Below are 287237 nucleotides of genomic sequence, written 5' to 3' on the forward strand. Positions count from 1 at the left end.
TAAAAATCGTTATCCCCCGAGTGAGTCGAATTGCGGGAGGGCGAAGGTGAAATATTTCGCTGGAAAATCGTCGCACACGGTCCGGAAATCCTCGAGATTCATCGTACCGAATAGGTGTGAGTAAAACGAGCAATATCAATCTTTGGCGAAAAGTTCGATGCTCCGCACTTCAATTAACACGGACGCAAGTTTTCGGCTTCGCCATATAAATCGATCAAACGAAATTTCACATTATTGTATTGCCAATGAGAGTCAGTCTAAACAGACAATCGACGAATTTATCGATCGATGGTAAATTAGAAAAAAATATAAATCAAATCGATCTTCGGTTCTTCTTTAAGCTCATGCACGAATACAGACATTTTTTACTTCCTGTTTGTACTGCTGGGTCCGTAAGACACGAGCATTCCGCAAATCTTCTTTCCGCCAACCTCGATCTACTGAGATTTCTCGCTTTCCACTTTCGCGCGACTTAGAATTCGACTCGTGAGATTTGATCTGTAGAAAAATTATGAAAATTTCAGGTGATCAGCTTTTTGAGAAATTCGGAATCGCCTTTCCGGCGACACCTTGTCCGAAGAGTTTTGGAGATCAGGCATCAGCCATGATCGAGGCATCGGCGTTGGACGCATGCTCGTTGAAATTGTTTTTGTCGAATAGCGGTGAGCAAATTCAATGATGCAAGATTTGGAGAGAAAATTGTAAGTTTCATAGAAATAAGTATTGATCCATTCGGAATGTTGGAATCGAGAATCGTCGATACGACGTCACGGTAGCGTCACGGTAACGATGATTTCACACTTTTCCAATTTGTTTATCAAATCGGTGTCGCAACCGCGCGAATCTCAGTTCCCTCCCGTCCCTATGCAAAGAAATCTCGAAACTTGTGTGACGATTTTCTAAAAACAAATTGCACGTTTTGGTATTCCGTCTTATATTTGTCTAAATGTAAAGCGAGCTTCGACGCAAAGAGGCTTATTCTCAGACTCTGACCACTGCTACGTCCTCGAGAAGATGGTTCGCGGAGCGAGAAAGGTGCGATTAAGTGTCGCAATGTTACGGAGCATCTTTTATTATTTGAACCCCCCGCGCCATTAATCATCGCATGATTTTATAACACGTACGAAAACAAGACAGGTTTTCGCGTCCAACTATCTCACACTCAATTTATTCCCACACGCGTAAACCCGACACGGTTAAGATTTTGAAGAAAGGAAAGGTAAAGGTGGTGGACAGCGCCCGGAGCTCGGACACTCTCGAATTCAAGTTTTTTTGTTTCTCTTTCGGAGGCGACGAGACCGAGACCGAGAAATAGCGATGCATACGTAATTGAGGATTTTTATTCACCTATTGCCGTTATACGATCGAAGTACTGCCCGGAGTGGTCCAGTTGCCATTCAGGTTTTTGTCGCCCAAAAATCCATACGCGAGGGCCAGGGGGCTCCACGCGGTGATGAGACAGAAAGGAAGTTCCGTCTCTTGGCGTATTAAAATAAATTACGCCACCTAGGATCAACCAAAATCTCCGCCTTTCCATGTTCCCCCCTCCTCCGAACGCTCGCCCCTTTCAATGCCACCCCAGCATCACTCTCCATCTTCAAAAACCATTATCCCCCTCGAGTCTTACAACCCCTGCTCTTTCACCTCTGACCGCGAATTATGATACCCGCACCTATGCCAAGAACCCGAGGACCTTTCTTCAGCCCCCTCCTTGTATCCCGCCGGTTTGGCCCCTGCTCTATTGGATTCGGGGACGACTCGGCTGACGACAAAACAGTGATAAGATTACGTATTTTTTCCTTCTTCAGGTGTGACGAATCTCGCAAAATAATTCATTTATTAGTACACTTTTTCATGGTTTTTTTCCACTTTCTCCACAATTTCAACACTCATTTGAACGAGCTTCAAATTTTTCTATGAATGTGACTGATCGCTTCATCGTTCGCGTTCAGACTCAAAACTGGCGCGGAATTGAAGACATACTTTTACAATTTGCCAAGTTTGCTCGCATCGCGGGCGCGGGGATGACCTGCAAGGTTGAAAGCTCGAGGAAAAGTTTACGGAGCGCGCTCGCGCAGTGAGCGAATTTTCTGGACGTCAGGCATCGACGTTTCTTCATATTTATTATCATTGCTGCGTTTTAAAAAACTGGCCTATTCTCAGGCTCGCGGGATCGATCCTGCAGCGTGCGCAGCCGTTTCGAACCGGCAACTTTGTTAGACGGCTAATTGCGATCGGAGTTCAATTCGAGAGACGGTACGAAAGGTCTCGAACTCGAGTTTGCAATGCGGCGCGAGCACTCGAGTCCTCTGATAAAAGAGCTTCATAATAAAAACCGCAAAAGGGCCAACGTCCGAGCGCTGTGGTTTGGCGTGCCCGGCTCTTCGGCTTTGTGTCTTGCACTTTTTCGCGGTCGTGTAGATCATTGAGAAAAGAAGGTAAAGAAAAAAAAAAAAAAAAGAGAAAAAAGAAGACCGAGACATCAAGATGTCAGAGCCCGTCTTCTGCGGAGCGTGATTTCGGGCGTCCTCGTAAGAGTATAATCCTCGTAGTAGTTGTGGCATGAAACTTTTTCGCACGTGCATTAGAACGTCACACGTTGCTGCGGCCCGCGAACCTACCAGTTTTACCGGTACTTTCTGCAGCGTATTAGAACACCGCTCTATTTGCGATCTCTCTCATAATGTGTCTTGTCTAGTTATTTGTCCTTGGCCTTGTCGATCGTCGGAGCAGGAATTTAGCTATTTCCGAATCGGGGCACTCGCTCTTTCATCACAAAATTTTCATTCTTCTGCAACAGCGCAGACAGAAGGAAATTATCCTTCGAAAGAGGTGTATTGCGCGCTGAAACACCTGTTGGGGCGATCTCGAGTTGTCGAGCCGTCGACGTCGCCGACACAAAATGTCCCAATCCCTGCGGACACTTATCGCTCGCTTTTGCGAGTTTCTCATTTTTAAAAAAACACACATCTTTCTCAACTTTAACTGCACAGAGGATTCATATCACAGGGCGAGCCGATGTATCGGCTTTTCGTGATTCTGAAGTTTGCATCGATGGAAAAACAGGAAAATTGAAATTTCAAGTAACCAGGTTTTTTATTCCGGGAATGATTATTGGAATTTTGAGAATTCTTTAGAGATTAAGATGATGGATCAGTCGGTAATCACACCTCGAATTTTTGAAATTGAAACTCTTTGACATCGTTCGTCCGATTAAAATAATAAAAATGTCATCGTACGCAGCACGATCGGAAAAATCCGATGACATTTTTATTTTTTCGATCAGACGAACTATGTGGAAAAATTTAATTTTCAAAATTTGCAGCTATCTCTCTCGCACTCACGGTTGTGATTACCGACTGATCCATCATCTTAAGGCGAGTGCGAGAGCTGCAAAATGCTTGCACGGTTTACTCGGACATCCTTAAGAGCATGGATCAGTCGACTAATCTCACTTGGAATTTTTGAAATCGAAATTCTTTGACACAGTTTAACTGATTAAAAAAAGGCTCTGTCAGCCTACGCAGAACGATGGCAAAAATCCACTGACAGAGCCTTTTTTTCATCGGTCAAACTGTGCCAAAGAATTTCGATTTCGAAATTTGCAGCTATCTCTCTCGCACTCACGGTTGCGATATACCGACTGATCCATCCTTTTAAAGAGGGTGGATCGCGACAATGCCGTGTTAAACCATGTTAAAAGTATTAAGAATTTCAAAATGACGAGAATTTAATAAAATTTGGTAAATGTTTTCTTCAAAAGAATATAAGACGATATCAATTTTTCGAGTAATTTTAACGCTCAATTATTCGATAACCGCGTGGTAAAAAAAAATTGAAAAAAATTGTATTCCTATACTTAATGCCAAAGAATGACCAAATTTTATAAAATTCCGATTATCTTGATGTCGTGATCCACCCTCCGTAATTTTTGGAGAAATATGCGAGTCGCACTTTGTTCTCTGACGAAATGAGAATAGCGCGCAACTCAAATTTTCTTTTGAATATCAAGCTACCCGAAACAAATCGTGCAGCAGGATTTTTACCGACTGAACAGCCGGTAGATCGCCTTAAGGTATTACTGGATGGATAATAAAAATCTGAAAAAATTCAGCTACATTTGGAAAGTTATGAATTACAATCATCAATAATAATATTGCCCAAAAGTTATTAATAAATTGTTTAAATAAATAATTTTTCAACAATTTTACAGTACACCCTTGTTTTTTTTTACGAATCGAATGTGCGCATTTTTCTGAATGCTCATGATTTTTTTCCGAATTTTCGTGGATTTTTGAAATTTCCTTTTTTAAATTTTTTAAGTGGCTCTATTTGTACATTTTTGGTCCAGTAACCCTGAGACTTTTCAAAACTGATGGTAAATATGTCTTCTAAAACATATCCAAAATTCAAATTAAAAAAATTTTTTTCAACATTTTTTCAAGATATTTAAAAAATCCACGAAAATTCTGAAAAAATTCATGAGCATTCGGAAAAATACACACATTTGATTCGTAAAAAAAAAACAATAGGTCACCGCAACATTATTGTATAATTAATTGTTTAAACAATTTGTTATTGACTTTTGGGCAATATTATTGGTGATAATTGTTGTTCATAGCTTTGCAAATGTTGTTGAATTTTTTCCGATTTTTATTGCATCACGAAGTACGGAAATTCCAATCAGATATAATTTTTGGTCGAGCTATCCATCCAGAGATAGCTGCAAAATGGTTACACGTTTTACTCGGACATTCTTGATTTTTTGGGAAAAATAAAAGTTACACCTTGTTTTCTAATAAAATGAGAATAGCGAGTAACTCATATATCAACCTACTCGGAATAAAACGTGCAGCAGGATTTTTACCGACTGAACAACTGATAGATCGCGTTAACAGTTATATTTTTTGCATGAAGAAATGAAGGGTTGAAGTATCCGAGTGAACGGTGTTGCTGGCTGTTAGATGGCGTTGCTATTGCTTCCACTCTTTCCTGCGTTCCCGCGGCTTCGATGCGACGGTCAAAAGTTCGCGACGAGGGCAGAGTTCTCCCCGAATATCTGGAAAAACTGTGTCCTCGGTTCACCACGTTGCTGCTTTCCCGGATCCATTTGATTTCCTAGTTCCGGTCTGAAAAATCTGTAAAAATATTGTTTTTGCTAACTTTCGCGCTTCGGTTGTCATTCCCATTGGAATATACGCCCGATCCGGATGCGACGGTCCCTCGGACTCAACTATTTCTGACGTTAAGTTCGTTCACTCGTGCTCGCGGAAGGAGCCGGCAGAGGCGAGAATGGAAAGCACCCATTAATCGTGTATTTGGGAAGATAAGAGAAAAATATATTGGAGGAGGAATGCGCGGAAGAAGAAAGGGGGAGAAAGTTCGTGACAAGCGATGCTCGGGGAGGCGGCCGCGTGTGAAAATGTTTTGATAAGGGGCCCGTAATAAAAAGAGGGAGAATATGCCATTTGTATAATGCTCGTCAATGTTGTTTCGACCGGAGCGAGACGAATTAATTCTAGGGAACGGAGGAAGGACGGGACGAGGAGGAAAAAAAAACTGAAATCTCTGCAAAACTCGCGGATAAATATATTACATTTGCGACCAAATGCACAAGCATAATATCTCGATTGTCCGGCACTTTGGCCGGCTAGAGGCTTAAAAAGGAGAAGAAGATGAAACCGAGAGAAAAAGAGAGACGAGAGTAAGAGTATCGAGAGAGGAAGAGCGTGCGGCGTCACCGCGCGCACCATCTGCACTTGTTTCCCACGTAAATATCAAATGACCCCAGATAGAGAGGAGGAGACCCGGACGGACAATGAGAGAAGCACAGCGAGTGAGTTTTTCACCGCGTCGCTAGAAGCCGGTGTAGCAAGAGCATAAACAGCCAGGGAGAATTTAACAAGTATTTTTGCGAGGACGAATAAGAGGGAGGGAGAGCAGAGATAAGAAGAGAGAGTGAAACACGAGTGACCAGAAACAGCAGCAAAAGCCACGCGGATCCCCCCCCTGTTCGCGCGACCCCCAGCGAGTTGTTTCATCTTCATCCCACTGGATGCTGGATTCCCATCTGGTCAGAAGAGATCCCCTTTTCGCGCGCGCCCCCTGAGCCACTCCTCCTTACAGAAAACTCGTCCTGCCTCGCGCGTCTATGAGAAAATCTTTCGCGATGCATTGAATTTTTTCTGCTCTTCTAATTTTTATGCTGCTCCTCCGTCCATCCACCTTGAATGATATTCTTCAGGGATAAACAGGGGTGAACCTGTATGACGACAATGACGCCCCGCGCCCTCTCTCACACGCACGCGGACGCCGTTCCCGTAATGCTCTGCCCTTGGCCTGCCCTTTGCTCCTGTTACGTTCACCCGGCGTTCCCTACTTGCAGATCAGGCTACTCCCTTAACCTTTACGGGAATATTTAGTGCGAGCCTCCCCCCTCGGGCATCGGGTGCACGAGGTGCGAAAAATTCTGTCGAATTCGCAGCATTCGCATACAATTCGTTCGGGGTGAACGGGCCGTTGAATAGCGCCGCTGCCTGGAAGCGAATTCGCCAAAGGGAATTGCGAGCTTATTTTAGAAAAATGAACTTTCAGTCGGGACAAAGGGGCAGGGCTGCTCGACCCTGCCCCTTCGAAAAGCGAGGCTCACATTTTTCCGAGAAGACACAAAGGCTGCTTGGACAAGTTGACCCTGTGCTCACACAGGCCTCGTCTAGAAGCCGCGTCACCAGGTGGCGAGTTTCGTCCTGACCCAGACGTAAAAGTGCACTCGTGAACTGCAGTTGCACCGCTGGACGGAAAGGGGCAAATGTGCGTGCGAGTCGAATGAAACGATGCCCGAGGGCTTGAATCCCGCTCGTGAAAAACTGCCATTATTACATTTGGACCAACGTCGGTTTTAATGCTTCCGGACGAGAACCAGGAGGACGATCGACGAGGGCGATTTTTACGGACATTCCGCGGCAGCTCGTCCTCCTATTTTCCCGAGAAACGAAAGAGGAACGGCTGCGAATAGTGCGCATGAATATAAAAATGGAGAGCAGACCGCAGGGGGTCGTTGGACTGCAGGATCCCCCTCCCGCGAGCACTTTTCAGCACTCGTAATCGTCGTCCGTACGCGTCTCTTCCTATGCTTGCGCGCGTGCATTAACATAACAAAGTCCTCCCGAATGTTGCCTCCCATTAAGTCACGGTTTTCCTCGTTTCTCTGGGAACTTGGGCCGCGTACGTTAGCCGCGGACGCATCCCTGCTGTTCTCGGTTCGTCAACCCCGTCGGAGCTAATTTTTCTTCGGCTTTTACAACTCGGACGGAGCCTTTTGTGATAAAGCCCTCCACACACTCGCCCGAGCGTTGAACGCCTCGATCGCAGCGACGATCTCGTCGTGTCTCTACATCGCACGCTAACTGCGGAGGACGAAGCTGTCGGTGTACTTGTCCCGCGAGACTGCCCAGTCCCTTGATCTTGTGACCCAACGAGCCGCGTTTTTGGTAACTTCCTATTGAGAAAAATCCTCCCCGCTGATAATATTGCTTTCGCGGTGATGGAATGAAAAAAATTGATGATCGATCGAAATAAAAGATCGGGAAATCGAGGCTGACGAGGGACATTTCGCGACGCGGCTCCCTGCCCAGGGATGCATGTGTGCCGGGCTAAGATCCCGAGCTGAGAGAATCGAGCGATCGCATTAAATTGAGACGAGCTTTTTATTTTTCTCGCTTTTTCGCGATCGTGCAGACAGCTGTACTGCAGGCGAGCCTTTCTTTATCATGCGGTGAGCAGCGGAGGAGAGCAGAAATTCACACACGGTCTCGCTGGCTCTGCCGCTTCTGCTCGAAGGCAGGAAGCGTATCGGATCTTTTAAATTCTTCCTCGCTCCATACTTCGAACTACGCTAGGCGCTTTCGCTGTACAGCTGACACCTGTTGCCGATTGCTTTCCATTTCTCCAATCCAACCGGCCTGCAACAATTCGTTTGTCTTTTCGGTGCATCGACGAAACGCCCGATGAAATAAAACAATTTCCTGCTTCCCGGGGCTCCGGACGAATTCGACAGATTATATTGTATTTTGTATTCTCATTTCTTCCAGCGAACAAATTCCATTCGGTATAAGAACTAACCTATACTAACATTGAACTAATAATAAATCGCGTTTCAATAAATTTTCAGCCCGAATTCTGCCGTATAATTTCTTCTCTTTACGATCGGTTTTTATTTGAATTAATAGTGATGGGCCGGACAAGTACTTTTAACACATATTTAAACATAATTTGTATCGATCCAATCGACGTCGAATTTTGTGAACAATATCAGAAGATCCTGAAAGTCTGAGAAGAATCGATTTTCTTCTAAGTCTCTGCCACCATGGAGTAACAAATGACTTTAGCTTTCATGTGATTTTTTTGAATTTAAAAGCTTCTTAGAACAATTTCATAATGTTAAAATTTGGAGTTTACTAATAAAATACTTGTCCCACGATTGATATCATAAATTTTAGTGCTGCACGTAACTCAAGTGGTAACTTTTTTCAATTCGTTAGAAAATACTTGGCCTCATTCGGTTTTCCATTTCTCACGTTTTATTTCAATTTTTTTCACTTTATAAAATAATTACAGATTTGTACTTTTTTTAATGTAATGTTTTTTCAAGATTTGTGAAATTTTTTTCCAATTGTTCTGTCGAAATGATTTACAGTTGGTTTCATAATTTTTTAAATGGAATTTTCATTACATTTTTCGTGATACGATCAGGAAACACGGAAGCATCAACGTACTTGTCCCAATCTTTTGTTTTCCCTAAGGGTTGTATTTTGTATGAGAACGTTGAGACAAAGTGCACGATAATTTGAGTACGGAAAAAAGCAAAAACGGGCAAACGAATAAAAGTGCAAGGAGGCCCTGCAACTTACGACTCCTTCGACGAACGAGAGCACAAGCAGGAGAGCGAGAAAGGGAACGAGGAACGATGCGGGGCAGCTTCGCAGTTGCGCCGCCGAACTGCAATCCGGACTGGGCCGTACCACGACCACGTGACGAGAAAATCAACCCGTTCGAATTTCAACCTCCCACGACAATGCGAAAGAGGCAGAGGGCCCGTGAAAGAGAACGGCGGAACGGGAGAGAGACCGATGGACAGACAGACAGAGACGGAGGGGCTCCGTATGTAAAAAAAAAGTGCATTGTGTCTGCGAGGACACAACACTGGCGGCGGACGTCGACCGTGCGCCCCCTTCGAATTCTCGCTGAACTTAGCACACCGCAATATGCAGCCGCAATCGCTAGACTTTTCTAGCAACAATACTTCTTTCATTCCATTCTCAAAACCAGCTCCAATTTATATTACAAAAAAGAAAAACGTCAAAAGGGTTGAGGAGCGGCGTCATCGGCGTGCCTGACATTTTTTGAGTATTTTCAAATATTTCAGTAGACTTGAAAAAATTCGAAGATTCGAAGAGTTGTGAAAAATATCGAATTAAGAAGATCTGATAAAAATGATTAAAAACGCTGTTTAAATGATCCAGAAATAAAGCCGGATCAGGCCCTGCTTTCTTCGTCCCAAAATCGAGCGCATTCACTTGCACAGCGTAATGCAAACGAGCTCCGAGTCTGCGAGCGCCAGCATGCATCACGCCTCGAGTAACACTCGTCGAAAAACTGCATCTTTACAACATTACGCTCTGCGAATTCCCAGGCTTCTCGATCCTCCAATTATCCCAGCGTGTTCCCGCAAAGTATTTCAATGTCCGCGCCCGAGGTACATTGTGCCACGAGCTTCGGCTCCGGTGCATGCTCGTATTCATAAGTGAAACGCGAGTACTACTTCCCTTGCATACGAGAACATTAATAGAATTTCAATGCAGTTTCGAGGCTGCCCGAGCGCATGCATCCAGATGCATCTTCGCAGACGGAAAAATGTGCGAATCTCCCGGCCTGTCCGCTAATAAATTATGCAAAACGATCTCCGATTTCGCCTCGGTTTTCACAAACAATTGCTCCGCGCTGGTATTACGCTATTTTATAGTCAGGACATGCTTCGAACGAACCTGCTATTTTGGAGTAACAAATATGAGACGACGAGTCAATTTTCGGGGGAGAAATCGAGATCGCGGTCGCCGAAATTGGGGACTTTGGCCAGAAGAAGCCTCCACGAGAAAACCATTGGAGGAAAGAACAAAGATTTTTCCATTTTCTCAGAGAACTCGGAGGGCGAGTTACGTTGCACTAAATATAAAAGCCTCCCGTAGTATTTCGGGAGAAAGAAGAGGCCGAAGACGAGCAAGATAAAGCGGAGGAGGAGGAGGAGGCCGGAGCTCGAGCGGGAACAGGTTTCTGCAAGTAAGCATTGCCGGTTCTCGGTTCGACGGTGCGAGGGACGCGCAGTGGGTACATTCCCGATCCAAGCGGACCAGCGCTGAGTAGAAAAGGACGAAACGCTCGTGGAAGGGCGAGCCTGAGCGAGTGCGCCAAGCTTCGCTGCTTCCAGGGCCGTAACCCGAGATAGGGGCGGTTCACTCACCGCCGCTGCCAGCATTCCCGCATTAGATTTTAACGACCGACCGAATTCTTCTTCAAGCTCGAATCAAGCTAAATACGAGATTGTCCGTTTCATCGTTTGTTAGCTCTCTCGAAGAGGTTGCTCGGACCAACCGGATAAATACAATTAAGGAGGTTGCATCACGAAATCAAAATAATCAGAATGTCATTCAATTTGGTGATGACGTGCTTTGGCGTCGAGTATACAAGTCCAACTTTTTTCAAATTTTTTTACCACCTGGTTATCGAATAATTGAGCGCTAAATCAAAGTTCTTATGCACGAGATGTATTGGGATCTAACATAAAGAGACACGAGCTCTGGTGGCCGAGGGTGGAAACAGAAAAAGGAGGCATGAGAGTAGACAGTTAATACGTGTTCTTCTGTAAATTCTTATCAATTGCAAGGAAATTTGTATGAAACTGTAAAAATTCAGCCGGCAAATTATTCTTCACGCGCATCATCGGGAAAAAAAAAATTTCCCACGTTTATATAAAAGGTTTATAAACACGTTACTGATTTCGTCACTTGATTCAATTTCATAGTTTAAGGAGTTTCGGTACAGAAGTCTAAATATTAAGAAATTGATCAAATTTGGTGATAATGTTCTTCAACATCAAGTGCGAAAAGACAATTTTTTTCAAAATTTTCTTCTACCTAGTTATCGAGTAATTACGCATTAAAGCAGATTTCTTATGCCCGGAATGTATACTTATATATATGGAAACGCTATGCTTATACACGTGAACTTTAGTGATCAATTACTCGATAACTGTGTAGAAGAAAAATCTTTAAAAATTTGTATAGTCAAATTTGGCACTAAAGAATATATTCACCAAATTTTATAAAATTCTAAACTTTTTGAAATTTTTTATGTTTTTAGCATGGTTTGGCATGGCAACATTGTATCGCCTGTACCGAAACTCCTTAAATCGCATTTTATTATGTAACGAGCTGCTAACACCCGTTCGCCTTCAACAACATTATGTTGGGCAGGATTTGTACCGGCCCAAACACAAATATTTTCTAAGCTTAGGAACATTTTGACAGAAAATGAATGTGACACACGAAAGATGTTCATGTCACTGGTACTTTTCTGCGCCATTTTGAATAAGCCCCGCCTACGTGTTGGATCCCAATAACTGTGTATATGTAAACTCTATGCTTATACGCGTGAACTCTAATGTTCAATTAGCTGTGTAGTAGAAAAATTTTAAAAAATGTATATCGTTGTATATATTTTTAAAGAATATATTTACAAAATTTTATTAAATTCTTATAATTTTGAATTTTTGAATGTTTTTAAAACGGTTTAGCATGGCGACATTGTATCGTCGGGATCCAACCTGCTTAAACTCCTCGGAATTAAAACTCCGCGATAAATTGGATTCTTTTATTCAGTTTTACGAGGATTCCGAAATGAGCGTCCCAATTTTTAAGACATTCCGAAAGGCTTGAGGGGACACTTGTGAAAGACCAAGTGTCAGCTAAAACCAATTTTCGCCTCTCGAAACATCTCCGGAGCTCCGTAATTCTGGAAAACGACATGTCAATTTTACCCCCACCACCGCGAATCGGTTTATTCAGAGATAATATAGTCTCGGCGAGCTCGGGCCAGCAGACGACAGGGCTGTCAATGTACTTGGACCCTCAAGTTTTCAACGTTCGAGTCCAACGAATTTGAGGAAAAACACATTTGTCTTTTACTCATTTTTTATTTCACGAAATCGTTGGCGTAGGTTGTAAAACTACGAATTCCAAATTCGGGAGGGAACAAAATTGGAGAACTACTGAAACTGTTCGAGAGTTTTTTAACACCATTTCGTTGGACTCCAACGTTGCGAACTTCAGCTTCGTGTTACAATCGCAGATCAACGAATTAGTTTATTAATTTGCTTACAGGTACATGACCTGTTACAATACATTAAGATAACATACTGTCACATCGTCTTACACAAATTGCTTATCTTCGGTCCTCATCGTTATTAGTCTGCTTGGGCAAAAGCCTCTAGAATGAAATATGCCAATTTTCGGGCACTTCCGATGGCTCAACTCTACAACCATGTCCGTATATGAAGGAATTCTTAAGGAGGGTGGCTACCGACGATACAATGTTGCCATGCTAAACCATGTTGAATACATTAAAAATTTCAAAATGATAAGAATTTAAGGAGTTTCGGTACAGGCAATACAATGTTGCCATGCTAAACCATGCTAAAAAGATAAAAAATTTCAAAAAGTTTAGAATTTTATAAAATTTGGTGAACATATTTTTTAGTGCCAAATTTGGCAATACAAATTTTTTAAGATTTTTCTTCTACACAGTTATCGAGTAATTGATCACTAAAGTTCACGTGTATAAGCATAGCGTTTTCATATATATAGGTATACATTCCGGGCATAAGAAATCTGCTTTAATGCGTAATTACTCGATAACTAAGTAGAAGAAAATTTTGAAAAAAATTGTGTTTTTGCACTTGATGTTGAACAACATTATCACCAAGTTCGATCAATTTCTTAATATTTAGACTTTTGTACCGAAACTCCTTAATACAATTTGGTGAACATATTCTTTAGAGCCAAATTTGACAATACAAATTTTTTAAGATTTTTCTTCTGTTCAGTTATCGAGTAATTGATCACTAAAGTTCAAGTGTTTAAGCATAGCGTTTCCATATATATAGGTATACATTCCGGGCATAAGAAATCTGCTTTAATCCGTGATTGCTCGATAACTAAGCAGAAGAAAATTTTGAAAAAAATTGTGTCTTCGCACTTGATGTTGAAGAACATTATCACCAAATTTGATCAATTTCTTATCAATTTGACGAACGTAGCCACCCTCCTTAACTCGGCATCTCGCAATTTCGATCCAAGTTACGCGAGGTTGTTTAGTTTTAGTTAACTTAGGAAAAAGGGGATCGATCTGCTTGAAAAAGGAGAAAAACTAGGGAGAATTAGAGTTTTGGGAAAAATATCGGAGATGGGATTATTTTTGAGGACGATGATGAATGAGACTGTGGGATGCAAAAATACAAAGCTCAACGGGATGCAACTGCGACGACGCACGTGGCGCGCAAGGGGTCGATCAGGGGCAATGACTGGATTTTTGCAAATCCCGCGCACTGCGCCCTCCTCGCAACGCGAGAGGATGTAGAAGCGAAGGAGCGAGACAGTGAGGAGAGACAGCAGCAGCAGCAGCAGCAGGAGACGCGTCGCGGCGGTCCTTTCATTCCGAGGTCAGGCGTCTGAGCTACGCGTCTCTCTCTTTCTCGTTCCATCGTGTCCCACCCGGCGTCTCCAACTCTCCGTTGCACTTTCGTCCTCCTCAGCGCGCCAAGAAAATTCGTATCTTTTGGGTTTTTTAACCCTAAAACGGGGACAACAAAAAATTCGGAATCGATGCGTTTCTTCAGTAATTTGACGCATCGAATGCGTTCCTCGAACCTAAAAATGGCAATGAGAAAAACGTAAAGATGAATTTTTAATCGCGACTCTGGTCCGCCGCGATTGGGCGTTCCGGCAGAAAACAGAATTTCCCATCCCGACACTGGCTCCGATATCAATTAAAATTTTCTTCCACCGACCGAGAGAAGCTCTCGTTGGCCTCGGAGGACGTCAAGCTCACCGAGCTTCTTTATCGGGAGCAAGACGAGGGTTTCTCCCGAAAGAAATCCATTTCCTCCGGCGCGGTTGTGCACAGCTGCGTCGCTCCGCGAAGCGAACTTTTTGCCGCGAGAGGAGCGCGGAAGGGCGAAGCGACGCGGGCCCAAAAGTCCTGGGAGCGTCCGGCCGCGCGGATGAAACAAATGGAGAAAATAAAAATAATAACGAGTCGCGAATAAGGAGAAAAAGAATAGGAAGAAGCGGGGGGAGCGTGGAAGATGAGAAAACGACGACGAAAATGCCTGGCCCGCCTGCTACAGCGCTGGTAGAGTGGTCGAGTGGTGTGCCAACCGACGAGAGTAATAAGACTGCGGGAGAGCGGCCGGCCTTTGTACTAATGGCGCTTAAAGCATCGAGAGTCGCGTTGAGCGCCCTCGCACTACTGCGAGGGCGCTCAATTCTCTCGTGCAATCGCTTCGTCCCATGAAAATTAAAAAACAATCTTCCGAATCCAAGCCCGCCATTCATTTACCATCTTTTCACAAGATTACGAAATATTGACAACGGGAAAATAATGATTTTCGGAAGAGGCGATAAAAATTATTTCATTGACCTCGCGAGTCGTTTCCCTCGAAAAGCGAAAGATGTACGGGCGTCTGAAGGATCGCCGATTCTCGGCACTGCTGTGGGAGAGCGTGAAAGCCACGTAAGACGAAGAGGGTGCCGTCGCGGCAGGGAGAGGGGCCCGGGGGGGGGGGGGGGGGAGGCTGCCGAAAAAAGAACGAAAGTGAAGAAAATAAAGGCGAGAGGGGCGCGCACAGCGAGCAGTGCAGCTTGGCTCGTACGTCGTACGTAAGAAGGGCGAGAAGCGGAGGACGAGGGGGGGGGTTTCGAAGGAAGAGAAAAAGGGGAACGCTGAGGGAGTCGTTGCGACGGCCCTGGATGAGGCCGTCGAGAGAGAAAGGAAGGGAAGGAGAGGAGAAGGAGCGGGCTCGAATCGGATTGGGGCGCAACTCGTCGCCGGCAAGTTTGCGCGCTTGTGGTTGCAAATAGGCATGTACGGATGCGCGCGCGGCTTTTGGCGCGATTGTATGGGTCGAAAGGCGACGTCGGTGGTAGCGCGAGAGCACGAGCACGGCCGCGGCGACGACGGCTCGACGGAGGAGAGACGACAGGCTATGGAGAGTGGTGGTGCGATATAGTTGGGGGCAGCCCAACGCGCAAACTGGTTTTGCTTTGTAGGGGCTTGCACCACTGCACCGCTCGCTCAGCTCGACAGTCCAATTTATGCATTACGGCTATGTAGGCACTACACGATTAATAATCCGACCAACAAAACGACGCACTCTCTCTCCGCGTGCCTCCGGACTTTATTCAAACTTAAGCAAACCTCGGTATCGCGCGACCAAATGTATCGCGCCGCTATTTTACAACACAAAATTAAACGCGCACTGCCTCGTTTAATACACTTCGATTGAACCGCTCACTGTTATTTTTATTCTCAACGAACAACCAAATCACTGCGAGTACAAACTTGGAACAATAATTAGTGCCTACGTTTCAACAAAATTCGACGGAGGAACACTGCGAATCGCTAAATCAAGGAGAGGAGAGGAAACAACAAACACTGATTTTTCGAAACTGTGCTTTTCGAACTCTCGTTGACACTACTCTTTTCAAACACATGCAGTTTTTGTTTCACATTCGCTCGACCCATCTTCGAAGTTTGTGACGAGTCTCTGGTGATTGTTAAAAACAACAAAACAAATATTTTCATCGTTTTTTGGTGTTTCGGAATTTTGTTTTTTTTTTGTTTCGTTTTTTTTTTTTCGTATATGTAAACCAACGAAATTGAAAAGTGCGAGTCGTGTTTTTCGGCGTTAATTATGCATTGGAGAGCTCGTCGAGTCATACGTTAAATCAACGATTTCTGCAGTGTCGAGAGAGATATCCGAACGGTGCGCGTTTTACATCCCGACAATTGGACAAATATTTATAAACAGTCAAGACCAAGGATAACACAGGTATTGTATGGAATATGATGTACGAAAATGTAAACCATTCGCTCGTTATCGTCCGGCCGATATCCGTTTCATCAACTGATACGCGAGTTTGAGGTTATGATAACGCGTAAACTGGCGAGTAGCGAAGGACGCGCATGCGCTCTTGGCTCGATCAGCACTGTAGCGAAGCGCCAAAATTGTCTCGTATCCACATCGCGGTGCTTTCGTGAATTTTCTTTCTTCGTTTCGTCGGAATTGAAATTGTTCAAGTTTAGTGGGAGAGAAGAATTTTTCGGGGTAACGCACATTTTTCCTATCCTCATTAAATGTTGCTAGAAATTATCGAACTTTCGCAGTTTTCACGCAGCGCTATCTCCGAAACGAGAAAAGGTGGCGCGCTTTCTACACTAAAATGTGGAAAGCGTCGCAATAATCGTTGTTTCGAAGATGCTCCGTTTCTTGAATCCACGATGTATTTTGATCTACAAATCTTTGAAATTTTGTACGAAATTGACGGAGCCGATTAATTGCGGTTCGAAGCTGCTCGCTTACCACGTGTTGCTTCCGCGCGAGCGAGACACCCGCGTGTCGTTTTTTCCACATTTTTCCAAAGCATCCTTCAAAATCGACGAAAATCTGTGCAGCTTCCTAACCTCATTGCGCGAAGTGAATATCTCGTTGAAATGAAATCAAAATTTACCGCATAATTTTTGAGACGTTGAGAGAGTCACGGCGAGAATATTTCATTTCGTCCTAGATGGCGCCACTGCGCTCCCGAAAGCTCTCCGTGCTCCCCGAACGCGGTAGACTAACGCAGCGACGCCACCGATCCTATTCCATTCGAACAACGACACCGTATTTTTTGCAAAACGAAATAAATTTTCAATCCAAAAGCTCGAAGCATTTCATCCTTTCGAGCGAATAAACGTGACGTCGTAAAGCTATTGCAAATTTTAAATTCTCAATAAAGTGCCATCGCGCGTGCAAACATATATCTTTAGTCCAGGGTACACGCACTGAAATAATTTTCCACATATATTTAAATATGCATACAGAGCCCTGAAATTCAAATGAGACGTACGAATTCGCCAATTTGAGAGTGCGAACTAGCTAAAGGACGTTTTGTTTTTTTTCGACTTATATATACGTGCATATGTGCATACGTCCGGTCAGCGACACGCCGCGCGGAGCAGTGAGTAATCGCGCCTTCTCTAACGCCCGTTCAATCCGTTTCTGGCTCGTACAGACACCGGTATAACTATACAAACTCCGTAACTTTTGCACATACGTGTATAGAGATATGTTACGCTACACACATGTCCGGGCTTGTACGCACTTGAGTCGAGTGTGTGCACGTCTGTATATAGATATGAAATGTGTATATCTGTATATGAGCTGTTCGATCGCAGCGCTCAGCAGACCACTCGGGCGTCTCGATCGATGAAAACGAATCTTACTTTTACAAAATACACACGACGCGGTCTTCGACCTTTCGCTCGTTTCCCCTCTTTATTCCTCTCCGATTCATCGAGCATTATTATTTTTATATGACGTTCAGCAGAGGATTGTTGAATCGAGTGGTTTGTCGACTTGTTAATTATAGTCGGGCAATTTCTATTGCTTGGTCGAGCAGGCAGAAAATACACTCAATTGAAAAAACTAAATTTCACTTTCAAAAAATCGCCGTTTCGAAGTCCGATCACTCGAGAGCAGACATTTTTTCGAAACAATTAATCTTCGGCTGCGTATGTCGTTGCGTACGCAAATGCAGAGGTTATAACCTCAAAATAATACTTATAAAATGGCTGCCGTGCACGCGTGAAAGCAAAGAAAAAAAATACCGAAATACACGAGTAATAATAATGATAAGATAAACGGGGGTTAGCACAAAGATAGACGAACGGATGCTGGCGAAGCTTCTAAATTTCGTGCCTAAAACAAGATACGCGTCTCAACGTGGCATTGAAAAAAAAAAAAAAAAATGAAAACAGTGGCCCATACAGTAATGTAATGCACGGTGCACCGAGTACATACCAACGATTTTGAGCCTGTCTATCCCCACCTCGAATTCCCTTCCCTGCCTTCATCTCTGCGTACAGTCGTTCGCGAAAGCTTTTGCTCGCGTAAATTTAAAAATCGTTAACGTTCAACTTATTTTCGATTCTGGGCGTGTTCAAGCTTCAGAAACATCGTGCTGTGCAATCACAATCGCACTCGAATTAGTCTGTTTCGGATAGTTTTTGGGAAAGAGTATTTCTTCGTTTTTTTCTGTCGTTCGTAGAATAATTCAATTTTACGCCGGATCGGCGTTCGTTGCTTTATCCCGCTTTGTCTTCTTTCCGAACCCACACCACCGCCGCAAGTCCAATCTCCCTTGCAGCTGCACTCGAAGCCTGCTATTCATCCCTTTTTTCTTATCCTCGCATTTCCAACTACCTCGCCTGCATGCCCGGTTACTTAACGTACAGACTCTACTAAAATCGCAACTATTTATTTATTCGATATTTCGTTTCGCGGGTAAGAAAAAAATCAATGAACGATCGTTTAAAGTTGTAGCATTGACGGGTGTCTATTCAAATACGGAATTATTCTGATTTTTTTAGGTTAAGTTTAACACGTTCGGAAGTACGAAGATTCGTAAAAAAATGTAATTCCGAGTCAAAACTTACCGCTGCTCGAGTGGGTAAAAAATTGTAATAATTTAAAAGACGTTTTTCAATGTGTCATAATTTTCGAACCGTCGATCTCCATGTGTGAAAATAATCGCAGTTTTTGCTAAAATCGCCGACACAATCCACGCGCCCGCCGTTAAACTTTTAGCGGTCGATGTACCGTAGTCGGAAAACAATAAAAAATTGGAGAATCTTTGGTGGCGTCGAGGCAAGGGAAAAAGAGATGGGAGGAAGCCGGTTGTGCAGCAGTTGCAACCGCGTTCGCGGCATCCCGGGGTGCAGCATGTTCCCCGAGTGCAACAGGGTGTACCGGCTGCACAGCCTCGTGAAAGTACACGAGTATTTTTCCCTCGCCTTCCTCCGTCCCGCGGCTGTACAGCCTCGGTAGAGTTGGGAGGTTTTTTGAGCCCACAAGTGCGAGCGGGTGGGAGAGAGAGAAAGCGAATGCAAGTTGCCCTCTTGGATTTTTCTTCCCGCTCATTCTCTCGTATGCGCGAAACGCGTTGGTTTGTGGATTTGTGAAGGTACTCTTAGAGTGGACAAAGGCGTGCGCGCGCGCGCGCGCGCCTCAGCGCCCGGTAACGCGTGGGGCACATGCTACAGGTTATCTTTCAAATGGAAATTGCGATGTAAACGACGCTCCGCGGTGCATTGATAAAAAAAAGTTAGAGAAAGGAGATGGAGAGAGTAAAAAAGAGTATTTCAAGTAAAAATCTGGAAAGCGTCGTTAGGAGAATATGCATTGGGAATAGTTGAAGGAAAAAAGGGATATACGGAGGACCGTGAGAGAATTACGAATCAAGCGAGGAACGAGAAAGATAGAGAGAGCAAAGTATAAAGGAAGAGGAGAGGGGAGGGAGAAGGAAAAGAGGGAGAAACTGGTGTTGGTTGCATTCGCAGTGCACGGCTACGGGACTTTTTTCTTTCTCTTTTGTACACCGAACATACTCAACTACACATTGACGATTGGCCAATGAGGTTCGGCAAGAGGAAATAAAAATGGCAGGGACCGCGGCGGTCTGCCGTCGCCACCACTCGCGCACGACCGAGAACTGAGATAGCGAAAAAGTATACACATACACACGTACACAAGTTAAATACACAGCGAAAGAAAGAGAGGGAAGATTGGCACTGCTGGCGCTGCCGGTACTGTGCGCCGCAGCTGGGTTCGAGTTTATATCTTTGCGCGTCGTTTCGTGAACCCCGTAGCTCGCGCGATCACGCTGACGTCTCTTTCCGTCTCTCTTCCCGTCACTAAATTTATCTTTCTCTCTCTCTCTCTCTCTCTCTTGCCATTTCCTCCTCATCTGAAACGATCTCCCCTGTGTCTTTTCATTTCCAAAAAGGTAAAAAACATCTACGTATACAGATATATCATGGCATGTCTATTTTATCGCGGCAAGGGGAATTTGGAACGCGAAATTTAGTTCAACCGCCAAAATTCTATGGGTCCTCGTGTGTCAACGTTGCCGCGTCGTTCGCGTATTCGTGTGCCGTGTATGTGTTTGCGAAACATACGTACCACTGAGCGTGTACGTATACCCACGCTCATATGTATATATATAGTCGTGGTGCGCGCGAGCGAGACTCGCCGGGAGTGTGCGTGTTACGTAGAGAGTGCAAGCGCGAGTGCATTCCTTCCTTAGGTGAGACAGGCCCGCAGTAGATGCAGCCAGTGTGCACAAAGCCGGCCGGCTGCCCCAACCGAAACACTCTCTCAAATTCACATCAAAATTATCGTCTATTTATCCTTTCGCCGCCCCCCTCCCCGCCCGGTCCCTGTACCTTTTCCCCCCCTTCGTTAATTCGTACACTTCGTTTGTTTGTTTTGTGTTTTGTTTGTTATTTTTTTTTCTATCTTTCTGTCACGTTTTTAACCCGTCGAGATACTAAATTGAGGAGAAAACACGGTAATTCACGAAAATGAAGTTTTTCACTTAAATCTTCGGGACTCGGATTATTTTGCAATTTTCATTTGGATGAAAATGTATATTGTTTTATTGGAGTGGTTCACGAGAATATTGGCAGTGGCTCTTCGCGATTGTGTTTGTGTGCATTAGTTCTAACGTGGAAAACTGAGTGCGCGCGATTGTGATAAATCTCACGGATTTTAAGCGGTGTGTGAGCTCTTCGATTTTCGTTCGCGTGGGAAAAAAGCTGCAGGAAATTGCCCGCCGATTTTTACCGATTCGCGATTTCGTGACACGCTCCGCCATATTGACTATTAATTTTTGCCACTCAGTGGGTCTTTTAATGGGATGATAAGAGTGTAGGAACAAACAGGTGCCTCCGAGTGCACTGGCCGATCAACGCATTCGCGATAAAAATACATATATTTGGCAAAGTTCTGTTAAAACAACACCTCGGGCGTTTATATCGATTTCGTTGACCAATCGCGTCGCGCCTCGCCCGAGACGCTACGATAAACAAAAATTGGCGACACAGCTCGCGAGCCGAGAAATTATAAATGAAGAATGGAATTTTTCCGTCGTGATTACGGTTGAGTTTTCCGGCCTTTCAGACCCCTTTCTTCACGCGCGGGAAAAAAAACTTACGCAGATAAGGATAGTGATCCCACGACGCTCGCGGCTTTTCGCTCGGCGAGACGGAAAAGGGAGGGGTCAAGGGGACAAAAGAGACTCCTCAGATTTCTATAACTGTATATATTCCAGTTTACGAATCTTCGCGGATTCTTTTTCGTACGTCTTCGCGACTTACGCCCCGCCCCCTCGTCGCCCCTCTTCGCCGCTCGCCATTCCCTCGTCGTCTATTTTTAACCCCGAACGATCTGTCAGACTAGAAATTTCGCGTATTCCCCCAAAAGCCCCAAAGTGGTGGGGTGCCCCCGTGCCCGTGAGTTTTCCGTTGCATTCGCGTATACAAATTTTTTCTTGATATGATTTTTGGATCACGATTTTCCGAGCCATCTTACATTTTTTCGCAACCGCGTATTTTTTTTTCAACCCACAATCTCTAGTCACATTTGGTGTTTTTTTTTTCTTTACTAAAAATAAGATTCGACTGGAGAAACTCCGGTTAAAATGAGTTGACAGAATCGAGACGAAATTCCGTTCTCGTCGGCGTGGCGCTGCGAATCTTATTACCCACAATCCTCGCTGCATTATTTGTTTTTTTTTCTCACGGACAACGCACGGAACAAGGAAAATTTTTATTCATCCTTTTTGTTCGTCGCTCGTTTCCGCTGCAATTTCTTACGCAGTGGATTGGCAAACTTCTTTTTTTTTCCAAAAACTGATCGAATGTTGTTTTTAAGCTGGTCTATCAATCTCGCGGTCGATAAAAATCCTGCCCGCAACGCTTCGAGGGAAACGTTTCTTCGGTTTCTAATCACTCGTCTTTCACACTGACGAGCAATGTTACACCTGTCAAATCGACTGGAGCTCTTTCTTTCGATGCCAATGACAAAAACTCTTTCGCATATCCCGCGATGCTTTCGGAAATAACGCCTTAAGCTTGTCAGACTCAACTGTTCGCTGTCGGTAAAAAAGCACAAGGAAAAATTCAGAATTTTTCGACTCTAAATATATTTACTCGAGATTAGCATCGGCATGTTATAATGAGTAGGCCAAACAAAATCTCTGACGAGCCAAATAACGTGCAAGAGATCGAAGTGATTTTTGAGAAAATGTTAAATTTCGTCGAAATTTTACCGTCAAACGAGGATAAAAAAACAAAAAAAAATAAATTAAGATATTAATTAAGGAGGGACAGCTGGACCAAAAATTATATCTGATTAGAATTTCCGTACTTCGTGATGCAATAAAAATCTGAAAAAATTCAACAACATTTGGAAAGCTATGAACAACAATTATCAATAATAATATTGCCCAAAAGTTCATAACAAATTGTTTAAACAATTAATTATTCAATAATTTTGCGGTGACCTATTGTTTTTTTTTACGAATCAAATGTGTGTATTTTTCCGAATGCTCATGAATTTTTTCAGAATTCTCGTGGATTTTTGAAATTTCTTGGAAAAAATGTTGAAAAAAATTTTTTTTAATTTGAATTTTGGATATGTTTTAGAAGACATATTTACCATCAGTTTTGAAAAGTCTCAGGGTTACTGGATCAAAAATGTACAAATAGAGCCACTTAAAAAATTTGAAAAAGGGAATTTCAAAAATCCACGAAAATTCTGAAAAAAATCATGAGCATTCAGAAAGAATGCGCACATTCGATTCGTAAAAAAAAACAAGGGTTTACTGTAAAATTGTTAAAAAATTATTTATTTAAACAATTTATTAATAACTTTTGGGCAATATTATTGTTGAGAATTGTAGTTCATAACTTTCCAAATGTTGCTGAATTTTTTCAGTTTTTCATTGCATCACGAAGTACGGAAGTTCCGATCAGGTACAATTTATCGGCTGGGCTATCCATCCAGTAATACCTTAACGCTTATCGTAGAAATTCTTTCCAATTTTGACACTCAAATTGTGGACATTCGAACAAGCGAGGACGAAAAAATAATGGAAAAATTGGTTTACAGCAATGGCAGAGGGGAATGGGGAACTCAAAATGGAAGACAAGCAGTCGTCCAAAGAGGAAATGGAGTGCGTGGAGAGAACGGAGGACTACGCGAAGCTGATCGAGTACGGTTTGGACGGGAAGGTCGCCTCTAAACTGGACGAGATTTACAAAACCGGCAAACTCGCTCACGTCGATCTTGACGAGAGGGCGTTGGATGCTCTTCGGGAATTTCCGGTCGACGGTGCACTCAACGTCTTGACACAATTTTTGGAATCAAATCTGGAACATGTCTCGAACAAATCCGCTTATCTGTGCGGGGTTATGAAAACGTATCGACAGAAAAGCCGAGCCGGCCAAGGCACCGGTACAAGCACCACCCCTAAAGCACCCGACGAGGACAAAATTAAGGTGCGCCCAGTACACTGTTTTTTTCGACTTTTTTATCGCACCTTTGGAGCAGCGAGTAACTCGAAGAAAAGTCAAATCAAACGAGCCCGGGATCTCGATCGCGGACGCGCGATTTTAAGGAGGGTGGATCACGCAATCAAAATAATCACAATTTAATCAAATTTGGTGATAACATTCTTTGGCATCAGGAGACGCGGTAGCGGCTCGACGCCAAGTATTAAAAGGAAAAACTCCACCGCAAAAGAAAAGTACTCTTAAATACGCGAATATGCCGGTTTTATGACGTCACAGAATTCTCAAACGGCTCTCGCAAACAAACCATTTCATGAAAGAACCTGAAAATTCGTGACGATTTTTTTCCCATTTTTCCCCCTTTCCATTGGTCTTTGTTGCAAGTAAATCCGTCCAGTCGATCCTGAGATATGTAACGTTAGTGATTTAAAGCCCATCGTTTCGGGAACCTTAATTTCTTAGAGACAGACGGGCGTAAGTTCACCATGTTCAAGTATACAAATACAATTTTTTTCAAATTTTTTTACCACATGGTTATCGAATAATTGAGCGTTAAATCGAAGTTCGCATGCACGAGATGTATAACTGTTTATCAAGAGACTCAGCAGAATCTCGGGACAAGTACGTTGACAGTCCTGTCGTCTGCCGACCCGAGGCTCTCGCCGAGACTATACTTTCTCTGAATAAAACGATTCGCGGTCGTGGGGGTAAAATTGGCAAGTGATTTTGTTGAATTATGTGTAAACTGTATGCGTGAATTTTGGTGTTCAATTACTCGAGAGCTATGTGGTAGAAAAGTCTAAAAAAATTTATATCGTCTCATGTATTTTTAAAGAATACGTTTATCAAATTTTATGAAATTCTTAATATTTTAAACATGGTTTAGCATGGCAACGATGTATCGTCGCGATCCAGACTCCTTAAAAAGATCCTGAAAAGTCTGCGGACTTTGACTCGAGCTGCTGGATTCGTTACGAATGATTTTGTTACTTTTCACAGGAAATACTCGAAAGAACTGGATACACATTGGACGTAACAACGGGTCAGAGAAAGTATGGGGGTCCACCACCAAATTGGGAGGGCCCAACACCGGGAAACGGTTGTGAGGTAAATCCTTCGATTATTTTCCTCTTTTGACCGTCGTTTGCTCGCGAAAAGAGCCGTGGTTCAGATTTTTTATTGATTTTATTAATACCGAAGTCTCGTGTAGTTTTATGCCAGTTTTTTTCAAATCTTTCGAAACAAAAAATGGGAAAACTTTCGGAGAACGAAACGCTTCGCAGCGTCGAGACACGCTCTGCGGCGGCTCGATGAACGATCGAAAAAAGCCCGCGCAAAAGCCCCGTCGCTCTTCTGTTCTCTTAAATACCAAGATTTTTTGAATTCTTCTTTCTCAAACCGCCCTCGCGAAGGGACAGGATTTACACACGTATTTACAATTCTGATATACTGTTTTCTCGAAAAGGTTTTTTGTGGAAAAATTCCGAAAGATATGTACGAGGATGAATTGATACCACTGTTCGAAAAGTGTGGAAAAATATGGGATCTCAGGCTGATGATGGATCCGATGACATGTACCAACCGAGGATATGCTTTTATAACTTTTACTAACCGAGATGCTGCACAACAGGCAGTCCGAGAGGTATGTCACTATTTATTGTCCTTTTTGTTACACTGCGCGACCATTATTATTTTAATATTCGCTAATATTATGGTTATTATTATTATTATTTTATACATACATAAATGTTGCATGACTCCAGATCTTTTGGGAACGCCGAGTCTCGTTACAACTGATTTTTTTTCTCGTATACTTTTCTCAATATTCAAGAGAAAATAGTTTACCAACTCTCGCATCGAGATTCGGAATTTTCCATCAATTTCTTTCGACTATTTATTGCTGAACGCAGTATAAACGGTGGGGGTCCTGAAGGATAAACTCAATCATCCGAAATTCGATAGATACTGTTTACGTTCACGCGTAAAGTTAACGAGGACGATTAGATTTTTCACTTGCCATATTCTTTGAAAAACTAACAAAAGTGACGAAGAAGGGGAGAGGAAAAGTTACTGTTTCCCAAAATCTCTGGAGGTGCGAAACACTTGGAAATTATTATTCTGATCGTTGATATTACTATTATTTATATAATTAATATTATGAAGGCTGTCTTACTCTTACCATTAACTTTCGTTGTCCTATAGTTAACAAAACCTTGCCGCCTCGAACGAGTTTAACATTTTTTTTTCAAATTCTAATCTAAGGAAACATTATTCCATTGTTATAAACTTATTAATTTCATTTATTTATATTTCATCACTATTCAATTATTTAACGAAAGTTTGTAGATCAGTTTACAAATTTAATTGCTATAAAAACCCGCCAAGTTGCTTCGGGAATTTTGTTTTGCTTTATTTTATTTGATGTTGCATCTGTGCTAAAGATTTTCGGGCAGTTATTATCTAACGTTGCCATCGACGTGAGATTTTTTGTTTTACTCACAACGACTTTAAACGCCGATCGGTTGAACTCGAACCGCCAAAAATTTCATATCAAACGTGACGTTCTCATATTTTTTGTTTTTCCGTTGCAACTTGGTCATTTATTTTTCCCTTATATGTGGCTTGTTCCGTGTTCGTAGCTATTCTACACACTCTTCGGGCTACGGGCGTCCCACACTAATGCGGCACCGGAATTCGATTTGTCGATGAGCTCAAAGTCAATCCGACAAAACTGTGAATTTCTCGGGCGAAATCTCGACTCAATTTATTTATCGCCGATAACGTTTCGAGCATTGGCAAACATCGCATTTTTAACGACTTCCGGTGCAACGCGACTTAACTTTTTTTTTTCATGCCCGCTCCGCTCCAAATTTCGTCACAACAGTTTCGTCACTGATTACAATTGTTGAGAGACGAAGAAAAAAAACGTAAATATAGACTCGATTCGTTATCGAATTGTCGTCGGACACGTCGACCTGTTCGACTCTTTTTCTCTTTCTCTCTCCTTCTCTCTTTCTCTCTTTCTCTTTACCTCTATCTCTCTTCCACACTTTCTGTCTTTCTCCCTCGCTCTTTCTCTATTTCTTCTATTCATAACGAACAATCCACATAATGAAAACGCGTGTATAGTATTGTAATTATTAAAATTTTTGAGGTACGGATCACACTGAATCTTGACTCGAATGACCAATGGAAAAATTCCGAAAAGTTTTCTGAAATAGCACCATCCCGGAGCATCGCGATATAATTCTGTGACTGAGAATCATCCGATAAGTTCATATATTTTCATTAAACTCGGTTGTCTTCTGAGGAACTTGTATTCTGTAACTGTAAATATTTAACCACGATTCGCAAACTCACAGAAAATCGTATCGTACTTGTGTAAATATTAATTAGATTTTTGAACACTAGAATACGAGGAGTCATTGAAATTCGTTGAATCCAAGCGATTCCTCGTGAGTTTTACAAGAATTTGAGAATAACATTTAAAAAAAAAAAATATCGATAATTTTTCAATGAATGTGAAGGATAAAAATAAAGGGGTCATTCTCATGATACAAAATTTGCATCGATGTACGCACGTGCAACGATGCCCTCGCAACGAATCGAAAAATGGGTTGAATTTCTTGCGGAGATCGTTGCTAAAACGAGGTCTGGAAAACTTGGAGAGAATAAAAAGATAAATTGCACGGAATCCGATAACCTTTGAAAATAATTGCAACGATGGCTCTTGGCGGTTCTCTCCAAATTATAATTGATCAAGTAGACCGATTTTATTATTGGTAACTGTGAATACAACGTTTGGAGAAACTTTGATTCCCTCATTGCGGGTGAGTTTTTTGTTCCAGTTCTCCTCTTTGCTCAGTTTGCTCAAGCAAAATTGGGACTGGAGAATCTCGGCGAGGACTTATGAAAATCGCGCATATTTCATATGCGCGCAAAATGATATTTATGCGTATGCTTATGTCATTGGTTTGAGAATGTAAGCAGACGTATAAATTCTCATCGTTGAAAAATCCTCGTTGACGAGCGATTCAAAATCAAGCACGTAACAAAAAAGAAGTCAAAGTGGCGTTGAAAAAAAAACAAAAAAAAAACAAAAAATAGAAAAGTATGTTTTCGATAGAAATATGGCGAAAAAGGATATTTGAAAAATTGGTCATTCCCACAATTGGATTTAGGGGCACGTCGCGATCTGATTGGCCGTTAGGTCGCCAAATTATTTATTTATTTATTTTTTTATTAAATTTTCGGCACTTTATATTAACAGTTACAAAATTTCAGCGGAGCACCAAAATTTTCGTTAGCCTGAAAATTTGTTGTTTACAGGACATTGTTCGAACGCAGTTTCGTCGAAAAGGGACGAAATCGCGTCGATCGGCCGGTTTTCTATATTGTGAAGACTCGAGCATCAATGAAGCGCATGCAGTACATTCGATTTGAATAATTGACGAAAAAAAGATACTTGAGAAAAAAAAAACGAATCTCGATTGAAATCGAGCATTATTTTTCCATTTTATTTTCTCTTGCCCGAGCGTAAAGCTCGGCGTGGACCGCCACACAGAGTTCGGCAGAGAATAATTCAATTGAAAAACCAAAATTAATGCAACCTTTCGATTAACGAAATACAAAACAAATCGAAATTTTTCTCTAATTAATAATAATACGGACGAAAGATTATGGAGAAACAAAATTCAGGCATGTGTGTGTTTTTTCTTCATCCCACAGCTCGATAATCACGAAATAAAACCCGGCAAGAGTCTCAAAGTAAACATTAGCGTTCCTAATCTACGACTTTTCGTCGGGAACATACCAAAGTCAAAAGGCAAAGGGGAGATCTTGGAGGAATTTGGTAATTTGACAGGTAAAGTGAATTCGAGGCGTGTGTAAAACCTACCTCTCTCACCGCTCTACCTCTCTCTCTCTCTCTCTCATTCTCTCTCTCTCTCTCTCTCTCTCTCTCACTCTCTCTCTCTCTCTCTCTCTTTCTCTTCTACGCTCTCCGACTCACTCTGTCTCTACACGACTCTACACTTCACATTTGGTTGTTGCTGTTGTTGTTGTTAGTGTTGTTAATTTTGATAATTTTTTACTTTTTCTTTATACATATGTGTACATATATTTATTTGACACATGATTATTGCTTTTTATTTATCATTATTATTTTTATTTGTTTTCCACATGTTTTTTTCGTTATTACGTTTTTATATTTTTTTCTCGTCTTACCTCCCATCCCCCGTAACCTAAACCGTAAATCGTAAGAGTGGTAGCTTGTAAGTAATGGTTGTAGGATGGTACGAAAATATTTATATTTATATATATATATTATATATGATACAACGACATTGAAGAAAGGAAAAGCAATGCCTCGCCACGTACGATCCACTGTACAAATATATATTTGTATATAACTTGCAATTATAGTATCATCGTAATATTTCACATAACGCCTCATCGTTATTGCCAAGATCGTACAATTGACTGTGTATTTGAAAAATTTGAATAATACAGCGCCAATTTGTATATATTTATATATTTTGTGAGTGGAGACGAATTGATATGTAAATATGTATGTGACACCTTCGATTCTGGTCAGTCTCCTTGCCTCTCGGTTTATTAGTGAACAGTAACACCTCTCTGGTCCAAGTCTTCTTTTCCTCTCATATTTAGGTTACGAGTTATGAGTCATCTGCTCGGTATATCACGTTGATCGATAATTATAACGGGAATGTTAAAAAATAATGATAAAGTTGAAACTATCGCTCTTTCTAGTTTCTCTCGCTCATATATTTTATCTCTCTTTTACTAGTTCCTACTCAGCTGGCTGTTCAGTATAGACTCTGGCTCGTGCACCGCGCGCAACTTCTCCTGCTCCGTAGCAAGCCTTTATTTTAACGATATTCTGCTTATTTTTCATAGTTTCAATATCCGAAGAAAGTGCGTATCGATGTCTCATCACATTCACGTTTCTCATCGTTTCTTTCGTTACCGAACTTTTGCGCTGCGTGGAGCTACTCGGAGCCCGAAGACGGGGGGGGATCGTAGTGAAACAACGGACGACAATTGATCGCGCGTTCTTTCACATTCGCTCGCGTCTCTGTAGCGATCTCGTCACCACTCGAACGCACTCCGGAGATAAACGGTAACGCTCCTCCGTCCAGGGCTCCTCGACGATACTCACCTCGTCCTTGTGGCCGCGCACCGAGCCCTGCTCTTTGCAAATACGTACCGGATTAATATTAAGCAGTGGTTGGAACGATAGAGATTCTGAGAACGCGGTTAATTCATGACTCTTGGACCTCGAGCATGGGGCTTATGGGAGAGAGCTGCGTGGACCGCTGAAGGCGTGTGGCTCGCTAACAAACGGACAGGCATAATTCCCCTCGTAAATCCCCTTTAGATCGAACTACCTCATTTCCATTGTTATTTATCTACTCTTTCGCTCTGCCTCGCATAAATATATGTATGAGGGATTCTCTGTCAAAACCGGCCACTTTTATTTCGACCATCTCGGTTCTACTTCATAACTGATTATATCAAAGTACTACTAAACGGCGCTCTATGTGAATTTTTTCAGATCTTTAGATTCATAATTTTAGAAAATATTGTTTATTGAATTTTTTCAAGATTTTTAAATTCATAATTTCAGCAAATATCGTTTTTTTTTTTTTTTTTTCAAATGAATATATCTCGGAAACTTGAAGTAACTGAAAAAAAAATGATTCCACATAAAAGTTGTAGTTTCGCGTTAGCTTTCGAGCGGACGACTCGAAATCATTTTTACGTTCCGGTAACGATGACTTTTTACGAAAAAAAGGGGAGAATTATTTTTTTATTCAGAAAGAGTCATTTTTTTTGGCTGAAAAAATTACAGAGTTTTCCAATATGTCTGACGATGTCGCAAAAAAATCGGCAGAGTCGCACGGATCGAGGTTCTAGGGTAAAAAAATGAAAGCACGAAAATGACTGAAAGAATTACAGAGTCTTTCAGTATGTTTAACAATCTCGTAAAAAAATCGCGAGAGTAATAAATTTGTGTAATTTCATTTTTTTTTCACCCTAGAACCTCGATCCGTGCCACCCTGCCGATTTTTTTGCGACATCGTCAGACATATTGGAAAACTCTGTAATATTTTCAGCCAAAAAAAACGGCTGTTTCTGAATAAAAAAATATTTCTCCCTTTTTTTCGTAAAAAATCATCGTTACCAGAACGTAAAAATGATTTCGAGTCGTCCGCTCGAAAGCCAACGCGAAACTACAACTTTTATGTGAAAACATTTGTTTTCACTTACTTCAAGTTTCCGAGATATATCCGTTTGAAAGAAAAAACAATATTTTCTAAAATTATTCATTTGAAAATCGGAAAAAAATCACATAGACTGCTTTTTAGTAGTACTTTGATGTAATCAGTTATGGGGGGTAGATCTGAGATGGTAGAAAAAAAAATTGGCCGGTTTGACAGAGAATCCCTCGCATGTGGCTGCTGCCACGTGTGCATACACGTGTTTACGTCGGCGTCGCCGAATCACGCACACATTCTCGTCTTGATAACCCCTTGTCGCGATGCATCTATGCGAGCCTCTCCTACTTTTTCTCTCCATCATTGTTGGTCCTGTACGTTCCCGCCTGGAGGTTCAGGCTCGTACGTATTCCGTGATTCCTCGAGATCCTGGATTCCTCGAGATTAAGACGCGCAGCGGACGCCACGTCTCACGTTTCATAAGAACAAAAAATGCCGGGTGCAGTCCTTGTTTTCTACGACTCTCGTCATTATTTTAATTCGCTCTCAATTCTTTCTCCGTGGCACACGAGAATTACCGAATTCCCGCTGCTCCGATATTGCTTTTGGAAATCGTGTGTGGCGTTTGAAAAAGCAAGGGACGAGCTCGATCAGACTCGTTCTTCATTAATCTCGATCGATTCTTTCGAACTCTTTGCGCCTCCTATTTCTGTCTCTCACTTTCTCTCTCTCTCTCTCTCTCTCTTTCTCTCTCTCCCTCTTTTCACTATTCAACTCTGTTACTCTTGGACTCTACCATCCAATGAACGAACGAACAAAAAATCCTCATTGTGACACGATCATTTTTTAAATCCTTCGAAGGTAACATTTCCCCGCGAGGTTGCGCTACTCGTTCACCTCTCGAGTCCGCCGATAACGAAGCAGGCGATGTGAAAGATTAAACGAATGCAAAAAACCAAACGAAAAAATAAAAAAATGAAAAAAAAAACAAACAAAAAAAAAATTCGACAAATCAGATGCAGGCAAGCTTAATTGGCACACTCCTTCCACATTATTCTTACAGCTGAATGATTATGAGATTCGGAAAGGCAAAAAGATTGGTGTTACCGTATCTTATAACAATCACCGCTTGTTTGTGGGAAATATTCCAAAGAATCGAGACCGAGATGACTTGTTCGAAGAGTTTACAAAGCACGCACGTAAGTTGAAAATTGCCCTTAAATCAGCAGGCAGTGTAATCCACGAAGCAAACAAAAAACAAACGACAAAATTTTATTTTCCATAAAAGAAAAAACGTCATTTTCAATGCAAAGAAGTTGGAGATTGAAAAAAGGGATTTATTTGTCCTGTACTACGGTGGCCGGACGAAAGTGGTCAACCGATCGAGTGAATGTTATAATCCGAGTGTACACGAAAATAAAAACGCTGTGCTTTTTTTGTTCGGTGTGAATGTGAACGAATCAGAAAGTCGATTTGGAGATGAAACGGATTGTCTGTCAGGCTCGTCGTCGTCGTACGCCGTAACGATTCCGCGTATCGCTATTCCCCTGGCATTTACTTTGTCTATTTTCTCGTTAAAACTGGGCATCCCCGATTTTCGTCAATTCCATCCGTTCGTTGTTTTCTTTCCCCCTCAATACAATTTATTGACTTTTCCTACTTTGCGCTCATTGTTTTTCAGATATGTCAAAAGTTTTCTTAACTACTAAAAATCATTCATAACATCCAATCAAATTCTTTATCCACTTATTCCAAAATAATAGGTCTCTCTACATTCGGGCGCGAGCGCAAATTTTATGAACATTCATTCGTTCCAAAACGGAGAAAAAAAATTGAAATTTGAAGAGAAAAAAAAAAAAAAAGATACGAGAGGTGCCATGTGGGTCCGCTCCATTCCCTCGAACTTGATTTCCACAATTAATCATTTTCTCTTTCTCCTCCCTCCCCGCCCCCTTCCTTCTTCTTTCTTTCTAACTCTCTCTCTTCTCTCTCTCTCTCTTTCTCTTTCTCTTTCTCTCTCTCTCTCTCTCTTTCTATCTCTCTCACACTTACATTCTCGGTTATCGTCTCTTTCGTGCTTCTTTTTTCTGTTCGCGTATTCGAATCACTCGCCAGAGGCCCTCAGCAATGGAAATCAATCGAATCCATTTAATGACGTTTGTAATCGTAGTAATTCTACTAATCGGGCTTGAGGCGCTTTGTCAGTTGCGTGAGTGCGAAAAATATAACTAAATGCAGCAGATGCTCTTTTGCTCGGGCGTGCTTTATACTCGGAGAAACGAAAGTTCAATCACATTCGCTGACGAGAATATACGAACGTGTAACTTTATTTTTCATTTTAATTCGATAACTGAGCCTCTTTGGGGGGGGGGGGGGGGGAACTTTCACCAGGCTGGTAGATCGTCTTAACCGAGTTGTGAAAAAGTCAACTGGAAGAAACTTTCAAGCACGAATTTCTGGTCACGTTCGTTCCGCACATTCGTATTGTTTATTTCTCGATCGAACATTGATTTTTATTCGTTTCCATCGGCTCAGAATTCGCCTCAATATTCTTCCGCGCAACGTGTTTCGTTTGTATTTGTGAAAATGATTTTTTTTTTACTTTCTCATGCGTTATTTCCACTTTCCCAAAGGAAAAGAGAGTACTTTATTTTACAGTGAGAAATGAAAATAAAAAAACTGGTCGATCGATTACCTTGAAACTTAACGATCGTGATATAAAACGAAGTAAGATTCATCATCGCTCAATAGCAGTTTAAGACTATTTTCTTCCATCTTCCGACACGAAAACCTCATCACTGGTGGAAGCTGGCCTCTTTCTGTTTAGTCCTTCGACTGATTTTTCTTCACTAATTCGCTTCACTTTCCTCTTTCATACTATTTATCATTTCTATATCTTCCTTTCGTGCGCGCGTGTGTGTGTGCGCAATCGTTTTATATATTGAAATCTCGAACGCCCTTGTCCCCGCCGTTTGCTTAAGCGTGCAGTGATTTTTTGTTCTTTTTAACAAACCTGATAAGCCAGCAATCCTCATTGACTTCTGTCTCTCCCTATCATATTTCTCGCCTTTACTGTTTTTTTTTCTCTCTCCCACCGCAATCTTTCTCCGTTCTGTCTCGGGGACGTGTGACGATTTTTTATTTTATTTCCCCCTCCCCTTCCCTTCACCCCTCTCCCTTTGTTATGCTACTTTACGATCGGTCGTAGGGAGAATTTTCTTTTTCTTTCTTTTTTTTTTGTTTTTGTTTTTGTTTTGTTTTGTTTGCATGTTTCAAAATAAATTTAGGCCGTTGCAATTGATTTGAGGGGTTTGCTATTTTTGCATCCGTGTTTTTCCTTTTTTCACACTCCGAATACGTCCGCGGACTGAACTTATATATTTATTAACTCTAGAAATACACGCATGGATTGTTCTGACACGTTTTACAGTTTTCTGTTAGAAAATTGGTTCTATCGAGAATGAATAATGAGTAAAAAAGTTGTTCAACGTTAACAAGGAGTTCGAGCTCGTTATGACATTTATCTGGGAAAAAAATGTCCGGTCTTGCTTCCTCCTTCCGGGCCCCTCAGACCCGAGAATGCACTTTTAGGGGTTAATCGCTGGTCGATGAATGTGCACTAGCTAAACGGCATCTTCGAAGGATAAACTTAGTGAAAATACTCGAGCGAAGATCAGTTCGACGCGGATTCACATTTTCATTTAATCATTTCATTGAACCGTGATAATGCTTTGGAGAAAAAACTATTCGAACGTTTGCAGCAAAGCATCTGCTTGTTTATTTCAAATTCTTTTCATCGTCGGAATGATTTTTTATTAGTTTTCATAATTATACCGCAGTTTGTTGCTACTTTAATATTCTTTTAAAACGGCTTAAAATCCCCGTGCCCAATAATACGGAGAGCTAAACTGAGAGGAAGGGCAGACTGAAATTTGTTGCTTTCCTTGACATATCCCACGTTTAACACTTCCATTTTACCTGTTCGAAGCTCAAACAGACGATCGTTATTTGAAATTCCGATGCGAGCTAGAACGGGATGGTGTCACTGAGAACACAGTTTTTTTTTTCTCCTCATTATTCCGATTATTTTATTACAAGTGCAGCTTGGAAAAATAGAATTTTTTAAAATAGTTTTTAGAAGAAAACAAAAGATTTCTTATTACTGAATATAAATGAAAAATTATTTCGCTGCCAAAATTTCTTTCAACTTTTTCGTTTGTTTTATTCAACGATTAACGAAGGGCATAGGCGGAAGAAAATCAGAAAAAACGTAACTGTTTTTTTTTTCAATGTTTCAGTGTCGAAGTTGGCTCTTAAAAAGTTTCAAGTTCGTCTACCGACCAGTTACAAAAAACCACCCTCTTCCGCAAATATTTCGAAAATTTTGCCTTCAAATAAAACTCCCCATTTTTTTCCTGGCTCGTTGGGATCTTGTTCCCGCCGAAATATATCGAATACGGATAATAAAGGAGTATGGACACCGAGCCTCCTTTTCCCGACACTACAACCCCGAACCTTTCAATCAATTATAATTCATAAGTCAACGAGTTCGTTTGAAAATATGGCAAATGGCAATCCCTTGAATTCATTTCGCTCGTATGATTTCGCAGTCGTGATCGTCATTGTTTATTTTTTGAGCGGCAGTTTAATTTTCAATACATAATTCATTACTATCGAGCGCAAGCCTTTCGATTTATCGTGGTCATCGCAGGAGAGCTGTATCCAAATCCAATCCGGAAGTAAGAAGAAAAAACAACGAGCTCACCTATCTTTTCTCTCTAAAAGTCCACTCCAGTTGCTCTAATTATTTACCAAAATTCCGACAAAGAAGAAAGTAACAACCTACCAACGACTGTACAAACGGATACGACAGCAACGACGAAAACTGTGGGTTGGGGGGGGGGAAGGAAAAATATAGAAAAGGGGAATCTGTGCATGGTGTTTTTTGTTTTTTTTTTCTTCTAGTGGAAATAGTCAGTTTTGGGGAATATGAAGACTTTTTTTCTTTTTAATAAAAAATTATCTAGTCGTTAAAAATCAGGGTTACGGATAGTTGACAGGGACACGTGTGGTGGAAAAGTCGAGAAAAAGAAGGTCAAAACGTGTGAAAAAATACGAATAAAAGATTTTTCGTAATATCTCAGAAAAAAAGCTAAAACATTTTGAATCGTCAGCAAAATATTGTGTTTTTTTTTTTAATTTTTTAATTTTTCATGAATAATAGATATAAAAAATAAATGATCAAGGATCCGAGGTAGAATCATTTGAAAAATGGGGAATGAAAATTTCTGGAAAGTTGAGTAGAATTGTTTCATATTTATTTTTGAGTAAATGGATAAAGTTCATTGAGATATATAGAAGAAGAAAAAAGAAGAAAGAATTCATCTAATAATGGAAAAAAACGCTTATATGTGACCAATGAGAAGCTCCTGTCTTACGTGTTTTTTGTGTTGATTTTTTCTCGATGAAATCTAGCCGGGCTGACCGAGGTGATTATCTACAGCTCGCCGGACGACAAAAAGAAGAACAGGGGCTTTTGTTTTCTCGAGTACGAATCCCACAAATCGGCCTCTTTGGCCAAACGGAGATTAAGCACTGGACGCATCAAAGTTTGGGGCTGCGACATTATTGTCGATTGGGCTGATCCCCAGGAAGAACCCGACGAGCAAACCATGTCCAAAGTATGAAACATTTTTTTACCAATAGAAAACGAAAAATAATTTTTTCCATGAGACTCGAGTCGTGAAATTGTTCGAAGCTTCTCTTTCGTTTTATGATGTTCTCTTGTTCCATTCGCGTTGGCTTCGCCATCTCGATGTATAATTATCTCATTTTATTTTTTAGGTGCGTGTTTTGTACGTGAGAAATTTGACGCAAGATTGCTCGGAGGAAAAGCTCAAAGAATGTTTCGAGATGTTCGGCAAAGTCGACAGGGTCAAGAAAATAAAGGATTACGCTTTTATACATTTTGAAGATAGGGACAATGCTGTTAAGGTAAACAATTAAGAATTTTATTTTTTTAAGAAAACATGTTTTTACCCTTTTTTATTCGAATACCATCGATCGCACGATAAAGGTTGAAGAGACTTATTCTCGTAGAGAATCAAATTTACAACGACTTGAGCCTTTACCATTTTCGTCGAAAAGTTTAAAATCACCGAGATATCGAGCAGAAACAATTTCCTCTTAAATTCGAAATGGCGGCTAACGCAAAAGCGGAAATTGTTCGCCATTTTGAATTTAGACTACCAGTGATCTAAAGGTTGTGGAACAATAAAATTGCAGACGTCAATTTATTCCGGGTTCGACCTTTTATTCGACCAAGTCGACCGGGCTGGATACTCGGATTGAACGAATTCAAACGAAATGGAAAATTCAGTTTTTTCAAATCTTCGAGTATCATTTCGATTGCGTTTTTAACTTGATTTTCTTCCAGGCTATGAGGGAGTTACATGGTAAGGAAATCAGTGGGTCGCACATACAGGTTGCTTTGGCGAAACCTCCGTTTGACAAGAAGAAGAAGGAAGATATGTTGCGAGCGAGGGAACGTAGAATGATGCAAACGATGCAGGGTCGTAGCGGGTAAGTTGCTCTCTTTCGTCTCGTCAAATACGGAATGAAGAAAGTACGATGATTCACTCCAGTCGAAAAAGAGCTTGAACAAAAATTGCTGGGAGACATTCAAATTTGTGTGTTCGCCGCATTCTCAACAATTAGTTTACAATAGAAGTAAATAACGAATTTTTTGGCTTTTTAAGTTTTCGCGACATCCCTAGTAACAAGTCGACTAATCGTTTCGATGTGTTCCAACGGCTCAGAACGTTCGACCGCGCAATTTTATTATAAAAAAAACCAGATGCTCCGTATAACCCAAATTTTGACATTAAGGATGTATAAGCACCAGGCTCCATTTCAGACGGCACTCTATTTTTTTTGTATATTATAGTCTAAGCTTAAAACTTAATCTCTGTGAAATTTCAAGGTCTCCTAACGACTGTTTAATCGAAATATTTTTAGTCAAAAGAACACAATTTTACGTGTCATATATAGCCACAATGACTTCGAAGTCTGTATAACTCAAAATTTGATATATTTTTATATCAGATGTTAATCATAAAAAACGTCTATTATATGCATTGAATCCTGAGGATTTTAACGATTCGTTAAAAAAAAAGCGGGGTCAATGGACATCTGAATTAGAAATATAAAGTTGAAGACGACAAATGCTCACGGAATCTCAGGATTTCGTAACCCCGTGAAGTTGTGGCAACGTCGCAAAACCTATGAATGTAAACATTTGTACAATGCTTTATGGAACTTTTTTGTCGTTATGGTAAACTCTAACCTCAGCTGTCAACTGAATACGTCCGATGTGATCAGACGTAAACTTTTCACACTGCACTACCGAGTCGTGTTAATAGCTCTGCACAAAATCCTTTTCGTAATGAAATGAACTTGAAATATTATTTACCATTAAAAAATCATTACAAGATTTCTTAATAATATTGTGCTATATACGATTGCTCTCGTGGTAATTTCTTTGAAAAAATATGGTCAAATACTGTCCATTGACTAGTACGAACCGCTTTTACATCCTTAAGGTATTACTGGATGGATAGCCCAGCCGATAAATTGTACCTAATCGGAATTTCCGTACTTCGTGCTGCAATAAAAATCTGAAAAAATTCAGCAACATTTGGAAAGTTATGAACTACAATTATAAATAATAATATTGCCCAAAAGTTATTAATAAATTGTTTGAATAAATAATTTTTTAACAATTTTACAGTAAACCCTTGTTTTTTTTTTACGAATCGAATGTGCGCATTTTTCTGAATGCTCATGATTTTTTTCAGAATTTTTGTGGATTCTTGAAATTCCCTTTTTTAAATTTTTTAAGTGGCTCTATTTGTACATTTTTGGTCCAGTAACTCTGAGACTTTTCAAAACTGATGGTAAATATGTCTTCTAAAACATATCCAAAATTCAAATTTTTTTCAAAATTTTTTCAAGAAAAAATCCACGAAAATTCTATAAAAATTCATGAGCATTCGGAAAAATACACACATTTGATTCGTAAAAAAAAAACAATAGGTCACCGCAAAATTATTGAATAATCAATTGTTTAAACAATTTGTTAAAAACTTTTGGGCAATATTATTATTGATAATTGTTATTCATAGCTTTCCAAATGTTGTTGAATTTTTTCAGATTTTTATTGCATCACGAAGTTCGGAAATTCCAATCAGATGTCATTTTTGGTCGAGCTTTCCATCCAGTTATACCTTAAGTATAGAATTAAATTATCCAACAATTTCAAGTTTTATTTTATTGGATTGAAATATAATGACGAGCATTAGCTCTGCGTGGAAATTATTCTTGAATGGGACTTTTTTAAGAAGCCGATAGAATAGCGCTGTCGTAGAAAATACTCGGGGGGGGGGCTTTGAGAATTTATAGAATCTTGCAAGAAAACAGGAAAATTTCCATTGCGTTGATATACTTTTCAGATCAATCAATATTTTCATTCACGTCGTAATACTTCCTTCTTGGACCCATTTTTTTCATGTACTTTTGAAATATCGTGGCAACGATAAGCCGAAACTTATATTGCTCGTTCGCACGAACGGCATAAACTCACTTTGAAATTATAGCAACTTGTGCGACTGTTCCGTACCCAATGGAAATCGTAATTCGGCATTATTTAAAAATTCTGAGTGTTCATTGTATCCGTTTTCATTCGAAGGGAGCCTGCATTCGATTTCCGCGGATCCCCTTCGCATCCGAGTATGGGCGGACCCATGCCAGGAGGGCGTGGATCTGGTCAGGGTCCTCGTGGTTCGGGTGCGGGTATGAGACCACCGATGGGCCGCGGCGATTATGGTAAGTCACTACTTTCGTGTTGGATTTTCATTTTCTCGTTGTTAAATCCGATTGATACATCTAGAAGTTCATTTATTTGAATTATTTATTCATTCATTCGTCCAGGATTCCTCGATCAGTCTTATTTCTCATTAATGATAATGGATTGCTATTGTCAGAGAGAACTTGAGTTGGACATGTCAAAATTTTTAACCGAATCGGACATGTGTAAATTTTCTGGAATCTGACATTATTTTTGTTTATTGTTATCAATACGAATATTTGTCGTTTGTTTATATGTTATGTCACATCTCCGAGTTTTTGGAGATCGTATTGTTTCTCATTTGATATATATTCGCTATTTATTTCACTCCATTTTTTCACGAACCCTTATGCATTCTGGTCGTCAAAAGTTCATCGTCTTTTCATTTAAAAAACACTTTGAGTCTTCTGTTTATCTATGTTTATTCATGACGTTTCTCATGAACTAATCTTGAAAAATTCTAATCAACATTATTAACAGACGTCCTGCATGTTTTTGGGAATTTTTCCTTTAACCTCAGCTTACGCGCATGACAGGCAACTTTTGACAGTGTGGATATACGTTTTTTTTTTTTTACTTTATCTACGTATCATTGTTTTTTTCTTCGTTTTCTCATAATTTTGCAATTCCGATTTATTTCCATCGAAATCCTCGCTCGACCTTGTCGAAATTGAGCTCATTTGAAATAAAGTGCTCAGTAAGTTGTGCAATATTTCCGCAACGAGTAAAAAGTTACAATCTCGAAATATTGATTTTTTTTTCTATTCGAAATCGACTTCTACTTTCGAAAATTTTTCATAATTTTCCATTGTAATCGTGATTTTTGTGTCGCCACGGAGGCATTTTTTTTTAAACGTTATTTTTCAAGTTGGAAGAAACATTAAAATGCGCAAAATTTTTAAAGAAAAAATCGAACGGATCTTGGCGGAACCGAGTTATTAGCATGCGTGTTTTTTTGTGATTTTGGGAAAATTTTTATTGTTCATTTGTTTTTAAATTTATTTTATTTTCATTATAAGCAGCTATAGTTTGCGAGACAAATATATTTAAGTGAAAATTAATGTTTGCTACTTCCGCACACTGTATTTAATTTATTTCATTGTTACATCGTTCAAATTTTCGTTCTCGCTCTTCGCACAAACGCAAATTATATCGTGTGCCAGTAAATGTAGTAGTTGTGTGTAATGTAGTATCGTTTTCACTGCGAATTATATAGAAATATATGAGACGAAAAAACAACGAAAAAAAATTTCAACAGGTCTGTTTATAGCTACCAAGGAAATGGGTAAGCTGGATTACAACTTATTTACGTGAATGCTGTAGCAAAGAAACTTATTTTTTTTCACCTTAAATACTTGATCTTTCTCGTAAATAATATTGCCAGAGATTTCCGTTTCCCCCTTATCATCAGCGTCCAGCTTACGTTCATTGAGAACAATCATTTCTCATCGATTTTTTTTCGCATCTACCGAAATGCTGGATATACGCGAGGTAAAACAATTTTTTTTTTCCACCCCGGTCCGACGACGGGCCGAGAATTTACATCGCGCCGACTCCTGCTATACGGGCGATTCGCATAACGTTGGTTAACAGGTCCCCAGAATCTTTTGCTCGCCTCCGATTTTTTACTGAAGAGCGAAAAAGTGCGGCTTTTCCGAAAAACTACGATTTATTTCTCGTCCCCTTTCCGTCAGTTGTTCAGCAGTCCAGTGATCATTATTGACCAAACGAAAATTTCTTTTTTCTCTTTGTCGTCATATATTCTCACAAAATTTTCCAAATTGTCGTATAAAAAAGTCTTTTTCCGGAAAAGCCGTATTTTAAAGTAACTACCGTTTTTTTTTTTTATTTATTTTCGTTTTTATGACGTTAATGGAACCGAAAGAACATTTTTTACGACAATGTACGAAGTGCTTGGCTAGCGGAGCAAATTTTTAGGCGGAGGTCGTTGCGAGATTTCTGGAAATGCAAAATTTTGTTTGTTCCCCGCACCCGCCCCCCGCCCCCCGATTGTCGAAGATCGGTAGCTTCTTTCGGGTTTGTTTTTCTCGTTTTCCACGAGGCCCTGCGGATTAAAAATCAATGTCGTCGATGCGAGAAAAAAAAAATGTATTTTTTTCTAAATTTTTTCTTCAACGTATCTTTTCCCGGCATGCATTTGTTGTATCGGCAAAACAAAAAACTCGATTCGTAGAAAGAAGTTTATAAAATTTGAAGAGTTTGTTGTGCAACCGAGAGAAAGATCGAACGAAAGAGAGAAAGATAGAGAGAACGAGAGCAAATTGGTTTTTAAATTTGGGTCTATTTGTAATGTGTGTTTTTATAGATTATGATTACGACTATTACGGTTATGGGGATTATCGAGGTGGCTACAGTGATCCATATTACGATGACTATTATCGATACGAAGATTACTATTATGCGCCGCCTCCGCCACCTGCCAGAGGGAGAGGCAGGCAGCCTCAACCGGTGGGTCGCCTTTTTCATGGTTTTAAAGTCTCGTTTATAAATTGTCGATTTTTGATAAACTTCTTTTGTTTTCACTTTCACAAAATTTCTTCAACTTAATATTGTTTTGAAAAAAAAAAAAAAAAAGCAAAAACATTTTTTTTCCTCTCAATTTAAAAAAAAAAAAAAAAAAAAAAACATTATTTTCTCTTTTATCAGATACGATACTTTCTCATTCTGCAATATCTATTTTATTTTATTACGTTTCGAGGTTGGCGGTAGTTTGATTGTGGCACAGTGTTCGCGGATTCCCAATTCATATTTCGCCTTACACCGATGCGTTTGTGTATATATAAAATACACGTATCGCACTCACATATGTACACGTATATACATATATAAATGAACGCATCGATACCTCGCCTTGTGTACGTAGCCCATTACGAAGCCCTTGAACGAAAAGCTCGTAATATTTTTGAGCCCATCCCATTTCCCCGCACTCATACACAGCCTCTGCTCGTGGGTTGTCATTACACGACTATCAACCTACTGTCTTTTTTAACACATAAAATAAATATATTGGCTAATCGACTTGCGCTCGCTTCGAATAATCCACTAATGAATCGCGAGGGATTGTGACTTTCCTTTGTTTTTATTTTATCATTTTTCTTCATACTCACATTTGTTCATTGTTTTCTTATTAATTATCAACGGCAATTAATCCCACCCGAGCCTTCAGCCCTTCGACGGATACGACGCACAAAATTTCCCGCAGTTCTCGCACAATTGTAGTTGCAAGTTTTTTCTCCTTCGCCTCGTCTCTCACTTTGGCGAGGAGTCGCGAAATAAATCTCCACTGTTTTGTTGTCCCGTGGCACGACGGTGGCGCCATCCCTTCTAATTTGCACCTTCGCACTTCCGGTTCTCTTTTCGTATCTCCTCTCTTCATGACGAATACGAGCGTAACGATATCGTAGAGTTTGTCTCCGAGGCTCCCATCCGGAGGATGCAATCGCTTTGAATTTCTTGTTTTTTTTTCATGCCAGGCACATGCCACGGACACGACGAGATTTGAGCGAAATATCAGTCGAATGCGCGATCCCACTTCCGGATGTGGTTTGCAGATTTGAAAGGACGAAAAGTGCCCGCGCGCTGCGACGGATTACCTGAAACAAAGCATGGCGCACTCCTTGTCAATCGTATTCGCACACTTTCGTTCAATATCGTTCATGTGATTTAATATTTTCCCATGGTAACCCACGAACACATTGCCACACTCGAATTCCTTGCGCTATCATATCTGAGCCATCGCAGCGCAGACCCTTTCCAATAATATTACCTCAAAAAGGTCTAAATAAAATATTACTGAGGCCATCGAGAGTCATCGAGCGACAGCACACGCAGCGCCAAGTGTCCACGAATCAAACTAAAATCCGTTTCTAAAACGCTCTGCTCCGTTTTCGGACACCAGATTTTTCTCAACTATACGTGACGAACAAATGAAAGTACGAAGCAGTTTGCCTGCGCCATGACACCTTTTACGCCGGTCACAAACATTATTTTATCACAAATTGTACACACATCCGTCACAACCGAAGAGACCGGAGCCGGATCACACCAATTCAGTGCCCATTACGAAATTCATTTGTCGCGATTTCACTAAAAGCTCACCGAGAAATCCATCGACTTTACGTGGTGGCGTCACCTGAGCTCGATGACTCTTAACCGGTTGACTGGTATTGGATCATATATGTACAAAAAAAGTCGAGCCCATTCTGGTTTTGTATCATATGTGTACATATTGAAATAACTTTTTCAATTTTCAACCGATTTGGACAAAAATTGGTATACAATGGTTTTTTGGGTCGCTGAGTCGATTTTTGAACTTAATTTTCACCTCACTACCCTTGGAAATGGGGAAAGTCGAAGGTTGAGGGTGAAATTTTTCGTTTTTTCAATGGATTTTCATGCTATGTGACATGAAAATTTTTAGTTTTTCATCACACTGGACTCTTTTATCGAAATCAAACAAAATTCGCTAACCCCAAAAATGTGAAAAATAAGGGTTCAGGGTGAAATTTGTTAATTTTTCACTGCAAAAATTTCATGCTTTATCACATGAAAATGGAATCAGCAACCTCGAAAACCCTCAGAAATAAATTATCGTGATTTTCGGTAACATATTGGCTCGTATCAGATTTGGCACAAAAACTGGAAAAAAGCTCACCAGTCAACCGGTTAAATAATGAAAATTGCCATAGCCGGGAAAAGCGAAATTGGGCAGCCAATAATAATCGCTGAAGAGGATCACGCGAAGGATTCAATTTGACTAAAATCAATATCTGTTGAGCATAACGGTAAAAAGATAAATAAACGAAGGGTGGGACGTTTGATCGGGAGAAATCGGGAGTTCGTAAAAAAGGTGTAATTCCATAGGCTCCCCGGATATGCTTGATCTTGTTCCCGCATCAGGCTTTAAGGAGGGTGGATCGAGAAATCAAAGTAATCAGAATTTGATAGAATTTGATGACACGTAAACTTTTTTAGTGTTCAGTTACTCGAGAGCTACGCGGTATAGAAAAATCTAAAAAAATGTATGTCCAATATATTTTTAAAGAATAAATTTACCAAATTTTGTGAAATTCTTATCATCTTGAAATTCTTCATATTTTTAACATGCTTAAGCATGGCAACGTTGTATCGTCGCGATCCACCCCCCTTAAGAACCCCTGCAATCGTAATATAAAGAGAGAGAGAGAGAGGCAAAAATACGCTCGCGCGTTCACTGAACTGCGGCAGGGCGGATAACGTTATATAAAAACCATGTGACGACGAATGTACCGGTAATTTGGAGAAAAAGCAACGTTGCATCTCGTGGCTCGGATATGATTCGCACGCATACGCACTTTTTCTGTGTCAAGTTGCAGGCTTGTCAAAAAATGTGCAAGCGGGAGCGGTTGGGCACTCTGCCGCGGCATCGTAACGACACTGTAATCAAACATGATTTATTTTATTTTATTTTCGTTCTTGTTGCTTTTTTCCACGTCCGTAGTTCATTTGATGTTTTTCTCACGCTGAATATCGCACCAAACTTTTTCTCCGTTAATTCGCGAGTCTCGCTGCGTTCGTGAAAAATATTGAAACTGCGATACTATTTTAGAGTATTTGGGGCTCTGTAAATTTCCGAAATACTTCATAAGCTTGAAACATCTCTTTGGATAAAAATGATTGTTAACGTAAAGTCGGAAAATCCTCGCAGCAACGATTGAAAGGAACTTTAAGACGATCCATCGGTCGCGTTGAGTCGGTTAAAATTCCGTAGCACATTTTCCTTCGATGGGAGTTTATTTACGAGGGAAATGAACGGTCACGTGTTCTCCGTCCGTCAAAAGGTGAGGCGTAACTTTGTATTTCGCGCCTCGGAATAAAGTTTGCAGGCAAATAAACTCGTTGTACTTGTCGAATACAAAGTGGCCCGCGTTCGAAGTGAATTTCTTCGCAACAATATAAGCTCGAAAAGGCGCGCCTCTCGTGTTCTTAACGAAGTTAAAGTTGGACGCAATATTTTAAGTATTTGTACAGCTTTTTGGAAGCGCAACGGACGACAGTTCTGCTCGGATTACGAGACGCGGACTCTTCCCCGACGTTTCGTGTCGCAGGCTCGTCAATCCGCGCCGACTGTCGTTCGCTTACGCCGTTTTCTACGTAGACAATAATCACGAAATAGTAGCGTGTGTAAAAATGTACATTTGCCTTTATACATGTGCATATGCTAATTGTTTTTGCGTTTGTTCAACCAGGTGGCGCCACGTGACTGGTTCACGAGAGCAAAAGCGATTGAATGTGTGCGCGTGTGTGTGCAAGAATGAAGAGAGAGAGAGAGAGAGAGAGAAAAGAGAGCAGAAGGAAGTTAAGATAAAAATGGTGGAAAAGAATTAGCAAAGAGCGTTAAGTAACGCGGTTAATGAAACGAAGTTATCGAAGATCGAACGATCTGTCACTGCACACGTTGCCACGCTTCTTTCAGCTGCTTCGCTTGAATACTCTGTTTAAAATAAACAAAGGAATAACCCGCACTTGCCAAAGAAACCCGCTTTTATCTCACACGCCAATGAAAAGGCCGCGAGAGCTGCAACCCCCCGCTTACGCCGCACACCAAACTGCTTTTTGCGTATAATATGCTTTCGTATGACTTTTGTTCTAGCTGCCAGTGCAGTAGGTTGTGTTGCTTAAAAGTTCCTTCCGTCCACCAATAGAGCTCGCTTATTCACACTTATACTACAATTGCTGGATTATACCTACGCTAACTTCCTGCCGCTGTGTATGCATACAAATTCACGCTGGTTAGTAATACATTAGTCCTTATAGGTTGAAGCCCTCTCCAGTCGCTTTTTATTCTCCTCTTATTCGCAATTACTCCTTCATTCCCTTCCCGATTCTCGCCAATCATGTCCCCGTCGTCTGTTTATCTATTTTCGTCACCGCACACTTTTGTTTTATTATTATGATGATTATTATTATTATTATTGTTATTTTATCCAGCTGCATTTGCCGCAATTAAACGAATATCGATTAGAAACTGTGCTAACGAAAACCTCAGAATTTCAACCCTCTCTTCCCCTGGTTATTGTTTTGTCCATGGCTACACACGTGCCTTTGTATCTGTCAAGTAACAAACTTGTATTTCAGTATTCGAGTCGTCGTAGTTCAATATCTGTTAATCAGCAATCCTACTATTTTTGTCGCCAATATGTTCAAAAATTTATTTCATTCCTTTTATTTGCTGAGAAAAACATAAAGTTTGTCAGCTGTTTTTATTTTTTCGCCAAAAAATCAGTGACTTCTGCGGTTTTTATTCGGTTTGACACAGCTGTAGCAAAAAGTTTTCGAAGGCATGGGGCATCGAAGTTTTATTAGACCCTTTGTGTCTGGTCATCGGAGCCAAGTGTCGTGGCATTGAATTCGTACGAGTTTTCCATCGATCGCTTCTTTGAAGTGGCTAAAAATACCTAAATTAGACTTGACACGCTGGACCAGAATCGCCACTTTTCAAGAGACCTCACTCGTGCAATTCTACCAACCCATGGACCATTTTTATGACTATTCTCATCGTCGTGGAGGCTAAAACGAAAGAAATTTGAATTGGCTGTTCCATGCAGAAATCTGGCCATTCTATGACGAAGCTGGCGTCGAACCGATCAGGGTTGACACACATCGCAATTTTGCTTTCAGCCCTCGACCTAACGATTCACGTGGAGCTTAAAAGCCTTCTTCCCAATCTCCATGGCTAAATAGACGTTCAGCAAGCATTTCAACGAGACCTTATCTGCTGACTCTGTACCACGAATATCGTTTCGAGTCTTGTCAACAGTAAACATTGACGATTCGATCTCCTGTCTGAGTTTTCGAGCCCAGGTTATCCTATCGTCTCAACCAGACTGTATTCAAAGGTTGAAGACCTCCCGATTTCTAAAACTCATAAAATTCTCAATGTTTTCAGTAAATAATCTTGTCCATTTCCCAAACCATCGAAATTGGGTCGACAATCGTTTATTCTGTGACGATTATTAGTCAACAAAGTATTTAAGCCTGATTATCGTCAGATGTTTCGTGAGTTATCACTAAAATACTTTCAATCATTTTTTTTCTTCGAATAGAACAATTCTTACGGCCCCACTATTTTAATCCTGACTTCAAAATATCTGTCGATCAGGAAAAACGTGGAATTTTTTACATAAACAGCAATATGTCTCTGCGGAATTCATGGCGATTCCCCATAAGTGTCACTGCACCCCAAAAAATCCTGAAGTCACTGATTGAATTGATTGGTTCTCCAATTTTTTAAATCTTCGGTTCCTCAATAAAATATTCCAACTTTATAAAGCGAGTCGGCTTGCGATAAATGATAATTGAATGCAATAAGAGTATCGATGTTTTAGAACGTGTTTACACAATAATTTTGGCTTATGGTTGTCAATGTTGCATCCATTGTTGTAAAAAAATGGCAAACGTGAAAATAACACACAAAAGATTAACAGAAGAATGGGAGGAAGAGGGGGGGGAGGGCGATTCAAGATCAATTCTAGGGGTTGTTTTTCGTAATAAGTAAGAAGAGACATTTGGGGTAACGATTGGGTGTGTGTTGTCTGGTTAGGCTGGTCGTGGCCGTGGAGCAGCGGCCCGTGGCCGAATAGTCGGTGGCCCCAAGGCCTCTGGGGTAATCAGGGGGGGTCGCCTAGCACCATCATCAGGGTTCCAAGAACGTGGGGCGCGTGCGGGCGCCCGTGGACGGGTCCGCGCCAAGGGAAGTTTTTCAGGTGAGGATGGTCTGTATCTCCATAAAAATTTATATATTTTCCATTATTTATTATTTATTATTATTATTATTATTATTATTACAGTTGCTAATATTATTAATGATTATCAATATTTTCGCTTCGTTTCAATCTTATCGATAATTTAATGTTATCGTTATTCCTATTATTGTCATTATTATTATTTCAATTACCTTCAACGCCATTTTTGGACAAGTCTAACTAGCGCAACTGCCATCTTATCTCATTACTAACTGCCTGCTAGAATTTGCGATCCTATTCTTTCACTTTTCGCTCCCCCGCACTCATCCTCGTTCCACAAACTATCTGCAATTTTACTTGAAACACAATAATAAGTGAACGCATTCGCACTGATCTTGACCTCCGAGCGGAGCCCTCTCTTCTCCCTCTTATGATTTCTATGTCGAATTGCTAATGTAACTGTGAGGCACGATAGTAACACACAAAGTGGCTCGACGTCGGTGTCTCACGTCACTCCACGTTGCCCCTCCACCGTCAATATTGTTCAATCCAACAAAAACAAAAAAAAAAACAGATCTATCGTTGTAATTCAACGATAACACTGAAAAAGCTAAATGTTCTTTCCTAATTCTTATCTTCACACGTTGTGTGTATCGTACGCGTAGTTTTATTTGTAAAATTCATTGAAATTTAAAATTCGGTACAAGCTTATTCGAGTGTTTACCTGAAATATTTATTTCTTTCGCCTTTTTCAGGAACCACTTGCGCGTCTCCCGTTTTCCCGTGACACAGAACCCTCCTCGTCCACCCGCCAGCATCCAAAGCAAAGTCTAGTAGTACAGTAGAATTTGTGTATTACATTATATATAGCTCAATTGTTTGAAAGATCTACTTTATAACCGTGATGCAGGTACAAAAAGAGAGAGAAAAAAAAAGAAAACATTAAAAATTACATATTTATAGCTATATATACGGGGTACAAAAGAAAAGTTTAGCCTCGTTTGATATTTTCGGTAATTCTTCATTGATCGGAGCGTTAAGGGGGGGGGGGGGGGGGCAGGATCGGTAAGCCGATAATTTGTAAAACCGATTGAGATTGAGGGTCTATTATAAAGTTGGAAGTACATATATGAGACGTAAGAAAGTGCAGAGGAAGAAGAGGGCCAGGAATATTCTAACGGGATGTTGCTTTGTGATTTGCAGCAGGTAAGCGAAAGTTTGACGGGGGTCACCAGAACCAGGGGGAATCTAAGCGTCGCTTCCAGAGCAGCTGGGGAAACCAGCCACTCGCCCAACAACCATTGGGCAATGCGTGCGGATTGGCGAGTGTGAACGGTGGCGGTGGCAGTGGTGGCGGCAGTGGTGGGGGCGGGGGTTTGAGTGGAGTGGGATTTGGTGACAGATCGGGCATAACGACAGGGGCGACGGCAGGTGGTGACGAACACGAGTGGTACCAGGACTCGTACCATTCGTGGAGCTAACTTGTTCGTTTCTCTGTCCCGCGGATCGTAACTGCGTGTTATTGAACACAGTCGTACACACACAGACAGACACAGACACGCACACAGACACACAGACACACACACACACACATACACACAGACACACACACACGCAATACGCGCATCGACACAAATATTTATATATTATACAAATATTCAAATATTCGTCCTCGGAGCGCTCGAGCGTCAGCTTCTTCGAGTGCCTGACAAACTGCCTGGGCAAATAAAACGCGACCAATAACCAATGAGGGACGCGGCGTGACATGAAATCGGAGATGAAACGACGAAACGCGAAGAAAAGGGAGATGGAATAATATGCAGAGTTGTGCCCAAGGCTGATCCGCATACTCTCCCAGAAGATAAACACGAAATTGCTGCTGGGAGGGGAAGAAAATAACGGTTCGGCCTCATCACCATTGCCCGCAGTTGCTTCGATTTAATGTACAGTGAGATCAAAGAATCGAGGGCGAGAGAGCGAGAGAAAGAGAAAATTACAGATGTGCCACTGGGACGTTTAGTACTGCTATTTACATCTGGAGTGACCACAAACCCACCCCTGTACTATTATTATATTAATTATAATGCTATCTCGTAAGTACCACTACTGCATTGTCACATTGTTTACTGCCATGCGAGCGATCGAGTGAATGAGCATGTTTTATCGATGTTTTATTTGTTTTATTTTTTCTCAATTTATCTCACCAATCGATGATAGCGAGCCCCGAAAATGATGAAAATTAAACGTAGAATGCGAGAAATCAATGAGAAGCGAGAATGGAATATAAAAAAGAGACTAGCTAGATGTTGGGTGAGATTTAAAGTTTGTGCAACGTTTAGAAAAACCGTGATCTTATCAAGTAACGCATATGTTGTTTAAGTGTTTTTTTTTTGTTTTTTTTTCACATCTCGATCCTCGAGTGGTAAAAAAAGAAACTGAAACGTGGTCGAATTGTGTGTTTGCGATAAGAATCGCTGTTTTTTTTTTTTTTTTTTTTCCCCCCCTTTCTTTTCTATGTTAATGCGTCAGGAGCGAAATGGTCACTATCTCGCTGGGCGGGAAAAAGAGACGAGTAGGAAACAAATGAGATAGACTAAGTACTGGGAATCCCCGGAAGGGAGGAAAAAACGGAAACACTCGGTAGCGCCAACTGACGTGTGGCGGCGGCGACGGTAGCGCCATCCTGTCGAGACGAGTAAGAAAATGGAAAGCGCCCTCTAGTGAGGCTTTGTTGCAAACGGAGCGAATGGAACGATTATAAAGGACGATTCAGACAGAAATTGAAATTTTTAGGATGAAATATTTCCGGGGATTTTTTTCGGATGCATTTGGGTGCGTGTGCGTGTGAGCGTATGGTGAAAGCGCGCCAAGCGCCAGACCTTCTATTGTTGGTCTATAATGTGTACAGTCAGTAAAACTATTATCATTATTATGATTATTAATATTATTTTATTATTATTATTATTATTATTATATTATTAGATTAAGTATGAGCTGTTTTTTAGAGGTTAAGCAGAGATGGCGATCATGTTGTTTCGATCGTTGCAACATCTCGCGCGGTTTTCTTCAAGCTTTTTGAAATGAAAATTTCAATCGGCTTTTTCTCGTTCGTTATTTAACTCGGTGCTCACGAAAACGAGTAAAGTGAAAAAAATCAAGAGAAAAAAAAATGAAAGTTTATCAATAATTTGTACAGTCAAAATTGTTTGGCACTAGCGTCAAACAACGCGATTTATTTATGCTCGCCAAAATTGAGCGGTGACAGCATTTTCGTCAAAATGCAAGAAATTAGAAAATTGGAAGAAAAAAAAACGTGATAAAACAATTATGTTTCGGGGATATAGAAATGTGAGGAAGCTTGATATATAACTTTTTTTAATTTGAGTTTTTTGGCTTTTTCGGAGACACATAGACAAGCACACACACACACACGAAAACACATATTCTCGGAAATAAGATGCTTTTATGGATTTAAAAACGAAAGAAATACAAAAAAAAAAAACTGGCTACCCGAATCGATAATCGATCTTCAGCGACTGTCGCTGAAGAAATGGAAAAATCGAAACGCGATTTATATACAAAAATGCATGAAGAGAAAGAACACCCCCGCGATCAAAGTGTTGACTCGTTGTTATTGTTAGCCTGTTAGTTAATTAGTAAGGAATTGTATAATGTGAGAGGGCGCTGTAGTTGGTCCCTGTCCCTGGAGCACCCACTTCCCGCCCCTGAACCCCCTGTTCTGGAAAGTATTCAAACTAATGATAATGGGAGTTTTTAAAGATGAAAAAAAAAAGAAAAAAAAAACATTTGGGAAACCACCAAGCGCACTGGTATCGATCAAAAACGAAAACTAGAAATTGGGAGAGGAAAAGATCCTCGAGTGTGCCTGAAAGCAGTAGCCGTGTGCAAACGGACCATGTTATGATATAGCCCTGTTTGCATGCAGAACTGTTTTTGCATGCACTGCATTCCAGACAAAAAACAACCACCCATTTACAAAATATTGAAGTAGTTATTGAAGAAAAAAGCATAAAAATGGATAGAATTGAGGATATTAGACAATCGAGTAGAAGGTTTTTTTTTCTTAAAATGTACGTTGAAAACCAAAAGTTGAGCAGAATATAAACCGCGTTCTTTTGCCATTCGATGAAGAGTCATTCGATAACCATGAAAATGATAGAAATTAACGGTACTAGACAGCCGCGAAGAAAAATGTTTCACAGTTTAATTGCTATCGTTGATTCCACAGCCCAAACGGGAGAAAAAAATGATAATTACAAACTTTTTCAACATCTTTTAAATAGTAAAGCCAAATATATTTTCAAACAGTAGCGCCATCTCAACATGTATCAAGCATTACTAGCAAGCCGGATATGAACAAATTTACAGTGTGACCCGGTCGGAAGAACGAGCCAAAAAAAGTAACACGCGATAACCGAGTCACGTGACCAATACAGAAAATCCAACCGCTAACCGTGAAAAAAAAAAAAAAACAACGATAAAAAGAAACAATTGTGCAAAAAAACGAATGACACGATCGATAGCTCGCAAAACCTCTTATTGATGAGCATTTTTTTTGTTACTTTTTATTCATGTTTTACTTAACTAATTTTCTTTTCTACTTCTCGTTACTATTGTATCGGTAGTGAGGAGTAAATTCTAGTAGTAGTGATTGCAGATCCCACCCTTTCTGACCCCGTCATTACGCCCATCTCCAGCAGCCTGAATAGCCGCCAATACCAAACGTAATCTATTTTCATTGATCCCACGTCTCAAAATCCGTAGTATTACGTCAAGTTAACAAGTTACGATTTTATCCGAGTTCTTCGTCGATGCAAAAAATCTCTTACGTTAATCAGTAGCCGTACTTCGTTCTTTTTATTCCCTCCTGCCCTCAACTTCTGCCACTGAAGGATTTACCCCCACCCCTCACCCTGCCATCCCGAACCTATTTACGTACCAACATATTTATATAAAAGCATAATATCGAGGATACGAATAATTATATAATATTAACAGTACGATAAGAATGCTATTGCTAATCATTACTGAGTGGGTTTTTGTGACATGATATTTCCGTATAAAATTAAAAACAAAAAAAAATCACAAATGGTCGACAAACAAAAAAAAGGCAAAAAAAAAGAAACGAAGAAAATCGAAGAAAAAAAGAGAGACGAGAGATGAAAAAGAATTATGAAGATTAAAATAACGACACATACACGTATACACATTTCCAATTTAGCCGAGCTCACACACGATTGAAATAACGATTAATAAAATGACTAATGAACAAATGAAAAGGAACGAAGAAAAAGTGAACGATTAATAAAAATCATTAATCAATATCGATAACGGATTCAAAAAGGTATAAGACATTGAGAAGTAATAGGAAATGGAAAAAAAGAGGGAAAAGAAAGAAGGATTGTTGAAGAAGATATAAACGGGAATGAATCGTCGGAATTTTGCTTGCGGGGACGAGGAAGTGTGATTACCGGGAAGAAAAGAATAAGAAAAGGAAAAGGAAAAGAGCGCGAAAGCAGTTTTCACGGTGACGAGACTTTAGACTGAACCTAGGTACTAGGCGTTACGATAATTGACCACGCCCCGATAAAAGGGCGCCCTCTAAGTATTGCCCGAGACCTCGCTATTTTGGCATCTGTGCGAGGCCCCGTCTCCTACGCTCAGGCCCCCTCTCCTCTCTATCCATTTTGGTCGCTCTCATGAAAACGCTCGTACAGCCGTGTTACCGACATACACATATGATACACATAAAATTAACATTTTTCAACGTGTGCGGGCGTGTAACAACGTCATCTTGGTTGATCGAATACAACACATAATTCACTCAATGATGTAAAACCGTGAAAAACCTTATTGCGTATAATCTGCTTTTATTTTGAGTGGGAAGAAGGGAGGGAGGGAGGGAGGGGGGGGGGAAATCATTTTTACAACTTAAAATTATTCCGCAATTTCTTACTTTTTATCTATTTACACGTAACGACAGTTGACCAGCCGAAGGAGAAGGTGGAAGAGGGGCGCGGAGCGTTGGAAAGGAGGGGAAAGGAATGAAAAGTAGAGAATTATGTTGATATTGTGGTTGGCGAAGTTTTTTGCAGCGCGCCCTTTTACCTGGCCAATGTCCCCTTTATTTGCGGCGCACACCCTTGCGGGGAATAAACAACTAGCATTTTATTAAAAAAAAAATTTTTTAAATAAAAAAAAAACGTTCAAACAAAATTTCGGAACGACCCGCGTCGAGCGGATGTTGTGTGATCGCGTTGGGCCCCATCGTCTAATTTATGTTAATTGCGGCCCAAAGACATGTTTTTTTAAATTATATATAAATATATTATATGTATGTATATATATAAGTGCATATATGTGTTTATATATATGTATATTATATATATATGTACGAATATGCATATTTTTTGTAACGTCATGTTATTTAGCTGTAATCATTGGCGAGGCCGCGATACGACGATGATTATTATTGTGACGTTAAAATTATTATTGTAATCCCTCTCGCCCCTCCAACCGCCCTAGAAAAACCCTACGCGATTGCAAATTGTATCTAGAAATTTGTCCTTTATTTTGGCTACCTAACGCTTCGCTTCTATTATTTTTCACTTATTATTATTATTATTATTATTATTATTATTGCTATTATTACTATTATTATCATTATTGCTACCGCTATTACTACGACTATTTGACCATTATTGTTTTCTTCGAAACGTTTTTTTCGCAATTATTTTGTTCTATTTAAGTTTTCCCCTCCTATTTCCCTTAATTTTAGTTTGACGTAGTTAAAAGTAGGGATTAATTTGAAAAAAAAAAAAAAACAATGTTAAACGTAAACAGCAACTACAACAACATAAAAAAAGACGAAGCGGATTCCTTTTTTTCTGAGCTAGGAGCTTGATTTCAAGTGTCAAAGATTTTTTTGTGTATGACCAGATGTATTCTACATGTCTCAATAAACAGTTGTATCTGAATTATACCTCTTTTGAGAATAATCTTGCAATTTGTGATATCGTTATTTGCACCCTCTCATTTTTTTTTTCCAGTTGTAACCTTTTTTCAGAAATCGGATCAAGTATGGTTTTCCCGTAAAACTAGGATTAACGATTGCTGGTCGAATGCATCAGTTGTTCTTACCTTTCATTACTAATGTTCAATGGAACTTAATCCCTTGATGATGACGTCGATCGGTAACTTTCTGTTAAGGAGCTTCGTCAAGACTACTTACAATCTACTCTCGCTCTTCGTGCAAACGGTAAATACAGCCAGTAGGGGAAAAATTTTCTTTTTAATTTTTTCAATGATATATTTTTGCACAATTTTGCAGTGTTGAAAATGCCAGCTTTCGAATCTGGTCTCGAGGGCGTTGACAGCAATTCACTAAAATGAAACCTTTCAAATGGAAATTGAAAAATGAAACCGGGCGTAGGTGATCGTCAAAATATTGTTTATGAAATAAACATTCAAAAAGAAAACTGCTACGCCTGACTGAAAAGGTACGTTTTCTCTACAAAATCCTTTTTTAATAAAGCAGGATTCAAAGCGTTCAAAAAGAATAATTCCGAGTAAAATTGGTTTGCTTTTGGTACTACATCTTTATTTTCAAAACCAAGCGTACCAAGTGCACCAGCTTTTTGCTACTTTTTAATAAGAACATGTGCTAATTTTGGTGAAAAAATGTCAGCATTATTACTTATAAAGAAGATAATGTATATGATGCGTGAATTAATGAAGAACAAAAATAATAATAAGATTTCTTCATACAGCACTGTTTATTGTACATTGATACACTTAAATTATTTAACACGCTTAGCAGAAACCCTTAAAACATTCATTTTGTTTCAATATGTGCTCATGTGTGAACGCCGTTGACGCGGAAAGAGCCAGTGATGTTTTATTTACGATTATGATATAACCGTGTAATAAGAGTGTTCAATTTCATATTCATTCGATACTTTAGCGATCGAAAGAAGCGTCGAGTTATTAGGTCAGCTTATAGGTGGCCAAAGATGAGCGTGGTTACCCAATCAAGCATTTACATGTGTATTTTAATAATATAATAATTATAATTAATATTAATAATAATAAGTAATTTAATAATATAATAATAATGGTAAGTCTTAACTGCATACCTTTATTGTATAAATTTCATAGGTATGCTCCTAATCGGAACGTGAATGGTGTGAAAAATATGGCATATGAGGTGCAAAAGTTGTCAAAATAATGGGGCTCGATGAACAGCAGTGGGTTTGAAACCGGAAGTCGGAATGTGTCGGCCAATATTTGGGTTTGTTAAATCTAAGTTCTCCCATGATACAATTTTAATGAGAAGGACATGATTTCGCAAAAAGTTTCTTCGTCGTTTTATAACAAATTTGACAGCTCCGCTGGAAAAGCAGCAAAAATTAAAAATCTACTATCGAGTCGTTTGACTGTGAATAACTTTCGAAAGAGCAGATTTATCACAAAATGACAAGAGATCTTTCCCCACAAAAATCCGCCATGGGAATTATTGTATATTAGCACGTTCGTGAGTTACAAAATTTAAAAGTCGCCAGCGATTATTTAAATGGGAAACAGAAAATCGCGATGAGCGACTCCCAAAAAATTTTTTAAAGGGCTGGAATTTAGACATAAATTCATGATGCTGGAAATATTGAAAGCTATTCTATTGAGAAAAAAACATTTATTTTTGACACACCCTAATAAACACATACCAAGTAAATTGAGACGGATATTTTTTCGGATTATTTCAAGAAGCTAATAAGTTATGAAGTGGGAGTACTTATCGTCATATAATGAAGAATTATCATTTAAAAAGTGTAGACGTTCATGACAATCATGGATGTTTGCTCGTAACATTATTAAGGAGGGTGGATCACGAAATCAAATTAATCAGAATTTGATTAAATTTGGTGATGACATTCTTTGGCATCAACTATACAAATACAATTTTCAGCCTTCCGGGCGGAAAGTGGCAACTTTCGGCCCGCTGCGCGTGCCGAAGTTGCCGCATTCCGCCTGCGTCGGACAGAAAAATCGTATACACTCCACGGGAGTGAAATTAGACCACCTCAAACCGCGTGCTTATCACCCTCGCCTTCGGCTCGGGTGACAATTCTGCCCGCGGTTTGAAGTAGTCTATTTTCCCTCCCTAGGTGTGTAATATACTATTTTTTCAAATTTTTTTACCACACGGTTTTCGAACAATTGAGCGTTAAATCGAAGTTCTTATGCACGAGATGGTAAACTCTATGCTTATACACGTGAACTTTAGTGTTCAATTACTCGAACGCAGAACACAGAAAAATCTAAAAAAATTTATATCGTCTTCTATATTTTTAAAGAATACTTTTATCAAATTTTATGAAATTCTTATAATTTTGAAATTCTTATAATTTTGAAATTCTTAATATTTTTAACATGGTTTAGCATGGCAACATTGTATCGTCGCGATCCACCCTCTTTCAATGACAAAATCATAAGAGAAATGATTCTATTAGAAATTTATCGATGAACTAGAGAGCTGACGAAGCGGGCAGCCGGTACATATGGAAAAATTGACACGCTTCAACGATTTTCGTCAACTGAGAGCGGTTCCGTGCGAAAAATACAGTCAACGAAAAATACGAGCATATAAAACAGTCGGGGAAATGTCGAGTTGCTACGATCGGGACTCACCCCGATGGAGGGAGTTGACGCGCTTGCGGATGACGTATAGAGTCGCGACACTTTGAGAGTTTCAACGATGGAGAGATGACATGATGTAGAGTTGACACCTTTCCACGCAACACACTACTTGAATGGACTTTTAAGGTATTACTGGATGGATAGCCCAGCTGATAAATTGTACCTGATCGGAATTTCCGTAATTTGTGGTGCAATAAAAATCTGAAAAAATTCAGCAACATTTGGAAAGTTATGAACTACAATTATCAATAATAATATTGCCCAAAACTTATTAATAAATTATTTAAATAAATATTTTTTTAACAATTTTACAGTAAACCCTTGTTTTTTTTTACGAATCGAATGTGCCGATTTTTCTGAATGCTCATGATTTTTTTCAGAATTTTCGTGAATATCTTGAAATTCTCTTTTTTAAACTTTTTAAGTGGCTCTATTTGTACATTTTTGATCCAGTAACCTTAAGATTTTTCAAAACTGATGGTAAATATATCTTCTAAAACATATCCAAAATTCAAATTTTTAAAAATTTTTTTCAAAATTTTTTCAAGAAATTTCAAAAATCCACGAAAATTCGGAAAAAATTCATGAGCATTCGGAAAAATACACACATTTGATTCGTAAAAAAAAAACAATAGGTCACCGAAAAATTATTGAATAATTAATTGTTTAAACAATTTGTTATTAACTTTTGGGCAATATTATAATTGATAATTGTTGTTCATAGCTTTCCAAATGTTGTTGAATTTTTTCAGATTTTTATTGCATCACGAAGTACGGAAATTCCAATCAGATATAATTTTTGGTCGAGCTATCCATCCAGTTATACCTTAAAGATTTTCAACAAACTCTGAGGATGCATCGTTTCAAATAGTCACGATAAGAATACGTAAACCCACAAAATCCATCAAAACACTGTAATTAATTAAATATCGGAGACGTTAAAGAGTAAAAATGTGAGTCCGTGACTAGTTGCTTCTTGGGAATCGGATATTTACTTCAAATGTCAAATATCGAAAAAAGCAAGCGCAAGCAGCGTTTTTCCCACTATATTATACGCGCGAACATGCTAGCGTGTTGAAAACGCTCTCGCACGGACGGTTCGAATAAATGATCTGAATAATTGTGACGATTTTTTTGCTCACAAAAAAATATTGCAATACGAATTTGAGACAAATAGGCCAGTACTTTTCAGTGAATTCTTTGAACGTTTGATTGCAAGTTGCGATATCTTCGAGGAATTTTTTTCATCGTTTTTCGTTATTTTCTCGTTGCGGTGACTGTGGAGGTGATTCATCAGCTACTCGTTCCACTGATTTCACAGTGAAACGCAATATCTTTGATTTTTTCGACCGATCGTTTGTTTCTTTTTTATTGCGTCTGCTTTGCTTCCACGGTAGCCAACAACAAAACCACCAGAACTCAAATATCAAGGTTCCGATTGCTGAGCAAACACCAACGACTATGATGACGAATATACCACCCATATCACCGATAGTCATACCATCGATTATTTCGTACACCCTCGGGCATTTTGGCATTTTAATCTTTTCGTTCCACCATCGATGTTTTAATTTCTCCAAAATACCATCCTTAATCAACTGGAGGATTCTGCAAAAAATTATTAACGTGACAACAATTTTTCATAGTCATGCAATAGTTTACAGCTTATCAGTTATTCAGAAGTTTCTTAATGTTATGATATTTCTCCCAAATAATTTACCGTATCGGAAATCATTTTTTCTTATAAATATTTCTATCTACAATGTAATAAGTACTGGTTTGTTACTATTTTATAGCGTTCTCTTTTTCAACTTGCTTTTAATAAATTTTATAGAAAATTTCAATTCCATTCTTCCTCTCGATGCAAATAATAAACAAAACATTGTTTCAATAGTATTCTACGAATGATGTCATGTTGCAAAAAAACGTTTAAGGATCTCGAGGATTTTTTTTTTAAATCAAAGATACTTTCTCCTCTGTCCAAAATTTTTGAATGAACAAATTCCGTCGACAAAGATGATTGACGAATTTTATAAGAATATCGTTTGTTTTTACACGTAAATATTGATGAGAGAGACGGTGATATTTTAAGGCAGCTGCTAAAAAGTTCCGAGTCGATTACCTTTTCGTAAAATACGTGTGATTCGTCGCAGGAAAGTCCAATTTGCTTGTCTAGCGACGAATGGAAAAAGTAAGTTATTTTGGTGATTTTACCGAAAAAAAAAACAAATAAAAAAATCGAATGAACTGAAGAAAAATGAGCGAAAACCGAAATAATTTATCGAACAAAGTGAGATACTCGTAAATAATCAGCATGGCGATTTGAATTGTCTTATACCCAAATGCAAGTGATAGAAAATTAATTATTTCAATGTTCTTTTATGAGTATTGCCACAATGTTTATGGACATGAGCACAAAAAAATTGTTTTTATCTTCTAACGGCAAATAATCACGCATTTTATAAAAGGCCACCGGTCACTACAAGACGATCTTAAGGTAACTCCTGTACTGCATGCTAGTCAAATGAGTGCTAAATTTTCAAAACGCTTTTAGACCAAGTTCAACGTACCGATTAAACTTATTGTTAGTGGATATGTATTCAAGCATATTTTATTAACGTGAAAAAATATTTAAAATGATCGTTTCGCAAAACTATCAACTGATAGATACAAATTTCCATGATGACACATTTTCACAGGTATTTTTCAAAGAATCATCTGTATTTTTTAACCGTTTTTATTGCACCAAGTCTCATTTTGTTCCTCAACTGATCCTCTACGAATTCACCACGCGGATTTTCCTTCAAATTCATTCCTTCAGAAATAATGAATGAAAAAGTTTTTTCACTTAATGAACAATTAGCTGCAACAGTGAAACGATAGAGTTAAAAAAACAACTACATGGTGGATTCACAGAGGACCAGTTGACGAACAAAATGAGACTTGTTGCAATAAAATCGATGAAAAAACGCAGATAATTCATTGAAAAATACCAGTGAAAATGTGTCAGCGTGGAAATTTGCATTTATCGGTTGATGGTTTTGCAAAACTATCCTTTTTTATATTTTTACATCTTAATGAAATATGCTGTAATACAAATCCACTAACAATACATTTAATCGGTACGTTAAACTTGGTCTAAAATCGTTTTGAAAATTTAGCACTCATTTGACTAGCATGCAGTACAGGAGTTACCTTAAGGTAATTCTATCGCTTCAGTCTAGTCATACCACTGCTAATAGTTGAGACTTATAGTAATTAATATTATTGACATACGGAAAAAAATTATTTCTTATAAGTAAAATTTTCCATATGTAATCCTTTAAACGAATATTCGTACTGAATTATAAAAATTAAAAAAAAGATAGTCCAACGATTCGCGTAGTATCCCCAGGTTTACGTTTGGCAACACCGGTTCTCTTCGTCTTTTTCTACTCGACCACTCGTGAGTGTTTAACCTCTTTTCTGCTGATCTGTCAAATTGAGGTTAGGACTACACTCAGCTGATGCCTTACTGTCATGTCTCTTTATCATAGCGAGTCGTAGAAAATCCAATGCCAGAAGTTCAAATTAAACTTAATATTCCGTAAAAAATAGGCCGATAAGGGCAACTTTTTTTGGGAGTATTAGATTACTACAAGTGTTAAGTATACGAATTGCAGTTTTTTTCCAGAATTTTATGGATTTCTAGGCAAATATACCCTTTTGTAGCAACCGGACGTTAGGTTTTTGTATGCTGTTTTGAAATTCCATCGCGAAAACCACCAATTTTAATAATTAATTTCTCTGAAATTAGGTCGATAACCGACCCTGAAATTTTACACAGCCCTTTATTAAAGGTTCAAGTTCAGCATAAATTTTTTTTTTTTAAATCTTATGAACTAAGCTTGGCGATAGAATTACCTTAATCCGAACAAGAAATCAACTCCGAGAAAGTCAAATATCTCCGTAATTCGACCAAGAAAGAAAGCAATCGTATGCAGCTCGAACTTCAGCATCGTATGTTAACAATAGAAAAAATATTGACTGCATGTACTAACGCTTCGTCCATTTGCTTCTTCAGGGGCGAGCCCTTTTGTACGGCAATGCCGTAAGGTCTTTTGGAGAATTCCTCGCCAACCATTATGAAATCACAATGAGTCCGCGTTATGTATTTGATGTCAGTCGCGTCCCCGATCACCGCAAAACGCTTGGTATTCACGCGATCCAAGGCCTCTTCCCAGTCCGCGGGGTGTCCCATCTCATTCATCACTTTCAAAAGTAAGCTATTTATGTTCCTAATCGGAGACTCGTATATGTCGAAGGCAGCTTCTTCCATTTGAGAAAGACTGTTATTCATACAGACTCGGATCCAATCTCTGTTGGGAAGGAAAATTTGCTTGACATTACGCTCCGACTGGGTGTTTTAGCTCATACGTTTGAAGAATCTGGCACACTCACACGAGAAGACGGTTCTCGATGTAAGAACGCCTCTCGTAATACGTATGAGCTACGGAAGGCTTGATCGTTGCGAATTTGTATCGGTTTTGCCTGGTGAAGTCTTCGAACGAGTCCAACGGCGTTATTATTCGTGAAAATGTGAGATGAGCAGCAAGACATACGGTGTAAACTGTTAAGATGATAAATGCGAAGAGCCACCATGACAGAATTACGAGACCTCCGGAATAATTCCCCGGCTCTCCGCCGCAGCCTTGCGGTGTTATTGAGCTCATAATAAACCACATGGACTGTTTCAGATTAAATATACATTTTTTGTTTTCATCTTCGTTTTCGTGGCGAGTATTTCGATAACTGAACGGTGACCAACGATTGTATAGCCACAAAAGCAAAAACGAAGCAGTATAAAACAAGAATATAATTGTCCACATTTTGACAGTGAGTGACTTAGCGAATAGGAAAAATGTCTTCTTGAACTCTCTTCTCCTCATCATCATCGTAATACCAACGGCTTCGTAGAAAGGCATGGTGAAATCCACTACGTTTTCTCTCTCCGACATAATCGAAAGAGCACTAAGCGCAATGTCAGCGCGGTCGTCTTGCAACTCTCTTATCATGCCATCCCAAGTACCGTTGTCGTCCATTATTCCGAATTGCCCGTCCGGTGTCGCTTCAATGTCGTAGGTGAAATTCAACATTCCACTTAAGTAAGTCATCAAATCGAGGCAGTAGCCCTGCCATTCCAGTTTTTCTGAATCGTACATCACGAATGGGGGCTTTTCTACTGTTACTACACGATAATGCGGTACAGCTTGCTCGTTCGGTACACTGGAAACAATGAATTTGTAGATTTAAAAGAGAGCTACTTTTTATAAACAGATATTACGATGATAACTGTCAAACATGATTCGATATGATTGTCAACATGTCAACGTGATTCTCAATTCGTAAATTCGTAAAATAGAAAAAATTACAGAGTTTTCCAATACGTTTGACAGTATATCGCAAAAAAATCGCCAGAGTGGCACGGATCGAGGTTCTAGGGTAAAAAAAATGAACTTAGAAAAATGAATTTTTTTTATCCAAAAAATAGCCAGTAATTTTTTATTGAAAAAATTACAGAGTCTTTCAGTATATTTGATGATCTCGGAAAAAAAAAATCGCCAGAGTGGTACAGATCGAGTTACCAGGTATGAAAAAATTAATTTGTGTAATTTCATTTTTTTACCCTAGAACCTCGATCCGTGCCACTCTGACGATTTTTTTGCGACATCGTCAGACACATTGAAAAATCCTGTATTTTTTTCAGCCAAAAAAATGGCTGTTTCTGTATAAAAAAATAATTCTCTCCTTTTTTGGTGAAAAATCATCGTTACCAGAACGTAAAAATTATTTTGAGCCGTCCGCTCGAAAGCTCACACGAAACTACAACTTTTATATGAAAACATTCTTTTTCAGTTACTTCTAGTTTCCGAGATATATTCATTTGAAAAAAAACGGTATTTTCTAAAATTATGAATTTAAAAATTTGAAAAAAATTCACATAGAGTGCTTTTTAGTAGTACTTCGATATAATGGGGTAGATCTCAGATGGTCGAAAAAAAAGTAGCCAATTCGACAGAGAATCCTTCATATCTTGTTAAGGAAGTTGAGGCATTAGAATGAAAATGATGTCATCGCTTTTAAACCGATTGCATCTTATAAAGTGAAGTGTAAAAAAAAATCAGTTAAATTTTCAGACAGTTTAGGAGCGTTGTTGCTGAGAAAAATCAATAACAATTTGGGCCAAATAACATTTAATCTTATGGAAGTCAAGACACATTCAGTGATATCTCCGTTAAAAATGATGCTAAAAATATGAAATTTTTTGGGCAACACGAGCAAGGCTTGCTGAACAATGTCATTTTTTTTCAGATTTATTAGGAGATTTGCTGAGATTATATTAATAATAGTCTGTTTCCCGTGCAGTTTTTTGAGGCTAGGATCGTCACCGTTCGTGTTTTCGATTGAGCTTTCACCAGTTTTTCGTCTTTTTTTCCCCAACTTTTCTTTAAAGTGTATGCAACATTGTCAAACTGTAAACTGGCCTAACTTTTGAAAGGTACACAGGTCATAACTTTTGGGTAAAAAAAATGACTGTACAGCCTCAACTTCCTTAATGAATAAAAAAAATTCTAATAAACTTGTAGATTTTGTGTTACATTCACACACACACACACACACACACACACACACACACACACACACACACACACACACACACACACACACACACACACACACACACACACACACACACACACACACACACACACACACACACACACACACACACACACACACACACACACACACACACACACACACACACACACACACACACACACACACACACACACACACACACACACACACACACACACACACACACACACACACACACACACACACACACACACACACACACACACACACACACACACACACACACACACACACTTACGCAAGCATGCACAAATCAATTTATACTACACATTCACTCTATTTTGCCCGAATAACCTCTCCCAAACTGGTTTCTTAATTAACCAGAGGTTCGCGCACAAAATTCTCGAGCTCGGAGTTCGAGTCGGAGTGGGGGAAGTGCTCGAGTGAGAAACTGGGGAAAGTTTCTTATTGCGGGCTTTCTTATTTGGAGGTCGGACTGTAATACAAGTGTAAAAATGCCAAAAAAATTGTGGATTCATCGCCACCATCAACGTATTTATCATTGGTAGATTTGTACTTTCTGCTTTCACAAAAACTGTCTTCGATGATGCGATTTTAACAAAATGAATGATAAAAGTCCACAAACGTGCATAATAACTTGTAAAATTTCAAAATAACAGAGTGCACGATAAGAATCTAGATTGTTTACTATCGGAGTAACGTCACGTTGGAATCCAATATGGCGGATGGCGTTTTAGAAATTTGAAAAACAGATGAAAAAAGACGATTTTTAAAATTGAATTAGAAAATTTACATTGCATTTTTATGAATAAATATTAACGTTTCTCGTTTACTTTTTACGAAATCTATCATAAGCATGCATTTTTATATATTTTATTACATGGTGTGAAATATCCTATTTAACGATATATCCATATATGTGTTTCTAGAACCTTTGAGTTTGAGGTGATTCTAAAAAATTTCAACAAAATCCGCCGCTTGGAAACTATTTCCAGCAAGTTTGTATAAAATTCCCGATATTTTTAATTTGTTTCTACATCCGGGTTCGATTTGGGATAATCTTCACGTGTTTGAAATATTATTTATCAAAGGTACAGAAAAAGTTCAGACATGATCCGTTGCCCGGAACCCACCCCTGGTAGAGGGTGACATTTTCGATATTTTCTGCTTTTTACGGTTACGGAGATCCCAGATTTTCCATCATTCAAGTACGTTTAGGATGCTTCCACTCGACACAGATACCTCGCATCCGTGCAAACGCCTTTTATATCTTTGGAGAAGTAGCTCAAACATACTCGGTCAATGAAAAATTGAAGGCTTTGTAACCATAGAAATAAAAAATTTCATCCCTTGCTGTAGATGGATTCCGAACGGCGGTGGCTTTCGTTTAAATTTTTTCTACGTTTTCGGGAAAATTGGGAAATCTATAAATATGAAAAATAAAGAAAAATTAATTCTATCCCCTGGGAGGTCTGCTTAACAATTTTATTCCAGGTGTTTTTGAGGCAAAGTTTAAACACATACCCATGGGGGCAGTTTTGATCATTGGTTCGGTATTAGCACGTTCAAGTACATAGACGTGTAGTTGTGGAGTTCGATAATAAGTGTTATTAGATGATAAGTATGATTGATACTAAAAAAACAAACTGGTAATCGTCCAACTCCGCAATGTTGTTCCTTAACCAGTACTGAACGCCAAAAAATATTGGGGTTTTAACAAAGAAATTCGGTACATTATTCTGGAGTATGGTGAACTTTTGTATTCAGATTAGATACATGCAGTATCGAAATAGAATGAAACACAATAATTTTGATGATGAAAAGAATACGGAAAAACGTTTGTAATGGCAAAAATCCGAAAATCGAAAAATATCAGAAGTAGAACAAAATCAAAACATAATAAATACAAAAAAAAATGCTGAAAATTAAAATTTGCAAATTGCTTCCTCAAGATGGTCAAGATGCATGGTACTCAAGATGCACGATGCTCAGAGCTTACTCTATGAGGTGCTATATTTTTCATTTTGACTACCTTATAGAGGAAGGTTTCAGCATTGTTCTAAAAGCTTGAGAAAACAATTCGTTACTTTTTTAGGCTTATATACTGCTTCTAAAACTGAATGACGAGCCATCAGAAAAAACAGTTTGCAACTTTCAATTTTCATCGTTTTCCTATTTACATTTAAATTGAATATATCGGACAACTTTGCTGAAAAGTATAGAGGAAGTGCAGACTTGTACACAATATCTTACAAAATTTCCAAAAATTAAAGCGGTTATACGATTTTTCGAAAAACTCATATTTTCGTAAAAATCAAAAAATCATAAAATTTAAACCGCTTAATCGATATTTTCCAAATTCATTACCAACCTTCCTATTATGATAATCTATTTATAAAAAAAAAATCAGTAATAAATCTTAACATTTTTGGAAGTTAGAGCGTCGACATCCTTTTTTTGAAAATTTCAAAACTTCGTAGGATTCGTATGTTTTTACAAATTCTGACGAAATTATCAGAGAATGAAGAGCTTATATAGATTAACATTTGTGCAAAACGGTAGCCCTGTATCTCAAATCGTTCTCGAGTTATAAGCGTTTGAATTTTGCAATGCCATAACATACACACACACACACACACATGCGGACATTTTTTCTAGATATGATTTTTCGATGTTTTGGGACATTTTGAGCACATTGACAGTGAAAAGTGGAAAAAAAATTTTTTTATCATCTCATAGCTTCCTCTATGAGGTAGCAAAAAACCATCAAATATATAAGAATTGCGTAGCAATATCAAAAACAACAAATGAAAATACTTAACAGATAAAGAATTATAAAATAGAGCGAAATATATGCCGCATCCTCGTTGTTAGTTCCGGGTAAAGCCAAGTGCACGCACGGAGAAAAGGAACTCGTTTTTTATAGTGAGGAATATATTTATTATTTTTCAAGAATTTTCAAAGTACCTAGGCACCGATTACAAACAGTATACTATTTTTTGAATTTTGCAGTTTCTCGTCCCTTGAATTCTAAACAGCTTTATGTAGATAACAAAAAGTGATGCACGTGAGAATTATATTTCGTTTTTTTTCGCGAATGTTATTCGTCATGTCAGACTAGCACTTACTGATAAGTAGAAATATATTGTAAATCACAAACTTGACTGTCAGCATAGTAAATTCTATGATAAATACATGCACGAATATACACCGAATACGTGTGACATTTTACCATAAATATAGTATTTTTTTCACGGTTGTCCGAGCAGACTTTACAATACAAACATTTGAAATGACTGAAAAGATTTTTGCTATGCTTATAGATAAAAGCAGTCTTGAGTATTTCGAATAAAAGGTATCCGTCTTTTTACTATGGTGTAAAGAACAATTTTTATTACTGCTCTTCGAGTTAAGGTGGTTCCTCCACGAGACAGTTAAATTAGGAAATTATTTAAATTTGGTATACGTATTGTTTAACATATAAACAACACCTCTATAAAATTTTAACAAGTTTCACCATCCCGAACCCGAGATATATGTAATTGAAGTTGACTCAATTAACACGTAACATATGGACGATGCATAGGCAAACAGCACATTATTAATTCTACCGCTAGTACTGAAATTAGGAAGTTTATAAAAAACGAGGAGAAGCTAGAGCGGGATATCACAGATATTGTGAAAAAAAAATTAAGGTGATTGACCATCTAATTTGACAGATATAGTCTCGAGAAGTACGAAGGTTTAGGCTGCATACGATATATTTTGCAAGCGAACAAGCGAATGTCGTCTGTATAGGCAACCATTTCTGTGTGTTGAAGCGTAGCCCGGATAGTTCCGTCAAAAAATTTACTCTCGATGTCAGATCAAAAATACTTTTAGAATAAATTTTACGAAAGCAAACGATATTTGTACTATATCTGCTGGCACCGAGTACAGGTATATAGGGTCATTACAAAGTTATTGATTACGATCCGAATTATCAACCCTTTTAATATGCAAACGGTACATAACTTTTGGTTGGGGCTGTCGTAGGGGATCGACTTTATTGCTGCAATTCAGTACGTATATACTGTCCTCAAGATACTATATATCCCTAGTACTTTCCTCTAGAATTTTCGATCTCGTTTTCTCCGTGCGAAAACAACAAAAAGTGTTGACTATAAATTAATCCATGAGTTGTTCAGTTACAGAATGTATACTGCTTCTCATAACGAACGTAATCATTTTGTGTATTACGGGAATTCGAACTGAGCGGATGCATCTATTGCCGTAGTTGATTTTATCGTTTTGACATGCATGGTGTTGACGCGATGTAGAATTTATGTTCGCCAGTAGTAGGCACAAGAGATTTCATGGGAAAGTAGTATGAACGTTATTCGTTCGGCCATGCACGATATTCGTTTCATAGCTACTCTGTTATTAATTTTATTTCTTTGGTTATTTGATGTTCATTTCAATTTGAGGAGTTCCATAAATCCCCCATCATAAATGATGGTTTTACATTTTTTTTGTGAACATACATTAACAAATACAATAACGTATTTAATCGACACGATTGATGGAAATTTTACGTCTTTGGTGGATACGATTCAAGGAGTAGTTTCAAAAAGACCGTCAGAAAAATACACGCGGGAGGTTTCTCGTTTCGGTGAACAGTTACAAAGTTTTATCTTTGCACGTAAGACATCTGTTTGACGTGAGGCTCAATATTGAATAATAAAAAAGCGAGTTTTATTGGAAATAAGAAAAAAAAGTAACAAAGTGAGCCCGCCATAACCCCGATGGAAAATGGTGCCGGTTATCCCCCTCTCCCTCCCTTTCCTTTGATGTTTTATTTCAGGGTTCAAATTGTTTAAAAAGCGAAACCCACCCTCCCAAGGTTGGAAAGTGATCTCTTTGGTAACAATTTTTTTAAAAACAATTCTGTCGTTGCAAGTGGTGGGTTTCGAATTCTATATAAGTGCAATTTTTATAAAAAAACAATTTCATTGACAGGTGGTTAAACCTCCGCCATATTCCATCGGAATTATGTTGGGGGACCTCTTCCCTCCTCCCTCTCTATGGGCGTGGGGTTCCTTTATATATTAGGAAGATAAATGTTGAAGAACTGATATTTATTTGTAAACTGTACACTGAGAAAATAAAAAATTACTAGAACCAATAAAATGTAGTTTTGAAGCGAATAAATCATTTATTTCATTATTCGCCAAAACATATTAGATTGGTTCCCTCATATATTTACTTGGTTAATTTATTTCAGTCAATTTCATAAATTTTTGTTTCAATAACAGTAGTAGTTTCAATAACAATAGCTTCATTCTAACATTTTTTTATCAATTATATGTAATATGTAGTTTGAATTAATTTTATGATTCAAACATGCATGATTTTGAAGGAGGCACTTATTCTTTTTATGAACCATAATTTTAACTATATTATGTTGTTTATTTATTTTAACTATATTATGTTATCAATTGCAAAATTATTTTTAACTGCCCGTGATGGTCATCGCAGTTTATGGCACATCTCTGAAACCATTTTAATCGAAGAAAAATTCCTACCTGCATGGGGATTCGATACCGATCTACTTACCGACCTACATCTTTTTAAGTACGCACGCTATCCACTAGACTACCACGACATTGTTAGATATAAACTAAAAAAGGAATTATATAAGTTGCGAAAAGTATTATTTCGATTATTTATTTGTTGAACCATGACAATCACTGTTAATTTGAAAACATATTTTGACGGATCTATCACTTTATTATATTAAACTCTTATTTAATGGTAACGATTAGATTAATTATTTTAATAAAAATATTTTTAGAAACAAAATAATGGTGATTGCAAAAAAATAATTTGTTCGATAAAAGCAATTTCGTATTGAAGTCATTTTGTAGATTCAAATAATCTAATGTTTTTGATGCGATAAATGTAATTAGTCCAATCAATAAAAATTTAATCAAATCTATTATGCATCTAATTGATTCTATTAAATATGAGTTTAATATAATGAAGTAATAGATCCATGAAAATATGTTTTCAAATCAACAGTGATTGTCTTGGTTCAACAAATAAACAATCGAAACAATACTTTGATTTAATAAGTAAATACATGTTCTCAAATTCAATAATTTTTTCTCTCAGTGTATAATTTTAAGGTGAAAAAAAATAATATTTTTTCTCGGAGAAAAACTGAAAAATTTAATCAAGCAGTTTTGAGTACGAAGATATTTGAGATATACTTTATTATTTTATTGTTAAAATTATTGTTTATAATTAAAAAAAAGATTGTGATGTCTCCCGCTTTTAGGTGGATAGAATCGAGAACATATGAACCACATGTAATTATATTGAATGAGATAAAATTTTGTAATTATTACACTTATGTCATAAATATCTATGTTTTTGATGACCGTAGCTATTCCATCGCTCAGCCCCGCGGTTGAGTAGGCCAAATAGTTGAAAATAATTTTAATTTTCAAGAAAAATGTTTGCTCATTCATAATTACAATCAAATTACAATATATAAGTTTCCCCCTCACACAGGACGATAGAACAATGGGCTGAAAGTGTTTATCTCGATTGAACGAACGGTATAAAAAAATGAAATTTTAAAAAATGTTGAAAAAAAAAATTCAAATGGAACGCATATTCGATCTTTTCGAAGAAGTTTTATAAATTGAAATTCGCAATTCTTGGTCGCGTCACATGCTCCGGCGCATGCAGATTCACTGATTCAAAAACTGTGCGGCAAAATTTGCCAGCTTTCAAATGAGTTCATGGTCTCGTTTAAAACGAATGAGAACTAAATGATTCAAAACTGATTTCGTGAAGAGTGCAAAACCCTTCGTCGCGATGTTGTGGAAAACTTCACTCATTCCAAAACGCTAGTCACGTTTGCATTCATAGATGCATTACGCTCGGTAATGCCTGATATTACATCAAAAAGATTAACCCTTGCCATCGAAAATTACATCGTGATAAATGATCTTTAAAAATTCATAAAATCCTCCAAAGAATTTACACCTGCTCCAGTGTTCCATCCCAATCGCGTAGAATGTGCAACGCTCTTCGGATCGTAAAAAAATCGTGAGTCAAATTTGAATAAAAGTAATAAACGAACCCCAATCCGTAATTTAACAATGACGCCGCCATACTGTCGCGTCCGTAGTGTACGGAAAAGTGACGCGGATGCCTCAGCAACTTTTCGTTGGATCGTACTATTTTTCGGATGATGAACCAAGGCTGCGCGTTCCGTATGAATTCGAAGAAGACTTCACGAAGACTGATGAGGAAAAACCGAGAAGAAACATCGCCGTCGAGTCGGGTAAGGACTCGATATGATCGTGTTTGGTCGTCGGTTACCACAGGGATGACTCCTGTCAACGAATTCGGTAATTGAGTATGGGTGTGAGATGTATATCTTTACAAACCATGAGCAACATGGATGCACGTATGAGGATTTTATGCCCAATCGATGGTTTCTATTTTTGCTATTTTTGTCGTGTAATTTTCTATGTTTCCCAACAACGGTTGTCCAAGCAACCGACCAATATTTCGTTTCCATTCTGGCTGGTACGATTTTCAAAAAATCGTTAATTATTCTCACATTTGTCGAGCTGAAATTAAAAGGAAATATAAAAGTGTATGAATATTACAATTGGTTTGCATACGATGAAAATTCTTGTGATTGGCTTTCTTCATCCATTTTCATATGAGAAAATATCTTCTCGTTTACCAATGAAAGTGAATATATTTTTCAAAGAACAAATAGAAATAAATTTAGATTGGGTAGAGTTCAATATGTTGAATAATCCAATTGTCGAACGGTCGATATTTCGAAATTTTTTAAGCTGTAATATCAAATTGGAGAAAAATAAGTAATTCGAAATTCTTATTTCCGATCGACTGTTTAGCAAATTACGCGTTTAATCGAATATTTCTTCTTCGAATTCGTATTCACTCGGAAAATATATATTTCGATAGTTTTCATTTCGAATGCAATTTTAACAGACTATACGCGAATGTCGAAAGTTCATATTTTCGAATTCAAAATGGAGAATAGTTATTTTATAGAAAGACCAGATTATAGAGTAGCAAAAAACCGATAGTGAATTTTTCGAGCCTATAAAACTTAGATATGCGGAATAGCGTAGGCTCGAAAAGGCAAAAGTCAAAATGGCGATGTTTGAAATTGGAGATCACCGGTCTGAGTAAGTGAGTGAGTGAGACGCGTGTATTTTCAGTTCCGCTGCGTTTCTTTATTTTAATCGATCGATTTTCTAACGTTTCGCCATTTTGATCGTTCGACTTTTTGGTCTTTCAGTATTTCAACCTCAGTAATATTTAGTCTTTCGTTATTATATTTTCGAAATTGTGAATATTCATAGGATTGCTGATTGTAGTAATTTATGAATCGGAATAGTGATAGTCGAATTTTCGAAAAATCGATATTTTAGTCGTCGTTTCATGGGCGATTGTTACATTTTATTTTCGATATAAATGTGCTTCGAACCTTGAGGTTTCTACTTTATTTACTTTCGATATTCAAAGCTCTAGTTGAATTGATCGGTCTCCATATTACCATTTTTTCCCCACTCCACAAATTTTTGAAGGGTACCCCGTTTTGGCCCGAAGAATTTTTTTTTCTCTCAAATTGTAAACATTTCCAGTGCATACTTGGTGTTCAAAAGTAAGAAATGGAGAAGCTTTCCAATCATCTGAAAATTGCAATATTTTCGGTACTCCGATTTGCCTCGATCGCCCCTACCAGATCTTTAAATTGAATTTTTACCTGGAACGCTTCATATTCGATGTCGGAGAAGTTTCCAAGCAACGGTCGATCGGTAGCAATGCAAACCCATGACGATTTACGACCACGACGACGATCGATGTGGCATTTTGCGGACCAAGGTGAACTGTCCTGCTCATCATTGTGCAATTTCACCACGACACGGTTCCCTTTCGTTCGCTCACTTTTCTGTTGATTCTGCTAAATTAACGATCATTCCCTAAAAGTATGAAACATCAGGAACTTCATAATAATTTCCGAACATAGTTTCCTCCCATTCTATATCGTTTCATCACTCCTATAGCAGTTATATTATGTCAGAGGTGATCATTTAACTCCCATGGAATATATTTCTAGCATATTTTCAAATTTCAAATCTTAAAGTTGAATCTTAAGAGGATGGATCAGTCGATATATCGGAACCGTGAGTGCGAGAGAGATAGTTGAAAATTTCGAAATCGAAATTCTTTGACATAGTTTGACCGATGAAAAAAAGGCTCTGTCAGTCGATTTTTGCCATCGTTCTGCGTAGGCTGACAGAGCCTTTTTTTAATCGGTCAAACTGTGTCAGAGAATTTCAATTTTGAAAATTCCAAGTGAGGTTAGTCGACTGATCCATACTCAGGGCTGTCAATGTACTTGTCCCGAGACTCTGCTGAGTCTCTTGATAAAGATATTATTTCGAAATCATAGAAATGATTGTTGAAATCTTCGATGAGAATTTTTCTTTACAAAACCAGTAAAATTGCGTGCTAGTTGTAAGAAAACAAATAGTTATCAAAAGTAGCCAATAAATGTACGCCTTTTATTGATAAATTTTGTCGAGATTGTTTCGATGGCTTAAGGAAGTTGAGGCTGTACAGTCATTTTTTTTACCCAAAAGTGATGACCTGTACCTTTCAAAAGTTAGGCCAGTTTACAGTTTGGCAATGTTGCATACACTTTAAAGAAAAGTTGGGGAAAAAAAAGACGAAAAACTGGTGAAAGCTCAGTCGAAAACACGAACAGCGACGATCCTAGCCTCAAAAAACTGCACGGAAAACAGACTATTATTAATATAATCTCAGCAAATCTCCTAATAAATCTGAAAAAATTGACATTATTCGGCAAGCCTTGCTCATGTTGCCCAAAAAATTTCATATTTTTAGCATCATTTTTAACGGAGATATCACTGAATGTGTCTTGACTTCCGTAAGATTACATGTTATTTGGCCCAAATTGTTATTGATTTTTCTCAGCAACGACGCTCCTAAACTGTCTGAAAATTTAACTGATGTTTTTTTACACTTCACTTTATAAGATGCAATCGGTTTAAAAGCGGTGACATCATTTTCATTCTAATGCCTCAACTTCCTTAAAGAAATTCATTGAAAATTCACGTGAAACAACGAGGCTTGAGTTTCTTTTAGTTGAGTCAACATTTTGTAGCCTATCGAGCTCTAGCATTATAGATTCTCAATAATGACTGACAAAATGTTTTTTTTTTTTTTTTTTATAAATTGATCTCTTCTTTGGCAAACACCCGACGTGGCGGTCAAGCTTCGAGGTTCGTGTTCAGTGTGCAAAAAATCGATAGAAAAATGCCTAGTGACACATCAGGCAAAACAAAAATATTTTCTTGTGCGGAGCAAATAAGCTCATTTCTGTTTACCGTGCAGAGCGACATGCGATTGCGACAAGGTCAATCCACAACACTCAAAAACGATTATAGGTGGATCTATATGGGTCATTCCACCAATTATGGAATTAATTTGTGCCGAAGAGTCTGAATTATGAGTAATGGTCACTGCTTTCCATAAGTAAGTACCAACGTGAGCTTTCATGGATTTTTTCAAATTTTTCTGACGAGCCGTTTCGAAGTTATGGAGGTTTGAAAATTTGAAAATTTCGAATCTTTGAATTATTTTTTGAAACATTAAACGTATAATTTTTATATGTGAAAAATCTCAGCTTTTCGATAAAAATATTTTCAATATTCTCCGGTATCAGGAAAATCTCGAAAAAAGTGATTATAACTTTGAAATCGTATTTTCTACTTAAGTATCATTTAAAAAATTTTTCAAAATATTTTTTTCGAAAAGTTCAGACTTTTTTTTACAAAGAAACAGTGCTATTTTATTCTGGGATTCTTAAAAAATCAACCATAAAACAATTAAGTTGAAAATTGTGTTATGAAATATCGGAGTGTGCCGTGCTTCCACAGCAGTCGTCATGTCATTTATAGGTTGAAATTCAAAGATCTCGATACATAACGTTGTATTCAGTGTCTATGTACTTGAATATGTATAAATAAAAAATGCTCCAAATTAAAATTTGCAAATTGCTTCCTCAAGATGGTCAAGATGTACGGTGCTCAAGATGCACGATGCTCAAAGCTTACACTATGAGGAAGCCAAAATGATAAATATAGCACCTCATAGAGGAAACTTTGAGCATCGTGCATCTTGACCATCTTGAGGAAGCAATTTGCAAATGTTAATTTGCAGCATTGTTTTTGTATACAAGGAAATAATGTATTTTCTCTACCTTCTTTTACGAACTTTAATTTATCTCTTTGTTTAAATTCATAAAAAAAAAAGTAAATGACGAGCCATCGGAAAAAACAGTTTGCGACTTTCAATTTTCATCGTTCTTCTATTTACATTGGAATTAAATAATTCCGAAAACTTTGCTGGAAAGTATAGAGGAAGTACAGACTTATATACAATATCTTACAAAATTTCCAAAAATTGAAGCGGTTATAGACGATTTTTTGAAAAACTTATATTTTTGTAAAATTCAAAAAATCATAAAATTTAAACCGCTCAACCGATATTCCCCAAATTCAATACCAACCTTCCTATTATGATAGTCTATTTATAAAAAAAAAAATTATTAATAAATCTCTAAATTTTCGAAAGTTAGAGCGTCGACACCCTTTTTATGAAAATTTCAAAACGTCGTAGGATTTGTAATTTTTTACAAATTCTGACAAAATTATCAGAGAATGAGGAGCTTGTATAGATTAACATCTGTGCAAAACGGTAGCCCTGTATCTCAAACCGTTTCCGAGTTATAAGCGTTTTAATTTTGCAGTGCCATAACGTACACACACACACATCCGGACATTTTTTCTGGATATGATTTGTCGATGTTTTGGAATTTTTGAGCATATTGACATTGAAAACTGAAAAAAAAAAATTTTCGTCATCACATAACTTCCTCTATGAGGAAGCAAAAACATGACAAATGCGAGGAAATATAAATATTGTAGGGAAAGGTGATGAGATATATTATATCTTTATTATCTTCACTCATTTTAACACTGTTAATATAGAACATAGAAACACTGTTAACAAGGAATATCAACCTATAAATGGCGTGACGACCGTTGCGGCAGCACGGCACACATCGATAATTCATAACACAAATTTCAACTTAACTGTTTTGTGGTTGATTTTTTAAGAATCCCAAAATAAAATAGCACTGTTCCTTAGTAAAAAAGTTTGAGCTTTTCGAAAAAACTGTTTTTTAAAATTTTCAAATATGATACATTGGTAAAAAAAAGCGATTTTAAAGTTATAATCGCTTTGTTCGGGGTTTTTCTGATATCAGAGAATATTGAAAATATTTTTATCGAAAAGCTGAGATTTTTCTACATGAAAATCACTGCGTTTAATGTTTCAAAAGGTAATTCAGGGGTTCAAAAGGTAATGTTTCAAAAGGTAATTCATGTTTCAAAAGGTAATTCAGGTAATTTCCAACAAACAAAGTCAACAATTGCCAATTCTCAAATTTTCAAACCTTTATAACTGCGAAACGGCTCGTCAGAAAAATTTGAAAAAATCCATGAAAGCTCTCGTTGGCACTACTTTGGGAAAGCAGTAACCATTACTCATAATTCAGACTCTTCGGCACAAATTAATTCCATAATTGGTGGAATGACCCATATACAATGTCCACGTTTTAAGGATCCAGTGAGTTTGACTGATGAAATTAATTTTCGGTCGAGTGCCACTTAGACACCATGTCGATAATAGACGCGAAATCATATAAAACTAAATTCATGGATTGTTTCTTGGAAGATCTTTGACTGGTGCAAGCGACGTTACCTCATTGCCGCAGTTGCCTATTTTTCCTCTTTTAGTTAAACAACATTTCCAGCAAAAAAATCAATTTCAGTGCTTTCGAAAAATAAAAAATTCCTTTTTGAAAATATTACCAAGACCCTCGTAGTTCTCGAGTTATGATAATTAAATTGAACGGAACTCAGATGAGTTCCGACCAAAAATGAGACGAATTGAAAGAAAGTTGGCGAAAAAAATTTGAAAAAGTTCCCGCAAACTCTTTTCAAATTCTTTTTGTTTTCGTGTTCTCAGAATTATTTGAATTGTCTTTTTTCACAAAAAAAAAACCTGGATAACTTTGAGAAAATAATTGTACAAAGTTATCTGAAAAACGAAATTAAGTTTTAAAATAAATTTGTAATAGTAATAATACCCCATTTCCTCTTTAAAATACTGTTTATTAAACCAGTTCGTTTTGACCATTGTCGGAATAGCAGAAATAACCATACCGCAACTTTTTTGAAATTTTATCCTTAAGAGTATGGATCAGTCGACTAACCTCACTTGGAATTTTTGAAATTGAAATTCTCTGACACGGTTTGATCGATTAAAAAAAGGCTCTGTCAGCATACGCAGAACGATGGCAAAAATCGACTGACTGAGCCTTTTTTTAATCGGTCAAACTGTGTCAAAGAATTTTGATTTCGAAATTTGCAGCTATCTCTCTCGCACTCACGGTTGCGATATACCGACTGATCCATCCTCTTAAACTTTTTGCCGGGAGAATGTGAAAAATGATCTAAAAAAAGCTCCATTTTCTAGGATATAAAAATTCGACAGATGAACGAGTAGAATTGGCGCAGCTTTTTACAATGTTCTTCGTGATGATCGTCGCACTAATTATATTAATTAAGAATGGTCTCGGCATTTTCATCAACGATGTATGGTACAAAAGTCTAAATAATTAGAAATTGATCAAATTTGGTGATAATGTTCTTCAACATCAAGTGCGAAAACACAAATTTTTTCAAAATTTTATTCTACCTAGTTATCGAGTAATTACGCATTAAAGCAGATTTCTTATGCCCGGAATGTATACCTATTAGGGTGGCGCAAAAAAATTGACTATTTTTTTTTTCAGCGGCTCCTATGAAAATATGTTAATTTATCATGTTTCAAGAGCCCCCTCCAAAAATCAAGTCAACAAAAAATTTTTAAAGGTCGCTCAAGATTTTTAAAAATTCCAAAAATAGTCGAAATTTGAATTTTTTTATTTAAAAAATTTTTTTGCTCGATACACCGAAATATTGTCCAGAAAAACCAATGAGTTTCTGAAATTTTTAACTCAAAATATTCATTTTAAAAGGTCGCTCATAATTAATTTCATCTTTTATATGCTTTGCTTTCGATGCTTCGAGAGACCTTTAAATATTTATATTAATTATTCATTTTACTTTTCACTTTCAATAAGTAAGATAATGGTTAGAAATACACACTGAGATGGAGGAAAAATCTGACGTAACAAGGTATGATTTTACAATAGGTCGATATTTTTATTTAAACAATTCAAACAATTACGAGAACTAGTTAGCAGAGAAAATGTAATTATGAATAGACCATGCCTGTTTAATCAAAATATTTATTGACTCTCATAATGAGTGAATTTGGTAAAATACTGAGTGATGTTTTGAACAATTTGTTTTAATAATTATGAAGTAGATTTTACCAACAAAAATACTTCGAATTGTTGTTTGCGAACAAGTACTTTATAATTGAATGAAAACAAAAATAACGCAGGCTCAAACACGGTTTGCTACGCCGGTAAAAAAATTTCCGTGTTTCTGGTCTATTACCTACATTGTTATATACGATTTTTCCTCCGTTTCGTAGTGCATTTTCATCGAGTATCTTACTAATTGGAACTCAAAATTTAAATAGATAATCAATATGAATATTTAATGGTCCCTCGAAACAATAAAATTTAAGTATATAAAAATTAAAATAAATTTTGAGCGACCTTTTAAAATGAATATTTTGAGTTGAAAATTTCAGAAACTCATTGGTTTTTTCGGTCCGAAATTTCGCTGTATCGAGCAAAAAAATTTTTTAAATAAAAAAATTTAAATTTCGACTATTTTTGGAATTTTTAAAAATCTTGAGCGACCTTTAAAAATTTTTTTGTTGACTTGATTTTTGGAGGGGGCTCTTGAAACATGATAAATTAACATATTTTCATAGGAGACGCTGAAAAAAAAAATAGTCGATTTTTTTGCGCCACCCTAATACCTATATATATGAAAACGCTATGCTTATACACGTGAACTTTAGTGATCAATTACTCGATAACTGTGTAGAAAAAAAAATCTTAAAAAATTTGTATTGTCAAATTTGGCACTAAATAATATGTTCACCAAATTTTATAAAATTATGAACTTTTTGAAATTTTTTATGTTTTTAGCATGGTTTAACATGGCAACATTGTATCGCCTGTACCGAAATTCCTTAAGGTGATCTATCACTTGCGCGAGTGCGAGAGAGATAACTGCAAAATGGTTGCATGGTTTACTCGGACACCCTTGATTTTTTGAGAAAAATAAAAGTTACACCTTGTTCTCTGATAAAATGAGAATAGCGTGTAACTCATATTTTCTTTCAAATATCAAGCTACTCGGAATAAACCGTGCAACAGGATTTTTACCGACTGAACAAGTGACAGAGCACCTTAACGTGATCTATCAGTTGTTCAGTCGGTAAAAATTCTGCTGCACGTTTTATTCCGAGTAGGTTTTGATATTTGAAAGAAAATATGAGTTACACGCTATTCTCATTTTATTAGAGAACAAGGTGTGACTTTTATTTTTCTCAAAAAATCAAGGATGTCCGAGTAAAACGTGTAGCCATCTTGCAGCTATCTCTCTCGCACTCACCCAAGCACCACGCAAGTGATAGATCACCTTAAAGCCTCCTCTATGAGGAAGTCAAAATGAAAAATATAGCACCTCATAGAGTAAGCTTTGAGCCATATCGTACATCTCGAGCACGTACCGTGCATCTTGACCATCTTGAGGAAGCAATTTGCAAATATAAATTTCTATTTGTTTACCACTGATTGTTTTCAATCCAACAGATTCTAAAAAAGTCAAATTTGGACATCGTTATAACTTGATAAGAAGGGGACCGGAATAGGCCACTAGGGACTCTCTAATCGATAAGAGCATTAAGCAGTTGCGCGAAATTCGAGTTTGAAAGTATTTTTGGCACTCGTCTGTATCACGTTCGTTTACACGAAGCGGATTTTCCGAAAATTTCATCTCGGTCATCAATAATGAAGATGGATCGATCGAATTGATATAAATCAATCCACAGACATTGGTCGGTACATTTATTTAGTTTATGTGGAGTACCGAACTTATCAGTTAGCGTGGGTTCGCCTTCTGTCTTTGTAATTTATGTATGTTGATGAACGAAAATAGAAAATTTCCTCCGCTCGTCTATGCCGTTGGAAGCTTGTGTCTATAAATAAGAATTTATTTGTTATGGAAAAGAGGAAAGAATTCAAGAAATTCCATAGCCGGATGCGAAATTAAATCTACAGGGTTCTACTATTTTCATCTAAAATCGAAACTCGCTGAACCATAATAAAAATCAATCTAGCATTTTCCTACAATTATATATAGCTAGGCCGGGGAAGAATTATACTATCGTTACTTGTTATGTTTTTTTTTTGGCCCGAAATCTATTGGCTCATCTACTTAACCCTTTGTGCCATGGCGGCACTCTCAGAGTGCCACCTGTTTTAGAACTATTTTTTGCGCAATTTCGGATGAATTTAAAAATTTTCTTTTGCTGTTTCCGCATCAGTCATATATTCATAAATGAGAATTGATGTGCAATAATTTAAAATCATTAATGATTTTGTTTATGCACATAAACAAACCTTAACAAATCGCAATGGTTCTAGATAAAATTCATTATTTCCGGGTGTTTTCGAAGTATAACGTTTTTCCTTATGTGGGAATAGCTCGAAATTGTATACTCGGGAGTTTTTGAGGTCGCCGATTACGATTCCGCCCTCAAAATTCTGAAATTCAAGATGGCGGATCCAATGTGGTGGTCTAAAAATGCAAAAATCGTTTGATGAAAGTGAAATTTGGTACTGGGGGGTTTTCAGGGTCGCTGATTACAAATCTTATATAAAAATTCGAAAATTCAAGATGGCGGATTCAATATGGCAGATCCAAAATTTAAAAACCGTTCGATGAAAGCAAAATTTGGTACTCAGGGGTTTTTGGGGTCACTCATTACAAATCTGCACTCATTAGATGGGAATTCAACATGCAAAAATCGTTTCATCCCTTTGTGACCTCTTTTTTTGTGAACTTTGTGTTTTGTAACCATTTTTCGACCGAAATTTTGAACTTTTTTTGGTGTTTCAGCATCAGTCATGCATTCAAGAATAAGAATTAGTCGCCACTCGGGGGTCCAATGGAATTGACGATATTCTGCACAAAGTTCCACACTCAGTTAAAACCAGAGACACGAACGAGGACGTGGTGGTTGTTGTCTCCATTTTTTGTTTTTTTTTTTTTTAATTCTTTTTATATTTGTTTTCGTTTTTTTGTTTTTCTTCATCATATTGGCACTGTTTGTGAATGTTTATCTGCTGTATTGGATCTGACATTTCGAATCTTGAAATTTTTGTGACGCTGGAGGCGCCACCGTGCACGAACCTTACGAATAATATTGGAACGTGGACTCCGTGTTCCGAAAAAGAGAGTATCTCAACGTGCAGCTGTCTCGGTCAGATCAGAATTGAGACTGCAATAAAATGGGCGCGCGTACGGTCAGGCGCAGATTGTAAAGAAAAGGATAAATTGGCCTTGGAAAGCTGTCTCTGTCGAAGCACGTATGGGCCTAAGGCCTGCTACACACGGTCAATAATATTGCGCAATATAGAGGTGATTGCAATCATTGAACAGAAGTTTGAGCTATCTTAAGATGATGGATCAGTCGGTAATCACACCTCGAATTTTTGAAATTGAAACTCTTTGACATCGTTCGTCCGATTAAAATAATAAAAATGTCATCGTACGCAGCACGATCGCAAAAAAACGATGACATTTTTATTTTTTCGATCAGACGAACGATGTGGAAAAAATTCCTTTTCAAAATTTGCAGCTATCTCTCTCGCACTCACGGTTGTGATTACCGACTGATCCATCATCTTAACCCTAGAACGCATGACTGGGGTGTGAGCACACCCCACGCGAACTTCAAACCACGCTCCCGTCCTAACAAGCGACATTATCGACTGATTATCGACGGTTTTTTTTATATATAAATTCAATTGAAATTAGTTTTATCGTACATCATTCTTTTCGTTATAAAAAAACGAAGAAAATGGTGTAGGATAAAGTCAGTTTAGCATCGTAGGACCGGATTTATAAGCAGAAAAAGAGTGGGGTGCGTTCAAACCCCGGTCATGAGGTTGAGGGTATGAAAAAAGGGACATGAGGTGTAGGGTTAAATTTATGGCGCACTACGCACCATACAAACTTACTGTGCAATATTATTGACCGTGTGTAGCGGGCCTAATAGACCGATGGAAAAGCGCGCCAGTATGCGCCATCCCTTTATAATAATGTCATTGTCGAAGTCGAAACGGTCGAAAATCGCCGCCCGCCTCGCAGACAGCAGCTAAGTTCAGAGCGTTAAGTTCACGGCGTTTATCCGATAAAAAGTACGAATATGTATGCGTTATATATATATGTGCATTCTTGACGATCGTGTTGAGCTCTCATCGAGGGCCGCTCTCCGCCGATGCACGCATTCCGTGCTCTCGGATAGTCGCGTCTTTATGGCCTAATTTTTGCTGCATCGTTTTTTCGGTGATTGAGAAAGCTTCGTGAGATTTTATATAATCTTTGAACGATCGTTTGAGCGAACGCGAAAAATGTTGCGAATAGTCTCATAAAGTTCGTATTATAGAGACCAAAAGAAACATACACCGCACGAACAAAAAAAAAAACAAAAACAAATATAATCAGTGTTGTGGAGAAACGGGATTATTATTGGAGTTTTTGTTGGGCGCACACACGCGCGCCGTGGACCGAGACAGAAGTGTGTGTTTGCATGTCGCGTGCACGAGTGCAACAGAGAGACTAATTAACATGTGTGTCGGAGATGAATTACTACGATTTGCTCAATAGTTAACGGACGAAAAACAAAGTGACAAGGAAACGAATAAAAAATACGAGTTTTTTTTCATCGCGCAAATGTGACATGGTTGCGATGTCGTGTTTCCCTTTAATGACGTTTATCGGCGTCGGATTGTTAGGTAATATGCAGTAAAAAAAATTGAAAAAAAAAAAACAAAAGACTGGAACAAAAAATCGTTATATTTCTGTAACCTTCGCTTCGAGCGTTATTGTTATTATTATTATCATTGTTATAATGATCGCCGTAAGGATAGCTCTGCTTTCACGATCCTTTTCTTTATCTCAAATATCTCTATCGATACTTCCTTTTTTACATCACTTGTTTTTTTGTTTCGCTCTTTCATAAAATCGTTTTTTTGACGATTTTCTTTAAGTTTAACGTTGAAGCTTATACAAATATTTGAAGCGAGGCGAACCTCGCTTGCATCTGTTATTTTCGCTATCAACAGTTTATTTCCTCTCCCTCTCTGTCTTGTTTCTTGGTCCCTATCTCCGTCTCACTCACGCAATTTCATTCAGGAAACGGATGATCACGCGTCTTGATAGCGAATTGAATTTTATTGTTTCGTTAGTCTCTCAGAGGCCTAATGTCAATTGTCTTTTCTCAACAATTTTTGTGGTTTATCAATTTGCATTTTAACTCTGGAGAAAATTACTCAGTGACTTTATTTCGAAAATTAAAAATTCTTAAATTTCGGTTCGATAATTTTGTAAAAAGAACAATTTTTCAATATTTATCCATATTTTCATGTATCTTAAAAAATTAAAGCAACGCAAATATTTATTTTATTTTAATGTTTGTGAGCCAAAAAATTAGTGTATCTTTATCCAATTGATGAGTATGAAAATAAATGAGTTTGCAGTAATGGAATACAGTGAAAAGTATATATTCATTCCACAAAAAACAAGTACAATTTTTCTTACAAGATTTCTTATTCAAGAAGTCTCCGTTAAATACAAACTCTGCTTGTGAAATTTAAGCTTTGCTAAAGAATCTAACGAGTTCTAGTATTTTTCAACGATGTTTACATTATCATGGTCGATATTCCAAATTGGTTACTCCGCGTTGTATGACTCTTCAAAGAGTCACTTTTCGTAGTTGATAATTGAAAGCCAAATCAAAGCATTGTCTATTATTTTATAAAGTTTGACTTGTGGTGAATTTGAAGGAATAATGACCACAAACCAATACAAAGTATGGTAGGACAGTTCTGTAACATCACCAGAGTTCCATGGGAAATCTATTTTACTATATGGACAGGACATGGATTATAATTCGTCCAACTTCAATTTGAAATTTTTCAATATCACACATTCAATAACTGGGTCATTGTTCAAATTTTGTTGATCTGTAATTTTACATTGATCGCTTTTAGAAACTTTGTTGTGAAAAAAGGTTCACAATGAAGGGTTACATTTTTTTTTGTAATTCTGAGTGGAATTTTATAAATTTTTCTGCAAAAGCCGCATAGTTTCAAACATAGTTTCAAAAATCGAACAAATAATAAATGTCAAGGTTCTTCGCTACTTTATGCAATCCATTCAATCAATTTATACAAACTTCAATGCAATTCATTGTTTATCTTAGACAATTAGTTATAAGCAATTCATTCATGAACCAGGACAAAAAATGCATAGTTATCTAAACATTGAATTCTTGTACTAAGCTAGCCCCATGCAATTCACAGTTGAAATTGTGAACTTCATAATTAAATTCTTTCAATCACAGTCAATTGTCAATAACAGTCAATTGATAATAGCATTTTATGGTCACTTTTGTTATTGTAATGATAATTTTTCATAGGACAAGCTATCGGGCACGATGTCAAAGGTTCAGCATTTTGTGAATTCTATAACGAGACAATGTGTACGGAATCTCAACAAGGCTGTCCAGAAAGAGAAGAGTGCATACCTCACGATCCAGACAAAAGAAACCATTGCTACGTTCTCTGGCAATTTGACAACACTAACAAAAAATCTACAATAAAATTGAAGGTCTTTCCAACAAAAATTCCAGTATTAATATTTGAACCAAACTCATTGGAAAATTTTATTATTTTTTGATTGCAGGGATGTTTTTTAGACAATAAAGAATGTTATGACAAGCCTCGATGTGTTGAGAAAAATGCAGACAGAAAAAAGAAACTATTTTACTGTTGCTGCGACGGTAACATGTGTAACCAAAATTTTACTTGGGATCCTCAGCCGACAGAAAAACCGCACACAGAACGTAAGAAATTTCCTATGAATGAAGACGATTTTTTCTAATGGTCAATTTTCTCAATATATTGAGAAAGTATTTATCTACATCAAATCAAATCAGTAATCTACACACTGAATTGAACTGGATAATCCATGAGCCATGAAAAATAAATTCCAATGTAATTACAGTTACAGCAAATTTTAATACGGTTTGTGCTAATTTTTTTTTTTTTTCTAGAGCCAAAAGCTGTACCAAACGAAGAGCAACAACTTCTTACACTGGTCTTGTCCATTTCAATTCCCATGCTCGTACTCGTAATCGTTCTTTCATCATTGTATTGGTGTCTCAAACGCCGGAAGTTGGGATATTTCAACGAGGCAAGTGGCTAATCAATGCCTGAATGGATCAGAAATACATTTTCACTATAAATTAAAAGTATTACAAGTCATGAAACTGAAAATGATCAACGAATTATTATTTGGTTTTCAACCTCGTTTCGGCCAAATTATGTAGCTACTCGTGGAAAAAAAATGTTTTCTCAAATTTGTGCAAAAACTGAAAGGAAATATTGTAAGATGATGGTCCAATTTTTTTCCACATTTGTATACAAAAAAAAATTCCTATATTTAGAAGAACTAATGTTTATATTCCAACAACGAGTTTTTACCTGACTGGCAATTTCTCTGATGTGAAGTCAAAATTATAAACAGCAATAATGCTGTTCTCATAAATTATAACCGAGTTTCTTGACTTCCATTTTGAAAATTGAGATGCGTTAAAATTATGTCTGCACAGAAAAAGATATTTTTTTTTGATGAACGAACTCAAGTATACAAAATGATGATCAAGAAGATTTGGGTTATTCGTACAGGCGTGCTAGAATTTTTTGCACCTTTTGTTCCAAATATGGAAAACATTTGTAGAACACGAATGAACTATAAATTGTAATGATATCTTGAAAGCAGGTTCCCACATTGGAGCCATGTCCGTTGCCCCAGCCGTCGCCGAATTTAGGACTGCGACCGATTCAATTAATGGAGATAAAAGCGAGAGGGCGTTTCGGCGCCGTATGGAAAGCTCAGTTGCGAAACGATGTTATCGCAGTAAAAGTCTTTCCCGTACAGGACAAACCATCTTGGCAAACGGAGCAAGAGATTTTCAAGCTTGCTCACATGGATCATCAGGACATTTTGAGGTTTATCGGTGTGGAAAAAAGAGGGGACAATTTACAGACAGAGTTTTGGCTGATCACGGCATATCACGAGAAAGGATCGCTCTGCGACTATTTAAAAGCAAATGTTGTCTCGTGGCCGGAAATGTGTCGTATCGCTGAATCAATGGCACGTGGTTTGATGCATCTTCATGAGGAAATACCACCGAATAAAGTCGAAGGTTACAAGCCTGCGGTCGCTCACCGGGATTTCAAGTCAAAAAATGTTCTCCTCAAGTCCGACATGAGCGCTTGCATCGCCGATTTTGGCCTTGCCCTTATTTTTCACCCCGGAAAACCTTGCGGGGACACACATGGTCAGGTGAAGATTCATCTCGTTTTACCCAAAAATGATTAATTGATTTTCTAAGAATCGAATTAATTCCGAACCGTTGAATATCACATATCGCAATGGGGACCCATGATCAATAATACGAAACGCTTAAAAACTTCAGTCAAAGGCCGAAATCTGAGTAGATAATTCTATAAATGTTATTTGCAACAGGCTTTCATCTGATGATTCTCATCAAGACTTATCAAGCAATCATGCCGAACGTTCAACTATTGATTCCTTTTTCTTGGAAATTCATTTAGAACACGATATTATAATAAAGTGAAAAATTTCAATAGAATTCACCTTTGTATATTGAAGATATGGAAAACTAAAGATTGTTCAGTTCTATGTGAGTTGTCACAAAAACTGTAGAAAATTTCACATTTTCCGCAATAACTTCAAACGTTTCCTGCAGTCATTTTTGATATTTGTTATAGACAGCATACGTGACGAAGTTCTTCAATAAATAATGACGAACATTTTGACCACTCAGTTATGGGTTTTCGTATTGTTTCAAAACCTAAATTTTCCATTGAACAATTACCCCGTGAGCTTGAATATTTTAACTCCAAATACCATTATGCTTGTACCATCATAAGAAGTTATGTTCAACTTTTTAAACGGTGACCAGAGAATTAACTAATGAACGTAATTGATTTCTTTTTCTTTTTTCTATTTTTCTCGACCCCGTATCATCTCAACCATCGTATATTAAAAAATAAGTACAAAGTAATCTTAGTTCAAGTATCGATATTTTCATGCTGAACATGTATGCTGTCAGGAAAAAAATATCTTTCAACCCTTTACAGTGGTGTGCATCCTTGATTGCTGAGATGTAGGGTTGACTTTTTTGTGGTACATTGTTTTGGAGTTTTGGAATTTCGAATGAATAATCACAAAACATTTTCTAGTAGAAAATTATTTTTCGAATAAGTCATAATAATGTATAGCAATCGAAAACGTATAGACATGATCATCGTATTGATTACATCCAACTTTCAAGCGTTCTGTCCATTGAGAATCTAAATATCTTCGTTTTTGCCGCAGGTGGGGACACGAAGATATATGGCACCGGAGGTACTTGAAGGTGCGATAAACTTCACTCGAGACTCGTTTCTTCGCATTGATATGTATGCATGCGGTCTCGTACTTTGGGAATTGGCGTCCCGATGTACAGTTCAAGATGTGAGTGATTCTCTGACCTAGACATGGCCTTTCTCCGTTTCCAATTATTTCGCGTTGTTAAAAATTGACTGATGTATTTAAAGAATTCGAAATACCATCTACGTATACAGGAATTTTGTCCGAATTATAATTTTGATAGACGGCTGCTTGAATAATGCCCAAATTTTTGTTTTTACTGTACAAACATGTAAATAATCAAATCTATAAAACTATATTGCAGGGGCCCATAAGTGAGTACAGATTACCATTCGAGGAAGAAGTAGGGCTTCATCCGACGTTGGAAGATATGCAAGAGAGCGTTGTGCATAAAAAAGAGCGGCCACTGATACAAGAAACGTGGCGGAAACACCCGGTGAGTAAAAATTAGTAATTCATCATACATTCTGAGATTTCTGACATACGGATATTTTTTTGTATTCATTACTTGCTGAGGTTTTGATTTAATACTTTTGGTAATTATTTAAAATATTACTATTCTTTTAACTCGAAGATTTTTTCTGGATAAACTTCCAAAAGCTCATAACCGAATTTCGAGATGAAATTTGGCATACCGTATTTTTTATATAGGAAAACTTCCCTCCAAAGAATTTTTAGCGCGGTTGAATATTTCCTGAGGTATCGAATTTGAAGAATCGTTTTTTTAGCACGGTCAAGTATATCTATATGGCATATGATATCCCTCCTGCGACTAGTATCTACCTTGCTCTTTGACCACACACACACACGCGTGCGCACACACGCAACGGGATCTTTAACGCGTAAAAACTGTTGAGTTGGTTCGGAACATCTTCCAATGTGTGTGTATTTGTAGTTTTTTTTTGTATTTGTTCATTTCTATATTTGTATTTGTAGAAGTTTCGAATCCGTAGAAGTAAAAATATTCGACGCGTGGGGATGCAAGACGACTTTAAAAATTCGATATCCCGGAAAATATTCAACCGCGCTAAAAATCCTTTTGAGGGAAGTTTTATTATATCAAAACAAAGCGGTTTACTAAATTTCAGTTGAAATTTCAGTTATCTGCTTTCGGAAGTACACCTTTTTTTATTACGAGATCAAATCGATCGGGTATTGTTCCATCCGATCGGGTTCATTCCAAGAAACCGTTGTTTTTACAGCATAGTTTGAATCTCGTTGAATACCCTGTCGATAATGAGTGAGCGAATTGAAATATCATTTGTTTGGGAATTGGTATTTATTTCTTTTTATGAAAGTGATTGATAATATCAAGATAATGAAAGTAAACCATGTACACAGTTATGGGTGTCGCGAAAACGTTTACAAATTCGTTAATACTTTAGTTTGTTTTCTGGATTAAACGGATTCTGCTTTATTTTGAATTTCGAAGGGTCTACTGTCGATTTGTGACACAATGGAGGAGTGCTGGGACCACGACGCGGAAGCCCGTTTATCGGCTTCGTGCGTTATGGAAAGAGTCGCGACGTTGAGCCGAACGCTTATAATAAACAATTCGTCAACGTTGATACGAGTTGACAATACCAACGAGTGCATCACGACCAAGGAATCTAGCATGTAGGGTAGCCTCATTGTATTATAGTGTTTATTTTCAACTGCACAATCCAACCACTACTTTTCATGTACCATACTTTTTTCCGTTCGTATAAACAAATACCTCACAAATACGAAAAGGAGAAAAAAAGACAAAGAAAGGAGGGAAAACCTGCGATGAAAGTCGTTGGGATTGTAGATAAATATCCACTTTGAATTACTTTTCCTGCCAGAAGCTCGCTCGGTTATCACGGTTTTCAATTTGACACTTTGTCGTCAAACTCTTTACCGTTTCTTGCTCAATCATTAACTTTATAACTCTGATAAATTTATCCCTCATTTGTACGATCATATTTAATTTTTTTATCTCATCTTTATTTCAATTTAGTCATTAATTTCACACGTACATAGATGTGTGTTTATATAGGAAAAGAGAATGAGATTTTCGTAAACGAACAAACGCCGACGAACAATGGACATTAGATAAACTGGCTCCTCCCTTTATTTTCATAAATTACTATTATTTCCGTTTTTTTTCTTCTATTCGCATCATGGCCCTCGTTACGTAATTAGTTGTACAGTTTCAGATGATTCGACAACGTATCTCAGTAGATCATACGATTTTTTTTACATATATATTTTAAGCCAACCCGAGTACGTGATAATGGTGCAATTATCGTTGTTACGATGAGGTGGAAAAGTCTCGAAAAAACAATTTTTCGTGCTCAACTGAAAAAAAAATTATTCTCAGCTCAGATTATTTGAGATTAGCGAAAAATTCCAATTTTTTGTTAACGAAAATAATCTGCTGAGTTAATTGTGTCTCGTGCAATTGTTTTCATTCTATTATTCTTTTAGCAATGTTGACAAGTAAGGGTTAGTGGATTGTGAAAAATTTTTAGCTGACTCCGCTCAAGTCGATCAACAATATTTTCCTATTTTCGAGATAATTTGAAGAATTCAAAATATGAAAGCATTTTCCAGTTTTTGATAATTCCAGATTAGTTCGAAAGTCCTTAATAATTATATGTCAAGTTTCTAAGAATCAAGATCATACTCGAATGGAAAATAGTCCTAAATCGAAGTATGAAAATTCATGAAAATTTTCTCGTATCGACAGTGAAATACTTTTGTACGATACGCTATTCGAATGAAATGTATAGGTTGATCTATCCTCATTTTCAAAATATCAAATTTGTACAGTGCGAATTTTTACTCGATCCAAGAGGAAAAACGAATTATTGTATAGAATTGTTATAAGTATATTTTAATTCATTGGTTAATTGGGTTCGACAGTGCCAAATAATCTCACATTTTATAATATATCCATAAACAGGCTTATATATGAATATAAATAAATATATTTACATTTATGTTGATATACATACGTTCATGAATACGTGAATTCATAAAACGCGCTTTTTAATCAACTGTACATTCATTGATGCGCAATGGATTAATGAGTTCTAACAAGAAAAGTAAGTGCGAAAGAAAAGTAGGACTCGAATGGGGGGAAAAACCAACAAATTACGAAAGATTTGAGTGATTTTTCTGCTGACATATCTCCAGGAAGGTAAATCCATTCCCGGACATCTTTCGCATTTTTGTCGTGTGTGCGTGTGTATAAGAGTGTATGTATGTACGATAATGAAGAAAAAAAATATTGTTAAACCACCTGGATTTCTAAAGATGAAAGACTTCATCGAGTTGTAAATAATACAGGGTTTTTTATATAATATATATATATATCTATATATATAAATACTTATACATATACTTTATTGCTGATTTTAGCTGATTTTAGAACCTCTTTCACTTATCTTGAATTTTTTATACTGATTTTAGACGGAAATCTACTCATTGAGTTCTCCATTGAAGGATATTGTTCTGGGATCGTTTTTTTGCTTCGGGACTTACAATTTACACACATACTATGAAGAGACTCGGTAGTCTCGGTATCTTTCATGGAACAAAAAAATAGAGAAACCGAAAAAATCGCAGATTATTCATGTTGCATACTCGAGTCGCGAAAAGACGTATAATTGTGACTCGAGCAAGTTTCGACTTCAACGAGATTGTTGAAGTCATTGTTTAATTATTCAAGGTAACTCCTGTACTGCATGCTAGTCAAATGAGTGCTAAATTTCCAAAACGCTTTTAGATCAAGTTCAACGTACCGATTCAATGTATTGTTAGTGGATTTGTATTACAAAATATCTTATTAAGATGTAAAAAATATTAAAAACGCTAGTTTTGCAAAACCATCAACTGATAAATGCAATGTCCACGCTGACACATTTTCACTGGTATTTTTCAAAGAATTATCTGCGTTTTTTCATCGATTTTATTGCAACAAGTCTCATTTGTGAAAAAACTTTTTCATTCATAATTTCTGAAGGAATGAGTTTAAAGGAAAATCTACGTGGTGAATTCGTAGAGGATCGGTTGAGGAACAAAATGAGACTTGGTGCAATAAAATCGGTTAAAAAATAGCGATGATTCTTTGAAAAATACCTGTGAAAACGTGTCATTATGGAAATTTGCATCTATCAGTTGATACTTTTGCAAAACTATCATTTTAAATATTTTTTCACGTTAATAAGATATGCTTGAATACATATCTACTAACAATAATGTTAATCGGTACGTTGAACTTGGTCTAAAAGCGTTTTGAAAATTTAGCACTCATTTGACTAGCATGCAGTACAGGAGTTACCTTAATTACAATGTGAGACTCATTTTGCGGAGTACGGGCTCGTTGCTCGCGTTCATTTAGCTCGGGGAAACGGGATATGTAACAATTTATAGGGAATTGTTATATTTTACAATTAAAGATGTCTAATGAGCAGACATAGGGGAAACTTGTTCAATCATCAAATTCGTGACTGATGAACGAGATGACGCTTTGATCAAGCTTTTGTAACGCTCCGAGCGGGAATTATAGTAACTATTATTTCGAATGATTTAGTTTTGGGTGGGTTCGATTGATAAGGAGTTAAAACTCGCCTTGCGAATTTCTCTCCAATAACTCAAGACAAAGATTTAATTTTTTGATGAATAAATTGACGAAAATACGGATCTTGACTCTTCGGCTGACAACAATGTTCTCGCCAATTCTATTCCGTTCGACTTTTATGGCCGTTTTCTCCGACGCGGTTCAAACTCAGTTCAATTTTTTTCATGTAGTTTCGAGATAGCATGAACCGAGTTTAAACTCAGATTAACGTTGGAGAAAACGGGCATTAGTCTCACAAATCTTTTGATTCTCACGCGCAGACTCCGTACGCTTCGCTCATACGCGGACCAATCACGCTGATTTTCATCCTCCCATTCATTCAATTCTAGGGTCTCGCGATCCACGCTTCGGTTTCACACGCTCGCTTCGCAACCACACCACCTTATTATTCTAGGTCCTTAGCATAAGAGTGACGAAGGATATGTCCTAGCCTAATATTTATAAGATGAAAGTGGGTAAAAGTATCGTATTGGGATATTAAAACTATTTATATAAGAAATCAAAGAAAGCCTTATTTCGATACATTTCAACGTATGGAGATTATTATAATGTCAACTATAAGAATGAGTTAGTCAATACGTTCATATTTCTTATCGACTAGCGGTTATTGTTTATGCTATACTTATATATTAGTCACCCAAGTCCGTCACGTTCCTCTCGTTTGTTAATATTTCAATGATCAAATTATCAAATCCGTATGAAATGCTAAAGTACGAAATTCGCAAATTCGCGGTCCTTAGCGCAGAAATCAGCGCACTCTGGTGACGAATTACGCATTCGTCACACGAAAATGGCGCCGTCACTGTTCCGGTCGGCCGCGAAAGTTACTAACCGCTTTTTTTATTACAATTATGTATTGGCAGTATTGGTAGTTAGCACGAGTGCTTTTAGTGGCTAGTGGTCAGATCGGGAACTATTGCAGTAAAGGATTTTTGAGGACGCCCCCACCCCCGCCACATATGTTTCCTAGGCTGTGTCCACTCTTACTCTACTCTCTAGTCTCCTTGGTAATACAATACAATTCGGAAGCAGCAAGAAGCATTCCAGACAAGATTCCAGACATAAAGTAACTTGTTGCGTCTTTGGAGGTTATTTAACGTGTGGGTAGTGTTAAAGGGATCCCTTGAGTGACGTCTGAGTTGATTTGACTAATTATGTCGGTAACGAAAAATACGGAACTACGAAAACTTCGACCAGCAGAATTTTATAACTTTGCGTTGATTCTCAGCCCTTCAGATAATTGGAAGAAACTTATTAGCGTCGTGACCAGCGATGATAATGGAAATATTCCTAAGTTTGGAGGCGAATCTATAACGTAAGTATTTTTTTCGCGATGACTATTAGTTTTTTTTTTATCAAGACTTCCGTACTTTTATAACCGCATGATTTTGGCCCTTTTTACGTTTTGTTCTTTTAATAACTGGATCGTCTTCATGAAAAGTTTATGTTGGTCAAGAATTATTTCTTAACGATAAGTACTAACTTATTAAAATACCAAACCTATCGTGTAAACGCAGGAACTTTTTAATATTTCTTGCCGAGATAATTGTATTAAAAAATATAGTGTCTAGTTTGTCCACAAAAGGGGCCGTTTTGTATCCGGTCAAAAGTATAATAGTATAGCAGTACATTGAAAATATTATTAACGTTCTCGAAAACGCCTTAGCCGGTAATGCGATCAGGAAACGGTTGAAAAAAGTACAAAAACGACCGAAAACAGGTAATTTCGATCGTTTTGTAGTCGTTTCGATTAAAATCCTGGTCGTACAATCCGCTAACGCGTATTCCGAAAATTTGTGTGTTACCGACATCAATCGCTAAGGCTCTATTTCCATATTCACTTAAGATGATCTATCAGTCACTTATAAATGTGCGAGAGATAACTAGAAAACAGATACATGGTTCACTTAGCCACTCTTGATATTTTGAGAAAACTAAAAGTTACACCTGTATTTCTGATGAATGGAGAATAAAAAAAAGAGGAATTTTGATACAAATTGGTAGATACGTTCGAATATGTGTAAACTATTTGCTCGCGAAATTTCATCGGATTCGTCCATAGCTTCTCTGAGAAAATTGAATTAGTTTTTATTTACATTGGATCTTATGTAAAAGGGTAAAAAAATGCAAAAAAACATTGAAAAATTACAGTTAAAAAAGACACTTTAAGATAAAACGAATACTAGTACATGAACCAACTGTCACGATAACCCTCGCGAAATTCGCAGTGATTTCACCGTACCGTTTATCTGCAATCTGCAAAAGAACATTAATAAACAAAGTTTGTCTCTCTCTTCTCGCGAACATATATGGAGTTTGGGGCCGGAAACTATGTATATTGACACCAAGAACCCCATTAAACTAATATTTATTCAAGATATCACAAAAAGAAGTAAATTATCGAGATCAAATTCACGTGCAATTGGTTGGTAAGATGAGAGGCTTCGTATGTTAAAGCATAGGCGTACCTTTTTTTTTAGATCTAACACAGAAAAACGAGTTCCTAGGCACCTCTAGAAAATACTCACCAAAAATAAGCTATTAATATTAAGGGAAAGATCTGTCTCATCACGGTTTTTTATTTTTATTTCAGTCCCGTATAAATATGATGATATTTCATCTTTAATCGATTGTTAAGCCAATCCCCCGCACATATTTTTGTAGGAAATTGAGGCAGGGTGTCAGCTCGACCCAGAGCTACTCTCTACTGTGTCAACTGTGCCGCGCAACTCGCTATTATTTAACTCTCCAAGCGTAGTAACTGTACCCTGTACAAAGTGCCCAACCGTGTCAACAGCACCTAGCTGTATCTGGAGCAAAGTTTGTTGATGCTGCGATACTCGCTGAGCACAGGAACCCAAAGGATAAAATTCCAAATCCTCCTGACCGATCAAAAGTTGTGAACATGTATTACAGAGGCTTTAAAGGTACAACTAAACGATCGGAAAATCCAAGAAAACCATCTCCATCAGAACCATCAAAACAAAAACTTGTGTATGATATCTCTAGTAACAATGAAACGACTACGAACAAGCGCACAAGAAACAAAGAACGCCGAGCTCGATTATCGGATGACGAAGATGACGATGGAAAAGAGGAAGAAATGAAACAGCTCAACGAGTATCGCAGCATCAGCAAACTTTGTTGTAACATTTTCCTTAGACGAGTGAGTTCTTGTTTCAATACAATTCGAATCGCTGATGGCTAACAACTGCTGAGACGCTGCGACTGCATCACCAGGACTTGTTTCCAATTTTACTGACATCTTTGTATCTGAACTATCGTCGATAGTCCAGATACAAAGCTCCAGATACAGCTAGGTGCTGTTGACACGGTTGGGCACTTTGCACAGGGTACAGTTACTACGCTTGGAGAGTTAAACAATAGCGAGTTGCGCGGCACAGTTGACACAGTAGAAAGTAGCTGTGGGTCGAGCTGACACCGTGCCGAAATTGAACGCTCTACAAAAAAAGGCCTGTTACACTTTTTTCTTTAACTTTATCATTTACAGCATATTCGGGGTTAAAGGTTGAAGAATCTATTGAAAATTTTTTATTTATTTTTAATTTGGTTACTTACTGAAAAATAATTATTGTCAAGGTATTCCTTTCATGAACCCGAATATTCTATAAAAACAACTGATTTTAAATAACAGTAAAGTAAAAGTGCATGCGAATAGATTGGCAAGGTCAGGTTATCAAACATTAAATAAATAATGAAAACTTGAAAAATCTTACAACTCATACGAGAGCTTATAGAGTGGTCCATCATTAGCACATTTCTATGCAATAATTCATATACTAAATAATTCTAAATTCCTCAAACAACCTGTCTCACAGATAGAAAAAAATTTAAGGAATCCATATAGCGATGATAAAAATAAAGGGTTACCGAATGCTTAAAAGACATATCAACGATAGAAGTTGGAAAAATGGCAGAAGCAGAAGCTTTTTCTATATAACCGCGACTTCTCAGAGGTTAAGAATTAGTCCGAATTTCGAGTTCCCTAATTTGCGCCACTAAAAAATACGCTTATGCGAAAGGAATACCTTAAATGAGTGAGGCACATTTCTACAAAAAAGGTTTCTTGGGTTTAATCGATTACTCTAACCGTTTAGCACATATTCGTAGTCGAATGGCAATGCGTACTGATTTTAATAGTTTTTTAATAACCATTTTTAATTTGCCCATATATATCATGAATTTTGAGAATATTAATAAGAATTTGAGCCCATTCCGATAAAATAACAGTTTCTAACTTACGTCTTATATTTTGTTTGGAAATAATTTTTTTCACGATATTATTTCCAGAAATCAGGACATGATTTTTAAAAAAATATTCGATGTCATAATAAATGGTTAAGAATACAAAGAAACTTCAAACGTAAGAAATTGGCAATACAAAAACAAATAGAATCAACATTTCAGAAAGAACTTAAAATGTTCCCTTTATCTTCCGATTTTTTTTTTACTTCCCTTTCATGTTTTTTTCAGATTCAAAAAGAACATTTTTGCTTTTCACCTCTCTGAAATTGATCGTGATCAGTAATGTTGATTTTTTTTCCAAAAAAAGGTCATGCACCAACAAAACATGAGCAGTTATGTTGTCTCCAGGTCATAAAGAAGTTGTAAAAAAAATTTACAAGTCGATTATAACTGGTGCTGCGATACTAACAGGAAAAGGTACTTTAGTGTTCCCCTCCCTTGATAATTTTTTTATGTTATAGTCCATCGAAAAATAAGAGACACGTATTTTTTTTTTATCGGCTTAAAGTTATTTTTAAGGGGTGAAATCGACCCCCGAAGTTGGGCATGTTTTGCATCTGGTAGACTGTTTCATATAGAAGCACTCAACCGATCGAAACAAAACCAATTGCAAAATGTTCTGTATGTCAAATAATCTATTTGACATATGATTATATTTGACAATCTTATGCACCCCTATTACATGGGGATGATTCACCCCCGAATATTCATATATTTTTTTTGTACAAAAAAACTTACGATCCGATTTCAATAAAACAAACGCCATTTTGCAGAGCAAAAAAAAAATTGACGTGTTTTTGCGTTTTCCTCAAATTAACAAAATTAAGGTAGTAAAATATCCTTTAAATGTCAAACTTTATTTCGAGCACTGTCCCCTTTCGATTGCAATATTTTTTTACAGAATGCAGCTTATCGAAAAATCAAAACACTTTTTTTTTATTGGCTCAAATTTATTTTTAAGACGCGAAATCAACCCTACAAGTTAGGCATGTTTTGTATCTGGTGGAGTGTTTCATATAGAAGCACTCAACTGATCGTAGCGAAATCAATTGCAAAATGTTTTTTACGTCAAATAACCTGTATAATATTTTCAACTTCTTATGCACCCTTACTGCAGGGGGGTAACCATCCCCTGACATTCATAATTTTTTGGTATAAAAAAAATTGTCGTTCGATTTCAATGGAACAAACAACATTTTGAAGAGCATAAAATTAAAGGTCCAAGGACGTGTCTTTGGATTTTTCCGATAATAAAAATTCTGGGGGTGAAACACCCCTTAAATCTCAAATTTCATATTGCGCGCCGCATTGCATATTGGTCTCATCATCATTGCGTATCGACTTATATACTAAATAATATCTATTTCGCATGTACATCGGCTGCCATCATAATCAGATAGAGAATTGAATATTCTGGCATGCTTCACCTTTATACAGAAGTGTTGGTATCTCTTCTATTTATATAAGTTTCTATTTTGAACGATTTACGAAGATAAAAAATCTCAAATATCAAGAATCGCAATAGTGGCTCGACGCCTATTATATTTATACGACAAAAATCTGGATATTCGGGGGTGGTTCACCCCTTTGCAGTAAGGGTGCATAAGAAGTTGGACATGTAATATAGGTTATTTGACATGTAGAACATTTTGCAATTGGTTTCGTTTCGATCGGTTAAGTGCTTCTAGATGAAACACTCTATAACAGATGCAAAACAGGCTCAACTTTAGGGGTTGATTTCACCGCTTAAAAATAATTTGGAGCCAATAAAAAAATACGTCTCCTATTTTTTGACAAGCTACATTCTATAAAAAGAATACTGAAATCGGAAGGGGACAGTGCTCGAAATAAAATTTGACATTTTAAGGGTGTTTTACCCCCTTAATTTTTTTGATCCGAGGAAAACCCAAAAACACATCGATTTTATTTTTTTTTGCTCCGCAGAATGGCGTTTATTTTATTGGAATCGAATCGTAATTTTTTTTATTTGACAAAAATCTGGATATTCGGGGGTGGTTCACCCCTTTGCAGTAAGGGTGCATAAAAAGTTGAACATGTCATATAGGTTATTTGACATGCAGAACATTTTGCAATTGGTTTTGTTTAGATCGGTTGAGTGCTTCTATATGAAACAGTCTACCAGATGCAAAACATGCCCAACTTCGGGGATTGATTTCACCCCTTAAAAATAACTTTAAACCAATAAAAAAAAAAATACGTGTCTCTTATTTTTTGATGGACTATAACCTATAAAAAAATGCTCAAAATCGGAGGGGTACACGAAAGTACCTTTGCGTGTAAATATTTACCAACAATCGTAACTAATATTATAAATGCGAAAGTGTGTTTGTTTGTATGTCCTTCCTTCATGCCCTAACTAAGCAATCAATCTAGTAGATTTTTGGCATAGAGATAGCTTCGGCATAAAGAATAACATAGGCAACTTTGGTCCTGGAAAAAAATCAAGTTCCCAAGGGAGATTTACAGGAATATTCGTAAAATTATCCTTTCGTCACGTCTTATCAAACCAATCAAACGACTTGGTTCTTGGCATAGAAAAAGTTGAAAAGATGGAGACAAAACATGGAGTGACATTCGCTACATTTGGTCACGGAAAAACATTAGGTTCCCAAGAGAGATTTATGAGAATCTTCGTATTTTTACAGTAAAAATCGCTCTTCTTCCAATGCTCGAAATTTACATGTCTTAGCGGTTAATGGAAAGACACGCAACATTGTTTTCTGTCCGACGCAGGTGGAATGCGGCAACTTCGGCCCGCGCAGCGGGCCGAAAGTTGCCATTTTCGGCCCGGAGGCCGCGGGAGTGAAGTTAGACCACCTCAAACCGCGTGCTTATCACCCTCGCCTTCGGCTCGGGCGACAATTCTGCCCGCGGTTTGAAATAGTCTATTTTCCCTCCCTAGGTGTGTAATATACTATTACACGAGTGTCCTTAAGAGTATGGATTAGTCGACTAACCTCACTTGGAATTTTTGAAATTGAAATTCTCTGACACGGTTTGACCGATTAAAAAAAGGCTCTGTCAGCCTACGCAGAACGATGGCAAAAATCGATTGACACAGCCTTTTTTTAATCTGTCAAACTGTGTGAAAGAATTTCGATTTCGAAATTTTAAGCTATCTCTCTCGCACTCACGGTTGCGATACACCGACTGATCCATCCTCTTAAGAGCATGGATCAGTCGACGAACCTCACTTGAAATTTTCGAAATCGAAATTCTTTGACACAGTTTGATCGATTAAAAAAAGGCTGTCAGCCTACGCAGAACGATGGCAAAAATCTACTGACAGAGCCTTTTTTTAATCGGTCAAACTGTCTCAAAGAATTTTGATTTCAAAATTTGCAGCTATCTCTCTCGCACTCACGGTTGCGACATACCGACTGATCTTCTTAAATAGTGCACTGTTCTGTATTCATGCTCGGTGTCTTATTCCTCCTGGAAAAGTTTTTCAAATTACCACGCGAGCGAAGCCGCAGGTAAAAGCTAGTAATTCTATAAACATTTATAGATAATTTTTTTTTCTTGTTTCTTCTGACAGAATATTAGAACAAGCATCTCGACACGAGCGGAAACCAGCAGCTGCAATATTTTTGGAAGAATGGTCAACGATGGGGCGAAAAAGACCAACTCTGGGTCTTTTATTAGAGTATTTGATGAAGGCTGAACTTTTCCGAGCTGCTGATTATTTAGCAGAAGAAATACTGAAAGGTGTGTTTACGCTCTGACGTCTGTTTAAGAACGAATTTCTTTTACAGAATAATCTATTTGAATTGTATTTCTAAGTGAATCCTAAATTTCAATTTTGCTATCGAACATTTCTTATAAATACAGGAAAAAAATATTTTTCAAAAAATGCCAAGTAAAAACACACTACAAAAATCAATTTTATGTTTAGTGACTTCAGCTCTCATCAGTTCGCAAAATCTTTATCATTCAAAATTAAAAGGAACAATCTTGAAAAAAAATGATTTAGACGTTAGTTTTTTCTAAACTTGATGGAAAATTTTCTTTTCTTTTTGCATGATTCAGAGAACATGCCTTCAAGTGATTCGTTAAGGGAGGCTGAAATTTACTTGAAGAACATATTTTTTCAACAGAAAATTACCCTCCCAATTGGTTATGCTATAAGTAAGACATGCCTATCAACTGATAAAAAAAACTATTTATCATTTATCAAAAATGTTCTTACTCCAAATGATCATCCAAAACTATTTTCATCCCTGAGATTTCCCCTAAAGCATCGATTCTGAGATTTTCAGAAAAATAAGAGAACCTGCTCAAACATCGATTTTCGTTACTGGAAGAAATGATAATAAGGGAAGCAGGCCCTTTATTATGAACTATAATACACACTGTTGTGACATGTATTATAGGACATGTTTAATACTTAAATCGTCAATTGATAGAACATAATCTTTTATATATAACTTATTTATTCAATTTCAACTAACGATTTGAATTATCTTGAGGTTCGTTTTATTATTAAAGTTAGTAGAAAAATAAAGTCACACAGTTTAAGTAGCCCGTTTCTTATTTTCATTATCCATACATCTGTATTTAAATGAGAGCTGTAGTACATTTAGTACATATGGTACGTAGTAATTTAAAAAAATTAGAAAAATGAAATTCCATCCATGCATTCTTCAATCAATTGATGATCCATTATTTCTTTTTTCTCATAGTTGAAGCTCCAACGAGGCCATCTCATGGACCAGCAGTAGCAGTGAACGTGGAAGAGGCTTTGGCTGAATTACTAGGACGTCAAGACCTGAACGAAACCGCAATGGGCGATGGGTCTGATCCGTCGCAAATAAATTTGAGTCGAGTCGATTATCCGATGCATTTATTAGAAACGGAAAAAATTAGAACGGAAAGAAGTGAAAGTGACAACTATGCAATGGGGGAAAACGATATTGGTATTTTTGAGATGAGATGTAATCAGTCGAGATCTCATCAAGTTCTTGATCCTGCGAGACCCTTCGATCATTCGGTAGCAGAAAACTATTTGAGTTTTGGAAAAATGGAGAATTTGGGGGGTAAGAAATCGTCGGAATCAGGGCAGGAGCCTCAAATTTCGGATTTAATTAAATTCAGCACGAACTCCGCCGAGGGATTGGATGAAAAAATTCAGACGATTTCGCGTTCGGATTTGATTAAATTTGACTCGGCAAAACTCGACGCACATGAGAGAATACAAAATGAAGTGTGTGAAACGATGTTACCAAATTTTAACGTATTACGCGGCGATTCATCCGCCAATAATGAGCAAATCATTCCGGAAGAATCTCACGGAAAAGAAAATTTGATGCGAGAGATGTCTTCGAGTGAATTGCCAGTAATACTCAAAGAATATGAGCTTTCGAATTATTTCCATCGGGAATTAACCACGTCTGAACTTCCCCTTTGCCTCAATGATCGATCCGGTTTGGAGACCATTGAAACTGATTTTTCGAGAGTCGAATCGTCCGATGATTCTTCCTCTATTTCGAATAACAACTCATTGAGTCTTCTGGATATTTCATTGGATAGAGTGCAGTCGGAAAAAATTACACTCGAATCCAGCATTTGCAATAAAGCGTTCGATTCTCAAGAACTTCCGGTTACAGTTCTGGAGTTTCAACAGCGGTAATCATTGAAAATTTCCTTTCATCTAAACGCTGGCATCGACCCAACGCTTTTTTAAGAACAAACGAATGATTCTCGTTTTAAAAAATAATAATCTAAAAAAGGGATTGTTGGTACCATGTGTGTTTGTGGTAATTGTAAATAAACGTGTAATTTTATAAAACGAAATAATATTAATGAATTGATCATATTGTAAATATTCTTACGAATAGAAAATTATATAGGCACGAATAAAGATATTTTTGTTATTTTCAATATTGGGCCATTTTTTTTCCAGGTGTCGAAAAGACGGTTGACCTCACCTAGACGTGTTACGTGGATATGTGATTGCGTTAATTTTAACTCTGATTAGATTTCACGATTTCATATCCACTGGACTTCAACCTATAGATTCAACAGTTAGAGCGATGGACTGAAATTTAACGGTTAAAAGCATGAAACAAAATAAATAAAATGAAAGATGAATGTTATATATGAGCAAAAAGTCTCCGTCAAAACGGCCACTTTTTTTTCGACCATCTCAGATCTACCCCATAACTGATTATATCAAAGTACTACTAAAAAGCACTCTATGTGAATTTTTTCAAGATTTTTAAATTCATAATTTCAGAAATTATCGTTTTTTTTTCAAATGAATATATCTCGGAAACTTGAAGTAACTGAAAAAAAAATGATTCCACATAAAAGTTGTAGTTTCGTGTTAGCTTCCGAGCGGACGACTCGAAATATTTTTTTACGTTCTGGTAACGATGACTTTTTACGAAAAAAGGGGAGAATTATTTTTTTATTCAGAAACAGCCATTTTTTTTGGCTGAAAAAATTACAGAGTTTTCCAGTATGTCTGACGGTATCGCAAAAAAATTGCCAGAGTGGCACGGATCGAGGTTCTATATTAAAAAAAGTGACATTACACAAATTAATTTTTTCTTACCGGTACCTCGATTCGTACCACTCTGGCAATTTTTTTGTGAGGTCGTCAAATGTATTAAAAGACTGTATTTTTTTCAGCCAAAAAAAATGGCTGTTTCTGAATAAAATAGTATATTACACACCTAGGGAGGGAAAGTAGACTACTTCAAACCACGGGCAAAATTGTCACCCGAGCCGAAGGCGAGGGTGATAAGCACGCGGTTTGAGGTGGTCTAATTTCACTTCCGTGGAGTGTATACTATTTTTCACCACACATGCACCGAATATTCAACCTTCCGATTTCGGAAAGTTGAAATTTCGGCGCAGGTATGGTGAAAAAATAATTCTCCCATCTTTTTCATAAAAAGTCATCGTTACCAGAACGTAAAAAATATTTTGAGTCGTCCGCTCGAAAGCTAACACGAAACTACAACTTTTATGCGAAAACATTTTTTTCAGTTACTTCGAGTTTCCGAGATACATTCATTTAAAAAAAACGATATTTTCTGAAATTATGAATTTAAAGTCTGAAAAAATTCACATAGAGTGCTTTTTAGTAGTACTTTGATATAATCAGTTATGGGGTAGATCTGAGATGGTCGAAAAACAAGTGGCCGGTTTGACAGAGAATCCCTCATGGGATGCAAAGTTTAAAATAATTCTCGATGGAAATTAATTAAAAATAGTTGTTACTAGAGTAAAAAAATGTTGAAACGAGATTTATTTTCTAAATGGTTAAAATAAATACATATTTACCATAGTAGTGAACGTATTTATTCACTAATATTCGCGTATGAATATTAGATACATTGATATTGGTTATAAATGTATATTACCTACGGTCGGTAATTAATCGGTTGTTGGTTAAAGAATGCTTATTAGTAAAGCAGACTTTTTTTTATTTTTAATTGTCAAGAACGAACTGTAAACATTTTATAATGAACATGTTAATTATGAGACATAAATATTTTTATGCTCCACTCCAGATGTTTGGTACGCCAATGAAAAAACAACTAAATTGATTCGGAGTGGGGACGCGGTATTAAAGGTGCTCTGGAGTGTAACTTTCGTGATTTCGTCAGTATTTCGCCATCAGTCAGTGTCAACGCACGTGAGTGTCATGGTTCCCTTTTTTTTCTATTCTTTTGTGGTTTTTCGTTGAAATATTTTGTTTTCATATTTTTAATTCAGTAGTCGTTCGCAACATTGATTTAACAAATTTTATGTTTCATTGCATATATATATATTTTTTTTTTACCGGCTTGAACGAAATCACTGAACTTTACTTATACTGAAACGCTGATTCGGTGTTCTTGAGAGAAATAGTCATTGTAGGCACAGCTGTTTTCGTTAGTAAAGTCCACCAAAAAAAATAAATTGACAGCGAGAACTAATCTCAAATATGGAAGTCATGGAAGTGTTGCACGTCGGAGAAATATTTTCTGTTCAAACTGTACTATCGCGCGTTTAGGCATGCGCAGATTGGAGAAAGTAGGAAAGATTCACCTCCAATCGCTTTCTTTGTTGGAACACTTGGGCCCGTTAGGACCTTATGGGAGTCAGCGTTTCAGTATTATTTCAGTTCAATCGACGAAGCTTGCACGTGTTCGGAGACAGTCGTCCGCTACAATATTTTAAACTTGTTCAAATTTTGAGTACATTAAACTGAAACATTTATTGAGGTGAACATGATGGTGAAATTCTGAAAAACTCTTCAAAGGAAAGTGCAGCTGAAAAAGGATCGAAAATTTTTTCATGCACATGTGAATCATTTCTTGAGGTACAGATATAGAGTCGAGCGTGTATGCAAGTTTCTGTCCGTCTCACATCGTCAAAGTTGGCTGGACGAAATTGAACACTGACCGAGCCGCTGTGAGTGCGAGTGAGATAGTCTCCGTATATCGTAGGATGTTTTTTCAAAACACGATGTACTTCCGAGAAATACAAACATGCCCGATTTCTTATCATTAGCTCAAACACGATGAAATTTATGTTTTATAAATATGCGAGGGAGAATTATGAAAAAAAAAAATAATTAATATGGTGAATTGGAAAATTTTGGTACTGAGCAGAAAGTTCAATGAGAATTCGTAGAAAAGGGTTCCGCGAAATCAGAGAAAATTATTACTTATCTGAAAAAAGCAGAAATCACGTGTCTAAGATCGGTTTCATTAACCGAGTATATTAATTGCAGGGCATAAAAAGGATGCGATTGTTTCGCATTTCTTGCGTAGGTTTCTAATGAAGGAATTGACACTTTATTAGACGATTTGAAGGAATTTCACTTCGTATATGCGTATGAATGTAAAGGGCATTTTACGTTGATTGTGTATTCTCGAAATACCGCCGATGTTATTTTGAGATAATTGTTTAAAAAGTATATTTTTCACGTCCTCGAAGAAGAAAAAATTCAAAAACTCCATTCACATAATTTTTGGGCAATATTTTTGTTTTCGGGAAAAACACTAGTAAATCGAAGGTGGTTCGTGTTTCGGTCTAAATTTTATATTTTTATTATGTGCCTCACGAACGAAGGTGTTCCTGAATTCGAACTGATTCTTTCATTTTTCTTATGAATGTAAAAGTAAAATACCAAAAGTAAAAGACCAAACGTCACTTTTCGTAAAGTTCACCAATTTGCGGGTCGAGTTTCGTGCCAATTTGGTGATGATTTCCACGTTTTAAATCACAATCCATGTCATATTGGAATTGAAAATATTTTTTTTTCTGTACAATGCAATTATATATGTCGGAGATCGATATAAAAGAAAGATAACTTCAAGTATAAGATGACGTGAAGTACGAAAATATAAAATGATGAATGACGCTTGAATGACAGAGTTAGTCGAGATTAGGAGTTTGACAGTTCGACATGTTTCTCGTCGACATATATATTATTAATTAATCCATGACGCTCACCAATCCGTCAGCGATGGCGCTATGAATTTTTTACTTACTCTGTCTGATGATACTTCGAGAAATGCAAATGGCATAAAATTTTTTAACTTTTCCTATCGTTGGCAAATCCATTCTCTTGTATAATAGACGAGAAAACTTTATTTTCAATTTAAAATGAACTTTTTTTTATTTGTATGTCGATTGATCTATCGAATGATCCTATACCGGTGAGAAAATCTACGATCCTGTAACCAATGTCAGAGCACGAGTAGCATTTTTATTCTCTCAATATTTTATATTTTTTCTAAAATGAAAAAAGAAATGGAATTCTTTCGATGTTGCTTCGATTATGTTTTTTCCAATTTCTATTTTCCTAAAATTTTTACAATTTAAACAAATTTCCTACAACTTTTGAGGGGCACCCCACTTTATTGAAAAAAAATCGTTTTTTGAATATTGCAAAAAAATTACAATACCGCTGTTGGTGTTTGATGGTAAGAAATAGATAAAGCTTCTCAAACTTCTGTGAGATAAGATATTTCCTGAGCTATCCTGTTTTGTCCCGATCTCCCATTGTTACACAATTCTCTATCCAAATTTTCGCCAAATCATTATATTCGATAAATCAAATTGTGTTCGATAAACTCTGGAGACTATTCGTTAGGTGAAATTTGCACGTAATACAAGAATACGGGGGTGCGAAGGACTTGCAACTCACCTGAAAGGAAGCTTTTGAAGAAACGCATGGATAATGAGAGCGTAATGATTAGTACGTCATTGTTTAAACTTCTTGGAATTTTCACTATCATTACCATTCGCATGAAAGCATACAAAGGAAGTCCGTATTGGTTTCGAGCGAATTCTCTTTACGTTAATTTGAGATATGCGAAAAAAATGCGGTATCAAGAGAGGCGGTAGCGGCTCGACGCCAAGTATTAAAACAATAAAAAATTTCACGCATTCTTATATACGCGAATGTGTCGATTTATGACGTCACTGCTTTTTTCAAACAGTTCTCACGGACAAACCATTGCAGTTAAAAATCTAAAAATTGGTGATGATTTTTTTTCGATTTTTCTCTTTCAATTGATCCTTGTTGCAAGTAAATCCGTTCGCTCAATCCCGAGATCTGATTATTTAGGCGATTAAAATCGAGTGTTTCGGTACGCTCTAGTTGCTTGGAGTCAGAAAGACTTAAGTAGCGTTTGTAAACTTTACGTTTTCTTGTATGATGTGACTCATGCACAACGAGCCTTGCTGACAATTAAAAACAGAACTGAATATTGCATCGTCATGGAGCGATTTCTTCGAATCGTTAGCACACATGTGTGTATAGTGTCAGAAAATTGCTTTGTCAGGAGGGAAGTTCTTTTTCCGTAAATTCCGCTATTTTGCATGACCGCGAGCCAACGACATGGAAATCTGAATCGAAAATAAAAATGAAATTGCAACAAAGTCATGCATGAGAAAAAAATAGATCAAATTATCACCGACTGTTTGGACACCCTGAAAATGGATAGTTTATACGAATATATTTATTAGCTGAAGGGTTATTGCGAGCAACCGATGATGAGGAAATAATAGTAGATCATTACCAAATGCTTGCTATCTTATCACCTTGAATTTTGCTGCAGTTACGTCTTGAAAGAACAAGCTACGTCGATATGAATTTGAAAAAAGTTTCAACTTTTGTCTTTGTCTCCATTGTCTTCATTTCTAAAAAATGAAAAAGTTATTAAAAATTGGTGAAAATTAAACTGAGTTACGCCAAAGGTTCAGAGCACGTGCACTAATGACTGGGACAAAATAAGATGGCTTTCCAAAGAAGACATTTTCGTAAAATAGTCAGATAAATCATGTGATTTTCGAGTTTACAAGAAAAATATTTTATCATTTAGACCGAGTTGCTTATTCGTGATAATCAATTTTGGGTGACAAATCACTGGTCCACTCTGAAAAGCGAGTACGTTCCAATGCTCGTTCAGTTATCGTCGTTTGAGTCGACTGAATTCTTTTCAACACGCTTTTTCAAGCTCGGTGATAAAAAAAGAACATGAAAATATACAATTTAATCGTTATGTTACGAAACCAATGCTCGATGTATCGTCGACTTTTGTTTTTCAATTCGAAACTTGTTTTTGCAGGGACTTGTGAAGCCGGAGAATTGTTGTGGTTTTTTGATAGCCGTAAGAAAGCTCAGATAGCTTCAAGTGTTCTTGTCTGAATGCTATTGTATCGTACATGTACGAGCTATTTCGGTATATTCGATTGAAAAAAATTGACAACGACAGCAGAACTGCTCAGCTCTTTATTGCTCTACGTGTAATTAACTTTCAGGCTTAAATCTCAGCTCCTCATAATAATTATATTTTTAGATAATGCTACTTTAAAATATGTTTGTGCTAAATTATTTCTATTCCGAGATATTATCGCCTTGAGAAACCTTCATGCTTATGATTAATTGATAATTAATCTCTATTACAATTAACCTACGTGATGATGGCTTGGTAACAAGATATCGTTAATCATGTTTATGATATAGAATTACACCTAGGGATAACATAGTCTTTGATAAGGAACAGTGACGATGAGAGATGGTTAATCGGGTGATAAATTGTATCAAGTAAGAATGTATATAAATTCGATTATTTTTCTGAATTTTCATGCCATTTCGATGGAAAACTGAGTTTTCGAATCGAATCAGTAATCTTCGAAAACCTTACGATTACATGTTTGTGTACTTATTTCGCGTACTAGCTTCGTCACAAAAACTAAAGACACACGCACCAGTTCAACGACGAATCGTATCAAGAGACTCGGTAATAGCGCATCTATAGTAATAGTAATAAAGTGAATTTTGCATTAAGGTAACTACTATACTGCATACTAGTCAAACGAGTGCTAAATTTTCAAAACGCTTTTAGACCAAGTTCAACGTACCGATTAAACGTATTGTTAGTGGATTTGTATGACAGCATATTTTATTAATGTGAAAAAATATTAACAGCGATAGTTGTGCAAAACCATCAACTGATATATTCAAATTTTCGTAATTACACACTTTCACCGGGGTTTTTCGAAGAATTCTGTATTTTTTAACTAAAAAATGAAAAGAAAAAATAAAAAATGATATAAAAATATAAAAAATGATAAAATAAAATAAAAAAATGAGAAGAAAAAATACCGGATAAGAAATGAGACTAGGTCTTTTTTTTTTCCTCAATTGATTCTCTACGAATTCACCATGTACTTTTATTTCACTTAATCGCTTCACTGTTGGAGCTAATTGTTTGTTAAACGAAACAAAAATTCCATTAATTTATGAAGGAACGAATTTTAAAAAATCTACGTGGTGGATTCGTAGAGGATCAGTTGAAGAACAAAGTGAGGAATACGGATTTATCAGTTGATGGTTTCGCAAGCTATCGTTTTCTATATTTTTTCACGTTAATAAAATATGCTTTACTACATATCTACCACCAACAATATGGTCGATCCGTAAGTTAAACTCGGTCTACAGGAGTTTTTAAAATTTAGCACTCATTTGACTCCAGCTGGAATGTGGAATATGCGCGTGAACTGATTTTCCAATTTTGGATGCTGTTCAGCAGTTACAGGTTTGAACTAATCAGATGTCTCGAACGTGCTCTCAAATTCTCGATGCAGTGGACCCTCTTCATGTACTCCGATTTCTTATTCGAGCCTTTATGATACAAAAATGTAGATATGAAGAGTGGGACTCAAAAGTTCGAATGCCTGTTCGCTATTTTAGACCTTCGAACTTTTGAGTCCCGCCCGATACGAATATAGAAAAGCTGTTATGATCTCCAAACTCATTTTCTGTTTTTTAATATTACGATTATAGTTTAGTCTTAACTCAGCGCCCAAATTGTTCACAGCAAACTTTGCTAAAATATTTTTTGTACTTGTCGTGAGAGAATTTTGAATGTGTCGCATGGAAGAAAGTCGTTTTAATCTAACGCAATGCGTAAATATCACATTAAAAACGAACATTCCAAGAAAGTCATCATATATCGTAGCAGGAAACATAATTTGTATCAACGTGAGCGAAGGAACGTTTTAGGAGGTGTGTCTAGTAATTTTGACACGTTTCTGGGATTATCAAAGTTGATCAAAGTGAATTTTTGTCAGAATGTGTATAAGGGGAGACCAGGGCAAAATGGAGTATTCAAAAAATTACGGAATTTTTTTTTCATTCCTTCAATATTTCTTATCTGACCGAAGATGTAAAAACTGGCGACAACGAAAATATCCCCGATCAGCTGATCGCAGTGAAACGCATGCGGGCAAAAAAGTAGTTAAAAAGGAATTTTTGCAAAATTCAACCTTCTTTGGTAAAAAGTGGTAGGTTGGCAATAAAAAGGAATTTCCCTATCTTTGAGAAATATCATTTCAGCTTCAGATTTTTTTTTGGAAACTACAACAACTTCAACAACTTACAGTATCTACATTTTTTGGTATTCGAATATAGGAATAGTCAAAGCTTTTTAATCTTCCGATATTTTATTAAGTAGCTCGCTTCCTCACGGTTTCTACTATGGATATTGACATTGTTAGAATGTTTGTAACACTTTTTTAATCATATTTTCTCATTATTGTCGGTTTATCATGCGCAATAAGATTTTTAATGAATACTGACATTTCCACAATCAGTTTTTAAAATGAAAATAGCACTCAGAAAAACGTGCCATTTCGTTGACTCATTGATCTTTCGAATTGAGATAATTCCGAGTTGACAAAGCTCCTGGACTCAAGCGAAATAATAACAATTGCTGTAGATTTCTATATCTATAAGTCGAACAGAAAGATAAAATGTTTCCTATAGTCAATTATAATATTCTGCACTCGTTGGCATGAGGATTAAACACATTCCGCAAACAGCTCTATAATTTCTTTCATGATCCTTATTATTAGTATCACTGTTATTACGAGTTAATTTATTCTTCCATCTTATCACTTTGCATACACTTGAATTTTTTCAATCTAAAAAAGAGGCCGATTATTTTTGTTTTTCCGTTGAAGAGGTTCTTGATATTATTAAATTTTACAAGGTTCAAAAACCATACTTTTTATTTAGTTATTTTTTGTTATTTAATTTTTTTTCTCGTTTATTTATTTATTTAGTTATTTAATTTTATTTAAATTAAATTTATTTTATATATATTTATATTATATATTAATTAAATTTTTATTTATATATTATTTATTATATATTTATTATATATATATATTAATTAAAATTAAATATTTAGTTATTTAATTATTTTTCTCGTGCAAGCATTTTGCTACTTTGTTTAGTTGTTTTTCGTTTCAATCCTGCGACAAGTGGTCGACGGCGTTTTTGGAGGTGAATTCAAGTATCCCAATTTTAAAAGTTAAATCATATAGTAAGCAAAAAATAATTCATGTATCAAGAGACGCGGTAGCGGCTCGACGCCAAGTATTAAAAGGAAAAACTGCAGCGCAAAAGAAAAGCCAGCGCGAGTCCTGCCGCTACTCTTATATACGCGAATATGCCGGTTTTATGACGTCACAGAATTTTCAAATGGCTCTCACAAATAAACCATTTCATAAAAGAACTTGAAAATTTGTGACGATTTTTTTTTTATTTTTCTCTTTCCATTGGTCTTTGTTGCAAGTCCGTCCAGTAGATCCTGAGATATGTAACGTTAGTGATTTAATATATACATCGTGATGGTATTGACAATAGGATTATCTGAATAACGTAATTCATGTTTTTTTGCAGAAAATTTATTTCAACAGATGTTCGAAGTGATGGCCATTAACCTCGAGACATTTCCGAAGACGTAGAACTAATGATTCTCTTGATCTTCAAATAGTTTCTGGTGTAATAGCTGCGCAGGCTCTTGTAATTCATTTCTCGCATGTTCGCCGGTGTCGTAATGACGCTGAAGTTTCCAACGTTGGAGTCCAACGAAATGATCTAAAAAAACTCTCAAATAGTTCCAGTAAATTTTCAATTTTGGTCCCTGCCGAATTTCCAATTCATAATTTTTCAAGCCACATCAATAATTCGTGAAATAAAAAAATAATGAATTATCAATATTTTTTTCGTTCATTTCGTTGAACTCCAACGTTGCAAACTTCAGCGTCGTGGTGTCGTAGGATTCAGATAATCCTATTGTCAATATCATCACGATTAGGTATCATAGGTAATGGAAGGAATGTATAGTGAAATAACTTCTTAACTAATAGGTTTATGGCTTATGTAGGTCTATACTTTTTTACTCAGAATTCAATACTCTACTATATTTTGATATAAAAAAAATAGCATTCCACTCGAATAAAACGAAGTTGACTTTCAAATCTCCGAAACGTCTCCCCCTATAAAAACAACATATGTACCACATAATGTGCCCCTCAAAACCGTGCAACTTTTGTCTGAACATTTTTTTCATACAACGCTTATTTTAGGAATTATTCGAGGTGGTCACGTTAAATGACTCACCCTGTTTAAATATGCCCTCACCAAGTAGGAAAAGATTGCCAGTCAAGTAAAAGCTTAGCTTTTGGAGTACGAACAGTCATTTTTCTCGATGGGGAAAAAATTAATTTTTCGTATAAATATTTGAAAAAATTGAGTCTCTATTTTATAAGACTCTCCATCAGTTGTCACATGAATTGATACGAGCAGAAAACTTTTACGAAGCTACAAAACTTGGCTCCAGAGAGATTAAATTACAATCTTGATTATCACGGTTGTGGTTTATATGCAAGAATTAATACTGTGGGGACGAAATCGATCAGACCATGTCCAGTACAGGAAGTCGTAATACTTGGTAAAGCAGTCTCCCCGTTAATTAATCTTAGAGCAAACTCTCTTTTATGAAAGTATCGATGGATCGAGGTTGTTGCGAGATGTAAATAATCCACTGATTTTCCTGAGCTATAGAAAAAATGAAATTTCACGTATCAAAAATAATATAACGGCAAAAACGACCGTAGTGTTTTCGGAAAATCAATTTTTTTATACTGGCTACATAATACTTGAAAAAAATTCTTCGTTGTAATTTCGAGCTCCTCCTCGAGCGCGTCGATTTCCTCTGACCACGTTTCCAAACTTTAAACTCGTCTCTCTTGAAGCACGATTTTTCAATACAACATGCAGCATATCTCCAATGGGTGGGGCTCAATATATCGAATAACTGAATTGTAGAACGGTCGATATTTCGAAATTTTTAAAGTTGTGATATCAGTTTGGAGAAAAATAAGTAATTCGAAATTCTTATTCCCTATCGACTATTCAGCAGATTGCGTGTTTAATCAAAAATTCCTTCTTTGAATTCCTATTTACCCGAAAATATATATTTCAATAGTTTTCATTTCGAATGCAATTTAAACAGACCATCCGAATGTCAAAAGTTCATATTTTCGAATACAAAATGGAGAGTAATTGTTTTACAAACAGACCAGAATATAGAGTAGCAAAAAATCGAAAGTGAATTTTCGAGCCTATAAAACTTAGATATGCGGAATAGCGATGGCTCGAAAAGGCGAAAGTCAAAATAGCGATGTTTAAAAATGGAGATCACAGGTCTGAGTAAGTGAGTGAGTGAGACGAGTGTATTTGGAGCTCCACTGCATTTCTTTATTTTGATCGATCGATTTTCTAACGTTTCGCTATTTTGACTATTCGACTTTTTGGTGTTTCAGTATTTCAACCTCAGTAATATTTGGTCTTTCGTTATTATATTTTCAAAATTGTGAATTTTCACAGTATCGCTGACTGTAGTAATTTATGAAGTCATTTATTTAGTCATCGTCCTATGGGCGATTGTTACATTCTATTTTCGATGTAAACGTGCTTCTAACCTTGCAGTTTCTGCTTTATTTATTTTCGGCATTCAAAGCTCTAGTCGAATCTATCTGTCTCCATATTATCATTCGAAGTTTATAAACTCGAGATTTTAGCTGTTCGAAATTTTAGTCATTCCAACATTTGATCTCCACCCTCTCCAATAATTTCCATTCTTTTCATTTGAATTTCTAATAATATGTTAAAAATAACATTTCAAAGTGAAATCCGTATTGAATTTTCGATAAGTTTATCTAAATATTTTTTATCAAAAAATAATTACCTCTTTTTCTATGTCAAAAATGTAACTCCTTTATTTAAACAGTCACCAATTATACAAAAATGAATATTTTTAAAATCCCCTTCGCCCTTGCCTAATTATGACTATCTACCTTGAGTAGTTTTTTTTTTAATAGCTTATTAAAAATCATATCAGCTCAAGAGTCTTAATTTTTCAATTATTTTTACTCACAATTTTTTGTTATACAGTGAAACATATGTTCAATAACCCTCTGGAATATTATTATTTTATCCTCCCATCCGACAATGATTGCCAAAAAAGGGATTTTTTAAAACTTTTTCGGTGGTTTTATTTGTCAAAGACATGAAAGCAAGACCGTGAATTATTGCAATTATTTCTATCAAGTCGTAGAAATTTGTCGCATTAATTGTTTAAGAACATGCAGCGTTGAAGTGAATATCTAAAAAAAAAAAAAGTACTCCAAAAAATATTCAACATTTTTTGGAGTAATTATAAAACCGAGGAGTCAATTGAACGTAAATTGAGGATTAGTATGCTGTTCCTTATGGGTGAGTCTAGAACCTTATTGGTTTATCTGACGAAGGGTTGTCGTGGATTCGAAAAATTTTCAGCATAATTTCCATTCATCATTTGCAGTTATCAAAGATTTGGAGTGCTATTGTTCATGTGATGAAGACTGAGCCAAATTCCACAGTTTTTGATATCTTCGCCGTAAAAAACAAAATTTGTTTCAGGTTTTTTCGAATAGGGAGTATTTAGGCATATTTGGCGTCCGTATTTTTTTTATGTTTCTTCTTTCGACGATTACGTGAGAGCAGCAATTTTTTTTAATGCAAAAATATACCACTTTATGTTTGTCTTATTCAGAAATAACGATTTATATTTTATTTTTATTTAATTATTGTATACCTACTTAAGTAATTCATTCGATCTCTTTGGTTTAGTTGCACGGTCTGCACTTTAGAGTCTTCACCTCCGAAACCTTCAGTAAAAATAAGGTCTTCCCACCAGCTATGTTTTTTCCCTTTGTACGTTTTTTACAGCTTTTTTGTAAGTCACACAGTATACGTATTCAAGTGAAAAAACAATTGAAGTGACATATACATTTAAGGCTTGTATGCTTACAATTTCTACGGCGACCATTGAATAGTGAAACGAGGAAAATGAAAATTGAATATTTTTTCAATAATTTCGAATAAGCTCGATAGTAGTCAAAATAAAGTAAAAGTAAACGTGTTGCAACAGAGTTTTTCAATTAAAAAAATTTTTTATTACTTTTTAATTGTTTATAATGATATTTTTTTTCTCACGTAGAACCAAGGTCGAAAAAAATGGATCAAGGATTCGCTACTAAAGCCATCCACGTTGGGCAAGATCCTGAACAATGGAAACATTGTTCGGTTGTTCCGCCGTTGGTGATGTCAACGACTTTTCGACAGGACGCACCAGCTCAACATAGGGTGAGTATTCCATTGTTTCATGGATGCGGGCACATAAACAGAGCTCATTCGACGTTCTCCAATACCTTAAATCCTGAATAAATAACTCGATAGTACTATAAAATAATTTGCGTTCGAATTATTCTCATATTTTTGTCATAATTTAAATTTTTTGTAATTGATTATTTCAATTTTCTGCGATTTCCTTCATGGACGAGCTTCACTGTGATTGTATTTTTTCTCAAATATAAAACCTTGAATGAACCACCGGGCAAAGGATATTTCGTTGAATGTACTTTCGAATACTTGAATACCAATTTCATTTGAAAAATATGTAATGTAGCAGGGTTTCAAAATCCTGCTACATGTTTCCGCCGATTTTCTGCTATTATTTTCCTCGAATTACAGTTGAATGATTATTATTCAACTTCCACCGTTTCCTTAAACAATTTTATTTATTTTACTTTGTACTTCGTGCTTCATTAAACCGTCGATAGTTTTTCGATTTACGTTACTTATTATTTTTTATATTCGGCCTTTTCAGTGAAATGAACAAATTTTTTAATTCTGAACGATATTCACTGTGGAAAAACGATTAAGTTTTGATTCAAAAAGGGGATTTTTATTCTGCCGTCGTAAAACTTTTACTTTCTTACTATATGGTTTCTTAGAATTCTGTCAATCAATCAACATTTAAAAAGTGGCTAATTTGAAAATCTTTTTGTGGTGAGAATTGTGTACTCCACTGATCTCCCAGTTCGAGTGTTTCCTGGCTAGGCACTTTGATTGTGTACCTTAGCAATATCCTGGATTCATCCTATTTCGGAGGCATAGTTTTTAGGGGTGATTTGGGAGTGATGCATGATAAAATATGTTCAAGTCAAGACTATCAATAATATTTCTTCAATTGAAGCGTAACTCTGGAAATTACGCTTGTGTGCATCTTCTTAAGATAATACGATTTCAAATAATAAATAATCCAAATTCGATCATTACGAATGGAATTCAATTGATTCCGCAATAATTTTTATGCAAGCTTAAGAAGTGTGGATCGCGATGATACAATGTTGCCATGCTAAACCATGTTAAAAATATTAAGCATTTCAAAATGAAAGGAATTTAATAAAATTTGGTAAATGTATTCTTTCAAAATATATAAGACAATATAATTTTTTTTAGATATTTCTATCACATAGCTTTCGAGTAATTGAACACTAAAGTTTACATGTACAAGCATAGAGTTTACATTCATATATACAGTTATACATTTCGTGCATAAGAACTTCGCTTTAACGCTTAATTATTCGATAACCATGTGGTAAAAAAATTAAAAAAAAAATTGTATTTGTATACTTGATGCCAAAGAATGTTATCACCAAATTTGATTAAATTCTGATTATTTTGATTTCGTGATCCACCCTTCTTAAGCTAGAAGAGCCTTTTGGAAAAAGTAATGTTTTTTACTATCATAAATTAGGTGCTTTTTATGTGCTAATTGTGTGCCGAATTTAAAAGTTTTGTGCTATTTTAGATTTTCTAGAAACTCAATATTATAAATGCGCTGCCCGCAAATTCTCAAATATCAAGCTAGCGGAGAACTACGTGAAAAAAAATTGTTTTCAGCGCGAACAGCACATAATGACGGTAATTACTGAGCTATCAGAACTGGAATGTGACGATTTTTCCACTACTCTGCTAACTCGATAGGTGTGGGCGCAGAGATCCAAAATTTTCTAATCCGATTTAAAATACAATTTTTCTATTACGTAGTTCTCTGCTAGCTAGATATTTTTTGGTAGGGCTTTATTTATATAAAATTTCTGGTAAATCTAAAATAAGTAAAAAATGTTTAATTCGGCACATAACTAGTACATAAAAAAAATAAGCCCTTAATTCATGATAGTGAAAAACGTTACTTTTTCCAAAATGCTCTGCTAGCTTGGGCTCCATCATATTGAAAACAATTTACTGAACAGTCAGCTTCGATCAATCAACACTGTTCGCTACCATGGCTCTAAGTGAATAAAAATAAATAGAAAACCTTCAATCATGAGAGTTGACGTTGCTAGCTTAATAATTCGAATTTCCTGCTACGATAAATTAGTATCAATAAAAGGCACTTAAGAATCTTTATAACGCCTGGTTGAGACTTTGCATTTTTTCATGCTCTGAACCGATCAATTCCTTTTTTAAAATTGCTTATATTATATTTTGAGAAATGGAATTTCTTTTTACATAATCAATATTTAAAGTATAGTCACGTCCAATAAAAACGCATCGAGATTGCGTTTGAAAAATATAAATATTTTTACATTATTTTAGCCTGTTTAAGGAGTTTCGGTACAGAAGTCAAAATATTAAGAAATTGATCAAATTTGGTGATAATGTTCTTCAACATCAAGTGCGAAAACTCAAATTTTTTCAAAATTTTCTTCTACTTAATTATCGAGTAATTACGCATTAAAGCAGATTTCTCATGCCCGGAATGTATACCTATATATATGGAAACGCTATGCTTATACACGTAAACTTTAGTGATCAATTACTCGATAACTGTGTAGAAGAAAAATCTTAAAAAATTTGTGTCGTCAAATTTGGCACTAAAGAATATGTTCGCCAAATTTTATAAAATTCTGAACTTTTTGAATTTTTTAATTTTTTTAGCATGGATTAGCATGGCAACATTGTATCGCCTGTACCGAAACTCCTTAACATTTCATAAATGTTAATAGAATATTTCGTGGACTTATCCAGGGCTTTGAGTACGGGAGAAGCGGAAATCCAACGAGGAACGTATTGGAGGAGTGTTTGGCAGCTTTGGAGAATGGAAAACACGGATTGGTCTTCTCGTCCGGTTTAGGAGTGACGACGGCTCTGACCTCGTTGCTGAGTTCGGGCGATCACATTATTTGCGGTGACGATGTTTACGGTGGCACTAATCGTTACTTTCGTCAATGCGCCTCTAGATTCGGCATCGAAACTTCTTTCATCGATGGCACTGATCCCCAAAATATCATTAATGCACTCCAAAAAAATACCAAGGTTACCAGGGTTCAACTACTATAAATAGTTATTTTCAACATTTTCCTGAGACCTTACATGGATTATGACGCTCAAAAAATCAATTTTTAAAAAATCTTTCATGGCACAGCGAGGAATGTAAAGATTATTTTTTCAAAATTCTATCATAAGTCAATAGGAGTAAACCTTTAGGGAGAGCCTTGAAGTTCCTCTCATTCGGCTCGACAAGCCGGAATCGTTGCAGGTATATTCGCTTTCTTATCACGAAACGGTTGTTTTGCAGACTTGATACGAATTATCAAAAATTAACCGTCGATCTTGTTGAAATTTTGCACATTTCTTTTTGATACAATTAAATAGTGATAAAACGAGGATAATATAGAACATAAGATAATTCGGATTTTATCAAACATTGTGATGTTTCGAATACATTTCTATCAAGAGTTTAAATTTCAATTTGTTTCTGGATTTTTCCAAGGATCAACTTACTATATGGAATGGAAATGACTTATTTTTATTCATCAAGATGAAACCATTATGAGCTATATTCAGACCACCGAAATGGTAGCTTTTTAAATAATTATCGAATGGAATTTTTATAAAATATTCTCTTAATATTGTTCTTTCATATGCTTCAAGTTTGAATGAAATCATGATTTCATAGTATTGAAATAAGAGTCAAAGAAATTATGATTAATCTGCTTATCAAAAGCAATGTTACACCGTAAAGATATTTTGAATACCTTATTTTGAAAGCTTGAAGCTGGATTTTCGAATAATTTTATTTTTCGATATTCTTTACTTAAGCACTGAGTTTACAAATATTTCTAATTGTTCAAATTCCCATTATCGGTGATAAGCATCGTGTTAACGGATAAACATCCTTCTAGATGGTGTGGCTAGAATCTCCGACGAATCCTCTCTTGAAATTGATCGACATCAAAGCAGTTACGGAACTCGTGAAATCGCAGCGTCCCGAAATAATTATAGTCGTGGATAATACATTTCTGACTTGCTACTTCCAGGTGAAGAATATTTCCAATTTCGATACATAGAAAAATATTCAAGTTTTGTTGAGTTTCGACTTTGAAAAGTAGTCTTAAATTTCTGGAGAGCACATGCACAAGGAAAAATTTGAATTGTTGTACATATAATCGAAAAAAAATTAATTTTCGCTTTATTTTTACTGTACAATAATTAATACATTTGTTTATTACACTATTAGCGGCCGTTGGATTTTGGAGTTGACATTGTCATGTACTCGTTGACGAAATACATGAATGGGCATTCGGATATTATAATGGGAGCTGCCATAACACAGGACGACGAGCTTGAAAAAAAATTGCGTTTCCTTCAAAATGGTAATTTGCGAATCTTCATACGTCCTCATGTAATGCACGATATATTTTTTATCAAAAATATATGAAAGAACAAAAATTGTGGTTGCAAAGATAATATTCTAAATATCTACGAGTTGTTTTGATTTCAGCTTTGGGTATTGTGCCATCGCCATTCGATTGTTCTCAGGTTAATCGAAGTTTAAAAACTTTGGAAATTCGAATGCAACAGCACATGAAAAACGGTTTGGCAGTTGCCAAGTTTTTGGAAAATCATCCATTTGTCGACAGAGTTATTCACCCACGTAAGGTTCTTTTTATTTATTATTTTCAGTATTATTCATGATCAATACTGATAACGGTTACCTTAAAAAAATGACAGTGAGAGGCAATTATAAATATGTATTTTATGAATCCCCAAATTTTTCTGATCATATGTACAATTCAATACAGTTCTTCCATCTCATCCTCAACACGATCTCGCGAAAAAACAAGCGAGTGGGCACAGTGGAATGGTTTCCTTTTATCTTAAAGGAAATTCTCGCAAGTTCTTGGAGTCTCTGAAAATTTTCACCCTCGCAGAATCTCTCGGAGGTTATGAGTCACTTGCGGAATTACCGTAAGTTATTAACACAAAGTTTCATAAAATTTCAAATAGAAATTTCATAATTACGATTTTACACTTGTTCAATGAATTTCAGCGCAAACGTCTTATGCCTATCTAGAGAACAAATATAACAGAATGAAACAGAACGAAAAACGATTGTGTTTTCGCTATGGTTACCACAAAGTAATGCTATCACGCATATACAAAAATCATAATTGTAAAGAGAGTTCATGAATAACTTGAGTTATTTTATGTACCGTTTATTCGACAAGCTTCGAGAAATCATAAAGGGAAGAAAGTTGTGCGATTGGAAAGTGGTTCTTGAACTAGTTTTTATATCAAGATTATTGAAAGCACGACAGAAATGTATTACCAGATTTACCGATAATCATTTGTGTTAAATTATCCGTGAGTAGTATAGTTCTTGTTAACAAAATTTATCATTTCATCAATTAATTTTATCCGAACGCAAGTTTATCTTACGCCGTTTTCTTCGATATTGAAAAACGAAAAAACGGTATATAATGAATCTTTACTATCGTTCATAAGAAACATTCTATGTTGAGACCATTTTTGATTGACTTGATTTGATTTGAAGACGTTTCCGATGTCGTTATAGGATTCGATCAGAAAAACATACTGTGAGGGTCTCTTTCGAAGATTTTATTGTTTGAAATTTATTGTTTACACCAAATGCTGTAGTTAAAAAAACGACAATTCGGTCGGTAATTACATTGAATTGATGATTATTTGAACATTGTTTTTATTTTTTAATTTAATAGATCGGTGATGACTCACGCTTCGGTGCCTGAGGCAGACAGAGCGCAGTTGGGTATAACTGATCAACTAGTGCGACTTTCGGTGGGATTGGAAACCGAAGTGGATTTGTTGGCGGATATCGATCAAGCGTTGAAGGCAGCTCAAAATTAAGCGTCCAAAATTTATGTCACATCGATCGCATGTTTCGGATCCAAGTGTTCCTCTTCGAAGTTGTGCTGATAAAATATTTATGTCGCGTGGAATGTAACGAAAAATGTGTAAAACGTTCTCTAGACTGAGGGCGATCGAAATTATGGGCATGTACAATTAGCTGATAGAGGAGACCGGGGCTAGTTGGCCACTGGGCGAGTTGACTTATAAACAATAACATCCAAGCTACGGAATGTAAACATACGCGAGGTTGATATAATTGTTCATTGTAACGTCTCACTTATTTGTGTCTCAACGCGTCGAAGCGACACGTCATTTAGGAACAGTAAAGAATTTTTGTAAATCCAGATACTGAAGCAAATTTTTACGTCAATGTTTTCTATCTCCTGCTGCCTCGAATATTTGTCCAATTATTGCAATAGTCCTCTACATGAAAATTTACATGTTGAACTATCATTGTGCAAGTGTATAGTATTTTTCTCAATTCTCGCCACAATTTGCTGGTAGAACGTTTTGTTGTTAAAAAAGCAATGTGGGGTAAGTAGGCCAACATTGATGAGAAAAAACATCTGTGTTATCAATCGATGAATCCCCGAAATTTAGGGCAGTAGTGCTCGGGTGGGAGTTTTCGTGGAAACCAGAACATTTCCGTAGATTTTGGTGTTTTTGGTGATGAGGTAACCATGGGTTATTTTCAGTGTCTTAATTAAGTGACATGCGCACTTAGTTCGAGATCGTTTTAGTTAAGTTGCAAATAGGAAAAAAAATTTGCAAATTGCTTCCCCAAGATGGTCAAGATGCACAATGCTCAAAGCTTACTCTATGAGGTACTATATATTTTTCATTTTCGCTTCCTTATAGAGGAAGCTTTGAGCATCGTGCATCTTGACCATCTTGAGGAAGCAATTTGCAAATTTTTATTTGCAGCATTTTTTTTGTATACAAGGAAATAATGTATTTTCTCTACCTTCTTTTACGAACTTTAATTTATCTCTTTGTTTAAATTCATAAAAAAAAAACTAAATGACGAGCCATCGGAAAAAACAGTTTGCAACTTTCAATTTTCATCGTTTTTCTATTTACATTGAAATTAAATAATTCCGATAACTTTGCTGGAAAGTATAGAGAAAGTACAGACTTATACACAATATCATACAAAATTTCCAAAAATTGAAGCGGTTAGACGATTTTTTGAAAAACTCATATTTTCGTAAAATTTCAAAAATCATAAAATTTAAACCGCTCAACCGATATTCCCCAAATTCAATACCAACCTTCCTATTATGATAGTCTATTAAAAAAAAAAAAAAAAAATTATTAATAAATCTTAAAATATTCGAAAGTTACAACAAATAACAAATAAAATAGAGGCTTCACATTCTAAGCCAGGAATGAAACTACCTTTCAAAAATCAAGCGACTGTTCAGTCACCTACATGTAAAAGAAGAAAAAACGATGAAGATTCAGACAATCAAAATTACAACGATATAAATTCGTAAACTGTTCAAAATAAATCGTAAAATCAGAAAAAAAAATTTATAAACTTAATTTGTATTAATATCGTTGATGTTTTTAATACCCGCCCCGACCAGCAAAACCTCGGCTTCACTTCGGTCCTGCAAAAGTCGGGTGGGTGACGCTCCCCCCCCCCCCCCCCTTTGCGGGACTACTGATAAAAATAAATATCGTCAATGTTCAAAGTAATTTTCTACGTACTTTCGGCTAGGGGATCAAGAAAAATAGTATACGACCCACGGCCCGAATGCTGGATGTCCTGGCTTCGCCTCGGCCTTTAACTTTCGGGCCTTGGGTCGTAATATACTATTACTTTCACTCATGTGAATATTTTGTATCCATTGTTCGAATCATCAAATGAATAATATCAATAACTAACCATTTTTATTAATTTCACTAATACGTAGTTGATTATCAGGTAAAAATAGTACCATAGTCAACTTACCCCAATGCTGTTCGTCAAAAAGTCGATTCAATAACTCATTTCGTTTTATGTCTAACAATTCAAACTTTTTTATGATATAGAGGAAAGTTGCTTCTATTTGAAACAACCATTTGGTTATGGAAATCATGTTTAGTTCCTTGTTTATAAGTACTAGTTTGAAAAGTTGGCAACCAGCCCCGGTCTCCGTTACTTTTCACCAAAGAGAAAATATATCGTTCTATAACGCAACACTGCTGTGCCTCATCATCACATATTTACAAATAATCTACCACACGTTCCCAAAGTGTCGATTATTGTACAAATATTTTTTACCAGATTCCACAATGTCAACGAACTTTTAGAAATAATAACGCAATTTTAAAATCACGGTGACATTTGGTACTTGACGCTTTTATTTTTGAATATGAACTAAGTATATTGCATAAATAAATTTTTTGAATTTTGATCAATATGCCTCAAGTATTGGAAATTCATTTATTGAAACCGTACACCTCAGTACTTGTGGTATGAGTGTGATCAATCGTTTATGTTACAGTATTTACCTGAGGATAAACGGTACAGTAAAGATTATTGGAAAGATGAATATTTTACTTACATGATATAACAAGTTTTTTTCTCATTCAGGTTTAGCGTACTATATTTTGAATTGATAAAAAATCTTGGTGATTATTTGGTGCTTTCACATTATCGTTGATACGCATTTAAGAACGAGAAAAACATGATTCTTTCATTATTCTGGTAACTTGAACAACAAATAAATCCAATCATGCAACCACGTCGGTCTACGCAATATATAGTGGAATTCTTTTGAATATTGATTTCCAACATAAATTTGCTAAATGTGTAATTTTCAATTAATTCTTCAATTTCTATGTAATTTATGACCATTGTTTTTGCTAATTTTTTTCACACGTGTATTCGCCAAGGTAGGAGAATCAACGGAAATATGCAAAACATGTTGAAACCATTGGTGTCGTGACATGAAGAAGTCGTGGCATGAAGAGTTACGCGCTAGCAGTGGTATTTCTACGTGATGTGGAAAAGGATTTTCTTTTACGGGTTTGAGATCGGAATTATTATGGAAAATTGAATTAGAAAAACAGTTTGTATGAATGAAAATAACATTTTATTTCATTTTTCTTTCGGGTCGTATTTAAAAAAATACATATTAGATTTGTAATACGAAATTCTTCGATTTTAATGAACTTCATAGAGTGATGCTATACTTCCGAAGTTTTTGTTATTACCTGAATTTTACGTGAATCGATAAATTCATATGGTTTTTTGTTAGTTAGGTTTCTGATGAAATGAAAGTTTTTATCTTCAATTTATCGTTCCTGACATTACCCGTGTGCGTGCTTCATTATTGTTTTTCAACCTTGATATTCTTCTTCACATTTTTCTTCTATATCTTGAGATAGTTTACATCGGACGTGATGAATATGCCAAAACTGATTAAGAAGTGCGATCATCGTTATAAAAAATGTCGCAAAGCACGTAGTCTTTATATGTTATTGATTTACTACAGTCGATTGTATATGAATATGAGCAATTAACGTTTGTATAGTCGATTATGGAAAGTTGTGCCGATGAATGCGGTATAAAAAGTCGACTTTTTTGTATTTTTAACTAAACTGTCTCAAGATTTTCCAGTCCCAGAATATAATTTGCGCAGCAAAATGCAGTCACGTAAGTTAATCCAATTCAACATGAATGGTTGTAATCATGCACAATTGTCCTTAATTCGTTTAATTTAACATACGTTCTTTTTTTTTGAGTAAATTAATATGATTCAGCAAATATATTTGATTGTACAATAAAACCCATCAGAAATCAAATTTTGAAAAATTTGGTTTAATTTTGAAAAAAAACTCATTGTCTTAGTACCATAATAATTGAAAATAGTGCCTTTTCTTAAAAATGTCGTATGTTTTCAATCGAATCTTGTTTTACAATGATCTTTGTGTTCTCATTTGAACTCTAAATCATGACATTGAGTTACATAAATCATAAAAATATTATGAATACAATATGAATTATTTTATTTTGCAGTGTTTATTCGCGCCACTGCTGGGTTTTTCATTATTACATTTATGTTTGAGTTGTACGTGTCTGTAAACTCACAGACATCAACATCGATTATTGGTACAGTCGTTCCACTAGAAAATGGACAGAACGTAAGTCTCGCAGCCGTGGATTTCGTCGAAAACCTCTTTCGGAAATTCGCATACCGTTACACTACGCGTTTAAACGCAATCAAACAGAAAATTTTTGTTCAATCACTCAGTGAATTGCAGAAAGTCCATAATTGTTGGTAATTCTCATTCCTGCGAACTAACAACTAATTCGTTTCATTGTACAAACAAGAATCATACGACGATTCTTTTATGAAGGACAGAGTTGTTTCACTCTGGAGCGCTTTTTTCCTTTTATCTCTTTTTTCGTATCAAGATGAAGAAAGCATAAGAAACGAATATTTACGATTACTCGAGCTTCCAGCCAACAAAACAGAGATTGCTAAAGTTAGTTATGGAAAACTCTGGAATGCAGCAGCCGTAAGTAAAAAGAATATTGCATTTTGAGTTTTTGGTTGACGCTGGAAGGACAACCTGTGCAAAAAAATTGCAAAAAATAATCTTCAATAGTGTCGATCGATTGTTTGCATAAAAAAGTGTTACTGAACACATTACAAAAACACTTGAACATGAAAATGAAAATATTCGTTCGCGCAAACATGACACTGAAACCTGACTTTGTCGAACTTGGCACACAAATGTTGGAGGCGGAAATTGACCGAGATAATGAAACGCAGAATTATCGAGATCGAGTCTTTGTAGCAATCAACAATTGGGTGGAGGCTCAATTAAATGTGACACCGTTATTTGATAATTGCAAGTATTATACTAACTTACTTTTTATGGCTCGTTTGAGCCACGCGATTCCAGAGTTTGGATTGACGTTGATGTTTGATTGTTTCGTTGTAATTTAAGGGGCCTACCCTAATAAGAATTTTTTTAAAATTAATTTTTTATATTACATTTTTCGAAAGTACTCATATTTCAAGGTATTATAGTTAAATTTTAAAAAGATCTGAGCAGTCCAAGTTAACTTTTGAGCGATCGTTTGGCTGTCTGAGCGCGCTAATACGTACCACCCAGTATGGTACCGCATAGCTATAGCTTTTTTTAAACGCGTTTTTCTCAAAATGACGTTTTTGGACGGTTGTTGATGAAATCTCCGAAACTATTCAACCGATCCTTACCAAAATTTTACCACATGTTCTCTATGACTAGCTATAGCGCATATCATACGAATTTTGAAATGTTGAGTGGAGCTATTTTTTTTATTTTCAAAAAACGATAGAAAAAACGTACTTTTTCGTAGTGTTTGGAAAAATTTCCGCCACTCTGTCATTTTTGACAAAGTGGCGGCAATTTATTTTGTCAATGGCGGCATTTTTATTTTTGTTCTCTGATAATCCAATTCAGAGATTTTATCAATGGTGTACGTCCATCTTTTTTTTGGACTTGTCTTCTCCCCCATTTTTCTGTACGAAAATTGAGTAAAATAATTATAAATAAAATTTTTGTGTGTATTTGAAGAGTGTATTCTTTAGGCTTAACACTTTTTATATTCATATTGAAGGTTTATACCGGTAAAAAAATGGAAATGTTGTTGATTTAGACGATGTGCAACTCAACACGGATGTGATGGTTGTCAATACTATCAAATTTGCAAGAACTTGGAAAATGCCATTCGTCACCTCTAACACTACATCACATTACTTCTACCTGCTTGATTCTTTCAATAATAAGGTACCTCCGACAAACGTACCGACCATGCATACATCTGGTCGTTTCCGACATGGCCAGATCCCTGATTTACGTGCAACGTTTGTCGAACTTCCTTTCGGGGTAAGTTATTTAAATGGAGTTTTTGAACGCTGTAGACTTTAAACTTGCCATGAATGCAAGTCAATTTTTAAAAAAGTCTTTATTTCTACTTTTAAGTTTCGCATCTTCGAGCGAATTAAGCTCTATAACTATTAGATTTAAATAATTTTCAATTCGTTTCTCGCTGCAGCTGTATGAATGTAAGTTAATGAAATTCCCGAACACGTTAAACACGAACAGTCGTATATGTATAATTGATGAAGGAGGCTTAAAAAATGTATAAGTTTTACAATAAAAATAATAGTTCATATTGGGCGTAAAGAGAAAAGCTGCAGTTCTGCCCATTATATTCCATTAGGTTATATTCTTATGTAGATTTCTTTTCCGAAAAATGATGAAAATTTTTTAGCCCATACTAAAAAAGTTTGCATCATTTTTGGAAAAGTAGTCGAACTGCGTAATTACTAAAGTGACCAACGACTGTGAAGCTCTTAGTTCCTTTCTATTCACCATTATTTTATTTTTATTACAGAGCAACGGCGCTGACGATCCAATAAGCATGTTCATAATGCGTCCGGATATCCCTAATTTGATTGAGTTGCGGTAGAACAATTTTGCAAACCTAAATCTGAATTCATTACTCAACAGTATGGAAAACGACATTGATTTGTATCTTCCAAAGTTTTCATTTGTCCAAAAAACAAAGTAGAAGTAACCAGTTTGCTGAACACTGTTAGTATATTTCGCAAAATTATAATAGTGATATAGAATGAGAAAGGGTTTATTCAAATATCGGTCAATTTTTTCAGGTCGGGGTTAACAGAGCTCGATTTCTCCCGAATTATAGCCTTTTTTCGAGTCAAGATTATATGATCATCCGTGAGACACTTTCGGTCGTCGTCAATGAAACAGGCTACTTCCTTGAAGAATCGACTGGTTAGTTAAAATTCATAAATTATACTACCTTTTGCTTCAATATCGCAAAAACCAATCCTCAACAATTAGAGTAACGTTATTTACTATCGCCGAAAAATTGAAGAATTAAATGAAATAATGAAAATGATTGCACCCATTTTGCGAGCGCAGTACTTCTCTTCAACGTCTGTATTCTTTTCCTCAGTATGTGCATTCTATGAACTATTAATATACAAAATTAATTGTTCAAGACATTGGATGTTGCTTTTGCAAAAGCTTTACAGCTTTAGGAAATCCTCAAATTGGCAAGTTGCAGTCAAACACATGATTTTTGTGCTTCTTTGACCATATTAAAAAGAATGATTTTCCTCATCTCCATTGCAACTTTCGACAGCAACACTAAAAACTGCCTTGAGATTTCAGAAACAATTTAATCTCTTTCATACCATAATAACAGGCTAACAACTAAGTTATTATTATGTGATTTTTTTATACAGGACTTATAACCCGGCTTATCTGCTTTCGAAACGACAAAAATGATCGGTTCCATCGCCAGTAAAATTTGGGATGAATTATCCTTTTATTGCGATCATTGGAGTCAAAGGGAAATCCTTCAATCCTTTATTGGTTACGAAGTTTGCTGGCCGGTAAGAAAATCATAACTAGTTTTTGAAGACTAAAATTCACCAAAAAATTTCCCTTCTTTAATCGAAGGTTGTTCTATTTCAGTGTATTTGTCCTCGAGTTAGATGATCCATCGTATTATATACTGAAGCATTCATAAAAATGAATTATGTTTTTTTGAAAGATCACGATTCAATAGTTGTAATAAGTAGACAAAATTGGATCTCTTAAAATTTTTTTTAGCGGTTCCATCATGGTTTTCTATTTTTCATTCAGATGAAATATATAAGGCAATTGCATGTGAGGATTTGAAAGTTCTTTCAATTCCCAACGAATCAGCGAGTCCTGAAGAAACAAGAAAAAAGTGCCAACTTGGGACTTCAGTAGACATATGAGACCCAAATTAAGTACCAAATGGAACTTTATTTTTCACTAAATTGGGATCTAATTTGTCGTTATAAGTCTCGTATTGGGATCCGAAATCCTACGTAGGGTTTTTTATAGCCCTATTTGAATCGAATTTGGACTGAATCTGGAACCGAGTATGGAAGAAAAAAGTCCTATTTCGGAATTAATTATTCATTAAATCGGAAGATTTCCCATAAAAAATATCGATGTTAAGGTTCTTGGGTAGAATTCCTACTTTTTCATACCAGGAGAGCCAGGACAGTTCAGATTCGTTCCGTCTCAAAATTTTGGTGCGGACTCTATTCCAACTTTTTTTGTTAAATTTTTGAGCGACGATTAATTGAAAAAAAGAATTTTCTTACTTAGATTAAAAAATGATTTTTCTCCGTTTCCAGATGAGAAGACTTATCACTCATTATTCATAAGAAATAAAAATTGAGACAAAATTATCAGAATCAAAAATAGCTTCACTTGCGCAAGAATTGTATCGAGTTTCAAGAGTGAGAAAATAAGTCAACAGCTCAATTTTTAATTTAGACCGAAATAAAATTAGATCGTTTTTCATTCGCAAAAATGATTAATTACAAAAAATGTCGGAAATACAAATTTTCACATGTGATTTTAACAAAATTTCGTATATTATATTGTGAATTTAAACACAGAAAAAATACAAAATGAATAAATAATTCATTATTAACAAATAAAAAATTTCACACTTTAGTTTTTTTCTTGCCCACTCTTTAATTGCATAAAAAGCCCGAATTCATGTGTAACGGTATGCTTTCACATGAACGTACAATATTACTGTACATAGAATTTCCCTTTTCACTACTTTATTTCTTCGTGAAAAAGTAAGCACCTCACCGTACACTTGGAACAGGGTTAGTACAGGCCATACAACGTATTTTTTGAAACAATAAAAAATTAATAAATCATCGACGCAAACATAATGAAATCCAATCAAATTAAGGTTGTTATGGGACCAGCTCAAAATGCTACCACCAAGCTGAATTTCTTTCTGTGCGTTTATGACCCCTTTGCGGAACGCTCCGTACAATTTTGAAGGCGATTCACAGTATCGTTTTTGAGAAAAAAAATCGGAAAGTCAAAGTGTTTAATGCGCGTTTTACATGACGCTTATGGGAACATTCCGAATATTTTTCAGTTTTTTAGATATATTTCCTAAAAAAATGCTACTACAGAGCTGAAAAAATTGGTACGGTTTGATGAAATATCAGATTATCTTATAGCATCTCCGAAATTAGAATTTACAGGACCGTTTTAGAGTTATTCAAGTTTTTAATCGAGAATTCGCTGTAAAATCGAGTACGATTTTACAGCGAATTTTTTTATGAAATTTTTTTATGATTAGATGTGAAAAAACTGTCCAAACCATATATTAATTATGACGATTATTTCATAGTGATAGTTGGTAACAATCAGTCGGCCCCATGTATAAGCACAGGGCGCCCCCCTCTTACTTCACCCCTGGCGGCTAGACCCCACAACAACCTTAAACAAAACGAGATATACAGACACGGGGAAAGAAAAATCAACGTCGAATTTACAAAAAAGTTCAAGTATCTATTGCAGGCAGCTCGAAAAGTGAATCAAAAAATAATTGAGAATAAATATTAAATCACTCAGTTCTCGAAGGATGTTTTAATCTCTTCTCCGTCAACTCGAACGACTTAAAAGAAACGTTTTAAAGCGAATCAGCGATAAAGTATCAGAAGTTTGTCACTCATAATGAATTAATAAGAATTTATAACAGGGCTCCGGACAGTTTGCGTTAAAGCTAGAAATATTTTTCAGATATTTTCAATTTGTCGCTTCGTAACCTGCGTTATTATTCCAAGAATTAGTTCGGCTGTAGTTAAGTGCGTTTCCCAAACTTTCGCGATTCTTACACCATACGCAGCTTCTTCTATTAAATTCATTATTATAGCCAGAGTCATCGTATTATCGTTAATAACCGATACTTTTTCATTAGAATGAATCAACAATGTGTTTAGCTTTATCTAACCAACTTATATTTTCGTAGAAACTAACGAACATTGCATTCATTATTCGTTCTTGATTGATAACAAATTTTATAACTGATTATATCTCGGCGAAACGATTTGCCCTTGTGTTAATATTTTCGTAGAAATTTCGCGAGTCGTTAATATGATTTTTTTTCAAACATCCACCTTGTCTCTGCATTTTTGTCTTTAGAAGAGGTGACGCTCCAATTTGTTTATTTCTTTTGATATGAACATACCCAATAAGATCTTCGAAGTTCAACACCGTCGGAGTGCGAATAACGCGCCGCACAATAAATATTTGTTCATCATTTGCAATTATCGATCGGTTTGACTGTTCAACAATTCTGCAAAGTTTCGATGTAAGCCTCGTGAATGCACAGGGGACGAAGAATGCGCATATTATATAACACATAGACGAGTCCAAACAACCTCGAATATTCTCTAACAAACTCTTCTATCAAAGTGTTTGCCCCGTTAAAGTTTTCTTGAATTGATAAATCGCAGTGTAATATATATGAAGCGTTTCAGAGATTTTGAAAAAAGTGACATATACTCGTCAGAAATGATTTCTTGAAACAAAGTACGGTGTAATACAATATCCAATTGCGCCATTATGAAGCTTTCCACGAATTGTAGCAGTAAATGCCTTTAGGTTTTCTCGCTATTTTACTCGGTGTCCGAATCTTCTGCAATTGCTCGGTTATTATCTTTAGGCTCGTAGGTGTTCCGCTATATCACAGAGACATAGCTGGACTATAAAGAATCAATTTCATAGAGTTATGGTCTTTTGCATGCGTTTAGCGATGACGGCCGGAAAAGCAGAGCTCTCATTGACTATCGTTCGTCGCTAATCGCGCGCAGGTGCAAAAGCCGTAATTCTCGCAACGCCGAAATAAGCGTTATGCATTTCGTCGACTATTATGGATGTCGGAAGGTCACACATAGGGAGACTGTTAATTAACTGGTAAGGACGCAAATATGCGTTTTTTCCAAATTTAGATGAATTTTGATGAAACTTGGTATCCGAAGGTTTTCTGGGCCTCTCAATCCGAATCTAAAGTCTAATTTTGAAAATTCGGAATGGTGAATCCAAGAAGGCGGACTGACATGTAAATGATTATTTAATTTCGATGATATATTTTCAACAAAATTCCCCCGCTATTAGCTGGTGACTGTAAGTCACGACCCCAGAGTGTGTCACGTAGAGGATTTTACACTCTCTTTTTTCAATGTTTTTTTGTTTTGAATTTTGATTTTTCCCTATTTTTCTTTTTTATTCTGCGTTGATTTTAGCCTTGAGACGAATTCTTGCAGAACTTTTTTTCTCCTTTTTGCATTTTGATTTCCTTTTTTGGGTTTTGATTTTATTTTTTGCATTTTAATTTTCTTATTTGCATTTTGATTTTCTTTTTTGCATTTCGATTTGATTGAAATGTTGAGCATTGAAAATTAGAAATATCAAGAACAGTTATGACAATTTTCGAAGCTTACTCGATCGTACCAGTTTCGGCACGGGAATGGATTCACTCGCTTACCAGTTAAGTGGTTAAGAATTGAATTTTCCTTAATTCTATATTTTGGTACATTTGTTATCGTTGCCAATTGCATATCTATCCACATTTCGAGGTCTCTACGGTATCTAAAAACTTTACCGGTAGATTCTTCGGTTGTCAGGTGGTACTCTTTCGCCTTTCGTGTAGTAAATCTTGCATGTGTGATTTCCGTAGAAACTTTTTATTTTCAAAATTTCTTATCTAGCTACCGAATCTTCTACATAAACCTTCGTTACGAATTTGCTTCTCTCGTTATCTACGGTATTCAGCTTCTATTTGATATCAGTATCATGTAAAAATGATAAATTTTTCCAATTAGTGAGGTCAAGTACGAATTTAAATTTGGTTTACCTTCGTCGATACGAATATCAGTTAATACCATGTATCGTTCACATATGTGTGGAGATAATTCGCTGATCGTCAATCATGCAGGCCATGCGCTTTGACCTAACGATTTCCTTTTGGAGGTCATCTGTATTCACTGTGAGCGAGTAATTGAAATTCGAATGCAAAAACTTGCCGAATGCGTGTAACTTTTGATACAATTTACTGTTGTAGATATTTCCTATCGTAGCGATATTTCATGTGTCTTATTGTGTTGGGTATTAAGAATAGGGAAAAAAAGGTTGGGACAAGTACATTGATGGTCTCTTGTTTCTGGATGACATAGAAAAAAGATTCAGAACCAGGAAAAAAATTCTATAGAAATAATAAACGAAAAATTGAAAACTTCAAAAAAATTCAACAAAAATAAAAAACAATCGAAAAAATTCTGTAAAGAAAAATAAAAAATTTTCAAAAAAATTCATAAATATTGGACAAATTGAAAAATAAACTATCCAAGTTACATGCAGTATAAAAATGTATGATATCAATTGGAGGCCAAGTTTTTATTGATAATTTGAAATATTTATCGAACAAATCGCAAACTTTAATTGAAATTCATGATAATTATTTTCAAGAAAAAAGTTAATGAAAAAAAAGTCATAACGGAAGTTACGTGCAGTACTAAAATGAATTATATCAATTCGAGGTCAAGTATTTATCAGTTATTCGAAATATAATCTCCGGCGACAAATGAGCGTTGAGAATCCTTGTCGGGCTCACAACGTTTTATCAAAATTACTAAAAAATTAATGGAAATAAAATCATTAAAAATTCACATGAAAGTCATTCGTTACTTCAACAAGATACACACTGTAAAGAATCGATTCCCCTCCGACTTTCAGGATCCCCTGGTATTATTCACAACATTCAACTTCGATTGGATCGGTACAAATTATGTTCAAATACGTCTTAAACGTACTTGTCCGGCCCATCACTTTTTATTCAAATTGCTCATTCGAAAACAAATCAAAAACGAAGTTAATGCATGTGTTAATATTAACCCTCTCAGACCGAGACCTATTTCGCGTTGACGGAAAATGTTTCCCTTCATAATTTTATCTCAAAATACTTTCTAGTTTCCGAATCCATTGTGACATTTCAGTTTTTTTGTTGGGAAATATGAATTTTTGAATGTTCGCTGCGCGCAGCACCAGGTTCTTGGGGAGCAAAATCAGGAAAATTTACGAATGAATCTAGCACCGAATACCTTAAATACATCATATTAGCTTCCCTTTGAAAGGAAATAACGTTTGGAGTACGAAAAAAGAATGTATACCCACTTTTCTTTTGCGATAACTAAAGCACCATTTCACACAACGCCAGCTCAACATGAAACTCCGACTTCATATTGATATTTCGATGAGTTAAAGCAATTTATCTCTTGGTTTAGGAGTATCTAAGGTGCAATCTAACCTTGCTTCATGGGAATAGGCAGTTAGAACCCCGACCTTACTGACCGATGCAGTTTTATTGGGCCTGGAAGCGCGTGTTGCGTAAAAGCAACATACGGTCCGAGAGGGTTAAGGAACAGTAATTCCCGAGAAAATAATTTTCCTTCGAATCGCTCTTGTCAAAATGAAACGAAAATGAAAGATGAAGTTGATTAATCTATTTATATTATATGGAGTCATAATTCACAACAAAATCATTTTTCTTCAAATTCCAGGAATCCACGTGTCGTACTCGACTAGTGATATTTATCAAAATGTGTACGTGACTATAGAAAAAAAAACATTGCATGGCTGAGTAGGTTCGAAAATTTCTAGTAATGCGCCTGATTATTTCTCATTTTCATTGGTTCTTACCGAATGGTATGTGTTCACTGAAGAAAATCAGAAGTGGATATTGCTATACGAACTTGCGAACAATCAAGTTCAAATTACTTGGAGATATTATTTTTATTTCTATCCATTTTATTATATTTGTCATTATAGAACAGCCCTAATTTGTTTTCGAATGAGCAATTTGAATAAAAAGTGATGGGCCGGACAAGTACGTTTAAGACGTATTTGAACATAATTTGTACCGATCCAATCGAAGTTGAATGTTGTGAATAATACCAGGGGATCCTGAAAGTCGGAGGGGAATCGATTCTTTACAGTGTGTATCTTGTTGAAGTAACGAATGACTTTCATGTGAATTTTTAATGATTTTATTTCCATTAATTTTTTAGTAATTTTGATAAAACGTTGTGAGCCCGACAAGGATTCTCAACGCTCATTTGTCGCCGGAGATTATATTTCGAATAACTGATAAATACTTGACCTCGAATTGATATAATTCATTTTAGTACTGCACGTAACTTCCGTTATGACTTTTTTTTCATTAACTTTTTTCTTGAAAATAATTATCATGAATTTCAATTAAAGTTTGCGATTTGTTCGATAAATATTTCAAATTATCAATAAAAACTTGGCCTCCAATTGATATCATACATTTTTATACTGCATGTAACTTGGATAGTTTATTTTTCAATTTGTCCAATATTTATGAATTTTTTTGAAAATTTTTTATTTTTCTTTACAGAATTTTTTCGATTGTTTTTTATTTTTGTTGAATTTTTTGAAGTTTTCAATTTTTCGTTTATTATTTCTATAGAATTTTTTTCCTGGTTCTGAATCTTTTTTCTATGTCATCCAGAAACAAGAGACCATCAATGTACTTGTCCCAACCTTTTTTTCCCTAGGGGAAGTTTATGGTTTGATATCACGCCTTTTTTCTCAAAAGTTCCTCATTTATGTTATGACGGTTATAGGATTTTAGTATAAATTTCAATGAATTAATTGCTTAGTACATTTTTATAGATTCCATTCTCATACGAACATTTTTTATGGGATAATCTTTTTCATGAAATTATCAGCAAATAAGGGACCATCAATGTACTTTTCCCAATCTTATTTTCCCTGTGTATGATCTTCGGCTTATAAAGTTGGTTTCCACCATAAAAAACCAATTTTTCGTAAAAATTGTAGTGAAAATATTTCGTCACAAGTCTGCTCTTGAACTTTGGCGATTTTTTTCCTCATACTCTAATATGTTATGCCTATTAGGAACTCAACAGCATGGAGGAATCCGGGATGAGGCCCGAGAAATGAATTTCGGTTTATAATGTTGGTTTCCACGTAAAAGACCAATTTTTCTTCAAAATTGTACTGAAAATATTTCGGCACTGGTTTGGTCTTGGACTTTGGTGATTTTTCTCCTTGTCTTCTAATATGTTTCGTCTATTGGGAATCCAAGAGCATGAAGAAATACGTGTTGTGGGCCATAATATGATTTTCGGCTTATAACGTTGGTTTCCACGAAATAAGAACTATTTTTCGTCAAAATTGTACTGGAAATATTTCGTCACAGGTCTGTCTTTGGACTTTGGCTATTTTTTTTCTTCTACTCTAATATGCTATGCTTATTGGGAACCCAAGAGAATGGTAGAAAGCGGGTTGGGGGCCGAGATATGATTTTCAGCTTATAACGTTGGTTTCCACGAAAAAGGACCTATTTTTCGTCAAAATTGTACTGGAAATATTTCGGCACTGGTTTGTTTTTCCACGTTGGTGATTTTCCCCCTTATCTTCTAATATGTTTTGTATAATAGGAACCCAAGAGACTGAAGAAATGCGTCTCGTGGGCTGTAATATGATTTTCGGCTTATAACGTTGGTTTCCGCGACAACAGATCTATTTTTCGTCAAAATTGTACTGAAAATATTTCATCACCTGTCTGTCCTTGGCCTTTGGCGATTTTTTCCAAGTCTTCATACCAAGAAAGAACTGATGTAAAGATTTCCTTAATAGAAAAGATTTTATTTATCCCTTTTCTTCAAAATTCAAATGAAAGATAGATCAAATTCATAACACGAAAAATCCAACGGATTTGCCCACTTTAAATGTCGCTTTTGCATTCTGAATCTAGAGATTTCATTTCATCCAAAACGTGCCCTCAATGAAATATATTTCCAAAGTTTGCAAGTGGCCGCTGAGGTCCCATTATCCACAGTTTGATAGTTGCTGAAAAAAAGTACCCGAAAACTTCTAACATTTATTATGCCAGAACCCAAAGCAGCAAAAAAAACTAAGCGAACTTAATTCAACAGAGCAACAGAATTCAAAGACGTTTAAGGTACCTGCATTGGTTTTGGAGGAAAACCATTTCAGGACAATTCAGAAATGAATTTAGAAATTCGAAAACTCACAATGGAGTAGAAAAAGGAAAATTGAAGTATTTAGAAAAGCGGAAGACTTTTGTGATGAATTTTCTAGATTACATGATACGGTTGGAGTAAATGATTTGAATGATTGGCACACATGCTGCAACACAGAAATATCAAAGTTTGGAAGTATTCGCTGTATATCAGTCATACAAACTTCAATACTATTTGAAAAGGGGACTTCCGGTTGCCGGTTCGTTGAGGTAAGACGTAGCTCGGGCGCGCGGTTTCTGGAGGAAGGCGAATTGGGGGATTCAGTGAGAAAAATTAAAGGAAAAGTGATTAGGAAGAAAGCGCTGGGTGTGAAAAGCAAGTGGAAGTGTGGGCAATAGCTAGATTCAATAATCAGAAGTGAAATCGGGCATAGGAATCGAGCAGCAAAAGTGAGGTTAGGAAGTGTGAGCATGGCGTCGACCGTTACGGGTAGCGCTAAAAGCAGTGGAAGGAAGGGGGAAGGGAAGAGGGAGACGAAGTGCGCGGAAAAGACCACAGGGGGCAGCACTGGAAGTAAGGTGAAGCGAGGACCCGGGAACAAGCCGAATACTCAGAAGAAAGGGGAAAAAGAGGGGAATGATGGAAAGAGCGGTCTAGAAAGTTTCCTGATAAGAGGCGAAAAGGAGGAACAAAAAAGGAAGCCGAGAAACATACACGAGATGAGTGTCATTGTAACAACATCGGAGGAAGAGGATGGAAATCTCGAGGAGGGGGAAACGGATCGGGCCGGGGCAAGCGAGGAGGAAGGAAAGGAAGCGTCGAGGAGGAGCACAGAGGAGAAGAAGGGAGATGGCAGTGGAAATAAGGTATTTTTAAAAGAGATGGAGGAAGTCTTGAGAGCGACGGAGTTGAGATTAAAGGGAATAATTGAAAAAGAAACCGAGGGAATTAAAAAAGAAATCGCGCCGCTGCCATGCCGATGTGAAGACATGAGCAGGATAGTACGAGAACTGTTGGCGGAGACGGAGCAGTGGAAGATGCGTATGTACCGAGACAAAGCAGTATGGGAGGAGGAAAAAAAGGAACTAGAAGGGAGAATGAAGGAAATGGATGAAATATTGGGGGAGTGGAAAGCAAAAGTGGAAGTGCTGAAGGAGGAGAACAGCGAACTGAAAAGACGAAGGGAAGCCAGAGAGTGTGAGGGGGCATGCGGATGGGACAAATCGGTCGGCTCGGACAACAACAACAATGAGGTTGGAGAGGAGGAAACGAGAGCAAGGACAAATTGGAGTAGCGGAACAGGCTCAAGGGAACTGGAGCAGCTACAAAATAGCGAGGAGAAAGAGGAGGATGGGGCAAGGGAAAAGGGGAAAACTGGAGGCAGCAGATCGGAAAGCGAAAGAGTCTGGGAGGAAAGAGAGGAAGCAGCGAACGAGGGAGGAAAAGGTGTAGACAGCGGAAAAAAACCGGAGGCTTTGTCGGAAAGGGAATGGCAGTGGGAGAGACAGGAAAGAATTGGGAGGAAAAGGAACATAAGGTTCAGAGGCATCTACTGCGGCGGCTCGGATGCGAAAGTGGCAGAGGAAATGTCCCAGCTGATAAGAGCAAGAATGGGATTAGACCCCAAGATAGTGAGAGTCCAACGGCTGGGAGGAGGACCAGTGGCGACGGTGCAAAACGTCGAAACAAAAAAAGAGATTATGAGAAGGAGAGCAGAACTGCGTGGGACAGGAATCTCGGTGCACGACGACTTGACAGCGAGGGAAGCCGAGGTACAGGGGTGGATGGATCGAAAAGCGGAAGAAGAAAGAAGAGCGGGGAAAGTAGTGAGGAGTGGGTATCTGAAGCTGTGTGTTAATGGGGTGTGGTGGCAGTGGGTTGAGTTGGAAGGGGAAATAGAGAAGATGACATTTCGGAGGGAGGAAAGGAGAGGTTATTAAAACGCTAACGTGGAATATAGCGGGTGGTGGGAAATTAAGGAGGCTAACGGACTTTATAAGGGGTTTCGACATGGTGATGATTCAGGAAACTTGGTTCGAAGAAGGGAAAGAGAAAAATGCGATAAGGAACTTGAAGAGGGACTTCCAGTGGTGGGCGAAACCGGCGGAAAGGAAAAAGGGAAGGGGGAGAGCGAGTGGGGGGCACCTGATTGGAATTAAAAGAAATATATGTCGGAAATGTGAAGTGTGTGAGTGGAAATTTGGAATGATTATTAAACTAAATAGAGAACCGTATGAGAAAGAAATATGGATAATAGAAATTTATAATAATGCGGGTTTTAAGGCGGTGGAAGGGGAGCTAAAGGCATGGGTTAACAGGGGTATGGAAGAAGGGGTGGGAATAATAATTGCAGGGGATTTCAATGCTAGAATAGGGGAAGAATTGGGAATGCTAGATACAGAGGAAGAAGAGGGGTTAAAAAAAGAAAGAAGGTCGGAGGACAAACTGATCAATTCAGAGGGCAGGAAACTGATTGAGTTCTGTGACAGAATGGCCCTAGCGGTGCTTACTGGGCGAGTGAAAGGGGATGAAAATGGCGGACTGACTTATGTGGGAGGAAGAGGGAGCGGATCGGTGCTAGACTATATAATAAAAATGGAGGATGAGGAGAATGATGCGGTAGTGAGAATAAAAGTGGGAGACAGAATGGAATCTGACCACCTACCGGTAACATTTGAAATTAAAAGGAGAATGGAACAATCGAGCGGAAGGGAAAGCAGAGGGGTCAGAGCACAAGAGGAGGAAATCAAAAAATTACGGTGGAAAAAGGAAAGGGCAGAAGAATTTGAAAAGCGCATGGACGATTTAGTAGAAGAGGAGACGAGAGTAAATAGGGAGGAAGGGGGAAACAAGTGGGAAAGGTTGAAAGGGGACATCTGGAGAGCAGCGGAAGAGACAAAAATGAGCATGAAGCAAAAAAAAGGAGGGAGTGGGAATGCGCTATGGTGGGACCAGGAGTGCAAGGAACAAAAGAAGAGGGTATGGAAAAGTCTTAAGAGGTTTTTGAAAACGAAAGATATAGAAGATAAGGGGATGCTGACGAAAGAAAGAAAGAAACTAAAAGAGATATGTGAGAAGAAGAAGAAGGAGTGGTTCGAAGAAAAATGGAAAAAAGTGGGGGAAAGTAAGGACATGTCGCAATGGTGGGAGGCGGTAGGGGTCTTTAGAATTAAAAGAAAAAGGGTGGGAGAAAATATTAGTGGAGAACAGTGGAAGGAACACTTTGAACAATTGCTGGGTAAGAGAGAGGGTACCAAAGAGAAGACGACGGAAATAGATAGACAGCTGGAAAAATCGGTTGATGAAAAATTGGACGGGGTAATAACAAAGGAAGAGTTAGACAAAGTCATTAGAAAATTAAAGAATAAAAAAGCAGCGGGGGAAGATGGGATCTCTGCGGAGTTCATTAAAGGAATGAGCCTAAAGAGGAGAGAGGAGCTAAGGGAGATTTTAAACAACTGCTGGGAAAAAGGAGAAATACCTCAAGGGTGGGAAAAAGCCAGAATATTTCCGATACACAAGGGAGGAGACGAGGAGATAGCGGGAAACTATAGGGGAGTTTCGCTACTGGACATTGGGTACAAAATCCTGGCGAGCATAATGGCAAACAGGCTAAGGGAATGGACCGAGAGGAAAGAAATTTTCAGGGAAAGCCAGGGAGGATTCAGGCCGGGGAGGGGGACGAGGGATCATATATTCGTGCTTAATGCACTAATAAATAATCGATTGAAAGAGAAAAAGGGCAAACTCTATGTGGCATTTGTCGATTTCAAGGCGGCTTTTGATAGGGTTGATAGAGAAATATTGATGAAAAAGTTATGGGGTAGGGGGGTAAGAGGGAATATGTGGAAAATGATTAGGGGGATTTACAAAAGAACGGAAAATGAAGTAATTACAGGGGAAGGAATCAGTGACGGGTTCGAAACCGAGGCAGGGGTGAGGCAGGGCTGTCCTCTAAGCCCGATATTATTCAATTTTATGGTGGATGATATAGACGAAATATGGGAAAAAAAGAAACAAGGGGGTACGGTCATGGGGGGTGAAAAATTCTACGTAATGAAGTATGCAGACGATATTGCAATTTTAGCAGAAAACGCTAGGGAGCTGGAGGGAATGATTCGAGCACTGGAAAAATATGTAACTAAAAACAAGTTGGAAGTGAATGAGAAGAAAACTAAAATAATGGTATTCAGACGCGGGGGAAGGAGGAAAGAAAGTGAATCGTGGAAGTACAAAGGAGTAGAGCTGGAGGTAGTGAAAGAATTCAGATACCTAGGTTTCTGGTTTTCAACCAAAAACACGATGGGCAAACATCTGAGAATTCTAGAGGGGAAGGCCAGAAAAGCGATAAATTCGGTTTGGGGAGTGATGAAAAGAGCGAGAATAGACAAACTGAAGGATAGACAACAATTGATGGATTCGTTAGTGAAGGCCGGAGCGCTCTACGGAATTGAAATCTGGGGGTGGAAAAGAAGGGAAATAATGGAGAAACTGCAAGGAAATTTTGTAAAAATGATTATGGGGATAGCGAAAAACACCCCGGATTACATTTGGAAACTGGAAGCAGGGAGGCATAGCGTAGAGATAGAAGCAAGAAGGAGAGCGGGAAGGTACCTGATTAATATAGGAAAAATGGAGGGAAAAAGATGGCCTAAAATATGTCTAAAGGAAGAATTAAGAGGGTTAAAAAACGGAAATCAATCAAAATGGGGACAAGAACTCAAGGAAGCGATGGGAAAGGTAGGCGATGGGAGAGTATTAGAGAGGCTTAGGAAGGGAGAAAGCATCAAAGGAACGGAAAAATTACTTAAGGAAGGAGAAGAAAGACTGATGGAACAGGACGTACAGAGGGACTGGTTAAAGACTGATAAATCCACGTACAACAGTTCCTACAAGGAAATTAAATCGAGAATGGGGAGGGAGAAATATTGGGATTGTGAGAAAACAGGGGGGGACTTGAAGGAACAGTGGGCAAGGATGAGGTGCGGAAATATTGGGACAGTGGGCAAAAAAGGGTATACCAATTGGACGTGTGTTATGTGCGAGGAAGAGGAGGATAGTTTACCTCACGTGTGGAGGTGCAGGAAAGTCAGAGAGAAAGTCAAGAAGGAATGGGTCAGAAAAGTCGAGGAATGGAGGGGAGGAAAGATAGGGAACGAGCTATGGCTATGGACAGTGGAAACGCTGAAAGGACAAATGAGAACAGATCTATGTCAATACTTGAAAGCGGTTAGTAGGATTAGGAAGGAGATGCATAGCAAGAGACAGGGGGAAGGATGTAGAAATAGGAGAGCGAGTAGAGAAGGATGAGTGTACAAGTATAAAAATAATGTAAAATAATGTAAGTGAATGCTGGAATGTGAGATTCTAATAGTAAGATAAGATACGGAAGTATGTAAGACGGGGCGATGTAAAAAACGCATGGCGTTGTACAGCTGGAAGACAAATACAATACAATACAATACAATACATACTATTTGAAAAGGAACACTTAAAAACTTCCATTTACCTTACATATTACCATAATCAAAGATAAGGGGTGATCCGTTGCATATATATTTATCCACAGAAATTTCAGAGTTCGCAGGTATCTGCTGCGGTTCAATGTATCTGCGCAATGAGCTTCGAAGACAGCAATTTCAAATCTATCCATAAATGAGCAACTGAAGACTTTTATAATCAATTTTTTACTTCATATAGATGTTACAGTTAGAGTCAAAATGTAAAATGAATGACACAGTATTTAAATTGTATAGTTTGCAGATTTTTGCAGTATTTTAATGATCCGAATCTACAGCATTATAATGAAAAGTTGTCAAAAGTCATGATGTTACATTAAAATGACATAGCGCACATGCCATTCAGCAATTCTGTAAGTTTCTGGGGATGTTGGTAGGCATCATATTTGATCGCATCCAAAACTGAGCAACAGTAGACTTATCGGAATGAATTTTTTTTATAATTCCATATTTGTAGTTTGCAAAGTGGAAATACTCAACATACATGTCATTCTATAAGTTTTGTTATCAAAATTTGTGTTTGCATACCGCATTCCTAAGATACGACTTTTCATATCATCAGCAAAAAAAGCATCCATAGGCTTTCTGGAAAAGTTTCCAAATTTATCACTCGTCAGACCTAATGGGAAAAGAATAACTACAAACTATACCAAGACCAGATGTTTTTTTGAAAATCTGATTTACAAAATGTGTAATTCAAGATCATGGTTAGAAACCTCTCGAATCATGTTACCACAATCATCATGAAGGAGTAGAAAATCATAGGACACATATTAGGGAACGAATTAATAATATGAATCGATCCGCTGCAAACTGATGGGGTGGAAACAAGGATCAGAGAGGGCAGAGCCAAACTGAATATCAAGCAAAATATGGGGATGTTTAAAAATAATGACGACACAAGAAATAAATTAGAAAACATTTATTCAATTAAAGTTTCTAATATCATTCTAACAGTTGCGTGTATTTTTGTTCTATTTATTCGTATATATAACCTATGTACACATGATATATAATCACGCCACTGACAATATATTCGCACTGGACAATATTTCTCGTATTCTGGTTTAATTGAAGGATTATTTCAGTTAACACTTATTTCCAATCGAACGAAATGATGAAATCTTGAAAAGTTTCGTTGACATATGCATCGCGCATTTTTTATATTCTTTTTCACACACACATCACAGACTATATTTACGTGGCCGCTTTGATACCGGTTTAATATATCACAAATAACAAAATAAATAGTAATATGCACTTCTTTAGATGACGAAAATTATTTTTTTATTGATCCCGCACGTACTTCGTAATGTCGAATCTCTGTTCATACGATCAAAAACTGACACATGGTTTGTACATTATTATATGTATATCGATCGAATTTATGACTGCTGTTACCAGCTGTGCTGCGCCGTGTGCTACGTTCTGAAGTTGACGTCAGATTTCCAATCATCAACAACTAATTTCAACAACCAATGACAACGTTTAAAAATGGATGTCGTCAGATCCAACCAATCAGAAACTCGAGAGCATCAAAGTGCCTTTGATTGTGTTGTAAATATAGACGCATAAATTCTAGAATGTGTTGGTAACTTTTGCATAATCTTGAGCCTGTGCAAAGTTTTTTCTCAGCAATTACGCCACCGATCATGCTGATTGTGGGTGGAATCGAAACAGAATTTATTAATTAATCTCCAGTTCAATTTTCAAAGCCTCAGATGACTCAGGAGTTTCATAATTGAACAAAATGACATGCCAATTTTACCCCCACCACCGCGAATCGTTTTATTCAGAGAAAAGATAGTCTCGGCGAGCTCGGGCCAGCAGACGACAGGGCTGTCAATGTACTTGTCCCGAGACTCTACCGAGTCTCTTGATATGCTATTCAATTGTCGAGTTAGATTTATAAAATATAAACTATTCTTTAAAGGTTTATCTAGACCTGACTTTCTGCAAACACTTCCGATCGTCGGTACTGTTCCTTGTTCATTTGACTGTCGATCGTTTTTCATTTGGAAAATTTCTTCCCGTGTCCCTAATCAATTTCACAAACTTTATCTCATATTTGGTAAATTTTTCTGTTCATTACGAACTTGAACAGTACTGAGAAACATAATTGGAACTTCAGTGCGAATGCTACAACTCTAGTTGTGGTATCTTCACCCTTTACACTTGGTCGAATTGTCGGTACTTCACCTCGAGCAATACGATTTGCATCATCGTCGTTGTTGTCCCCGTAGTTATAGTTATCTTTATACTAATATCGTCGTCGACGTCGTATCTCTTCCGTCAATGCTTTTTTTGCAATCACCGTTGCCGTCGTCGTCGTAAAATTCGGATATTTCAATTATATTCGAGTCGTTATTTTCTCCTCCGCCGGTGTCATATGGATCGTCATTCAATCCGGTATCTGTGTAATTTTTGCAAGAATTACATCGACTGGCTTACCATAGAATCCATTCATATTCAATTTCATCGGCCCTTGAATTTTTGTTGTTGCAATTCCAATGTCGTCGATGTTACGCTGTACTATCAACGTTAATATGGTTCCATTTCTTTTCTTACCTCAAGAGACTTACGACATTTGACAGCTTATTCCGCGAGCTTGTAGTTTTTTATTCGCATTTACTTACGTTTATTTCGTCATACAAATTATTTTATCTCTTTTACATAACTAATTCGCTTCATTTTCAATCAAGAAACACAGTGCAATCCGTGCTTGTCTTAACTCTTTTTTACCGTACTTATGCATTTTTTTGTTAATTTCATGTACTTTTATTTATTTTTCTTACCGGTGTCCATTCGTATTTTGACATATCTTTGGCGTTTGGAAGATGATCATTCATGAATTTTGATATGAATTCCTTCTTCCTTTTTTTCACGGTTGCCTTTTTTTTTGTATTTTGTCTGCCTTCTATTATACTTTATTTCTCGAATAGTCGTCCGCCATATTTTTCGTGTGGTTGTCTCTCAGTTTCTGTTAATATCTTGACAACAAAGTAAGCACATTATTATTATTATTATTGTTGTGTAACGTTTACGGTCTTCAGTTCACTTGTACATTTGTCCAATACCTCCTGAACATGTTTCGATTTAATTTCTCATTTCATTACTCGTTATTAAATTTATTTTTGGTTCGTTATACAATGTATTTTTATCCGAAAATTGATTACTCTTATCTACATTCGTCTTCGACATGGCTTATACATTGGCCCAAACTTTTACTTTTTATTCAGAACATGTTCATATCGATTTTTTCCATTTGTTGTACATTTAAATTTCCATTTCTTCATTATGAAACGTTTTTGTTTTCGATTTTTTTTTTCACTTTTTAAATAAAAATTAAACTTGAAAACAAAAAATTACTTTTCATGATTTGAAAACAATTCTGATAGTAGTACCAGACATCGTTCGCATAGGCACAATGTTTTCGTTACAACATTTCTTATCAATTATTATTCAATGATTTTTATGAAAATCTTTGAATGTTATTCAAAATAAACGATACCGTCTTTTTAATTTGAGTCTTGTTACGGTGCATTTGAGAAAAAAACCGTCCAATATTTCAGGGATCAGATGTTTTCTGAACTTGTAGGCGAAATAAACGCAAAAAAATTTATCAAAAGTCTAGAAACAGTTCAGAATAAGTCATACGAAATTTTTTAAATTATATGGTCAGATCGCGCGATTAAATTGCGATAATATGTAATCCTCATCGCTCTATTATCGTTAACAAAACAAAAATACTTACGTTTTTTCCCCGATATTTCCGTCGTCATCGATTTCATCTGATTGAAACTGAACAATATCGTGTGTTCCCTAATTTGACTGTTTTATGCCGTTCAATCGCAATATTCTTCATCGTTCTGCGCTTGCGTATGTCTGTTCTTCCCACCCTTTTACATCAAGTAAAGGAAAACTGTGCTGCAAACAATTAAAATATAAATATATTTTAGTGAATATATCTCATTGATTGTACACACTAAAGCAGTACGCGATGATAAATAGATACGCAATGAGAACAGAATTCAGAATAAAAAAAAACGTATATAAATTATTCGACAAATGATTCAGAGTATATGGAAAGAAAATAATCTTCGAAAATGTACAGAATGCAACCTCGTGACGATTAAATGTATGCAAGGAAAACTTTCATACGGGAAATTAACGAAAGCATCGTTGGAGCAAGTATTAAAAAAGCGTCGAGAACCAAAGGAAGTTTCAATCGCGAAGGCTCGTGTAAGAATACAAACACGATTTAATCGAAGAGCATTAAGCGAATCAATTTAATCGAATGCAAAATGGCCGGAGAGGATCTAGTATAGCATAAAGTACGACGCTGAAGTTTCCAACGTTGGAGTCCACCGAAATGAACGAAAAAAATGTTTTTAATTCACCAGTTTTTTATTTCACGAATCGTTGGTGCAGCTTGAAAAACTACGAATCGCAAATTTGGCAGGGAACAAAATAGGAGAATTACTGGAATTATTGAAGAGTTTTTTTCGATCATTTCGTTGGACTCCAACGTTGGAAACTTCAGCGTCATCATAAAGTTCGATGACGAGCAGTCAAAAAATATAGCAGATCAATTTATCGAAAAGAAAAGACTCCTCAACGTGAACGAATAAAACGAATGAAAGATTCGATTAATGCAATGATGAATTGCTGTAAAAAGAAAGATAATAAAAAATCTTATCTATGTCAATTTATTATTCTAAGTCTTTTGTAATGTAACTATAATGACGAACGTAATAATGTATTGATTCTAGTTTCTATGTGTATGAAACAATGTTAATATCCCGACACTCTACCGAGTGTCTTGATTAATATTAATCCGTGAGAAATAATTCTATTTTCAAATATTCTTTTTACCAAAATCTGTATGTAAGAAAAACGTTGTATTTTCACGGCACACATAATTTATACATGGATGCGAAGAAAAATTATAACGACTATACGAAAGTGTATTGGATATGCTAATGATATAAGAAACTACCGTTATGACATCGAAATATTGGCGTCAGAAAAATGAAGAAAATCACGATTGGGCCCGCTCGCAAACGCGGTCATATAAACAATTTACAATATTCTCTGAAATACTGTAATTGATTAATTTTAACCGTCTCGGACCGTATGTTGCTTCTACGCAACACGCGCTTCGAGGCCCAATAAAACTGCATCGGTCAGTAAAGTCGGGGTTCTAAATGCCTATTTCCATCAAGCAAGGTTAGATTGCACCGTAGATAATCCTAAACCAAGAGATAAACTGCTAAAGTAATTCTATCGCCAGGCTTAGTTCATAAGATTAAAAAAAAAAAAATGTATGCTGTACTTAAACCTTTAATAAAGGGCTGTGTCAAATTTCAGGGTCGGTTATCGACCTAATTTCAGAGAAATTAATTATTAAAATTGGTGGTTTTCGTGAAGGAATTTCAAAACAGTATACAAAAACCTAACTTCCGGTTGCTACAAAAGGGTATATTTGCCTAGAAATCCATAAAATTCTGGAAAAAAACTGCAATTCATATACTTAACACTTGTAGTAATCTAATACTCCCAAAAAAAGTTGCCCTTATCGGCCTATTTTTTACGGAATATTAAGTTTAATTTAAACTTCCGGTATTGGATTTCCTACGACTCGCTATGATCAAGAGACGTGACAGTAAGGCATCAGCTGAGTGTAGTCCTAACCTCAATTTGACAGATCAGCAGAAAAGAGGTTAAACACTCACGAGTGGTCGAGTGGAAAAAGACGGAGAGAACCGGTGTTGCCAAACGTAAACCTGGGGATACTACGCGAATCGTTGGACTAACTTTTTTTCAATTTTTATAATTCAGTACAAACATTCATTTAAAGGATTACATATGGAAAATTTTACTTATAAGAAATAATTTTTTTCCATATGTCAATAATATTAATTACTATAAGTCTTAACTATTAGCAGTGGTATGACTAGACTGAAGTGATAGAATTACCTTAACCCATCGAAATATAAATATGAAGCCGGCGTTTCATGTTGAGTTGGCGTTGTGTGAAAACGTGCTTTAGTTATCGCAAAAGAAAAGTGAGTATTTTTTTTCGTACTCCAAACGTTATTTCCTTTCAAAGGGAAGCTAATATGATGTATTTAAGGTATTAGGTGCTAGATTCATTCGTAAATTTTCCTGATTTTGCTCCCCTGCAAGGACCTGGTACTGCGCGCAGCGAACATTCAAAAATTCATATTTCCCAATAAAAAAACTTGAAATGTCACATAATGGATTCGGAAACTAGAAAGTATTTTGAGATAAAATTATGAAGGGAATCATTTTCCGTCAACGCGAAATAGGTCTCGGTCTGAGAGGGTTAAAGAAACAAATTTTGAAAATTTTCGAAAACAATTGAAAACGCTATCGTTCCGGTAGACTCTCTGGCAGCGACTCACCATAACATAAACATAAGCACGGTCTTGTATACAGGTCTTGCAACGAAGCCCAATTTCAATGGTGAGCGATTGTCACGTTAATGTCATAAGTTTTCTTTCGCGTCAACGCCGCTATATGTCGTTGCTATCGATGAGTGTGGTGCGCAGTGTACATCGCGCATGCCAGTGCTCCACAAGGTTTCCACAAGCGTCTAGCAACTGTCGCGTACATTGCCGTTTTGGTTTTATTTAATCATTTTAATGTCGTTTTGTTGAGTAATAGGAATGAGTAAAAAAAATGTGCTATTTGATATTTTTGGAAAATTAATGTTGATGAAATTTTATTTATGCAACTATTAAATATTCTTACTGCTTCCTTCGTTTATTTTAACATTGATTATCTGAAAACCCTATGAATCCAACTCTAGTTTCCTTTCCTTGATTGTGAGTACTGAAAAAAATGTAGAAATCAAGATACTTTTGTTCTATTCCGAGAGAAAAGTCAAATATTATTTACTAAGCTTTTCTTGAGTTTAAATCATTGCAAAAAAAAATTACACGTACTGAGGATCGAACTCAAGACCTTCGATTAATAGAAAAGCTTTATACCAACCTAACCACAATATCTTTACAAAGTATAAGTAGTCTTTTAATATTTAAGTAATTTTGCCACGCTTGAGGTCAAATATTAGACTTGCCGGTTTGTTCGGCTAGTCTATTATCTCATTTGTTTTATGATAATTACCTACATTCTTAAACATAAAAGACAAATCATAAATTTCCATTATAAAAAACTTGTGTCCTACTTGTATATAATAAACACAAGTCCACGTGTGAATAAAACAATACGAGCTAGGCGCATGCGTTACATAAGCACACTCCTCGATCGTCATGCCTCTCGCGGCCGTAAATTGAAAAGGAGAAGCGCAACCATTAAGGTGACATCCCCCACTACCGTTGTTGCAAGACCTGTATACAAGACCGTGAACATAAGTGTACTTGTCTCTTGTCTCAGAGTTGCTGCCGCGACTCTTGAATATTCTCATAAGAGGGTGCAAACACAGGCTCCAATGGAACAAATTGCTCCCATTGGCCGAATCTGTATCCTACACGAGGCCAGGCGGCCGAAGTCTCCATTGCCAAAAAAGAAAAGAAAAAGAGAATAGGAATGAAACTGACGCAGGCGCAAGATCATACCAGCCCGGCTCGTCGTCGAAACCCGCCAAATTCCCAGAATGTATACCTATATAGATATACTTTCACGCGACCATAAGACTGACGAATTTCTCGAAAAATAAAATTTCAATCGCAACAAAGTCTTTGTCAGTTTCTCAACAAATTTTGAAATAAATCCGTTGAGAAAAAAAATTGAAGCAACGGTAAAATTTACGTTGAGATTTTTATGAGACGACGTATATATTTGCGCGCGGCACAACGTATTTAACCTAAAAAAATATGGAGAGCTCAACCGTAGCGATAATGAATAATAAAGACGAAAAAACAACGATGGACTCTGTCCAATATTGTACAGTGTTGTGTGTACAAAGTGCTGAACAAAAAGTATTACCGGTATCATCGTTACTTCACTTCACCGAAAATAAATATGTGCCATGTACAAGCGAATTTGTGAAAAACTACGTGAAGTATCCAATACTGGTCACGTTTATGGGCGAGATTGATGGGCAAAATGTATACGAAAAAATCGAGATCCTTTCATGCGGAGGTGAGACACTATAACTATGGTTTTGAATGTATATATATGAACAAAGAAAAATTTTGAATAGTTAAAATAAATCGAAAAAGTAAAGAAAATGTGACTACTATTTATTACACGTTTTGTATAGCGTCTTTGGAGGAGTGCTCGCTGCTGCAGAATAATTCGCAGGATCGAGCTAGCACCAGTAGTGCATCAACAGCAGTAGGATACCGACGGGAAATAAGACATGAACTGCAGGTTAGGAATTTAAAAAAAAACTCCCCGAAACGACCTTGTCGTGAAAAATAATTGTGATTAACGTTTCTGAGAAGACTCGACGAATTGATGATATCAGTGGGGTGAAAGAATGATAAGAATTGGTTGAGAAAATTGATAAGTTATAATCGCGGGCCGCTTATGAAAAAATAGAATATATAAAACGAGACTAAAATTGATTAGTTTTTCCAGAAACGAATAAGAGAAAAAGAATACCGTCGAAAGAAATATTTTTAATTCATTTATATGGAGACACGTAAGATTGCAACATCGACAACAAAATCGGTATACTCACCAATTTTCAAAAGAACACAGTGTTAAGTAATCCCAATAACATGGTACGAATGTTTAATAACACATGACCACGCGTGATAGCGGTATTGAGATGATTGAGGAACATCCACGTATCTTTGGCGCATGGTGTAGTATAGCAATGAAAAACTAGAAAACGGTAACACGGTAGTTTTAACAAAAAATAAAAACGAACTATCTCTAGAAAATCTGATCGAAGCGAGTATAGATAACGCGCAATGACAGTTCCCCGAATGCATTCATGACGGTGGTTCGGTGGTCGGTGGTAGAAAAGAAACTGAACGAAATACGTATTACGTATAGCTGGTATAGCGCCATAATTCGAGCGGGACGAGTGGGTAGTGTGAGAAGAACGAGAATGGTGGAGGGAGACGCAAAATTGTTGGACGGAGCCACAGAGTGCACGATGAAACGTGAAGATTGCCACCTAGACTCACGCGTCCGTTGCAAACGTTTTAAAATGAGCATGGATCAGTCATCAGTCGACTAACCTCACTTGGAAATTTCGAAATCGAAATTCTTTTACACAGTTCGATCGATTAAAAAAAGGCTCTGTCAGCCTACGCAGAACGATGGCAAAAATCGACTGACAGAGCTTTTTTTTAATCGGTTAAACTGTGTCAAAGAATTTCGATTTCGAAATTTGCAGCTATCTCTCTCGCACTCACGGTCGCGATATACCGACTGATCCATCCTCTTAAATTTTTTATAAAATACTTATGGCGCGGTAGATGTACACCATAGGCATTGGAACACGTAGTAAAACTATTATATTATATATTTTATGAAACAAATTCCAAAGTTGAACCCGTGGTTGAACCCACAATTTGTGTGCGATTGTCCTATACATACTGGGCTGTTTTTGTTTCTCCTATAATTCATTAAATGGGGTATTGTGCTCACAATAGGTTTTGTTCAACAATATATATAGTTGATAATTATTCCAAATGGCATTTAAATATTGAAAAAGAAGTTATTCAGGCGTTTTGCACATGATAGACACTAGTGCACTAGCTAAAATAAAACAAACAAAGCCCGCTGCACACGTAGGATTAACGTATGAATAACAATAATATTATTAAAATGGAAATTATGATACCAGCATTTTCAATGACACTTTTATTTTGTAGGATAATGGACCTGAGAAAGAAAAATTATTGTGGAAAGAACATACAAGTGTACGAGAAATGAATGAAAATCAATATATGACCGTGTATAATGACGAACAAGTAAGTTGAATTTGAAAATGATAACTGTAACAGTGTTAGAAAAACATAAAAGCAACAGCAGCAATACTAAAACGCTGCAATTAGTTTGTCAGCAATAAGATATAATTAAAATTTGTTCATTAAATAAAAGCATTTTCATTTTGTGTCACAGCTACCAGAGGAAGAAATTAACAATATTTTGAAGGAAAAAAAGCTGCAAGAAACTGGTTCGCAGAAACGCACAGGTAGAGCGACAGGTTCTCCGCAAACAACAATAAAAGATGAATCGACAATGACAACGAAGAAAATGGTAAAAAAATGAAGATGTATGCAAAGTTCGTGACATCTCAATAGTCACAAATACGTGTTAAAAAGTGATACACATCAGCATGCGAAAAACACTGATAAACAAAAGCATTGTCGAAGCAGGTAAATTATTTATTGTAAATATATGAATACTGCGTAGAAAAGAGGAAACATGAGAACTTTGATTGATGCAAAACCTACCAAGAAACAAGATGATGACGAGGAACTGTCTACAAGTATGTCTGAGCTCGAAAACAGCGATTATGAGGTTTGTGTATTTCTATAACGCTAACAATGATAAAGACGGATTATTGAACTTTTCGTAGATCTTAATACTTCGAGCGATGAACATGAAAAGATATGCATTGTTGCATAAGATTTTTGGAAAGGGTAAAATTTTGCAGCATTGAAAAATACGAAATATGTCGTTTTTTAGTGAAGGGATAGCACTAATTTAATTAATATTTTTCTAAAAACAACACTTAACGACAGATATAACGGAGAGAGTTTCTGCAAATATTTGAAAAAAAATTTGCATTAATAGCCTTGCACGTTTCGTTGTATTTACTATTATACAAAGAATAAAGCATGAAAGCTACTGTAATTTGAAGCTAAGAACATAGAGTGCCATGAATTTGAAACAGTAACTTATGAAATGTTAATAAAATTCTTGCTCACACTCAAATCAATCAAATTCGATCTATATGCATATTAATCTTGTGCTCACGTTTCCATATATATCTAAGGGAATGTATCACTGGAATAAATTACAATCGACGATTAACGAAATTCAAACAGCAATAGACATTTTTAATCTACACTCTGTAATATCAAACGCGAGAAAATTCTGAATAATTGAAGTTTAACACTTTACATTTTGATTACAGTCAGCATCGATACATCTAGAAGTGTCTGATTACACCAGCGACGATTCTTTCATATTATTAAGATGTACTCGAGGAAAAAAAACAAAAATCAAGTCGGTTATGTCGATGCCACGGAATAATACAAATGTGAGTTATATAGCCTTTTAAAAAAAATAAACTGAGTTCCAAAATATAGAGGATTGAGATTGAATGAAAAACATATTTATAATTATATATGATAATCCATATCAGCGTTTACAAAACAACCGTGGTTACAAATCAAGTCATTGCTTCTGTAACGAAGTGGAGAGACAAAGAAGGAAACTCAAGGCATTACAGACAGAAATCGCTACGTTGAAGAGACAGGTTTTTATTGCTTTTATAAACGAATTATTACAGAATCCAGAACGATCGACTATGCATTCACATGGCGAAAATTTTCTAATTGTCGTGTTTCTCGGTAATTCTATAAAATATCAACATGTTCTGAGTTGAAAAAAAGTACTTGTACAAATTGTCTCAGTCGCATGAAACATCGTCAACCATCTAAAAATTTAGTAGAAAATTTTCGCCCATGTGCTGCAGTAGAAAACATTTATAATAATTTTTGTTGCATGTTATGGGTAGCTAAAGATGGTGAGAAGGGTTATAACGAGGAAATCACAAATTGAAGAAACATTGAAAAGTGATGAAGAAAATGATGAAGAAAGTGATGAAGAAAGTGAAGGACCGGAGGCAATCGAAAAACCGCCGGAAAATGAATCTGAGATAAACATGTTCGGAGAAAAATGGGAGTACAAAGCACTTCAACTTGCGATGAGTTCTGATACCGTTGGTAACAGAATTGCCTATTTACTGCGCTCTCTGTGGCCAGATCGTATAACTAGGTCTAAACTAATTTTGAAAAAAACCAACAAAACAAACACGGAGGATAATATTCTTCTTTCCAACAAAAAAATCGAAGTGATAAAAAGTAAATAAAAATTTGGAAAGTGTCTCCTAAATAGTGTATTCGCGCACCATTCTATATATCGAAAAAAAATACTTCGGATAATTATTTAAAATAATTGGGACTTTTTATATTTTCAGGAATGGTGGAATATTTAAACCGTCGGAAGCAAGTGCCTATGGAAAAAGTTTACAATATCTCAAATTACCGACGAATTGTGTCCAACATAATTAAAAATTTACGTCATAGAGTAAAATGTAATCCTCGCCGCTGCAGTCTTACGCCTCCTCCGTCGTCGTCGTGTTCTACTTATCCTTCTTGCTAACCATAACCAATAACACCTGATATCAAAATCGGGTGTTATTGTTATCGTTGTTCTCGTGTCGATGTTTTCATCGCCCCATTCTTAACAATATTTTTTTTGTATTCAACGTTGCCATCGTTGCCAAAACAGTGAAAATTAAATCCAAAGTCAATATTGAACCTCTTACAATTTTTTTTTCCGTGGGGTCCTAAGATGTTCTGGTATTTTTACAAGAAAATGTTTCTTCGTTTCAATTTTGGGTCTTTCCTCTGGATCTCATGTGCTACAATGTTCGACGCTACGATTAACTGCAGCCGTTATGCTCCAATGCCAGCACTATCATGCAGGGTTCAGGTCTTTCCATTTTTTTCCTCATCTTTGCAATTCATGTATTCCGGCGCGTTTATTCCTTGTTTGCATCATTTTTGCTCCGGACACTTTTACATGTTCATAAATACACTTCGAATTTTATTTTTATCACATTTTATGCGCACGCGCATACGCATCCATTCGCACTTTCAACAGGCAGTGCAGTACAGTTCAGTTTTGACACGTGTTGATCACCGCTGGTCAGAAAAAAAGGTCAAGTCTAGACCCAATGATCCGTTAAGCCAAGAATTCATCCAAATCGATTTTCATGAAAAACGCTCCTGCAAACTCTTTTTAATTTTTTCTATATTTCATGACCTTCAATTTGACGTTCAAGTATCGCCTCCGAAGGCCGAAACAAATTTTTTACTACATAAATCGCGCCATTTTATCTGGCACAAACTCTCAGCATCTCAAGAATTTATTTTTGATATATAGCTAGTATGCAGCAAGCGGAGGATTTTTCTAGATTTTTCCTATTTTTTTGTAAACTTTTCTCCTTGCATTTTTCTCCGAGTCCGTTTTTCACCTCAAAAATAGTTGTTCACGAAAATTTCAGTGCAACGTATAGTGCAACACTCCGTGAATTCATAACTCATTTCTCCTTTCGCGGTAATAAATCTGTTGTCTTTTCAATTTCATGCGATCTGTACTTTTATGTTCAACATTTGTTAAGACTAGTTTTGAGCAAGAAAGGTCGCTCCACAACCTGGGTCGAAAAAAAAAATTTTGAAGTTCACATCAATGTAAAAACCCTTACAACGAATTAGCTGCCCATTCGCATATTTAAGGGGTGAAATGAATTCCTAAAAAACGGTGGTTTTCTCGTTTTTCACTTGTATCTTTAAAACTAAAATATATACAGCAAAAGTTTAAATGACACATTTATTCATTTTTCAGTGCTCTGCAATAATATGTAATCGAAAATTGTATAGCTTTTTAAATTCATTTTATTTTTATAAAAAACGTGCGATTTTGTACATTTTTCTTTATCTTATCGTCGAATAAGTTTTTATTGTACCTGAAAATAAAACAAGATTAGAAAATTTGTGAAACAGAAAATGTGTACATACACAAATAGGTTTAGTATATCCAGGTATGTCGTCCTACCCGTGTCTTAAAATACTCATAAATCATTTACTGCTAGTTTAGTTTTGTGCATTCGTACAAGTGAATTACTATCAGGCGATTTCTTTCATTCTCTATAAAACTTTATTCAATATACATGTCTCCATTTCATTTATTAGAAGCCTTCAATTCATGTATTATAGTATTAAGGAGGGTGGCTAGCGACGATACAATGTTGCCATGCTAAACCATGTTAAATACATTAAAAATTTCAAAATGATAAGAATTTAATAAAATTTTGTGAACATATTCTTTAGTGCTAAATTTGACAATACAAATTTTTTAAGATTTTTCTTCTGTACAGTTATCGAGTAATTGATCACCAAAGTTCACGTGTATAAGCATAGCGTTTCCATATATATAGGTATACATTCCGGGCATAAGAAATCTGCTTTAATGCGCAATTACTCGATAACTAAGCAGAAGAAAATTTTGAAAAAAATTGTGTCTGCACTTGATGTTGAAGAACATTATCACCAAATTTGATCAATTTTTTATCATTTTGACGAATGTAGCCACCCTCCTTAAGATGTTTAGTACTCATGACAAGCAGAATGGAAAACCCTTCCATGCACTTATCAGTTCTTTAACCTTCGTAATATGGAATGTATGAATTTCAATAATGATACTCGTCTCAAGGAAATGTTTGAGACACAAAAGTCTTTTGCATCACGAACATGTTATAACAGCTAAATCACCACAAGTGTGCCATCGTGGTTCCCAATTATCTCCAAAACCAAATGTCACAGGATATTTTAAGAAGTCTACCTCATAGTATGGTGAAAATATGTTTAAACTCTCCTTAAGAGGATGGATCAGTCGGTATATCGCAACCGTGAGTGCGAGAGAGATAGCTGCAAATTTCGAAATCAAAATTCTTTGACACAGTTTGACCGATTAAAAAAAGCCTCTGTCAGTCGATTTTTGCCATCGTTCTGCGTAGGCTGACAGAGCCTTTTTTTAATCGGTCAAACCGTGTCAGAGAATTTCAATTTCAAAAATTCCAAGTGAGGTTAGTCGACTGATCCATACTCTTAATGAGCACTTGAGCCGTAAAAAACCAATGTAGATTGATATGATTGAATTGGAATAGTTAGGTTTATCTAGAAAAGTTTAGAAAAATGTAAAAAAAACCTTTTTTTTATAAAAATAAAATTAATACAAAAAGCTACGCAATTCTCGATTACATATTATTGCAGAGTACTAAAAAATGAATAAATGTGCCATTTAAACTTTTGCCGTATCTATTTTAGTTTCGACGATATCAGCGAAAAACGAGAAAACCACTGATTTTTAGGAATTAATTTCACCCCTTAAATGTGCGAGTGGGTAGCTAAGTTTTGCACATACTTTGATGTGAACTACAAAACGTAATTTCTTCGACTCAAGTTGTGGGAGTAGAATAAAGTGACTTTCCTTGTAAGTAAATAATAAAAGGTTTAGCAAACAGCCCAATTTTATTTATCAAAAATGAAATTTCTATACCTCGTTACTTCATGCTGTGGAAGTTTGCGTAATCGATCGCGAACAACAATAATTTAGGAGAACTGATCATTCCTGATAACTCAATATCGAAAAGAGCCCTCGTGGCTCAGGTCACATACTCCTTCGCTCCGAAAACCCTCTTCTTCCTTTCTCATCATTATCAAGAGACTCGGTAGAGTCTCGGGACAAGTACATTGACAGCCCTGTCGTCTGCTGGCCCGAGGCTCTTGCCGAGTATACTTTCTCTGAATAAAACGATTCGCCGTGGTGGGGGTAAAATTGGCAAGTGATTTTTTTGAATTACCGAAGTTATGAGTCATCTGAGGCTTTGAAAATTGAACTTTCAGCTAATTAAGAAATTCTCTTTCGATTGCTTACTCCCCTGGCCAGGCTATATCTCGTACCCCATCAGAAATCGATGGATGCATAATGTGAAGAATCATCAAAGGACGCGATTGCGAAGTGGACGGTTCGGCGATCACGGTGCAAAAGTGAAAACAAAAGAAAATTTCAGTTCCTCACATTAGCCAAATTTCGAGGTAATACAAATTGGTAATAAAAATACTATTGGATAACTATGATCAATATAAGGAGAGAAATTTATCAATGAAATAAAAATTGGTAATTATGCAGTTTGGATACATAATTACTTAAAAAATTTTAATTCAAATTTATAATATACAAAGACATTCCCTAATTACTTCAATATTGAAATAAAAAATTGTCTATGAGTAATTTTTTTGTGTTTTTTTTTTTGAGGAAAATCACGATGTCAAGTCCAATCGAATTGTCAATATCAATCATCTCATGTAAATAATCTTTACGATTTTTCAGTCCACAAAGTAAGAAATAGTTAATTACATTTGTTTGATTCATGTATCTATGAGAGGTCTTTGTTTCGATTTTTTGCATTTTTTGTGACATTTACAAGTGAAAACACTGATTTTCACCTAAAAAATGAGCCTATTTGTTATTGTAAAATTAATAATTATGATAAATTAGAAAAAAGCTCTCGTAAATACCTGGTCGATTGTGTAAGGAAGTACCGTGCCACATTTCAAAAGGATCAGTCGAGTAGATTTCGATTTACACTGTTTTAATTATTGATATTCGAGTTTTCAAAATTCAGGAAATCTTGTTCATATATTGTATTGTGTCACAATCATAAACAGATCAATTTTGTATTATCTGTAGCGTCTAAAAAAATTCTTAAAATTTTCTTTCACCGAATTGACGTTACCCCAGCCTTAAGGAGTTTCGGTACAGGCGATACAATGTTGCCATGCTAAACCATGCTAAAAACATAAAAAATTTCAAAAAGTTTAGAATTTTATAAAATTTGGTGAACATATTCTTTAGTGCCAAATTTGACAATACAAATTTTTTAAGATTTTTCTTCTACACAGTTATCGAGTAATTGATCACTAAAGTTCAAGTGTATAAGCATAGCGTTTCCATATATATAGGTATACATTCCGGGCATAAGAAATCTGCTTTAATGCGTAATTACTCGATAACTAAGTAGAAGAAAATTTTGAAAAAATTTGTGTTTTCGCACTTGATGTTGAAGAACATTATCACCAAATTTGATCAATTTCTTAATATTTTGACTTTTGTACCGAAACTCCTTAAGTACGCGGTCTATTCCAGTACTACACTTTATATGAAAAATGTTCATTATTATTACTTTTCATTATTTTCTTCCATTATATATATTCCGTTCTTCGTAAGAGCAGAATGGATAAATCGATAATTCGATAATGAACAAATTCTTTTGGCTCTATTTTCTATTCATTTGTCATCAGACTTTAAGCCGGTATGGGATTGCAAAAGTAACTCAGTTAACTCATAATCAAACCAGTCAAATCGTATTTCAATTGTTTCGAATATAACAAAATTATCGTTAGTGGCGATGAATTACCGTGCTTTTGAGTAAAAATTTTTTGTAAAGCTTTAGAGTCGCGGTAGCGACTCTGAGACAAGTACATTTATGTATGATGAGCCGCTTCCAGAGAGTCTTTACAGAAGCGAGAGTGTTTTTCAGCTGTTTTGGATAGCTTTCAAAATTTATTTCTTCAATAATTAAATAATTACAGTATTTCAGAGAATCCTGCAAGTTGACGTATTTTTGAATTTAAATTATGAGGGATTTTTTTTAACCCAAGACGGTCACATGGGGTGTGACACACCCCAGGCCATCTGTGCACCGAATGTGCACTGGGCATTGAGTGAATTTATTTTTATAACATTATTTTGCTGTATTATTATTATTTTTACATTATTTTTTTATTTTTGAATAAAGGAATTATCATCTTACATGAAAAATCATTGACATCTTGTACATCATTTTGCCGCTGAAACCCGCATGTTCATATAGTGCGGAATAAATATACTTTTTAAAAAACCCACAAAAACTATTATACTCACCAGAAAGAGAATGCTTTCACAAATCAGACTCTGCTTGAATTTTGTTGATATGTCAAAAAACAAAAAAAATACAGCATTTTTAGTAAAAAAGGGCTTTTTCGTGAATTTTTTTTCAAGAATTTTTTAAACATACTTCAAACTAAAATTTTCGTTCCGTTCTTGGATAGGATAATAGAGAAACGTTTGAAATATGTTCTCAATTTTTGTTGAGCCCTCAAAATAATTCTACGAAATGCTACAGCGCTCTAAAGTGCTTGGGGTGTGATACACCCCATGTGACAATCACGGGATTCTCATGAGGTGAGACCGTCTTGGGTTAAATGTCTCATCTATTAAGAAATTTCAATATCATGTTTGCAATAACATTTTGATCACTAGCTCATTGAGGTGTAATGCTCTTTTGCCTATGGATCGGTCGCTGTTAACATCCTATTATGTAGAATCTGATTGCTGCCAAAACCTATTGTATCAATGAAATGAAATAATTAAATCTTGAAAAATTACAAAGAAAATTGGTGATTTCGCAATTACTTTCTTCCAAAAGTATTAATTTCATTGGTTACGTACGTATTAATGTTTTCGTATCTTGCCTTCAAAAATCTCTATAGACTATTATGGTATAGAAGATAATATAGTGTCGTATATATGTGATAAGTATTGTGTTGTTGTTATCTTTCGACCTGCTTGATTTTGTGTTTTTGTTCCACTATTCGACGGCTTGACGAGATTTTCACAACTCTCGTCATCTTCCAATCGGCTTCATCCAATCATAAGCTTTTTGTTTATTCACCGTCTTTGAAAATACAGCATGATTATGTTGTATAATATCATGATTATGTTGATTAATATTGAGTTTTCGGGTCTTTCTGTTGAAAGGTTTAAATTACAGACCCATATGAATCGGGAATTCTTTTTGACCAAAGGAAATGTTGTTTTCACTTGTTAGTATACACCGTGTTTTCGAATTCTTCTGCATCTCAAGGAATAAACCGATCAATTTGAAAACTATGAGACTTTTATTACGATTATATTTGAACGGGTTATCATTCGATGCGAAGTATATTATTTCACAAAATATGTTTACTATTGATGGGACACCCTGTATATGAACGACGTTCAAAGATTTCCGTTCCATAATTTAGTGAAATAAAACAAATCTCTATCATTTCCCCTGAACGGAACGCAGGCTTTAACTTGAACTTGACCGGTTTTATTGAGAGGTTGAGCTCCGAAGGTCAGAACACACATAAGCAATTTCGTGTGTAAATTTTTCCCGAAAATCCTGATCATTTTAGGATTAATTATTCTAGCTCAATATCAACACTGGTGCATAGAATTAGAGGATCACTTAAATTTTGGCAAAATATAGTGGATCGTTTTCGATAAGTTGATCTTGGTGGAAAATGGTGGTAAAAATCACGTCGTTACACTCCTGAATGTCCAAAAATAGCAACTTTTCCTCATTTTGAAGTACCAGGAATGGAAATACAATTTTTTTTAACAAATTTTACAGTTTACAGAAATTTATTTTGGACAATGTCTTCCAACCGTTTGATCATTTTATTAGGAACATCTGGATGTTCGTTATTGACCATTTTATAGAAGCTCCGAAGATTTTACGGTTCGCCACAGTTGTATAACGAACCTTTAACATAAAAGGCTAAAAATATGAAGATTTCTCGTTTTTTTTAAGTGTGCCATGAGGTTTTACAGAAAACTGCAAATATGCCGTTTTAAAGCTTTCAACTCTAACGAATGGGAGGCAATATAGACTTTTCTTTGAGATGATCCGCTAGATGGAAAAGTGGGGGTTGATAACAAAAGTAGATCCACGTGCATTTTGGATACGTTCAATACTTCGAGAAAACGGAGAACCACACGTGGTTTTCTTCTTATCAGAGAACAACGTGTAACTCTTCGTTTCGTGTATGCATTTTTCAGTTATCGACCCCCCACTCATGCAACTGGTAAGTCATTTCAAATTGAACAATGCTGGAGACCGTTGGAGATTGTAATTTGACCTTGTAAAACGGTTTTTTGCTTTTTGTGAACCATTTGTTAATAAAAATATAAACCAAAATCACGGTTTTTCCAAACTGGAAAATGATGAGACTGTAGAAATGTGAAGTGTTCAACGAATGTTCTTCAATCGGTGAAGGTACAATGGATCAAATGTGACCTAGAATCTCGTCGGGTTCAATGTTTGGATGCTCATTTGGCTGTCTCTCTTCTATAAATTTTGAAAATCTCTATGCTGGAATGTCTTCGTTTTCAAGTATCTCAATCGATATAATGGTCACAAAATTTCATCTTTCAACAGTTTTTCCATTCATTCAGTCACATCTGTCAACTGACCGGTCATGTAATTTACATATAGGCCATTGGTAGCTGTGCACAGAGTTACTGATCTTTACTCGTATGAACTGTTAATCAACACTCGGAAAACTGGCAACAATGAAAATTTCGAAGGTCAAAGTAGACTATTTTTTCTGAGAAAAAATTTCGAATTTGTGCCTGTTCATTTAATTGAATTTCTTTTCGCTCTGTATTTCAAAACATCGTTTTATTCACGTGGAGTAATCGACGAGTGATAACAAATATTATTTGATATTTCGAGCCATTGTTACATGACGCTGAAATTCGCGACGTTGGAGTTCAACGAAATGAACGAAAAAAATATTTGTAATCCACTAATTTTTTGGTTCCCGAATTATTTGTGTACAGGTCGAAAAAATACGGATTGCAATAAATTAGGGAGAGAACAGAATTGAAGAATTAAAAATTATTTTTTCGTCAACTTCGTTGTACAACATTGTGAACTCGAGCGTCATATCAAGAGATCGTGAATACATTGGAATATTGTTTTGGATTCTTTCATGTTTTGTTTATTCGACATAATTATCGTGTATTCGCACGTTACTGTTTTGACTCTCACTGGATGTTGTGAAGTGTGTCCACGATGGGTCGACTTTTCGATTGGAAAAAAATATTATGAAAATGAATGTCAACTCAAAAGGACAACAAGCTCACTTATTGTTAATATGACTATAGTCATCATGTTTTCGAGTCAAAATGAAGAGTGAATATTTTTTTCTCTACCATTATACAAACCAACCAAAAACAAACGATACCAAAAAATGATCAAATAAATATTACAAGATACTTGGTATCCAGATGCTGTTTCAAGCAATTATCCTGTGAACGATATACGGAACACTATCAAAATTGGGCTCTGTTTTGAGTCATTTTTGGAGATGTTCCTAAATCGTTGGCACTGCCATGAACATACATGTCCTTCAGGAATTCGTTTATTTTGACAATTCGACGAAATTTTCTCACAGAAGTTGACGTGATGATAAATTTTTTAAGGGAGCATACGCATTGAGCATGGAAGAATCAATGAACACGAAACCATCGCATGCGGTCGATCTGAAGTATAAAGAATTTCACCGTGCACGGGGACGTTTGGCGGCGCCAAAACGTCCCCGCGCCAAAACATCCTCGCGCCCAAACGGCGGCGCCAAAACGTCCGAGCGCCAAAACGTAACGTACCCCCCATAATTGTCGAATTTTAAAAAGTTTCCAGCACCCCTTCCGCCTTCCCTCGCCGCTGATCCGACGTCTGTGATTTATCATTTTTAATTTTTTCTTGGTTGATTATTCGGGGGGTTATACGGACGAAAAATCGAAGAATTTCAAACATTTTTAGTCAATGGCGAGGGGTGGAAAATTGGAGAGATGAAAAAATAGTCGAAATGGAAATAAATCATTACGCGAACAACAAAAGCAAAGTAAGAAATCCGATTCGACACGGAATACCATGTATATACAATTCTGTAGTCGGTTCCTCATCAAGTGAAACATTGGAAACATTTGCAATCGAAAAAAAACATTCGACACATAAAAAAGACATAAAAAGTCATCGAAATAAATTGAGGTACAAGGATCAACCGGTTCTTACCCTACCCCTAAAAATTCGAGGTAGGAAAGGATATTGACATTAGATTATGGCTCGGGGAAACGAAAGAGGTTTTAAATGTGAAAAAAAGTCAACGAACTATAGAAAAAATAAGCACTTCGTGAGCGAACACATCGTTCAAGTAAATATGTGTGAATGTATTTAGCCAATTAAATCGCTATGGGTGAAAAACCGCAGCAATGTGTATAAAGGCCAAGGAAGAAGTGGAAAGTGTCGCTATAGGCGAGAAGGGAAGGGGGAGTCCGAGACGAGGCGGCTATAGTAGCTGGACGGAGCATAAAAGCATCCGTTACAACATTGTTGGGTGACCAAACGAGTTAGTTTGTCGAGATCTTTTGCAGTCGCTCCACAAGTGCTCGCAATTCCGAAGGCGCAGTTGTGACATTTCGTTCGTTCATTCCCTCGGATCCCGGTGATAACGCTTCCGGTCAATCAGTGTACTAAAATTTTCCGCTCATCGATCATGATTTTCATGTGAGTACTGCTACGAAAGAAGCGATCTAAAAAAAATCGTTTTTATATTTTTATTTAAATGTTTACGGTCATTTCATCTTTCGTTTTTATCTTCCGAATTATTTCTGGGCGATCAAGAAATTTTTTATTTCATTTTTACCGGGGAATGAATTCTGTTATACCTTTGAAAAGAATAAATGGTTTATGTTATCTATCATTCTTGGTAAAATGCTTCACTACCTAAATTTTTGACTTTCGATTCATAACTCAATAACCATGAACGATAGGTAAAAAATGTATAGGACTTAAATTGTAGAGCGTAAAAAAAGCAAGAAAAAAGTATTTTATCAAAATTTCTGTATCTCACGGGAGAACCGAGTTATGGTAAAAAAACTGAATTTAACCCTTTTTTTCAAGATGGCGGAAAATGCCCACAGGAAATCTTGGTCGACAATTTGAAGTTAAGCTTTTTTAGGCCCCCCCCACGTCACATCCAAAATTTAGCATTATCAGTTCACTTGCATTTCTAACCCATTTTTTCTGACGTAACGACTGGACTACTATGAAATCGTAATAATTGGCGTGGAAAAACTGAAATTTAAATAGCCCGAACCCGTGCGATAAGGGGGCTTATGTTCATAAATGTAGCCATAAAGGAATTGGACCTTTTCATTTTTTGTAAATTTTTTGTGACTCGGTACAAAAAGATGAGTAACGAATTAATTGAAATATATTCAGAAAAATAAATAAACGACATTTAGGAAATAACAAAACCAAAAATATTCAATGCATTAACAATACAATTTTTCAGATTCGGTATCACAGGCGCCAAAAATCAGAATTAATTTGTCCAAGTCTCAGATTAGAAGTAGAAGGAAAAAAAATGTTCTGGTTCAGGTAGCGTTCGGCCTATTTAGGCTCGAATGTAGCACATGGTCTGTGTGATTGAGCTGATTAGGGATGCCGAACGTAATGCATAATCATATATTATCTGCATAAAAAGTATCACGTAACCCACACGTTTACACGTAACTGCCGATAAAAATTGATGGCAGAGGATGGGAATGGCATTTTTCGTATCAAAACATTGACTCTCTGAGCTGGAACGTGATTGCCAGTAAACGCACATGTAGATAGAAGTACCGGAGTAAAACGTAAAAGAAGCAACAGTTCAAGGGCACAGTGAGATTGATTAATTCGTTCTAGATTTTATTGGTGCGTTTCCGTTCGTTTTATTCATGTTTGACGGTGATGTAATCCACGATAAGGGCCCGTTTCGTGTGATGGAATTTTGTGAAAAAAAATTGAGCTGAAAAAATCTTGGATGTATAGTGAGGATAAACGAAAAACTCAAAAAGCCTTGAAAAAAGAGGCGAATTTAGTTTTAACGAGTTAAAAAAACGATTCGATGAAACAACATAGGGCAAAATTAATCCATCATTTGAAGTCTACTCACGTTAGACTCGAGTACATGGTCCAGGATACAAATCAAGGTAATTGAGAAGGACGTCTGCGCTAAGATTCGCATCACGAACTCTGAAATTGTTAAAATATACAAGAAACAAACGTAATGGCCTCGATTATGTTCATGATTGATTTTGAAGGACTGTTGAAGAGCTCAGGCGATTTCCTTTTGTTAGTGCACGTTCGAGCGAAACATCGACAGGGCCACAGAAGTTTTTTACTCAACGTGCAAAAAACATGAAGTTGCCTTTTCCTGTATTATATTTCAAAACAATAGCAAAATACTTGATATTTTTTTGAACATCAAGGTTTTACACAATAAGAAAAAAAGAAAATTACAGTTTTCAATTTCTGAATGAAAAAAAAAACAACAAATGTTGAAAAAATAGATTTCTTTGGTATGTCCTCTTTTTCGGTTTCGAACCAAAAAGAAATAGTATTTTCAATACCAAAAAAATAAAATGAAGTATGAAATATTTCAACTGGCCCAAATAATCGTGTCTCCAGATTTTTATGATTTATCGCACCTAAAACCGTTTCATTGCTGAAATTATGACACTGGTATACTTTGCAAAAATTGCTATTCTCAAAGTTGTGTACCGACATTTTATGAGAATTGTCGAGCCGCTGGACTCGATCGCACCTCAATTATCTCGACGTCAAAAGTCGTAAACTAGTATTGTCGTTTATGCAAATTTCCAAATACTATTTCTGCCTGTATATTTTTCCATACAGAAAATACTATTTTTACATGAGAAAAAACCTTCTGCCTGATTGTTTCATTGAAGGTTTCGGACATTTTTCACATTACTGTGACTTTGAAGCGTTTAAATTGTGATTCTAATCGATTTGAAAAAAATCGGTGAGAGCAATGCATGTCCGATGATCGACAAGTCGTGTGAATTGAATCATTGATTTTCATTATCGAGAAATGTCGCAGCTTCTTGACCCCAAGCTTTTAAAAAAATGGGAAATAGATAGCAAAAAGATAGAAATTGCAAACAAGACGCGGGCGGCCGATCTATACTCGAGCTAGGGCGATTTCCTCTCACTTTCGAACTTCCAAGTTGTTGCCGTTGGCAGAACGTTCGACATTTCGACAAAGGTTCTTTTTATATATGCAATAAGTGAAGGTTTTAGCGAATTTTTTTCTTCAAAAATTTGTTTTGAATATAATATTCGATATTTTTCGTCATTTCCATATATTTTTTATGCAGTTTTTTAATTTATTTTTCCTATACTTTTTTAGTGTTTTGGTTTTCCTTGTAAATTTCGTCGCTCACTGTGTGCTAGTTGTACGATCGTTACACCTGTACGAAATGTTAATTTCTGTACTTTTCAACATAAAAAAGTAACACTAACTTTTTTATCTAACTTTGCCTACCTAAAAACAGCGCTCGTGCTTGTACATCTTTAATCTCGTGAAAGATTAATCATGAGCAAGTTCAGTGGTTTCCGATTGGAAAGAGGACAAAAATTTTTGAGTGAACTTATTTATATGTGTAGAAAAATGAGCGAAATGATATAAATTGTTTTGAAGACTGATAGTTGTTTCCTATTTTTTTGTAAGAAATTAAAAAAAAATTCTCCCTCCGCGCTATTTTTATTAGTATTCCTTCGAATAAGAACGCCAACTATTTATCTAACTTTGTTCCACAGATTGGTGGGTCTTTTGACACTTTCGTCGTTCGCAAAATGCGAAAACGCAACAGACGTGCTGGCGGACGATCCCGCCTTCTTGGCGCGTGCGAAGGAACTTTTGGCGAGATTGAATCGCGAGCACGGTGAATGGATCAACAAACAGACGAAAGCCTCTTGGGCTTATGCCTCGAATCTGACGGATGAGAATCTCACTGCCCAGCAGAATGTTTCGGCCCAGTACGCCAATCATGTTCGTAAAATGTGGCAAGAGGTCAAAGACTTCAATTGGACAAATATCGTCGATTACGATACTCGCAGGCAATTTGAAAAATTGGCGACTCCTGGTAGCGCCGCACTTCCGGAGGCGGTAAATATACATTTTCCTTAAATTTTTCGTTCGCTTAAGGAGGGTGGATCGCAACGATACAATGTTGCCATCCTCATAAACCATGTTAAAAATATTAAGAATTTCACAATGATAAGAATTTCATAAAATTTGATAAATGTATTCTTTAAGGAAGTTGAGGCTGTACAGTCATTTTTTTTACCCAAAAGTTATGACCTGTACCTTTCAAAAGTTAGGCCAGTTTACAGTTTGGCAATGTTGCATACACTTTAAAGAAAAGTTGGGGAAAAAAGACGAAAAACTGGTGAAAGCTCAGTCGAAAACACGAACAGTGACGATCCTAGCCTCAAAAAACTGCACGGGAAACGGATTATTAATAATATAATCTCAGCAAATCTCCTAATAAATCTGAAAAAAATTGACATTATTCAGCAAGCCTTGCTCATGTTGCCCAAAAAATTTCATATTTTTAGCATCATTTTTAACGGAGATATCACTGAATGTGTCTTGACTTCCATAAGATTACATGTTATTTGGCCCAAATTGTTATTGATTTTTCTCAGCAACAACGCTCCTAAACTGTCTGAAAATTTAACTGATTTTTTTTTACACTTCACTTTATAAGATGCAATCGGTTTAAAAGCGATGACATCATTTTCATTCTAATGCCTCAACTTCCTTAAAAATATATAAGACAGTATAATTTTTTTTAGATTTTTCTACCACTAGCTCTCGTGTAATTGAATACTAAAGTTCACGTGTATAAGCATACAGTTTACATATATACTAGGGTGGCGCAAAAAAATCGATTATTTTTTTTTTAGGGTCTCCTATGAAAATATGTTAATTTATCATGTTTCAAGAGCTCCCTCCAAAAATCAGCTCAAAAAATGTTTTCTTAAAGGTCGCTCAAGATTTTTAAAAATTCCAAAAGTAGTCAAAATTTGACTTTTTTTATTTAAAAAATTTTTTTGTTCAATACAGCGAAATTTTGTACCGAAAAAACCAATGAGTTTTTGAAATTTTCAACTCAAAATATTCATTTTAAAAGGTCATGATAAATTAACATATTTTCATAGGAGACGCTGAAAAAAAAAATAGTCGATTTTTTTGCGCCACCCTAATATATACAGTTATACATCTCGTGCACAAGAACTTCGATTTAACGATCAATTATGCGATAACCATGTGGTAAAAAAATTTGAGATAAATTGTATTTGTGTACTTGATGCCTAAGAATGTTATCACGAAATTTCATCAAATTCTGATTATTTTGATTTCGTGATCCACCCTCCTTAAAGGTCTCCAAACACCTCAAGGTTATTGCAATCGTATCAATATTTCCATTTAACAATACGAGCTTTCGTGCAGATAGAATGCTTTCTCCGAGCTCCACATGGGATCAGCTTTTTTATATTTTCGGGACCTAACATCATATGTAGAGTCAGTGACTTTCCGAGATACTCAGTTTTATCCGAATCGCGATATTAGCAAAGCGAGGCATATTTTATCGAATTTTATTTTAGGAATAGGTGTACGAAGTTTTCCAATATCAATTTGTAGCCCTCATGTAACTAGTCGAAAACGATGGTTTCCCATAGGAAACCCCCATTATCACAAGAGGCATGTCAAAGAGGAGAGAACAACATTTTTCAGACTGGTTTACTGCATATATTGAAGGCATTGGAAAACTTCAATGTTTTATTTTCGAAATATAGGGTCCGCTCGTTGATACTTTGAAAAAGAATTACGTTTTTTCTAAGCAATACCAACAATTGGTATAATGGGATAGCTGAGTTTAATTTTATAGCACAATTTGTAGAATATAAAAAGAATCCGAATCGATCTCTATTTTATTTGATTGCACAGGTGGTTTTATCACGCAGACGAGGAACATCCTCCAAAATTTTGGTTCAACTAATTTTCTAGATTTTCTGTAGGATTTCAGTTTGGACTTGGTATGGAAGTATGATTGCCGAACTAGGAAAAACTAAAAATATACATAAATTTCGAAGTACTGTGCGCATGCATTTCTCAACAGGATATAAGAGTTCATCTACATTTCCAAAGTTCCATTCAAATAGTCTATCAGTGTCGAAGTACAAATTTTAACGCCTTAAATGAAAGTATAAATAAAACGAAAAAACGTGGTCTGAAATTTTTATCAGCTATAAGTACAATCAAGTAAAACATCTTCAAAATTGACGAATTTTTATTAATATTTTCCATTTATATTACATTAAAATTAAAAAAGGAAATGACAACTTTGGGAAAAATATGCTTGGGGCACAGCAAACCACGAGGTGTTCACTTTTTTTTAGATAACATGAGTAAAAAATCTCAAAATTTTTGGTAAATATGTCGAATTAGTGCTGCAGTTCAAAATTGTCCCATGTTTTTCTGTAACATATCATCGTCAAAAAAATGACATCCTATGTAATATTAAGAAGGGGGAAGAATTCCAACGCTATAAAAAATATAAAAAACCGAAAATAGGAAGCGTTTATTGTGTGTTCCTACTAGTTCTACAAGTCCAACGATTCCACTCGTAGGTCGTGTGGAACGACATGTTAATATATTTTGAATTTGGATATCTGCTTTGACGTTGGAAGTTTTTCCCCTCATTAAAATGATATGGTACACCATTGTTTAGCGATGACGAATGCTGAAAAAAATTAAAGAAGATTTGAGCTGCAGCCCTGATTCGAAATATTTATCAAATGTTTTCATCGAAGTGAAGTTTTACTTTAAATAACTTACATTAGAGAAGAATTTCTATAGAACATTGTGGGGCCTTTTTTTATAGAGCATTTAAATATTTCTAAAAATTCCCCCTGGGCTATGTTGCACATTAACTCCTTGACGAATGGAACAAATTTGAAAGCAGCCAGCGTCATCTCTCTCATATTATTCGAATAGAAAGAATCATACAAATTTGCAACGAGCTGCTTTCTGAAAATATTTTTTTAAAGGCTTTTATTTTGACAGTCGCCTTATCTTAATTTACTGCAATACTACAGAATTGCAAGCCTTGGGAGAGATTGCATTTCTTTGAGATACTCTAGTATTTTATCAGACAGCAACATTTGATCAGATAACAGATGCTTTGCTATCAGAATTTCAACTATGAATCTATTCTACAGCATAACATATTTACGATGATGAATTTACGATGACAAGAAACTAATGTCATTAGAAATTTACGATGATAAAATTCTTTTTTGCAGAATATTAGTTTCATATTTATTGTTAAATATAAGGAAACCCTCAATAGAGCTCTAATGGTAAAAAAACCTTTTTTATTCTCATAAGCTGATTGACACATACTGACTCCTGTCTGGTACAAAAAAAAGTTACATGGAAATTTTAAAAAATGTGAAGACATGTATTCAAGTGTGGGTGATTGATTCGTGTTTTTTTTTTCAAATGGCTACAAATTACAACCAATGGGCGTAGCGAATTTATATTTTTCAACGCGAATCTAATTTTTTTTGCGAATTATTTCAGTGCCGATAAAAATGTAGGGAAAATTTTTCAATGGATTCTTGAAATAAAGGAAATTTTTTATTCTATTTTCATTGGATTTGCAATTCAAAGCAACTTATCAACTTCCAGTAAATAATAAAGAGTAAATAAGTATCGGTGAAGTCAGATGGCGATAATTGAGAAACTAATTTGCAGAAACACGAAGAATTCGGTGCCGTGATAAGCAAGATGCAGAAGACGTATTCGACTGCAAAAATTTGTGATTTCAAACAACCAACTAAATGCGATCTCAGCCTAGAGCCCGAAATTACCGAATTACTCGTAAACTCTCACGATCCTGAAGAGCTCAAGCATTTGTGGATCAAGTGGAGGGACGCAACTGGAAAGAAAGTCAAAACCGATTTCACGAGATACGTTGAACTAAGCAACGAGATCGCACGACTCAATGGTTTCGATGACATGGCTGCTTATTGGCTCAGGGATTACGAAGCTGACGACTTCGTTCAACAAATTGGTAGGATAAATAATTATTTCTTTTCATCGACTACTCTCTATTCAGGAGATTGAAAATATTGTAATTTTCACAAGTTTGAGATGCCTTGTTCATTTATTACTCGCAAATACCACGAAGTTTATTGTGATTTTTTGCAATTTGAAAAAAAAAGAATTTTTTTGGGGCAAATGGAGAACCTTTCAAAAATTTGATTGAATGTTTTTCTTGCCTCTAAATTCAGTCCATTGTATATGAGAGTAAAAAAAGATGCAAAAAAAGCTTTGGAAAAATATGAAAATTGAACGAAAATTGAACGAAAAATTTTTGAAAAAATTTTGTAATATAAATAGATTTTTGTCAGGTTAGTGGTTTTTATTCTTCCGAACGACAGGGCTCGTGGAGGTGAAAGAGAAAAATGGAGACTGTTCACGTTTTATCTTTAACTTCTTTATTGTTTTGTTTGGGGTACGGTTGTAGCTTTACCATTCCTTTACTACGGATGGACGGTACCGATCGTATGCAGATTGCCCGCACGCTTTTAATAAATATATTTCGCGGTCGTACTAACTACTTCAAATTTCGACGGGACTGTCGGGCGACGACCCGGTCTCATTCTCGTCCCTCGCCAAACTGCCTCTTAGGCTTATTTGCCTCTTTCTTCTCCCCTTTCTCGAGGTGTGAACACACCCATCCCCACTGATCAGTGGTCGAAACTAAATGCTAACAAAAATATAAAAAATCGAAAGAATTAAAATAAATCCGTATTTATCGAAATATTCCGTTTCGCTACGGTTCCCACTATAAAAATCCCAAACTAGAAAAAATTAACCCGCTGAAAAATCACGGACCTCGCTATAACTAATTAATCTTTCCCGCGGGATCGAATATGATGACTGAACTATATGTTTGTTGTTTGTAGTTCGAACTTTGATATTTCGTTTTTTTTTCGTGGATAAACAAAATATTTTGTTGATTTTTTTATGTCATAAGTTCATTCAGAATTTTCATAACGTCAATAATAATTAAGAAAAATGAGTTGCCAGTTGAAAGCTTATTCGAAAACGAAGGAAATGAATGAATCGAGTTTTTTCAACAACGAAACGAAACGAGTCGCAGCAACTTCAATGAAATTAAAAAACTTGAAATATTTTTTTGTTTATTTCATCGAAAGAAAACCTGGTAAATTCTGTTTAAAATTGAATACGTTTGAAGAATACATTTTTTAAGGAAGATCACACGAATCTAATAAAAATCGAAAATTACAACTTTAAGAGATGAAATTTGGAAATATGCTAGAAATATCAAACGTGAATCTATTCCTACATTTTTTGAAGGGTTTTACCATAGATGCTCCTATGGCAGGCACTGCCTGTGTGATGATTTGGATAAGAAAATAGAATGTTTTTAAATATCAATGATGTCTTGAGAAATTCTTGTTATCGATGAAAATGACTTGGGAATGGAAAAAGAAAAACACTTATTTAAGGTTAAAGAGTAATAACGACATAAATGGTGGAAGGTTTGACAACACCATGAGCCAGTTGGTTTAAGGAGGGTGGATCGCGACGATACAATGTTGCCGTGCTAAACCATGTTTAAAATATTAAGAATTTCATAAAATTTGGTAAATGTATTCTTTAAAAATATATAAGATAATGTACATTTTTTTAGATTTTTCTACCACATAGCTCTCGAGTAATTGAACACTAAAGTTCACGTGTATAAGCAATAAGCATAGAGTTTACATATATACAGTTATAGATCTCGTGCATAAGAACTTCGATTTAACGCTCAATTATTCGACAACCATGTGGTAAAAAAATTTGAAAAAAATCGTATTTGTATACTTGATGCCAAAGAATGTTATCACCAAATTTTATCAAATTCTGATTATTTTGATTTTGTGATCCACCCTCCTTGAAATACAGATATGCATACGCATATAAATAGAAAATGGCTCTTGTCACATTTTGCTCTCGCTGGCCACGTATGAGGGCCGGAGACAACTTTGCGGGGTTCATCTTCGCGACGTTCCACCTGACAAGGCCTTGGTGTTGTCGGACCCGGACTGGAGCTACATCACGTATACGAAACGTGATATACTACTGATGATCGCTGGCTGTATAGTCCTCGATTACCCTCCAATCCTCGACTCGCCATGTCAGGTTTTCCGTCGTTAGGGAGACGTCAGGAATCGTCTCCCTGACCCTGGCCTTCGGAAAGTGGACGTCGAGTCGGTGTTAAGGACCACCAGCCCGAGCCTGGACGTCACGTCCAGGATTCGTCCACCCCGAGAGTCTTGCCAGGGTTCCCCCCACTCCAACGCCTTGGCGTTCAAGTCTCCGACCACTACCAGCTTGCCCTCCATAGTCCGGGCTGCGTCCTCTAGGCCATCAAGTTTGGCCTGGAAATCCGTGATCGGCTCGTTCGGGGTGAAGTAGCAGCTGACGTAGGTTACGTCGCCGCTCCTCGCCCAAACGAAGCCAGAGCCCGAAGCACGGTCGACGACCTGGAAACGTCGCCGATCCGAGACCCATATAGTCGCCGTGCCGAGGGTGTCCGAGGTACCATCCTGGCCCTTCCCTGTCCCGATACTGCTCGCTGATGAGTACGATATCAGCGGCTTTTTCGAGACAGATCTGGGTCAGGAGGTCGTCGGCTACCCTGCTCCGGTGGAGGTTTCCCTGGAGGACAGACCTCAGGGTCGTCCTCAACCTCGGCGCAGAGGAAGCACTTCGGGCTCTCCTTACGGCCCGAAGTGGTCCACATCGGTACACCAACGGCCGTGGTGGCCCTAGCCAAGACACTTAAAGCACCTCGACACATCCACCCGCCGCCGAATCCTGCAGCTGACCCACCCGATCTTCACGCGGGTGGACTGCAAAAGTACCTTGGCGCTTTCTTCGTCAACGGTCACAATTGTAGCCACTTGCTCGCGTGAATTGGGCCGGGTCAGATTGATCTGCAGGACCCCGGTGTGTTCCGGCTCGTGGTGCAGCAGTCCAGGTCGCCGATCTCCAGTTTTGCCCTGGGGACCAGCTCCCTGGCATAGCTTGCACCTACCACCATGTTTCTGACGGTCTCGGGCTCAATCGATTTACGAATTGAGTCCAGGACGTCCTTGTAGGACTTCCCTGGGGCTGGCCTAAGCAAGATAGCGTCCGGTTTTGGTCGAGCCGCTTTCCTCCTACGTCGGTGAAAAATATTAAATATAGAACCCATAATAATAATTAAATAATCATGTAAAATAGCGAACATTTGAATCGGTCGCAATTATAATTTTTTTTATCGAAATTAATAATAATAATTATATCATTTCAGAAACCCTGTGGACGGAGTTGAAGCCTCTGTATTTGCAATTACACGCGTATGTGAGACGTCAATTGCGTTTGAAGTACGGCGAAGATATCGTCTCGAAAGACGGCCCTATTCCGGCCCATCTTTTAGGGAATATGTGGGCTCAAACGTGGGGTGAAATTATTGAATTTAGTACCCCATACCCTGGTAAAAAATTGCCGGAAGTTACTGAAGCTATGATCCAACAAGGTAAATTTCGGGTAATTCATCATTCCATATATAAACCTGTTGACTAAAAGTTCGGCTGCTTTTCAATCAAAAACCTCTGAACTATTTAGGACGAATTGTTTACGGGATTGAAATCGTAATTCAGAATATTTTTGTTTTTTACGAAAATGTTAATTGAGAGTTCGAACTTTTTGTTGAATTGTGAAATTAATTAATTGCTGGGTTGGTATATTTGAAAAATATTGCTAACAGAAAATAAAAATTTTAATTATGTTCATTTTTTACGGCAATATGTTGATAAAAGGAAGTTGAAGTTTTCTGTTCCATTTTCAAGTTTGTCAGGGCGTCGGTGCATTTAAAAATATCGTTGAAGAAAAACTGAATTACCGATTTAAAGATAATAAGGGTTCGTAAAAAGTTACACTGGTTTTTATGAGATAATAGGAAGCTGAAATATTGAGAGCCTTTTTGAGTGGCAAAAATGACACTAAGAATAAAGATATACGAGGCAAGAATATTGATTTGAAGTTTCAAAAAATTCGACGAACAAAAGTTGATAAAAGAAAAAACGTTTAGGTTACAACGCAACGAGTATGTTCCGCTTGGCGGAGAATTTTTTCGTCTCGGTGAATTTGAGTGGGATGCCGGAGCTTTTTTGGGAAAATTCAATTTTGGAAAAGCAACAAGGGATCGACATGATTTGTCACGCTTCGGCGTGGGATTTCTACGACGGTAAAGACTTCCGTATAAAGCAATGCACGCGGGTGAACATGGCGGACCTGGCAACGGCACATCACGAGATGGGACATGTCCAATATTATTTGCAATACAAAAACCAACCGACCGTTTATAGAGAAGGAGCGAATCCAGGATTTCACGAAGCCGTCGGTGATACGATATCGCTCAGTGCTTCCACACCCGGGCACTTAAAAAATCTTGGCTTACTCGATGAAGTTTCCTCCGACAACGAAGCCGTTTTGAATCATCTTTATTTCGTTGGCTTGGACAAAATTTCCTTCCTACCCTTTGCTTTTATGATGGACAAATGGCGTTGGGGTGTTTTTCAAGGTCAAACTCGCCCTGAAACTTATAACTGTGATTGGTAAGATAAAAGTTTTATTTTCATTGTTATTATTTTATTATTATTCGTGCATTACTTTAGCAAGGTAAAAAATTATAATGAATATGCTGTTATGCCCTTAAGAATTTTCACTTTTCATAATGGATCGTAGAAAATTTGTGTAATTCAAACGAATGTGGAAACTTATCGGCGTAATATTGTCGGAAACTTGATGTTTACAAGAATTTCGGAGCTCGCTGATATATTGCACGAAAAATATTGGCGAAAATTACAAAAACTAACTAATTATAGATATTCATAAATTCGTGAGATAAAACGTTTCAATACTGTGGGCACATCGTTCAAATTTCAAATACAATCGATCAATGTCACTCATCGTTAAAAATTTAACTTGAAAGTAGGTACAACTGAAAATTAAATTAAATTTTTCGTAGGTGGTCACTTGCCGAGGAATACCAGGGAATAGAACCCCCGGTTGATAGATCGGAAGATGACTTCGATCCGGGCTCAAAGTATCATATAATTGCTGACGTCGAATACATAAGATATTACGTAAGTTTCGTGATACAATTCCAATTTCACAAGGCCCTATGCACAGAAGCGGGTGAATACGATCCCAAAAATTCGACGAGCAAACCTCTCAGCGAGTGCAACATTTATGGCAGTCAAAAGGCCGGTCAACTTTTCAAGTAAGAAAAACTCAATTCGTATAGAGAAATAGTCGTTTGGAATAAGTAAAATTACAGAATTAGCGGTTCACAAAGTTTCAACTAATACAATGACGTATTTGGAAAATAAAAATTTATTGCAAAAAGTTTCTGACAGTGCTTGATAGAAAAATAGGATAATTCGCAGAGCTGTATTTTGAGGTGTTTCTTCCATTGGGGAATTTCTCTACAAAATATATAAAAGTACAAAGTTATGAAAATAAAATCGAATTCATAGCAAGTGTTTTTCAAAAGAATTTTCCATTTCATAGACAATTACCGCAAAATTGATTATAAAACCTCTTCAACGTTAATGACAGAACCAAAAAAAGCTTGGCTGTAACAACACTGATGTTGCATTTTCAGATCGATGCTCGAGCTCGGATCGTCAAGACCTTGGCAAGACGCAATGGAAAAAATAACAGGTCAACGAAAAATGGACAGCAGCGGACTTTTAGAATACTTCCAACCACTTGCGGATTGGCTGAAACTCGAGAATGAAAAAACCACGGAATATATCGGCTGGAAACCGAGCAAACGAAGTAAGTTAATTCACCAAACCGTTGGAATTCGCAAAAATGATATACAAATTAACTTTTGAATCATGTATATTTGACTCTGTTCAATTTTTTCGTAACGGAGCTATGACTAGTCGTCCAGTTTAATACGTTTTTTGATTAATTTTTCATAAAAGTTGGAGTATTGTTTTTCCATATGAAAAATTCAATTCGGTTCGTGGAAGTCAAGCTCTTCAGCAATTTCATTTGCGTATATATTTTCAAGGGTATATTCCACTGTAGCTAATTATAAAAATTCATTGTTATTTTCAAGCTTGCACTCCAAAAATGGAGGCAGTCGCAAAAAACGCAACGGTTCTTCAATAGACAGGATAGTTCCAAGTCTGTGCAGAAAGACGATGTCTACGAAGCTGTAGAAAATCCGGGAAAAAAGAAGAGCAGATCTCTGCAAGAGCGTACTTATGATTAAACGTAAATATTAGTGAAAATAAGCGTAACGATGTATTTCTCAGAAACCCAGTCCATCAAAGTTTCTTTAAGAGGAGCGCCTTTGGAAACAAAAATTTTTTGAGCCAGAATTTGGGTGAGATACTCTATGAAAATAAAAGGACATTTCAACTAGGAAAAACAAAAGTAGTCGACGTTTCAAAAATGTAAAAAGTCATGAAATTCGAATTTAGAGACACACGGTAGAAAAACGAAAATGATCGATTTATTAGGAAATTAATAATACACGGTCACAGATCACATAAGATGACACGTTAAATCACCGTTGAATCGACAAAAATTTCTAACACTAACGTGATGGGATTTGTACAAAGATTTTCATCATTCGGAATTAAGTTAATAAATCGTCAAATAAGACGACAGAAGTTCCTTAGAAAATAGGCAATGGTAAATGTACATGCTTGAAAAATTATTTCGAGACGAGATTCGTATGTTTTATTGAGATTTCCACTTGAATCGTTTTGGATGACGACGAAGGACGAAAATGGAATAATTATTATTTGTTAGGATTTTTTTATCGTTGAGTTAATGCCAATTTTCATTCATGATTCAACGCGACCGATTTGCTTTTTTTTTTATACTCAACGAGCTAGAAATGCATGAATTGAACTTTGATGAATGCCATGAGGGATTTAAAAAACGCAAGTTAAAGCAAATCAATGGTGCAAAGTTACTTGGCTTTGCCACGCCCGCGCCCTCGCTTTGTTGTTTTTCCTTCAGTTTTACTCGTAGATGCGGTTTTGGTGCTTGCCGTCGTTTTCTTGGCCTGGAAATGAAGAAAAATGATTGTCAAAACAAACTTAGTTTTTTCTCTTTTCAGTTCGTTCTGACGTTTGAAAATGGTCTACAATGAATGTGATCAATTGTTGATGAAATATTTCTTTAATGATAAAAACGAATGAAGATATGTTTAAAATTTGAGTTTTTCTTCTTTGAAAGTAAACAGATTGGGAATAAAAGAAGATTCAAAGACGTAATAAGAGGAGGTTCTATTATTCATAATAAAAATAGAAACGTTTGAAAGATATAAAATAACTCCCGAATTTTTTTTCCCGCCATAGAACCGCTTATTGAAAATAGAATCGTTGGAAAATCTTCGAAATATAATTTTAAAAAATTAGATATTGTGAAATTCGACAGTGAATCGGAATGTGAAATATAATGAACAAAAATTGAAATAAAATAGAATGCATTGAAAGTTATACGATAAAAAAGTACCTTGATCATTTTGTCAGTGTCCACATCATTTTGGTCTTCATCAGAAACCTCATCCTCGTTTTCGTCTTCCATGAAGCCTTCGTCCTGCGAGGCTTGATTGCTTTTCTTCTTGGGCCCAGCGTTTATCAAATAAGGTGCCGGGGCCGAGGATTTATTATAAGCTCTTGTGAATGCAGCCCTTACCTGTGGATTAACACAATCAAATTTATAAGAGTTTATCTTGACTTCGAACACCATACGTGAAAATTTTTGGAACCACGTCAACTCTGCGTTTTAACGTAAATTTTGAATTCCGAGATATTTTGAATCTTCTTATGTTTAACTGACCGATGATCGATTAATTGTTAAAAAATTAATTACTTTTTAACGGAATGGTTATTGGAAAAGTTATTTCGGATTATGAACGACGATTAGGATCAATTTTGAGATTTGTTGATGCAATGTACAGGACAAATGTAATAACATAAATCGATGCACACACTATTCCATTAATGATAAGACATGAGATTGTACACGGTTTTCAAATTTCAATATAATTATTATAATTTTCCATAAACGATGGTACCTAAGGACCAGTTTCACTTCGTACTACAAAAAGTGAGGACGTTTCCTTGATACTGAAAATAATTAATGGAAAAACAACTGCATTTTCAAAGAATACTTTCAATTTGTTCCTAAACATATAATCCCTAGTATCACAAATTCGTATCGTATTGTTCCAAAATCAATGAAGCTTATTAATAAATGAATTAGTATATTGGATCAAATTGAAGGATTTTGAAGATTCGTAAACAATTAAAAACTATCTTTTATTTAATAGTTTTGATTTCTGAAAGTAATGTTTTCGGAATGTGATTCGGATAACGAGCAAAATAAAAATTTCATCTACAAAGATTCAGAGACGCACATAAAACTCATCTATGCGTTAATGCATTATCGATGCTCATAAATAACTGGACGAACCTTGCTGTCTATGGCTTGCCACGGATCACGCTGTCCTGGCCACAGGGAGACTTCAACGAGAGATTCTAAATCCTCTCTGAAAAAAATTGTTCTCAATTTTTTTTTAACCATTTAACGAAATATTCAATCATGATGATATGATCACCGCGCAAGGATTATGAAATGAACTAGTAACAATTATTATACCATAATTACCTGAGTAAGTGATAACTATCCATGACCTTGAGAGCTTCATCAATGCCGTCATTTTCCTGAAGCGCCAGGGGCCGAAGAATGGTATCTCTGAGTTGTTTCAAGTAATCGATGTTGATGGATTCTTTACTAGCGCCAGTAGCAAGTCGAGTGTGGACCGTAATTTCTTGCAATAGTCTATAAGTGGATAAATGCAAATATTTATCAGAACAGATAACACGAAGTATTCTGATTACTTTTTAATTAAATGACTCGGGGAAATACATGACAAAAAGTGTGTGCACATCTATTTTAAATGGAACAGAATAAAGGATATGTATCAAAATTGAATTTTTTCCAATCGAATTCAACGTACCTATCGAATTTTCCGCGCTTCGAGTTTCGTCCGAGCCAAGACGGGAAATTGGCTTGTGCATTGAGACGACCGGACATAAGAGAGCCCGGTATCACTGAAGAAAAACACGCCTGAGTGGGTAACAGCGACCATGCTCCATTTCCGCGTATAGCATTCTCTATTAAATCTCCCATCGCTAAACTGTCGGCGGTTCGTGCTATTCTTATCAACGTTTCTTCCCTGAAAAAGTTTGAACAAAATCATTCAAAATAATTATTCTCCATTAGCAGTGAATTTCCGAAGAGGGCTCTAAACATCAGCCGAAACGGAATATTTAAACAAAAAATCATTGACTTTCCCTCTTATGGGATACATGGCCACGCTGAAGCCGCAATTAGCTACATTATAGTGAATCAATAAATTTTGGCCTTAAAACGGTAATTTTTTCAGTTAAAAATTTCGTTAATTTTTCCAAACGCATGTGCTTCCTAAGATGATTTATCAAATTTGCGATCACTCAAAATTCTGTTTCACACTTTTCCTCTACAGAATTAAATTGACGAAAAAACAAAAAAAAACAGTTATACGTTATTTTCTATTTATGGAAGAGTAATGCGCATTCATTAATTCTTCCCGATATGTCAAGCTTCCATAAAAAGGCGGATCTGCATTTTAACTGAAAAATGAACATACCAAAAAAATGAAAATTCCTTACTTAGGAGCATTAGGTGTTACAGAGAGATAATTCTCCTGAACAAAGAGGCCAGCGATGTTGTAATCGTGGAAGAACAAATCACTTTTATCGTGTATGCTCATGTGTTTATGATCATCGGCACTGAAGACTTTGCGTATTACATCCCAAGGTCCGAGCCTCAAATCCTTTTTGGCTTTCTCTGTTTTTGATTCTCCTTTTTCCGCGAGGTTTGACGAAGCTCCTAGCATCGCTAATTGATTGATGACTTGTCGAACATCCTGATTTGTCGATTGTATCAGTTGGTCGATTTCTTCGGTCGTAACATTAATGTTTTCCTTGTGACACAAGGATTTCATAGCTCCCTAGAAAAATAATGAAAATTACTATTTGTATATAAACGAGAATTAATTACAGAGACAATAAGTTATTTACTCTTATTTGCTCGACTCGAGGCTTTTGGAAGCGAAGGTCGAAAGTATAATTCGCGAGGGTTCGCATTTTTGGATGGTTTCGATCGTTGCATATACAAATTACGGGAACATCGGAACTTTTTATCAATGCTATTAACTCTTGGAGACCGCCACGATCTTCGTTCCCAGCCATACCGTCCACCTCGTCCATTAGTAATACGTGATTCTTTGATAATTTTTTACTCGAGGTTCCTACGCAGTATTTTATGGTCGTTATATTGTTTAAAAGATGAACTTCATACGATAGAATTGTTACAATTTATTATAAGAAACAGGTCATTCAGTGGATTAAGAATATTTTTAAATGAGCCTTGAAAAACTTGATACTTTTGCTGTTGGTGTGATAGATTAGTTATTAATAGTGATTAATGGATGATTTTTCCCTCCCCCTTCTTGATGCTACAGACTGGATTGATGAGGTGCTCGAACATTCAAAAGTTAATCCACAAAAATTTACTTGTTCTTTTCGGAAATTTAGAATTTTTTTGCATCAAGTTTTATTAGAGTCGTATTTAGATGAAAATCATAACATCAATGGAACGACAAAAAAATAGGTACACGCATTTCGCCAATTATGTGAAAGTCATTTCAAACCTGAGAAATATCCCGTTACGGTATTGTTAGACAGAATTCCAGAAACTTCTTCTTTCAACAGTCTCTTACTCCTCGTATCGGAGGCATTAAATTCAAGAAGGTCAAGGCCCAGTTCAGCACAAACAACTTGGGCGGTAGTTGTTTTACCAATTCCTGGTGGACCAGACAAGAGGCACGCTTTGAAAAATCCACCGTCATCGTTTTTAGCGTATGGATCTGCAAATGAATTTTATTTTATAAGATAAATTATTTTAAGTTTTTTCGTGAAATGAGTAACTTCACTTACAAAAAATTTGCGTATAACTATTTTTTTTTAAATATGTCGACATATTTCAAGTATACGAATAATTTATAAAAAATTACATTAGTTGCAAATCGTATAGTGTCCTTTTTCTATGAGTAAGAAATTCCCATTATGTTTTTCCCAACAGAAACATATTATTATCATTGTTTTTAATCATAAATATCATTGTAAATAGAAAAATTAATCGAATAAACTTATTATGTGCATAATTTTTTATTGGAAAGATTTCAACTCGATTGAGTTGTTGATCATTTAGACCATAACAAATGAAACGTTAATGAGTCTCAGATGACATAAAAAGTCTTACTTGGACGGCTGACTTTGACGCTTCCGTTTTGATTCTTGTGCCAATTTTTCAACCAGGTATGAAGTTTTTTCGCGTTGCTTTTATCACCATGTTGACCAATTATTTTGTTCATAGTTTTCGGCCGGTATTTTTCAACCAAGGCGATTTGTTGAACGTTGGTCTGCAACTGAATTCATTCAAATATAATTTTGGCAATTTCGAATGATCATTGAAAGAAGAAAGAATGAATTAATCTTTAAGGCATATACATTCGTGTATGGCAATTTATAGCCGAAAGCATATGATAAACCCGCTTATTCATTAGTCGTTCAATTTAATCACTGAAAATCGCTACCTGTGAATTTTCAGTAACACTCGTAGGTTCTGAAAGTGTTGTCACTTCTTTTTTCGAACTTTCACCCGAAGATTCTGGAACTTTAGGTATGCTTGGTTTTTCCTCCTGAGGAGAAGTTTTCGTTTCTTTCAGGGTACAAATTTTTTTTGGGCTCGGACTCGTGTCAGTTTTCTCTGGGGATCTTGATCTTTTTCTATGTCTCTGAGTATTTCGGGGTGAAGCAAGAACAACGCTGGATTTTCCAGCAGGCCTTGTTTTGATGAGATCCAAAAGGTCGTCCTCGGATATTTGTTTAGTTCCAAGGGTCGCGGCCTTTGACAAAACAATACCAGATTGTAAAAAACATTCTATCAAAGGTGAATACGATTAGTTTAAAACAAATATGAAAGTCGAGTGCAAGAGGAATATTTAAAACATAAAGAAACAAAAACAAACAAAAAAATACTTTGTGCTGACAAGAATCAAGTTCACCTTTTCTAATTTTGAAGCTCCCGGTTCGTCGCCAACTATCATGTAATCCGTTTTCTTCGACAAAGATTTGACTACTCGGCCTCCATATTTATGTATCAGTTCTTCAGCTTCCTCACGTTCGAGCGATTCCAGAACACCCGTAATTAAAAATGTGAGACCAGCCAAGCAATTGCTGGCACCCTAGAATAAACCAAACTTTTTCAAAAAAATTCGGGTATTATGTTGCCAAAACAATTCAAAAATAAAAAGTCCGATTACCGAAATAATGCAATACTTGGCGACATCAAAAAATGAACAATTTCGTTAAGCGTGATTCTATAGAATATTTGAAAATTTACAGCACTTATTGAAGAAATTATATAATTATTCTGACTGACAGTTATTTTGTGGACGTGACTGTGATGAGAGTGCTTGAATAAAGATAGATTTGTCAATCAGCATTTACTAAAGTTGAAAAAAACAGCAATCAAACCAATATCGATGCAAAATGTAAATAAAAAATGTGCGTATGGCAATTGTTCACGTACATCAGGAATCGGTTTAGAGCCCGGGTTACGAGCTCCTCCTCTCTGCAAATAGTTATTATACAGAACAGCTCGCTGTTTCTTTTTCTCAATACGTTCCTCATAAACATCGATGGTACCCGAATCTTTTTCCTTCTTTTTAGGTTCGTGTTTTTCGAAAACTATATCTGTCGTTTTCTTTGAGCTTTTCAAATTCAGTTTTTTTTCATGAGTTGCAACTTTTGTGAATTTCGATTCGTTTTCACCTTCTAGCAGAGAGGTCTTTTTATCCATGTTCTCTGGGCTGTTGTTTTTCTGCTCACTGCTTGAACCTATTGAGTATTCATTTTTATTGATATCGATTGACTCCAGTGTTAATATTATTTTAAATAAAATAAATAATTGTAATGATTATACGGTCGAATTTTTATATAGAAAAAATAGAAATGTAAAGAAAAATATAAAATCAATCAAAATAATAAATGAGAATAAGTTCTATTTTTAATATGAAATATGCAGCATGCAGAAAAGAAGGATACAAATTCTCAGTTTTACCCTTGTCTTGTCGCGCTTTTTTCGTTTGTACATTCTCTTCAGGTGGATTGACTTGCTCCCTTTTTACATGGGATTTAGTATTGTCCGAACCTATTTTCAGAAACTCTGTTTCTATCTTTGAGGTGTCTAATTGGCACAGAGTTTCTTCAAAATCTTTATCGTCATGGAATTCAGTTTCCTGCGATTCAACAATTTCAAATAATTTTTGTGATGAACAATTTTTTTTAATACCGCATATTATTATTGTGAAACTGCCTCAAAAGTTTGATTTTTTTCAATGAAAAAATCCCCATATTATTATCCACGTACTCAAATCAAATTCTTGATGCAGATAACATAAAACATAGCATAGGTAACACGCACAAATGACAGCCAAAGCTGTACATGAACGTTTTTGGATATCTAAAAACGAGACTACAAAAATGATCTTCATTCTCTTCATTGATGCATTATGAACATCTTGTTATTCAATTAAAGCTCACTGGTCAAAGTTTCAAGCAAAAATGGTAAAAAAAATCTAAGGGAATTACAATTTTAGCTAACCCAGTATATTTGTATGGAACTTTTTGTATTGTAAATGTTTTATCGGCCCGCCTATATTTCTTAAATCATACAATACTTCCCAAAGCCCAGCTTTCTCTGTCATAAATGAAATAACTTCACAAAAATAAAAAGTACAGAACTACAGAAAATAAAAATGAAACTCTTAATATAACTTTTGAACCTATCGTGAATAAAAAAAAATTAATTCTACTCAATTAATGTTTAGTTTATGAGACTCAGACAAAAGTTCAAACACAGTTTGTGTTTGAGGTAAAAAGTATACTGGACCATTTCATGGAAAGCAGCAAAAGATGTTAGCACTCTGTTAGGAGTTGAAGTAAACGTAAAACAACATACCTTTTTCAGAAGATTTTTGGCAATGGAATTTTGTGTTACTCTTTTGGCAGTTCGTTTGCCGAAAAAATCGGAAGGCGACACTTTTTTCATTGTTTTTTCATTCTTTTGGTCCTTTGCAGGCGAATTCTTTTTAATGCGTTTTTTTGGAGTGTCATCTTCAGAATCGCTTAAAATAACAGTTTTTGTGGATCTTTTCGAAGTCTTAAAGAGAATATTAGATTTACATGAGTGACAAATAATGAAAGTGTTTAAAAAACTGTCAATTTTTCGTACGTACTTTAGTATCTTTGCTCGAAGTTTTCGGCTTTTTTTCATCTTCATCAGAGGAGAGTATTGAGTTGTTCTTTGCTTTGGATTTTTTTGGATCAGTCGATCCTCGGGATGACACTTTAAAGTATGATTTTATGTCCTAAAAAATCAAAAACACGAGAGGAAACATCGAATGCGTTAGATATTAATATTTTATTTGAAATAAAAAAAGTAGGTACGTTTTCACGTTGATCACTGAGTCAAACATAACCTACCCTCTGCATTTTTGTTATGGCGTTGAATAATTCAGGAACCACTCCCACTTTCAGGACTAAACTTGACAACAAAAATTAAATTATTATATCTACTGACACGTAACACTAATGATAACTTCAATAATAAAACGCGGCAACAACACAAAAATTAACATCAATGCGTCAAGCGTTGCTAGTGTACTCAGTGTACGTGCGACCTGCGACGGCTGCGACGACGTGCGTGCTTATCCCTTGTGGATTCCGCGCGTAAAATACACCTGCGACTATGACAGTGTGTGACACCGCGCGTTTGAATTTCTTTTCTCACATCACGCGGCGTAGTGCGTTAGTGCGCCGGCGTACAGTCTCCATCAAAAAACTATGCTTGTTTCGAAGAGGGCAGCAGCGGCATCATCGAGTTTTGAGGTTATGTTGAAAACTCGCTAAAGAGGACAACATGCCTCCTAATTGCTAATGTAAATAAAATATTCGTCGACGTTAGAAATGCTTAACATGTCATGACAATAATCAGAGATTTTTGGTGCGCGCAAGTGTGTATAAAATCGTGAATTGTGAGAAAAGTGTGAATGATTTTTATTGATTAAACTAGTAAATTATTGCGAGCCGGTTGCTCCTAACCTCAAAAAATGGTCAAGGAACAGTACAGAGAAACTGACGTTGCACGAAAAATGTATGTCAAAATTCTACTGTTTGAATTAAAAAAAGAAATACTTCTTGATAGCGCTGTAATTATTGATTGCGATCCTATCAATTCTGTTAATTTTTTAACCTTGAAACTTTATTCCCTTCATTCTCTGATTTCGTTTGGAAACGTTTTTTGATAGAACATGGTTTCAAATGAAATTTTTCTTAAGGAGGGTGGCTACCGACGATACAATGTTGCCATGCTAAACCATGTTAAATACATTAAAAATTTCAAAATGATAAGAATTTAATAAAATTTGGTGAACATATTCTTTAGGGCCAAATTTGACAATACAAATTTTTTAAGATTTTTCTTCTGTACAGTTATCGAGTAATTGATCACTAAAGTTCAAGTGTATAAGCATAGCGTTTCCATATATATAGGTATACATTCCGGGCATAAGAAATCTGCTTTAATCCGTAATTACTCGATAACTAAGCAGAAGAAAATTTTGAAAAAAATTGTGTCTTCGCACTTGATGTTGAAGAACATTATCACCAAATTTGATCAATTTCTTATCAATTTGACGAACGTAGCCACCCTCCTTAAACATATAAATAAAGGAATAAGCTTATGCCTTGTGGAGTTTTTTTTAAGACTATTGACACAATCAGATTTGCTGTTTGTGCTAAATATACAAAATATAGTAATACTATTCAAAGATAGTATTAGTGTTTGTAGCACAAATTGCAACATCCTGAATGTATCTTGAAGAACTACACAAAATTTGTTTTTTTTTTGTTATTGTAACATTTTTCCATATCATTAAAATTATAATTGACTTGTTATAGCTCTCATGTTTCGTTTGGCGTTGACAGTCGTCACAACATGGAGCGACAGGCTCATATCCATGTTGTGGCAAAAAATTTATATAGTCAGGATAGTCAGCATACACCGGTCCAGTTTGGTGTTCTTGACAAACGCATGGTAAGAAAAATTAAATAGATGAACGTATGAATTCAGTTAATTGTATATCGAACAATAATGTACATTGTCTTATACAGAAAGAATTATCGGATGCTGTATGTTCTGCGTCAAGATCTAGAGCATTAAAATGCTGTTTTGTTACTTGATAGGCGACGATAACTAGAAAATGTCTGAGTGTTACGACAAAGAAACGTGATTTTCTGTATTGAAAAGTAAATGGTTCTAAAAAAATTCTAGTTCTCTAGTAAATTTTAAGGCAAGTTTGATGATGCGATGTCATACCTAATGAAAATTCTAATATCTTCAAAGTTTTTATTCACCACCAGATCAATTTTATTTTATGAGAATGAAAGTGAAAGTTCATGCTCTAGTGTATCAGTTATAAGTATAAGATAACATTTGCAACCCTAACAGAAAATGAAATGTTTGAGATTTTCTATTTCCTCAACTACCAGAGTTCGCAGATTTCCAGTTTAAGACACTTCAACAAAGATTATGAGAAGTTCAAACAACTGCTAGCAACCCACCTCCTGTCAGGAGTGGGTAATTATTGCTATAATTTTTTTTTACAATTTACTTAAAAATTTCCATGGTATCCAGACTTCAAATATTTTTGAATTTTTGAACAGACTAAAAGAATTTTTTAACTCATGAACTTTTCTGACTTTTTTCAGTTGTTTAAGTTATTTTTGTTGCTGATGTTTTTGAGTCGCAAAGAAATGAAATATACTGCAAACAAAAACAAAATATTTGAGTTACAATAAAAAAGAAAAACTGGAATCAAATGAGTTGAGGTTTAAAAATAAGACAGCAAAATTTGTCTATACCAATGGCATCAGTATTTTTCCTTTTCCTATTGATGTTTAAAGAACACCAATTTTTTTTACACAGGGAACCTGTTCCAATGCAAGTCCTTGTGGGACATGTGGGAAATCTCTGAGCGAGTGCATTGGTCATTACGGTTACATAGACCTAGAGTTACCAGTTTTTCATGTTGGATATTTCCGGTCAGTGATTGGAATTTTGCAAACAATTTGCAAGGTACGTAATTTCCATTTTTTATACTTTTTTTTATTCTATCAGAGGTTGACAAGAGCACCACTTTTGAAAATGTTTCAATTTGCTACAGAAATGTTCACATGTAATGCTTCCACCGATCGAGAAAAAAGCCTTCCTAACTCGTGTACTGAATCCGAACTTGGGATATTTGAGTAGAAAAGCGCTGAGAAAGCGAATTCTTGAAAAAGCCAAAAAGACAACAACCTGTCAAAACTGCCGTGAGATCAATGGGACTGTGAAAAAAGCTGGCTTACTCAAAATCGTACATGAAAAATACAAAGCCAAGAAAAAAACTGATCCTATTGTACTAGAAAAATTAGCAGAGTACAATAATGTTATGGAAGAGAACAAAGAATTGGATAGTATTTTGCAAAGTGGATTGATCCATGTTCTTAATCCACTTGAGGTAAGCAATGAACATTTGAAAATACCACGTAGAAAATAACACCACGTTATATTGTAACACGAATGAACAAAAAGTTCATATTATGAAATATTTCTTTTTTTCAGGTTCAAGGAATTTTGGAACGTATTCCAACTCCGGACATTCCACTTTTGCTGATGAATCCCAATTGTGCTTTGCCGAAAGATCTGATTTTAACGAGAATTCCTGTACCGCCAATTTGCATCAGGCCAAGCGTAATTTCGGATTTGAAAGCAGGCACTAACGAGGACAATCTAACGATGAAACTTTCGGAAATTGTTTTCATAAACGATGTTATTCAAAAGCATAGACAAAGCGGGGCAAAAGTACAAATGTACAACGAGGATTGGGAATTTTTGCAGTTGCATTGCGCTCTCTACATAAACAGCGAAATGTCCGGTATTCCGCCAAATATGCAACCCAAAAAGTCGGGTCGCGGTTTGGTGCAACGTTTGAAGGGTAAACAAGGTCGTTTTCGTGGTAATTTGTCAGGAAAGCGTGTAGATTTTTCCAGTAGAACAGTTATATCGCCGGATCCAAATCTAAGAATCGAACAAGTGGGAGTGCCGATCCACGTAGCAAAAATTCTCACTTATCCGGAACGAGTTAATCCATCAAACATAGAATTGATGAGAAGTCTGATTCGAAACGGGCCGGAAGTTCATCCGGGAGCGAATTTCGTCCAGCAGGGAAAAACACAATTTAAGAAGTTTTTGCGTTACGGAAATCGACAGAAAATTGCTCAAGATTTGCAGTACGGGGACGTAGTCGAACGTCACTTGAGAGATGACGACGTGGTCCTGTTTAATCGTCAGCCGTCTCTTCACAAATTAAGTATCATGGCGCACAAAGCAAAAGTTCTCGAGCATCGAACATTTCGTTTCAATGAGTGCGTTTGTACACCATATAATGCCGATTTCGACGGTGACGAGATGAACTTGCATCTACCACAAACGGAAGAAGCTCGTGCCGAGGCGTTGGTTCTCATGGGGGTAAGTACATTCATTTTCTTCTTTCAAAAAACAGCGTTCATTCAGAATTTGGTTTGTAAAATTATCTGAGAATGCAGCTTTGCTGTACATTTTTAATATAAAATTTGCCCATCTGTGTTGTAGAACAAATCGAATTTGGTAACGCCGAGAAATGGCGAGCTTTTGATCGCTGCTACTCAAGACTTTATTACCGGTGGTTATCTTCTAACGCAAAAGGATACGTTTCTCAATAAATCGCAGGCATGCCAATTAGCCAGTTGTTTATTGGTAGGCGCAGATGCAGGAATGTGCATTGACCTGCCACCACCAGCCATTTTGAAGCCCGCACTACTGTGGACAGGAAAACAGATATTCAGTTTGATATTGCGTCCGAATAATAGTTGCCACATAAAGGCAAACTTAAAAACTAAAGGAAAGGCATATTCACGCGACGAAGAGTTATGTTTCAACGACTCTTGTACGTATATGTTTTCAATCTCTATCCATTTTTTCATATCAGCACTAAAACGTTGTGTCAAAAAAAAATTAAATCGTACATATATGAAGAATTCGAGGGACCAATTTAGTCGGACATATAATTTGCGACGACACTAAAGAACGATGTATTTTGTTTTCTGTATTCAGCTTCTTACAGAATAAAATCCCATAGTCGAATTGTTTTTCTCAGTCTACCCTGGAGACTAAACAGACGTTACGAAACTATCATTTGTGATTTATTTGACACTGTTTTAGCAATCTACACTAGAGTGTATCGGAAAAAACCGTTTTTTTTTCGAATTCCACAAGCATTTATCTTCATACTATGCCGAAAGACAAAGCCATTCAAAAATATAGCTAAACCCAAATCTGTAACAATTTTCATAAAAGGAGATGATCCGAATGTCCTGATAGAATAGGTAATTGGTTTTGTTTTTGACACCGTGCAATTAGATTATAGATCCAACCGAAAAAATGTGCATATTGCCAAAGCATTCAAATTCAGTCAATGACTTTTCTTGTCTAAAATAAATGTTCACAAGTATTTTTCTGTGATTAACTTCTTTTCATGAATCACCCATATCCATGTTGAAATCCAAAGTTTAATTATTTCGCATCGATTGTTAAATCGAATAATGAATGATTCTTTTGATTATTGAGATTCAATCATTTTGATGGCTCGAATTTGTTCGGGTTTTGCTCAGAGCAAACTGGAATAAAAAACCATTTGTTTTCAGAGGCGTTGAAAAAATCGACTATCGAAACTTGGTTTAAGGTAACTACTGTACTGCATACTAGTCAAATGAGTGTGAATTTTTCAAAACGCTTTTACACCAAGTTTAACGTACTACATAGCATATTTTATTAACATGAAAAAAAAAAAATTAAAAACGATAGTTTTGCAAAACCATCAAGTGATAATTCCAAATTTCCATGATGTTACACTTTCACTGGGATTTTTCAAAGAATTATCTGCATTTTTGAACCACTTTTATCGCACCACATCTCATTTTGTTTCTCGACTGATCCTTCACGAATTCACCAGGTAGATTTTTTTTTAAATTCGTTGCTTCGGAAATTATTAATAAAAAAGTTTTTTCGCCCGATGAAAAATTAGCTGCAGCAGTGTAACGATTAAGTTTTAAAAAACTACATGGTCGGTTCGTAGAGTTTCAGTTGAGAAACAAAATGAATTGTGGTGCAATAAAATCGGTTATAAAAAATACAGATAATTTTTTGAAAAATCCCAGTGAAAGTGTGTCGTTATGGAAATTTGGAATTATCAGTTGATGGTTATGCAAAACTATCGTTTCTAATATTTTTACGTCTTAATAAGATAAACTTGGTCTAGAAGCATTTTGAAAATTTAACACTCATTTAGCTCGTACACAGTACAGTAGTTACATTAATAAAATATGAAACAAATAATTAACTAATATCGTTCATCTACCAACTATAATATTATTGCTTATTATTCATCAGTTGTGGTTATACGAAACTCTGAGTTGATTGCTGGTTCGATGGATAAATCGACGTTGGGCTCAGGCTCGAAACAAAATATTTTTTACGTGCTGCTCCGAGATTGGGGCGAGGATGCGTCTACAACAGCCATGTGGCGTTTAGCAAGAATAGCGAGCTACTTCCTGATGAATCGCGGATTTTCCATCGGAATCGGTGACGTAACACCTGGTCAGGGACTTTTACGTGCCAAGCACGAACTCCTCGATGCTGGGTAATTCATACTGATGTATTGATGAGAGTCGTAATTTATTAGAAATGTCAATCATTCGTTAATTTGATTGAAGTTTTTTTTTTTATTTACGTTGAGATTGACTATTCTCATTTTTCATGCGTCATTATTTTATGAAGTTATAAGGTAACTGAAGCGAGAAAAAATCGATATATTTTGGATTTTTTTTTCTTTTAAATATCTATAGTGATCCTAAATTCTGTGGAAAGTTCTTGATTCGACTGTGCATAGCATTTTTTCTGAGTTTCCTTTCTTTCAGGGAGAGTCTATACATAAAATAATATTTGTATACAATCTTTAACTTCGAAAAAAAACCAAGATTTCCTCAAGTCTATATAATAATAGAAAAGTCACTAGAAAAGCAATTCTTTTGTTTTCAGTTTATTAATAGTTCAACGAAGAAAGATTCTCAGAATTTCGTTAAAAAATTGTTAACTACTCCATTTTGTCTCGCTCTAGAGTGATCCTCAATGTTATTCCAATGGCTATCAAATGTTATACTATAGTTAATAATGATTATTGATAATCGTAATTGTTTTTCGTTTAATTTAGATACACGAAATGTAAGGAATACATAAGACAACAAGAGGAAGGACGATTGGTCCTCCAACCGGGATGTTCAGAAGAGGAAACCCTAGAAACTATGATACTTAAAGAGTTGTCGGTAATTCGTGACCACGCCGGTAAAGCTTGCCTCAAAGAACTTCATCCTAGCAACAGTCCTCTCGTAATGGCCCTTTCCGGAAGCAAAGGAAGTTTTATCAATATATCGCAGATGATTGGTAATTATGTCACCAACATTTTACCTAAAATCAACCGCATTGATTATTAAATGATTGAATAGGCAAAACGCCGACCGAATTTCACCACGTATTTGAAAACATTCATTGTTTTTCCGTAACATAAGTTCGTTGGAAATTTATATAGTTAGTTTGTTATCCCAGACACATGGAAAAAAGTCAGCGGAGGAATATAAATGATAAATTTTTCATAAAAATCACGAAGTTTCATGTTTTTACTTTTGTACGCGTTGTGACATTGCATTGTGGAGAAATAATCTTTCGGACTTCAGGGCGCGATTGTGAGCTTTTATTTTTATTAAAATTTTTTCCTCAAAAACCAGCGTGTTAAATTCAGCATGATATCTTTGTTGTGTCTTAGCAGAAAAGTGCAATATTTGAAAATTCGGCAAAATTTTAACAGAGAGCAGAGGATTAAATAAACGGTCGAATGAATTGCGAGGTCAGAGTCACGTTGAGACTCGACGCCAAGTATTTGAAAATAAAACTAGTGAGAGCATCACCGCACTCGTCCGTACTTGAACTTCCTGTTTCTCTAACCATTTTTCTTCTCAAGACCATTTTTATAGAAAACTGGATAGAGTAAGAGTGCTGATAGCAGTTGATTAATCGAATATTAGTTTTTTGTTTTCATTGATCCTTGTAATTATATCTAAAGAAAAAATGTAGTTTCGTGAAAACCTCGCTTGGTATTTTGCCCCGTACTTTACTTGGAATCGTCGGATTTAAGCAGTTAATTATATAGAGTAGTAACGATATTCCGAAAAAAACATCAGATGTGGCATCATATTTTGTGTTTTCTCTCCAGCTTGCGTGGGTCAACAAGCCATAAGCGGTCATCGTGTGCCTAATGGTTTTGAGGATCGCGCGTTACCGCATTTCGATCGACACTCGAAAATCCCGGCAGCTAAGGGTTTCGTTGAGAATTCCTTTTATTCGGGGCTCACGCCAACCGAATTTTTTTTCCATACCATGGGTGGTCGCGAGGGTTTAGTTGACACAGCGGTCAAAACGGCGGAGACTGGTTACATGCAGCGACGATTAGTTAAAAGTTTGGAGGATTTGTGTTTGCATTATGATATGACAGTGAGGAATTCGGTGGGTGATATTGTGCAAATTTTGTATGGTGGTGATGCCTTGGATCCGACTTACATGGAAGGTAAAATATTGTTTACCATTCAAAATATAGATATATATAAATCATCTCGAAAAAAAAAAATAATAAATCAATATATGAAGAATATTAGAGAAAATCATCCTATTCATAAAGATAAGCGCTGAATAATAATGAATTAATGGATGAAAACTACAATCAAAATCCGAGAGTAAACGTTTTTTATGCCAACGAAAAAGAATGAAAATAAACAATGCATTTTTTTCATAGGCAAAGATTGTCCCGTCGATTATAAACGAGTTTTGGATCACGTGCGCGCAAAATCTCCTTACAAAGAGGAAGAACCGTTGGATGGCCAGGACGTTGTGAAAGCGACAACGGAATTGTTGAACGGTGATGAATATTCATGTCTGAGCGACGAATTCAAACAAGAATTAGCGTAAGTAATAATAACAGATTCAGTTGAGAGTCGGAAAGTTAATGTGTAAACAATCAGGAGTCAACGTAAAATTTAATGCGATGGGAAAATTCTTAAAAAATGAAAATGGAAATATTTTTATGTACTTGAAAACAGTGTGGAAACTGAAATATCGGGATTAGTCCAATCTGGAAGAAGAAAGGACATTTTTTTTATTACCCTTATGAAATTTTTAAATCCCAGGGAAGATGTTGAGTTAGTAGGATACCCGACACACTATTGACTTTTTTTTCCGGTCAAGACTATGAAGTTCTTTTATCCAAGAACTTCTATATTTTTATTGATGTCAATGATTTTTATTTTATTTTGTTACCGATTCTAACTACGTGTTCTCTTGTAAGAACCATGTACCAGTCTTAAGATATAACAAAATCACTAAACTTAATACACCATAAAAACTAATAATCCTTTATTTTCAACAGGACATTTTTGAAAACAATATCCCGGAAAATAACGCGGTTGCGACAGAACATTTCGACAAAATCGCGGGTAGGAATGCAACTGGAGCGTTTAACGGTGTCACAATTAGTGGAATTTATTCACACCTGCAAGGAAAAATACATGAGAGCTAAAATAGAGCCGGGGACAGCGGTCGGTGCATTAGCAGCTCAAAGTATCGGTGAACCTGGTACGCAGATGACTCTGAAAACCTTTCATTTTGCTGGTGTCGCCTCGATGAATATCACTCAAGGTGTACCGAGAATTAAAGAAATTATAAACGCCAATCCGAAAATAAGTACTCCCATCATCACCGCAGCACTGGTAAATTATTTTTTTTTTTATAGAACTATTTTCGGAAAAGTGAATGAGCACAACTTTCTGTATGCTTGTTTCATGTTCATTTTATTTTTATAATTTAAATCGTTCACTCAGAACACTGTCACAATTAATGAAACTTATACTTTTTGAAACTAGAACATATAAAATTCATATAAATAAGAATTTTACAACAAACCACAAATACCTCATATTTATCATGTCAACTATGAGACTCAAGTTCTAAAATCTGATGTTTATCGGAAAAAATTTAATAACTTTCCTTGAAATATATCCTTTAGCTATAACAAATAAAAGTTAACTTGTGCTTCGTATACAGGAGAATGATACGGACGCTGAATTCGCTCGTCGGGTAAAGGGACGAATAGAAAAAACGACGTTGGGCGAAGTTACGGAATATATCGAGGAAGTTTATTTGCCGGACGACTGTTTCCTGCTCATAAAACTCGATGTGGATAGGATAAACTTGCTGAAACTTGAAGTAGATGCTAATTCGATTCGATATTCGTAAGTATCATAAAACTCGTCAATGGTCTCAATTTCGTTTGCGACATTTGTATTTGTTCAAAAGAATACATGATTAATTCACAGCATATGCACGTCTAAATTGAAGCTGAATCCAAAACTTGTGACTGTACGAGGAGACTCGATAATTACGGTGAATCCGAGTAAACTTAAACACAGTTTAAATTATGCGCTGACGCAACTGAAGGAATTGGTGCCAAACGTTGTTATAAAGGTAGATTTATAGATCTTTCGAGAACATTTTTATTCAATATTACTGATTCCGTACAGACGGATGTTTTTTTAACACGAGTAAAATCATATTTGTTTATTTATTTTTCTCAAGGGTTTACCGACAGTTGCTCGTGCCGTTATACACAACGATGACACAAGTGGAAGTACGCGATATAAAGTTTTCGTCGAGGGTGATAACATGCGTGAAGTCATGGCGACCCCCGGAGTCCTCGGTTGCAAAACTACCTCGAACAACACCATCGAGGTAAGCCTTTTCTAAATTTTCACCTTTAATCGAAATGAATACTCAAAATCTGGCGTGTCAAACAATTATTATTCTCGTTTCTCATCTTCGATTTCCGTTACTCAAGTTTATTAATATTTTTTACACACTCGCTAGTTGACGATGTGGATGTGTGATTTTTTGTCTCAATCGCATTTACGGATTCGAATAACAGAGATTGTTTTATATTAAATGAACGTCTACAATTTTTGGATATTGAAATAAATGACAATAATTTAATGACTACATGTAATTTTTTTAAAAGTCGTGTTAGTTCTCTTTCCCATGTATGTTCGAGTTAAATCTAAAATACATTGAATAGAATTGACTTTATAGTTTGCAAACTGGGATGTTTTTAACAATAACAGAACCAAAAATTGCAGTTTTATTTCAATCTTAGATGCACAAAATTTATTAATTGACTACAAAACCTGACCGCGCCTTTTTGATTTTTAGATATTTTTTTAAAGTTTCTGATACGACCTAGGATATGTTAATTTTTTGTATTTGATGTTTTTATTCCTCCACGAAAAGAAAAAAAATAGTAAAAGGATGAAAAATGTATTACAATCACCTTTTCGCAAGCATCAAACATCCACTTAAAGAAAAAAACCTATTTCATACCTGAAATAGTTACCGTAATCTACTTTCTGGAGGTCCTGATATCTAAAATGAAAATGAACAGTTTATGATGAATTAGCATTAATGGAAAGAATAATATTCTCGTAAAAGACTTACTGTATTGAATGAACCCCGAAGAATCACAATTGCAAGCTCGGTGGGGTGACTCGATAACGTCGTTTACTGAAAGTAGAAATATATAATTCGGTTAATCCATTATCTCTATAATTAATATTTGAAATTATATAATAAAGGTTTTCTTTCTAATATACAATTATCATATTTAAAAAATATCTTCGTATATGTTGGTGTTCCCTGAAATATCTCTATTACCTTAATCGTGATATACAGCACAGGCATGGTCAAAAGTGCTTCCACGATTGGCCTCTAGGTGGCAATAAACTGCCGAGTTTCTCGTGCACAGTGAGTGGCTCTAGAGGCAACATAAGTCCGCGGTATTCTCAAAATTTTCCTTCTTTTTAATTCCAGGAAAGAAATATTATATGAAGCTGATAATACCATTCATTATTATATTAATGCTCTAAATTACGCGATTGTGCGAGAGATTCTGAATATTAAGTACTCGATTTCTTGGCACCATGATGTGTTAGATTGGAAAAGACCTGCTCTCATAATACACAGCTTTATATTTCTGCATGTAAAGAATTCACAAGTCGGTTATATTTAAGCTTAAGAGTATGGATCAGTCGATTAATCTCACTTGGAATATTCGAAATCGAAATTCTTTGACACAGTTTGATTGATTAAAAAAAGGCTCTGTCAGCCTACGCAAAACGATGGCAAAAATCGACTGACAGAGCCTTTTTTTAATCGATCAAACTTTGTCAAAGAATTTCGATTTCGAAATTTGCAACTATCTCTCTCGCACTCATGGTTGCGATATACTGACTGATCCATCCTCTTAAGATGATGGATCAGTCGGTAATCACAACCGTGAGTGCGAGAGAGATAGCTGAAAATTTTGAAAAGGAAATTTTTCCACATCGTTCGTCTGATCGAAAAAATAAAAATGTCATCGGATTTTTGCGATCGTGCTGCGTACGATGACATTTTTATTATTTTAATCGGACGAACGATGTCAAAGAGTTTCAATTTCAAAAATTCGAGGTGTGATTACCGACTGATCCATCATCTTAAGAGGTACTAAAAGGTTATACTTAAACCGGCAAGTTGGGCGATAGTTACCTATCGTTACCATAGCAACCTCCACTGGACTTTAGTACGTTAGGTAACTGCTTAAATAATGTATATTTGAGCTCCTGTCCACGGTAAAGCTTTTGTTCATTTGTCCATTGTATTGAGTTATTTGATATATTAGAATAAATTTTTGAATTCACTGAGCCCCTTTTTACAGTGGTTACGACTAACTTTTTTATCACTGGATTTGATTTGGTCTGGTTGATTTCAATATCATTGATATTTCACTGTAAGCTTATATCAGCGTGAGGTTGGAAAAGTTGATTAATTAAGGAAGCTATATGTTAGTAGTCATGAGAACTGACAATTTCTGTTCTAAATTTTGTATTTGCCGATGCGTTGTTCACGATTATATCTTGTACTTTGGCAAGCGTAGTTTTCTTTAGCAACCGAAAAATTCGTATTCCACACAAATAAAATTCAGTTCCAATAGATAAATCATATTAGTAGAAAAACTGAATTGTTCTTACCCAAAGACACTTCACTGTAATATTCGCATCTATTTCCTCTTTTTTTTTTTAGGTTTTCAAAACATTAGGAATTGAAGCGGCGCGGTCGACAATTATGACAGAGATCAAGTTAGTAATGGAGAATCACGGAATGAGCATAGATCGAAGGCATCCGATGTTGGTGGCTGATCTGATGACGAGCAGGGGCGAAGTCCTCGGCATAACACGTCAAGGGCTTGCAAAAATGAAGGAATCTGTGCTTAACCTCGCTTCGGTGAGAATTAAAGTTTCATCTTTTTCAACTATATTTTAATCGAAAATATTTTAACTCCCAAGCAGGGATTTTTTAGTTTGACCCATCCATTCTTCGATTACGACGCCGAAGTTTGCAACGTTGGAGTTCAACGAAATGAACGAAAAAAATATTTATAATTCATTATTTTTTTATTTCACGAATTATTGATGTGACTTGAAAAATAACGAATTGGAAATTCGGCAGGGAACAAAATTGGAGATTTACTGGAACTATTTGAGAGTTTTTTAAAATTATTTCGTTGGACTCCGACGTTGGAAACTTCAGCGTCATTCTTCGATTTAGTCTTTTTCTGGTCATAGTTCCATATTTGGGACACGAGTTCAGAAAAATTCTGGCATGCGTACATGTGTATAACACATATTTTCTTGATCAGTGTTTACAACACTTCAAATAGTAATTTTTATTGTAACAGAAAAATTTGAAGTTATTCGTGAACGAATTTTATTACGTCGTTTCGTTGGTATTCAGTTCCATGCTGCGGCAACTGGTCGGCATCATTTTTGGACGTGATTTCCATTCGAGTTCTGGTTAGGCATAAATTAATTGGTAACTGGTACTGGTAGACTTTTATTTGGTTTTTGCGTCAAAATAGGAACAGGCAAATTATTTGCTAAAATACGAGTTTATTCATTCCCGGGGATTTTTACGGCCACTGATTCTATTCGTAAATTTATAATTAGTTTTCACTCTGAAACCCGGAAACGAGTTACCCAACCATAATTCTATATGAATCCGTTCTAAAACCGATATTTTGAATTTCTACATACTGATTAGATTTTTTGCATAGAATATCCCAAAAGGCAATAGCGTGCCAGTTTTCCGTGGAAATCGGTATAAAATTGTGAAAGTTTTTTCATTTGTACAGTAATCAAATTAGGACGATTTTTTTGTACATTATATGATCTAATATTTTGAGAGATATAAAAGATTATTATGGATATGTTAAATCCAATAAAAGGTAAAAACTAACATGATTTTCTTTTAGATGTAATACTAACCGAATTTCATTTTAGTTTGAAAAAACAGCCGATCATCTTTTTGACGCGGCTTACTACGGACAAAGGGATGCGATATGTGGAGTATCTGAGTCCATAATTATGGGCATCCCGGTACCTGTTGGAACTGGGATTTTCAAGCTTCTTCACAAATATCCTTTTTTTCAATTGTTTATTTCTATAAATTTCTCAAGGAGGTTTCCCATTGAAACTTTTTACAGAATTTTAATTGAATCGCAACTTTTTATTTATTTTTTTAATGATAATAAAAATAACTGCATTTTGTAGATTGGTGCTTATTGTGGTTTTCTGAATGATACTTTGAAGAACTCTTGTGATTCAAATTTTACTAAAAATAGAAGAGAAAAGCAAAGAATTTGTCGAACGATTGTTATAATCCTTATTTTGATGCATTATTATTTGGAAGTTACAGTTAATATTCCACACTGTAATAATTATCAATTTTATCCATTATCAGTTATGATCAATGACTACTTTGATCAAAATCCATTTTTATTTGAATCACTGAAATAATAAAATAATGTTGAATAAATCAGCGACATAATGTGATAAGCACCAATATTTAAAAAATATATCTTGTTTGATTGGAATCGTGAATATTGGATACATAGAAATTTTTCTACAATTACTCAATGAGTCTGTTGATTTTCAGTAACTCAAACGGGAAAAAATATTAATATTTTCAACGATTTAAGTAACTAATTTTCCTAAATGAATGGAATATGTTCAGCGTAAATGAATTTCTATTTTTCCCTTAACTTAATGTTTACATCCGACAAGGACAAACCTCAAGAACGACGACTGATTTTCGATGATCCACAATTTCACAAAACACCACCAAGCACAAGAAGCTAAAAATGATACAGGCAGCTGTTGGTGAAACGTTGGACATGGTTGCTATATCACTTTTGGTTGTTATTCGTTATAAAATGAAGAACAGAGTATTGTGTTTGGAGATGTTGTTACAGGCTGAATAATTTCCGTTTATGCAGCTTCTTTTATGCAACTTCCATGTTTCCTCAACTTTGAATATAATTTTTGGCAGAGAATATATATGGCTATTATTTTGTTAAATCAATTTTTTATTTGCCATCGTTATACGATTCATATACGTTTTACAGTTTTTAAATTGTGAAATAAAACATGGTTATACGAGCGAAGTGAATAAATGGAACGTTAAACATGATATGTATGTATTTTTTTTCGTAGAATATGGACCAAAATCGAAAAAGTCGATCTATTGATATTTGTTGATAAGTCGGTTAGTTCGAGTGCCTTTGGTGTTGGAACCTTTTTAATTTTGCTGAAAATTTGATTTATTTTGTTATATTATGCTATACAGGTATCAGAAGCAGTGTCTGTCAGTAAAATATTGGAATATTGAAAAAATTTATAAAAGTTGTAATGTCTTGACACGCCAAATGTTAAAACAAAAATACCATAACAGCCAAGTTTAAACGTGCTGCGTGATTCTACTTGAGATTCGGTGACATTCCCTTACTTTTGAACGTTACGTTATCGCGAGGGTCATCAGAATTGGAAGAGCTCAACTTATCAAAACAATGAAATTCTGTAAACCCAGTGTGATCAATTCCTTTTCTATATAGTATGGTATTATTTTGCCCCAAAGAGAATATTCGCATTCCAGGATACCCTTGTTGTATTATACACAACATTCGACGTCGATTTCATAGGAACACCACCGTATTATTTATTTATTCATTTTACATGATGAACAATAGTTCACTTATTGAACATATAATCTTCTTTGGTTGTAGGCTGGTCGAATCATTTTTTATAACTGCCCAAATGTATGCTAGTCACAAATCCTTTTTTTCTATTGTAATAAAATGGTTGACAAAAATCTGCATCTAATACTTTTGATGGTAAAAAATTTTTATTTATCGGTTCACGAGAATAAATCGATTCATCAACACATTTCACGCCAATGACGGTTTAATCATTAAGGTGCCCCTTTTTCTTGTTCTTTGTAAAAAATGATTCCAGAAAAGTACTGATAGTTTTCACTGTTGAATGCACATGATCTTTCAATTGATTACAACGTAAAAAAAAATTGAAATGTTGTACTTGGTAACTCACACTTTTCTGTCTTTATCGTCCAAATTATGTCTTATTTAATAAATAGAATATCGAACTTGTGAGAATATTATTTCGTAAATATCCCGAAAGTCGCGGAGCATTAACCCGACCTTGCATCACGTGGCTTTGCTCATTCCTGAACAACATATTTTTCCCTCAAGTAATTGCGACCAATAGAACCAATAGAATTTTATCGTGACTTCAATATTGCGATATTTCAGTACTGCGTAGTATTTAGGGAAACTAAACGAAACAATAGTTTTGTCTCGACGCCTGAAAAAAGAATTGTTTTTAATAGTAATTTTTGGGCTTGTCCTTACTTGCATTGCCGACGTTTCGGAAACTTTGCAGTTTGCATCATCAGGGCTGGAAGCTCGGATACAGAAGTTCTCCGGTCTCGGTCTCAGGTAGAGCTGAAAGTATATAGGGACAAATTGACTAATCTTAAGTATATAAACTCAACAAACTCAATTTGGAAAATTTAACTCTTTACCCATCATGTCTTTATTAAAACCAAAACCTCAGAAGAAGCCCAAAACACCCACGACTAGAGAAGAATGAAGGAAAAAGCGACACGCTCATTGAGTAGCCCAACGGGCTTTGGCATCCACCAGCATCCGGGTCACTGTGCACGCCCCAAGTACCGACTCACGGAGAGGAATAGCCGCGATAGTCAGGAGTTCCGAGTTCCGAGCTCCGGCAAGTCTCGTGGACACCCACAATAATTAAAAAGCGTTGGGTCGCTCTCGCCTTCGATGCGCCATCTCCTATGTCTTCTCTTGATGGAATAATTACCGCTACGATCTGCTCCAATTCTGGGGAGATAATCAAGATAAGATTCAGGAATTGACATCAAGAGCCGATAATTATCTATTAAAAAATATTGTATAATACGTATCTCTGCCAAAAAACAATCCAGACGCGGAGGGCATTAGTGGAAAGCAGCTTCAAAAAATCAAGCGGTCCGTCGCATATTAGTTTCCACCGTAGAAAACAAAATAGACGAGGTAATTTGCCCTCTCGACGAAGGGTCCTCTCGGATTCGAGCCACGCGATCGCCCTGGTCCCTAGAAAAAAAAAAACAGAAAACGGAATAAAGAATAATACTTGATCCTTATATTCTTATTTCGACTTATCTTGCCTTGACACCTCTTCCTGACTTACTTGCCTTGATTCCTCTGCGTTGGTCTCGTCGCTGATTCTCATCGAAATTCTTGCCTATCTTGAGATCCCTGCGTTCTTTCTCCGTGACGATCTACTGCATACACGTATCAATTCCAACTTACCTGTTTCGACTTCCAGTAGAGAGTAGAATTGTCGTCTGCGCGGGTTCCGGGATTTAACTCTTCAAATGACAGAAGCACCAGAGAACTTCAATAACGGGAACTAGGTCGGAAATTCATCGCTTGTCCAAATTACGCCCATTAATTATTATCTGAGGGGGCTCTTGGTGAGATTCATTCCCATCTTTCTTCTTTGAAAGTTTATCGAGTTTTTTAACAACATCAAGATATTGTGTCAGCGTTTCCTTTACACTCTCCCCTCGGTCTTCATCATAGGCGGCGTAAATCCCACGTGGAGACATCCACGCCAGGTGATCCCATTCCTTTTCCGTCCCCAAACGGCTTTCCATAAGCCATCGGATGCAAAATATATCAAATCCTTCGGCTTCCTCCCCGTTTGAAGATGATGCCTCTTCCACCGCCGACGTTTAAAGTTCTCAATAAAGAGGATTCCAGAATTCTGTAAAAAATAAAAAACAAACGCCGATCATTAATAACGAAACACTAAATAGTAATAATAATAATAATAATAATAATAATAATAATAATAATAATAATAATTTTACAAACCTGAGTCATCTGCTTTAGAAAATTCCTCGAATAGACTAAAAAAATAAAAATGTAGAGATCCCAGTGATAAAGCAATACACGTACGGAAAGGAGAAAGGAAAGAGTGGTTGGGAAAAGTGAAAAGAAAGAAAGATCCAGGAAGGAAAAGTGGTGAAAGGGTCAGGGAAAAAAGGAAAGAGAGAAAGAATGAATAATAAAGGGTTTTGGAAGGAAGTCGAAAGAGTGAGAAAGTGCGAGATCGGGACAGGAAAAGAGTGAGGTCAGGATTAACATGGAGAACAGAAGGGTGAGGAAGGAAGAGTAACGGTGGGAGTGTGTGTGCGAGGAATACGAAGAGGAGCGAAGAAGCCCGAGTTAGCGTAAACAGCAGAATGGCGTGTAAGGCAGAAATGTGGGAAAGAAATATTGGAGCAAAAGATCAGAAGAAAAGAGATGCGACGGAATAACCCGAGTCGGTACGAAGGTGACCGGCGTCGAGGGTAAATGAGAGGAAGGAAGAAGTATGGAAAGAAGAAGGAGACACAACGAGGAGGAACAAAAGAACGGGCAACCGGTGGGAGAAGAAGAAAGAAAGGAGAGAAGAGAAAACAGTGTTCTTTGGATCGGAGCTGAGGAAAGAAGTTACAGTGCATGTAGTGAGGAAAAGATCGAAAGAACAATGGAAAAGTGATATGGGATTTGTTGAAAGAAGTGAAGGAGCTAAAAGAAGAGCTGAGAGAGGTGAAGGGAAGTATGGCAGCATGGAGAACAAAGGAGGAAAAGGAAAGGGAGAAGTTTAAAGGAAAAGGAAAAGGCGAAGGAGAGAGCATGAAAGAATCGGAGGTGGGTGGAGTCGGAAACGAGAAAAGGAGGGCGATGGAGAGTAAGGAGGAAGGCGGGGATGAGGTGGCAAGTGAAAGAAGAGCGGAGGGAAGAGGCGAAAAAGTGAAACAGGAATGCGAAGTGGATTGGATGAAGATGATGAAGGAAGAGAGAAAAGAGGAGGAAAAAAGAGGATGGGACTACAGGAGAAGAGAGAAGAGAACAATGGAAGAGAAATAGAGAAGGCACCGGATAGGAGTCGGAAATGAGAAAAGGAGGACGATGGAGAGTAAGGAGGAAGGCGGGGATGAGGTGGCAAGTGAAAGAAGAGCGGAGGGAAGAGGCGAAAAAGTGAAACAGGAATGCGAAGTGGATTGGATGAAGATGATGAAGGAAGAGAGAAAAGAGGGGGAAAAAAGAGGATGGGACTATGGGAGAAGAGAGAAGAGAACCATGGGAGAGAAACAGAGAAGGCATCGGATAGGAATGAGGGTGGTAAGAAAGAGGAGGAGAAAAGAGAAGGATGGACGACAGTAAACATAAGGAGGAAGACGGAGGAGGGGAAGAGAAGAGTAACGGAAAGAAAAAAGGGAGTAGATTAAGGCTGAAACAGTCGGAAAGAGAGAAGAGGAGAAGGAATGTATGTGTGAGAGGCGCGGGTAAAGTGGAAGACATCGAGGCTATAGAAGAAAGGTGAGACGAGGAAGAGAAGAAATAACTTTAAAGAAGAGCAACGAAATGGAGGAGACAGGAATCAGCGTGAAGGAGGATTTGACATGGCGGGAGAGACAAACAAAATTCACTTTACGGGAAGGAGCAACAGGGAAGGGGAGGAAAAGGAGAAAAAAAATGAATCGAGACGGGCAAGATAAAAGTAAATGGAACGAGTTGGAGGTGGAACGAGAAAAGGGAGCCATGCAATCATCTCAACTCGATGAAACTAAGATTGAGAATAATAGCCTTTTCATCTCTATATTGGCACACACTCACAGCGCAGCATGCTGTTGCCATAAAAAATTATCTTTTGCTACAAATTATGGGCGCTGAGTAGCGCAGAGCGTTGAGATTTTTCTCACATATGTTACATTGTGGATTTGAGTATAAAATTTTGAAAATTTACTTGAAATTATTTCTACTTTAAATCGAAGTTGGAATAAGATTGTACCTTCGCAATATTTGAATCGTACATTTAAACCTTCAACCAGCGTACTGAATATTGTGTTGCGAGTGAAATTTGACAGGCATCAACGATTTTACTATTACAACGCGAAATAGGTCTCGGGCTGAGAGGGTTAAGTTCAATTTTAAATTTAACTCTTAATGTAAATAAGTATAATTCTATGCGTGCGGGTTGTCACATAACTCTATAAAAAAACATTATATCGAAGAGAGCTGTGATTAATGTGAAATCCAATGATAACGCATGTTTCGACTGGGCGGTGGTTGCGGCTCTCTACCCGGTTGCAAAATATAGCGAGCTCCCATCATTGTATCCACATTACTCAACTATCTTGAATCTTGCGGGTATCAATTTCCCCATGACTTCAGATCCAATGAAAAAATTCGAGAACCTCATCAACATCTCAATAAATATATATAGTACACCAAATGATGTGGTTCAACCTACTCGCTTAAGCAAGAAGAAAAAGGAGAGACACATCAATTTACTATACATAGAAGGTGCAAGGGATGTAAACATGGGACATTTCACATGGATTAAAAATCTCTCGCAGTTAGTGGGCAAGCAGCTGAATGCTCACAACGGTCGAAAATACATCTGTGATCGGTAAGTGATATCACCACATCACAATACATGTAAATGGACATAATAAGATTTGTTAAAAAAAATGTTTTTTTCTGCTTCTTCATAGATGTCTCTATTATTTTTTATCTCATGAGAAGCTCCAATCACATGAGGTGGATTGTGGTGAGATGAACGATTGCGCGATTCTGCCGCCGAGCGCACGTGAAAAATGGTTGGAATTCAAAAATGTAAATCGGAAGGAGCTTCTACCGTTTATCGTGTATGCCGACCTCGAGTGCATTTAAAAAAAAAAAACCACGGCTGAAGATATGGATCGCAATAAATATCAACATCATTGTCGGGGTACCACGCACATCGGGGCGACGACTGCGTTCAATGGTTCGTACGTAGACTAGAACAATTGGCGAAACAAGTAGCAACAATTTTATATGCAATTGTTCCAATGAAAGATCTGACGATGCTGGAGTGGCGAAAATTCCGAGAAAATAAGGAATGTCATATCTGCGAGAAACCATTCGTACAGGGTGATATTCGAGTACGCGATCATTGTCATTTAATAGGCAAATTCAGAGATTCAGCTCACCAGGACTTCATCCCCATGGTTTTCCATAATTTGTCGGGCTATGATGCTTATTTCATTATAAAAGAAGTAGCTACGGCGTTCGAGGGGAAAACTGATTTACTACTGATAACCAAAAAAAAGTATATTTCTTTTTCGAAAACCGTTATAACTTCGAAAGATTATAGGAGAAATATTAACCTTTAGAGGACCGGCATGTGGGACTGAAATCGCCATTGAAAAGTGCTCAAATTAGTGTCTGGTATCACGTGTATCAACTACATACAAAGTTCATATCACAGGGTGAGCCGATATATCGGCTTTCCGATCCTCTAGAGGTTAAGTTGCGTTTCATTGATTCATATAGATTTTTAAACAAGTCTTGATCTAGCATCTTTCTTGACTAGTGATCAACTTACGGTTTTAAAATCCGAATGCCAAGACACTGATAATTTCAACCTGTTAACGCGAAAAGGTGTATTCCCGTATGAATACATCGATAATTTTGACAGGTTGGAGGAAACGGCACTTCCACCGCGAGCATCATTTTATAGTTCGTTAACCGATTCAACGGTATCCGAAAATGAGTATGCTTGATCCGGCATATTATTATACACTTCCTGGATACACCTGGGATGCAATGATGTGTTACACAAAGATCAAATTCGAATTGCTCACAGATATTGACATGGTCTTATTTGAGGAAAGAGGCATTCATGGGGGCTAAGCCAATGCAGTGGTAGATATGCCCGTGCCAATAATAAATACATGTCATCTTATGATCCGTCGGAACCGTCTACGTATTTAATGTATCATGACGTTAATAATTTATATGGGTGGGCAATGAGCCAAGCATTGCCCTACGATTAGTTCGAATTTCGCTGTCGAATCGATTCCGCATTGAATGGTACACATGGTTATCTGCTTGAGGTCGATTTAGAATATCCAGAAGACCTATATGTTATCCATAGTGATCTACCATTCTGTCCGACGCATGGAAAACCTCCGGGTAAACAGGAGGAGAGACTCATTGCCTTAGTTAGTGCGAAAAAGCGTTACGTCATACATTATTGCGCATTACAGTAATGCTTAAAACACGGTGTAAAACTCACGAAAATACATAGGATTTTGAAATTTGGGCAATCATCATGGCTTTAGAAATATATCGACCTGAATACCCAATTTCGAACAAATGCAAAGAATGAGTTTGAAAAAAATCTTTTTAAGCTAATGAATAATGCAGTTTTTGGAAAAACGATGGAAGATACTCGAAATCATGTTCAAGTGAAACTTTTGACGGAATATGCAGGAAGATTTGGTGCTGAAATCATGATTGCGAAACCCAACTTTCATAGCCGTAGTATTTTCGCTGAAAATTTAATTGCTGTAGAACTTCGGAACTTGCAGGTCAAGTTTAATACGCCAATATACGTTGGAATGTCAATTCTAGATATATCGAAAACATGTTTGTACGAGTTCTATCATGAATTCATGTCTCCACTATATCAAAATAAATGTAAAATCTTGTACACTGACACCGATAGTTTAATCTATCATATTGAGTGTAACGATGTATATAATGATATGAATAATCTTAGTAAATACGATACAAGTGAATACCCCATCGATAATAAATACGGTATACCGCTAGTTAATAAAAAAGTACCTGGTCTCATGAAAGATGAGAATAACGGGGCTATTATGACCTGAATTTGTTAGATTTATGGGCTAGAAATTACCGTGTGTTGTGATAATTATTTATTATTATACGTTCTTACGAGTAAGCATTTTAGAGTATTTGTTTGTTATTATTTATTTCTTACGTGTAGTAATTAAGATATCATAGGACTTTGACCAGTTGTTCTGGTTAATTTTGATTTGATGTGTTGTTAGGATAACGAATTAAGATATGTATTGTATTACAATATATTGTTTATCGTAATCAATAATTGTGAAGTATTGGTTATTATTACTTAGATTTTGTGTCTTCAAGATTATTGTTAATTATATTTATTTTTCTTTAATGTAATATATATTTTAGTTTGACCTTGGTAAAATTTTCCTGAGTTTCAGAGTTCGATGGGGGTCTTCGAAGTGGGCCCCATTTACTTCGAGTCCGGGGAGGGGTTGCTTTTCGTTTCATTTCTTGCGTAGGACTAAGAGATTGTGTCAGTGTTGGTGGGGAATAGGGGTACGGCTACGTTTTGGTGTCTTGACCAATAAGCGCTGGCGATAGTTTGAGTCTAAGGGTGGGTGTACTTGTTCGTGCTTATTTAAAGCGTGGTTCGAGTAATTTTTCACACAATTCTTCGAACTCTCACTGAGCATTCTCTTTTGCTTCTGACCATCTCAAATTTTTAAATTCAACAACAAAAAAAATTGAGTGCACAAGGAGATTTTTTGAACTGATAAAGGTATGTGAAGTTGGCTTTAGTTTCCTTCTCTTTTGTTGAGTTAGTTGTTAATTATTGTTGTTTGTTTTTCATTTTTTCCTTTTAGGAGTCCGGGATTGCCTTCATGGAGGATTTCCAGAGGCGCCGGGTGGAAAGGAGTAACATTCGGAGGGTAAATCGATGTCTCGAAGATGCGAACAGTTTCGAAGTGTTTTGCATTTGGTGGCTGATGGAAGGGCGTTTGGGGACAGTTCACCCAGAGGAGGACTGGGATCACCCAGCATGGATGACTCCCCGCGGAATTTACGCGGCCTACGATCCCGATTAAGGGGGAATAAGGAGAGAAAATGATTTTGGGGATTTGAGTTGCTTTTTTTTTTCTTTGAGTCGATGTAGTGGAGGGTTTTACGGGCCTTCCTTCTCTTAATGGGAAGGAAGGAATAAATTTACAAAACAATATTTCTGTTTTTTTCTTTATATAAAAAAAACATTCCTGTTCTCATTATTTTCAAGTTCTCGTCGTTTGTCGTCGTTGGTTTTGATTGATTTGTGTCATCGTTGGTTTTATTTGACTATTTGTCGTTGTTGGTTTTCGTCAATTTGTTCGTTCGTTTTTATTGGTATTTTCGTTGGCGCTGTGTTATTTAGTTGTTAGCTTCCGTTATCATTTCTTCCTTTTAATAGAAAAGTAACTTCTAGAAATATTCTGGGAGTTCTTTATTTTTGTTCACTTTTGAATTTGCTTATTACTTGATTTATTTTGTTTCGCCCGACAGATAGTTCTATGATTTCTTGTTATTATTTGTTTGTCGAGGGGAAGATTTTTTTATTCTTGGGGCGCACTAAACCTGTTCGTTTCCCTGTCTAATGCTGGGGTGGGTACGCGGCTGCTAGATTGGCGTTGCTGAGTTTTCCGCTTGGGGTGGGGGACAATTAGGGTATACCTGCGGCTTCGGGGCCTTGGCCGGTTCGTTCGGTGCTGTGGTGCTGACACTTTCTAAGGGCGTCTCTCCATTTCCATCCTTTTATAGCTCGTCGTTTCCCTTTTCCATGCTTTCAGGTTTTCTGGCTACGTGGAGGAGGAGGTTAATGATCGAGTCCCAAATCGAGCCTATGAGCTATACACTCCAACCGTATATGGAATGGAGTGCGTAACCGTGCACTAGTGTATCGATTACAAATTTGATGATTTTCAGAGTGACCCACATGCCAAGCAGTGTTGCACTGAATGTGCCCACTGTATTGAAAAATGAATAAATTTTTCCTCAAGCTCGCTCAACTGACTCCTGGATGAATTTATCGTTAATCTAGTGGGTTATTGTAATGCCCTGGTCAGCTGCGGCTCGATCTGTTGCACCACGAGCTAATGTGTTCAGTACGTCATTGCGTTCGACTGGAAACATTATGCTGGTTCGCAGATCGTCAAGGTCACGGGGTGAATAGATTCCGCTCTCTGCGAGGTGTGCGGGGGTAATGAAGGTCCATGACGGTTGCGCCATAGCCGTGATTTCTTCCGGTGCTGCGGTCGGTGCCAATGGGGGTAGGGATTGGTACCAATTATTATTAATGCGGTAACATAGGTGAAAGAAAAGAATTACATTCGATTTGATGTCCCGTTTTTGTGATAATTCGGGTTCTGGGCATCATAAACAGAGATTCATTTCCTCTTTTGATAGTGAGCTCTTGATAACACTCCTTTGTTTTTCTAGTAGCTACGTTGACGGGTACGCATTTCGCTATTCGGATTACCTCTCCTGTGACATGCACTATATAACGCGGTTCATTCATGTAGAGGTATGCAAATTCGGCTGGTGCGAGAGATGCGAAACCTAATGTATTACGCAAGACTCGTTTTTCTACTTCGCACTCTTGTCTGATAACGTTATTATAAACGCCGTTTACTTGTTCGAGTATGAAAAGTTTGGGGTGTTCGGTTCTAATAAGTTTATAGCCACACACGGACGTTTGTCCTCTTATTGCCAATGCGAATGTTATGTCAGTAGAAGTGATTGAAAAGATTTCTTCTCCATTCGGGGAACCTTTGGTGTCCTTTATTCTTTCGGCCTTACCCTCGTTTATTATTTCGTAGTTTTTAAATCCGCAATGTTCGTTTGGCAAGGGGTCCCAATGGGTATAATCACCTTCTCAGTCGAGGCATCTTCTCGACGAGCGTTTACAGCGATTACCTGATCGTAAAATAATTTCGTTCAGATCGAGGCTCACCTCAGCTGTGTATTCGTGAATACCTATGTATATTTGGCCTCTGACGACTACGTTTTCCCAGGTACCGTAAGGGTCTGAGTATGACGTTTCTTGGCAAGATCCGTGTCTATCGACGCTACCTGCCATTGTAACTGATCTACATTGTTCGCTTGATACGTATTCGATCTATGAATGCTAAGGCATTCCTCCGATGAAGTTTGTTTTATGAACTCTACTATTCCGTATTCTACATCTGAGCTATGTGAAAATGCACCACAATGCCTTATTGTTCTATGAATTTCTATTTTGCATTGTCGTACTTTAATTTGTGAGAACTGAACTCTTTGCAGAAGCTGAATTTTTGATATTGTGATTATCGGTTTATGAATTGGAATGTCGCATTCCTTGATGTCCAAGAGTGATAATGTTGTTATGTTCATGGCCGGTGCTCCGCAATCGTATGCAATTAAGGCGTGACCCGCCTGCCATGAGGTAGTTAGAAGAACGATGGTCAAAAACATCTTGAACGCGGCGTCCATGATCCTGAAAAGGTTCCGATTTTATGAGTCCCGAGAAGTTTTGAATGATACGTAATGTGCTATTTTTGCTCTGTCACAATGAATGATTTTCCTCTTTTTGTTTTCGAGCTCGATTTCGATATTATTTTGTTCTGGGAAGGTGCGTGTTATTAGATAAGGACCTTTATAGTTGTCATCGAATTTTCCGATCTTTGGATTTTTTACTAGATTTTTTTTTGCCAATATTCAATTTTACTTGATGAATATTCCTATCGTAATAGGTTTTCGATTTTTGTTTTGCGGCTTCTAAATTATTTCGCGTTCATTTTTGTACTTCCTGTAATTGGGTCCCGAGGTTTTTCATGTGATCATCGAACGTGATAAAATAGTCCATTTGTGTAAATTGAGATGTAAGACGAGGTTCTTTGCCAAAGACTAAACGGTATGGCAAAAATTTTGTGCCTTCGTGTATGGTCGCGTTGTACGAAAGTGTGGCTGGCTTAAGCCATTTATGTCAGTTTTTTTTTATTGGTGTAGTGCTTCAGGTAATCCGTGAGTACCTGATGGCTTCGTTCAAGAGACCCGTTTGACTGTGGGTGAAAGGCTGTAGTTTTGATTTCTTTAATTTTGAAAATTTTCGTTAACTGTTTCATAACGCGGCCAATAAATGCTGCTCCTTGATCTGTTAAAATTATTTTTGGGCAAGTGAAAACACATATAAATTCTGTTACCAGTGCGTCTGCGATTTCATTTGCTGTCGCGCTCATGAGCGGAATTATGCGAAGGAGAATTTCGAGAGATTATCTTGAATGGTGAGGATAAAACGATGACCTAGGGTTTATACCGGTGTTACCGGTCCGACTTTGTCCATTGCGATCTTATCGAATACGTCGATCGGGGTATCGGTAATGACTATAGGTTGTTTCGTTTTTATTCGAACCAATTTTCTCCTTTGACAACTTTTGCATTGCCTGATGTAGTCTTGTTTTTTTTTAGATTGTCCCAAAAATATCTTTGAAGGATTCTATTATACGTTTTGGTAACGCCTTTTTGGCCTGCTATCGGAGAGTCGTGGCACTCTCTTATTATTTCTAATCTGTGTTCTTGAGGTGGAGTTGTAACCTCGTCTTTACATATTTTTATTTGGATTTTTGAATGTGCGAAAATTTCGCGTATAAGATTTTTTATTTTGATCCAAGTTGAAGGATCGAAATTATTTCTTTTTTGAGAAACTGTTGCTGAATTCATATTTAATTCTTCCATCTTGGTTTTAAGATTTTTTAATGATTTTGTAAAATTTTCTAGAGTGATGGGCGATGAATCATTTTCTTGAATGACTAAGCCAAATGTCTTTTTATTTTTAGTACCTGAAACTAATACTTGACCTACTTCCACTTTGTTCGAGGGGGATAAGGTGAGGAAGCCTAGTTCGATTATTCTCTTGCCAATTTCGCTTGAGACCGTACCATCTGCTGAGATGAAGCATATATAGTTGTCTTTGGCCATTTCTAAATTGTCATTTGTTTCGATAATATCGACGGTGTCGATTTCTGTGCCGCTATCGTTCACGATATTTGGGCTGCCTCCCACTGGAGGGGGAGTTTCACTCGGAGGTTGTGTGATGATATTTACGGTCGGTGTAAGGGGTTCGTACCTTTGGGGGTTTGTCGGTACTTCGTCCTCGTGCAATAGTTCGAAATTGTTTTCGCTATGGAGGCTTGATGGCTTATTGTTTTCGGATGACGATTCTTTGTCGTTTTCGTTCTGCGGAGATATGCAAATTTCGCTTTCGATGACTGTGTCACTACGTTTAAGAGTTTTACGAGTTTTGTCCGCACGTTTTTGTTTTTTGTTTTTAGGGGGGTTCCCTGGAATGCTCGTCGCTGATACGACTATAGGCATTATCTTTTGGGGTGGGTTAAGCCCAGTTTCGTTTGAATCTCGGATCTGCTTGGTGTGGTTTTTGTATTCATGCGTTTGTTGTCCCGCTTGTGAATAATGTGTGCATTGCTTCGGCTTTCTCTCTCTCTTGATGATCTACGAGTCGGTAACAACGGTGGTTTTTTATTCTTTGTTTCTTAAGGGGCTTGGGAATTTTCCACTGGTCGTTGTAAACCGGATTTGCCATTGCTTCGGGGTCTTTACTATTCTTTGGGATTTCAGTGTGTGTTAAAGTGGTATTTTCTTCATTTTCTATGGCATTAAGTTTTTCGTTCGAAAGTGTTGTGCGTATTATATTTGTGTCAGGTACCGTTTTTTTCATTAGGGGCTGCTCCTTTCCCGTTTAGATCACTCGCGTTTCCTAGCTGTTTTCGAGATTTTGTGTATCATATGTTTGGGATTGAGTTTCGCTCTTTTGGGTTTCCCTATCTGGGTTATTCCCTGATTCGAGAGAGCTTCTAGTGCTGTGCGATTTTATGTGAGAGCCATGAAAATTCGTAACCTTCGTGGGGTCTTCATGCGTGATATTTTACCTGAAAATGGACCACTCAAGCAAGAATCAGCAATCATGAATTTGGATGAAAATGTGGGCCCTGGAACACACTGGGTTGCATACAAAAAGACTGGGCAACGAGTCACATACTTTGATAGTTTCGGCAATCTCCCACCTCCACTTAAACTCATAAGATAATGGAAACGTTGCGCAACGTTTGCGCAACGTTTCGCGAAGCGCCGGGGAGACCCACCCATTTACTTTTCAAGAATTTTTTTTCTTTAATTTTTTAAAATTGAACAAAGAAAAAAGAAAATTCTTGAGAAGTAAATGGGTGGGTCTCTCCGGCGCTTCGCGCCGGAGAGACGGAATTTTTACGTCAAAAACCCCAGAGTAGCCCAGCCAAGGAGCGCAACGTTTGCCATCCATTCTATTAAATGGGTTCGAGGACTGTCCTGGAACCTGCCAAATGTCTCGGTAAACACCGTGATAAACATATAAATGTCCTGGAATCTGCCGTCACATCTACATATATATTCGCGGGGTTTAGTATCGAGTTGTGATGACTGGCTAAGTCCACCAGGAATGGTTGCAAACGACAAAGTTCAAGACTGGAAGAGTTGCCCGAAAATGACAAAGTCCAAACTGGGATGTTGCGCGAAAATGACAAAGTCCAAACTAGAAGATTTTGAAGTATATGGTGAACCGGGTACCGGTGGAGCAGAGCCTCCGGCAGATACGCTGACTTGAAGTAGAAGATCCTCCGGTGGTCCAGGGTGGTCAGTTTTATACTTGAAATCCCTTCCAAGGGTGCCTCTGAAGATTCCTACTCCTTTTTTGTTTCTTCGGTGGTGAGAAAAGATTCCTAAACGTAGATTTGCTGATTGAGTTTCGTGATATGACTAATTTTTGGTACAGCCCATTTTTCCTTTGGCGGAGGAGGCTCCTGTCCGCGGATGCGCGGATCAAGCCCTGTTGTGACTAGTTTTGTTTTTGTCCTTTTTTCTCCGATGTTAGGAGAGGGTTTTTGATTCTTGGTTTGCTGATAAGTCGTTAAATCGAGTCGCGATCTGGCTCATTTCTGGCGTTGGTCCTTCGTTCTCGGAGTGGGAGATGGCTTTGTTCACTGATTTGTGGATTAGTTATAAAGCTGCGTTCTCAGCTGTGCGCATCGTCCAGCGTTCTCATCCCCCAACAAGGAATTTGTTCACTTGTAGTTATTGAAGTGGAAAAAGTTAATGGGGTGTTAAGGAAAATAGTATTTTAAGAAAAATAATATATTGAAACGTAACGCCCGCGGAGCGACCCGAACTCGCTCAAACGACTCGAATATTACGCGAACTAAAACCATCGCGGAGCGATGGACAGGCGTGCGTCCCAACCGGCGGCCATCTTGCTACTGACACAAAGGCCCGAACGAGCTGGCGGGCAATGCTCTGAACAGCGCCACTTGAGGCAAAATCATTCTAAAATTATATTTTTTTATTCTAATTGTTTTTAAATTTATTATGAATCAATATGAGCGTAATTAGGCTCAAAATGTCAGGAAAAATAGCCGCTATCGAAGAAAATTAAAGAAAAGGTTAAATCTTCTAGAAAATTTGTACAATTTCAAATAGAGCGAGATGCTTGATTACAGCGCATGCGCGGGGCTAAGCGTTCATGGGCTATAGTAACCCGAACGTGACTTTTCCCTATTTTCCGAATAAAATTAAAATTAACGATATTAAATGAAACAATGAGGCCAAATCATACAAATAATTAAATAATGGCAATCTTCATTAAAATTTTATTATTTAAAAGTCACGTAGAGCTCAAAATCAATAGAAGCGGAATTCGGCGCATCGGGCAAAATAGCGATCAGCCAATAACAAGGCGTGAAATATGGTATCCAGCCAATAGAGAGGCCCGTTACAGAGGAATGCGCAGAACACGTCCGAAATAAGGAAATTCGACGTTTGAGAGATTTTAGAGTGGGGAACGGGGTATAAGAGTCGGTGCACGGCTCATTCGACAGGCAGTTCACCCTACCTCTAGAACCAACTCGGATCTCCTAGAAGAACTAGACCAGACTCAAATAGAAAAATACACTCTATTCTAATACTACCTAAAAATCCTTTTTCCTACTATTCCTTTGGATGCCTGGGGTATTGGTGAGACTCGGCGACATATCGATCCCGTAGTCCAGGGTCCACTCCACTTTACCTGAAATTTCCGAATTTTCGTTGCACGGAACATTGGTGAGACTGACTCGGTGATGTATCGATCCCGTGGTTCGTGGACAAAAATTACCTAACCTAGTGAATGCTCAGGACATTGCCAAGACTCGGCGACGTATCGAGCCTGTGGTCTGGGGTTCACATCCTATCCTGTCTTGTGTCTTTGAACATTGGCGCCATTCGGCGACGTTTGAGGCCCGTGGTCAAGTATAAACTTTCCACCTCGTCATTTTTGGGTTTATTCAGAATAGAGGCGATAAATAAATGATTTTATGATTGACTATTATTAAATTCAAGATTGTTTTGTAGTTTATCCGATTTGGTTGGGTCGAACGAATTAATTAGCATTAGAATCCATTATTAATTGACGAATTTAACAATCCATTGTCCATTGGACTATCGTACGACACAATAGTCAAAAATAAACCATCTAGCCGAATTATAATAAAAAACAAATAAGAAAAGCAAATAAGGCAATTAGTTCAAGAGGCAGCGGTAAGACTAGAGTTTGTATAGCATCAAAGCGATCATAAATTGAGAAATTGTAAAAACAAAAGCGTACAACACTCTTGAATTACCAGGAAGCGTAAAAATTCATGCTCAAGCGGTTAGGATTCCAGGACATCGGTTGTCAATCATTAATGTTGCGAATTTCATTTTTTGTCTGAAAAATCTCTTGCAAAGCGGAAAGGAAAGAATAAGCAGGGGGCACGATAAATCATAAAGCGTTCTTTATTGTACAATCAAAAACGAAAATAAATTTGGAGGTTCAATAAAAGAGTTTCACACAGAAAAACGCTCCGTTTTTCCGGGTCTTTCGAGCCTTCTCTCGCCTGATTCGGTCAAACAACGCGGACGAACAAAAATTAAACTTAAAGACGCGTATCATTTTTGTAAAAACACAGAATTATTGTTGAATAAATTCATTTTGTTATTTTATCAACACAATCCTTGTCTCTCGTCTCGTTCATACCTACTCCTTTTAAAAATAAGGTAGCTCGAACCGACGCATGGCGGCGTTCAGGCCGGGTCGGCAAGAGCGTTACGTTACAATATGTTAAGGAAAATAGCGAATTACGTCATCTCTTTGCTCTAGTCCTGTCACGCCTGTGTGTCGCCTGCCTTTTAATGATCGTGTTGTGTTAGAGTGATGACTGAGTCACAGTAGCCTGATTCTTCTGGTATATGGGGTAGTAGAGAATCACCTATTGTCCCCCTTGGTTACAGATTTGGGGCTAATTTTCATTGCAGTTCCCATAGCTGGTTCGAATTTTATAGCCCTCGGAATCCCTTCAAGAGGTTCCGATCAATACTCTGGTTTTTCTTGTTATTATGATTATTACTTATGATTAGATTGAGTGGTTATTATTAATTGGTTAAATTAAATAGGAGTTGGATGTAACATCATTTCACACGGATTTTGTTATCCGTAAAGTCCCACAGATATTTACAAGTCGTTCCATAATCGAGCACTTTTCACAATTTCTACATCTGGGTCTAACCGAATCAATATGAGTTCGCACCTAGGGTTGAATGATATGATCATAGCAATATTGATATGATTGAACATCAGCATCACACTGCAAATACTTGGGTAAACGATCCCATAACACAGGAATGGCATAACTATGATGCTTTAAAAGCAAAGCCTTCGGCAGTGATTCAAGTTTATTTTCCATTAATGTCCATGCTTCTTTTGCCGGGTGGATAGCATACATACTTGTACACCTCTCTATCTCGACCTCGACTTCAGAAATGATCCAATTTTTTATTCCAATGTCTTTTAAATATTCCCCTCCCCACTTTCATCATTAGAATTTCCATTCTACTATCCCAAATCATTTCGTGATATATTTTTTAAATACTCCATCCTCCTGAAATCTATTAGGTGGTTAAGATGAACCTGGTTTGAGAAAAAAATTGCGTCGCTGGGTATTTCCGTAGAAAGTTTTTGAAACACATTTTTTTTCAGTGCCAGCAAATCTCAGTTAATTACACCATGGTGGATGTTCCACATACTTCGCATGTCATAAATTTGATTATGAATTTCATGAGTAGTTTGAAATGGTCGAAAAAACTCCCGCTCCTTTTCGTTCCTCACTCGCATTAGTTGAATGCTCGCCATTAGTTGAAGTGTTAGAGTATGGGGAATCCTCCCTCTTTTTTTTTCTTTCTACGCTGAGTTAAAAGGGCATTTTTCTCACGAGGTAAATCACTCTGCTCTCTACGTCTCTACCGACTTATCAAAGTTTTGTTTCAAAGTTCGTGAAAATAAAAAAACAAAAAATCAAAATGTTCGCAATTGAAGTTATCGACCTCACGAACGAGGGTGTTTATGAGTGCGAAATTGAAGTGATCAACTTTGAAACTGATGAAAGTATGAGTTGAGCTTCAGTTAGTGACGGAGATTGTGCTCAAAATGTAATTGATATTGAAGGTGAAGAAAGAGACGCGAATTGTGCAATAAGTGATGAAACGGAGGACGATCTATCCTTTTATGAAGGGCCTTTCGAGTTCCCCTATAGTGAACGTGTTGCGTCATCCAATTATGAAATTGGCGTGGATGAAGGTAATTCACATGTAACGATGATGCGACAGCTAAAATCGGTAGTAAATATTACGCCGATGTCTCAAAGCTGTCGTATTCAATCTTATTACGCGGATGAACGGGACTATTTCGTGTGTACGGGCTGTTTCATCCGGGACCCTGAAGTCTACGGGCCGGTTTATGCTCACTTTACACACCTCCGAGGGATTTATGACTGCCTCGATGACCGGTGGTGTAGCAATTGTGGGAGGCCGCTCTCCTTATTCATCGCTAGTAGATTAGCTAGGAGAGATCTAACCCCGGGATTACGGGGGGGGGGGGCAGGATGTGGAGGGGGAACCATTATAGGGGTGTGTGGTGGGGATGGTCAGAGAGAGGAAGAGGTGGAGAGGGAGGAGGGGATGATGGTCAAGTAGAGGGTGTGAGAGAGGGAGTGAGACAATAAAATTTATAATTTTTAGTAAAAGTTTTTTGAACAGTGGTTTTTTGTACATGAACTTTCACACAGGTTTTTCTCAAAGCAGAATTCCATGAAATGGCTATCGGAGTAAGCCACTCATGTCTTTATTCCTAAGAAACAGCAGCGATCTGTGCGGTAGTAAGAAAGTATAGGATTTATGACCTCCGAAACGAAAGATTTTTTCGGTCAAGATAAATTAAATAGTCAAGATAAATCTGGTTTGAGAAAAAATTGCGTGGGTGGGCATTTCGGTAGAAAGTTTTCGAAACACATTTTTTTTTAGTGCCAGCAAATCTCAATTAGTTACATCATGGTGGATGTTCCACATACTTCGCATGTCATAAATTTGATTATGATTTTCATGGGTAGTTTGAAATGGTTGAAAAAACTTTCGCTCCTTTTCGTTTCTCACTGGCAGGTCATTGCGGGTCCTTAGATTTTTTTCACCGCAGCAAAAGTTTTTTTTTGCTGGAAAAGTTCAGTTGTACATTTTCTAATTTTTGGAGGGAAGTCGTTGGAGGGGGATTCAATGCTCGTCATTAGTTGAAGTGTTAGACTATGCGGAATCCTCTCTCTTTTTCTTTCTTTCTACGAAGAGTTAAAAGGCCATTTTTCTCACGAGGAAAATCATTCTGCTCTCTACGTCCCTACCGACTCAACAAAGTTTTATTTTAAAGTTCGCGAAACTTTATCAAGGAAAAAATACATAATATCTCATATTGAAATTATCGACCTTACAATTGAGGATGTTGTTGAAAACGAGTGTGGGGGCAGTGGTGAAGTTGATTCCATGTTGAAATCATGGACATTGCAAGTGTTAAAAGTGCAAGTGAGGAATCTTTGAGTATCGAAAACTACAATACCGAGGATAATTTAAGCCTCTATGAAGAGTTTCAATCATATCGGAATGGATCTGCGTCCCCCAATTATGAGACTGACATAGACTGCTCGGAACATGAAAATGATTCGCGTGCGTCGCTCGATTATGGGCTGGATGCAGATCACTCCGGAGTGAAATCATCGACCTCACCCATGGAGACGAAAATGATGATGTAGAACAGTTTTTATGTAATCGTGCTGTATCACCGGATGAATGCTTGAATGATTCCTGGTTGGACATGATACGGTGTCCGGAATCGACGGTAAACTTAACCCCGATGACGGAGATTTGCCGCATCCAATCCTTTTACGCGGATGATCGTGAATTCTGGGTCTCCACAGGCTGCTTTGTGCAGGACCCAGAAGTATATGGGCGAGTCACCGCCCATTTCACCCACCTGAGGGGAAGGTATGATATTCTGGACGATCGTCGGTGTAGCAACTGTGGCAGATCGTTAGCATTGTTCATCGCCCACGCAATGTGTAGAATATGCATGAAGTCATGGTGAGTTATCTTTTGTTTACATCAATTTTTAGCTGTACTAAATGAAAAAATTAAGAATTTTGGGGGGGGGGGGGGGAGCTCTGTTGCAGGGGACGTTTGAAAATAGTTTTCCTTCCTACCTTAAAATCAAAAATGTGTTTTATCAAAATTGTCGACCTCACGATTGAGGAGTGTGGTGGTGATGTTGATAGCGAGGTCGTGTCGATTGACCTCGCTATGAGTGACATGGCGGAAAGTGCATATGATACTGAGGATGATTTGGCTCTCTATGAAGAGTTTGAACCAAGTGAGGCTCCTGCGGTCAGTAATGATATTATTGACGCGGATGAAGTGCGGGGGCCAACTATCGCCGACCTCGTGAACGATAGCGAAATAGAGTTGTGGAGGAATGAGGATAATTTATCCTTCAATTCGTGGGAATTTGAATCCAATCCAAGTGTGTATGCGGCGTCACCAGAAGATTCCCGCTTAGAAATGATGCGGCGTCTGGAATCGGTTATAACACCGATGACCGAGATATGCCGCATCCAGTCATTCTATGCGGATGATCGGGAATATTGGGTTTGCACAGGCTGCTGTGCACGGGACCCGGAAGTATATGGGGACGTCACCGCCCATTTTACACACATGAGGGGGGCGTATGACGTCCTGGATGATCGGTGGTGCTGCAACTGCGAGATCTCTATTCATCGCCCACGAGATGTGCCGCATATGCATGCACTGGTAAGTCATTTCTTTTATATTCAATATTATTGATATTAGAAAAAAATTATAAATTTTTGGGGGGTATTGTTTTTTTTTCTGTTGCAGATATTACGAAATAGTTTTTAATATTAATTATAAGATAATATATGTGAAAAAAAAATTTTGGTTTATATAGCATTTAATTAGTATGAAAAAAAAATATGTATCTAGATATAAGAATAAATAAGAATGTTTTTAAATCTCGCTTAATAGTAGTACCCCTCCCGCATCACCTCCAGTCACTCCCTCTGACCATCCCCTCCATACGCTTTCCCCCTCCACATTCCCTGGACTCCTGCCCCGCAACAGACCCCGCGCCAGACCCTTCCCCGCGCTCCCCGACCCCCCTGAGATCCCGTCTCCTTCACGCACCTCCGAATTCCCCCTCCACACAGCTCACCCTGCCCCGCAACAGACCCTTCCTCACGCTCCCCCGTCCCCGCACCCCCCTGAGATCCCTGGTCCAGCTCTCTCCTAGCTTCTCTACTAACACGAATATTCCTGCTTAAACATGCACATGTTGCCTCATTTTACATGATCGTATCATCAAATATAATCCCGGGTGAAAAAATTGGTATAAAGTCAGCGTGACGATCTCACTAAACATTAGTCGAGATGGACTTTATCGTTGATCTTCAGGGCTTCAAGGGGCCCATCAATGAATTTATCTTGAAGGAATTATCAATTATTCGAACCAACCTCAAAAATGCTGAACTTCTGATGCTGTTCTTCAAATCTCCGTATACTTGGGACGCTTTGCCCGGTCAATAAAAAATGCCAAACTAATGGTTGGAACGAAATTTCCATGGAATGTCATGGAACTATGGGAGTATACCATACAATACGGCGGAAGTAATCATTCAAACTATCTTACAAAGAGCTCGTGTTATATACGTGAAAGGATGTGAAAAGTCTTTGTGACTGATAAGTTTCTTGGATCTATCAACGGAAATTATCGATATGGAAACTCTGGACTATCCATCGTTGCAGAAGTTGCCGAAAAGTCGCCTCGATCGTCCTCACCATCACCACAACAATCGGAATTCAAAATACAATTGTGCGAATATGAACGTGAAATCGCTCAGAAGTCGGTTATATGTTGTGACGTGACATTTTTGCCCCGCCACTCGTACGAATCGTGTCGACCAGTGGACCAGGTTTACGGCCCATTTTGACGCCGTTCGACTCGTCGGGTGTTGGTCGGAACGAGACTCATCGTCACGTAATTATAAGTGTTATTTTAAGAATCGCGCATAGTACCTTTCGAGCGACAATTTACTAGGCCTAATAACCGTTACCTGTTACCTCCGTGTGCAAGGAGGAGAGAGAATTTTTGATTGTTTAATTTTGAGTTTTAATGAAGTTTCCTTTTGACTATTTCGTTTGTTTTGAGAGATTTGGTGTTACCGTCACCACATTTGGCCTCGCATGCATTATTCATTTGGCGTTACGTTCCTGCTGTTCGAACTGATCTGGCTCCCGAGAATCATTCCTCTCACGCCGTCTTCGAGTACCGAAGAACATTCTCGACCTGCGGGCGGTTGAAAGAGCACGCTGGCATAGGCCATTTATTGAACGCCGCCCGTGTCTTTCCCACCGTAGCAACCCAGAGTTGCACCGCCCGCAATACCGTGAATTCGGGTGTCACAGTCCGTGCGAACCGGCGCCTCGTCAGGTGGGATCTGGGGGAGTTTTTCTGGAGGCGAGGTGCTGTTTTACCTGGTGGTTTATTTTGTGGGCCCACCGCGACATCCGGAGTCGTGAGGGAGGCTTCCCCTCGGCCTTTCAGAGCTGCTCGCCGGATCCCCAAGAGGAAAGACACCCGGATCACGGTCATCTAGTCGAGAGGAGTGGTTCGAGTGAGCGGGAGAGGTGAGAGCAGCAGAAAGGTAATTGTTGCGATATTGTGTGAAGAAGCGTGACGGGAATTATCCTCCGTACACGCTCCATGGTTTTGAGTTTCCCGCGAAAGCGCGAGCAAAGAGTCCGTACTCTCGTTCGCGCCTAGCGCGTGAGCGCTGTCGTGCATGGGCCTAGTGGTGGGGAGAACGCCGAATCTGGAGGACCGCTCGTTCGCACCATGAGTCTTCTTCCGATTACCTCACCGGCGAGTCACCAATACCTCCCGATCATCGAGGTTCCTTTTGTCTTTCGGCGTGCAACGAGCTGGTTCCTCGGTAAGCCCTTTCTCTTCCTCCCCGAATGATTAATGGAGTTGAGCATTTTGAGTTTCGGAATTTAGTTCAAGTTTCGAGCGAGATTGCGGCCGATACTTCCCGTGTTCCCAAATTTTGTAGTTTTGCGGCTCAGCTCCACTAATCGATTCGATATTAATTTGGGTCCATTCAGTATAGTTTATTTGACGTAATCTCTCCCTGCACGCGCTGAGGCTCTAGCGAGCACGGTCGTTCGCGCGATGTTTTCGCTCTGTCTCTCTCGCACTTATTGTCGCGCGTCGTCTATACGGCGATTTATTCTGTCTTTTGTATTGCGTATTTTTTCAGCCGTTCCTTTTGCGTTCATATTTATTTCCTTTTCTCCAATTCGTGACGATCGTATCATTTTGTGTCTCTTTATGACGAATTATCTTACGGCACTCTTCCGTTACCTCTGTTACCGTTTCAAAGATTATCTTGCTATTAGTTTCTGTGATTTATTTTATCGTATAACGCCGCTATCTTCGTATTATTGTACTGATCGTTCGGGAATTTCGGTGTTACCTCGCGCTTAGCCGAAAGTCGCTTCACTATTACCTTCGATTACCTTTCGTCGCGTACCTTCGAGTTTTCTTGCGGCTGAGAACTCATGTAGGGAATTACCTGGCGTCAATTACCTTGCCTATGTTGCCTATGACGCTCTCGCGAATGATTTTAGGGTTACCTAGCGTCAATTACCTTGCCTATGTTGCCTATGACGCTCTCGCGAATTATGTTAGGATTACCTAGCATCAATTACCTTGCCTATATTGCCTATGACGCTCTCGCGAATTACTTTCGGGTTACCAGGTGTCGATTACCTTTCACCTGAATTTACCTAAGACACCGGTTGTTCTGGCGTTGGTTACCTTTTACCTGTTACCTAAGGCATCTGCTCGTCAGATCGCTGATTATCTTTTACCTACAATGCCAGAGCGTCGGTCGTCGATTACCTACGACACCCGCGAAATTGCGATGCGATTACCTATTACCTGAATTACCTGACGAATTCGAGTAAGCCGCGCGCCGAAACCGCGTTGTCGTCCAATACGTATTGGCCATGCGATTCTAGCGAGCCGTAAATTGAATTTCCTTTTCAACTCTTATTTTATGTAGAATCCAATCTCGCGAGTATTCATCTTTTCTTGTACTTTTGTTTATTTGAATAAATTGTTAATCTTTTCTGAATCTTCTGTCTGTGTCGGTTATTTGCTTTGCATTGTGAATTGCTACTTTTCCTCAAGGATCCCCCCCTCTACCTTTTGTATCTCAGATGAGCTGAGTAGTCGGACCGTCCTCGGTCATTCGTTCCCCTCGCGTACTCTAAATTCTAGTTTTGCGTTGCGTTACGATCGCGAGAATCGACAAATATAAAGTCGATTAATTCGACGGTACTTTGTACCTGGCGCCCAGTTCATTCTCGCAGCCGGAGAGTCATACGGGAAGGAGCGGGTGAGCCGAGAAGGGATTGGATCGTACCCTTGCGGGGAAAATCTACGTTACAATGTATATCTAACATTGTTTGAACGAGGGATTTTTGAATATTATTATTATTATAAATAATATTTTCAATAACGACCATACATTTTCTATTATCAATGCTCTTTTTTTCTCTTTTGACGGAGGTTTTGGAATATGTAGTGCGTAAAGATGATGATGTGATAGTTGTTGACATTTCCGATGACAGTGTCGAAGATGATAATCTTGTGAATAGTGATGATGGAAGTGTGGAGAGACATGAAATGATTGTTGACGTGTTGAACGATGATAAGGAAGTTGGCGTTATTAATAATCAGGACGTTCAAGAAATTGACAATTTTTATATTAATGTGGGTGATGATGCTGCTAATGGTGAAAATTTGGATGATAATGGGACGTGGAGTTTTATGAGATCGAGCCGGCGGTGGCTGATCCGCCTAATTACGGCTTCGAATCAGATTTCTCCGTCAATGAGGGAGAATCGACTCAACGGCGGCTGACGCGGCCGACGGCGTTGGCCATAGCACCCTCGATCCAGATCTGCAGGATAAAATCCTAATATGCAGACCGTATGGACAATCGCATATCTGTCGATTGCTTCATACGGGACACGGAAACGTATAGGCGTGCTGTGGCGCACTTCGAAGACCACGTCGGGCCCCACGAAGTCATGGGAGATCTCTGGTGTTATAACTGCGATCGGCCGCTCACACTCTTCATCGCATGTAACACTTGTGGAGTGTGTAAAAAATAATGGTAAGTAGTTTTGATCTCAATTCATTACCCTTTTTGTAATGAAAAAAAACAAAAAATTAAGGATTTGGATTTTTTTGTGTTCCAGGAAATGGAGCCGCATAGAATTATAAAAAAAAATGGTCAATAGAGTTGATCGTATTTTCTATCTGTATATATCAAATCAATTTTCTAATGTATACGTTTTTTTCCATGTAATTGTATTATCATATAATCCTAATTTATAATCAATTTTGGAAGGCGTAAAAAATCTTTAAAAAAACAATATTTTACAACTCACATTTTCCAATCTTCCTCTTTTACATCCATTCTTCCATTCCACTTCTTCACCCCCGCTTGGTGATCTCCTTACAAACCCTCATCCCAGTTGCAGACCCCGCGCTCCCCCCTGAGATCCCTGATGTAGAACCGGCCTAGCCCCTATACTGCTGACGTTTTGAACACCTACATTCTAAACTTATTCAACCACGTTGAGCCCTTTTCAATATTTTCGACAATTCCGACGTTAAGGGGCAGGACCGTCAATATCATCGTCTGATACATTCCATTATTTAACGCAACGGGCAGTATTACGATATCTGTGGCCCCAAGTTTTGACTATGTAGTCTTTATATTTGGCCCAAAATAAGACTTTTTTCAAGAGAGACAAAAATCGAAATTCGGCTTTTAAGGGGGTGAAACAGGGGGTTGAAAGTTGAAGCATTATAATGTTTGTGGTCCCTAATTCTGACGATCCCGCCTCTATATTCCATCGAAAATCAGACTTTTTTTTAATATACTTAAGATCCAAGTTCGACCATTAAGGGGGTGATAGAGTGGTTTCAAAGTTGCAGTGTTTTTATAATGTATATTATTTGTGGTCGCTAATTCTGACTATGCAAACTTTTTTAAACAAAGATAATCGAAACTCGGCCTTTGAGGGGGGAAAATGAGAGACATGAAGTTTGCGTATTATATTAATTGGGGTACCTAAATTGTTTTAAAAAAATTTGGAAATTAAATGTGTTCTTTCGGGGGCTCAGCCCCTTGCCCCCTCGACTCCCCCCCCCCCCCCGTTGGTGGTTGCGATCGCGGATATAGTTCCGAAAGGGACACTTCGATTTGAACACCCAGCTTTTGCACACATAAAAAGGAGGTTAAAACAAGATCACACCTAAAATTTCAACCGCGGCAAATGTTTTTAAAAATTTTTATCACCTTTTTTGTGTAGCCAACTCGCGAAGACGCGCACAGAGCACCTTCGATGTGTGTGCGGAATCATTGGGCGAGTTTTGAGCACCTTCAATGTATGTGCAGAATCGTTGGGTGGGTCTGAAGCACCTTTGATGTGTGTGCGGAATCGTTGGGTGGGTTTGAAGCACCTTCGATGTGTGTGCGGAATCGTTGGGTGGGTTTGAAACACCTTCGATGTGTGTGTACCTTCGAAGGTGCTCCAGACCCACCTAACGATTCCGCATACACATCGAAGGGGCTCAAAACTCACCTAATGATTCCGCACACACATCGAAAGTGCTCTGTGCGCGTCTTCGCGAGTTGGCTACCGCCACACAAAAATGGTGATAAAAATTAAAAAAAACATTTACCGCGGTTGAAATTTTAGGTGTGATCTTGTTTTAACCTCCTTTTCATGTGTCCAAAAGCTGGGTGTTCAAATCGAAGTGTCCCTTTCGGAACTACAGCCTTGAAAGTGTTCAGCACTTCTATCATTACATACATGGGATGATTAGACAAGTCGCAATAACAGAAAATGTTTAAAGACATGGCAGGTTGCTACAAGGGGTTCGTTTTACGTTTGGGTACCAAGATCTGAAATATTTGGCGATGCACTTGCAGGGAAACATTGATCGAAAAGACCGCGAACAATACTAAGAATTACCGCTGACGAAACAATTTTGTACAACTTCCATAAATGATAGTAGATGCAGGACTATACTTCTCGTCGTTCATAAATTTTATAGAAGTTTAGCTAGTTACCATAAACGTCAGCTCTGCAATAAAGATTTTGAGTTCGAACAGGGGGTCAATACTCAGATATAAGAGGACCGTTATTGGGATAACTGTTGTTAGCAGAAATCACTTCTGGGGCGAAAAGCTTTTTGTCATCGTAATAAATGGCGGTACACAGTAAGAATAGAACAAGGATAATTCACTAAGTCTTTTTCGGACGTTGAACCTGATTTTGTCAAGCAAGTTTTGTACGGCAGTTTTGAATTCAATGGCGACAAAACCAGCGGAAACAATGGAAACGGTGCATCCTGCAATACACCCAAAATTGAAGCATTTTTCATATTTGTCATCATTTCATTCGTTAATTTCCACTGATGCAACAGCGATTGAGTTTTTGGAAGAAATTGGCCTCATCCCATCAAGATCGTCGACGCCACCGCAATGTTGCGGAAAACCGATGAAAATCGAAAATTGTGCGGCCAAGAAATCCGGGTGGAATTGGAGGTGTTCCTCCGGAGGGGCTAAGAAAAAAGGCGCGAGAATTTGCAGAAAATTCGAAAACCCCAGCAACGGCTCTTTTTTCTTCGGGGCGGACTGTCGAATAAAAATTCGCGAAGTTCTGGCAATAATAATAATTTGCTTTGTTGGAAAAATGAAGGTGACAGAGCTCCATAAACACCTCACAGAATGGCGTCGCGAAGACGATAGTGAAAAGCTCAGCATTTCGACCGTGGTCGATTACTATAGCTATTGTTGGGAGAAAGCTGACGTGATTGTTTCTCATGGTGAGATTCTCCTTGGCGGCGAAGGGAAAACCGTGCAAATTGATGAGACGTTTTTGACAAAACGGAAATACCATCGCGGACGGGTGACTGAGCAGATGACCACGACGGTTCTGTGGCTCTTTTGTAAGGAGGACAAGGTCGGGCTTTTCTTCAAAGTCAACTCGAAGGGCAAAGCAGACTTGTGGCCGTATATTAGTAAATACGTTGCCAAGGATACGCGTCACCTTTGTACAGACAGTGCAAAGCAGTACTGTGGCGTTGGAAAGCTGTGTAATGAAGGGACGAGTCATAAGACGACGAATCACAGCATTGGCGAATACGTTTCGAAAGATGATAGGTCAAATACGATCAATGATCTTGAAAATCAGAACAAACTGATGAAACGTGCCCTTCTGTGCCGCAGAACCCCGAAGCTGGTCCATCAATATATGGCACTTCATTTTTATCGGCAGCAGTATTTGGAAAAGAGCTACAAGTCACACCTTGGGTCGCAGATCATGGTCTTTTTGCTGGACATAAAACAGGTTTATCCCGGATTCGTGGACGGTGAAAAGGTAGCCGGGCTTGAGCTGCAGGAAATCGATCCTCCAACCATAGAATCCGAACATCTCGAAGAGTTAATTCCTGCGAAACGTGTACAGATTAACAGCATCGATGAAGAGTTCGAAAATGTCGCCTCCGATAACGATGATGATGACGCCACAGATCCGGACTTCGCGTTCTAACACACACACACACACACACGCACGCACGCACGCACGCACGCACGCACGCACGCACGCACGCGCGCGCGCATTGTAGAGAGCGTTTGGAGTCGAAATATACTGCGGAAGTGACGAGCCGCGGGTCCTGATCTCTACAAGTTCACACAAACACACAAAACGGCTCTTATGAGGGCCAGAGATTCCAAACAGACAACCTCCACGTGGTGAATTCCGGGTAACGCCAATATTATAGTGAGAAACCTAGTTTCGTCACTATAATGACGAAGAACATTCATGAAATCACCCTCCTTGAGGGCCGAATTTCAGAGGATAATATGTTATCATTCAAATCCTTTTATTCCCCCAAAGGTCAAGTTTCAAAAAACTGCCGAATACTTTTTAAATTACTCATATTCTAGAATATACACGTCGAATTTCAAGGAAATCTGTCAAAAAATACTTTCTCTTAGAAAAAATTAAAAATCTCTGTTTCACCCCCTTAAAAGCCGAATTTCGATTTTTTTTACTCTTGAAAAAAGTGTTATTTTGGGACAAATATAAAGACTACATGGCCAAAACTTGGGGCCACAGATATCGTAATATCCCCACGCAACGGCGTAATAATATAATCTCACTATCGAATTTGTAATATTCTGTTAAACAATCTCACCGAATATCAGTATATTCACCAAAGTATTTAAAGATGGTTGTAGATATAATTTGGAGCTCCTCCAATGCCATTTCACAGGGGTTTTTGAGTCGTAGAGCATAGAGTCGTAGAGCATAAGTCATTCCCTTATGAAACACTTTTCGCAATTTGGACGTTGTGGTTTAGGAGCCTCAATATGGGATTGTAGCCAGGGCTGATTAAAATGATCGTAACACAATTTATATAATTGCACTTTCGCTCCTTTCCGTTCCTTATTACTACCCCCCAGGTCATTGCAGGTCTTTAGATTTTCTCCACAGTAAAAGAATATATATATACATTTTTTGCTGGGAAAATTCAGTCGAAAATTTTATAATTTTGGGAGGAAGTCGTTGGAGGGGATGTAAGGCTTGCCATTAGTCAAAGTATCAAGAGTATGGAAAATCCTACCCCTTTTTTTCTTCCTACAAAAACTTCATGGGCATTTTTCTCACGAGGAGAATCATTCTGCTCTCCACAAGTCTTTACTGACTCAAGAAAGTTAGTTTTCATCTAAGTTCGTGAGAATTAAAAAAAATTTTTTGAAATGTGATATTGAATTTATCGACCTCACGATTGAGGAAATCGAGTGCGTTGGTACTGACTGTGATGTTGAAAACGTCAACATCGTAAGTGACTGCGAAAAATCCTTAAGTATCGAATATTACGATACTGAGGATGATTTAGGACTCTACGAGAGCTTTGAAATGAGTGAGCGTTCTGCGTTGTCCGATTATAAGATTGACGTAGATTGCTCCGGAGTGAGGACCGTGCGCGAAATAGTTATCGTCAACCTCACGAATGAGGATGAAAATGAACACGAGTGTGTGAACAATTATAATGATGAAAATGTGCACGGTGAATACTGTGATGATAATGATTGTGAAATGAAGATACGGAGATAACTTGTCCCTGTATGAGAGAGAATTTGAGTTTGATGTGAGTGATCGTGTGGAGTCACCCAATGAAGGCCTGAGTGATTCTTGGCTAGATATGATGTGGCGTTCGGAATCAGTGGTGAATATAACACCGATGACATGGGATTTGGCACATCCAGTCGTTTTACGCCGACGATCGAGAATTCTGGGTCTGTACAGGCTGCTTTGTGCGCTTCTGCAGAAGTCCTGCACATATGGGTGAGTCACCGCCCACTTTAACAACCTGAGTGGGGCGTATGACGTCCTAGACGATCGGTGGTGCAGCAACAGCGGAAGGGCTCTATCACTATTTATCGCCTACACAATGTGCGAAATACGTATGCACTAATGGTGAGTTATATCTGTTTTACATTCATTTTTAACTGCATCAAAAAGTCCGGCACTGTCTGGACTTTTTTTTTTATTATTAAAAGATGAAATTGAAGTGAATTTTATCAAGACACTACGTATTCTATTATATTATACGGATCATTCGACCCAATATCAAATTCGGCCTCAATTCAATAATTTGTTTGTTTTCTTTTATTTCAATATAGAAGTCGAATAAAAGACATAAGTAGATAAGAAGTCGCAAAAATAAACAAACAAAACATTGAATTTTTTGAAGTTGGATTTGCGCATGCTATTCGATGGAATGGCTTAAGTACATGTACTCGATTCCGTTAGATTAAAAAATGCTAATCATGAAATACTCTTGTCCTTTTTACCTTTTCAGATGAAATTGTACATTATAATTTTTTTTTCATTTATCCCGATTGCAATTTTATAAACTATTTACAATATAAAAACAACTAGTCTTTCTAGTTGTTTTTATAGACAAATTTGTTTATATTTTTCTTGAAAGTAATCATGATTATCATTATTTTTTGTATGGCAAAAAATACCAATACATGTAAAGAAATAAATGAAAAATTGAAATTTTTTGTGATTATTTTATATATCCTATTCCAGATCTCCTAATCACCAAATAAATTTTCTATTTCCTTCTTCGAGTGCAAAGTTTATTGAAAATTAGAATATATCATATGACGGTAGTGCGTATAGCAGCGTCTTTCGACATAAGCTGGCTCACAAGAGATACCGGAAGAACGTCCGATAGTTTGTCTGGCACAACTGCTTTAATAGGATACTTCATGGAAAAAGTAATTGACTATGTCATATTGAATCGGAAATGTACCAAATGTGATCAAGGTCACTCTCCTAACGATCACAATTGTCGCTTGAATTTCGTGGGTAGTGAGAAGGCCATCGAGCCCCATGCAACAGTTCTACTGACGAAAGATAATCCGTTTCTGTTAGCATGCAACCTTCAAATAGGAATATTCATCGCTGATAATGATATCAGCTCAATTTGTGCCATAAGAGCAGCAAGTGGCCATAAAATTTTAAAACAATGTGACAAAAATCACACGTCAAATGGAGTTGTTAGTGAATTATATAAAAAAAAGCAAAAATCATAAAGAACTGACGAGAACTGCTATTCAGTATTTGAAAAAATGTTTTAACTATTGTCTGTCCCAAAATTAAGGAGATCAGGCGGGAATAATAGAAGGCTTTAAAAACATCCCAACATTCCATACCAAGATTTTAACTATTACAATGATTGTGGAAACTGGTGTGTTTATGAGTCGAAAAAAAAAAATTATAAATATGCCAATTTCGGTGACGGTATTAAAGATGAAAATTTGTTTGAAGCTTTGAAATGAATTTTCAACAACCTGGTACTTGAACAAATCCACTCTAAACAAATCCACCAAGAAGTAGAGCTTCAAGTAATCTGAACGAGAGCTTGAACTATATTATAGTAAGTGAAGCTCCAAAAACAAAATTGTACAGCAAAATTGCTGCTGGCGATGGGAGAGTAGCATGTGCAATAAGCAAAAAAAATTATAGCAGAACAATATATCCCTGATTTATCGTAGAATCTTCAAATGTCTCCTGGGTATCATACCACAAAATTTTGTTTCAAAATTGGTTCTTTCAGTCAGATCAGATATGCTAAATCTGTGACATGAAATGCCAAACAGAGATGTATTTTTTTGAAAAAATCAAAAACTGCACTTAAAAAGAAAAATGAAGCCAAAGAGGGTACTTCATATCAAAGCAATATAAGGCTAAATAGTTCTCTGCACGAATCTATTTCAAATGTAATAATTGAAAATAAAGAACCGATTGCAGTATTATTTGATTTAGAAACAGGTCGTTTTTTCAAGACGTCTGATATATTCTATATTAGTGTAAAGTACAACCAGTATGAATATGCAGTCTACGTTAAACCAGAGCAAACAATTTCTGTTCGTGTACAATAAACTTGTTCTTCATGGCAAACCTGTTTCAACAGTCTCTTTATCGGAAGCATTGTTCAAGTTTTATAAATTTTTATGTTTATTCAAACGGAAATGCATTCTGACGGGTCATAATTGCTCTTTCGACTATCTTCGATTGATGGATGCTATAGAAAAAGTTTTTTTGAGAGAATATTTTCAGCAAATAATTCTTGGGTTTTCGGATTCACTTCCTATAATCATAAAAAAGATGAGAAAACAAAGAAAGGTTCTAACAAGTTAGAAAATCTTGCCAAATAATATAGCACCGACAGCAAATTATTAGATATTTGAGTTTAAAAACTCTGGTAACTAGCTAAGATGCACGTACTAGATCATTGATAGTGCAATCATTGATATCTGTTATAACGTAACGGTCCCTGAACACGACGTGACTCGACTGGAACCCGAACCACACCTCTTTATCCGTCATATCAAAACGATAATGCATTGTTATTAAAATTGTGAATTAGAATAATTATAAATAAACATAATTCCACGTCTATAAGGTTTAAAAATAATAAATGTTGATAGTTCTAGATATCTATGTTGGGAAAATTAGATTCACACCAAAGTCATGCTGTTTTTTCAAAAAGTTGCAAGCTCATTCTTATTTAACTTATCGGATAACTATCTGCTAATTGAACTAAGTTGTGAAACAAAAGATAAGTGGTCATGACTGACTGGATAATATCTTCAGTTCCCCACTTCCGAATGTATCTAAGTTTGTTCCGTCCAACGTCGTGCATTGCCTGTTCAGAAAACGTACAGCAAAGTACTGTTGGACCTACAAAACTAACCATGGTGCTTGCCAGAAAATATGTGCTCACCAAACATTTCGAGGGAGAACCGAAACGATCCGATCTGACGATTGTTGATGAAGAATTACCACCTCTACAACATGGAGGTACACAATTAGATATATTTATAATGCGTTTTTATGCAGCGGTATTTCAGTAATAACTAATATTTGTCGGAGATGAATGTTTGATGGTTCGAGTAATGCATAGTTCTGATGATCTATTCATGAATCAATATTATTGTCAGCGTTGCTATTGAATATAATTGATGATCTGAAATTACCATATCAAAAAATGATTATATTTTTGACGATTACATTGTTCACACATATATATTCTAGTACATTTGAAATTCCGAAAAATCGAAATAAAAACCTGATATCAGTATTCATTGTATGCACTGAACTTAAATTTTTTCTCTTATATGGTTCTATCAGAATTGTATTCCATTCGCTTTGTGATATCAAACTATTAACATATTATATGGTCATTTCATTTTATTAGAGATAGTCTTAATATTTAGGTGTAGTTGTGGGCGCATATAAATAATATACATCTACAGTGCTTTAGTCTTTGAAATCCTGTCATTATTTAACGACTTAACCTTAATATTAAAATTTATAATTTATTGCAATTTTTTGAATTTTGATATAAATTAGCCGGAATTCGCCTGGTGTATTAGCCGGAAAAGCCTATGTACCCTTTCTTAAAAAAAATCGATATATCAAAATGTAAAGCCTCTATCCGTTGCAATGGTTTTGTTTATTCGATGCCATGAATCGTTGCGAAGAAATAGTTGCCGCCGAGCATATGCTAGATGATGTTCAAATTCAAGAGGGCGTTTACCGCCAGCGTCAATGCTAGATCCATAAAATTAAAACATGAATGTCTTATTTGATTTTTATTTGAATGAGCAATTTGAATGAAAAGTGATGGGCCGGACAAGTACTTTTATCACATATTTAGATATAATTTGTACCGATACGAAATCGACGTCAAATATTGTGAATATCATGAGATCCTGAAAGAAGAATCTTCTTCTAAATCTCTGTCACCATAAAGTAACAAATGACTTTTAACTTTGATGCGATTTTTTTAAAATTTGAACGCTTCTCAGAACAATTTCATATTGAGCAAAATTGTGAATTATATACTAATAAAATACTTATCGTCCGATTGATGTCATTAATTTTAGTGCTGCACATAACTCAGATGGTAACTTTTTGATTCACTAGAACTTTCTCAAGTTCCGGATGCTTTCCGTAGGAATGAATTTCTCACGTTCTATTTGATTTTTTTCCCTTTACAATATAATTACAGATTTGTTTTTTTTTTTTAATATAATGTTTTTTCATGATTTGTGAAAGTTATTTCAAATTGTTTTGTTGAAATTATTTACAATTGGTTTCGTAATTTTTTTTACATACCATTATGTTTTGAATCTTTTACATTCGTCATCCGATGTACTCGTCACTTTTGCATTTATTTGACAACGTTTTGTTCTTCTGAACCAAACGTTTTTCATACACTACCAAAATTTAGCAGATTCATTTTTTTTATTCATTGCGTTTGAAATAGTTTTTTTATAACCTATAGTAATGAATTTGAAGCAAGTTTCGAGAGAATGGATCAAAAAATAACTTCTTATAAATTATCGTGCATTTGTTTTTTGGACTACATGAGTATCACATAGGGTTTCACTGAGACTACTGTTCAGGTGACATAAACCATAAATGTACTTGTCTCCAATTTTTCAACAGCATTCGTGCTTCTTCATATCAAAAGGCGAAGATTCCACCTGTCACGCCAGCATAGCAAGATATTTTGTTACAACTGTTCGATCTTTCCTACCTTATCGGTAACGAAACCTGCCCAATTTACACAAAACTAAATATTATAATTTTATTTGGCAAAGGTTTTTTCGTCAACAATTATTGAACCTGAAATGTTAGGTCACTTGCAATTCCACATGTTTATGGAAAGAAAATTTCATTAAATAGAATAGCAATATACCATAGCAGTTTTTTTGAACCGTAGAGAAGTGATTTTAGCCTTAACGTGTACTTAGAATATTACACTGTATTATGGTGATTACTTGAACAACGGGACGGAGTTTCCAATTATCACATACGAATCCGCAAAATTTTTAAAAATTCGAAGCACAATTCATTAATAATCATTCGTATTGAATTTTATCGATCTTCCATTTCTCTATTTGTAAGCTCTCTATGCACAAATTTGATAATACTATATGAAAATGCATTTCTGTTGTTTGCTGAATATCTAGTAGTTTTGTCTGTTTCACAAATTCGTGAATAAATTTAACCTCATACAACAGAGTATAATTATTACCGAGAAAAAATTTCAATATACGAGTTTGTGTGTGAATGAGAAAATTGTCGAGCCAGAATCAAGATTTTTTAAAGTGTTCTTTACATTTTTATGAACTCAGAATACTTTTATCATGAGCTTTAAAACGAATAAATTTAGAATTTTAAAGAAATTTTATTCCAAGTGTTGGCTTAGACCAAAAAATCTGAACACAGTTCGGGTAAAACTCTTAATCTTCAGGTTAACACACTACTTAATTTTCATACGAAAACATTACATATGCATACGTGAATAAATAAAAGGATAAACCATTTTTTCAACATTAAAGGGATGGAATATTGTATTTTTATTCACTTCACAATTTAATATTAATATCATTTCGATTATTTTTATGATAGAATTCCTGGTCGAAGCTCAATATCTTTCAGTGGATCCATACATGAGGCCTTACGCAGCACAATTTCCGGCAGGGATTACAATGATCGGCGGACAAGTGGCAAAAATAATAGAATCGAAAAATTCTGAATATCCGGTTGGAAAAAGTATCGTGGGGTATTTCGGCTGGAGAACACATACAATTGTAAATGTTGAACAAGAAGATGAGAGCCCTCTTCAACAAAAGCCCTATATAATACCAGAGTTTGGTGATTTGCCTGCTTCACTTGCTCTGGGAGTACTGGGAATGCCAGGGTGACTATTCCTACCAAATATTTAGTGGAGTATGATAGCATTTTGAAAGAAATATAATTTACATGCGGACGATATAATTTTATAGAAATACTGCATATTTTGGATTTTTGGAAATATGCCAACCAAAACCGGGTGAAACTTTGGTGGTAAGCGGTGCTGCTGGCGCTGTTGGTTCTCATGTAGGACAAATCGCTAAAACTTTGGGTCTCAAGGTCATTGGAATAGCTGGATCCGATAAGAAATGCGAATGGTTAAAAAAAGAATTGGGTTTTGATGTTGCCATTAATTACAAAACTCAAAATATTGTCAAAGAACTGAAGACAGCTGCCCCAGATGGTGTCGATTGTTACTTTGATAATGTAAGTGTACATTTTGGCATAACATTAATTTTAGCTGTGCACATAACAGTTTTGAATCGTTAGCCGTTAAAAGAAATTCGGGTTCTCAAATGTTACAACTCAAATCTTACAACTGAAAGTCACGAATAAAAAATAATCATAAATTCTATGATCTTTCACTCAAGTGAATTTTTTTTTAAACCTCATAATCGTCACAATGAGTACAGAAATTTTCCTTCTGCCCTGATCGATATGGGGCTGACACATATATTATAATATCGTTACAAATATTTCGAAGACTGTGATGTCATTTCATTGAATTTTCTATACGTCGAAAGTGAGTACGTTTGTGCTGCCTTCAAATGATAATTTAGATATATCATAAAACAGAAAACTAATCTGTGATGTTGTTTACATTTTTCAAATTCCCAAAAATTTTTATCTTTTTCTGCTTATTATCTAGATTAATCTTTTAAAATAGCGTAAACAATTTGGTGAGCAACATGTGTATATATTTTTATTGAAGCAGATTTCAATAGATTTAGGGGGGGGGGGGGGATAATGTCAGTTCGGTGATACAAATTTTAAAAATTATTTTATTGATTGTGACATCATAATACAATATAAAAACAATATTTCCTGAACTTTTGAAACTGAATCAATAATAATTAATTCGATGGTAGTAGAGGCTCTTCGGAAAAAAATGGCCCGCCGGTGAACAGGATAAATCAAAATCTACTTGACCAGTCCTTCTAAAATTTGACGTAATACTTCCTCACATAATTGACCAGGTACCTACAAGAGGATTCTTTTTCGATTGTTTAATTTTTTGTGACACTTAGAACTGAAAACATCGAGCCTGAAAAATAAGCATATTTGTCATTGTAAAATTATTAATTATGAAAATTTTTTTAAAATGTTTCGTACATACTTGGTCAATTATGTAAGGAAGTAGTATGCCAAGTTTCAAAAGAATCGGTGGAGTAGATTTCGATTTATACTGTTTACCGGTGCGCGACTTTTTTTCCGAAGTCGAAATTAATTACCTACCATAGAATTAATTATTGATATTCAAGTTTTAAAAATTCAGAAAATATTGTTTATATATTGTATCATGATGTCACAATCAATAAAATAGATTTTTATTATCTGTAGCGTCTAAAAAAATTCTTAAAATTGGGCCTTTTTTCATCGAATTGACGTTACCCCTCTCTTAATACCATCAGGTACTTAGAAAATTGACTCTCATACAGTGATCTATGTTCAATCCATAATACATTTGAACGGTTATTAATCCAAATATTAACTTGACTCAAAATAAAGCCAGAGTCATAGACCGACCGCAAATTCATCGATTGAGCAGTTTGAAACCTAATAAATCTGAATAATTTTATGTGATTCAATAATAATATAATTGATAAAACAATAAACCATAGAAACAGCATAAGTAAACAAATTATTAATCGGGTATTTTATTCACAATTGATTAATAGGTCGGTGGAGATATTTCCAGTGTGGTGCTGTATAACATGAATTCATTTGGAAGAGTGTCTGCATGTGGTAGCATATCATCCTACAATGCAGATATGAGTAAACTACCAAAAAGTCCACTCGTACAACACGCCCTCGTATTTAAACAATTGAAGATGGAAGGCTTTATCGTGATGAGATGGGCAGACCGTTGGCTTGAAGGAATTGAGAAAAATCTTCAACTGATACGAGATGGAAATCTGAAATATTGTGAGACGGTAACGGTCGGATTTGATAAAATGTTCGACGCTTTCGTAGGTATGCTAAAAGGCGACAATATTGGGAAAGCAATCGTTAAAATCTCTTAGAAATTTCAAGCACCTAAACGGCTACGAGAAAAAAATTAACTAATAATGTGTATTGGTAATAAAAAAAATTTGTAGTACATCATTTTTGATAAGCGATAAAATTCATTTTCCCCTACAGTAGAGTAACCAAGAGAAACCTAAATCTTGGGATCTCAGGGTGGAAGGGAGAGGGGTTACGGGAATGAGAGAGCGCGAAACTGTTGCAAGCAGGGTCCGCTACATGGAGGGGAACTGTGGTAGGGGTGTGTAGAAGTAGAAGGGATGGTTAAGTGAAGCGCGTAAGAGAGAGGGAGAGATAGCTTTATCAAGAGACTCGGTAGAGTCTCGGGACAAGTACATTGACAGCTCTGTCGTCTGCTGGCCTGAGGCTCTCGCCGAGACTATCTTTTCTCTGAATAAAACGATTCGCGGTGGTTGGGGTAAAATTGGCATGTCATTTGTTCAAATACGAAACTCATAAGCCTCATAAGTCATCTGAGGCTTCGAAAATTGAACTGGAGATTAATTAATAAATTCTCTTTCGATTCCGCCCAAAATCAGCATGATCGGTGGCGTAATTGCTGAGAAAAAACTTTGCACGGGCTCAAGTTATGCAAAAGTTACTGAACATCACGAGTTCGACGTATACGTATATGCGTTTTGACGTGAGTTAGATGTAGTAGAGTTATATTCTAACGCATTCTGATTGGCTCACTCCATCTGACAGACCACGTTTAGACTCCATAAACGTATCCACGGTCAGACTCCATGAACGTAACCACGCTCAGACTTCGTCAACGTATATATGTACAACCATCTGTCAGTTTTTAATAGCATCATGAACAAACGTAGTTTCGACATAACAAAGTGCGGTCTAAATTTAATTTTAAAAAATGTTCGTTGTTTAGTAGAGTGCATAATATTTATTATTTTAGTAAAAATAGTGATGTAGTGTCATAATATTAAAAAAACCGGTCTTTTAGTGAATTAAACCGGTATAAAAGTGGCCGCGTAAATGTAGTCTGTGATCCGTGTGTTTTAAAAAAGTGCGTGATGCAGATTTTATTATTTCGTTCGATTGGAAATAAGTATTAATTCCTTCAACTGAACCAGTGTGCGAGGGATATTGTCCAGCGTAAATATATCGTCAGTTATAGCGTGGTTATATGTCATGTGTGTAATTAGATTATGTATACGAGTTCCCTTTGATAGTTGTGTGGTAACGAATCAGCCGGCGTTTGACGTTATGAAGGCGCGACAAATGTAATGAACGTTCGCATAGTTGATAAATAATATAAACTTGATAAGTCAAATCAGTTTATCGAAAACAGTTCTAAAAGTTCAAAGTTGTGAGAAAAAACGTGCGACAACCTATAACCTCAAAGTTTCTTTTCGATCTGAAATTATATGGTTGATAAATAATTATAATTAATAAAACAAAAACACACGGAACTGTTAGTATGATGTTAGAAACTTCGGGTGCACTTCCGAAAGCTGATAACCGAATTTTGAGCTGAAATTTGGCACACAGCTTCGTTTTGAGATGATAAGACTTCTCTCCAAAGGATTTTTGGCGCATTTGAATATTTTCCGAGATATTGAATTTTCAAGTTGCTGTTTAAACCCGAGCGAGTATATCTATATTGCTTGTTTCGCTCGGTCGGTATTCCCACTCCGCTAGTGTTTTCGTCGCATATCAAGTGACTCGGTAGAGTCTCGGGACAGGTACGCATTGACAGCCCTGTCGTCTGCTGGCCCGTGGTTCTCGCCGAGACTATTCGCTCTTGATTCGCTCCGTGCAAGTCAGCAGTGGCGACCTTTAGTAGCTCAAAAACGCGAAATACCTGGAAATATTAGCTGTAGGCCATTGGGAAATTTTATAAAAAGTGAAGTTGATTCAAATAAATGGCTTTTTTGGAAGCAACTTATATGTATTTATCAACAGTCATTAATCAAAAATTATCCTCAAATGAAATAAATAAGTGTAGTTATAATTGATACATATGTCATGACATTTATTGTACGATCCATTTTTAGGTTATTCACGACTAGTCAGTGGAAATGAATATATCATTCTCATATTTGTCAGAAAATGTTTGAAAGCAATTCAGAATAATCATATTTTTAAGGTAATTCTATCGCTTCAGTCTCGTCATACCGCACTGCTGATAGTTGAGATTTATAGTAATCAATATCATTGACATATGAAAAAAAATTATTTCTAATAAGTAAAATTTTCCATATGTAATCCTTTAATTGAATGTTTGTATTGAATTATAAAAATGAAAAAAAGTCAGTTAACGATTCGCGTAATATTCCCAGAACCTCTTTTCTGTTGATCTGTTAAATTAAGGTTAGGATTACTGTTGCAACGCGAATAATACGCGCCACTTTTTTATAAAGATCGACCGGAGCGAGGGATGGCACCGCGGGCCCAGCGCAGGTAAAGGGTTGTGCGCACAGAGGGTTTATGGCCGACATGTGGCGTCCACTTGGGGCAATTGGAAATAGAAGATTTTTTGAACTGGGAATTTTTACGCATCCACCTCATAAACGTTATTTCCCTTCTTTTTTTTTATCATTAGCATCGTCAAGTTCCGAAAAAGTCGGTACGTCACGTTTTAGCAATCTGTGCAAAGAATTCGAGTATTCTGTACATTCTACATTTTTTGAACATATACTTTGCTCCCTCCTCTCTTCTTATTACAGTAGCCAATCCAAATTTTTCGTTAGCTGGTAAGAAGGGGTACTGTTCCTCTTCCCTTATTTTTAAGCATTTTTGTGAAATCAGATTCGTAAGGAACTCCAAGCTGTCCATATCGGAGCAGCTTGTATTATACACCGAATAAACTAGTTGTTGTTATTTTCTACAAAAATAATTCCACTGTTTATTTTTCAATTCATTCATACCAATCACCTAACTCTCTGTAAAAGGAAGGTTAGGACATCGTCAAGAGACGATATAATTACACTCAGTTGCTGCATTACTGTTATGTCTCTTTATCATAGCGAGTCATAGGAAATCCAATGCCGGAAATTCAAATTAAACTTAATATTCCGTAAAAAATAGGTCGATAAGGGCAACTTTTTTTAGAAGTATTAAATTATTACAAGTGTTAAGTATACGAATTGCAGTTTTTTCCAGAATTTTATGGATTTCTAGGCAAATATACCCTTTTATAGCAACTCGAAGTTGGGTATGCCATTTTTAAATTCCTTCAAAAAAACCACGAATTTTAATAATTAATTTCTCTGAAATTAGGTCGATAACTGATCCTGAAACCTTACACAACCTTTTATTACAGATACAGTACAGTAGCATACAATTTTTTTTTTTAAATCTTATGAACTGAGCCTGGCAATATACATAATTATCTTCAATAACACAATGCTAGTCGTACGGAAAACTTCTACGATTATTGTTCCTTTTCCCTACCGCCGGCGCTGTGGTAGATTCGCTTATCCCCTCCAAGGGTTTGCACGGAGCGAATACTTTCTCTGATTGAAATTTTATATATGTATAGTGAGGGTGTATTCTGTTGATATCTGCCTTGGTTTCCTTCGATTGCTTCGATTTCGTCATTAAATATAGCGATTTTTGAAAACTCAATCATCTTTGGATGGCTCTATAGTGACGAAATCGAAGCAATCGGGGGGAACCAGGACAGATATCAACAGAATACTGGAGCAGGACGTTTCGGTGCGACCGGTTCGGCGCGGATGTTTTGGCACGAGACGTTTGGGCGCGAGACATTTCGACGCGAGGACGTTTGGGCGCCAGCCGTTTCGGCGCGGCTGTGCGGCCGCGCCCATGAGATCGCATTTTCGAATTCATCGTGTTTTTATTTTTTTACGATACTGAAAATAATAATGATTTTTTTTGCTATGCGAAGAATATTTTCTTTGTCACTGAAAATAGAAATCAAGATTTCTCATATGACTATTCTGAGTGTGTAGGAGGTAAGAAATAGTTAGCAAACGTGATTCATCTCCATTTACTCACACACATTTTATCGATGTTATGCTCGCATATTATTGATACGCGGGCGATGGGGGTCGCAGGGGGCGAAGCCCCTCGAGAATAACTATTAAAATTTTAAGTTAATTATCTGAGTACCATCTCATCCCGTATCCTGCGAAATAACTTTTATTTCATTATGTTCGATTTGGCATGGAATGGAATACTGTTTTTCAAAAACATTCTACGCGAATTGACCTCCATACGATTTAGAAAGATTACATACAGTCTTCTCGCAATAACATGATCAATGTAACAATGTATACTGTCCGGTCGCAAATCATCAGTTTACTGTTATTCTTCGTTCTGTGAAGAACGCTTTTTTGTAATAGTGCTTAAGAGATTATTTTATCACGGTAACGAATTTATTATCGAAACTGAAGCAACTTGATTTATTCAAACGTTCTCGTGCCAGAACGTCCCCGCGCTCAAACGGCTAGCACTCAAACGTCTCGCGCGGAAACGGTCGCGCCGAAACGTGACGCACCCGGTAAGTTTAGGAGAATTTTAAAAACAAGTAAAATTTGGTTGATTCAATAGTTTAGTTGATGGCTTCCAGCTAAGCTCAATTTGAGTTTATCACTAATATATATTTTTTTCTTAAGCGTAGGACGTACACCGAAAAGAATGCTGCTTGAACGGAATCTCTAAGTGATATAGTCGCTTCCTGGGATTTTTTTCTAAAAATTCTGTCTTCCCGGCGCTTTGCGCTGGGGAGACCGAACAATCTAGAATTTTATGTTTTGTTTTTTTTATTATGGTCAATTTTTTGACATGGTCACTTTGGTAATTGTTATAAAAAATTCATGAGTGGAGTAGGGATACTGGTTGAGTCCGACAAGCGATATAGATATACTTGCTCGGGTTTGAATAACAACTTCAAAACTCAATATTTCGGTAAATATTGCGAGTTGCAAAATGTCCTTTTGGAGGAGGTCATATTGTTAAAAAGAAGTACTATTCTGAGCTCTAAATTCGATTAATTTTTTTTGGGAGTTTATTCGTGTCGTTTTTCAATGCGTTGAATATCTTTGTCCACACAATGCTTCATTTGTACGATTCCTACTTGTTCCTGTTATTTAACACGGGTGTTTTCATTTTATTTCGATTTTTAGTTTCACTTGTTGAATGAAGTGTTGAAGTGTTTTCTTGTTGAGTATAGTATTGTTGAATGAAAGTGAGTTTCATTTTTTTGCCTGATTTTGTGCTTCCCTGTGCTAGCGAACCGAATTTATTTCTTACAGCCTTGTCTGTTGCTGTTAAATTCTTTATTTATCGTTTGTGTACAATCAGGAAGTGAAGATGGAAGAATTTTACAATTTTAATAAACTTTCGACAATTTTGATCGACCGGTCAAGAACGTTGCAATGGTTGAGAGATGTCGGTTTAATTCCAGATTCTCGATACTGTAAGAAGCATAAAAAAAATATGATTCTTTGTGAATCTGAGATGCATTGTGGTCGTTTCGTATGCTTTCAGAAAGGGAAATATTTTCATGGAGCAACTTTTGCGGAAAATACATGGTTCGAGAAGTGTCATGTTTCCCCAAAAGCTTGCATATACATTACGTATTGCTTTGCTATTCACTTGACATTTGCTCAAACTATTCGAGAATGTTCCATAGCAAGTGATGGGGATGTTACGTCCTAGCATTACGCTAAACGCCCCTCACTTTTTCTCTTCAACTCAAACGCTATCACGAGTATATTTCTAACCTTTATCATCATTTGTCGATACATAGTTCTTATCTAAGAATATTTTTAAACACAGAGCGTATCCAGACCATCCATAACAAATACATCCTGCGAAACACTCGGCGCTCGCACATATTTTTTTCCTCAACTGCCCATTCTTTAAACACTCACAACGCGTGCCCTAAACTCTCCCCGACGTTCCGGCGCCATAAATAATCCTACAAGACGAGCACGGAAAACCAGAAATAAACACTCCAAGACCGATTTCCTATCCTTGAATTTATTATGAATGCAGCATTTCCTAAATCCACACAAAATTCCAGAGATGCGTTCCGAAACTCGCGTTTCCCACGAGTCCCGAAAACAGATGCTCTTATCTCAAGTGCAACACGTGCACATCTCAGAACTCCGCTCAACACACTTTCCCTAATTCTAAGAAATCTCGAGCGACTTTTCCTCCAATCATATCTCCGGAAAAGTCTCCCCCATATTCAAATCCAATCATCAAATCAGACGATACTTTTTACCCAATCCAAACTAAAAAACCACAGAGAACAAACCCCCTCTACAGCATCCTACCCCCAAAAAGCACATCCTCCTCTCGAACTCTAACTAGGCTAAGAATCTTAGTTGTTAGTCAGTTAGCAGCGAACCTCGAAACAATTAAGATCGGAGAACTCTCCCTCTTTAATCCAAATCACTTGGGAGAACTCTGTCATAATCGCTAACTCAAAAGTACATAGAAAAACATTTCAATTTCAAAGTGTAAATAAGTGTAATAGTCAATCAATAAATTCATCAATATATTTTGTAGTGAACAAAATATCATCGCATACACTTATTTCGCGAAGCCTTCGACACCGCTCAACAATTGGAAAATCCTTTCAATTCGCGGGCACAACCTCAATAAAAAGGTCACGTATACCTGAAAATATAGTATATGTTCTCGGGCCTCGCACAAGTCCCAAAGAAGACTCACTGGCAGAGGTACTCAACGTACACTCTGCTTCTCTAAATCGGCGACTGTGCGCCCCCAACTAATCCTCCCTCCTGGGACGTAACAGGGAAACCATTTCTTCAGAAACCGTAGCTGATCGTTTTTCGTTTTGTCGAGAGGTGTGCATGGTTGCTCTCGACGAGCAGTTTGCAGACGAAGGCTTCATTGGTGGTATAGGTGAGATTGTTGAGATTGATGAGTGTAAGATTGGTCGGCGCAAATACGAACGAGGTCGTGTCGTAGAAGGTCATTGGATTCTCGGCATGATTCATAAAGGTCATCCAGAGAATTATCGATTGGAAATTTGTCCACAAAAAAAAGAGATCGCGATACCCTTTTGCAGCTAATACAAAAACACGTTGCCGTTGGAACAACGATTCATACCCACTGCTGGAAAGGGTATATCGATTTGAGTAAGCATGGGTACAATCATGCTACTGTTAATCATTCACTAGAGTTTGTTGACTCGGAAACAGGAGTGCATACTCAAAATATTGAGTCGTCTTGGAGGTTCATGCGTCGGGAATTATCGCGGGGCGGGGTTCATTCCACTTCCATTGCTGATCACTTATGTGAATTTTTGTGGCGTCGTCGCGTTCGTAAATTCAAAAAAGATCCGTTTAACCAGTTATTGGTTGATATTAAACGTTGCTATCCCGGTAAATGAAAATCTGGGTCTATTTTCGTATATTATTGCTCCATCAGTACGTCTCATCTTTCATTTTATTGTTTGTCGCTTGGTTATCTAGGCTTGTCAATTTGATACTGAATGCGAGCAGTTCATTTCCTAATTGTTTGTCCAACAATCGTAGTACTGCTTGATACATGTGTAGGCTTTTTCATTTTTTTTTCAAGTTACTAATGTAAATCTGGTGTTTTTTTTACTTCAGATAGTTAAAAAGGAGCAGTTCACTTCTTATTTTTTGTTTTTTGTTCGCGTACGATAATTTTGTGTACTTGTGGATCTTATCGATTTTTTGTTAATTGTCGGTCTCAGATAATTAGTTTCTTAACTTTATTGTTAGTTTCTCAAAAAGGAGTGGTTTACTTTCTACGTTTTTGTTTATCTGTCGTAGCACAAGTTGGCAGTTTATTTCTTTTTTTTTAATTATCCGCCTAAATCGTTTGTTTTTTTTTACCGTAGATGGTTCAACACGAGTAATTTACTTTCCAATTTTTTTGTTAATTTATAGTATCATAGTTATGCCAGGTATGAACTTATTTCATTTTTTTAATCGTCAGTCCAAATCGACTGTTTTCTTGATCGGAGTTTTTTAAAGATGAGTAGTTTACCTTTTATTTTTGTTTATTCATCGTAGCACATGGTAGCACAATTATGCTAGTTGTGAGCTTATTATTATTATTTTTTCAATTATCAGGTTAAATCGACTGTTTTTTAACTTCAGATAGTCAAATGTGAGCAGTTCACTTTTTATTTTTTTGTTCATTTATTGTAGTACAGTTGTGCTAGTTGTCAGCTTGTTTTTTTTTTTATCTAAATCGATCTAAATCGACTATTTTCTTATGTTTAGTTTTTCTAAAAAGAGCAGTCCTAGTTTTTTGTTTATTTATCAGAGCACACTTATGCTCATTGTGAACTTATTTTTTATTTTTAATCATCATTCTAGATTGATTTTTTTTTTAATCTCGCAACAAAAAAAAACAGTTCACTTCCCACTTTTTTATTTATTTATCGTGTGCAGTTGTTGGCATCAATCTTTTTTTTGATGATGGTTTACATTGAATGTTTTCGTAACTTCAGTTTCCAAAAAAGAGCTCAGCTACTATACTTTTTGTTTATTCGTCGCAGCGTGTTATGGGCAGTAGTGGGCATCTTTTTTTTTTAAATTACCAGTCTAAATTGACCGCATACATATCCAAGGATATGTCAGTTTGCATACAAATTCAAAGATGTTCCAGACTTATCGAATCATTTTGGCATAATCAAAGATTCCATTGCGCGTGTGTGTGTGTGCGTGCGTGCGTGTGTGTTATCAGTAGGAAAGGTGGAAATATTGGACGCGTGAGAGATACCTTGCTATGCGGATATATATAACCATGCTAAAAAATGATTTAAAAAATTCAATATCTCGGAAAATATTCACATGCGCCAAAAATTCTTTGGAGAGAAGTCTTGTCATATCAAAACGGAGCTGTGTGCCAAATTTCAGCTCAAAATACGGTTATCAGCTTTCGGAAGTTTATCCATCATCAAACGCACATTTTGTACATCAGATTCTCAAAAGAGTTTCTGGTCTTGATATAAGTGTAGTTATCCTTTTTCCACCTGGTCCGTCGAGTAATAATTTTGAAACTTGTTCCAAAAAGTCTTTGGATGTTTTTTTTGCTGATAATATGAAAAGTCGAATCTTCGGAATGCGATAGGCAAACACAAATTTTGACAACAATACTTATGAAATGACGTGTATGTTGAGTATTCCTATTCTACAAACTGCAAATGTGGAATTATTAGTGAAAAGATTCATTACGATAAGTCTACTGTTGCTAAGTTTTGGATGCGATTAATTATAATACCTGCCAACATCATGGAAACCTACAGAATTTCTGAATGTTATGTGCGCTATGTCATTTTAATGTAACATCATGACTTTTAACAACTTTTCACTATAACACTATAGATTTGGATCATTGAAATATACCAAAAATCGGCAAACTATAAAATTTATATACTGTGCCATTCATTTTACTTTTTGACTCTCACTGTGACATAAACATAAAGTGAAAAATTCACTACAAAAGTCTTCAGTTGCTCATTTATGGATGGATTTGAAATTGCTGTCTTCCAAACTCATTGCGCAGATACATTGAATCGCAGCAGATACCTGCGAACTTTGAAATTTCTGTGGACAAATATGTGCTAAGTATCACCCCCTATCTTTGATTATGGTAATATGAAATGGAACTTGGTTGAGCAAGTTTTAAAGTATTTCTTTTCAAATAGTATTGAAGTTTGTATTACTGCGGTATGGAGCGAATACCTTCAAACTTTCATATTTTTGTGTCGCAGCATTTGTGCCAATCATTCAAATTATTTACTCCAATCGTAGCATGTAATCTGGAAAATTCATCACAAAAGTCTTCAGTTTTTCTAAATTCCCAAATTTTCTTTTTTCTATTCTATTCTGAATTTTTACATTTCTGAATTCATTTCTAAATTCTCCTGAAATTGTTTTTCTCCAAAACCAATGAAGGTACCTTAAATGTTTTTGAATTCTGTTGCTCTGTTGAATTAAGTACGCTCAGTTTTTTTTGCTTCTTTGAGTTCTGACATAATAGTTCTGACATAGTTTCCGGGTGCCTTTTTTTCGGCCACTAGCAAACTTTGGAAATATATTTCATCGGGGGCACGTTTTGGATGACACGAAAATGTCTAGATTCAGAATGCAAAAGCAACATTTAAAAATGGCCAATTCTGTTGGATTTGTTGTGTCTTGAATTTGATCAATCTTTCCTCTTTTTCTTTCTTTTTTCTAACTTTCTAACGTTATAAGCCGAAAATCATATCTCAGCCCGCAACACGTATTTCGGCATGCTCTTGGGTTGCTAATAAGCATAACATATTAAAGTACAAGGAAAAAAATTGACGTCGATTGGATCGATACAAATTATGTTTAAATATGTGTTAAAAGTACTTGTCCGGCCCATCACTTTCCGTTCAAATTGTTTATCCAAATAAAAATCAGGGCTTGTCTAGAACTGATGAGTCACAAGTATTCATGCAGAGGGAATCGAGAGAATTATCTTCAAGTAATTGTTACTTAATTGCAGTAATTTAATAAAAAACGGAAACAAATTGTTTCGCAATATACAAGAGATATTATTGTGCATTGATAAATGAAAAAAATTGTACATAATATACATGTTCTAGCTTCCAAAATAACTCTCCAGTTTATATTCAATAACGGCAATTTTTATTTCCCACTTATTCTTCCAGCGAACGAATTCCATTCGGAATAAGAACTAACTTATACTATTATTAAGAACATTAAATTAATAATGAATCGCACTTCAACAAATTTTTAACCAGATTCTGCCGTACAATTTCGTTTTTTTATGATTGATTTTTTATTGAATGAATAGTGATGGGCCGGATAAGTACTTTCAACACATATTTAAACATAATTTGTATCGATTCAATCGACGTCGAATTTTGTGAATAATACCAGAGGATCCTGAAAGTCTGAGAAGAATCGATTTTCTTATAAGTCTCTGCCATCATAGAGTAACAAATGACTAGCTTTCATGTAATTTTTTTTTATTTAAAAGCTTCTCAGAATAATTTAATAATGTCAAAATTTGGAGTTACTAATAAAATACTTGTCCACCGATTGATATCATAAATTTTAGTGCTGCACGTAATTCAAGTGGTAACTTTTTTCAATTCATTAGAAAATACTTGGCCTCTAATTGATATAATAAATTTTAATGCTGCACGTAAATTAGATGGAATTTTTTTCAATTGATTTAGCTGTTCGAATCAAATAAGAAGAATGAGGCATCGGTTTCCAAAATGATTTCAAGCACGATTTTTCGGTTTTTTATTTTTTACCTGTTATTTGATTCTTTTGACACTTTAAAAAATAGATACAGATTAGTTATTTTTAAAGATAATGTTTTTTCAAGATTTGAGAAGTTTTTTTCGAATTGTTCTGTATTTTTTTTGTAAAATAATTTTTTTTACAATTAAAAAAAAAAATTTTTTTTCAAGTTTTTTTTATGGATGTAATTATCAGCAAACGAGGGACCTTCAATGTAATTGTCCCAACCTTTTTTTTCCTAGGGGAAGTTTATGGTTTTAAAGCTTTTAGCTACAAAATTAATGGAGGACAGAAAAATATATTACATTACATTCATCCGTATGCTATGATATCTTTCATAATATTCTTTTACCCACATTATGAATCGTTTCTAAACGCGTTTCAGCGTGGTTTCTCCTTTCACCGCCATCGGTAATTTATTAAACATTTGAAAACATTAAACATTTTCATTCTTGTTTCGTTAATCTCTGTATCGTTTCGATTATTTTTTTGACCTCGTGTATTGTATCGATGACCTACTCTATTATATTCTATCGTGTCTGCTGAATAATAAAGTCTTTGTTTATTAACGATTTTGTGCAATTGTGCCGAATCACGACTCCGCCTCAAAACAGCTCCGATTTTTTTTATACCATTCTTTATCACCAAAAAGTTATAGCCCATGTAATATTAAGGAGGCGCATGACTTTTAACCCCTTAAAAAAATAAAAGAAATGATAATATGAAGTGGTGTAGGATTGTAATGTAGTAAGTCATGTATGGTGTGAGACTGGTAAACACATACACACACGCACACGCACACACGCACGCACACACGCGCGCGCGCGCACACACACACACACACACACACACACACACACACACACACACACGCACGCACGCACGCACGCACGCACGCACACACACACACACACACACACACACACACACACACACACACACACGCGCGCGCGCGCGCGCGCGGCTATTTTTTCTAGATATGATTTTTCGATGTTTTGGAACATTTTGAGCACATTGACATTGAAAACTGGAAAAAAAATTTTTCATCGTCACAAAGCTTCCTCGATGAGGATGCAAAGGATAACAAAATGAAATAAAAATGAACACAAAACGTTGTTGTACTGACAAAATTTTGTAGATGCTGTAACTAACATGAGATAACTAAAATTGGGCAATAGTAACGGAATATATGCCATAGTTTTGAATCACTTATTGAAAACAAGATTTGTCTTCAAAATAAAAACAAAATAAACTCGAAAGACTAGTTGTTCGCTCGCTGAGTTTAGTTAAGTCGAAAGATTTGTTATTATAAAGTAAATAGACTAATAGTAGAGAATACTAAATACAAATGAAATAAAATAAAAGAAGAGGCAGCATGATACAAAACAAGGATAATCTACGAATAAATGATCAAAATACCAGTAGTAAAAATTGAAGAATACGAGGGAGTCGACGAAGCTTATTTGCTATCTCCCGACTATTTTATAGACGCCCTTCCGGACGATTACGAACTACAAGCGACAATCGAACATACATGTGACGAATTATGCAACGGGAGATCGGAACCCGGTTACTATGTGAAACACGTTCTCCAAATTCAAAAAGCTGACAGAATTAAAGAAGTTAAAAAACTATTGCGCCTAGACCATCTTAACGAGGAAGAGAAGGACAATGTCGAGTCGTTAATCCAGGATAACGCAGATTTATTTCAATTACCGACCGAACCTTTGGAATTCGTACCGAACTTTTTTCATAAAATTTCTACGACAGATGATCAACCCGTCTTTACGAGGCAGTATAGACTCCCGCCGATCCATAAGGACGAAATAACAAAACAAGTCGGGGAATTAATTAAAAACGACGTAATCTCGCCGTCTCTCTCGCCAAATAGTTCTTCTCTTTGGATCGTTCCTAAAAAGGCCGATTCACAAGGAAACAAAAGGTGGAGGATGGTAATAGATTATCGCAACCTTAATGAAAAGACCATCGGCGATGCGTACCCTCTTCCACAAATAAACGAAATTTTAGATCAATTGGGTAGCCCAAAATATTTTTCCGTTTTCGACCTAGCGAGCGAATTCCACCAAGTTAAGGTCGATCCCAACGATTAACACGAAACCGCTTTCACCACTCCTTTTGATCATTATGAATTTAACAGAATGTCCTTCGCCTTAAAAAACGCGCTCGCGACTTTCCAACGGCTCATGGACCAGGTTCTCGTAGGCCAACCTACATCTTCAACCGGACAAATGTGAATTTTTGCGACGCGAAGTCGGTTATTTAGGTCATGTTATCAGCGATCAAGGGGTCAAACCGGACCCAAAGAAAATGACGAACGTGGTTGTCGCAAACTTTAAGAAACGGATATCTTACAACTCAGCCCATCAAGTGTCATCGTCGGCATATGAAAAAATAGCACAACAAATCGCGCCGCCCTTCTTGGCGGATCCCTTACGAACAACGGCAAATGCGAAGGCACGCAGTACAGCGACGCGTTCGGAAGTTGGGATGGAGTCGTCGTCCAAGCCACAGGTAAACAACAAGATTCTTCTCCAATCAGGAACACAGTGCAACCTTTCAGACGGAACATGCTTGGATGTAGAAGGAAATTCCGCATTCTGGACAACCGAACCAATAGATTCCTGCCAATTTAACAGATACGACGTCCTCTTCGAAGGTATCGTCATTAAATATCTAAATCCTGACTCAACAGCACTCAATCCCGATATGTTCTCTCTCACCACGCATGAAACGACTTTCGCTCTCGCGACAAAAACAACTAAATACATGTGTGGTTTCACTCTAATTCGTACGGAACATCCGAAACTCTATATTTTGGAAACACAAAAAGGAAAAACTTTTGCCACGAAGAAATTTGCAAACACAAAAAGGAAAAACTTTTGCCACGAAGAAACAGATATCAGTGAATAATTTGGACATTTTTTCATACGTCAATTCAAAATTTATTTATGTGGAAAAACATATCAAAACTCAGTTACAAAATTTATATCGTGACGTGCTACTTCAATGTTGTAAATTGGAGCGTCAAGTTATACAAAATGCTCTCAACACAACATCTCTGTTTCCCGAAAAATTTCTTCGAACAATCATGAAATCTCACGGCTATATGGCTATAATCGTTTTGGGTGAGGTCGCACATCTCATCAAATGTGTACCTGTGGATTGCAGCGTACGTCGTACCACCGATTGTTGCAACGAATTGCCTGTCACTCATCGGAACAAAACCATTTTCAATTAATTCGTTATAAAATCTTGATGACGTGGATGCAAAAGAATATAATACGCAAAAAACATACAATATCTTTCAGATGCCAAATTACTATTGCGAAGCTATGTCTTGGTTTGTAAAGATTGTTTGAAATTGCAAATTTTACGAATTACTATTTTTCCAACGTGCTCTTCATGATGTCTTCAATGCCAAAAAAGACTACTTTCATATCTATCTATTTTGATATTTTAGGATAGAATAGGTAAGCAAAATGATACACCTGTCGCAATTCATCGTCTCGTAAATACTGTGATAATCAATTTCTTTGCTTTTTCATAATGTTCACATTCCTTTTTACAATGCTGTACAAAGTTAACATTTGTCATGACGTTCAATGAATTTTTAGTTCATCCCTGACTATTTGCAACGCGCTGGGCTAGCACGTTGAAAAGGCTTTTTCAGATCGCTAGCTAGCGTGTTGACGCGCTGCCCATACACTTAAGGCGCGTCAACATGCTGCGTTAGTGTGTTGACATACTGATTCAAATAAATGCTCCAAATTGTTAACGCGTTGCATTACCGCGTTAGCACGGTGATTTTTACAGATGAGTTTTCCAGTAAGTGACACGCTGGGATAGCACATCGACACCATAATTGAGCGATGCGTTTTCTAGCGCAATCACTATTATACGCGAGAAAGAGCAGTGTAGAGATGGGCGATATTTAAAAAAAAATCGATTTCCAAATAATCGATTAAACCAACAATCGATATCAAAAAAATCGATTTATCAAGAAAAAATCGAAAAATAATCGTTTAATCGATTTTTTCTAATATTCTCTATATGAAATAAAATTAAATTCATTCTAATGCACAACTTTTGAAATTTTATTTTTAGAGGAAAAAAACGCCACAAGAAATATTTTTTACCGAAAAATTTATGTATTTTATTGATTTTTCAAACGAAGTTCCTGAAAAATGTGCAAAGAAATCCAATTATTCCAGTTCCTGATCCAGCAGGGCACCAAGAAGTCATAAGTCGTTATCTGCAATATAAATTTGAATGTTATTTTTTTTCAGTTTTAAGCTATCCGTTGAAATAAACAATTAAATTATTTATTAGAAACCATATTACCGGTGGAATTTCTTATTTCAATAGTATGACGGGATAATGTAAAATAGTTCACACATGCATTCATAATTTTTGTCCGTGTCAATAATAGGCAACTTTCAATATATTTTAACAAAAATTACAATATATCTCGACAAAAAGTAACAATCCACCAGGGTAAGTTTAAAGAAACAAGCTTAAAGTATATCACATGGGGTTTAGGAACATGTACTGACACCTGCTATGTAAAGCAAATTACAGAGTTCACAGAAATAAATTACAATGTTTTAAAAAGTACAAAAGAACTCCATTTGAGGTATAAATACGGATACACATAAAACCTTAATGGATTATTCTAAATCCCAGTCCTTATCACCCATTGAATTGAGGAAAAGCAACATATTCAAACGCTTACCCCCCAATCTGTTGCGTCGCTCTGTTTTTATTGCCCTAGCCTTGGAAAATAAACGCTCCGATGGGACCGAAGTTGTGATGATATTCAAATATTTTATTGCCAAAGGGTAAAGCTTTGGAAATGCTTTTTTTACACCGGACCAATATTCTAGTGGGTTTCCATGTCGTGAAATTGTGGGTTGATTCAAGTATTGCCGCAATTCAAGATTAAGCTCCGAAGAATCATTGCCCGATAATTCTAAATGTTTGGTGATCAAGTTATCATGAACTTGCCATATATCAACATCAGTTGAGCTTTTTGAATCCGAAACGGGCGTAACTTTCAAACCGCTACTATTATCATCCGATTTGAGTTCGTTGTTGATCTTCCTGATTGCCCCTGCTGCTGCTAAAGCAGATTGAAAATGAACCTTTTTGAACCGGGGATCCAAAATCGTTGTCATTGCTAATAATTCAGTTTTTTCGATTCCATCGAAATTTTTTTGAACTTGAGCAATGATGGCAGACTTGAAAGATTCCCCGGGTTTTGTGGTCGGTTCACATTTGGTCAATGTGATTTCCATGCATCGGAAGATTGGGATGGCTATACTACCAGTCGAATACGTTTCACCACTTATTTCACGTATTGCGTTTTCAATCGGACTCATAACTCGTACGCAATCTTGAAGGATTTCAATCTCTTCTCGTGTCAACATTTCCGGAGCTGAAGGGCATTTCATTAGGACTGGATATACATAATCACGGAGTTCAAGAAATCTTTTGATCATGTAGAATGTTGAGTTCCAACGCGTGGGCACATCTTGCTTTAATTTCAGTGCCGTACTCTCAGTCTTCCCATTGCAGATTTGGAGTCTTCGCAGCTCATCCGATGCAACGACACTCCTTTTCGTAATCGTGACAATTTCTTTGAGACGAAAGAAGATTTTTTCAATTGAAGGTAGCGTTTTTATAGCGATCGGTACTACGCCTGAAAGAATATGAGCCAAACACGGAATGTGTTTTGAAGCACCAAACGTGTCAACCGCTGCCTTGTAAATATTTGTTCCACGATCCGTTACGATCGCTGTAACTTTGGACAATGGTATACCGAACGACGCCAAGGAAGATTCCAATTTTTCCGAAATATAGTTAGCCGTGTGACGCTCATGAAGTGGAAATACTCCCAAGCAACTATTCGCGAATGAGAGTTCTTTGGTCAAATAATGACTCGTGATGCCCAGGTAACTCTGATTAGCCGTATCCGTCCATATGTCGCATGTTAGAGTAATGGAAGTTTGAAGTGCAAGACGATCTCGATACACTTTTCTCATCTGCTCGTACTTCAGCTCAAGTGTTTTTGTGATAGTTTTTCGACTTGGAATTGAGTAAAGTGGGACGACCTCTTTCATTAACGCTCTGAATCCTCTTGACTCAACTATTGACAAAGGCCAATGATCTGCGGCAATCATGTAGACGATTTTGTTCGTTATCCTGGCTGCAGAAGAGCCCCCACCTGTCAAAACGGAGTACAACAATTAAAGATTAGTACAACACCAAAAAAAGAAGTAATTTATGTACATCTCTTATACGTGTGTCAAAAGGTTACCTTGAAATGTGGTCATTCTCTCGAATGCTTTTTTGATATTCGGTTTTAGCTGCAAAAAGTATTACTATATATATAAACTGTTCTAATACAGATTTACATTTTAGTCATTAGACTTTAGATTTTTTGTCGGCATACCTTACTCGGTGACGGATCATCCACATTTTCTGAATCTGAATCAATTATGAATTTGCCTCGTTTGGCAGCTCTTCCGCTTGCAGTTGCTGTTTGACGTGCGTGTCGTTTTTCCAATGGTAAATGCATTGAATGGGAGTGTCTCATATGCTGCATTAAGTTAGTCGTGTTGCCACTATGTTTGATCGATTTGATGCAAATATTGCATCGAGCCGAAGTATTATCGATTTTTTTGAAATGCTTCCATGCTTCACTCTTTGAAGAACTCGTACTCGTATCCCTTGGAGCACTCCTGGAGGAAATTCAATATGAAACAAACCCAAAAGAAATTACAATAAATTCACACAACTTACTGAACATTTGTTTGGTCGTCTGTTGAAGATTGCTGCAATTGTTCTAGCTCAGCGAGATGTGAGGTGCCAGTACTGGTTTCACTGGTATTAAGTGGCTCTACAGCCGCTGCTTTGATATTCGATTTAGGTTGCCTGGAAGGAGTAACCACCAACAATAGATTTAGTCAAATTAACTCCCACATATATATCAAGCATTCCACGAAAAATCAGCTACTTTCGAACCTTACTATTTTTTTGGCTTAACATTTTTTTAGTTCTTATACCTATTGATTTATAGTTTAAAGCAAGAAATCATTGATTTTAAGAACTAGACCTTTTTGAATTGTTGTTTAAAACTTTTCAAAAAAACCATGACCAATTTAACGATTTTTGCGACCGCTTTCATTGTAGTCAGATTTATTTTCATATATTTTTCATAATAAATAAAATAAATGAATGAAATTTCGAAGAGGGCCCTGATCAGGGCCGAAACTTTAAAAAGAAATGTGGTTTTATGTACATTTTTCTCTGCGCTGGCCATCCTTTGCCGAAACTTCTATCTTCACATTTTTACACGGTCGATACCTTCTACAACATATGCTATTTATGTTGTACGAGGTACATTACTTATTAAATACTATATGTTGAAATTATTTACTTACTGAGCTTTTTTGGTGTCTATAAATGAAGAATTTGGAGCTGCGCAGAAGGTTTTATCATTTGTCGACGAAGTTTGGGTTGTTTGGGATGAAGAGTTTGTGCGTGATGAAAGATCCACAGGCTCACTGGCAATATAGAATTTTTTATACAATGAAAAGTAATGCAGCATAGAAGGATACAATATTATATTTCATATCATATATATAGATAGGATATCAAGGAAAAGTAGTTAAAATGCAATAAAGAAAAAAAATAAGGCTTTGATGTCCAAAGGAGCTTCGAATTTTGCAGAAAAAAAAACATGCAGAGAATCAACATTAACTTACAAATCTACTCCGTCTATCGATCGAAACAGGACTTCAATACTTGCTTCGTTATTGTGGATTTCTCCAGTTGCGAGACAATTTGTAATGTATTTAACAGCGAACGCGTCATTATCTGGAACAATAGTAAACTAATATTGAACACGAAATGTTGTTTTTACCGTACTCGATACTCCATGAAATATACAATAATTCACGTACGTTTAAGCTTCACATAAGTAGATCGATCTAATTTTTGAATCCTGAATTCTCTTTGATCGTTGATTTGGAAGAAAATGTCGAATGTTTGGTTTGGGTCCACCCATGTTTCTAAAACGTTAACTATTTATTAATTTATTCCCATTTATGTGTATGTCAAATAAAAATATCTTACCTGAATTCATTGTCTCTAGTAAACTGTCTAGAAAACACCAAAGAATGGGAAAAGGCAGTCAGGTTTTTACTATCCCATAAGCCGTAAAGAGCTCACTCTCACTAGTGCTCACCTACTATACTAAACTACTAAACTTCCAAGAGATTTTGCCATAATTCCGGATCGTTCGGATTCTACTTTCATAAATCCTACGGCTTCGAATACAAATACTAGAATAAAAAACCAGGTATAGAATAGGTGCAATATCATATTGACGCACTGCCATAGCGTGTTGCACGTTAGCAGCAACGATACGATTCCCGCGTTAAGAAGATGGATGAGTCGTTTCACCGAATTTTCGATTGCAAAATTCGTCAACACTGTTTTCATAAACCGATTTTGAAAAAAATTGAACTGTGTATACAATGGTATGGCACGACTCGTCTGACAGAGCAAATTTGTGAAATTCTCAAAAAAAGAAATTTCTTTTCCATTACCATCGGAGTAATTTTATAATTATTCCGAAAAAATGAACGGATTGAAATTTTGGCCTGTCAGTCGAAGCGCAAATTTGGAATGAAGATTTTAAGCCTTGTTGCATTGAAATCTATGTACAATTGACGACAAATATACATTTTGAAATTTTTATTAAAAAAAATGATCAATTATCGATTGCCTTGCTTTCGCGAAGGTAACCTTGAATCGTTTGATAGCCGAAATTTATGGAGGCAATGTAGAGAAGCTAGGAGAGAGCTGGACCAGGGATCTCAGGGGGGTGCGGGGACGGGGGAGCGTGAGGAAGGGTTCGGCGCGGGGTCTGTTGCGGGGCAGGGTATGGAGGGGGAACTCGGAGGTATGGGGAGGGAATGGTCAGAGAGAGGATGAAGGTGGAGGCGACGCGGAGTGAGAGGATGGGTAATGGTCAAGTGGAGGGTGCGAGAGAGGGAGTGAGACAATAAAATTTATAACTTTTAGCAAGAGTTTTTGAACAATGGTTTTTTTTCACATGAACTTTCACACAGGTTTTTTTTCAAAGGAGAAGTCAATCATGGCTTCATCCCTAAGAAACAGCAGCAACCTGTGCGGTAGTAATAAAGTATAGGATTTTTGACCTCCGAAACGAGAGATTTGTCTCGAGCATTGCAAGATGACCATGACGTTTCCTAATTAAATTTAAGTCATGAAAAAAAGGGGGAACCGACTTGTACGTTTCCAAGGTTCAGAATTACTAGCACCTGCATTCCCACGACTGGTTCATTGTTCCCGAAAAATATGTTCTCCGGGTTTTTCGTGAAACTCTGGAAAGAAATTCGATCGTCATCCATGACCTCTTTAATTAAGTCTTTCGGCAAAAAGGCTTTTTCACGGTATGGTAAAGTCAGGAGCACCTGCATTTACACGACTGATATATTGTTTCCGAAAAAGATGTCTCCTAGGTTTTTTCTCCGAATAGTCGCCCACCCACAATTTTTTCCGACTTTGGGTACTGATATTATCATGTCAACGAAATATTTACTAATAGATTTTCATCTTCGTATATTCGGTTCTTATACCATACTAGGTAAAAGGTAGTTTAAAGAAAGATCCCGATTCGTGTCACGAAACGTTAAAAGAATGAAAATGTCTTTGAGTTAGGGACTGACTTTCACGCTATAATCGACAGGAGTGCAAGCGCCTGCTCGTTCATGATTGACCCATTGTTTCCGCAAAAATGCCTTCAAGATTTTTCTTCTTAAAAAATGTTCGCCCACCCACGATTTTTTTCCTAACTTCGATCTAGAGTAATCATGGGAATATGTAAAAGGAATGCCGACAAGTTTCAACCCTCACATATACAGTTCTCATATACACCCCCTCTCCTAAAAAATAGTTGACTTTTCGAAAAAAGTTTGGGGGGATGATGTCAATTTTGTCGAGATGATTTCAAAAATCGGGACATTCGGAATCAAGTTTTCCACGAGTCCACATCGAAGTTTAGTTTCATATTCTCCTCATCACCATGGCAAACGTCAATGATGTTGATGATATGGAAAAGTTTTTAAGTGATCGTGCGGCTTCGTTACAATCGGTGGAAGAATATATTGCGTGGGAAGAACAGTGTGATGCGTTTATCGCATCGTTAAGTGGCGAAAATTCTTTCAAACGTGCTCGATTGAATATAGCATCACAACGGTCATTAATTGCGCGAATTATACGTTTAGAAACTTTGAAAACAACAACCCGTTCCCAATTCATTCACACGGGTGATGGGTTAAATGATCGAAACTTGGTGTGGTGTGAAGTCGACACTGCGTTTGGAAATCGTGTGCTAACCGGTGCTGTGATTAATAAAAATTACATCGATCCACGAAAATTCCTTCAAGACTCATACGATTTGGTGGCATTGCAAGTGGTGGACAATATTTCCAAACATAACAGCATAAAAGTTAATACCGAATTTAATGGCGTGTTCACGGTGAATGGCAGGTATGCAAATAAAAGTATAATTACAAAGACAGTTGCACTGTTCGAAATATGTGATATAAGCGAATGGTATTGAAATTATGTTGTTGAGCCAACGCTAAAATCCCTCGATGAATTTCAAGAAAGTGATAGTGGTTGGACATTAAGTTTAATTTTGAATTTAATCGTGAACATTAATAAGTATAATTCTATGCGTGCGGGTTGTCATATAACATTATCAAAACACATTAGATTGAAAAAAGCAGTGATCAATGTGAAATCTAATGATAACGCGTGTTTCGGCTGGGCGATCGTTGCGGCCCTCCATCCCGCCGCCAATCATAGTGATAACTCATCATCATATCCACACTACTCAACGATCTTAAATCTTGCGGGTATCAACTTCCCCATGACTTTAGATCAAATAAAAATATTTGAGAACCTCAGCAACCTCTCGATAAATATATATAGTGCACCGAATGATGTTGTTCAACCTATTCGATTGAGTAAACAAAAAAAGGAGCGACACATCAATTTGCTGTACATAGAAGATGTGATGGATACAAATGTGGGACACTTCGCAACCTTTCCCATTTAGTGAGCAAGCAACTGAATACTCACAATGGTCGAAAATACATCTGTGATCGGTAAGTGATATCAGTATACTACTATATATAAAGATTTTTAAAATATAATAAAGATTTGTGAGTAATCAAAAAATGTTTTTTTTTCTGCTCATTCATAGATGCCTTCATTATTTTTCATCTCATGAGAAGCTCCAATCACATGAGGTGGATTGTGGCGAGATGAATAATTGCGCGATTCTGCTGCCGAACGCACATGACAAATGGTTGGAATTCAAGAACGTGAATCGAAAGGAGCTTCTACCGTTTATCGTGTATGCCGACCTCGAGTGCATTTTGAAAAAAACCACGGCTGAAGATATGGACCGCAATAAATATCAACATCACCAAGTCTTCAGCATGGGATACTACGTCAACTGCTCGTATGACGAATCATTGTCAGGGTATCACACACATCGGGGCGAGGACTGCGTTCAATGGTTCGTACGTAGATTAGAACAATTGGCGAAACAAGTAGCAACCATTTTATATACCATTATTCCGATGAATGAATTGACTTCTCAAGAATGGCGAAAATTCCGAGAAAATAAGGAATGTCATATCTGTGAGAAATCATTCGTAGAGTGTGATGTTCGAGTACGCGATCATTGCCATTTAACAGGCAAATTCAGAGGTCCAGCGTACCAGGACTGTAATTTAAAATATCAAGAATCATTCTTCATCCCCATAGTTTTCCATAATTTGTCGGGCTATGATGCTCATTTTATTATAAAAGAAGTAGCTACAGCGTTTGAGGGAAAAACCGATTTACTACCCATAACGATAAAAAAGTATATTTCTTTTTCGAAAACCGTTATAACTTCGAAGCATTATAGGAAAAATATTAAGTTGCGCTTCATTGATTCATATAGATTTCTGAACACAAGTCTTGATAAATTGGCATCTTTCTTGACTCATGATCAACTCACGGTTTTAAAATCTGAATTCCGAGATACCGATAACTTCAATCTATTAACGCGAAAAGGTGTATTCCCATACGAGTACATCGATAGTTTTGACAGACTGGAGGAAACGGCACTTCCACCGCGAGAATCATTCTATAGTTCGTTAACCGATTCAACGGTATCGGAAAGTGAGTATGCTCATGCTTTAACCGTTTGAGAGCGGTTTTCTACTCAAACGCTTGGCGAATACAGTGATTTGTATTTGAAAACCGGTGTTTTATTGCTAGCTGACATTTTTGAAAACTTTCGTAACACCTGTTTGAAAAGTTACGGTCTTGATCCCGCATATTATTATACACTTCCTGCATACACCTGGGATGCAATGATGCGATACACAAAGATCAGATTCGAATTGCTCACAGATATTGACATAGTCTTATTTGTGGAAAGGGGCAGTCGGGGGGGGGGGGGGGGGGGGGGGGGGTCTAAGCCAATGCAGTGGTAGATATGCCCGCGCCAATAATAAATACAAGCCATCGTATGATCCATCAGAACCGTCCACGTTTTTAATGTATTATGATGTTAATAATTTATATGGATGTGCAATGAGCGAATCATTGCCCTACGATCAGTTTGAGTTTATTGAAAATGTTGAGAATTTCGATGTAGAATCAATTCCATTGAATGGTACACATGGTTATCTGCTTGAGGTCGATTTAGAATATTCAGAAGACCTACATGATATCCATAGTGATTTACCATTCTGTCCGAGCCATGAAAAACCTCCGGGTAAACAGCACGAGAAGCTCATTGCTTCACTGCGTGCGAAAAAGCGTTACATTATTCGATATCGTGCATTACAGCAATGCTTAAAACACGGTGTAAAACTCACGAAAATATATCGGATTTTGAAATTTAGGCAATCATCATGGCTTCAGAAATATATCGACCTGAATACCCAGTTTCGAACAAATGCCAAGAATAAGTTTGAAAAAAATCTGTTTAAACTAATGAACAATGCGGTTTTTGGGAAAACGATGAGAGATGTTCGAAGTCATGTTCAAGTGAAACTTTTGACGGAATGGGCAGGAAGATTTGGTGCTGAAGCCATGATTGCGAAACCCAACTTTCATAGCCGTAGTATTTTGGCTAAAAATTTAATTGCTGTAGAGCTACGGAACTTGCAAGTCAAGTTTAATAAGCCGATATACGTTGGAATGTCAATTCTAGATATATCGAAAACATGTTTGTATGAGTTTCATCACGAATTCATGTCTCCGATATATCAGAATAAATGTAAAATATTGTACACTGACACCGATAGTTTAATATATCACATTGAATGTGATGATGTATATAATGATATGAAGAACAATCTTAATAAGTATGATACAAGCGATTATCCCATCGATAATAAATATAATATACCACTAGTTAATAAAAAGTACCCGGTCTCATGAAAGATGAGAATAACGGGGCTATTAGACCGAATTCGTCGGATTTAGGTCAAAAATGTACGCAACACGAGTTTTAGGTAAGAATGATGTAAAAAAAGTCAAGGGTGTTAGTAGTAATGTTGTAGCGCGAACTATAACTTTCGACGATTATACTAAATGTTTGAATGAGGAAATTGAGATGAAACGCACTCAAGCATGGATTAGATCTACTTTACACAATGTATATACTATTAAGGAAACAAAAATAGCTCTAAGTCCGCATGACGACAAGCGCTACATTATTCCTGGCACAGTGAATACTTTGCCATGGGGTCATCGTGACATTCCATAATGTCTTTGAAAGCGATGTAAATAAGTATGAGTGGGTGAGAGCAAGAGAGAGAGAGTTTGTACATTGCAAGTGAAATAAAGAAAAAAAACCAGAGTTGAAATTTTTTCCATCTTCTTTATTCATAGGTCATCCTTGCTCATCCAACTATTGTGTGTATTGTCGAAACCTAGCCATTTTACAAACAACTGACTGCCGCGCTTCTTCAACATTTTTTCAATGAGATATATGTCGGGGTATTTAACATGTAGTAGCTCTTGCTCGTAGAAACGACCTGCGATGGGCTCATCTTGATGATCTTTTATATAATAAGTAACTGGATTAGTTTTTTTCACTCGATATATTGTAAAAATTTCAGTTGTCCAGTTTGGTGTATAACCTTTTTCGAATACATTCTTAAATTTACTTATGCGCACTTTATCACCAATTTTGAATTTTGCTGGTTTCTCGCCATCCACACTTCTATTAAATACGTTACACAATGGTTGTTTCTCATTCGCAGCACTAACATCTTTCGGTTTCATTTTTATCGTACGATGTAATGTATCATTATATTTTATAATTAATGTATCGAGAATATCGATCCATTTCCAGTTTCCGCGAATACTAAATTGAATCCACATTTTATTTTTAAGTGTACGATTGAAGCGCTCACAAATTGATGCTTTCAAATTACTAAATGTAGAATACAAATGTATATTATACTTTTCATCAAAGCCTTAAAGTTCGTATTATAAAATTCTTTTCCTCGATCGACGTGAAGATTTTTCGGTATGCGTCCTTTGCTGAGAATTGACTCCATTGCAGCGGTCACATCTTTTCCACTTTTACTCTTCAACGGTGCGGCCCAGGAGAATTTGGAGAATATATCGATGATGGTGAGGAGGAAATTATGGTTGGAGTTGTGTTGTGCTGATGCAGACATATCTACAAGATCAGCTTGCCAAGTCTCATCCAGGCCACGTATATCCACATGTCGACGTAGATAATTCCGCCGAGCTTAAAGGTGGATAGTTCGGGTTGGTCTTATCGATACTGTTTAGCTGAGATAGAGTTGTTTTGGTGTACTATGAGCTATGAGTTATTGTTACTGTATGTCTAAATGACTCTTACCGATGTCGACAAATGATGATGTGGCTTTAGTTTGCATACTATCTACTAATATGTCGAAAAAAATAAGGGCCTACATAGGGGTATGTGTTAGGACGTAACAATGCATTGTGCAAACGAGGGATTTTTGAATAAACAAAACATTTTTTTTTCCATATATGAGTGTGTGTGTGTTTTTTTTTATTTTATATAATACTCTTCCTCATCCTCCTCCTCCTCCTCTTTCAACATTACTCACACTTCATCGAAGATTTACATATACTATTTACATTTTTTTTTCTATTTGTTGAGAAACATTAAACTTCTCTTTGACAAAATTTGATGGCCTTCAAATCGCCACCCAGATACTTCATATTAAGTTCCCCGTTATGAGCTGTTTCCAGGAGTTTCTTGAATATAGCAGGATGCTGATCGAATGCCGTTACGACTCGTGGCGGCAGGAATATGTTGAATTCATTCCTGATTTCGGCAACGTATCTTTTGCCCCACTTGGTGTTTGCGATCCTCACATCCGAGACGAGATATTCCCCATCGACTTCGAGCTCGTTCAGCTTCTTAGTAGGAAGATATTCGGACTTTGCGATGATGTAGTTTATTGCGGCGAACTCCATTTTACGATGAATATAGATTTTTTTTGAGATTTTTCCACAAAGAGCAAGTGTTGACTCAACTTTATGAAGATGTGAAGTGATGCTTTTTCCGTCCGAGCTCCGCTTTTTCTAGGTTTCCATCCATCCCTCCTCTGGAATCAAATCATCCCCCCTCCACACATTTTTTTTTTTTAAACCAGGTTTAAATTTGAGGAGAACGGTTACAGTTTTCTCCGGTGGTCTTTTGATTTATAGGCTCATACATGTATTCAGTTTGACTCCGCCGACGTTTTGAACACCTGCATTCTAAACTTGATCGAACACGTTTTGAACACCTGCATTCTAAACTTGTTCAAACACGTTCGGGCCTTCGCAACATTTCCAACAATGTCGTCGTTGAGGAGCAGGACCGTCAATATGATCATCCATCGACGATACGTTCCAATGTTCAACGCAACGACGTAACAATGCAATCTCTCTATCACATTTGTAATATTCTGGTAAACGATCCCACAGGATATCTGTATATTCACTAAAACATTGTTTATAGACGGTAAGAGATATAATTTGGAGCTCCTCCGATGTCATTTCACAGGGATTTTTTATGCGTAGAGTCGTATAGATATTCACAAGTCGTTCCATTATGTGACACTTTTCACAATCTCGACGTTTAGGTCTACAAGAATCAATATGCGTATGTAGCCAGGGTTGATTAAAATGATCGTAGCATAATTGATATGATTGCACTTCACTGTCACACTGCAAATACTTGTGTAAACGATTCCATAAAACAGGAATGAATGCACTATAATACTTCAAAAGCAAAGCCTTCGGTAATGATTCGAGTTCATTTGCTGTTAATGCCAATGAATGTTTCACCGGGTGGATAGCATACATACTTGCACATCTTTCCATCTCGAGCTCAACTTTAGAAATGATTTAATTCTTTTCTATCCAATTTCATTTTTGAAAATTCCTCCTACTCCCCACTTGCATCATTGAAATTTTCTACGCTCCCCACTCAAATCTCAATCATCCCCCATGATTTTTTTAAATCTAAATCTATGGTTGAAATGACTCCAGATTAAAAAAAAAATGTATTAGTTATTTTCAGTAGAAAGATGGTGACATACATTTTTTTTTTTAATTTTTTTCTCCCAAGCAAAACTTTAATCTATTAGTTATGGAATGGAGGATGTTCCTTCTGAAGTCATAAATTTAATCATGAATTTCACGGGTAACTTGGGAATGGTCAAAAAAAAAACCTTCTGAAACTTTTACTCTTTTTCCGTTCCTTATTACTACCCTCGCAGGTCATTGCAGATCCTTGGACTTCCCCCCCCCCCCCACAGTAAAAAAAAAAACGCATTCTTTCTGTTGGGAAAATTCAATGGGGAGTTTTCTAATTTTTTGCGGAAAGCCATTGGAGTGGATGCAATGCTTGCCATTAGTCGAAGTGTCAAGAGTATGTGAAATCCTACCGCCCTTTTTTCCTTCCTACCGAAGACTTAAAAGGACATTTTTCTCACGAGGAAGATCATTCTGCGCTTAACAAGTCTTCACCGACTCATCACAGTTTTTTTTTTTTTGAAGTTCGGGAAAAAATATTAAAATCAAAAATGTGTTTTATCGAAATTGTCGACCTCACGATTGAGGAGTGTGGTGGTGATGTTGATAGCGAGGTCGTGTCGATTGACCTCGCTATGAGTGATATGGCGGAAAGTGCATATGATACTGAGGATGATTTGGCTCTCTATGAAGAGTTTGAACCAAGTGAGGCTTCTGCGGTCAGTGATGATATTATTGACGCGGATGAAGTGCGGGGGCCAACTATCGCCGACCTCGTGAACGATAGCGAAATAGAGTTGTGGAGGAATGAGGATAATTTATCCTTCAATTCGTGGGAATTTGAATCCAATCCAAGTGTGTATGCGGCGTCACCAGAAGATTCCCGCTTAGAAATGATGCGGCGTCTGGAATCGGTTATAACACCGATGACCGAGATATGCCGCATCCAGTCATTCTATGCGGATGGTCGGGAATATTGGGTTTGCACAGGCTGCTATGCACGGGACCCGGAAGTATATGGGGACGTCACCGTCCATTTTACACACATGAGGGGGGCGTATGACGTCCTGGATGATCGGTGGTGCTGCAACTGCGAGATCTCTATTCATCGCCCACGAGATGTGCCGCATATGCATGCACTGGTAAGTCATTTCTTTTATATTCAATATTATTGATATTAGAAAAAAATTATAAATTTTTGATGGGTATTGTTTTTTTTTCTGTTGCAGATATTACGAAATAGTTTTTAATATTAATTATAAGATAATATATGTGAAAAAAAAAATTTTGGTTTATATAGCATTTAATTAGTATGAAAAAAAATATGTATTTAGATATAAGAATAAATAAAAATGTTTTTAAATCTCGCTTAATAGTAGTACCCCTACCGCATCGCCTCTAGTCCCTTCCTCTGACCATCCCCTCCATACGCATTCCCCCTCCACATTCCCTGGACCCCTGCCCCGCAACAGACCCTTCCCCGCGCTCCCCGGCCCCCTGAGATCCCGTCTCTAGACAAGTGTTGTGTTGTGCGGATATGTAACGAGTATTGAACCGGGATTAGTAGAAACGATTGTTTAGTGCAAAGAGTGCGGGCAGTGAACATAATGTAATAATGAACCTCACAACGACAAAATGTGTAAATCGCGTATATTTCGTTTTTTTATACTTAAGTGTACAAGAGTACAAATTGACGGTATGTTCATTTACACCGCTTATTGAAGCGAGAACCCAGTGGTTTATTACTGCTAGAGATTTTAATTCTTATTGAACTACGCAACGATGAAAATCGTTGGAAATCTATAGAAGAACGATCATTCATCCTTATAAACAACATCAATGTTTATTTATTTACGCTCCTTCTTCAAGCGAGAATCCAGCGGTTTAATACTATTAGAGATTTCGATTCTTATTGAATTACCCAAGGATAAAAATAGTTGGAAATCTATAGAAGAATGATCGTTCTTTTTTATGAACAATATCAATTGTTTATTTATTTACACCACTTCTTCAAGCGAGAAACCAGTGGTTTTTTCTACTAGAGAGTTCAATTCACATTGAGCTGTCCAGTTAAAAAAATTGCTGGAGATGCACGAAAAACTAACGTTTGTATAAACAATTGAAATTGTATATACCTGTCTCTTATTCAGTTTGTTATACACTAAGCGTGTAGTAACTTGAAGGAAGACGCACGCTGCGATGTCTAGCGGTAGTATGTAGTAGCTCCAGCGAGTTCTGCCGTACCGCTAAAAAGCGAGAGGGCGTCCGGTTATTTCGTCGACTAAAGCCGTGTTCCGATATTGACTGAGTACTGTAAGCCCTATACTTGCCTATACCAAAGTACGTACTCACAGTACTCACAGTAAATATTGGAACACGGCCTGAATTGCATAAAACAATTGAAATTAATTAAGTTCGTCACTTACCGTGGCTTTAATTCAGTAAAAAATACCTGCAAGCAACTTTCACGAGTCAATGGTAAGCAAACACTAACACCTTTCCGCATCAAATAATGAAGATAGCATACCCGTATTCAATGAACTTTCACATCGGTCGTCACACAGCATAACTTTTGGATGACTTTTTAGTAGATGCGAGTAGAAAAAGTGTACTGTTGGAACGAATATGCACAATGAAGTTTTTAATATTAATCGAATATTTAGGCAATGATCGCATAGTTTCGTGCTACACATAACCATGGTCTCCAATGTTGACATGAGGTCACGGTTAATGTGACAATTTATTTTAATTTGCACCGTATTATTATCGATTAAATTACCCATATAACAGATGTCATAGAATCTCTGGCTCATACATTTTTGGTATCCGGGATGATGTTGATTTTCGTGACGATGGACTGCTTAAACAGGAAAGAGAATCGAAGTGAGTAATCTTTCATGTCCAGTGCTTTAAATTATTTAAGTACTTTGAAGCCTTGCGTTGTATGTAACATGGTTCTGAAAAGTCACAAATTGGTTCCGCTGTGTAAATATTAATATCGATGTCATGAATTACAAATCGAAAGCGCTCTGCAATGTTTGATAAGATAATTAGTGTTATTGCAGCGACAGTGCTTGATGTTCAATATAAATCAATGTCAGTGATAATGGAGGAACGTTGCTCTGTGATTATAGAATTTACATTCAATATTACACAGCGCTATCAGTGACAAAAAAGTTACTGAGCACTGCAGCTTTACTGTCAAAAAGCTGTGTGACTGCAGTGACATCAATAGCCATATCAAAAGTTTAAAAATGGTGCACTTTATAATATTCAACGGAAATTAATATGAATATGAACAAATACGAAGTACTTACGCTGCAGTAGCACGCATATTCATGTAAACAGATGCAAATTAGTGTTTTGCATCTGTTAGAGAGACAATGTTGACATTATTCTAAAATATCACATTATGGACATCAAACCTTAATCCCATGCTAATTATTTCCTGAAAAAGGAGAACTGTGATGATGAAGTGTCTGGAGAAAATCGTTCCGAATTTAAGTTTGATAACACCGGCACACAAAACAAAAAGTAGTCAGTACGTTTAACTAGACCCATAGAATTCTATGTATTTTAACGCGCTGAATCAGAATTCGGGGTCAGTTCAGTGCGTACACCCACCAATTTTGAGTAAATAGTGAAAAACTGCTAAAAATGTCAAATAATCGCATTTTTGGGTATTCGAACATATTAAGAGGATGGATCAGTCGATACATCGCAACCGTGAGTGCGAGAGAGATAGCTGCAAATTTCGAAATCAAAATTCTTTGACACAGTTTGACCGATTAAAAAAAGGCTCTGTCAGTCGATTTTTGCCATCGTTCTGCGTAGGCTGACAGAGCCTTTTTTTAATCGGTCAAACCGTGTCAGAGAATTTCAATTTCAAAAATTCCAAGTGAGGTTAGTCGACTGATCCATACTCTTAACCTGGGTCTTATGAGGCAGTATGTCAAAGCTCTGAATAAAGATGGCAACTGTTTTCAGTATTTGAGAGAAAAGTTTCCCGCAATAAGTGAAGCTAAATTAAAAGAGGGGATTTTCGATGGACCTCAAATTCGGAATTTATTTTCAGACGAAAATTTTCTTGATGAAATGAGTGACATTGAAAAAGCTGCTTGGCTAAGTTTCAAAAATGTATCTCAGGCCTTCTTAGGAAATACGAAAAGTGAGAATTACCAGAACTTAGTTGACGAGTTGTTGGAAAGTTAAAAAGATTTAGGTTGCTTGATGAATCATAAACCGCACTTTCTACACTCTCATCTCGACTATTTCCCTCAAAACCTCGGAGATTATAGTGAAGAACAAGGAGAACGCTTCTATCAAAATATAAGCGAAATGGAGAGTCGGTATAAGGGAGGTGGAACGTCAACATGATTGCAGATTTTTGCTGGATGTTGAAGAGAGGTATAAAGAAAGAAAATATGAAGAGAAAGAAAAATCCACTGCACCGAACATTTGAGAAAAAAAGAGTTCGTTATACAAGAAGAATGGTGTGAGTCTACAAAGTCCTTTTCTCATATTTTCTGCATCACTCTCGCATCTCTTCCCGTACCCCCAAAAAATAATGAAAATATATACGAATTGAGCACATCAAATAACATAGAAATCATGCATGATAAAGCTCGAAAAAAATGTTAGTACTCAAAAATGCAATTTTTTGACTTATTCAATATTTTGAAGGTGTATAAGCTAAAATAACCCTGCATTTAGATTCACCCCATCAATTTACTCAAATAAAAAAGTTAAAATACATAGAATTATATGGGTCTAGTTAAACGTACTGACTACTTTTTGTTTTGTGTGCCGGTGTTATCAAACTTAAATTCGGAACGATTTTCTGCAGACACTTCTTCATCACAGTTCTCCTTTTTCAGGAAATAATTAGTATGGGATTGAGGTTTGATGTCCATAATGTGATATTTTAGAATAATGTCAACATCGTCTCTCGGCTTCTTCATCCATTTACAATGAATTCTAGCACCACACACTCACCGCATGACCCCTTAATAGTTAAAAATAGTTCTACTCCAACACTTTGGTAAAGAGTATTTTTTTTTAACGAGAACACACAATGAAGTTTAAGCTGTGTTGATATTTCTTGAGCAATCACATTTGTCCAGCTATTTTTCAGCTTTCAATAATTTCGTCTACCATATATTTTTGGTTCAGCTCGTATAGCACATCATTTTTCATGCGGCATTCTAATATCAGCATCAATGGAATTAGAAGTAGTACTAGTAGTAGTAGCCATGCTCGAAGCCGTAGAGGCCATTTTACTATCATGTAGTAGGCAAACAGATATTTTTCGAGCTTTGCATCAACGTTATTATGTATCGCACTTGATTGTTGGCGAAACTTCAGTTTAATTATGGATGAAAATGATTAACGTTTGTATGATTTTTATGGTATAGGTTAATATAATGCATGTGTAATGATGGCGCCGACAGTAAATTATTAGATATTTATATTTAAAAACTCTGGAAACTTGCTGAGAGGCATGTGTCGATGTAGTAAACCAATGAAAGAGTATCCCGACAATGAGTAATTAGCCCGAAAAGAAATGAGAAGTGAGAACTAACCCGGTCGTCGTCGAACGTGTGTTCGACGAAAATTACCAAAGAAGATCCTGTGAGGAAAAGTCCCGAAATGTATATTAATTAGTAGCCGATTATGTCCTGAGTTAAATGGGCACCGTATTTTTATGTCATTCCTGAAATATGTGGTGGATTTTGCCGATCAGAAATTTTGATAACGGAAAATATGTTAGCACGCTGAACAACGGGATCAAAGATTAGTTAATCAATATGGAAATCGATGAAGACGCGTTGTGGGCATGCGCCGCACGTCGCGTCGATTGCACCGGAATTGTTTGTCCAGTATGTGCTGATACCCGCGGGAACGTGAGAACTATAGCACGAATTGTCCATTGTCTCACGTTTCGCAAATTCCAAAGCCTGCGAGCTAGCGACGCCGGCAGCAGCGAGGCGAGAGTTCGATCCCGAGAGCGCTCGCTGTCACCGCAACCACAATAAATCCCGAACAGTCTGAAAACAATAACCCACCGTCAGCGTTGCCACCTTAGCCCTTTTCGGGCAGGATTTAGCCCATTTTTCATGTTTTCACCCTTTTTTAGTGCTTTATCTCCAAAAGGGCAATCTATCCCAATTTTGCCGATTTGATGGATTTGCTAAGGGAGGGGGGTCGATTTGTAAATTTTTCTGGATTTTCATCATACCGAGCGAGATATTTTTCTTGAAAAAAGTGATGTCACACAATAGTTATTAATTGTCCACGTTAATTGATAATAAATAATGAATAAATTGTTAATATTCATACTGATGTGTCATCTTCTAGTATTTTTTGGATACCTTTCCTTCTCATATCGAATTCCAATATCCAATGTTTCGAATAAGAATTTTATATCATAGTATTCTTACAGGTTAACCCAAATTTTGAACCATAATTTTCTGTTCATTAAACTTCAATATGTTAGACCTTAAGCAGCTCTGATGAGCAAGTACTATTTCCCACAGAATCAATCCCAAGACGTTGGTGGCAGAATGTTTTGTGGTAGGCTTGTGTCACCAAGATTGTAGGTTCGAATCTCGCTCGTATTATAATAATTTTTTTTATTTGACGCACTGAATATAGTAATGATTGATATTTGATTACTAAAAAAATAAGGTTTCATTAACATTAACTAATTATTAGGTATTAAATTTGTTCACAATCCTCTTTTAATCCGTAATATCGTAATGATCGAATATAAAGAAAGGAAAGTAACAAGGATCTCCCATTATTTAGAAAAAAAACTAGCATTCTTCAGTCCTATTGTTACGTCCCCGGGAGCTTATTGGAATTGAAGAGGACGCAACACGGGTATGACTTCTCTTTCGGGTCAAGACAATTAAGTCCCTTACCCAGGGACGGAAGTCTCGTCTCTTGGTATGGAGAGAATGTCGGGGCCGATGGTCCGAGAAGCCGCGGGTGGTGAAATATAATGAGGAGTTTTATGAAAAAGAGGGTTTGTTACTCACGTCGGTTATTTGTCCTTGTGGTTATTTATTGTCCACTGGTCGCACAAGCTGATTACAAGTTTACACAGACACGTATTATCTTTAACGGATGAGGTTCAATCATTAGTTCAGGTACAAATCGTAGGTTATCGTTGAACAAATGAGTTAGAAAATATATATATATTCGCGGGGTTTAGTATCGGGTTGTGTTAGAGTGATGACTGAGTCACAGTAACCCAATTCTTCTGGTATATGGGGTAGTAGAGAATCACCTATTATCCCCCTTGGTTACAGATTTGGGGCTAATTTTCATTGCAGTTCCCATAGCTGGTTCGAATTTTATAGCCTTCGGAATCCCTTCGAGAGGTTCCGATCAATACTCTGGTTTTTCTTGTTATTATGATTATTACTTATGATTAGATTGAGTGGCTATTATTAATTGGTCAAATTGAATAGGAGTTGGACGTAACATTATGAACAAAATTGAAAAAGACCAAAATTTGACTGCTAAGATTTTACATTTTCGAAATATATATTCATATATGTAAAAAAAACGAGGAATCAGTAAAGGCGCTAGTAACGGGCTGAACGGGGAGTTTATTGTTATTGGTTCGCTCTCGCTATGTCCTGTGTGCTGTGTCGCATTGTTACTTTTATGTTTACGTTTTAAACAGTTCTTTGGCGGTTACGTTCTGAGTTTCGAGTCAGGTCACGATGGAATGAAAAATCAATCGTAATATTACGAAGCAAAAAAGTTAAATCAAAAAAACATTTCTTATTATTGGAAAAAACGATCCTTAAACATTTTTATAAGTATCGCACGAAATGTGACCTCCAGTGGTGAATCAGGCGGAAAGTTGAGTGTTTCCACTGTACATTTTTCATTTCGCGATCGTGATTAGTACCACGTTAATACGCTTCGTGAATTAAGTGGTTGTTCCGATTGCTCGCTACAGACTCTCGGTCGTCCACTTGGATAACTCCGTAATTCAGCAAGCTCGCGGCGGGGTAGTAAACCCTGGTAAAATAGTACAGGTGAACCGCACAGAGGACATAAGTCTGGGTTCCGTCAACAAGCGCGAAGTGAACAACACAGTGCCCCTTGATTCACGAACGTTTCTTAAATTAGTTTCTTTTGCCTTCTTAAAATCTTTGTTCGAAGTGTGTGTGAGTGTGTTTAGGAATGTCGGCGGAAGAATTGTTTCCGCCAGTAATCGTAAGTCAAATTCACCATTGTAACTCAAAATTGTAATTCTGAACCAATCTCTTTTCGTCAACCAATTATAATTTAATTCTCGTTCCAAATTTGTGTCTCCGCGTTTTATTCCAATCTTTGAGCGATCCCGTCAATCTTCTCCGGGGCCCGTATGGGACCAAATAGGCGCATTAAAACATTTCATTAACTCTACTAAAACTTATTCGGGTCGTCAATTAGTTATCAATCATCATTAAATATATTGGAGAAAATCCTGCAGCTTCTCTGCAGGTTGGTGGCAGCGTAACTAACCTTTTCTTATAAAAAATTTCTTTATTCTCAAATTGCCTTTCCCATTGTTCGTCCCCTCTGGACGTAACAATTAGTACCCGGTATGGCTCAAAAAAACTAATTGTGACATTGTTAATGAACGAAAAAAGAACAAATAGTGATAAAGTGACAAAAATGTGAAAAGGCACGTTTTTTGTGTATGTATATAAGAATTCCTTGATTTTCGAGAGAACGGCTTTCGGTTGCGGGCTCAGCGGCGTGGTGGGAAGCGCATAGTGGATTGTTTTTGTTTACATTGTCCGGTTTCCGTATCGTGCATTGTGTGTCGTATGTGCATCGTAATAAACTAAAAAAACGTTCTCTATATTTTTAATCCGTAATCTATAATAAAAGAATTTGAATATAATATCGTTAATGAGAAAAGAAAAAATAAAAAATGGATCTCCCACTACCAAAAAAAACGGTGTATAAACAATCGTATAAAAAACAATGGGAAATCGACAATAAGTGGCTGAAACCGGTGATGGGAGATGCCTCAAACGCTATGTGTTCGTACTGTAAAACCGAACTGAATACAAAATATTATGATATTCAACGTCACAAGGAGACGAAGAAGCACATTTTGAAATCAGCGCCTTTCGCTTCATGCAGTCAAACAAAAATCGTGGTTACTAAAAACGAAGACTTTAGTGCCCGTAAATCGGAAAGTCTGCTTTCTATGTACATTGCAGAGCATTGCGCCATAAACAGTGTTGATCACTTGACCGATTTGTGCAAAATAATATTCAGTGATTGTAAAGGAGCGGCTGATATGAAATTGCATCGCACAAAATGTATCCATATCATTAACGAGGTTTTGGGTCCACATTTTATCGATTTACTTATAAAAGACATTGGAAACGGGCCTTACAGTTTAATTATCGACGAGTCCACTGATATTGCTGTAACCAAGCAGTTGGGCGTTGTTATAAAATACTTAAGTCAAGAGCGAAATGCGATTGTCTCCTCATTTCTCGGGATCCAAGAGTTATCTGCTTCAAATGCAAGAAGCATTGTCAATGCTATCATTAGTTTGTTAAATGAGCTGAAGCTGGACATGAAACAATTAATGGGCATTGGAACCAACAACGCTGCTGTGATGGTAGGTGTAAATAATGGGGTGTATAAAATCCTCAAAGAAGAGTATGGCCTTAAACATTTAGTCCTAAATAGATGTGTCTGCCACTCGTTGCAATTGAAGGTCTCGCACGCATTGCAGAACACACTACCAAAAAATATCGAGTACTTAGTGCGAGAAACGTACAATTGGTTTTACCTCTGTCCCCAACAAGACAAGGGTTTACAAAGAAATATACGAAACAATAAACTTCGGAAAAAAACCATTGAAAATAATGAAAGTATGTGCGACTCGATGGCTTTCGATTGAGCCGGCTGTAAACCGCATTCTTGACCAATGGGACGAATTAAAATTACATTTCGAAATGTCACAGAACGCTGATAATTGTTTTACGGCGTCAATGCTTTATTAAATGTTCAAAGACGAGAAAAGTAGATTGTATTTAATTTACATGAAGTCAATCCTCAGAGAAGTTCAGTAGACATTGAAAATCTTTGAAGGGCAAACCACAGATCCCATGCTTTTATTAGATTCGTTAACGAACCTATTAGAGAGTTTATGCCGGAGAATCATCACTCCCAATTCAAAAATAGATTATCTTACAGAAAAGGTCACTGATTATGTTGATTGGAAGGCATATTTGGGGTATTTGTTTGAGAACACTTCGGAAAAAACTGATCTTACACCTGGCGATAAGCAAGGAATCAGAATACGATGCATAAAGTTTACACTAAAATTAATATCCGAACTGCAACAGCGCTTACCCGAGAATTTTAAGACACTGCAAACAATGACAGTACTCTCTGTTACCCACCGAGGACTTCCGCGAAAAAAACGTTAAACAAAGCCGAGTTCGCGAAAATATTAAAGAAAGAATAGTCTGAACAACTTCACCAGCAGCGAGGGAGAAACTCGCAACGCACCAAAGACTTGACAAAGTTCAAGATGGTCAAAAAACCAGACAAACAAAGAAAAAAGGGGATACGGCCGAGACTGCAGTATCCAACCTTTACGAATGCTTTTCCGACACCCCGAGGTTCCAAAACGATGTATCGGACCACTCGGAGAAAGAAACAGAAGAAGTCATAAAGACTCTACAAAAAAATAGTGTGCCAAAACCGTTTTGATTTTTTTTTTTAATAATCAGATTATTTTTTCATCACTACTTTTGCATTGTTAACAGGAGTTTGCGTCGTATACATAGCTTTAAATGTGACCAGTAATAATTTAATAACGTTAATTAGGTTGACTTTGATGCTGGTCATTCTAAGCACAATACATCAAAAGTACAGAAAAAAAACACAATTCGAAAATTCCCGCTCGGAAACGTGGGGACCGCCTCCTTATATACTGAAATGCACGGTAAAAAGAAAAATTCGTGTTGGAAGAAAATTTCAATTCCGTTTCAATAAAATACTCCAACGAAGCTGGCCTTGACTGGAAATAATCGAATGATGCACAACATGCACATATTCTTGGTTGCATATAAATGAAAAAAATTATATCAACACTTCTGTATCCGTCATATCAAAACAATAATGCATCGTTATTAAAATTGGGAATCAGAATAATTATAAATAGCAGTAATTAATAATTATAATAAGTAGTAGTTCTAGATATTTATAATCTATAGTCGGGAAAATCAGACTCATACATGGAGAGATTATTATACGAATTTTTGAATTCGTTTTCTCGTAATGTTTACTATAGTTTGTGGTAACGCGGTACCATGTAGACATTACGCTAATTTTTATAATTTCACATAGTAATTTATAGAAAAGCCTCAGTTTTAGAGGAAAGTAATCTGTCGTTCACGAAACATCGTTATTCGAACACAGTAAAATACTTGACGTGTCAACGTGTGGAAATTTTACTATGTTTTTATATTAATAAAAGCTGGCTATTCACCAGTACCAAATTTTACTATGGTCCTTCACCAATATTCGATCCTGTGGCTGTAGTGCAAATTTATATAGATCTATACGAATTTCGGCTGCGATTAAATTGTTTTTAATTGGTACACGCCCTTCCATATGCTCTGCCCTCCTTTCGCTTTTCGTTTTTTCTCCTATCATTGCAAATGTAGTTAGCGTTAGCAAAAAATGTTTTAATGGTCATGGCATTTGGATGACTCATAAGTAGGGTGTAAAGGAAACAACACTAAATAATTTTAATCACAGTATAAAAAATTCTTACCCTAACCAAATTGTACTGACAATTATTTTTCATTCTATCTTAGATCCACGTCTTAGGAATGTAAATGTTACCTTCGAGACCGATCAACTTGTACGTAATCAGCACGTTGCGTAATTGTAACTATTCCATAGTTATATTGCCGACCAGCTGTTAATTTTTGTTTTCTGATCGAAGTGGTGATCGATGCGATGAAAACTTCTGAAAAACTTTGGCTGCGTACATTGTTCCGGCTCCACGCACGATCATTTTCGTTGCTCGATGAACGCTGAATGGAATGCTTGCTCACGAATGAGCAAAGTTCTATAAACGAGTGGGGAGGGGGAAGAATAGTAAAGTAATTTACTATGGGCCATCGTAATTTGTCCCACAATATCATTGAAAATGTACAAGGAACAAAATGATGTTGAAAATTTTATTATGTTCCCATGTAATCTCTTCCAACGTATCGGAGTAAATCTACAAGGTCGTGACAAGCTCTACTAGTTTTTACTATGTTCCATTCTATTTTTTTCATGGAATCGTAATAACTTCTAAGTGTGTGGTCACGTGCTGTTAATTCTGCGATGTTACATTACAATATTTCCTCCTCAATCGCAGCAATTATCAAACGCGTTAACGATTATTCAAAATTTTCTTATATTTACTCTGATTTTTCTAGCGTTGCACATAGCATTATTCTGTGCAAATCTATATTACATATCTGGATTTGTTTGAAGCATAACAAAACGTCTAACAATACATTATAAAATGTGACTCGTTCCGCAGTTAAATAACTTTCTGTTCGAGCTAGGCATAGATTTTACCATGGTTGGGAGTAAAAATTTCTGTATAAAAGCTGTTCATTTGGAAACCTTCAATCGCAAATTTTGTGTATTGATAACTTCTAATATAGTGCAGTGATAAAATTACGATGTGTTGCTGCAAAAATTGAGAAGGTTTCAGTATATTTCAATCAACATCATTCCTGCTGATAATGACGACTTCGTTCCACGCTGCAATGACTACATAGTAATTTTTCGTATAAAAATCTCTCCGTGTATCAATGTCATGCTGTTCTTTTAAAAAGTTGTAAGCTCATGCTGACAACAGAATTTGTCTACTCAACTCATCGAATAACTATCTGTTAATTGAACGAAACTGTGAAACAAGATAAGTGGTCATGACTCGCTGGATAATATCTTCAGTTCCCCACTCTCTCAAGCCCATCTCGAACGTATCAAAGTTTGCTTCGTCCAATGTCGTGTAGTGTCTGTTCAGAAAACGTACAGCAAAGATCTTTCTGTTGGACCTACAAAACTAACCATGGTGCTTGCCAGAAAATATGTGCTTACCAAACATTTCGAGGGTGAACCGAAACGCTCCGATCTGACGATCGTTGATGAAGAATTACCACCTCTACAACATGGAGGTACACAATTAGATATATTTATAATGCGTTTTTATGTAGCAGTATTTCAGTAATAACTAATGCTTGTCGGAGATGGATGTTTGATGATTCGAGTCCTAATGCATAGTTCCGATGATCTATTCATGAATCAATATTATTGTTAGCGTTGCTATTGAAAATAATTGGTCATCTAAAATAACCATACCGAAAAAAATGATTACATTCAAACGATTTCATTATTCACACATATATATTCTATTACATTTTAAATTTCGAAAAATCGAAATAAAAACCCGATATCAGTATTATTCACTACACTGAAATGAATTTTTTTCTCTTATACGGTTCTTTCAGAATTGTATTCCATTCGCTTCTTGATATCAAACCATTAACATATTATATGGTCATTTCATTATCAGAGATAGTCTTATTATTTAGGTGTAGTTGTGCGCACATATACATAAAGCATTCTTTATAACGCAAAACGAAGACTCCGCCTGTCACGCCAGCATAACAAGATATCTTGTTACAACTGTTCGAACTTTCCTACCTTATCGGTAACGAAATCTGCCCGATTCACACAGAACTAAATATCATAATTTTATTTGGCAAAGGTTTCTTCGTCAACAGTTATTGACACTGAAATGTTAGGTCACTTGCAATTCCACATGTTTATGGAAAGAAAATTTCATTAAAATCAATAGCAATTTACCAGAGCAATTTTTTGAACTGTCGAGAAGTGATTTTAGCATTAGCATGTTGCATTGTATTATGGTAATTGCTCGAACAACGGGATGGAGTTTCCAATTACCACACACGAATCGGCAAAATTAAAAAATTCAAAGCACAATTCATTAATAATCATTCGTATTGAATTTTATCGATCTTCCATTTCTCTATTTGTAAGCTCTCTATGCACAAATTTGATAATGCTATATGAAAATGCATTTCTGTCGTTTGCTGAATATCTAGTAGTTTTGAATAAATTTAACCTTATGAAACAGAGTATAATTATTAAGGAGAAAAAATTTCATTATACGAGTGCGTGTGTGAATGAGAAAATTGTCGAGTCATAATCAAGATTTTTTTTATAATACTATATAAAAATGCATTTTTGTTGTTTGGTGAATATCTAGTAGTTTTGTGTGTGTGTGTGTGTGTGTGTGTGTGCGCGCGCGTGTGCGTGCGTGTGTGTGTGTGTGTGTGCGTGCGCGCGCGCGCGCGCGTGTGTGTGTGCGTGCGTGCGTGTGTGTGTGTGTGTGTGTGTGTGTGTGTGTGTGTGTGTGTGCGTGCGTGCGTGTGTGTGTGTGTGTGTGTGTGTGTGTGTGTGTGTGTGTGTGTGTGTGTGTGTGTGTGTGTGTGTGTGTGTGTGTGTGTGTGTGTGTGTGTGTGTGTGTGTGTGTGTGTGTGTGTGTGTGTGTGTGTGTGTGTGTGAGAGAAAATTGTTGAGTCAGAATCAAGATTGTTTTAAATGTTTTTTACATTTCTATGAACTCAGAATACTTTTATCGTGAGCTTTAAAACGAATAAATTTAGAATTTTAAAGAAATTTTATTCTAAGTGTTGCCTTAGACCAAAAAATCTGAACATACAGTCCGGGTAAAACTCTTAATATTCAGGTTAACACATTACTTAATTTTCATACGAAAACATTACATATGCATACGTGAATAAATAAAAGGATAGGCCATTTTTTCAACATTAAAGGGATGGAATATTGTATTTTTATTCACTTCACAATTTAATATTAATATCATTTCGATTATTTTTATGATAGAATTCCTGGTCGAGGCTCAATACCTTTCAGTGGATCCCTACATGAGGCCCTACGTGGCGCAATTTCCGACAGGGATTACAATGATCGGCGGACAAGTGGCAAAAATAATAGAATCGAAAAATTCTGAATATCCGGTTGGAAAAAGTATCGTGGGGTACTTCGGCTGGAGAACACATACAATTGTAAATGTTGAACAAGAAGATGGGAGCCCTCTTCAACAAAAGCCCTATATAATACCAGAGTTTGGTGATTTGCCTGCTTCACTTGCTTTGGGAGTACTGGGAATGCCAGGGTGACTATTCCTACCAAATATTTAGTGGAGTATGATAGCATTTTGAAAGAAATATAATTTACATGCGGACGATATAATTTTATAGAAATACTGCATATTTTGGATTTTTGGAAATATGCAAACCGAAACCGGGTGAAACTTTGGTGGTAAGCGGTGCTGCTGGCGCTGTTGGTTCTCATGTAGGACAAATCGCTAAAACTTTGGGTCTCAAGGTCATTGGAATAGCTGGATCCGATGAGAAATGCGAATGGTTAAAAAAAGAATTGGGTTTTGATGTTGCCATTAATTACAAAACTCAAAATATTGTCAAAGAACTGAAGACAGCTGCCCCAGACGGTGTCGATTGTTACTTTGATAATGTAAGTGTACATTTTGGCATAACATTAATTTTAGGTGTGCACATAACAGTTTTGAATCGTTAGCCGTTAAAAGAAATTCGGGTTCTCAAATGTTACAACTCAAATCTTACAACTAAAAGTCACGAATAAAAAATAATCATAAATTCTATGATCTTTCACTCAAGTGAATTTTTTTTAAACCTTATAACCGTCACAATGAGTACATAAATTTTCCTTCTGCCCTGATCGATATGGAGCTGACACATATATTATAATATCGTTACAAATATTTCGAAGACTGTGATGTCATGTCATTGAATTTTCTGTACGTCGAAAGTGAGTTTATTTGTGCTGCCTTCAAATGATAATTTAGATATCATAAAATAGGAAACTAATCTGTGATGTTGTTTACATTTTTCAAATTTTCAAAAATTCTTATGTTTTTCTGCTTATTATCTAGATTAATCTTTAAAAAAAGCGTAAATAATTTGCTGAGCAACATGTGTATATATTTTTATTGAAGTGGATTTCAATAGATTTAGGGGGGGAGGGGGAGGGATAATGTCAGTACGGCGATACAAATTTTAAGAATTTTTTTAGATGCTACAGACAAAAAAATATTTTATTGATTGTAACATCATAATACAATATAAAAATAATATTTCCTGAACTTTTGAAACTGAATCAATAATAATTAATTCGATGGTAGCAGAGGCCCTTCGGAAAAAAATTACCCACCGGTGAACAGGATAAATCAAAATCTACTTGACCAGTTCTTCTAAAATTGGACATAATACTTCCTCACATAATTGACCAGGTATCTACAAGAGGATTCTTTTTCGATTGTTTAATTTTTTGTGATACTTAGAAGTGAAAACATCGAGCCTGAAAAATAAGCATATTTGTCATTGTAAAATTATTAATTATGAAAATTTTTTTAAAATGTCTCGTACATACTTGGTCAATTATGTAAGGAAGTAGTATGCCAAGTTTCAAAAGAATCGGTGGAGGAGATTTCGATTTATACTGTTCACTAGTAGGCAACTTTTTTTCGAAGGGCCCCTGCTACCATCGAAGTTTTAAAAATTCAAGAAATATTGTCTATATATTGTATCATGATGCCACAATCAATAAAATAAATTTTTATTATCTGTAGTCTAAAAAAATTCTTAAAATTGGGCTTTTTTTCATCGAATTGACGTTACCCCTCCCTTAATACCACCAGGTACTTAAAAAATGACTCTCATACAGTGATCTATGTTCAATCCAAGTATTATTAACTTAGCTTGAATTGAAGCCAGTGTCATAGGCTGCCCGCAAATTCATCGATTGAGATAATATAATTGATAAAATCTCAATAAAGGGATATGACGATTAGCGATTCGATTTTATGTTTCTCACAAACAATAGAAGCA

At 36.8% G+C, this 287237-nt stretch overlaps 14 protein-coding genes and 3 long non-coding RNA genes across 29 annotated transcripts; 12 read left to right on the forward strand and 5 right to left on the reverse strand.

The window, feature by feature from the left end:
- The first annotated feature begins 16005 nt into the window (after nucleotides 1-16005).
- Nucleotides 16006-55636, forward strand: Syp (Syncrip). Of its 8 annotated transcripts, none has more exons than XM_043429878.1 (13): nucleotides 16006-16162; nucleotides 23327-23715; nucleotides 24727-24834; nucleotides 25193-25369; nucleotides 28456-28591; nucleotides 36444-36649; nucleotides 36813-36962; nucleotides 37405-37550; nucleotides 39715-39851; nucleotides 41144-41158; nucleotides 42200-42342; nucleotides 48476-48647; nucleotides 49821-55636. In XM_043429878.1, the coding sequence occupies exons 2-13, from the start codon at nucleotides 23329-23331 to the stop codon at nucleotides 50096-50098; spliced, it is 2055 nt and encodes a 684-aa protein (XP_043285813.1). In that variant the 5' UTR covers nucleotides 16006-16162; nucleotides 23327-23328; the 3' UTR covers nucleotides 50099-55636. The 8 variants fall into 8 exon arrangements, with proteins under 8 accessions (XP_043285813.1, XP_043285814.1, XP_043285811.1 ...); XM_043429879.1 differs by lacking the exon at nucleotides 16006-16162 and adding an exon at nucleotides 20386-20459; XM_043429876.1 differs by lacking the exon at nucleotides 16006-16162 and adding an exon at nucleotides 20492-20723.
- LOC122416825 (uncharacterized) lies at nucleotides 40945-46214 on the reverse strand. Its single transcript, XR_006262178.1, has 2 exons — nucleotides 45163-46214; nucleotides 40945-43487 (listed from the first exon to the last, which is right to left on the reverse strand). It is a non-coding gene; the product is annotated as an uncharacterized lncRNA (long non-coding RNA).
- A 3440-nt stretch (nucleotides 55637-59076) lies between the features above and the next one.
- On the reverse strand, nucleotides 59077-73937 carry LOC122416766 (ionotropic receptor 25a-like). Its single transcript, XM_043429812.1, has 5 exons — nucleotides 73798-73937; nucleotides 72127-72426; nucleotides 62772-63596; nucleotides 62372-62689; nucleotides 59077-59939 (listed from the first exon to the last, which is right to left on the reverse strand). Exons 1-5 carry the CDS (start codon nucleotides 73935-73937, stop codon nucleotides 59576-59578), a joined length of 1947 nt encoding a protein of 648 aa, XP_043285747.1. The 3' UTR covers nucleotides 59077-59575.
- Nucleotides 73938-83611: 9674 nt separating this feature from the next.
- Nucleotides 83612-92280, forward strand: LOC122417178 (activin receptor type-2A-like). The gene is made up of 8 exons (XM_043430500.1): nucleotides 83612-84177; nucleotides 85863-86053; nucleotides 86129-86288; nucleotides 86499-86638; nucleotides 87227-87793; nucleotides 88853-88990; nucleotides 89211-89342; nucleotides 90339-92280. The coding sequence occupies exons 1-8, from the start codon at nucleotides 84123-84125 to the stop codon at nucleotides 90525-90527; spliced, it is 1572 nt and encodes a 523-aa protein (XP_043286435.1). The 5' UTR covers nucleotides 83612-84122; the 3' UTR covers nucleotides 90528-92280.
- Nucleotides 92281-94498: 2218 nt separating this feature from the next.
- Nucleotides 94499-103682, forward strand: tub (interleukin 1 receptor associated kinase 4 tube). 2 transcript variants are annotated; one of them, XM_043430657.1, is made up of 4 exons: nucleotides 94500-94671; nucleotides 94744-94830; nucleotides 101341-101510; nucleotides 102485-103682. In XM_043430657.1, the coding sequence occupies exons 3-4, from the start codon at nucleotides 101411-101413 to the stop codon at nucleotides 103429-103431; spliced, it is 1047 nt and encodes a 348-aa protein (XP_043286592.1). In that variant the 5' UTR covers nucleotides 94500-94671; nucleotides 94744-94830; nucleotides 101341-101410; the 3' UTR covers nucleotides 103432-103682. The 2 variants fall into 2 exon arrangements, with proteins under 2 accessions (XP_043286591.1, XP_043286592.1); XM_043430656.1 differs by having other exon boundaries at nucleotides 94499-94830.
- Nucleotides 103683-105308: 1626 nt separating this feature from the next.
- Cth (Cystathionine gamma-lyase) lies at nucleotides 105309-123014 on the forward strand. 2 transcript variants are annotated; one of them, XM_043430531.1, is made up of 8 exons: nucleotides 105309-105447; nucleotides 116648-116793; nucleotides 119527-119814; nucleotides 120684-120818; nucleotides 121019-121154; nucleotides 121283-121435; nucleotides 121584-121749; nucleotides 122520-123014. In XM_043430531.1, exons 2-8 carry the CDS (start codon nucleotides 116665-116667, stop codon nucleotides 122665-122667), a joined length of 1155 nt encoding a protein of 384 aa, XP_043286466.1. In that variant the 5' UTR covers nucleotides 105309-105447; nucleotides 116648-116664; the 3' UTR covers nucleotides 122668-123014. The 2 variants fall into 2 exon arrangements, with proteins under 2 accessions (XP_043286466.1, XP_043286467.1); XM_043430532.1 differs by lacking the exon at nucleotides 105309-105447 and adding an exon at nucleotides 105985-106116.
- Nucleotides 123015-126582: 3568 nt separating this feature from the next.
- LOC122416859 (uncharacterized) lies at nucleotides 126583-131123 on the forward strand. The gene is made up of 6 exons (XR_006262182.1): nucleotides 126583-127182; nucleotides 128312-128541; nucleotides 129053-129252; nucleotides 129330-129456; nucleotides 129933-130082; nucleotides 130165-131123. It is a non-coding gene; the product is annotated as an uncharacterized lncRNA (long non-coding RNA).
- A 7922-nt stretch (nucleotides 131124-139045) lies between these two features.
- Nucleotides 139046-140515, forward strand: LOC122416767 (cilia- and flagella-associated protein 251-like). Its single transcript, XM_043429813.1, has one exon. The coding sequence runs from the start codon at nucleotides 139046-139048 to the stop codon at nucleotides 140513-140515; it is 1470 nt and encodes a 489-aa protein (XP_043285748.1).
- Nucleotides 140516-145860: 5345 nt separating this feature from the next.
- Nucleotides 145861-152906, reverse strand: LOC122416858 (uncharacterized). Its single transcript, XR_006262181.1, has 4 exons — nucleotides 152769-152906; nucleotides 147849-148021; nucleotides 146890-147084; nucleotides 145861-146507 (listed from the first exon to the last, which is right to left on the reverse strand). It is a non-coding gene; the product is annotated as an uncharacterized lncRNA (long non-coding RNA).
- Nucleotides 151699-156597, forward strand: LOC122416857 (uncharacterized). 4 transcript variants are annotated; one of them, XM_043429939.1, is made up of 9 exons: nucleotides 151699-152224; nucleotides 152346-152455; nucleotides 153916-154014; nucleotides 154166-154303; nucleotides 154460-154567; nucleotides 155187-155312; nucleotides 155418-155531; nucleotides 155793-156138; nucleotides 156255-156597. In XM_043429939.1, the coding sequence occupies exons 1-9, from the start codon at nucleotides 151957-151959 to the stop codon at nucleotides 156437-156439; spliced, it is 1494 nt and encodes a 497-aa protein (XP_043285874.1). In that variant the 5' UTR covers nucleotides 151699-151956; the 3' UTR covers nucleotides 156440-156597. The 4 variants fall into 4 exon arrangements, with proteins under 4 accessions (XP_043285874.1, XP_043285878.1, XP_043285876.1 ...); XM_043429943.1 differs by lacking the exons at nucleotides 151699-152224; nucleotides 152346-152455 and adding an exon at nucleotides 152705-152758; XM_043429941.1 differs by lacking the exons at nucleotides 151699-152224; nucleotides 152346-152455 and adding an exon at nucleotides 153027-153224.
- Nucleotides 156598-166098: 9501 nt separating this feature from the next.
- LOC122416845 (angiotensin-converting enzyme-like) lies at nucleotides 166099-181229 on the forward strand. The gene is made up of 8 exons (XM_043429920.1): nucleotides 166099-166280; nucleotides 169383-169731; nucleotides 173392-173710; nucleotides 177011-177235; nucleotides 177791-178316; nucleotides 178730-178984; nucleotides 179369-179544; nucleotides 179834-181229. Exons 1-8 carry the CDS (start codon nucleotides 166270-166272, stop codon nucleotides 179884-179886), a joined length of 1914 nt encoding a protein of 637 aa, XP_043285855.1. The 5' UTR covers nucleotides 166099-166269; the 3' UTR covers nucleotides 179887-181229.
- On the reverse strand, nucleotides 180213-188666 carry Gnf1 (germ line transcription factor 1). The gene is made up of 16 exons (XM_043429918.1): nucleotides 188391-188666; nucleotides 188144-188275; nucleotides 187867-188067; nucleotides 186967-187144; nucleotides 186436-186743; nucleotides 185909-186088; nucleotides 185438-185749; nucleotides 185104-185269; nucleotides 184493-184708; nucleotides 183861-184090; nucleotides 183450-183790; nucleotides 182756-182974; nucleotides 182404-182577; nucleotides 182209-182284; nucleotides 181246-181428; nucleotides 180213-180793 (listed from the first exon to the last, which is right to left on the reverse strand). The coding sequence occupies exons 1-16, from the start codon at nucleotides 188397-188399 to the stop codon at nucleotides 180698-180700; spliced, it is 3021 nt and encodes a 1006-aa protein (XP_043285853.1). The 5' UTR covers nucleotides 188400-188666; the 3' UTR covers nucleotides 180213-180697.
- Nucleotides 188667-188792: 126 nt separating this feature from the next.
- Polr3A (RNA polymerase III subunit A) lies at nucleotides 188793-203700 on the forward strand. Its single transcript, XM_043429917.1, has 17 exons — nucleotides 188793-189060; nucleotides 189867-190002; nucleotides 190894-191043; nucleotides 191132-191467; nucleotides 191572-192477; nucleotides 192601-192934; nucleotides 194437-194686; nucleotides 195257-195486; nucleotides 196313-196663; nucleotides 196889-197057; nucleotides 197519-197858; nucleotides 198193-198380; nucleotides 198465-198612; nucleotides 198724-198876; nucleotides 201256-201456; nucleotides 202512-202645; nucleotides 203285-203700. The coding sequence occupies exons 1-17, from the start codon at nucleotides 189017-189019 to the stop codon at nucleotides 203367-203369; spliced, it is 4155 nt and encodes a 1384-aa protein (XP_043285852.1). The 5' UTR covers nucleotides 188793-189016; the 3' UTR covers nucleotides 203370-203700.
- A 3269-nt stretch (nucleotides 203701-206969) lies between these two features.
- Nucleotides 206970-207508, forward strand: LOC122416769 (cilia- and flagella-associated protein 251-like). The gene is made up of 2 exons (XM_043429814.1): nucleotides 206970-207102; nucleotides 207156-207508. The coding sequence occupies exons 1-2, from the start codon at nucleotides 206970-206972 to the stop codon at nucleotides 207506-207508; spliced, it is 486 nt and encodes a 161-aa protein (XP_043285749.1).
- Nucleotides 207509-237081: 29573 nt separating this feature from the next.
- Nucleotides 237082-242386, forward strand: LOC122416920 (prostaglandin reductase 1-like). Its single transcript, XM_043430071.1, has 4 exons — nucleotides 237082-237214; nucleotides 239837-240128; nucleotides 240214-240487; nucleotides 241960-242386. The coding sequence occupies exons 1-4, from the start codon at nucleotides 237109-237111 to the stop codon at nucleotides 242302-242304; spliced, it is 1017 nt and encodes a 338-aa protein (XP_043286006.1). The 5' UTR covers nucleotides 237082-237108; the 3' UTR covers nucleotides 242305-242386.
- Nucleotides 242387-258239: 15853 nt separating this feature from the next.
- LOC122416770 (E3 SUMO-protein ligase ZBED1-like) lies at nucleotides 258240-261718 on the reverse strand. The gene is made up of 5 exons (XM_043429815.1): nucleotides 261709-261718; nucleotides 261339-261450; nucleotides 260374-260505; nucleotides 260029-260312; nucleotides 258240-259795 (listed from the first exon to the last, which is right to left on the reverse strand). The coding sequence occupies exons 1-5, from the start codon at nucleotides 261716-261718 to the stop codon at nucleotides 258240-258242; spliced, it is 2094 nt and encodes a 697-aa protein (XP_043285750.1).
- Nucleotides 261719-283219: 21501 nt separating this feature from the next.
- On the forward strand, nucleotides 283220-285991 carry LOC122416854 (prostaglandin reductase 1-like). Its single transcript, XM_043429936.1, has 3 exons — nucleotides 283220-283436; nucleotides 285193-285484; nucleotides 285570-285991. Exons 1-3 carry the CDS (start codon nucleotides 283331-283333, stop codon nucleotides 285904-285906), a joined length of 735 nt encoding a protein of 244 aa, XP_043285871.1. The 5' UTR covers nucleotides 283220-283330; the 3' UTR covers nucleotides 285907-285991.
- The last annotated feature ends 1246 nt before the right edge of the window (nucleotides 285992-287237 follow it).

The sequence above is a fragment of the Venturia canescens genome, chromosome 10 (assembly GCF_019457755.1).
Source record: "Venturia canescens isolate UGA chromosome 10, ASM1945775v1, whole genome shotgun sequence".
Taxonomy (NCBI): domain Eukaryota; kingdom Metazoa; phylum Arthropoda; class Insecta; order Hymenoptera; family Ichneumonidae; genus Venturia; species Venturia canescens.

Bases quoted from the DNA above. Each gene is read 5' to 3' on its own strand.
- LOC122416845 (XM_043429920.1), top strand. The intron at 177,236-177,790 runs GTAAATTTCGGG...AAAAACGTTTAG, and splicing joins TGAAGCTATGATCCAACAAG to GTTACAACGCAACGAGTATG. The intron at 179,545-179,833 runs GTAAGTTAATTC...GTTATTTTCAAG, and splicing joins CTGGAAACCGAGCAAACGAA to CTTGCACTCCAAAAATGGAG.
- Polr3A (XM_043429917.1), top strand. From the start codon at position 189,017: ATGGTCAAGGAACAGTACAGAGAAACTGACGTTGCACGAAAAAT. The intron at 195,487-196,312 runs GTAATTATGTCA...TTTTCTCTCCAG, and splicing joins CAATATATCGCAGATGATTG to CTTGCGTGGGTCAACAAGCC. The intron at 197,058-197,518 runs GTAAGTAATAAT...TATTTTCAACAG, and splicing joins GAATTCAAACAAGAATTAGC to GACATTTTTGAAAACAATAT.
- Cth (XM_043430531.1), top strand. From the start codon at position 116,665: ATGGATCAAGGATTCGCTACTAAAGCCATCCACGTTGGGCAAGATCCT. The intron at 121,155-121,282 runs GTAATTTGCGAA...TTTTGATTTCAG, and splicing joins ATTGCGTTTCCTTCAAAATG to CTTTGGGTATTGTGCCATCG. The intron at 121,750-122,519 runs GTAAGTTATTAA...TTAATTTAATAG, and splicing joins GAGTCACTTGCGGAATTACC to ATCGGTGATGACTCACGCTT.
- LOC122416766 (XM_043429812.1), bottom strand. From the start codon at position 73,937: ATGATGAGCAGGACAGTTCACCTTGGTCCGCAAAATGCCACATCGATC. The intron at 72,427-73,797 runs GTAAAAATTCAA...TGGTTTGTAAAG, and splicing joins TCGAATATGAAGCGTTCCAG to ATATACATCTCACACCCATA. The intron at 63,597-72,126 runs GTTCGTTTATTA...CATTGTTTCCAG, and splicing joins TTGTTAAATTACGGATTGGG to TGTACCGAACGAGCAAGCTG.
- LOC122417178 (XM_043430500.1), top strand. From the start codon at position 84,123: ATGGTTGCGATGTCGTGTTTCCCTTTAATGACGTTTATCGGCGTCGGA. The intron at 88,991-89,210 runs GTGAGTGATTCT...ACTATATTGCAG, and splicing joins CCCGATGTACAGTTCAAGAT to GGGCCCATAAGTGAGTACAG. The intron at 89,343-90,338 runs GTGAGTAAAAAT...TGAATTTCGAAG, and splicing joins AAACGTGGCGGAAACACCCG to GGTCTACTGTCGATTTGTGA.
- LOC122416769 (XM_043429814.1), top strand. From the start codon at position 206,970: ATGGAAAGAAGAAGGAGACACAACGAGGAGGAACAAAAGAACGGGCAA. The intron at 207,103-207,155 runs GTGAGGAAAAGA...ATTTGTTGAAAG, and splicing joins AAGAAGTTACAGTGCATGTA to AAGTGAAGGAGCTAAAAGAA.
- LOC122416767 (XM_043429813.1), top strand. From the start codon at position 139,046: ATGGCGTCGACCGTTACGGGTAGCGCTAAAAGCAGTGGAAGGAAGGGG.
- LOC122416854 (XM_043429936.1), top strand. From the start codon at position 283,331: ATGGTGCTTGCCAGAAAATATGTGCTTACCAAACATTTCGAGGGTGAA. The intron at 283,437-285,192 runs GTACACAATTAG...TTTTTATGATAG, and splicing joins ACCACCTCTACAACATGGAG to AATTCCTGGTCGAGGCTCAA. The intron at 285,485-285,569 runs GTGACTATTCCT...ATAATTTTATAG, and splicing joins GGAGTACTGGGAATGCCAGG to AAATACTGCATATTTTGGAT.
- LOC122416770 (XM_043429815.1), bottom strand. The intron at 260,313-260,373 runs GTAAGTTGTGTG...AATTTCCTCCAG, and splicing joins GACGACCAAACAAATGTTCA to GAGTGCTCCAAGGGATACGA. The intron at 259,796-260,028 runs GTAAGGTATGCC...CCGTTTTGACAG, and splicing joins TGTGGATGATCCGTCACCGA to GTGGGGGCTCTTCTGCAGCC.
- Syp (XM_043429878.1), top strand. From the start codon at position 23,329: ATGGCAGAGGGGAATGGGGAACTCAAAATGGAAGACAAGCAGTCGTCC. The intron at 28,592-36,443 runs GTAAAGTGAATT...GATGAAATCTAG, and splicing joins GGAATTTGGTAATTTGACAG to CCGGGCTGACCGAGGTGATT. The intron at 36,963-37,404 runs GTAAACAATTAA...ATTTTCTTCCAG, and splicing joins ATAGGGACAATGCTGTTAAG to GCTATGAGGGAGTTACATGG.
- Gnf1 (XM_043429918.1), bottom strand. The intron at 185,750-185,908 runs GTGAACTTGATT...GTTTTGTCAAAG, and splicing joins GAGCTTCAAAATTAGAAAAG to GCCGCGACCCTTGGAACTAA. The intron at 182,285-182,403 runs GTAATTATGGTA...AATTTTTTTCAG, and splicing joins GATAGTTATCACTTACTCAG to AGAGGATTTAGAATCTCTCG.
- tub (XM_043430656.1), top strand. From the start codon at position 94,670: ATGTCGGTAACGAAAAATACGGAACTACGAAAACTTCGACCAGCAGAA. The intron at 94,831-101,340 runs GTAAGTATTTTT...TTCTTCTGACAG, and splicing joins TTTGGAGGCGAATCTATAAC to AATATTAGAACAAGCATCTC. The intron at 101,511-102,484 runs GTGTGTTTACGC...TTTTTCTCATAG, and splicing joins AGCAGAAGAAATACTGAAAG to TTGAAGCTCCAACGAGGCCA.
- LOC122416857 (XM_043429939.1), top strand. From the start codon at position 151,957: ATGGAGAGCTCAACCGTAGCGATAATGAATAATAAAGACGAAAAAACA. The intron at 154,015-154,165 runs GTAAGTTGAATT...TTTGTGTCACAG, and splicing joins CCGTGTATAATGACGAACAA to CTACCAGAGGAAGAAATTAA. The intron at 154,304-154,459 runs GTAAAAAAATGA...AATACTGCGTAG, and splicing joins CAATGACAACGAAGAAAATG to AAAAGAGGAAACATGAGAAC.
- LOC122416920 (XM_043430071.1), top strand. From the start codon at position 237,109: ATGGTGCTTGCCAGAAAATATGTGCTCACCAAACATTTCGAGGGAGAA. The intron at 237,215-239,836 runs GTACACAATTAG...TTTTTATGATAG, and splicing joins ACCACCTCTACAACATGGAG to AATTCCTGGTCGAAGCTCAA. The intron at 240,129-240,213 runs GTGACTATTCCT...ATAATTTTATAG, and splicing joins GGAGTACTGGGAATGCCAGG to AAATACTGCATATTTTGGAT.